The following is a 236,295-nucleotide window of genomic DNA, read 5'->3' on the forward strand; positions in this document are numbered from 1 at the left end:
CAGAAGTAAGGAGAACTGAATTTGCTGCCCCAGATTACAATCTAACTGATCTCAGCTTCTCCATTCTCACTCAATCAACCTCAACTGCACTTCACAATCCTCAAGGCAGAGTTCTCCCCTTACTCACTGCGCTTATTCTGAATTCCCTTGTGTAAAACCAACCCTCAGAGCCAGATCTGCCTCCACAGACATCAAATCCATTACTTTGTAAGGCTATGTTACATGCCTCAAATAACTTCATTACTGTAAAGAGTTATTACATAGTAAATAAACCTCTAAGTCTACCTCCACAACAAGTTGAAATACATTTTAGCTAAAGATGCTTACTTCATTTTTAGTGATGCTTTTTCTGTTTAAGAAGACATATTATCAATGAAACCAATTCTCCGTTACATTTAGGGCCTGATCCTGCAGGCCCAGCATGCACACAACTCACATTGACTTCAGTGCGAGTTCTGTGCACAGAGGACTGATTTTTCTGTAAGTGGCTGCTGCCTATCATAAGCAGTTAATTTCTGAAAGGTAACAAACCTAAATATAAAACACAGAGATTTCCACTGGATGGGAAAGACAATAATTTCTACCATGACCTTTTGAGAAAAATAAAATGTAATTCTAGTGGTCAACCACACAAACTCCAATGTGACTGAATATGAAGACTTGGAATGATCACAGAAGTTCCAACTTCTAGAAATGATGATGATCACAACTGGTTATAAGTTCTTTACTTTTAGATTATGGTAATAAGTACTTTATATGGCATAAAGTCTGAGAATATAACAATACGCAGTGTCACAACAATTCAAGATTGAAAAAACCTATTACAGGATATGTCTACACTGCACCCTTACCTCAAAATAAGCTATACAATTTGCACTACGCAAACTGTGTAGCTTATTTCAAGGTAATTTCAAAATAGCTTATTTTGAAATGTCCCTTAACCCTTGTGGAACAAGATTTACAGGGATGTGGGAATATCAAGCCTGTTACATTTTGAAATATCAGGTGTGCTCAAAAGACGCGGAATAGCTATTTCAGGATATTTCCGGTATCCCAAAATAGCACTGCAGCATAGCCCCAGAATCCATCCCTTGGCTAACACCATGATAAACCCCTCACACCTAACTTACAAATCAATTTATGAACAGGAAATGGAATACTTCCAGAAACAGAGAGCTGGTGTACCTTTCAACACTTCAGATTTACTAATATCAGGCCAAATATCACAAATGAGGCATAAACTCATTACAGTATGATGCAACAGTTTTCAATTAACAGCAAGCAACAAAGCAGCATAGACCATCATCATGAGTTAAAATCTCCACCTTCTTCCCGATAGTAAGCCCAAGAACTTTAATTTATGGGAGAAACACTCCTACCTCATTTTTACACTGCATTAGAGCTGTTTATGCAGCCTTGAGACTGGAGTAGTCCCCTGACATCTGTAGAGCAACAGTGATCGACTATTATAACAATTATAACAGAGTTATTGGTCATATTCCAACAGCACTAAGTCACATCAGGATGAGCTTCTATAGTTATGGATGTATTTCTGTCAGCACCCAAGAGATGTGCTGCAACAACCTACTAATGCATACCTACAGAAATAAGGTACAACAGGGTAATATGTTGAGGTTGTTATCACATTTGAAATATAGGAAATGTTACACAAATTACATGATTTTAAACTTCAATAACAGTTGCTTATCTTAAAATATTCAAGCTGAATCTGCTGGGCAGTTTCTGTTCAATATTACATGACTAAGAACAGTGACCCTAACAAATGATTAGCATCATATCCTTCCCTATTTCCCCTATAAAACAGTGGCTTTTGTTTAATAAAAAACTCATTTACATCGGCCACGGAAGTGGCTAAAATAATCAGAATTCATTGGTCAACCTGAAGTCTAACGAAGTTAACAACACAAGTGTTTCCTTAACACCTTCCCTTTTTTACTGTTTTAAAATATGTATTTACCCAGTCTCTCATTTTACATATCAATCTTTTCTACTCCCCTTAGGATAAAAAAAGTACATAGTTGTCAAAGTTATCAAATAGTTGTGATGCAGAAACCAACTGGCAGCCTCTGGAGGACTGTGAAATTTTACCATTACATTTCAGAACAACAGAGGTGATTTAAACGGTTCAAGCTAGAATATAATCCTGTTAGCTGTACTATAATTATCAGCTTCAAATGACAGGGAAAAATGCTGCAATTACTATGTCATCTGTCTTGTCATAGATTGTGACTAATTACTATCCTTGCTATGACACCCACTCCATTTATTCCTTTGTAGCTGAAAATCAACACATCCACACACATTGCTCAGCAACCCCGCAGCTTATCTCATAACACTATTCAGAGCCAGTAAGGGATATTTTCTACTTCCTTTTTGGGGGGGGGGGGGATGAAACAAAGTAATAGCTGATACAGCATGATACTTAAATGTTTCAGCATTCCTTCTTGCTGAATTTTACTACTTAGAAAGGAGAGGAGATCGAGCAGAGCTCCAAGCCTCTATTCATGGGACGACAAGGGTGCACTCAGTTGCAGCATCACATTATTTTAATCCCACCTGATTTTGATAACCTTCCTGGTTAGCAGGAATGAGCATCTTCCATAGACACCAGCAGTTTTTCCTGTGCGATGCCTGTTCTAACTTGGAAGTGGCTTCTCCTAGGCAGGAGCCATAGCAGCATCCTGACTCCATGCAGTGGGATCAGTCCTCACCTTTGATAGTCAAACACCACCAAACTCAGTTTACTATTCTTCTACTGTAACTCATTCTTCAGGATTAGGTCAGTGATGCAAGTGGGCCAGTATGGAGCAGTATGCCATACCAGCAAGTTATTTTAGACTCCCGGCTGGCCATCCTCAGTCCCTCCACTGGCTGCCCCATCTCTGTGCACAGGGCTGGGACTTGGAGCTCTACGACTGCCAGAGGACCTCCTGGCACTCTTCTCCTTTCCCCACTGCAGCTCACTCCCCACCAGTCTTCCGCCCCCAACCCTGAACACAGACACAACAGCTCCATGCAGGGGCAAGGGGCAGGACTGGGAGTTCTGCTCCTTTCTTGGCTGGGAGGGGCAGGTAAGGAGACAAGGAGCAGAACTGCCAGAAGCTCCTCCGGGTGCCGTACCCCACCACCAGCCCTCCTCTCCCCAAATAATGTGGAATGGGAACGAGGGAGAAGAGAACAGGGGTCCTGGGCTGGGGTCAGGGCAGAGTCACATGGCCCTCCCATAGTTGCTGTGCTCCCCTCCTATACTAGTAAGAACTTTTGTTTACTTGCACCACTACTAATGATAAGCCATCAAGAGCAGCATTCCCTCAGACATTGGTACATGTATCAGTATTAATGTTTCCAGATGTTGTGACTGGTAGGAGTCTTGTCTCTCCCTCTCTTCAGTTAGCTTCCCTTTTGGACTCCAGTGCACTAGCATTGTTTGCTTCTCTGATGGGCCATAATGCTTGCTTTCTAGCCAGTTGTGAACAATTTAAGTTGTAACGGAGCGTGGGCACTTCCAAATTCAACTTGTAGGACCGCAAAATGCTGATATGAGCAGGCTCACATCACCGCTGTTGGTTACAGCATGTGAGGCAACCATAGCAAGGTGGTGTGTAATGCAGCCCTGTTCGTTTCCTTATGTGTATGAAGGTGGTCTAGAAAGTGTATTTTAAGAAAAACATTTTCCTTCCTTTTCTTCTTCTCACTAGAAATTCAGGTCTTGTCTACTTTGGAAGATTGATCTGATAGTGATGGAATTTTTTTTTTAACTATTTAAAAACACTTGGGCTTACCAGAAGCGAACAAGAGAAGGTTTGTTGGGGGCAGACCTCCTATATAAGGGGTTGCTCAGCAGATCACGGCAGTCTCGTCTCTCTTCCCCCAGAGAGGAAAGGGAGAAGAAATGGACCTTAGGCTATGTCTACACTGGAAAGGTTTGGCAACAAAAGTGCTGTCGACATGCAAAAGTCAGCACAAATGAAAACTGGTGAATTTTTCTGCCTTGCATTGTCAACATTTCATGGCCACGTTGCTAGCTCCCCTGTCAACAGAGCATAGCAACGTGGATAAGCATCCCACAGTGTAGTGCTGTGGGAAGGCAGAGCTGATCCCTGCGCTTCTTGGGGTTCTCTCTGAGTTCTCCCATAGCCTCCTCAGCTGATGGGAGCAGTATCACGAGTAACTCTGTGAGCTCTCTGTGCTAAGGAATGTCAAAGCAGCACAGCCGTCTCTCCAGCCTTCCCTTAGTAGCAATGGTCTGCCTGCTGCTGTGTTTCTAGCAAGGCAAAACAGGAGCATTCCAACTATTTGCTCTTTTGGTTAGTTCCCCAAACAGAGCAGAGCACTCAGCTGTCATACTTCCAGAGCTTTGAAAGTGGAGGAGTGCATGTCTGCAGGGCAGCAGAGATTACAAAAATGAGCACCGCCATCAGGGTAGGCATTATGGGATGCAGAAGCCAGTTCGTTCGACAAAACATTGTTCACACTGGCTCTTTGTCAACAATAAAGGGAGGGGAAAAGACAAAAGTCTATGGCAGGGTGGAAGTTTTGTGTCACCAAACTGGGTGCCCCCTCTCCTCCAACAAAAGCTTGTCATTGTTTTGTCAACAAAGGGCAGTTTTTGGTGACAAAACATGCCACTGTAGACAAGGCCTTAGAAAACTGGGTCTAAAACAGAGCAGGCTGGGCAGGGTCAGCAGAGGCTGGAAAAGCTCTAGTATGACAGCTGCTAAACTGGCCCTGACACTTATGAAGACAGCTGCGAGATAGCCACCTAAGAGGTGTGAAAGGTACATCAAAGGTGGTTCAGCAGCCAGGATTCCAGATAGCATTGCAACCTACAGGGCAGCCTCAGAATGATGCAATAATTTAGCTCTCCATACATGTCCAAATTATGCTGGGCCACTTTGTCCCTAGAAAAACCCAGAACTTGGAGAGAATAAAGAGCCATGTTAGATCCTCTCCCCCATGAGATCTGAGTTATGTGCAATGCCATTTATCTTTCTTGAGCTAATCTACGAATATGTATTCATATGGAGACAGCTGATATGCTTTATCAGTGCATTCAAGTTCTTCCTGTAGAATCAAATGGATTCCTTCTCAAATAAGGTAGTTAAAATGATGTACCAAAATTTCCTTGACAGTCACTTGGTTTCTACTGTATTTTTTCCACGGTTAAAAAAACCCCAACCCTTCAAATTGGGAACGGGAAAAAGCTAGAGATCCCCGTGTATAGTGAGGATGCAAAAGTGTAAATGGTTAACTGATGAGCCTGGGCTCATACAACTGAATACCTGCCCCTGAAAAATCAGGCCCTTCTAAAGTGACTCAGAAATTCTGCGTGCCCAGCAGGATACCTTTTTAATATGCTGGCCTAATGAAAGACATGAGGAGAGATGAAAAGTAGTAAATCTGTACTTTTCAGCTAAAAATATGAAAACAATTCCCTAACCAATTCCCTAATCTCTTCATCCACATACTTGATACATTTGAAGGTGTAATATTTTACCCATAGACATTTGAGATGTAAATGGTTAACCGGTAGGGGCTGGAGCAGTTCCCTGCCTGCCCTGGGCTGGGGGCCTGCTCCAGCCCCACGGGTCCCACTGGGCCTGGCCTGGCCCAGCCCCGCTACCCCCCCATTGCAGGTTATGGGCTGACTCCCCAGGAGTGGGGCCAGCAAAGGTTGCTGGCCCTGCTCCTGAAGAGGAGGCTACAGACCCCCAAGCCTCCCCAGGAGCAGGGCTGGCAGCCCTTGCAGGCCCGCAACTTCACTGCCGCAACAAAGCCTCCTCCCTGCAGGTCCAGCTACCAGGGAGGCTTCGCTGAGGGCTCTGCAGTATAAAACTTAAATAAGCTTTATACTGCAGAGCCTGCAGCACGTGCAACTGCTGTGATTCTTAGCGGTTACACAGTTACCTTTGTACACAAAGGTTTACATCCCTAATAGAAGTATGTCCTCAAATATCATATACCGGCAAACCTGGAAAAGCCAAAATGAAATATTGTGTAGCACCCCCTCTCCACCTGGTTACCTTCTTTTAAAGCCAATCTCCTTTCAGTTTTGGATGGATAGGTCTGGGTTCTTCTGGATCCCGCCACCCACTCAATTTTATTCTTTCTGATTGATGTACTTGGCGGTGCCTCCACCCCCCTCACTCCTTCCTAGCAGGGTCACCAGGGCAGCTTGGGAGGAAAATTCTAGCCCAGGATAATCCCCACGTATTTGCCAGATAGTTGGAGACTCCCAGAAAATAGCACAAACACATACACTATAATAAACACAATTATATTAAACAGGAGACAATTATAACAGAACAGGGTAAAACACTATTTTTAGGGTCACCAGTGCCCAGCAACTGTGAGGTTAGTGTCCCGTTGGTACGCGTACTTTGTTGGGGCCCTTGATGACTGCTGACCACAAAATCCTTCTCTGCAGTGGTTTAGCAGTGGAGCTGACTAGGTCCAGTACAGCCCAAAGGACCCACAAATGGGAGAAGGCAGTAAATCCCTCCACTGGTTTAATATGCTGCAGGTAATAAAATCCCCAAACAAATTCCCTGGCTTACTAACTAAAAATTGGTGCACTCACACACTCTATGAATGAGCCTCAGGTTGAGAGATGACTCAGTCTCTGCAAAGGGCTGCTCTCTTCTCACAAGGGTCCTCTTCAAGCAGGAACCAGGCTGCTCGGTCCCAGAATTTCCCCTCACCGCGAAGGGGTGCAGGGCTCAAGATGCAGACCACACAACTGCACCAAAATTCAAAACTATAGCCTCCCAGCCCAGCATTCAGACCCACGCAGCAGGCAGCAGCCCTGAACTTGCTGCTAGAGCCGAGCTGACCATGCGGTGACTGGTCTCACCCAGGGAGCTGGGGAGCCAACTCAGCCTGGCTGGGGAAGCCCCCCAGCAAACTCCACAACTGGGAATCAACAGTGGAGACATAAACCCAGCTGAGGGATTCTGCCTTCAGGTCCCTAGAGGCTAGTTCTCAGGGGGAACCCCGCATGCAGGCCTGGGGCTTACTAGCTCCCACACAGCCAGTCCTCCCCTTTCCCTGGCTGGCTCCAGACTGTGGCCAGACAGCCCGCCTCCATCACATCCATCTTATTTGCCTCTCTGAAGCATACAGGACAGAGAAGGAGCAATAAAATCAGCATAGTCTATGCTGGCTCATCTGATCCTGAGAAGCTGAAACATAGATATGAGGAGAGATCAGGATATGCGAGAACTGCCACCGGCTGGCACCTATGTTGATTCGAACACACACACAGTCCCTGGAAGAGGAATTTCCCACTGAGAAAAGAATCCCCAGTAATTCCAATTTAGTTCTCTCTCTTACAAGTGTAAATTAAGTTCACAACTCCCTTGTAAGAACTGGTCTCACAGCAGACAGACCAGCAACAATTGGCATTACAGATAAGAAAGAGAAAATACGTGACCCCATGGGTATATAAGATGGGCCCAGCACACACTCACTTTGAGTGTCATTCTACCCTCTACCTGCTGGTCGGGTTAGGTGTTTGACCTCCCGAGGTTCTATGGGGACGCCCACCTCGTATTTTCATCTTTCCTAGGAATTGAGGGACCGGCCCTGGCCTGACATGCTGGACTCGAGAGGCACAGAAGGGGGTAAAAATTGTACCTGGATGTGGTCCTCTGTCTTAAGTGTACACATAGAAAGAGTAAGCTGTTACTTGGTACCATTATTTCTATTTTTCTATCTTTATCTTCTTTGTAACCATTTTTAAAATCTATATTTTGCTAGCAGTATCTATATTTTGCTAGTAGTTAAGAAATAGAGCAATAGCCATTGTAACCATATGATTTATAAGCTTCTTTAATAAACCTGTAACTGTTTAAGTTTTAACCTAACTCCTTCAGTTGCTGTAACAGAACCAAGCACAATTTAAAAGAACTTCAGCCGGTCTTAAGGGACAGATATAGGGAGCCCTGACCCTCAACAATGGTCTCTCCTTCCCCCTGGGAGGGGCATCTCACTTCTCATGGATTGCCAGGCAGACTCTGGCCCTGGTAGGGAGGGGAAGCCAAGGCAAACTCAGAGTGCCTCTCCCTGAGTTGCCAGCAGACAAGGCCCCGGGAATCCAAGTAATCTCCTTGGGAGTTACACTTGGATCATTCAACCTAATTCTCCAGCACAATGACAACGCTGCTGAACAAAACAAAGGTGAAATGGATTGTGTATTTTGTGTTTCATCGATGTTCTGTGGTAACACAGCAAGACAAAAAACAGTGATTTACAGGAGCAATGCAAATTCTAAGGGCCAAATTTTTCTAAAGGACAGCCTCCTTTAGTACTGATGCAATCTGCACCCACAGAAACTGCTTTCACCTCCACCCAAATGCTGGTGAGCTTTGTCCTGCCATCAAGGAAAAAAAGGGCTTGGGGCTCCTTTAAGGTTCTCCCCTCTGATTACAAGGTGATGCAAGGAGGACAGCTACTGGAGTCAAAGGCACAGAGATGAGGCTGGCTCTGGTGGGACACCAACCATCTTACATGCTGTAGGAGGGAGAGTATTTATAGAATAGATGGTTCTTTCCAGACAGTATCTCTCTGATCATGGACCAGCAGCACGTACCCTCCCCACCCACAGGATCAGAATAGGTCTGATTTTATGATCAGCTATGGACACTGCACTAGATCCCTTTTTCTTTTTGGACTGAGAAGTAATTTTATATTCACTGGCAGATTGGCTGGGCCTGGATGATTTTTTTTTTTTTTGGTCTTCCTTACAGCAGGTCAGATCACCAGTGAGATATTAGTAAGGTTAGGTCAAGTTCTTGCAACTTAATGGGTATCCAGCAGGGATGTAAAATTCCAGTTAATCAGTTAACCTGTTAAGCGTTCGGTTAATGGACTAAGTAGGACCTGAGATGGGGACCACTCCATCAGGAGCAGTCCCCAGCTCTGCACTGGGCTTGGCTATGGGTTCTCAGCCCCCACCAGAGCAGCTCCCACCCTCCACAGACATAGGCTGCTCCAGACGAGAGTAGCCCCCGCCCTCGGTGGGCCCCCTGCAGGACTGGAGCAGCCCCTTGCCCATGGCAGGTGGGGAGATGTCAAGCCTCCACTGACTAGCCGGTTAACCTTTCACATCCCTAGTATCCAGTATAGGTCTTCATTCCATAAGAGGTCCAGTTCCCTGATAAAACTGGAGTTGTGATTCTGGGAAAAGGAGGTTAGCATTCCTAACATCTAATACAGCAGTGAGATGAACCCCCCTTCCCCATACCTCCTTTCATCCTTATAAAAGGGGAGGGTGATGGGGTCCCAGCAACAGCAGCCCTTCCAAATAGCTAGGATTGATAAAGAATGACAATCTACACTATATGATTTATTGATTATTTCCCAGATTAATTAATAAAACTGTGGACTAATTAACCCACATCCCTTGAATCTTTTCTTTCTTCGCCCCAGGTTAGGGCTTCAAACCATCTGATTGTGGATACAGAACAGGTAGCTAGAGATGCAAGGACTTCTATTTTACCTGTTATTTACTGATGTAAATGGCCCCTACTTAAAAAAAAAAAAAAAGTAGGGTGGACAGTCCTTTGAGAAGTAGCCCACTTAAAGTCAGAAAGAAGCAATTATAAATCATTTTTATGTTATCATTCTTTGAACATTATTTCATAGAACATATTGCAAAGTAGTCAGTGATGGATTTTCTGAAGTATTAAATGCAAACATCACTAAACAAAAGTAAAGGACTATTTCAGAACAACATTGATTTAATTTACCTTTATCCTGTCCATGTATGCTTCCATTTTTAACTGCTCCACAGCTTTCCTTGCTTGAGATATATTGGTTGTGTTATTAGAAATTACTTCCTTCATTCTGTTTTCCCTAGAACAGTCAAAGTTAAAGCATTTGAAAAGTTGCTTTTCTAAACCAATTCATTCAGGCTTGGTTGAACATATATAATGCAACATAGTGATCAGACTACACTTCACTCTCCCTAGATTAACAAAAAACAGGTAAAGTTACCATTGTTAGACTAATAATTACAAATGTTAACCACAGAAGGTGAGGAAAAAAAGCAGTTGTTCAACAATCCATCTCTACTCAATTCCCCTGTACCGCATCTACCAAAAAGCAAAGGGGGAGGGGCAATAGCTTTGTAATTGTTTGCATTGCATGAACTGCAAAGGGATATAAAGATTACACAAATACTATTTCCCTTTTCTCCATAACCTCTCTGCAGGATTGTGAATCTGTGCAATAGGATGAAATTCAAGCATCATAAGAAGTCATTTGGAATGACTGGAACTCTAATTTGAACTAAAAGTGAATGGGAAGTGTGCAAAAGCAGCGCACCCATTCTGATTAGAGACAAATAGTGAATGTGCACCATAAAGTCAGGCGGGGGTGCTTAGCATTATCAATACTAGTAAACACCAGTATCTGGGAAACACTATTAAACTGTATCAGCTGCATCTAAAGAAGTCAAGAGGCCTTTTAAAAAGACTACATTGCAATCATATTGTGTTTTAACATGTGTTAGCTGGGTGAAATGAACATCAGGCTCCCCTCTCAGGTTCACCTCAACCAGCTAACATGTTAAAATACAACTTGCCATATCTTTGCCATTTACTATCTTAAACGAGTTAGTAAAATGTGGGAGGCAGCAGTGCGGAGTGGGGGAGAGGCGGCTCTGAGGGTGCTGGTATGTGCAGCTCTAAAGCTGGGTCCCCATGCACAGGGGTTCCCGCCTCTGATATAAATATACCGGAGGGAGAGGGCTGCATGTAACCGTTAGGATTAACTGATGAGTCCAGGCTCATTGGTAATAATGTAAATGGGTACACGTTCACATCCCCAGAATAAACATATAGGAACTCTCCTACTCTGTTTATTGCACTATGCTGTTTCGGGATATTCAGTGGCTAAGGCTAAAAGCTGTAATTAACAAACACACAAACAAAAACAAATACCCTTCAACAGGACAAATTGTTCCATAATTGCCATTGGGAAAATTTCTTCCAAACCCATATGTGTTAGAGGTTGGTCTATGCATAGAAGTTTGTATTCTTCCCAACCCTCAGCCATCTTTTAAAACCCAAATGTTCTTGCTGTTAATGTGCCCAATCTTTTTGAACTCTGCTAAAAATTAAACATGGTTTTCACCAAGTAACTTCATAGTACAGTTATCCTCATTTCCATGAGGAAAGTTACCTGGCCAAATACACCTCTGATCCCTCATGGTCTCTTCAAGTGTGGTCCCTTTTCAGGTTTCAAGCCTCTAGCTGTCACCTGCTCAAGGTAAAATTACACAATTCTTCCACACTCAGACTGAACTTTGGACTGCATCACCTGGCACCAACCACAATTACCTCACCATATTTGACAAGCTCAGACTCTGCAGTTCTGCACCCTCAGAAAACAATGATTGGTAATAAACAGCCTCCTTAAAGCAAAGCACTATTTATTTTAGGGATGTGAAAGTGTACCGATGAGCCGCGGCTCATTGGGTAACATTCACGGTGACATGCAGCCCTCCCTCCTCCCACACATTGCTGCCTCGCCTCTGTGCCAAAGGCAGCAGCGCAAGGAGGGAGGCAGGCGGGAGCTGGTACATGTGGGGAGACCGCTCTTAAGTTGGCTCCCTTTGCTTACCAGTTCCCAAGGAGCTGCCTGCCACCACACTGCTGCCTCTGTGTCAGAGGCAACAGTGGGGGGGGAGGGCGGGAGGGAGGCGAGGAGAGAGGAGGGAAGGGGGCAAGAGGCAGGAGCCACCACCCTGCTCTGGCATGTAAGCACTGAAATGTAATCAGGAAGAAAGCATGCTAGAGAATACAGACTTTAAAACAATAAATCATCTTCATTTGCAGTTACATAGATAGTATTGTGAAGCTGAGGGTTGGGCTGGAGCTCAGGATCTGACACAGGGGCGAAGGGGAGAGGGAGAGTGGGTTTCAGAGACTGAGTTTCTGCTTGAGCAGCAACTTCCAAGAGCTGGCTACATTAGGGATGTGAAAGTGTTAATGTGTACATGGTTAACTGATGAACCTGGACTCATTCGTTAACCTTCAAGCAGCCCCCCCCCCCCGGCTCCCTGTGTGATTTGCTCCTCACCCCTCTTACGGGGCCGCTTAAAAGCTGGCTCTCTGTGCACACCAGCTCTCAGGAGCCGCTCCCCCTCATGCATGTAAACACTTTTACCTAAATCAGTGGTTCCCAATCTTTTTGATCGTACAGACCCCTTTTCAATCTATTAATATTTTACAATTTATTATCTATTCATACAGACACCCCCAAACAATATAGTTCTGCTTGCAGCCTGCACGTCTCTCAGCCCGTGCTCAAGAAGCAGTGTGAGCTGAGGGACTTGCTGGTTGCTGGTCTGTCCTTCCTGTGGCTCAGGAAGCCACGCAGGCTGAAGGGAGTGCTGGCTGCGAGAGGCTCCATACATTTATTTTCATTGCTATTTTAAATTTCCCACGGACTCACTATAGTACCATCACAGACCAGCAGGGGTCTGCAGACCACAGGTTGGGAACCACTGACTTAAACAAATTTTAACATCTCTAGTCTACATAGCTATTTTGAAAGAGGTAGCATGAGTTCCACTAGCCCAACTCTGTTTACCTGGGGTGGGAGGTTCACTCAAAAGTACTTACTGTACTCATACCATTATTACTTATAATCATTCTTAGACTACATAGTAGCTTCATGTCCACCATATCATGCTTATGTCGTCTCCCATGCCCTGATGGAAATAATCTTATGATAGCTCTCTATATCTCTGTTAGTGTGGTCAGCTGGCATTTTTTTATATGAACAGCACTAACCCACATGGCCTTTTTCAGTCAAGAGAATGTTTTATTGGTTAGCATATCACATCAAGCACCTGTTCCCCAATATCTTCCTTTTCACATGCTGGAGGTGGCTTCTGGGAGTTCCAGGACAACACTGAAGGGGATTTAGGACTTATATTTCTACCTCATGCGAAGTTTACTCCCTTTCTGGATGCCGCTAACTCATCCTTGCCAAAGATGACTAATTTCTGGGCTTCATAAACATGCTTCTGAGGAGCACTGTCTTCTTTTAAGGGATCAAATTGTACCAAACAGTGATTCAAAGACTAAATTCTGCTCTGATGTAAGTATGAGTTGCACAAATATTTGAGGGTAGAATTTGGGAGCACCATGCACATTGACAGAGTCCTATAACTACTTACCATTAAGTAAATTTATGTCATGCTGTCTCTATAATTTAACATGCAAGGAATATTAGTTTGCCAGCTTTTCATCGCAAGGTCTTTGTTATTTTAAATATGCAGCACCGCTGGTTTTTAGATAAGCTATATTAAAAATGAATATTTGAAGCCATTGTACAATATTTTCCTCTGCTTCCAAACAATCTTAAACCAAGTGTGCTACAGAATGAGATCTAAAAAGCCATATATTTCCTTATGTCTTCTTGTGGCAACTGAGGTTGAGCTGGAGTTAGTATAGATCATACTGGACAGTCTTAAGAGCTTGTGAGCCATGACATTCCTTCAGAGGCACACAACTTCATAAACATCTTCAACATTTGCCAATCTGCATCTGTGGTGTCCTTAGCTTAATACATTTTTAGTTGTATGTTTTCCAGGAGACAGTAGATTTCTCCTCTCAAACCAGTTCTGTAATTTATTGGGCCAAGCAGGGGACTAGGACTAAACCCAGTTATGCTACCTTTTCTCCCCCCTCCCCCTCCCCGACACCTAATTCTGCTGACTTCCATGGGACTGGTGAATGGCCATGAGTTAAGGTTATTCACATGGGTAATGGCTTGCCACTCAGACCCAACTTGGCAAGGAGGTCCCTATTTCATTCTTCACTTGCAACTGCATTAGGAGCACAAACAGCCAAACCTACAGTTTTGCAGTTGTTTGATAAAGGATAAACATATTGAAGGACTTACAGAATCAAGAGTTAGGAAGTCTGCTGTTGTGGGCATATTATATACATCAGAAGCTTGTCAAAGATATTTGAACCCTTGGCTCATCACACTAGGGACTATAATAATCACTATCTATGCTAGCACACCGCAGCTGCACCATGCATCCTTCTCTGTCCCCCTTTGCACAGATTTTGGAGATTACCGCCGTGTAAAACGGTTCTTACTCTCACCCCACTTAATTGAAACTGCTCTGGTACATAGGACAAGACAGAATCCTTCAACTGTCTCTCCCTTTCCATGATTACATGTATAAGAAACAGATAAAAAAAATCCAACCTTCAAGCTGCCTAGAACTAAATGCCCCGCTTGCTAATGCATGGCTAACTATCATCACTAGGATCACTGTTAACAGCCACAGCAGAGGTAAATGATATGCATGGCAGGACCACACTAGCAGCACTAAGAGAGAGTGCCATTTTCATACTATGTAACAACTTCCAAAACCATCACTACAGTGGGGCAGGAGAATGCAAACAGGAATGTTTTTCAGATTCATGGCTGTAGTCATTGATCCTAGATATGGCAAGATGATGGCAAAGAGAAATTACTTTCCATGCTTTCCACTGAGGCTCTTGGAGAGGTTTTGTCCCTATGGGTGCTCCACTTGTGACATTTCAAGGAAGTGGCATAGCGAGGAACCCGGTGCAAGCATCTCTTGCTACATTTCAAAAGCAGAGGCACAGCTTCTGGGATCGGGCGTGAGTGGGGGCTGCTTAAGTCTCCGCTCACCCTGGGTTCCCTTCTGTGCCTCTGCCTTTGAAATGTAGAGGCAGAGGCAGAGCAGTTGGGACCCTCAGTCTTCTTCTGCTCCCAAACTCCCTCTTGTACCTCCCACCCCACATCCTCTCCTGCTGCCAAACTCCCTTCCAGACCCTGCCCTCCTTACCCTGTGCTACACCCCGCCCTCCCATCAAGATCCTGCCACCCTATCCCACTCAATGGCAGTCCTGTCCCGCACACTGAGCACCTCATTTTTGTTCTCACCCCAGAGCCTAAGGGGGTCCACAAAATCCACTAACTCTGGAACCCCAGAAAAGTAAATCTGGCCTATGGGAAGCCCTGAACCTTAGTCCTCCTTGTCCCTTCCCTTCACCCCGTGGGGCTGCAGTGCCAGAGTGAGGCGTCTCAGTTGGGGGCCACATCAGTGAGGATTGGGGGTTTTTGGAGGAGTTTTTTTTGCTTCTCACTTGTGTGGCCCCAGGCTGATTTTCTGTGGATCAGTGGCCCCGACCCAAAAAAAGATTCCCTCACTTGCCATAAATAAAGAAAACATTGAAACCTTTTGTGTTGGACATAACGTTTTACTTTATTTAAAATTAAGTTTGGTCAACTAACATGAGAAACTTAAAACCCTTAATCTGTTTAATAATGTAAATTAAACCATTTTCCCCAGCTGCAGCCCTAGCAAAATGGCTCGGGTGTAATGATGTAATTATTGGTGAGTTTCCATTAGCAACAGGAAGGTTTGGAGAGGGCGGGACCTCAAGAACGGGGTGCAGGCTCGGAGAAGGGATGGGGTAGATCCTGGCTTGCCATGATATTTAAAATGTGATATTGGGTGTAAAAAGGTTGGAGACTGATATAAAGTATACAAGTGGGTATACCTTTGCCAGTGTAACTCAGTGTTAAGCTTGTTTTATTTTGTTAGGTGCGTGAAAGCTTTCTAGCCCGGGTGATCCATAAATAATATTTATTAAAATTCAACAGCAATGTTTTCTTCTTAAGCAACTGCTACATCAAGTAATACAACTAGCAGACTCCAGGATTTCATGTTTCTCATAATCTCTTATCAAATTCCACCATCTCAGTACTCAGAATACAAGATCTAAAATATGACTGAATTATTTTGCCCTTTCACAAGTACAAATTGTTATAGAATTCACTTAGAAATTCATTCTCATCTTTTTCCATTAACACAATTAAAAATGCAAATACATGATTATTTCATTTCATGCCTCCTCCTTATTGTTTATGACTTTCATTTCTCCAGTTTCTGTTCCATATAAATTCTTTTTTCATATTCACATTTCAGCTATTTTCATCTCCTACTAATTGTATTAGGCTTCCAATTTGTGCGAGTAACATCTGTTCTTTTTCGCTATAATCATCAAAGTTGGGGGTTTTTTTTGTAATTTTTCTTACAGCTTTTTAAAAGTTTTAGTTCCTCAGCATTTTTATTTCATTCCTAACCCTATTTTATCCTCACACATTTCCTACAAGAGAAAAAGATGCTGAATTGGTTTTCTATCCTCTTCCCATTTTTGCTGGGGAAAATGTAACACTAACATTTATCATTAATTTTATAAAACAGACTTATAAAAAGCTTTGATAGATTTTTGAAAAATGTATGTAATACATAAAAGTACAACCCAACCCAAACAGAGGTAACAATAAATCTGCAAAAAAGATGCTATTATCACTAAGGGATGTTATGAGGCTCATTGAATTAGTGTATGTACAACTCTTCGAGATCATCCATTATAAAGTGTTATTTAAAGGCCTAATTCCTCAGACACATAAGTTTTAATCACATCAGTTCTGCAACTGACTAAACATGACTGTTTATGTGAGGGAAAGATCTGTTTAAATTTTTTCTAGACTGGATTCTAAGTCACAATAGCCCAAATTATCATTTTTCCTCCTTCGTTTCTCCGCTTGCTAGAAGTCACCCTCCTAGAAAACTCTGGGATTTGTGCTGGGTATGTCAAGGAGATGGGTTGAAAATTATACAGGCCAAGGAGGGGACACAAAGGAAGCACTGGGAAATCCAGGGGGATCTGGAGAATCCAGGAACAAGCTGCAGTCCAAAACTCTTCTAGCTTTTCCACAGGATCTTAGCAAGTACTGTGGCCAGCATGCGCATACATGCCTGAGGCACGCTACAGGGCCAACAGAAGCACATTGCTAGGCATCCAGACCTAGCACATGGGCATAGGTCCTCTGTGCAGACATCTCCTAGAAGCTCAGTTATGGGCCACACAAGATGACAACTTCTTATCCTCTCTTTTTCCATTAAAATTAAACAGAAAAAAATAGCTACATATTCAAATTTCCCTTTTGTAAAGGGAAGAGATTAGGTTATTTCAGACTAATTCGTTTTTTAACTACATTTTCATTAGCTTGCAATGAGTTGAAACTCACAAAAGACCATTAGAGGCCCAGAATGCTTCTCAGAAAAGGACCATTTTCCATTGTCAAGGCATTATCTCAATCTGTCTGTGAAACGCAACACAGTTTGCAGCACCTTGCCCTTAAACAACCACCAGCACAGCAGTTGTACAGGGGTAATATTTCCTCCACAGACATAAGCTTCTCCTGAAGCCCAGCAGAAAGGCATTTTTGTTTTGCATCTCCGCTGGACCAAGTTGCAAAAGGGGTACTACTAGCGCACCTAACTAAAGGAGCCAACAGTTGAAAGGACGGGGCCTCCTACGCCTGCGTGGATTGCTGGCCGAAACAACAGGACGGCCCACAAATACAAGTTATCTAGTCAATGCAATTCACGGGACCCTCCCACAAGCTCCGAAAAGGACGCGAGCACTGGACTCCAGGCTGGCACTGACCTGTTCACAGGCGACATCTAGGGCGCGAGGTAAAGCCCCGAGGGTGGTGACGAGTCACTTGGCGGTGCCTCACGTCCACTAACAGACAGAGAGAGATTCCGGATCAGCCTCGCGCCTCACATTACGCCCCCATGAGGGTCCCCGGCGGCCCAGCCTCGGCTCGCAGGCAGAGCGGCGGGAGACGCAGCCGAACACGGCTCCGCGTTTGGTGGCGCCCGGGCGCCGCTTGCCCGTTCGCCCCCCCCCCCCCGGCAACCGAACCCCGCCGCCGCCGCGCGCGGTCGGGGTGTCAGCCCAGCCCTGAGACACGCGCCGGGCCCCCGCCTCGCGCCCCCCCCCCTGCTCGCGAGCCAGCGGCCGCCGCTCACCTGCCGGCGCCTCGGAGACTGCAGCGCGCGCGGCTCACGCCCTGGCCCGGCGCCTCGCGGCGGTGGCGGCCGGGCGCAGGGAGTGGCACATGGTGGAGCTGGCTCCGCGCGCCGGCCCAGGCCACCCGCGCGCCCGCTTCGGCTGCTCCGGGTGGGGGAGGGACGCGCGCGCGCGCCTCCTGCCTTCAGGTGCCTGGGAGCTGGCGCGGCGCGCGAGTCCAATCCCACATTTCCAGCTGCTCGGCGTCCGGCGCGTGCGGCCCACGCGCTTCCTGGGAAAGTCCATGGGGAGAGGAGAGGAGGGGGGAGGGGTTCGAGATGAGAGAAATAAACCAAGGTGAAGCACGGGGGGAGCGCGCGCCTGCTGGCGTAGCCCCCTCCCACCCTTCCCAGACAGGGACGTGTTAGCTGCCCCCTGCTCCACGCTTCCCTTTCCAGCGGGGTGCTTGTGCCCAGGCAGGCCCTCATTTACCGCAGGGCTTAACGCACAGATCACAGTGCAAGGGACTTTCCACGCCCGCCTGAGTTAACCCGGCTGTAGAGTCCCGGCCCAATGTAAAGAGACTGTGCCTAGACCACAGACCCAGGAACACCAGCTCCTGGCCTTTAGGACTCCGGGCCCCGTCCACAGAGATGCAGCACTACTCAGATTTGGGCTGAAGTGGGGAGCTAGATCCAACCCTTCAGATTGAAGGTGGGTGCTGCATCTCAGGTGGACAGAAGGATGCTCGATTTAAAACTTCCTGCTGCCCCGCACATTTTAGCCTTAGGCAAAGTCTTAGCTTGTCTCTGCGTTAGTCTCTCTCAGTCCTGCACCCTCTGGTCCACTGGTAGGCTCTCCACCAATGCTATATGCAGAGCACCACAAGCACACACCAAACCACAAAGGACTCTAGGAAAGACAAAGCTGCTTTAAAAGCTGTGACAAAAGGAGAGGGCTCAAGCCAAAGACAGACAAGCTTATAAGACTAAGCAAGCCATAAACTGCCCCAGAAGGGATAGTGGTTAATAGGACACAAGGCTTACTAAAAGAACAGACGCCCCAAGAAGCCCCTGTTATTGTCAGATAGACAGACCTAAACTTATAGGTATAAGGTACAGGTTGAACCTCTCTACCTGGCACCCTTAGGATCTGACGGGTGCCAAATGAGAGAACATGCTGAAGCTTAAGAGGACACTATTGTCTGTAGCACTACCACCACTTCCACTGCTTACTGGGCTCCTGCTATTTAGTGGTTAAAAAAGAGCTAAATAACAGTACACAACAGAGAGAACCTGGACTGGTGGCTATAAAACTTTGAGACTGTAGGAAACTGTGGGAAAGTAATACAAAAGGAGAAATTTCACTACACTAATGGTACACACAAAAATGTTGTGGTCATTTGGAGCAGCAAGTATAATCTTAACAACATGCTTCTTAGAAATCTTGGGTCAAGGGAATCCAGGAACCATAAGGCTGTATTTTCAGAAAACCAACCAATGTGACTATACATTTTCCTTAGGGTTCTTAGTAATTCTTAGTTTTACATATATGCTGCAACATTTTTCAGTTCCCATATTAAATGCACCAGTTTGATTTCAGTTTTTACAATTTTTTGAAGTTATTTACAGTTCTCTCCAGACCTCATCAGGGTGGCTTCACCCTCACTCAGTGAATTCATCATTAACTCAAATATGATAGCACCTTCCTCAGTAGCTTTTGTGATGTAAACTCTCATGCCCTTGTGATTAGATTGTGATTACAACACAGCACAGTTATTTAAGAGCAAAAACAGCCACTGGTCACTTGCCTTGATTTGAACCACTGGATTCTGAAACACCATCTCAAGCCCACAACCTGCCTCTCCTCCTCCCTGCACTGCTGATACAGAGGCAGCAGAATCAGAGGCAGCAGTATGGTGGCTGACTCTCCCCCCATGTGTAACTTTCAGTAGTTTCACATTTAGATAAATACATTTTAACATCCCTACTACTCCAATATACTAAACTCCTTCTCTTTGGCACTCCTGGGCCCTGATTGGCTGCGTCATCAGCAACCACTCTGGCCTGCTCAGAAGACCTGTTCCATGCCCCTTACCAGAGATGAGCATGACAGGACCTTAAGGCCTACAGCATATGGTCTCTGGGTCTAGTACACCTCACCACACCATCCATTCCCAATGCCCTTGTCAAAAACAGAGATCATTAACAGTTCTTAGGAAACAAAGAGCAGTCCCGTGGCACCTTAGAGATTGACAAAGGTATTAGTTCATAAATTTATTAGTCTCTAAGGCACTACAGAACTGCTCCTTATTTTTAAAGTTACAGACTAACCACAGCTACCCCTCTGAAAGTTCTTAGGAAATAGAGCTAATAAGAAAATCTTGCCCAAGGTGAAATGACATAACAGGGGAATTCAGCTTTGAGGGAAAGGGATAGATTAACATTGATCTAATAGATAGTTTAACACTGCAAATGAAGACTGAAGCACAAAGGTCAGCGGCATTTAAGAGAATTAAAATTTTCTGAAAAAAAGATAGCACCCTAGAGTAGTAAGTAGTTTGTAGTTAGCAGGTGATCCTGGACATGAATTTTAGTTTAATTCTGTCCTTAAACAGAGCTGTAGTTCAACTTACTCATGAGTACTTTTGTTAAGTAAAAGAGAGCAGAATAATTATGCCCTATTTTCAAGGATATTCTGAAACAACATACACCACAGCACAACTTGTGATTGTACAGGAATTTGAGTAATATAGCGTCTTATCAACATTACTTTGGTTCCTTGTCACTATAGCACTATTTTACAACTTGGAAATGCATGACCATTTATTTTCTAATTTGTTTTCTTGGCTTGTGCAAACCACTAAAATACTACTCTGTTTTAATTATTTTTAAACAGCAAAGCAATTCATCTTCAATTAACAAATCAATTTTTAAATTATAACAATGACAAAGCTTGAAACCACATTTTAAAAGTGTTATGGTTTAGAAATGTATTACTATCAAAGTCCTCCAGACTAAAGTATTTATGTCAAGTTTCAACCCACCCTTATTTATTGAAAAAAGAATGACTCTGAAAATAGTCACCATCTTTCACCTGGACAAAGACCAAGCAACTAAGTCTATGATCCTGTCCATCAAACTACATGCCATATTTTCTAATGTAATAGTAATGTGTACATTGCATTCTGAATTTGCTGTAGTAGAAGCTCTAATTAACAGCATAAGAAAAGGCATATCAACTCAGATCAGTGGTCACTCTAGCACAGTATTCTGTTCTCTGACAGCACTTAGAGCCAGATGCTTCAGAAGGAATCAACAGAATAGGGCAATTACTGAGTGACCTGTCCCATTCTCCAGTCCCAGCTTCAGCAGTCTGAGGTTTGGGGATACCCAGAGTATGGGTATGTGTATCTGATCATTTTAGCAAACAGCCATTGATAGTCCAATCTGTGAATTTAGCTATTTTTTTTTTGAACAGAGTTACATTTCTGGTCTTCATAACATCACATGTTACACAGTCAACTTGAGCTGGGGGAATTAGTATTTTCTGAACTGGGCTTTAGACCTGCTGCCTCTTAATTTAACTGGGTGACCCTGGTTCTTGTGTTATTGTAACCCACACATTGGTGTGTAGGTTACATTATTTGAAAGGGTTAATAGAACTTCCTAACATTCTCCACACTGTTTGTGATTTTATAGACCTTTATCAGATCTCCTCTCAGTCATTACTTTTCTAAACTTTTTAATTTCTTCTCTCTCATGACAGCTATTCCATGCCCCTAATCACTTCAGTCATCCTTCTTCGCACCTTTTCCAATTCTCATACATCTTGTTTGAGATGGGGCAACCAGAACTGAACACTGTATTGAAGGTGAGGGCACACCATGGCTTTAGATAGCATTACATTTTCTGTCTTATTATTTATCCTCCCTTTCCTAATGATTCCTATTAGCTTTTTTGACTGACACTGCACAATGAGCAAATTTTTTTGAGAACTCTCTTTTTCTTGAGTGGTAACAGTTAAGTTAGACCCCACCTTTTTTATATGTAACTAGGATTATGTTTCCAACATGCATTATTTTGCACTTTCAAATTAATCTGCTGTTGTTACTTACGGACCCATTTTTGTGCGATCCATTTAGTACTGAAGTCAGACTTACCAGCATGCAATAGCCAAGATCATCTTGAGCTTTTTATAAAAATCTGGCATTACATTAGTTACCCTCCAGTTAAACTACTTAGTACAAGAAAAGCCTGTTGGCTGTACCATCATAAATCCTTAACAGGAAGGTAAGTTTATCTGTTTGGAGAATTATGTATTGTAAGTAGCAAATCTCATGGTTTTTTTGTCAATTTAGAAAACCTGACACCAATAAACTATCAAAAGTTACAAAAGGTAACAAAGGAATTTTTCTCCAATTGGTAAGAAGATAAGGAATCAGTAGCTAAATAGGGACCGTTTGCTCCTCTATAAACTTTTTCCCAGCAGTTCTTATACCAGAGCAAGTAAATGATCATTCATTGGTGTCCACTGGGGAGACAGTAGGGAACTAAATCCTGAGATATTCGCTTAGGCAAAATAAAATATTAATAAACTTTAGTGGGATTTTTGGCTAAGTAAAAAATTGACCAGGAGCCTCAGAATATGGGCCACTGTCATTAAGTCTTTAGTAAGCACCCATAAATAGTTCGTTTAAAAATCAAAGTCTTAATTTAAGGAAAGGCATCAAATCCCATGAACAGTTCTACATCTGCTAACCCTTGCTCTGTAATGGAGGCATAACTACAGCAGGATTTAGGGATTTAAAATCCCATTTAGTTGGTTAATGACCAGTTCAACCTCTTTGTTTAACCAGTTAACTGATTAAAAGGAGAATGAACAGGGAGGGCACTCTACTCCAGGAGGAGTGGGGCGCTCTGCTGGCTGCACTCATGTACCTGTTAACTGGTTACCCATTCACATCCCTAACAGGATTTCATGGGGGTGCAAAGATCTGCACATATGGATTTGCTTGCAGGACTGCAATTCAGTTGAAGCTTTTGCTGTTACCAGCAATGGCTGAGCCACCTGTTGTTGCTACACAAGTCAAAGAAATGATTGGTCATATTTAATATCTGTAGGTGCTTAAGTAATGGCATGAAAATCTCTCAGTCCATTTTATGTCATTTCCTGGTGAAAATGTTATGGATTTTATGGTGAAAATAAAAAAACATAACATGGGAAAATGAGAGCTAGTACATGTGAGAACCAAGAAAAACTGAACTGAAGTAGGTTGCAAAACAGTGGGTTATATAAAAAAGTATATTCATGTCAGATTGTTTAAACAGCGTTATTCATACACTGTCATAGTTGTACAGAAAAATCTCTCCCCTTTGAGGAGTTTACTATCTAAATTAGACAAAACAGCAAGTGATCAGATTAGCAGCAATTGGAGGGAAGGTGGTTACAAAACAGAGAATGGACAAAATTCTGCCCTCAGTCACATCCAGGTAACTCTACTGCCTTCAGTGCGGTTGCCTACATGTAAGAGGTGGCAGAATTTAGCCCTGGAACTGGTTCTGTGGTGAATATAATTTGTTGAATTCACTTTTTATATGAATAAGTTAAGGTACAGGAACAGTAATAAATCGCACTTGAGAAGTGAACAATGGAATGCCTTTTATCTATATTTGTATCAAATTAATGATTTATTACCCAAACACCACAGGTGGCAGTGTATACAAAGACAGTGCAGCATGTGATTATTTACAGGAATTTTCAGCCTGACATGCACAAATACTATCATGAGGTTTTTTTTATATTTCCAAAACAGGTTATCAAGCTGAATAAATATTCCCTGCTTCAAAAGTTAATTTGTTTTACATAAAAATATAATATTGCACTTTTTACAACAACAGCTAATTTGCATATCTGAGATTTATAACAAATGGAATGCTGCTTTTTAAAAAATAAGACTCAATGAGCAACATCCCATATTTAAATTGGGGAGCAAGTAAAAGCCTCAAAAAACAAAAGTTTTAAATGAAGCACATTACTTTTACATGAACCCAAAAACCTTTGTCTGTATTCAAAAGTATGAAAAACATGATTAAAGCCAGCTTGTAAGGCATAGCTACAATATATGCATTTTAAAAAGTTAAATTCATACAGTACGCAGACATTTGCTTATTCACTGATCCAAAAGATCTATTTTCAGAATATGAACAGTGGGAAGATCCTTGTACTTAATCTATATTTTTTTTTTGAAAATTTAGGAGACATATACTTGGAGTTTTCAGAACAAATGCACAGATTGCATGTGTATTATGATTTGCAGGTATCTATACATATTTTGCCTGCACCAGATGATACATTATAGATCTTAAGGTACAGTGTTTTGCAGGACAATAAATGCATGCAATGAATACAAATATAGCCATTAAAATCTATACAGTAGAAGTGGAATGTGTAAGTGATTTAAAGGAAAAAATAGGTTTTAACAACTTAATGGGTTTCAGTAGCATTCTTGGGTTGTAACTTCTTTTCCTACTGGAAGCATATAATTATGCTCAGCTGATACTGGTTTTCCAAATAATTCAATTTAGTGTGGCCTGTATAGAGAACACTATAAAAATTCACCTTCAAATTCAATTGATAGGTTGTGAACTATTAAACCCTGACTTGACTGCATGTTCCTTTTTCAAAGATTAGCACCTAGGAATAAGTGTCATATTTGCACTCTAGGTCTGTGTAAACTTTTCTGAATGATCTGATGTATATGAAGAATACTGATTAGTCAAGCAGTTATGGTCTTAGTCAGACATTTTGCATGTATTGAATGCTCACATGACACTAAATGGGAACAGATGATATCTACGCTTTATTTTTTGAATTTTGAAACTCTGAGATGTATGCTAAATATATTCTACCACCTGGATTCATAGTACCTAACTAGTGTTATGCATTTATGAAACTTAAAATTAGATGATAAAATCCTCATTTAATTATTGCTTCATGATGCCATGAGAGGTCTGGTTGATATTAAAGCAGACATATTGGTTTCTATCTATTAGAAGACAATGGTCCTATTAGAGCTGAGAAGAAAATTAGCAAAAACTATGAAATATCAGGAAATAACAGAAGTTCAGATTTCAGCATGATGACAAAACAAAGTGGTTGGTACATAAAGCACCTACTGAGTTATTTGCTTCTCAAAAAAAGCAGTTTTGAATCCATTTTTAAATGTTTCAGTCTCAGAGCCAATTGGACTATACTGACTAATCAGATAAACATTTAAGAAGACTGTCAATGTGTGTAAGAAATTTTAATGCTATTGATACTTTACAACACAAAGAATAAAAGAGAAAGTCACCACTAGTGATTCAAGATTTGGGATACTTGTGTTCAAGAAATTATTTTAAAAATGTTATTACATTTTACACTGCAGCATTTCAGCTTGTTGGTTAGAGCATGTACGTGCCACTTAGCCTATATCAAAGTCTATAAAACCAGAACTTCCCTGTAACCTTGATATGGTTTAAAATTTGGGGCATGCATATACACATTTTACAGTTGCCTCAGGCGGACTGATATATGCTTTTGTCAACTCACTTGTTTTAAAGATAGTCAATACATTTCAAAATCCAGTTAAATAACAGAGGTTCTATGATCTACTCTGGATTTAAAGTGCTTCAGAGATGTGGTGATTTAGCAGCATGAAGAGTCAGCCAGCTGCATAGCTGCTGAGGAATGAGTAGAACATGGGTAGCTTCAAGCGCTGCTGGTCTTTGCGACACCAAGCTATAACAGTTCCTTCATTATTTGCTGTATACAAGTGATGCCCATCACAGGAAAATGTAAGGCTGAAAACAACAACAGATTTTTTTTAATATAATACTTAGCAAATTATACCATGTAACTGAAAATTCAAGAGGAGATACTTAAAAAAAAATACAAACAGCATTAATGCAGCCAACATCAGTGAGGCAAATTCCTATAAGTGCATAATTCTAGTGCTGTATGCACGCACACTCATGGGCAATACCTGCCTGTTCATTTTTCCAACTGCAATTCAAAGTGTTATAAACTTTACTGCCATAAATTGAACTTAATGGCCAGCTTGCTTTTCTCTCTTATTACAAGTAAAATCTGCTGTGCTGCTCTTGTTGTCATGTCCTGAGTGGAACCGTTTCTGCCTGGCAAAGGGTGTTCTCAGTGCAGGATCCATGTCCATGATACCTGCTCTCCGATGGAAGGTCAGAACCAGAGTCTGACAAATTTCATAAGACAAGATTTTTTTATTAAAGGCAGGAATTACTTTTCCTACTGGTAAAACCACTAGTTCTCACTAATCCTTTTATATCAAGAGACTTAACAAAAAGACTTTTTAAAAATTTCTTGTTTCTAATTAATACGATGTGCTGCTGAGGTGACTGATGGCACACATTAAATTAAGAATGACTAAATTAACTCAATGCCAAGATCACAGATTAAATCTGAGGCCCCATTACAAATGTGAAGAAAATTATGTAATCAGTGCAAAGTTAGAGGGGAGTTCACATCTAGCCATTCACACACAAATATTCAGAATCACTAATTGCTCATTTTTACCACAGAACCCAAGTGTTTTGTTTGCTGTAGTTACTGCAATTTGAAGAACTCACTGTGCATAGCAGAATAGTGATAGAAACTCACTGTGCATAGCACTGCCTCTTGTGCTCTGTTTGCATCTTAACCCAGCAAGTCAGTATTTTGGAAGTCGCAATTGTTAAGATGTGGTAACAGTGCTAAGTGCTGGCTTTAACAGTGATAACTGCAATGTTTTAAAATGTTGCTTCAGCAAAGAGCATAATGTCCTTTAACTTTGTTACTGGGTTACTACTGAATAATTATGAAATTTAGGGCATGATCCTGCAAATCCTTCATTCAAGGCAATCCCACTGAGGACATATTTTAGTGAGAGCTTGGACTCCAATTCTGCAAACACTTTAGTGTAAGTGTAGCTCTTACATAAATGATCAGACTCTTCATGTGAACAGAGTTACATGGGTGCTTAATTTCTTGCAGGACTGGGGTGGGGGACTAGCCAGGAGGAAGTGTGTGGGGGGGGAGAACCCACACAGAAACAAAATAAATAAAATAAAATCCACACAAGACATTTACTACTGAAGCTCATACTATAACCATTTAAAATTTGCTTAATTGAAAAGTAAAAAGATTATGTGTCAAATCAGGAGTTAATATGAGAATTCAGTGGAAAAATATTAACTTTTAAAACAAAAACAAAATAGCAAGCATTGTTCCCTTCACAGGGAAATCCTTCAAGTTTCAGTCTGGCTACGTCTACACTGGCCCCTTTTCCGAAAGGGACATGTTAATTTCACAGGTCGTAATAGGGAAATCCGCGGGGGATTTAAATATCCCCCGCGGCATTTAAATAAAAATGTCCGCCGCTTTTTTCCGGCTTTTAGAAAAGCCGGAAAAGAGCGTCTACACTGGCCCCGATCCTCCGGAAAAAAAGCCCTTTTCCGGAGGATCTTATTCAAAGTAGGAATAAGATCCTCCGGAAAAGGGCTTTTTTTCCGGAGGATCGGGGCCAGTGTAGATGCTCTTTTCCGGCTTTTCTAAAAGCCGGAAAAAAGCGGCGGACATTTTTATTTAAATACCGCGGGGGATATTTAAATCCCCCACGGATTTCCCTATTACGACCTGTGAAATTAACATGTCCCTTTCGGAAAAGGGGCCAGTGTAGACGAGCCCTCTGTGTTTATCTCATCCTGCTAGCAGCTGAGAATAGTTATTACTGTCATGTTACAATGTATTTGTGCTCATTTTACTGTCACGAGAGACTACAGGCAGTCCCCGAGTTACGTGGATCCGACTTAAGTCGGATCCGCAGTTACGAACGGGGCTTAAGTCGGATCCGCAGTTATGAACGGGGCTTTTCTCACCCCGGAGGACGGGACGCCCAGATGTGCCGCGGTCCGCCGCCCCAGTCCTCCGAGGCAAGAAAAGCTGCTCCCCGTCTCCCTGCTCTGCAGGGAGACGGGGAGCAAAGCCTTGGAGCACGCCCGCAGCGGGATAGCCCGGGCGCGCTTGAGCTGTCCCCCTGCGGGCGTGCTCCGTGGCTTTGCTCCCCGTCTCCCGACCAGCAGACCAGGGAGACGGGGAGCAAAGCCGCGGAGCACGCCCGCAGCGGGACAGCCCAAGCACACCTGTGCTGTCCCGCTGCCGGCATGCTCCAAGGCTTTGCTCTCCCTCTCCCTGGTCTGACCAGCAGACCAGGGAGATGGGGAGCAAAGCCTCGGAGCACGCCAGCAGTGGGACAGCCGTGGTGCGCCTGGACTGTCCCGCTGCGGGCGTGCTCTGCGGCTTTTCTCCGCGTCTCCCAGGTCAGCAGAGCAGGGAGATGGAGCAAAGCCGTGGAGGACTTGGGCGGTCCCGCCACCCCTGTCTCCCTGGTCTACTGGGGGGGGAGGGGTCCAGCTAGTGCCTCCCCCCCAGCAGACCAGGCTTTTCTTGCCTACCCCTGGGGTAGAGCAGCTGGGGGCTGCCGGGTTGGTCCCGCAGCGCCGCTCCGGACCAACCTGGCAGCACCCCAGCTGCTCTGCCCCAGGCGTCCCCAAGTCAGCCGCTGCTGAAACTGACCAGCGGCTGACTACAGGAAGCCCGAGGCAGAGTTGTTCTGCCCCAGGCTTCCTGGAATCAGCCGCTGATCAGTTTCAGCAGCAGCTGACTTGGGGACGCCTGGGTTTCTTAAGTTGAATCTGTATGTAAGTCAGAACTGGCATCCAGATTCAGCCGGTTGAAACTGATCAGTTTCAGCAGCAGCTGACGCCAGTTCCGACTTACATACAGATTCAACTTAAGAACAAACCTACAGTCCCTATCTTGTACGTAACCCGGGGACTGCCTGTAGTTGGATTGTGTGACTGTTTTCAGATCTTTTTTTCCCTCCACTTCCCCCATTTGCAGTGTTTCTTTTTTTAAAAACAATATCACAAATTATTTTTAAAAGGTAACTTGAATTATTTTTAAGCAGCAAAAACATATTTTACCTTACAATAGGTTTATTTGACTTAGGAAATGTAATTTCCCGCACAGGTTTCAAGTCCCATGTACTCCAAAGCCTGAAAGAAAGAAAAAAGTAATTATTTTCTCTATATTCAACTTAACCTAAACATTTAGGGATGAACATGCATTTAATTTGAGAAACTGCAAACAGCTGAACAGCTAGTTCAACTTTTTGTAAAGTAGAACATTAGCATAATTTTAAAACAGCACACAATATAAAAAAATGATGATTTTATATTATTTTAAGTGTTTATCAGCAAAAGTACTTTAAACACGAGGAGGAGAGTATGCTCTTACCTCACAAGCCCATTTTCTAACCCCCCTGCAATAACATTGATGGATACTCCTTCCGGCTGGTTGGAGAAAGCAACAGAGCATATGATTTCCCTGCAGTGTACATGTCCTACGAGATCACCATTTACAGTCCAAAGTCTCAGATCACTGCCCCCGCCAACTGTAACACAAAGTAAAACATGAATTTTACATGATAATCTAGACTATTTGAATAACTATGCCATTTAGCTTTAATGGTCACATCCGCAAAAAATCAGTTTAGTGAAAAGATTAAAACCGACTCGGATCAGAAAGCTGTAGAAATACTATAGTATAGCTATGTTCTCTTTTTACCATATTAAGCGCTCATATAGGCAAACCCAACACAATTAATATGATCTATAATATAAATCCCTACAACTTCAAGAATAAGGAAGCTATATAACATTCTGTTCACCAATATGACTCCTTGAAAATGCCAGTTTTCACATTAGCAGGTCACAGTAAGCACAAATGGGTTTCCCTTGATCTGTCAATGTGTTCACACAACTACATGGTCTTTACTAAAATTCTACCTCTTGTTACCCTATGTTAGTGATCACAAGGTAAGAACAACCTCTACCCCCATGGATGAGAAGGCCTGAGCATGGTAGAGTTCAAGGAAATTAGTATCTTAGACGAGCTTTTTGTAAGGTGCGCAGTGTAGAAATAGCCTATGTTGCTACAGCCACACCATTTTAAGGCACACAGTGTAGCAAAATAACTGCCTGTTATGTAGACGCAGACTAAATTATCTTGAAATAATGCTAATTATTTTCACATAATGTTGCGGTGTAGATGTACCCTGGAAGAGCAGCTCCTGCTGACAAAGTGCTGTTCACACTGGTGCTTTTTGTAGTTAAGTTTTTTTCACACCCTTGAGCGATGAAAGTTTTAGTGACAAAAGGGTAGTGTAGACAAAACCTCAGATTCAGTCTTGGATTGGCCCTGAATGCTAAGACCACGTATCAGAGGTCCTAACAATCAAGATTTCTTTAATATTATAACCTGCTTGTACTTATTTATAACACTGCTTTTTGAAGGGCTGGAAGAGTATATAAACCACCTCCATCTACATGGGAATACCGGAAGGAAGTATTAAAGCAGCTTCCCTAAGAGAGTTTAGAAACCTCTCCTTCACAGCCTGAGTTCCACGAGTCCCCTCCCTCCCCCACCACACACAGAGTAAATGTTGGGACAGTAAACTACTTCTTGCCATATGGATAATAAATTAATATACTTATTTCCCCTACTTCCCTTGATAGGGGAGAAAACTAGATGAATACAAAAAAAGGGAGAAAGGCCTTGTCCAAATGACAGCCTCAAACTGACATTATCCACACTACTGTATAGGATAGAAAAAGTAGCAAAAAGTAATGAGTGTTATTCAGTATACCTCCCTTACAGATACAAATAAGTGATGTAGTATGTGTATGCAGTAAACTTTAAATCATCATGCACCTTAAACTACTTCTAACAGCCCATGTGCAAAGTTGACCTACTATCCAAATACATGATTGGGGATGTGTTAGGAGGAAGAACAATTAAGAAAAAACTGTTTTGTCTCATTTGGCTATGGAACCAGAATATTTCTGTGAAGCCACACTGTTTGCTTTGAGTTACTAAACAATGAACTCTTGTTGTTATACTAAAAGACTTACGCTGTGCTGCCTGGATCTTTCAAGGTAGGGGGCTGATGCATGGGGGGGGGGGGGGAAGAAAGGCTTAGGGCTGGGGGGCGTGTCTCATCTGGCAGGGCATTTTCTTTCTCCCTCCAGCCCCACTGTATAGCAGGGCTTTCTCCCTCCCTCCCCCTCCAGCGCTGTACCCAAAGGCTGAGGTGGGGGGAAGGTTTTGGGGTAGGGGGGCTACTTATTTGGTCTAGTGGCAGGCATGACTGAGCCCCAGCCCTACTGGCCACTCTTGGTGGTGCTGCTCCCAGTAATCACTCCGCAGTATAGTTCTCCTAAAGCAACTGAGTATTGCGTCCCTCCTCTCTGCCCCCTCCTTTTCTAAATTATTGAAAACAGTCCCATTCCCAGCACTTCCTGTTTTCCTTGCACAAACAAACCCTGAACTTGCTTTAAGTTAGGATAAGAGGAATCTATACCAAATTTGGTGGTCCTAGCTCTTACTGTTTAGGAGGAGCTCTTGAACAAATGGAATCACAGATAGACAGATGCTCTCATCTCTGTCTCATGCCTCAATATAGTGCATATGTATCAAGGAACATCTGAATATTTAGTAAAACTACAGTTTTGGCAAAGAATAATTTTGCTTTGTATAACTCCTAGGAGTAAACAGTACTTTGGAAAACAAATAATTGCTATAACAAAAGTCATTAACTTAATAGAATGTGAATCTCTTGGAACTCAAACTCTCAAATCTTTTTGAAAATCAAAATACAGTAAAACTCCATTAGTCCATTATCCAGTGCTCCGGCACTCCTGATGTTCCAGCACCATCAGGAACCTGGAAGTGCTCAGGGCAGTTGGACAATTGGAGCTGCTCTGCGCCCATCTTCCACGATTCAGCCGCTGCTGAAACTGACCAGCAGCTGAATCGGGGAAACCGGGGGCAGAGCAGCTGGGGTGCTGCCGGGTTGGTCCCATAGCGCTGCCCCTCGGGGCTGCAGGACCAACCTGGCAGCACCCTGGCTGCCCTGTCCCAGGCGTTCCCAAGAGCAGCTGGGGTGCTGCTGAGTTGGTCTCGCAGCGCTGAGGGGCGGCTCTACCAGACCAACCCAGCAGCACCCCAGCTGCTCTGCCGCAGGTGTCCCCGATTCAGCCGCTGCTGAAACTGACCAGCAGCGGCTGAATCAGGGACGCCTGGGGCAGAGCCGGACTATCGGAAGGGGGGGCTGTGAGGGGTCTGGGGTGGCATCCCCCTCACCCCACTCCAGACCCCTCATAGCCCCTCTTTCTGATAGTCTGGCATATCTGATAATCAGGCACCCCCTGGGTCCTAAAGGTGCCGGATTATCGGAAGTTTACTGTATTATATGAACAGTTCTGTTCAACACTATTACACATGACTCCTGCTTCCATACTTGAAACTACAATGAAGATATACACTTTGTACTATATATAGAAATAAAAATGGATAGATGATCAGTTGGCTGCTCAAATGATTCAAGTCACATGACAAACCATGGCACTAGTAAATCTATTTCATCTTTAAATCTGGTCTATAAATGTGGATAGGTTATTTATTCATGATATCATACATACCTGAATCACAAACTGTTACGATATCCCCTGTCATTTCACTAGCAGAGACTGCTGTAACTGGACTCTTGTGTCCGGCAAGACTTTGGACATAGCATAGTCTACAAAAAAATAAAAGATCTCTAAATAACTTGCAGTTTAGCTTCAGAAAATTAACATCTGGAAAAGCTGTCATAAAACCAATTAAGTATTCTCTACTTAAAGAGATAGACAAGTTTTACTCTCTTCCATTCATTCATTCTCGATGTTTTAACATAACAGATGGCAACCAAAACTGAGTTTTGGCTTCACACAAGATGAAAATATTTGGAAAAAAATAATCTGAAATTATTATTTTATCTTAAGGTTTTTAAACACAGTTAGAAAGTAGATATTTTTAGGCTGAGGAAACTATTTATACCTATTCAAATCCCAGATGATGCAGGTTCCATCCTTGCTTACACTTATCATTATACTATATGGTTTGCAGACAAATAAGCTGGTTATCTCTGCTGTGTGACCATATAGATGTATTTGAGATTCCATTTCCATTTCAGAAGGCTGAAAAATAACAATATTAAAATGAGACCTGAATTATTAAACATCAATGTATGTACTGTTTTTGAAGTATGGCTTCCATTGTTTTCAACTGACTCAACAGGTCTAGATCTTAGGGAATTAACTATAACTCCATGATTAAATACTTTACACCATCAGTTCAGGTGCTGTCTGTAGGACTTATGAAGAGGCAAATATATTGCCAACATATATTAGAGTAAGACATTAACTATGAAAGGCACTATCTTCTTCCTATTCACTACACAAAAAGTTTGAGAAGTTGTATGGCCTCGGGTTTGGTTCTTTTCCAAACATATGTTATGTCAGCATCTCAAAGGAGATGGCAGCTAGATCTCCATATGTCAGTTTGACTAGCTGGAAAGGAAATATTGGGAACTGAGAGGCGGAAACATTTTTGAGTTCGGAAAAGTGACAGTCTAATGTCAAGTGACAGTCTAAAGCAATTACCAAGTAAAAAAGGTTAGCAAAAATCCCTGAGTTACTGAGAACCCAGTGAGCCATTGCCAAGTCCTTTGATGGTGCTTAACTACAGTATATATTAAATTGATGTGAAATTTGAAGCTCTACTCTAATATAGATATTGTCAAAAATTAAATATCAAAAAGAGAAGATGAAGCTGTGCTAAGCAAAGCATTAGCACTTGTTTTATTTCACTTAAATTCTTCAGACTTTTTTTTTTTTTTTTAAAAGGAGTGGCCTTTAAATTGGAAGAGTTGCTTAATCAAATTAACAGCCCAATTAAGAGAAATACAGCATACAAGGAAATTAGGAAGTTTATACAAGAAAGGTAAACTTATAATGAGTTCTCATAATTCTTCTTTATTGCCTCAGAGCACAGTAATAATCTATGAAGGAAGTTGGAGAGAAAATAGGGCATCTACTAAAAGATGAACACAGGAAAGGAGAAAGAATTGGTAACAGATTTCACTCAACGTGCTAACTGTATTCTATATCATTACCTGAGCAACAAATAGCAATGTACATCTCTGTGCAAGTAATATTGATTACTAGTCAGGACAAGATTGACCTTTAATACTCATAACATGTAGAGTGGTTTCCTTTAATTAATCATAACCATCCTCCTACGTGCCACAGAAGTATGGTCTGCCATTAAGAATGTTAAGAACAGAACTAAAATTAGGCTTTTCATGGAAAGTGTCAAACCATGATTCATTTTTTGCCAAACTATTTTGTTGCCTCATCTTCCCACTTCCCCCAGCTGATGTGTTTGTTTGGGCCACCTTTTACATCTTGCTGACATTTATACAGTAAACTTTCTGGGACAGAGCTTCGCTGTTATTTGTTTCTAAAGCAATGGTGTAGCCAGAAAGGCCCATGTGGGTGGTCGGTCAATGATGGGGGCAGGGTTAAGCCCCAGCACTCCAACCCTGCTCCCCGGCTGCAGTCCTGGGCAGGTAGGGGTAAGCCTTGACTCCACTACCGGGCTGCAGCACCAGAAGGAGCAGACTGGGGCATGCACTGATGCTCCAACCCCATTCCTCCACTGCATGCTAGGCAGAATGGGCCAGAGTAAGCACTGATGCACTGGCCCTAGTCTCTGGCTGGAGCGCTAGGTGGGCTGGTGAGGGGTGGAGAAGCCTGGATGCAGAGTGGGTGGGACACGGTCCACCCAGGCCCACCTGTGGCTATATTCCCTGCTCTATAGCCCCTAATAAAATGGGGACTGAACTTATGATAGTGCCTGCAAACCCCAAATTACAAAGTGACAGCAATGGGAAGCGGTGGAACCCCTAGGACCAAAGAATCTACTTTATTTGTGATAAGTCATGCAACTATGACTTTTCATGCCATCCTCTGCCTGACATATACTAGCAAGTACTGTGTACCATGGAAGATCTCACCTCCTCCTCCTCCAAATCTCTTAAGACTCATTTCTTCCAAAGCTGATATCCACTTCACTACACTAAACCACTCACAATAAAATATATTTTAAAGTAGTATAAATATAAACTAAGTTAAAGTTAACAATATATTTAAAGTTACCCCCATTCTATGGTGCTTTGTGTAAGGCTCTGGAGTGAAGAAATAGACATTTACCACAGAGTTTTATATGTTTGCTCAAAAGTGATATACAATAGGTTAAAATGCCTCCCTCTTTGTTACCAAGAAAGCCCCAGATGGGTTGTTTCACCCTTTAGTTGTTCCAAATCTACTTGCCCAACACCCAGATCCTGTTGACTAAAGCTTTCAAGGGTAGCAATTTGAGTCTAAGGCTAAGAACCTGTTTCTCATAACAGTACTTCAGTAGGGCTTGGGTGGCAGACATTGAAAACAATACCTGGGAGAAGCAGCAGACAAGAGATGTTTGGACATTTTCTAACACAGAGATATGGTTCGCTAGAACTCTGAAAACAGGGCTCTCTAGAGCCTTATGTCTGTCCATTAGCAATATCATACCCGTCTCCTTGAACATGATGCTTTAAATAATTAACACATGAAAATCTGCTCCTGATTTCCTGTACTGCATTTATAATAGGCTGTTCCACTAGATCAGCACTCAGCTGTGGGGTTGAATACAGAACAGATGCTAGCAAACATGATAGCATTCCCTATAGCCCTGTCTCAAGCAACTGACTAAACAACAGATGCTACAAAACTGGCAGCAAGGTCATGCTGCCTGAGGTATACAGAAACGTCAGTGCTGAGGGATTCAGCAAACATGAGCCCATAAGACACCTGAGAAGCAAAGCAAACAACTCACATTCACAGTTCTAAAGTACCTTACAGCTGTCAAGTACAAACTGCTAGTTTATTTTTAAGCATTAAAAAAAACCAACCCACAAGTATTTCTGTACAAAAAAAAGTTTCTTTCCTATTTTACATAGCAAAACACGTAACTGATATTACTTGGGGCTTCAAAAATTAATTGCTCACAGTGGGTGGACTTTTCTGGTGTGTGTGTGCGCGGGGGGGGGGGGGCTTGAGCCATGAATTGCTACTAAGTTTTAACTTTAAAATAAACTATCTGCAGAAAAAATTATGCTTCTGTTGCTACTCTTTAGATTTATCGAGCAAAAGCAACATAAAACTAACAATACTGTGGTCCGTTTAACTGCTGCTATTCAGAATCCTGTGCCATAAGATGAACTGTCATGAACTATTTCAGTGATTTGATGCCTCTTGAGAAAAAGTTATGAACTACTGACTGATACTGGAGTTATTCACAAGAACGAAGATGACCTAAACCAGTAGTCAAAAATCCTGGCCCCATTACAGGTCTATCTGATTGTATGTGGCTTCTTACACCCTGCTTATCACCTTGATAGCTGAGCATCTTCCATCAATGCATGAAGCAACATGACTAACACTTGCCACATGTTTTTTATTCTCATCACCTCCCCAGGGAGAAAGGTGTGTGCAGGGGAACATTTTGGTAAGGACTCTTAAATTATGTAGTACATGATGTTGTAAGTCTACCTTGGAGAAGGCAAGGTCAGAGAAGATACACTTTAAGAGCAGAACATGATACAGTTTGCAAGAGTCCTTCAAATCTTACTGGCCCCCCAAGAAAATTCTGTCTTCTGCACAAATCGGCTTTAACCTTATTAGACAAAGCTTCAGTGTATCAGAGGACTAACTCTGTTGATTGTGGTCTTCATTCCAGAGCTTTAGGTGATATTTTAGATACTCTGGGCCAAGGCCATTGAGCACATGGAAGATAAGGACCAAACCCTTGAAACTGACTTGATGTTCTGTGGTGAGTGCATGCAGAGAATGGAGGGCAGGGTTGATCTGTTTGTAGTAGCCAATGTCACGGAGGTGTGCTGCAGAGTTCTGTACTAGTTCTTGGGGATAGTGATACTGTTGTACATGGTGAAGAATATTCTGAAGGTTGTGTCATCTGCATATTGCTCTTGCTAGAGTTCACATTATCTGACCAATATGCCTAGTGGGTGAATGCAGATGTTCAACAAGCACCAGGAAAAAATAGATTATTGTGGGACTTCACAAAGAAGTGGTTTAGTGGCAGAAGTGCTATTTTCTTATCCTTATTCATTGGTTCTCCCCCTCAGAGAAGAACTTTAGTCACTTGAGTGCACTATCATGGACCCTGTAACCTCTCAGACAAGACAAGTTTATGTACTGCATGGCTAATAGTGTCAAATGTTCTAGAGGATGAGAATGGATGTCTTCCCTCCAGCCATCAGTGCCATTAAAGCTGTTTCAAGTTCCACGACCTGTGCTGAAGCCACATTACACCATGTTCAGAATATTAACTTTAGTAAGATGAGCTTGTAGTTGGCCTTCAGATAGCCTCTTTAAGCTTGTTCATAAACAGGAAGTTTGACAAGACTCCCATTGCCTTCAGAAACCCTAAATAATATAAGGCAATTCCAGCTAAGTATTTTTTCTCCTCTAGTTTTAGGGAATGGAGTAAAGAACAGAAAGGATAAGAAAAGAAAAACAAAGCAACAATTAAATTCCTAATTATAAATCCTGTAACACTTACCACATTACTAGAGAACCTGTTCATATACGCTGTGATGACGCCAGATTTGCTACCAGTAAAAAGCTGGCAACTGTCCGATACCCAAGCACAACTTGTTACCTTTGAAGAGGGGTGGGGGGAAAAAAGGAGAGCCAGAGAAAATTAAGTAATATTTTAAATGCATTCTATTTTACCATGCCTAGCTATTTTATCAAATCTGTTTTTATTTGTTTTAAGAAACTGAGCAAAACAAGAAATAAATTATATTTCTAGGAATGGAAGCCCCCAAGAGCAGTTTAATATATTTTGCACAGCTAGAATGTTAAAATTATGGGTGAAATTATGTGGTGCACATCTAAAATGACAGCATAGTTCTCTCAATTCAAAGAGATGAAGGTAGATGTTAAGGTGTCTTTCTACACACCCCCAATACTGGGCAGCCCTAAGAATCTGTATAAGTTATGGCAACCTCCTAGAGCTATGTGCTGTGTTCCTTGTGCACTTCTGCCACCTATCCCACATTCTTACTGCTGTCTATCTTTCACACTACCTTTGCTGGAAGAATCATATCCCAATCAGATGCAGGGCTTTCTGAACACTTTTATGCAGTTGTGACTCTTATGTAGTATGAAGGGGCCAGTGTGGGGTGAGGGTCTAATTCATGGCTTTTTCCATTTTGTCTTTTATCAACATTTTTTTACTGTACAGACAATAGAACCAACAATGAGGCACTTATTCTGCATCCCCCCCCCACCCAGCATTTTAAGGCACCTATGATGTTCCCTACTTTTGTTCTCAGTCTAGAAACAAAGTGTTTGGGAAGTTCTATAAACTCATGACGACACATCCAATAATGTTTTTTCTCCTGGAGAGAGCATCAGAATCTGAAGCATTCAGAAAAGATTTGGGGAGGAGAGAGATTTAAGAGACACATTTAGTGGAGAAATAAGAGGGATATTTGGTGGACAGAAATGGAAGAGGACCAAAAAAGTATAATGAAGTTTTCCAGAGGGGAGAAGGAGGCATATATTTTGAAGCAGTGCTTGGAGGCTCATTCAAAAATGGTTATGCTCCAGAAAACAAAAATGGTATTTAGCATAGCTCCTACATAGACAAAAGCAAAATACTTTAATCAGCAAAGCAAATGAGTGCAGCAGAGTTTAAACCTGAGATGCAAGTTTGTGTCTTCTCCTCCATGATATTCTTGTTTTTAAGAACTGATTGAAATTTTTATGATCAATAATAAAGAATGTCTTCAAGGAGCAAGTGATGTTGAGATTGCTACAAATGGGCTACAGAGCTTTACATCTCTGTTACTGGTGCAAGCATGAACAAGATTGCTGGTCACTAAAGACAATGGGTTATGGTATGTAGTTAGTGATCTGCGGGATCCACCTTTGTTCCCACTGGATACATGTTCACATCACATTTAGCACCCGTTGCTAGCACTTTTGGAGACTCCAAGCATTATGTGGACATGAATGCTAAACCTTTGCATTGTTAGAAACTGTTCCCCAGAAGCGATAATGACGTGAACCAAGGTTCAGGTGATCAGGAATAGTGGTGGAAGACTATCAAATTTGTACTGTCACTACGTAGGCTGTACATGTTCCCTATTAAAAATAGATTTCAGTAGTGTTGTATACAATTTTACACAAATACATGAATTTTACAATCAGAAACATGTCAAGGAGTTTTACCTGGTGCAACTGTGAACTCTGTATAAAATTTATTGGTGGTTCACTTTGCTTGCTTTTTAGTCTTAAAATGTTATCAGCATATCCCCAACTCAATATGGCTGACCACTGGATATCTGTGCTGTGCATGCTTCTCACACCTGTAGGAAAGGCATAAAATATTTTGTGTCAAGTATACTGTCACAATTTCAGGGTTACTGCATCTTTGCCTCCTCCCTCTCCAGTCTTCCTTGAGGACAGTCGTATACAGGCAGTCCCCGGGTTACGTACAAGATAGGGACTGTAGGTTTGTTCTTAAGTTGAATTTGTATGTAAGTCGGAACTGGTACATATTGTAGGGGAAACTCTAGCCAAACATTTCTCCAGAGCTCAGTTTTATTCTCCCACACCTCACTTCCCTCAGTCCTTTATTCTCAAGCTGAGGTGTCTGCTGAGAAAAGCCGCTCCGCGTCTCCCTGGTCTGCTGGGGGGGGGGGCGCTAGCTTCGCGTCTCCCTGATCTGCTGGGGGGGGGGGCGCTAGCTTCGTGTCTCCCTGGTCTGCTGGGGGGAAGCAGCTAGTGCAGGGTTGCCTCACCCCGTTTGTAAGTAGGGATCCAATGTAAGTCGGATCCATGTAACCCGGGGACTGCCTGTACATTTTTAGGCTTCCCATCCATGACTTCTCTTGTTGCAGAGATTCGTATCTCTCTCTCCCTTCAGACTAGGGACTTAGGCTTGAAGTCCTTCACCTCATTGCAATTTCCCAGCAAATCTGACTGGGATCTAGTGCCTGTCATCAACTCTTCCTCCAAGGGCTATAACAGTGTACACCAGTTACCAAATAGCTTTCGCAAAGCAAACTACATTTCTGTTTAGAGCAAAAGTATTATGGGGGTTGGGGGGGGGGGGGGGGAAGAGGAGGAAACAATGAAAACCTACACACTTACTAAAAGCTTACCAGAGGTCACCCCCAACTTCACCACAGGGCTCAGGTAGGTGACAGTTTTTCAGCCACAGAACTGGGTTTGCACCCTAGTTGATCCCAAGTTCATGTCAGTTTTTAGATCAACCCAAACAAATCCTGCATCTGTTCCTTTAATCTCCATTCTCTGAGAACAGGTAAAGGTCTGAGCAGTTAATCACCAGTCAATGGCTCTCTCCTCACATGTCTGGCATTTTGCACGTGGGTGCAGTGGGAAGAGGTTGTGAAATTTATATTAACCACTTGGAAGGAATTCCCCAGTAAGCCCACTTAAACAGTTATTGTTCCAAAATGCATGCCTGTCTGGCACAATTCAGTGTAGTTCATCTGAATGCCTTACAACTCACAAGTCTCACATCTGTTATGTGGGATGACACAGCTATTGTTTTGGCAGCTACTTATAAAAATCTAAGGTTGATATAAAACATGCATCTTGCTTTATTACGCTAGGACACAATAGCCAAAGTTTTTAATAATGGGTGCCTCCAATTAGTGTCTCATATCCATCTTTAGGTTCCTAAATAAAGTGGCCTGATTTTCAGAAGTGTTGAGTGTTGTTCATTGATATTTTTCAAAGTCTGACATTTTGATAAAACTTTTCATTGATATTTTGAATTTGGAGAAGGAAACTATTTTTGTGAAAAATACGTCCTTTTTTGACAGCCTCTATTTCCTTCAGTAGGAATTGCTAAGCAATTACTTGTGTAAGACAGTGTTCTTATTTTAGGGGCCTATGGTATTCAGATCCTAATTTTTTTGAAACTCCTGGCCAGTAAAATGCTTAAATGTAGGAAACACTGTATCACAAATGGGGGAGGAACTAGAGTAGAGTCTTTGGATACCAATACCAGATAAAACACTCCTGTGCTACTGGGGAAACCAGCATTGGAAGGTGCAGTAACACTGTAGCCTCTGTATACGCCTCCAGTCTTGACGGGACAGATAGTGCATCTTGTTCCTGTAGTACTAGTGGATAGCTTGAAGCTGTAGTTGGTATTTGGGGGGTGGTGCTTAATGGATCTTGCTCTGATTTCAGAATCCATGGCTCCTTTTTAATTAAAGCCTGTTTTGAGGCGCATCTTTTTAATATTCCTCCCAGGTGTCTCACCTTTCAAAAGCTTCAGTACCAGAGATCATATAAAGTTAGGTACTAAAGCCTAGTCTTGTGCCTCTTCATTAGCACTGCTGACAGACTGATCTCTGGATTCAGACAAAACAGAAAGAACACTTTGGACCAATGCGGATGTGCCTGATGCCCGCTCTGCATTAGATGGCTTCAAAGGAGAATGGAGTGCCACCTTCACACTTCAGCCTGGCCATTCTATCCTTTGAGCAACACTTCTTAAACCCTTTTTAGATATGACACTTGGGACTCTATTGAAGGCAGCCTGGATGTGGGTCTCTCATTGGCATTAGTTTGCTCCATGAATGACACTATTTGAATCTTGGAGATTGAGATATGGTTCCAGTATCACTCCTGGAATCAAGAGCTGAACTGGTCAGCCTAAGATCTAACACTGAAACTTCTATCTTATAACTATGCAACTAAACTAAGCAAAAAACTGAATATATTTTAATGAGAAATGAGTGAAGAACTTATAGTAGCAAGCCTATAATTGTTCCAAAAACTGTTATGCGCAGTAAGAAAGAAATGAGGAAATTTGGAGAACAACTCTGCCATTTATGCCTGCATGCAGTGGCATAGGACAAGAGAAGATGTTCATATCCCAAACAAGTACTAACTGGAGAAAAATCTCCGATGGGCATGCACTTAGCTACTATGGAATGGACATATACAATCACTAAAAGAATTGAGAGTTTCTAGAGTTTTGAAAATTTTTAAAACTCCTAGTTACTTAACAAAAATACCCAACTGACTGATAATTCTTGAAATCTAGCACCTTTATTAAAAATTTACTTAATTCTATTTACAATCCTTTGCAGATTAAGACTCCAAGCTTGGACACTTTGCTGGAGTATTAGAGTGGAATTATGACATTATAGCATGATTATGGCTAGGCAATTAGTTAAGTTTTGCCAGTAGTTCAGATGTAGAAGATAAATGTTAAACCAATTTCTAGGGCTTCCTTACCTTGCTCTTTGCTGTATATCATCAAAAGGCAGAACTTTCGAGACAAACCACAGATGGCTCTAGTTGGTAGAGCCTGCAGAGAGCCAAACCTTTCTCCATGTGGCTGGCTAAAACAAACAACTGGATCTGGAGCACTTGGGGAACCTACATATTCTCCCCACTTTAAGCCTTTTATCCAAGGCAAAGGACTCTAGTTCAAAGACAAAACATCAATTAAAATAGTCAGTGTAATGAAGCAATGCTATTTTATAGGGAGGAAAAAGTGCATCATACATAGGACTCCTATAAATGATCCTACTCTTGCATTGCTTTATATGATAGGATCTAGCCACTACTAGGTTATAAAGAAAAATTAAAATAGGAAAAAGGCCATTTAATGGCATACGCCAAGATATTAGATTCAAATGAATTTATTTATTCAGAGCAACAAGGTGGGTGAGATCTTTTACTGTGCCAACTTGTTGATTAGGCGAGTTAGTTATGGCTTTGACTGGAAAACTGGTAACTTGCAAGGTTCAAGTAGTTAGTGAAACATCAGTTTTCCATTTCTATAAACATGGGTCAAATTAGGTTTTGGAGAAAATAAGCATCTGAAGTGAAGCAGACTTTTACCACAAGCAATGCTAAATTAGACAAAATGTTGATAAAAATTGCCCACCACCACATATTTTAACACTAGACCAAGAATTCACCATTACCTAACCAGCCAGCAAGCAAACATTTAGGTGCACTGCAAGTGCTGGCATTCTCTTTGCTTTAAGAAAGACTAGTTTTCATTTATTCTACTTTTTAATATATCAAATACTACCCCCAAAAATACAATTTTACATTATAGATTTCTCCCATGATATAGCATTAAAAGTGAAGTGCAATTTAAGGATCAGAATGCCCTGAAGCATTCCCTATTGACAAAGACCAGAGAGCTGACAAGTTGAACTATACTGATCTAATAAGAATTATGTTTGGTGCTTCCTGCACAATAAGCATATCCCAGTGGTCCTCAATTTATTGGAGACTCTCACATTTCAGTACTTTTATAACTCCAAAAAAGTCAATCTGATCGCTGGTATTTTAAAATATAAATTATAGTTTATGGGTACTTAAAAATCACTTGCATACAAACATGAACAAATTGGATTTTTTAAAAATGGTTACTGGCAGAAGTGACAAAGTAATTATTTTGATATTTTTTAAACAAAACTCATTTGCAAATTTCACACACATTTACACATGGAAATTAGAGTGTCTGTTTTTCCATTAGTTATTCCTAAATTTTAAGGGTGAGAAGAATGATAATGAGGTTATACTGCAAATGTGACTAAAAAGTCAATACAGTTATCCTACTATAACAGAAGAACTGCTTTAAAATTTCTTCTTTACTTCTGTTTGCTTACAGGCAAATATCAGGTGAAAAAGCTTGCTTTTCTCCAGATCTAAATTTTGCAAGAGGTCTGAAGCAAAATGTCTTGAAGCTCAGTCTACGGTAACAGATAGGGTGTGTCTAGACTACATGCCTCCTTCGACGGAGGCATGTAGATTAGCCAGATCGGAAGAGGGAAATTAAGCCGCGATTAAAATAATCGCGGCTTCATTTAAATTTAAATGGCTGCCCCGATCTGCCGATCAGCTGTTTGTCGGTAGATCGGGGCAGTCTGGATGCGATGCGCCGACAAAGAAGCCTTTCTTCATCGGCACAGGTAAGCCTCGTGAAACCAGGTTTACCTGTGCCGATGAAGAAAGGCTTCTTTGTCGGCGCATCGCGTCCAGACTGCCCCGATCTGCCGACAAACAGCTGATCGGCAGATCGGGGCAGCCATTTAAATTTAAATTTATTTTAATCGCGGCTTCATTTCCCTCTTCCGATCTGGCTAATCTACATGCCTCCATCGAAGGAGGCATGTAGTCTAGACACACCCATATTTACTAACTACAGTACTTTCTACATAAAGACACATGGGCATGCACTGAAACAGATTTGCCTCAACGTATGAGACTATTTGGTGCTCCATGTTGCAGAAAAATCTCCCCCCTTCCACTGTGCAGAGAGAATGGGAGAAAACTATTTCCAGTCCAGCATCTTCCTCCACACACTACATACACTCTGGGACCAGGGACAGCAAAGACAGAAATCCACTGCCAGACAGTTCCTCTAGAAGCTCGAGTGCTCCAAGTCACTGTGCCATTTCTGCTCTAATTCACATAATCATGAAATGTCTTAAATGTGCAAGATATATTGCTAACGCTTTTCATTAATATCCTGTAAGTGCAGCTGTTTGGCTAATTATTTAGATGTGTACATCAGAGTGCACTAATTACAGCCTGTGAACATTGAGCAATCTTGTGAATCAAATTACATACCGGATATACTATTTCTTTGGCATGCTCCCTGGTTTCTCTGAAAGCAAACTGTACTAATAAACCCATGGCAGCAGGAAGTTCTCCTTCCATTATGAGCCTGGACCCAGGTCTGCTGACATGTGCTGTGTGGAACAACTGACGAGGAGTTTGTCCATATGTTTTTATCATTGTTTCCAGAGCTCTTCTTTGAACTGGATCCTCAACAGCAGAAACGTCCATCCCAAAATAGGTCTAAAATGTAAAACAGCAAAACACAAAAGCTGGGTAAAGTCAGCTTTGGAAAAAAAAAGTTTCCAACCAAAACTGCACAAACTTAAGGCCAAAATCTTCAGTCCCTCTGAAACGGACTTCTAGAGGCAAAAGAACGCAGAACTATATCCTACAGTACTAAGGAAAAGCAGCAAGAATCAAGGTGCCATTTAAATACTCTATTTTACAATGAACAATTCAATTACAGTCAGTGAAACCAGCAGGTGAGAGCGCCTGGCTGGACAGAGTCAGGATGCTGTGCTGCTAAGGTTTAAGCCTTTCAAAGAATGAATTTTTGAGACGTGAAAACATACAATTTAGGAATTATTTTGAAATTGACAAGTTCTCAGACATCTGGTTCTCCTGTCACCGTCCTGACTAAACCTAGAGGCTTTTGCAGTGTAATGCAGAGGCTTAACAGTTTTGTGATCTCAACTTAAAGTCACTGCAGAGGTGCAGCTTACATAGGACATTCATTGTGTAGCAGGTGAATAAAGTAAGGAACACACATTATGACTGTGGAGGAGGGAATAGTACAAATGTGCTCCCTAATCAGACACACTGAACTTCACTTATCTCCGCTACAGCCTTTGTTGCAATCTGCCAGAGTGACAAGCCTCTTTTTGAGAGAAGAGGAAATAAAAATATTGCATTTTTAGATATCATTGCAAACAATGACATTGTCTAATAGCTTTTAAGCAGACACGTGGTGTGACCATTCCCTCAATAGCTTTAGCACAAAATGGTTTAAAATAGTCATAATTGACCTTCATATCACAAAGACCCTGGGATTTTACTAGTTCTTCATTTAAAATATTCAGCCTTTTCCTGTGCTGTTTGATAGTTAGCTATTTCAATAGACTTTGCCTGAAGTTGGATTTTTTCCAAACAATCAAGTTAAACCGACTCACAGATCAAATGCTGTTGTACTATGAACAGCTTACTTCACACAAACATACTTACAGCAGGATGGAAGACATTGATAGCTTGAACTGAAGCCTTGCCCTTTTGCTTGTACCCAAACACTAAATCAATCCAGTTACAGATTGTCTGGGAGACATGGTCAGACTCTAAAGCCTGACGATGAATTAGGATGAAGAGACGGGGATCATTACGAGCCCATGGGGGGAGATTGACATGGTTTACTCTTTCGCCATTTTGACGCAGTCCAAAATCAAAACCTAGAAATGTGAAGAGGAGATTTTAGACTGCTCTATTTACCATTTGTATTACTGTAGCACTTGATACTTACTAATTCTTTCAATAGTCTAACTTATCTAACAGTGTTAAAAACACATGCAGATATGAATAAAGTTATTTGAATCAGCAAGCAACTGAACTACAACACCCCCAACCCCCAAAACTATAGCTTCTTTCTGCCTACCACAGTTCCACAATCTCCAGGGATCGTCTCCAAAAAACATCATAAAATAAGTGTTTTTTCTAGTATGCCCAGAGATGTTCCACATTTTTGGTTTATCTGTATTTGAAAAAAAAAATCTGCATCCATTTCACTCTGAGCAGCAATTTCAAAAGCCTTGTGAATTTATAGGCCTTTTTTCTGAATCTTTGCAGGGAAGTATGCTTAAACACAGTTCTGGGTGGAAAGGTGATGACATACTTCTGAACCCCCGTGTAGAAAGGATCTAACAATATTATAGAACTAAGTATCCAGTAAATGGCTTGCAATATCTATGTAGAAATACATGGATTTCTCACATGTATTCTGTACACTCTATCCACTGAGACTACTAGCATTCCAATCATCTTGGTTTCAAACTTATGGTACCGTTGAGAACCGCCCCCCCCCCCAAACCTCTCAAATGATTTCCCCATTGCACAACAGCCGTAGCTGAGGTTCAGAATGGTACTACAGTAATTACTCATTTAACACGTGCCCACTTAACATGTTTTCACAATAGCACGAATTTTTTTAGGGAACATTTTTTGAATAACATGACCGTCCCCAAAATAACACAAAAATAATCAAGTGGCAGACTACTTTGTGTGGCGGCATAAGTTGGTGAAAAGTGGTAATACACATGAGCAGATGAATACACGTAGTCACAACACTCCTCTTCTCACATGTGTTTCTTTGTGTTTTAACAAACCGTGGCGACTTGTGTTGCTAGGTATCTTATGTTGCTAGATATCTAATGTTGACGTTGATGACTGAGCACCAACAAAAAATTGACTTTGCTGCTGCCACCATCACCTGAAACGCAACTCCCACCTTTTCCATTATTTTTAATGGGAAAATTGACCCCGCATAGCACGTTTTTGCTTAGCACAAACATTTTCAGCAACGCATCTATAGTGTTAAATGAGGAATTACTGTACTCAGTGCTAACATTGCCTCTTGCTATAATCACCAGAGGGCTACCAATTAAAATTGAACTATAAAAAGGAAACGAACAACTAACAAGTCTTACAAGGGTGTTGAACAATGTTGAGATGTTAGGTGGCCTCAACTCCCAAAAGGTTTTATTGGGCATTGTTGGCAACCAGCACCTTACTGGATCTAGCCACAAGTCCCTTGACAGTAAATGATCTCAAAATGACTGAGATTGTCAAAAGCATCCTAGGGTAGCCTAGCCTAAAATATATCCAGTTGAAACAAGTAAACAGTTATCAGAAGCATGACACCCTCAATGGAAAAGGGGCAGATCTTCTTTCAGTTATAAAAATACTGATTTGAAATTTCTACATTTACCAAACATAACATCTTTGTCTGGATTAACTTTTATGGTTTTATTGAAATCAAATAAGATTATAGTAGTACATGGACCTGCTAAGTTTCCTCTTCACAATCAATTAAATACATGGGGGAAAAAACCTGACCATAACACAGAATTACAGTTTCAACCCAGAGACCCAATCCTTGGGCCTTTTTAGAGATAATTTTATATTATCGTGTATTACCTTCTCTGTTAACTAAAAACTCTGGAAGATAGAAAAATTCAGGGATAAGCTCCTTCACATCAGTCATAGATTCATAGGAAGAGAGGCGCCAGGTTGTATGGGTAGAATGAAAGGTTCTGTCTGGAATGTCAAAACTTTGATCTGCAATGAAAAAACCCAAACCCAAACTTGGTAAGAGGAAAACATACAATGCTGGTTGCACATTGGTGACTTCAAAAAATTCAAGTTCATCAACTTAGTTTGGCTGAAGCGTTGATATTTAGATCCAAAATGCTATTTGTGAGATCTAAGAGATTTAGAGTTAAAAGCCATAGATGCCAGATTTTTTGGAATAGATCACAGAAGATGTACAGACATTTTTGAAGATGTAAAGCTCTGTGAGGTGCACAAAGAATTTATGTATTACATGTTCTCTTTATGAAAGTGTCAGTATGGGTCCACTGTCAAGGTAAGTCAGATTTCTAAGTTTACCACGCTTGATAATTTAACTTTAAATGTGAGATGTAATACATTTTTTAATTCATCATCATTTTTAACAAAATTAATCTTACCTTGATAAGCCAGGAACATTTTAGTAAAAGGAGGCAGTCTAACTAGAAAGTGAAGCACAGTTCCACTGTTGGAGTAATGAGATCCATAGTGATAAGGCTGTACAGGAGGCATTGGGTCATCCTCTCTAGCACCTTTACGGTATTCCTCTTCCAAATACTAGAACAGGAAGAACAGGTAAAACGTGGGTGTCATTCCTTATCCAACATGCTACTTAAACTTAAGCAATGTTGCCAGCAAGGGTCCATCTGAGATACTATACATGATACAAGATACATCCGTCTGGCACTTCATTGATGCCTTCTATCTCAGGCAATTTCTGAAGAATATAAACTCATTTAGAATGAAGAGCCTGGTCTGATAAGGTTTTTTTTCTAATTGAAAAAATAGCTTGTGTCTGAAGTAATGTAATCATTCTACCGCCCACTAGTTTTCTAGAAGGGTATGTCTACACTTGCACCCTAGTTTGAACTAGTGATGCAAATGTAGGCATTTGAAATCGTCAATGAAATAGTCAACGAAGCGGGGATTTAAATATCCCACACTTCACTAGCATGATCTCGCCGGCACGTTACTCCAATCAACAGCTGTTTCGAAAGTGAAAGTGCACGCCGGGATGCGTTAGTTTCAACCAAGGGGTTTGGTTCGAACTAACGCATCCTGGCATGTACTTTCGAAATAGCTGTTGATCGGAGTAACGCACCGGTGAGATCATGCTAATGAAGCACGGGATATTTAAATCCCCGCTTTGTTGAATATTTCGAATGCCTACATTTGCATCCCTAGTTCGAACTAGGGTGCAAGTGTAGACATACTCGAAGAGACTATTCCAGTAATTGTTTCCAATGCTTCTGGTTACACCTCAAAACTTTAACCATGGATTTCAGAAACTGTATTAACTGTGGCTTGTCCTAGTCTACATCTGCAGTTAACTCTATTAAGCACTAATTCAGCTGCACCAGTTGCTTTAATCTTTCATCAGAAACATGTAACTTTATAGTGCAGAATGGGTGCCATTTAACTTTTACAAAAAGGTAGTGTTTTTCACTAGAACTTGTAGCAAAGAAACAATCTGACTCTTTCGTTCATAAACTAATCCTTAGAGCAGGAAATTTAAAGGCATACTAAATATGAGTTTTTGGAGCAAAAGCTGCAGAAAAATCAGATCCAAGACATTTTCAAAAGTGCCAAAGTGACTTGGGGCCCAACACCTTACTTTTGAAGAAAACTTAGGGCTAGATTAATAAAGCTATTTAGGTAGAAATAGAGATTCTTTGAAAATCCTAGTAGGTGCCTAAGTGAATTGTGTCTTACATCTGTTTGAAACTGCCATTAAAATATTTATGTTCAATTCATTACATTAGAAAACCTAGCACTCACATGCTCGAGCCCAATATAGCAATCTAGTAATCAAGAACTGTTACTACCATGGCAATGTACTGACTGACAATCTACAAGAACATTTTACTGATGTATTGAATGAAGAGGAAATAGTGCTCGACATCAATAGGTCCATTCAAAATTCCATTTTACAATCAATTCAACAATAAATGTTTCAACAATAAAAGTTTTAAAACAGACCACACAACTGTCTCAGTGCATTGCTCTTATTGTAAATATTGTTCTTGCTCTCCAGGAGCACTGTGGTGTCATAATGTGGGTTTTTCCACACTAAAAACTTAAAACCAGAACAAGTCCATACATATGTTTGTCAAAACATGCTCCAGACCTTGATGCCAATTTAAATGTAAGGCCCATGTGTAAATGTTTTCAGCCCCATCCAGTCATTCTCTATAGACTTCAACAGAGGTAAGAGGGACTAGAAACATGATATTTGTGGCCCTGGTCACTTAAACAAATGCTCTGTAGAAAGAATAGGCAGCATGAGTGGAATACTACTATTCTATATGATCAGATCTGTTTTCAAACTAGATTTATCTTAGGAAATGAGAAAATTATTGTAAGACTGTGCAGTTAGTTTAATTGATCAATTACCCAGGATATGTGAAGAAAACATAACTGTCCTACTGCATACAAGAACACAGTTGGTACAAAATAATTTTTAGACCACAAACGACAAACCAATTTACAGAGATATATTTCTTTAGCTGCTTTGTTAACTTCATATATATTAATCTGGTAGGTCATAAATTTAAAACCCAACATACATAATAAAGATGCATTGCAACTTCTAATATTATATTCTAGATTTCTTTTGTTTTTGTTACAGACACACGCACACACAAGACAGAAGGTGATCTATTTTTCCAAAAGGCTTAACATGGTAAAAATGTGTGTCCCATAGAAATAATTTAAAAAACAAAACAAAAAAAAAACCCCATAGTAAAAACAAAGTCTCCAAATTGTTTTGGTTTTAGTTCTCAGAAGACAACACTATACAATTGAGAGTTTAAGATACCTTGTAAGTATCCACATATCTATCTTCTTTTTCTTTAGACTGTACAGCTATGGGTTTTGCTAGATTTCTGTAATAAAAAAAGATGGTGACATCTTGTCATTGTCATAATTAAAGTAGAAAATTCAATTAGCTGTCAATTAACATTATAAAGACTCAAACTAATTTAGCTGAAAAGAGGAGTTAAAATGTTAGAGGACAAATATAAAGGCAAATCCTAACAAAAAAGCTCTATTCAGGAGAGGAATGAAAGTCATCTATCCACAGAGTAATCGCACAGTATAGGCAACAGGCAGCATCCCCACATCACCCCCACCAAGATTCTTCAATCCTGACTTGTAACGTCCCTTTAAGAGTAATGCCTTTCCTAGTGTACCAAGACACCTCCTCTGTCACCAGAATTATCAATTCCCCCATAAATCAGCCTCACTCTGACCAGTGTGCATCTACCCCCTTTTTCCGTATTTTCAAAGTAGATCTCAAGGTAGGCCCAAGGAGGACTCCTCTCGCAAACAAAAATAAATACATTTATAATCAGAAAACAAAGGGGAGATCTCTCTCTTTACCCCTGCCAGGGGTGCTGTCTGTTGGCCCTGAGAGTGTCAGTCCTTCCCCGAAACAGGTACTCGGCTTTGGCTGTTCCTCCTGGAGGGGGGAGAACAGCCTCTCACCCTGGAGAAGTCTATCTCCCTGCTGCCACTAGCATTGCAGTAGCTTCTCTCCCTCACTTCTCTGCGATTGTGGGGCCTATTTCCATTCCTCTCACCATTCACATATCCCGGCAGAGTTCCTCTGGACCGCATTCACTGGCTCCCCAGCACCTTTGAGGAGCAATGCGCACTATCTGGGGCACTTTGCTCACACTCCTCTTCATATTCCCTGCTTTTGACCTTCACACAGATCCTTGCTTTGTTTTGAGTCCATTTACAATTAACATTTAGGTTTGGTATCTGTCAGGTTGCTCATACAGCATGATAGTGGTTTTGATTATATTTTGCAATTTTTTAAAGATGTTTTGGTTACAGGCTGGGTTGTTGTTGTTTTAAAGACAAAGGAATGCATATCAGGAAGTGAGACAGTGCAGAGCGGGTATTGAGCAAGACCTGCCAACTACTGTGAACATAAATGTTGGCAACAACAGGTATGTTATTCAATTGACTAGATGAGCCATCTATATTGTTAAAGGTCACTCAAATATATTAGACTAGATGTACTTCCTAAGTCTTGATTTATGTGATCAATAAGTGGATTTTATGAAAACAACCAGTTTAAGGAGTTATGTGGAAAGGAGTAATTCCAAAGATTTCATGTTACCTATAAACAGATGGATCATTTAGGTCCAGTGTTTCGCTGGTGTAGTCCGAAAGTATAAAGGGAAATACTGGATACTGCATGAGATCATTGAAAGAGCGGCCAGCATGTTTGTTTAAATGAGTCAGATATTCAAAGTTGGTAATCTGTCCTGTGTACCACAGGTGGGTCAAAGCAGTAATGTTCCCATACTCCAAAAGATTAGGCAAGTGGTTTGTTAAGATGTTGTGGTACACATCATCACGGACCTAAAAAGATTATTGTAATTTTAAATCAAGCAACACATTTAAAAAGTTATAAATCCATATAAGTCCTCTAAGATTCTCTCATTTACAAAGTTCTAGAGAGCTGCTAAGAACATAACAATGTGGTAAAAAGTCACAACATTAAGAGACTGAACTGGTTTAGTCCCATGGTTTTAGAACATACCTGTGACACACATCCTGTCTGTCAAAAAAGCCTGGCTGAGCCCTTAACTCATAGCAGCTTCCAGGATTATATAAAAATTCAGAAGAGCCTACCCATAATTTTTCTTAATGTATTCCATGAAAACACACATAATGTGTTCAAGAAATTATAAAAATACCTTTATATACATATTATATATTATCAAATTTTAATGCCATACTGTTACCTTTGTATTGTCAAAAGTTAAGAGTAAAGTTCTTCCATTTGTTAAAAATATTTCCACAGCATTGTCTCTTAATTGCCACCATCTCTTATGAACTTCCTTGATTTCTTCATATGTCCACGAAAATGATGCTGGTTCAGTTTCCCCATGAAAACTCTGAAGAACATACAATAGGTTTATTTATACTGCATATTGTAAACCAATGCTCTGTTGTTTGTAGTAATTTACTTTAAACTGTGGCTTGTACTTGGGAAAATTTTATAAACTACAGGTTGGACCTCCCTGGTCCAGCACCCTCGAGACCTGAGCTGTCCCTAACCTGGGAGTTTGCTAGATCAGAGGAGGTCAGTGCGCCCCTGCTGGCTGCCCGCTCCTGGACTCCTCTCCCTGGGGCTCCCAGCCCAGCCCTGGCCTCTCTAATGCTGGCCCGACAGGCATTCCTCACACTGCCGCCCGCAGACTGCCTCAGTGTCCCCCCAAGGTGCACCTGGCTACCCTGCCCTGCTGCAACCCTGGTTCCCTGATTTGCCTACCTAGCTCGAATTAACGAGCTAGTAGAGACATACCCTTGTAGTTTAGAGAATTTAGAAAATTTGTGATCTATGCAAAAATTTAGTTCATACTCACAGAACTTTCTACTGTATCAGAAGCATTGTCTTCAACAAAATACATTCCATATTTGCCTGCAGAAAGGAATATTTATACAAAATGTGACTGTTACTAATTAGTCTTTAGTCTGTACATTGTACTATTAACATATATAAATATGATTACACATTATGTCTAAACACCAACATTGCTGTTCACAATAATAAGTAAATAGGACAGCACTTTAGTGGAAATTAAATGAAATCTATCTTTTGACAAGTATTGTATTACTTTACGAAGTAACAATAACTCCAATGAGCACGCCTGTGAAAACTGTAGGAAAGGAAGGCCAAATTGACTAGTTGGGTAGAGCAGGTGCAACTCCGGTAGTCGCAGAGTTACGGCAAGAAGGAGACCATCATATTATCTGGTCTCTCCTCCAGTAGATCACAAACTCTTTCCACCATGCACGCCGTGGACTACCTGGGTCAATGCAAGCCTTTCCATGGACCACCAGTTGCTAATGGAAACTCCCTGTTAATTACATAATTATGCCTGAACCATTTTGCTACTGCTGCAGCTGGGGAGAACAGTTTAGTTTAAATTACACAGATTAAGCATTTTAACCTTTTCATGTTTATTTAAAATGAAGTTTGATAAACTAAGTAAAATATTAATTTATGTCTAACACAAACAGATTCAATGTTCTCTTTATGACAGGCTGAGGAACCTTTTTTGGGTAAGAGACCACTGACCCACAGAAAAATCAGTTGTGTACCACACAAATGAGAAGCAAAAAACTCCTCCAAAAACTCTCAACTCGCACTGATGTGACCCCCAACTGAAATACCTCACACTGGCACTCCAGCCCCATGAGGTGAGGGACAGGGAGGACTGAGGTTCAGGGCTTCCCATAGGCCAAATTTACTTTTCTGGGGTTCAAGAATTGGCCCCAGCCCAGCTGGACACAGCAGAACCCTGGGGAAAGGGCTCCCCCACCCTGGCACACACACCACAGGGAGCAGTATGACACAGCCCAGGCCCCAGCACCAATCTGTAGAGCAGCCCCAGTGTCCTGCCCCCTTCAAGAGCAGGAGACAGAGCCTGTAGTGCAGTGGGGGAAGGGGTTAATCTCCTAGGAGCTGCACTCCCAGGCTGAGCAGGGGCAGCCCCAGAGATGCAGAGCTCAGCACGGGGTCTTCCTTGCTGGGCCACTACAGCTCCTAGACCATGCTGTGTGTGCACTTCTCTTGCCCATCTCCCCCCCCCCCCCCCCCCACCGCAGGAAGGGAGAGCTGGATGCTTCAGCCTGCAGTTGTGCAGCAATCCTGAGGCTCACAGGGCTGAGCTCCCAACCCGTGCGCCACAGAAAAATCACCTTGTGTGCCACTTATAGCACTGCATTCCATAGGTTGCTGACCCCTGGCATAGAAATTTTACTCTGAACTTGCAAACTCAAGTACAGGGATTCTTCCCATGCTCCCCGCTCCTCCGCCTGTCCATTTAGGAGGACCATCAACATTTCATGGGCTATTATTATAAGACAAAAATGTTGTTAACTGTCCCATCAACTCATGGTGAAGTAGGTGCAGAAGGCCTGATTCCACAACTTTGAATGCTGGAAGAGGTAAATGAACAATCTTCACACCAGCTATCACTCTGCTGAACTTTCACAAGATTAGAGAAACCAAACTCAAGGCAGATTTGGGTCTACAAAAATACACTCTGAATTGAGGGTCTTTCCTGTAATTCTGTCTCTTAGAATTTGGATGGCAACTTATTTGTGTATATGCATTTCATTTAACAACCATTTAAATAACTCATTTGTTTTTCTAATTATGATAGGATTGGCTACAGAAGTTGTCTTTGGTGTAAGTTCTAGGGTACCGATTGATCTGGGGTAAGTGACTGGCCTGTTGGGACTGGAAGCAATCTGAATGTGGTGTGATTTCTGATGCAAGCGACCATTTATCAGTAAATCCAGTCTGTTTGGGTGGCAAAATAGACTGAAAAGGCTAAGGGGAATATCCATGACTCCATGGTGAGACTATTACAGTGATCAAGGAGTTTACATTTGCTACTTACATCTGACAAAGTGGTTTTGACCCACAAAAGCTTATGCTCAAATGTTAGTCGTTAAATGTGCCACAAGACTCCTTGTTGTATATGCTACCATGTTGGTGAAGTCTAATTATAGAACATAACACCAGTTTAGGGGTATCTGCCTTGTTTTCTGACAGTGTACCTTAAGATAGGCACTCAGAGTTATGAGCCACTCCAGACAAATTGACACTTATATGCAGGGTTCGACAATCTATGTAATCTACTCGCCCGTGGCGAGTAGATTACAACCCGGAAGAGCCGGGTTCGGGCAATCTGCGCATGTGCAGAACACCAGACAGCGTGGCGGGCGAGCAGGGCTCTCCGCGGCTCAGCAAGCCCTGCTTATATGAAGAGAATTAGATTTATACCAGATAATACTTAGACCTGCCAGGAGGGGAGGGAACTAGATTAGATGACCTCTTGAGATCCCTTTCAGTTCTACAGTACTATGATAACGTTTTTCCTAAATATTACAGAAGACATTAAAGCTGCTCTATAATTAAGAATATTTTACAAGAATATTTTAAATATGTAGTCATAGAAACTGTTACTTACCCAATAACAATTCACCAGCTGTCTCTCTAGAAGGTGCTACACTGATGCATCTTCGATTTACTCTGCATATATACAAATCAAAACATTTACAAGTCATGAAATTTAGTAATTATCTAAAAAGTGAAGTCTCAAATACTACACACTTCAACCAAGTAGACTTTTTTCCTTTGAACTCAAGAATTCAGATCCCAAAGGAACATATAGAACTAGCCACTCATCTCTAAGAATTATGAGCATCTGAAAAAAAGGTCAAACTTTGAGAGAAATACCAAGCTCAAATTTTATAATATATATTCACTTGTACAAATTTAGGATTTGTTTTCTACATGCCCAGATCTTATTTTAAACTCCTTTGGTGCTTTTGAAAGATTCTGGATTGACAGCACTGCAAAGTTAAAACCTAATTATTCATTAAATAAATATAGTATGGGCAGTAAAAATGCAGATTTACTCAGCTAACCAATGAAGGGATGAGAATATAACTGAGTCTCCACATCCATTTGTTTCTGGGCTTCTGCTGAAAGCACCAATAAGTTTCAATTGCAATGCTGATCTCTGGCTATGAATCACAAAGTCACTGATTATAGGCCCAGTACCTGCCAGATAATGACTTTCTACTGATGGTTAGGATTTAGTATCAGCAACTTAGAAGTGACTGTAAACCCACTACAACCTCTCAAATCAGCCACCACTTTACTATATTTGCTGTTCTTAATTTATGACAAACAAGTGAAGTCGTCTTATATAAAAGAGTATCTCCTTGTTAGAAAACATTGCATACTCTTTGCATAAACAAAGGCAAAAAATAAAAGTTTCCTTTGAGTAAGACTTTCTTCCTAATTCAAAGCTTACCTTATATTTTCACTTGCTGCTTTGTCTTTTACAGTGGAAGAGTGAGAGGAATGTGTTTTGTCTTCAAATAGGTAAGATAAAGGGGGTTTGATCACTTCTATTGAAAAGCATAAAAGAAAAATGGATTAACATTTAACACACTAACTTTGGAGCAAGTTTATTTATATATTAAAAGTGTTATTACCTTCCTGTTTTTGCCTATCTCGGAGTAGGTATTTATTTGGTATAGTTAAATAGCACCTCTGCAGACGGCGCCTCTCTCTGTTTGGGCCTTCTGTTGGATCTAACTGCCAAGATGTTGGGTAGTATAAAGGATCATACCAGAGTGCTCTGAAAAATGAAAATATTTTAGCATTTTAGAACACACACACACACACACACACACACATATATATGCGCCCACTGATTCTAATCAATGTTCATCATTTAACCATTATAAACAGGCATGAATTTCACAGTGAAACACTGGCCATGTCATGTTGCTATTAAACAGAGGACTGGATCTTTGCAGACTCTTAGTCTCACAAGCTGTTCCATGGATTTTAATAGACCTACTTATAAATAAGTACGACTGGATTGGTTAGGAAAGTGCTTAAAAGTTACCAAGGGAATAGGTAACAGTACCAAGGTACATAATGTGGTGCTTAATAGATTAAATTACTACACTCAGACCTAATATTACTTGTTCAGATGTAGAAGTACAGGTTGGACCTTTCTGGTCTGGCACTCTCAGGACCTTTCCAGTCCCAAACTAAGGAATTTGCCAGACCAGAGGAGGTCCCCTGCTCCCAATTCCCTGGACTACCTTCCCTCCCTGCTGCCAGCCCCAGCTGCACCCCCCTGCCGAGCAGCTATGACCCCGGCAGCCCAGAATGCCCTGGCTCCAGCCCCACTATTGGGGCTGCCGAATCCCTGGCCCCAGCCCCACTATCAGGGCTGCCTCATCTGTTGTGTCTCCAGCCCTGGCCCAACTATTAGCCTGCTGCGTCTCTGGCCCTGCTCCTGGGGTGCTGCAGTCCCTGCTACACTACCTGGGCTCTGGTGCCAGCCTCATCTGTAGCCCCGCTGGGCTCCCAGCCTCCAGCGCTCTTGCCACTGGGGCTCCCAGCCTCCAGCGCTCTTGCCACTGGGGAACCCCCATGGTCCTCTCAGACCATGGATATTGCCAGATGGACTCCTGGTTTTGGGAAGTCCAATCTGTACGATCATAATGGACACTCTGAAGTTTGAGACTGCACATTGTTTGAGCCATTCTCTTTTTAAAAGGGTCTTGTAAGCTTTTGTTTCTGCAGTAACAAGATACAGCATTTTGTTGCCAGTCATGATTTCTTGATTTGGCTTAATATATTTGCATCAACACTGGTGGGAAGATAACAGTTTATGCAAAACACTCAAACCAGACCTGTATTAGTCCTTCACTTTTACTACTATGCCTTTTTAACATAGTAAAATCTTATGTTATTCCTTCTCCTCATCCATTATGTGCACTGAATATATTTGACAAAGTGCCCATCTTAGATATTCTAACATCTAAAATGCCATTTGATTGTCCACTTATATAGAGGAAAATATATTTAGTGTTAGAAGCTGTAGTATTATTAGAAAGTACAAATCATATTAACCTAATTTTGTTTTAAACTAGCACATGCATTTCAATTGCTTATAACATTAATGTCACAAGTACACAGAACAACCACTTAAGTCCAGCAATACAGATCTAAAATGGCCACCACTTACCTATCATGTGTAAGTTGCTGAACAAGTTCCTGCCAGTGCCTACTGGCACTTAAATCTGTTTTATACATTCTCCTAATGTGCTGAATCACTTTTTTCCTTTCCATTCCCTGTGACAAAGAGACTGCCTGGGTGATATCTGCAGCTATTTTGGAAATATCTTTTGACTTTGCATCCAGACGTTGAGAGAGACTGAGGAAAAAGTAATATGAACCAGATTATAAAATGCCTAATTAATATTTAAGACCCAGGAAAGACAGTATACTGAATACCTTGAACAGTTTAATCAGTTAGCCAGTTATTATCCAGAATTCACTAACAATTTGATACATAATTTGCATTCTGGAGGGCATAAATAAAATCATGTGTACCTCTTGATTTCTTAGCTAAGTTATGAATAACACCTTTAAGGCACAGCACAGAATATGGGATGTTAAGTATCAGGTAATTGACTAATAGAATAGTCGATGCATTTTACATCAACTATTTGATTAGTTGACAGGGCGCCTCTGTCTTTGAAGTGTAGCAACAGCCCTGAGGTCCCCGGCTGATCCCAGGCGCCATGCAGTGCTGCTGCTTTGAAATTCCGCCCTCAGCCTCGGGATACCCCAGCTGGCCTCAGGCTGCATGCGGCATTTCAAAGTGGCAGCGCTGCATGGAGCCTGGGGGCTGGACCCAGGCTTCAAGCAGCACTGCTGCTTTTAAGTAGCCCCTCTTCTTCCCCCCTCCCTTGCTGCCTTTGATAGAGGCAGCAAGGGAGGTAAGCAAGCGACCGTCGGTACCAGACTGTCCTGTCGACTATCCGATAAGCATTTGCTTATCAGATAGTCAACTAGTCCTTCACATACCTATCCCAGAATGCAGGCCAGGGAAAGCAAAGGTTAACTGGTAAATTTGGCATGCGTGTTTTAGGATGTACTATTTCGAATTCTTCATCCTAAATACACGTACTGTGTTTTGTCAAAGTTGGCATGATTTTTTGAATAGTACAGGACAATTTCCACAGGTTCTACTGTTTGTGTTCTGAATCTTTAGGCTTATTGTATCAGGGAAAGTGAAAGAGATAGCAACTGAACTATATTCTGAAGAGTAGTGGAAAGACCTCAATAATCCATTACAAACTACTTATGATTAAGATTCTGCTTGGTCCTGCTCAGCTAGAACCTCTGGTGTCCCCTAGTGATGGCAGAGTTGTGATCACACATGGGATTTTGGGGGAAGGGAAAAAAAAAGGACAGAAGCAAATATTACTGCTGAACATGGGATTCACACACTACCGCAGTGTCCATCAGTACTGGATTGCCTGCCCAGGCATGCTTCTCTCTAGAGAAGGAGGGAGTAGCTCACTGGATTCATCCAAATCCAAAATTTCTCCTTTTGCAATGGCAAAACTGTCATTACTAGGGCAATTCCCCAGATGGCTGTAAGTATGACAGTTCCTGGGACAGCTAGCAATATGGTCTATTGGTAAAGTAATGTTCAGGAGGGCTGGGTCAGATAAGAGTAGAGGCTGAGAGTCAGGGAGGAAGATGCCCTCTAGTGGTGAATAGGTCTCTAAGTCTGCTCTGGTGTGTGGGGAACTCTGATGGATGGCACTGTACACTCCTTGTTCTGGTGCATTCTTTGGGTAGCTGTGTCGGTACCAGACTCTGGAGCTGCACTTGTGAATGGGACCAGTGGATGATTGTCCTTGTGCTTTGATACCCGATATCACTGACAGAACCTACAGATCCTTCTTTCTATGAACTTTACCTTCCATCTTGTGGAGTTTTTTTTGCAGAGCCAGTTCCTTAGGTTGTGTGCATAAGGGCCCTTCTGACTTCGGGAAGGAGTTTGTCTCTTATGGACAGTGCTTATTAGGGATCTGAGCCCAGAAGAATGTCCCCTACTCTCATGGAAAGCCCTAGAAGAAGAATCTTTTGGCTAGGACAGGAGGGGCTCCACTCCTAAGCATGTGCTCAGAAGGGTGCTGCTCATTTGATGAGACTGATAGAGTGAGTGGTCTTTCTGGACTGGATCAAAGAGGGACTTGATAGCCTTGTCTATTAAATGTTTCATAAAATGAAGCTCACAAGTTGTGAGTTCTCTGTGGAAACAAGAAACAAATGCTGCACCTCACCACAATGTGTATATCATACCCAAACAGTAAGCAGTATTGGTGTTCGTTGCTGACTGAGAAGGTTCTAGCTCAAGAGACACAGTTTAAGACGTTCAGGAGTCTCGGCATAGTCCCAGACCATGGGAAGGGAGCCCCTAGTCTGGGAAACTGAATAAGCTAAAGAATAACTATTTACAGTCATAATTACATTTTCTGAAAGGCTGAAGTAAGAGAGGGCACTGGATTCCAACTGAGAAGATATTGACCCAGAATGCTTCTTATGCCCTTGCTTGGGAGCACAAGTAGATCTCTCTCATGGGACAACGGATGCTACTTCTTAAAATCTCTGGACACACGCGGAATTACACAGGAACCAGCATTTGAAGAAGAAAGTGAGTTTTGTGAGCTAATCAGCTGGTTGCAACAACTTGTGCCACATATGTAATTGCATAGTTCACATGCAATGGGAGAAACATACCGCTGGATAGACTAGCTAGCCTTTCGTTGGAAAGAATTATTTTTCAAAAGATATATGCTCAACAAAATATTAAGTGTTCTAAAATTTTCTGAAATGTAAGTAATGTTGTTGGTTATTAGTGAAGGCTATCAGTGAATGTTACTTACCTACAATCAAACTATTTTAATTCAAGCATAATAAAAATTTAACAGTCCCAGATTAAGATTTAATATGAAGTGCACATGGCATTTTGCAATCAGATGTGCTAAAGGTATTACATAGACCTTTTACTTACTTTTGCTGATTATTACTCATAGTCTTTTCCCAAGCAGCTTTGTTCATACATTCCTCTGCTTCATACTTTTTTTGATCCTGAAATTTAAAAAAAAAATAAATTCCAGTTTAAAAAAAAAAGTATACATTTTATTGTGCTTAATTATACTACAACTGAGACACGAATTAATGCTCCTAAAGACATCAACAGAATCCAAGTCTGCTAACTTAATAAAATCATCTCTCCTCACTTAAGGATATTATATCCTATAGCAGTGGCTCCCAACCTTTTGGGGGCATAAGGACCCCTTTTCAATCTATTAAAATGTTACGGACCCTGCTCCAAACAATACAGCTGTCCCTGCTGCTTCCTAAGCTGCGTCCCTCAGCCTGCTCGGGAAGCAGCACGGGCTAAGGGACTTGCTGGCTACTGGCACGGAGCCTCTCAGCTGAGCTCCCATGGCTGGGAGCTTAGAGGCTCTGTGCTGGCAGCCAGTAAGTCCCTCAGCCCACACTATTTCCTAAGCCTTGGGAAGCAACGCGATTTGAAGGATGTGCTAACTGCGAGAGGCTCCGTACATTTATTTTAATTTCTATTTTAAAACTTTCCACAGATCCCCCTAAAGTACCATTGCGGACCACCAGGGGTCCACGGACCACAGGTTGGGAACCACTGTCCTAGTATCAGACCTTCATTCCAGTAGCACTATCATATCAACAAGGAGAACAGTTTGCAAGTCATTTATGTTTTTTACTCTAAAGGCGGATATTAAGTGGTTCTATTCTTCTAAGCAGCAGAAGTTACTTTTAAAGTCACACATGGCCTGTTCTCAACTCAAAATAACACCCTGTTTAAATAATATATTAGGACATATCACATATAGTCACAGTAACTATTCAACTTGGAGATGAAGCAAATAATATTACTTAACTGAGCTATTTGAATTAAAAAAAATGCAAAGCACAAGGAAGTTCTGAAAAGTGAAAATATAGGAAGCCCCCAATTTACAAAGGGTTGTGCTCAAAAATGCATTTGTAAGTTGATTGTTTGGAATTTGAAATGCATTCTCATAAAACAACGTTATAAAGGGTGCTTAGGTTGCCAGGCTAAGCCACAAAAGTCCATTTAACCCATAATATAGCTGAAAAAGTTAGAAAAAACCCAATACCATTGCAATACTAGTAATTAAATAAAAATAAAATTGACTAAGAAATAGTTTTTCTTATTAAATCTTAAATGCTGGTGCTTGGAGAAAGGCAGGTTTAATAAGAGAAGGAAGAGGAAATAGATGGTATTTGAGGGGAGCTTCGGCACATCCCCTGTCCTGCACCTCCCCACTATGGGTTCAGAACCGGCTCCTGTGGCCAGCCCCATATCCTGGCCAGCCCAATTTATGGGCTGCAGCCAGCCCCTGCTCACCAGGAGGCGGCAAATGGCACGACTGGAGATTGCAGGACTCAAAAGGAGCAGGGGGCAGCTACACAGCTAGTGACTGGAGAGAACTGGTAGCTTGAAGGGGAGCCACCACCTTCTCTCCAACCACTGGATTCGTGGCCACCCCCTGCTCCTCCAGCCTGCACCACTTGGCACCTCCTGGTGAGTGGGGCAGGGGGCAGCCCACTGGAAGTGGGGGGCAATGGCCAGAGCCAGTGCTGAGCCCAGAGAGTGGGAGGTGGCTAGAGGATGTGACTGGCTGCAGTGCTTCCTCCAGTGCTTATGCCGCTTGCTGCCACCTGTGCCTCTTGCCTAGTCTGCTGAGGCTGCAGGTGTGCTTTTCTGCGGAAGTTCATAAGTTGGAGGTTTATAACTTGGGGAGTGCCTGTAATAATTTTTTAGCAATGTTAGATGAACTTCTAAATGTGACCATTGTGCAAGACTGGAACACTTTCAAAAAGAAAAAAAGTCAACTGAATCTTTTTCTCTGCGTGGAGCAGGAGGTTTAGTGACTGAACCTCCCTCCCTTACACGCCCCTCTCCCCATTACTTTTGATAGAAATGTAGCCGTGTTAGTCTGGGGTAGTTGAAGCAAAATGCAGGACAATGTAGCACTTTAAAGACTAACAAGATGGTTTATTAGATGATGAGCTAGTGGGTCTGGCCCACGAAAGCTCATCATCTAATAGACCATTACTTTTGAGTTAGTTTCTGTATGTTTGTTAAGTGAGTAACCTCTTTGGGGCAGGGATCACGTCTGCTAAATTGTTTAATATGATTTATAAATCAACATTTATACTGATTGACTGGAATCTTCTAGTGCATTTATGTGAATACCAGGCCATCAAGATGCTTAGCTTTCAGTTCTCTCATCTATTTCTAAATAGGTTGCATTAGTATATAGCAAAGTGAGTGATCAAGGTATCTGAATAACCTTGTTAACAGATGGCACCATGAAGAAATCATAAGGGAGGCTGTCACCTGCATCAGGGCCTTCGCTCTGCACTGTTTGACCACGGTCAAATAGGCAATCAATCACTGACCAGCTTGCCAAGAGTAACAGAAAGTGTGATCATTTTTGTGAGGAAGTTACCATATTACCACATATCCAAGCAGCATAGCATTAATTGCAAATAATATTCTGAATAATTCTGATTCAATAGAAAATGTTTATTAATATTCACACACCTCTTTCATCACTTTAAGGAGGTCTGGCTTTGGTGGTGCATTGGGAGGAATGCATTTATAGCCACAAAACTTTAATGCATCCATAAATACACCTGAAGATAGCAGTTCTTCTTCAGTCAATTCATTCTTGCAATCATGCATTAACTCATACAGATAGAGGGCTAATTTAGGTCCATGCTAGAAGATGAATAAAAAAGTATAGTTATTTTCATTTTGCCAGTAGAACATATATAAAAGTATTTTCATTCTGTCATCTTTTACAGTACACCAAGGCATGTTTTCTCTACTAATGATGGTGATTGAGCTATTTTGAGATTTTTTCCTCTCCTGATCTACAAAATCCCAAAATAAATAAAGGAAAAGCCTCTCTTTGAAAGAACAGATGCATTCATATAAAATCCAAGGCATAAAAACCTTCAGCTCAGCTCTCTGAAAGCACTTCAACCAAAGTACTATTGAGAGAAAGCTCTGAAGCAGTAGCTGAAAGCAGGAAATATGTTCAACATGGTGCCTCAACCAAAGACCACTGCTTCTGAATTTGCTCTCTTCCCACTGCTTCTTTAGACCTTATAAAAATGTCATATGCCAGTAAGAAACTCATATATGATCTGAAATACATGTCTTACAGGCCTTAAACAGAACTGTAACTTTATTTTCTGCTTTCTTCTCTGCTGTATACTAAGAGGAAATCTGTCTCACAGCCTAGACTTTTACTACTCAGCACCCTTTAAATTTCCATAAGACTCAACTAGGGTTTTACTCACATAAATTTCAAGTTTGTAACTCTGAGGTATACACTTGTTATTTCACAGAGTGTATAAAATGAAGACAATGCATCTGAAGAAATGGGTCACTTGTGAGGAACTCTGAAATGCAGTGCTCAAATATTAAAAAACTCGTTCAGCCATTTTTGAGTTACGCGATCATAACACAGATTACCCAATCCCACTTAAATTGTCAAAATTCTCAGACATGAATTGAATCTTACAGTACACAAGTTGACAATTGATAAAAAAATACAATGTATTTTAATGAGCAAAAACAATGTTAAAACCCAGGAATCAGAGAGGTAGCCGTATTAGTTTGAATCTGCAAAAGCAGCGAGGAGTCCTGTGGCACCTTATAGACTAACTGAAATGTTGGAGCATAAGCTTTCATGGGCAAAGACCCACTTCATCAGATGCACGAAGTGGGCCTTTGCCCACGAAAGCTTATGCTCCAACACTTCAGTTAGTCTTTAAGGTGCCACAGGACTCCTTGCCACTTTTGCAAAACCCAGGAAGTTTGCATCTATACTTCTGGCATCAGCCTAACTGCATCACAACCTGTAGCTACTTTCATAGGCCACCTTACTGAGTCCCCTTTCTCAGTATGGGCTACTAGCCACCTATCCCACCGCCCACACCCGCTCTCCCTATTGACTATGTAAACCCACCTATCTGTAGCACCTTTGCCGCATCCTACTCTTCCCCATTCCACCAAATGTGACACTTTCTACTGATAATGCCAGTAGCAGCTTGTGTGTGTAAAAATGCTACAAGTTTGTACCTCCCTGATCTGGCATCCTCAGGACTTCCAGTCCTGAAACAGGGAATCTACAAGGGGTTGCAACATCTTCCCCACACCCCACTGCAGACACAGGGCACACACTGCCTCTTTCTGCCTCGATCGACACCCGTCCTTGTCCACCCCTTCCCCCGAAACCCCACCCTAGGTCTGCCCCTTTCCACCCTCCCATCCCATTGCTGAAGCCTCCTCCCTGGAAATATGTGATCCACGGGATACTGGCACAGGGCGGCAGCAGGGGTCGAGTCCTTCCCCTGTGCTTATCAGAATGGAAGGAGCCTGGGAAGCAGAGCAATGCAGCATCCCCAGATGGGATGCTCGATGGCAGCAGGAAGCAGAGCGCCCTAGCCCCAGCCTGCTCCGCTCTGCTTTCGCCAGCCCTGTATACCTCAAGGGAGCAGAGCACAATGGGGAAAGGGTGCTCTGCTCCATGATGAAGCAGAGTGAGCTGGTTGGGAGAAGGCAGCAGAGTAGCACTGGCTGATGTGTCAGTCTGTTTCCTGGGCTTCTGCCACTGCATGGAAACCAGCCCTCCTTCCCCCAGTAATCATCTGGGCACCACAGGGTCCCATCACTATGGGGGCCATCCTGTACATAGGCTAGTTGGGGCAACTGCCACAGCCCGCCCCCTCCCCCAGTGGGCCAGATGGCTCTGTCTGCCAGACCACGAAAGGTCAAGGACGACCCTTCTGATGTCACTGGCTGCACAGGCTCTAGCATTGCCCAGGTGGGGTCCGGGACAGAGGCACAGAGCACCATGACCACGGGCCAAGAGTGCAGCCCTGTGTGACTACACAGCCAACCCGCCTTTTCCCCTGAGAATCCCCCAGTCTTCAGCTGCTCCTCCTCTCTTTCTGAGCTTGGGTGCTGCAAATGAGATATTTGCAGTACTAATATCTGGGAGGGCGGGGAGGAGTTATGGAGCATGGAGGGGCCCCAGTTTTTCCCCCTGAGTGCCTCAGCCTGGGAGCATCCACAAGGATGCCAAAACACAGAAATCTGGACTACAGAGATCAAACATGAATACTATGTTCTGGTATAGTGAATTCCAGCAGGGCTAGAAGTGAAAATTGACAACCTCTGAAATTGCAATTAACTTTTTATGTGTATCCTCTAGAAACACACATGCCTGAAAATATTTTACCACCTTTAAACAAGGACACTAATGTGCAAGAACTACACAGCTTTTATATGCTTCATCTTAAAAATACAGCATACTTGCAGAGCTGAGCTGAGACAATCTCGCATAATCTCCTTGTGGTTTGTTTCACATACTATCTCCAAAGCTAGCTTTCTTTCTTGCAATGGCCGTGCTGGTGACAACATATGAACTAGCAGTCTTCCAAGTTGCATACGGAACGTATCTTTACAGGACAAGAGAATTTTCCTCCACTGTTGCTTAGGAGTGCTGATTCTGCTTGTACCCTAAAATGAAAAGAGTTTTTTTTCTCCCTTTCCAGTAAACAGAGTTAATCTTATCAGAACTTTGCACAGAACACACAACACGCATTTGCGAAGACAATGTAATAGGAAAGGATAGGAATACATCTGGTAGAAAAATCTTATTGCGGGAACACATTTACACTGGCACAGGTATTTAAAGATGACCTTACAGTGGGGGAAAAAGGGGTTCTGACACAAAGAACATTTGGAAATTTATTTTCCTATTTTTTCCAATATTATAAATTCAGTTCCTGGAAGATTAGGATGCTGAACTAACAAAACAATAGTATCACAACAGTCAAGAAAGGAAAAGTTGACCAAGAATTAATCCAACTCAGGGCTACCAAAGGAGAGGTTGGGGAGGGAGGAGCAGCTGTCTTTGGGACCAGCTATTTAAATGGCCCAGAGCTCCCTGCTGCTGCTGCTGCCACCATCGTGGCAACAGCTGGAGCCCCAAGACTTTTAAATTGCTGCTAGAGCCCTGGGTAGCATCGTCTTGGCAGCACTGAAGGGCTGGCTGGGAGATGCTAACCTGCAGCCCTGCCCTATCTGCCTAAGGCCCCTCCCCTTCTGGGGCCTGGAGCCAGTCCCCCTTCCCTGCACACACACCATGCTCAGGGGCCCCCCAACTCTGTTGGCAGCCCTAATCAAACTGTTTTAAAAGCCCTAAATTTTGTTAACTTTATTAACTTAGTATAATCAAAACACTAGTTGCAGTTTTTCATCAAGGACGTCTTTTCTAAAGATTAACAAACAAACTGACAAAACTTCAAAAACAACAAATGGTCCTGCAGCACTTAGGGTGCGTCTACACAGCACCGTTACTTTGAAATAACTAGTATTATTTCGAAATAACAATGCAAGCATCTACACAGCCATTCCGTTATTTCAAAATAATGGACAGCTTATTCCAAAAATCTGTAAACCTCATTCTACAAAGAATAATGCCTATTCTGAAATAGCTATTTTGAAATAAGGCATGTGTGTACATGCTCCACTGCTGCTGTTTCAAAACAGTGCCTTACTGGGGCCATTCTAAGTTATTCCTCCCCAGTGCCTTCTGGCTCTAAAGAAAGACAGCATGTCTACATTAGGGAAGCCTGCCTTGGACTAATTTTGAGGCTTCCCTGCAGTATAGATGTGCTATTTCAAAATAAGCTATTTTGGAATAACTATTCCAGAATAGCTTATTTCAAAATCAGCATGCAGTGTAGACATACCCCTAGAGACTAACAAAAAACATAGAAGGTATCATGAGCTTTCATGGGCACAACCCACTTCTTTTCAGTTACAGACTAACACAGCTACTCTGAAACGTTAATTGACAATTTGTCTAGAGGTCACAATAGACATTCCTGAGACCTCTGAAAAAAGTCTCAGAAGACCAGCTTGGCATTCCTGATAGTTCCAAGGTTACAAAAGGAAGCCCTGAAAGAGATTTACTCGAGTCAGAAAGGAATGACATTTCAAAACTCACCTTGCAAACACAAGAATTCAGTGAACCAACAGTAGCATTCAGGGAAACATTTTTTGCCCACACACTTTTATTTTTTAAATTACATAGAGTTTCTTCTTTCAAATATAAAATAATGTTTCAGGTTTTCCATAAAGATAAAAACTACTTTCACTCTATATCCATATGGATATTATTTCCATATGTGGAACCAAGAAGAGTTCTAAGCTATCTCCTATGGCCTTGCTGATATCTGAAGAATGGGAGCTCAGCTAGGATAGGCTTCATAAGAACTGACAGATGGGCTCCTTTCCTCCAGACAGACACCAAACTGATTTAAAAACTTTTGGTGCTCTTTAAAAAAAAATTTTTTTGTACAATAATTTATGCAGGTCAAAAACCTAATAGAAGGCTACTTTCTTTATGCAAATGGTCAAGTGACAAATTGCATCTGTGTTACATCAAGATGCAACAAAAATGGAACATTTATTAGCAGTCCTATAGAGACAGCATTTGCCCCCATGGGTATTCCTTAAACAACAGGATGCAATACAGACTTACTGTCTAGTTACTTACAATAGATATTTTGATGCCTTCAACCAACATTTTGAACATTTCTTTCAGAAAAGAATTTGTATTGCTAGGTAATTCTCGTTGATCCTCCTCTTCGGAGACTTCCAGCTGAGATGTTGAAAGTCTGTGTTGAATTATGGCCTCTGGTGTTCCCAATACATCAAGGCAATCTTCAGTAGGTTCTTAAATATTAAGAAGCACAAATAGATGTTCTGTAAGTAGCATTAATCAAGTATCCACTCCGCTACACTAAACTGTGAGTATATGAACAGCTAATCTAAACACTGGTTTGATCAAATTAAAAATTCCAGTTAAAGACTCCATTTCACAACAATTCCACATGCAGAACGCACATACATCTCAAGTCCCACAAACTGCAAAAGTGGCCCCTAAGAACACACGGTCCTCATTAAAAATTCAGTCAATTCATGGAAATGGGGCAAACAAATATGAATGACTAACAATAAATGGAAAGATTCTAGTAAGCCATATGGACACTGAAGTCACATACAAAGAGTTTCCTTAAATATGATTTAAATATCCTGCCATGAATGCAGGAGACTGGACTTGATGATCTCCCGAAGTTCCTTTTAGTCCTGTGAATCTATGCCTCATCCTACTATTTTTGCGTGCAATTTTGTGCACCTATCTGATAGTGGGCCAGGTCCTGGCAGATAAGAACAAGGCTGTTTTTCTTCCCCTGAAGATCGTAGAAGTTCTCTGTGGATCAGGAGGCAGCAGTCCTGTGTCCAAAAAACCTCTGGATGTCAAGCATCACCTGGGCTCACCAAAAAAATGTCATATGAGGTCTCTAATGAAAGCCCATTGAATACTGATCACTGTAGCCATAGTAAGAAGTATGTATAGAAAACACGTCTCTACTAAAATTACATTCTGTAGTTTGGTAATTAAAATGAGGTGAGAGATTATGTCTTGAGACCAACTCCTCCAGATAGCTGGTGGGGAAAAACTTATCTTGGGCTATGGATAGGTCATTTGATGTGTATGTATGTCATTGACTTGGAAATCTAATGAAAAACTGGCAGAGATTTCGAAACTAAACTAACAGGAAAAGGCAAACTTCAAGAGAGGGACCATATCTTGAAGTGAATATCAAAGATCTTTTTTGGTGCATTTGGTGGTACACAGAGATACACAGGCATCCTTCACCAAGGAAGTAAACCGACAGCAAGTTTGCTTCAAGAAAAAGGGATCTCAGCCAGGTTTGGTTGAAACCACTCAAGACAACATTGTGGGAGGTAAACTTCTCAGGACAGGAGGATAACTATTGTAAATTTAGGCTCTACAATGCCTGTTACAACTTTAACATCTTTCACACTATTTCTTATCTGAATCTCTAATTCCTTTTGTTTTATAATTGAACTAAAAAATTATGTGCAATTTAAGGGCAGTGAGGTCTAAAATAAAACTGGTGAACTGTGGTACACTGTTCCTATGTGAACACAGTATCTGAGATATTTTAAGTATCCAGTATGGGCTAGATACTACAGAAGGATACTCAGCAGGGACTTGAGGTTAAGGTATTTCTGTTGTCATCCTGCACAGCAAAAACACATGGCTGAACACAGGAGCGTGCTGGCAATCAAAATAGGCCTGAGAAATGGGTTGAGAATGGCCCTCCCCATGACATCACCCCTGTGTGCCCCTCAAGCCCCACCCCTGTCATGTCCGGCACGCGGTGCAGGCAGCGAGTGGGGCTCTGCGTGCCGCATACAGCGCAGACGCGGAGCCGCTCAGAGTGAAGGGCAATGGCGTATGGACACGATGGCCCACTGGATGATGGCCCATCGGGAAATTCCCGGTATCCCGCTGGGCCAGTCCACCCCTCGCTGAACAACCCAGAAGAGAGTGCCTGAGACGCTGGTTGTGTTAGGAGGCTAATATTCCACTAGTACAAGCAAGACTTCCTCAAACTGAAGGCAGCTGGTTACAAGGAGACCCACAGATCTGGTGCAATTAGAAGTGTCAAAGACCCCATTAGTCATCTTCCCACAGATGGAGGAAGAAGTCAGCCTCTGAAACCAGCAGAAGTTGGAAGATAGGGAGAAATCAAGACTTGGAATATGAGGTAAATGAATGGCAGCACACAGCTGTAGGGACCCAGAGAAATGGGGAAGGACAGTCATACAAAATTCCTTCAGATCTATAGCCTACAGAAAAAACCTCAGAGTTGGCAGGTATGAGTGCATGTGGAAGGGATGGATGACAAGTTGGAAGGATGGGATTGGAAAATCAGGAGCTATATTTATGCCAAGTGAGTGTTTATGCCTATAGATGGAGAATTGGAAAAGGGAGTAGGTGTAGAGTGCAAAAATCTCCATGGTAAAAACCACAAATGGAGTGCAAGTGGATAGTGGAATGAATACATTAAGTGGTGCAAGTAAGATGTGCAAGAGATCTGTGCAAATCTGTAAGAATTAGTCAATCTTTTAAAATTGCAAATATTGTCAGGTGCACATTATTATAGAAGAGTTCTAAATTTGATCTACATTTCTGTACCTAATAATCTCAAAGGTGAGAGGCAAACTGGGAAAGCTACTCCTTGTTTCCATCTTAATCAGAATTAGATATTTCTCACATGAACTGGTCCAGCCCAGTGAAATAAAAATTTAGATAAAAATGTCAAGTATTTAATACAGGAAGCAGAGACTAAACATGACTGGTCAGGATGAATTTTAAAATAAAAAAAAATCCAAATTCTGAGAATCATAACCCCAAATTAACTTTGCTCCCTTCATACCCACAACACATTAAGAACATTAATACATTTTTAATGCAACAAAACACTGGCATGTCAGGCAACAATGAATATAAAACAATCCTTTGTCCAGCTATGCTGGAAGGACGACATTCTTATGTCTGAGAAGAAGGATCCAGCAGATAAGTTGCTTAATCATTTTAATGTATATTTGGGGGCTTCCATCTGTCTTCCCACTTACTCCTCCTGGTCCCCAGCCAACATGCTGCTGGGACCTCAACATACCTGCCTCTTTCAAATGAGGGTTAAGAGGGAACCATTCAAGAGAGGGAGGGGGTTGGCTTTCTGCCAGCCCAGACATAGGAGCCCAAATACCCCTCCCTTCGTTTCTACTCCTTTAAAGGATACCTCCTTTAAATCCTTTACCAATCCATTTTATCTGATCACTGTATCCCTGCCCCTCCAGGAGTAATTGCACTCAACATCTGTTCCATGTTACATAATAAGTAGTGACTAACTCATTTCATATTCACCCCAATTAAATGCCCTCTGCTGAACCCACTGTTGCTAAGACAAAAAGACCCATTTTGCCTTGGTCAATCAGGCAAGGGAGGGAAAATTCCTTCCCAGATCCTGAAGAAAGTAGCAACTAACACAGTGGATCCTGACAAAAACCAGTATCTCACCATTTCCAAGGGTGGAGAGTAGGTATTGCCTCACCTGGCCAGGTAAAAGAGGGTTTTCCCTGCACCAGCATGGACCTATATACCCCCTCCCCGCTCTCTGCTGGTCATCTGGGGAAGAGAAGAGTCAGCATCCCCATACTGACCTAGCTCTATAATGCAGCAGAAAGTCTCTCTCTGGCTCTCTAGGCCTTAAACTAGCACACACTTTTTCCAACAAACCAGACAAAAAACCCCACCACTTAATATGAGGTGAGCTCACTATAAGCATAGCTACTGTATATTTCCCTCCCTTCCCCTGGTTCCTACCTTGATAAATGAACCTGTTAACTGCTAGAACAGTAAGTCTCTGTAGCCTCTGTATAAGCTCAGTGTCAGAGGCTCGAATAGGATTCTCTTGGCTCATTCTCCGCTGCATCATCATGCTGAGTTCATCACTTGCTAATAACCGCATTTTCATCACCAGTGTGTCAGACTGAGCAAGAGACATTTTTTTGGGACCTTTAAATAAAGAGAAATATATTAATAGCATCCGCATGAATAGATTAAATATCACATTTGCAAATTAATTGCATGCACCAGTAGCTTTCATCTAGGAAGGAAAAGTGGTTGCTGTTATGAGGGGAAATATTAAAAAAGGAACAGGGAATGTCCAGGTTCTTTATTAAATTTGGAGAAGTGTGACAGCTTTTCCACTTGAAAATGAAACATATATAAAAATCATGTAATAACAGAGCATTACACTCTTTAAAATGAGTTCATCATATCTGTAAATTATAGCACACCACCTATTCAATTGTTGAATCTCATGTAGAGAGTTTCCAAAATGATATTTCTCAGAAATATTCACCATACAAAACAGCTTCTGGTCACTATATAGCTTTCCTACTTATCTAATGTTTCCACATTACAGCCGTTATTGTATAGTTAATTGTTCTTATACTAGTATGCCTATAGAAAGTAGTTTTTAATCAATGTAAACTAAAATCAGTGAGGGTAACAGCTCTGAAAGATAAACACATTTAATATTGATCTATCAAATTTATTTTGATACGTGCATCTATTTTGCATCTAAATCCTGCAAAACATTTTTTGCAGAATGAATATTTTGCAGAATGAATTGGTAGATGTGACCTACTGCACCTGCTTCTGTAGGGAACGTATATGAAGGGGAGCTCCTGATTTAACAGGCTGAAGAGGGCGGGGGGGGGGGGGGCGCGGAGGCATCAGAAGTTGACTGTAGGAACAGAAGTGTTTTTTTAGTAGATGAGGAATCTTTCATTGCAACTTAACCTTTGTTTTAAACAATTAAACAGAACACACATCCGTTTTTATTTAATTGTCTTCAGTGAAATCTTAATAGCCTGGGGCATGTCTCGTTTACGCGCAGCTTCGGAAAGATATGCAAATTTGACAATTTGCATATCTTCTTCCTTTTTTCCCTCCCCCAAGAAAAGGCTTTTCCACTAGTTGGCCCATCTACATGGGACCAAATATCGGGAAGTCCCCCTCTTTTGAAAGCCCCTTGTAAACCTCCTTTTAGGAGGAATAAAGGGGCTTTCAAAAGATGGGGTTTGCCCGATATTTGGCCCCATGTAGACGGGCCAAATATCGGAAAAGCCTCTTCCGGGGAAAAAACAGAAGATATGCAAATTCGAGCCAAATTTGCATATTTTCTTTCCGGAGCCATTCATAGTCTAGACATGCCCCTAGATACGCAAAACACCTTCCCTCTAAAGAATCGCAAAGCACTTCACAAAAATGATTCACCAACTATTATAGTCTGAACTTGTAGTGCTACCTAAAGTTAAGGTTGTGTAACACTTTTCATTACAGCACTTATTTGCTTATAAAAAACTACTGGTTCAAACTGAAATTATGCATGTCAAGTGTCTATCTTAGGCTGAATGTTTTTGTTTTTGAAAGTTTCAGTTAAAACAGTTCAGCTGTTTTCAAGAAGAGATTAAGGTAAACTATATTTTTCTCATGTTAAAAAAGACCCACACACTCTTTGAGAAGCTCTACTATCGTGAAACTTTGTGGAGTAGGAAATTGAAATCTGCCTAATTTATCACCCCCCTCTAGTAACTGATACTGCAACCAGTAGCTTAAGTGGTAGACCATTACCAGTGCTGTGGATTTAAAAATCAGAAACCTGTTGATGACCCAAGTTGGGAGTACATAGGATTCCATTCAACAGTTTGCTTTTTGAGGATTAGTTTGAAGATTAGGAAATTACATTAAAAAAAACTATGAATAAGAATATAAGATTGCAAAGGCGCATGTCAAGTTAGGAAATTCCAGAATTAAAGTTGCCTTTCTGTATATGCATTACGATGCAGTCTTTAATTACATGATCAGATGATCCTGTGAAAAAATGTAGCTTATGATTATGTAATTAAAGACTATCAAAAACAAAAAGGATAAATTATGCAGGAAATCTTAATTCTGCCATTTCCTAACTTCATTGTGTGACTTTGAAATCTTAATTTTTTTAACGCAAGGTGTATATGTATGCATGTATGTTAATTCATTATTTCAAACCAAAGCTGAATTGGACTTCTTGAGTCTTCAAGGATGGAGTAATGTGAGGTGAGGGAGGAGATATTGCTGAGGTACCTTTTTCCTTCCAACATATATGCAACACTTATAAGCGGGACTCGACAAACTGCAGCAAGAGCTACTCGCCAACCCCACACCGCGCATGCACCAGACCGGCACTGCACATGCGTGTAGCACCGGTGAATGGGGCGCACAGAGCGACCGACTGAAATCTACTCGCCACGCGTGAATAGAAACAGAGGTTTGTCGAAAAGAATGGTTACTTACCTGTAACTTGTTCTTTGAGATGTGTTGCCCATTCGAAGTAGGTGTGCGCACTGCGTGCACCGCGTCTTCCGGAGCGTTTTCCCTAGCGGTACCCGTAGCGCCGGCAGGGTGCCCCCTGGAGTGGCACCACCATGGCGGGGCATAAGTACCCCTGCCGGCGCTGCCCCACCTCAGTTCCTTCTTGCCGGACAGTCCGACGAAGGGGAGGTAGGGTGGGAGTCGAATGGACATGAGCAACACATCTCGAAGAACAGCAGTTACAGGTAAGTAACCGTTCTTTTCTTCGAGTGGTTGCTCATGTCCATTCGAAGTAGGTGACTACCAAGCTAACCCCCCAGAGGAGGGGTCGGAGCAGTCATACCACCAGAGTCAAGAAGAAAGGTGAATAAATGGATTTATTCGAACAATCCAACACTGATAAGACACATATTAAGAACAATGACAGCAGGACATATTTACATTACAGATTCGAGGACTGCATAGGCCCCCCCCCCCCGCATCCTCCCTGGCCTGCTGTGGTAGCGCATAGTGCGCTGTAAACGTGTGAAGGGAAGACCATGTGGCCGCCCTGCAAATTTCCGAGATTGGTACCTGGGCACCAAAGGCCACCGAGGACGCCTGCACCCTGGTAGAGTGTGCCTTCACCTTGGGTGGGGTTTTACCAGCCAGTTGATAAAATTCTGTGATGCATTGCACCACCCATCTTGATAGCCTTTGTGTCGAAATAGGCGACCCTTTCACCCTGTCCCCAAACGCAACAAACAATTGTTGGGATTTACGGAACGGCTTGGTTCTGTCAATGTAGAACGCCAGCACCCGCTTGGTGTCCAGGGAGTGAAGCACCCGCTCCTTAGGGGAGGCGTGAGGTTTTGGGAAAAAAAATGGGAGATAAATCTCCTGGGACAGGTGGAACGGTGACACCACCTTTGGGAGGAAAGGTGGATGAGGCTGGAGCCTTACGTTGCTATGTGAAAAAACAAGGTAGGGCGGGTCTACAGTTAGCGCCCCTTAGTTCCGACACCCTTCGAGCTGATGTAATGGCCACAATAAAAGCAAACTTCAACGAAAGATGTTGCAGGGAACACGTGGCCAGTGGTTCAAAGGGGGGTAACATAAGCCTGTGGAGGACCACATTGAGGTTCCAGGCAGGAAGTGGGGCCCTCGCCAAAGGATACAACTTTTCCAAGCCAGTAAGAAACCTTTTAACCACCAGGTTAGAAAAAAGGGAGACTCCTGCCATACCAACATGGAAGGCGGAGAGAGATGCCACATGGACTTTGATAGAGGAAAAGGACAGGCCACTAGACCGAAGCTGGAAAAGATAGTCAAGAATAGTTGGAATAGGAGCCGAGGACAGGTGTACTCCTCTCCGGGATGCCCAAGACCAGAAGCGCTGCCACTTGGCAGCGTACGACCGTCTAGTAGAGGGTTTCCTACTACTGAGGAAGACCATCTGAACCTCTTGGGAACATTCCCTTTCAGGTTGGCTCAACCACAGATAAACCAGGCCGTTAGGTGGAGAGACCGGAGATCCAGGTGAACCATGATCCCCTCGTCCCAAGGTTGAGTTAGAAGTCTTGGACTGGAGGGAGTGCTATTGGATCTTGGGTAAGTATGTCCACTAGGATGGGGAACCAGAACTGCCTGGGCCACCTGGGGGCTATGAGAATGATCGAGGACGGAAATGTCCTCGCTCTGGTCAACACCCTGGAAATTAGGGGGGAACAGGGAAAAAGCATAGAGAATGCCCTCTGGCCACACAGTCATCAGGCCATCCCCCAGGGAATATTTCCCCAGCCCCAGCAGGGAACAGTAGTTCCTGTACTTGGCATTGTGTGCCGAGGCGAACAGGTCTAGGCGGGGATAACCCCACCTGCGGAAAACCTGACGGAGAACAGAGTCCTTGAGCGACCACTCGTGGGCTCCAAAGGATCTGCTCAGCATGTCTGCTAGCAGGTTTTTGCACCCCGGGAGGTATTCCGCCTGAGGCGTGATATCGGATACACAGGTGCCAGAGTCACAGGGCCTCTTTGCAGAGGGGAGGTGAGCGTGCCCCACCCTGCTTGTTGAGATAAAATACCGCTGCTGTGTTGTCCATACGAACCAGGATCGAGCGGTGAGAGCGCCTTGGCAGGAAGGCTTCGCAGGCTCTCCTCACCGCCCGCAATTCCCGGACGTTTATGTGCAGGGTTTGTTTGGAGGGAGACCAGAGGCCTTGAGTCCTGTGGCGCTCCAGCCCAGGTCGGACGCATCGGTGACCAGTCTAAGGGAGGAAGGAGGGGCATTGAAAGGAACCCCACTGCGTACCACAGTTTCCTGGGTCCACCATAGGAGGGAGTCCAGAATTTCTGGGGGCACTGTGATTATCGAGTCCCAAAGACCCCTGGATTGGCTGAAGGCCTTCACCAACCACGCCTGCAGGGGTCTCATTCTGGCATGGCGCACAGTGTACGTGCACGCCGCCATATGGCCCAGGAGCCTGGAGCAGACCCAAGGGGTCATGCTAGGGGACTGAATTAACCCTGAGATCAGCTGCACTATGCAGAGGAACCTGCTCTTGGGCAGGAACGCTCTTGCCACCCTTGCATCGAGGAGGTCTCCCACGAATTCTATCTGCTGGGAGGGGGCCAGGGATGACTTATCATGAGCCCTAACCTTAGGAAGAACGCTCTTGTGAGTGCCACGTGAGCTTTTACCTGCTCGTACGAGTGACCTCGGATCAGCCAATCGTCAAGGTACGGGAACACGTGCACCCTCTGTTTGTGGAGACATGCGGCATCTACCGCCATACATTTTGTGAACACCCTTGGTGCCATACATAAACCAAAGGGGAGCACCATAAACTGAAAATGGTATTGGCCCACCATAAACCTGAGGAACCTCCTGTGGCTGGCCCTGATTGCCACGTGGAAGACTCTTTGAGGTCAAGAGTCGCGTACCAGTCTCCTAACTGTAGCACTGGGATGACCGAGGCCGAGGTCACCATTCTGAACCTGTGTTTTATGACCGCCTTGTTTAAATTTCGGAGGTCCAAGATGGGACGGAGTCCTCCCTTCGGTTTGGGGACAACAAAATAATGGGAGTAAAAACCCCTTCCTCGTAGATACGGAGGAACCTCCTCTATTGCCCCTTTTTCGAGGAGCGCAGACACCTCCTGGCACAGGATGTGTTCGTGAGGGGTGTCCCTTACTAAGGATGGAGAAGGGGGTTTTGAGAGCAGTGGGCCCAGGAGTGGGATAGAATAGCCTCTATTTACTATGTTCAGAACCCAGGCATCTGATGTTATTAGGGCCCATGCATGGGCAAAAAGGGATAGCCTGGCCCCAAATGGGGGGCCAGGGCGGGAGACTGATACGGGACTCTCGAAAAGGGCGTCAAAATTGGGGCTTGCCCTGATGGTAAGGACCGTGGGGACCTCCCCGCTGGGTATTGGTCCTGGGGCGACGACGTCGACCCCTAACCCCCTAGGGGTGCGCAGCTGCCCCAGAACCTCCACCGGAGGCCCGGGAGTGGCGCTTCCAGTAATCCCCACGGGGGACCTGGGGCTGCGCTCTCCCCTGCTGCCTATAGGGCAGCTGCCGACGCTGCGGGGCCGGTGTGTGGATGCCCAAGGACTTCAAGGTGGACCTTGTGTCCTTTAGGGTATGGAGCCTAGAGTCGGTATGCTCCGAGAACAGAGTTTTGCCTTCAAAAGGCAAGTCCTGGATCGTACGTTGTACATCCGGGGGAATTCCCGAGACGTGGAGCCATGCCCCGGGACGCATAACGACACCAGTCGCCATAGTGCGGGCTGCCAAATCAACAGTGTCCAGTGACACCTGGAGAGCGGTTCGCGCAATGACTTTACCCTCCGAGGCAATGACCGCGAACTCCTGACGGTCCTCTGCCGGGAGTCTGTCTCTGAACTTTGACGGCCTGCCAGGTATTAAAAGCATACCTACTTAGCATCGCCTGCTGGTTAGCGATGCAGAGTTGTAGTGCCCCTGTGGCGTAAACCTTACGGCCCAACAGATTCAGACGCTTAGGCTCTCTCGCCTTTGGAGAAGAACTGGGCTGAGGGAGTCTTTCCTTTTGGGCCGCGGCCTGCACGACCAAGGACCCCAGGATGGGTTGTGAATACAGGTATTCATGCCCCAAGTGCGGGACGTAGTAACGCCTCTCAACCCCTTTCAGGGTAGGGGTCAAGGTTGCCGGCGTTTGCCACAGGGCATGAGTAATTTTTGACACCGTTTTGTTGAGCAGTAAGGCCAACCGCGTAGGCGCGTCCTCTGTGAGGATGTCCACCACTGGATCCGTGTCCTCAATGACAGGTTCCACCGGAACGGTCAGGTTGGAAGCCATGCGCCGGAGCAGATCCTGGTGCGTGCGGGCATCCATTGAAGGCAGACTTGGTGCCGGGTCAGCTAGTGCCTCGTCCAGAGATGACGACGACAACTCCTGAATTGGCACAGGAGCGGTTGTCGCCAACTGCGGTGCCGGTTGAGCAACTTGTGCCCCCGATGGGTCTGCCTCTGGTACCGGTGACTGCGGTGCCGCTGGATCGGGTTGCAGTGCCCAAAGAGGGGAGGGAGGGGCCCAGGACAGGCACGCCGATGGTTGGGAACGGTGCCCTGAAGTCTCCGACCCCAAAGAGGGGGGCAGCTGACCTTGCCACTGATGGTAGGCCCAGGGGGTCCAAAAAGGCCACTGCGGGTACGAAGGCCACGTTTGCTGAGTGTGGTCCCTCCGGTGTCTGGACCTGGACCTATGGGCTGAGGATGCTCCCGAGGACCCCGATCGAATGGAGACGGCATCTGAGTCTGACGAGTAATCGGACTCTGGCCAGGGTGGAGCCGAGGAGGAATGCGGGGCAAACTTGGCCATGGATTCAGGCTTGCCCGCATAAGTACAGTGGGGCCGTGTGATCTGCGGCACCGGGGGACCTATGCCCGGTGCCGGAAGGCTCGTTGACAGTTGCGGCACCGTGGGACCCAGACCCAGTGCCGAGAATTCTGCGGAACCCAGTTGCGGTACCGGATGCAAGGCAGCTAGTTGCGGCACCGGGGTGCCCAGGTCCGGTGCGCCAATAGCAGTTGCGGCGGGGTGCCCAGGCCCGGTGCGCCAATAGCAGTTGCGGCACCAGGATGCCCAGGCCTGGCGCCGGTTGAGTCGCCAGCAGTTGCGGTACTGGGGTGCCGAGGCCCGGTGTCGGTTGAGACGTCAGCAGTTGCGGCACCGGGGTGCCCAGGCCCAGTGCCGAAAGAGACCACTGCGTCGATGCCAGTGCAGATGAAGGCACGGAGACGGATGCCGGCTCTTGATTGTCCGCCATGGAGGAGAGAGGTGTCTGAGTGGATGTGGCTTCGGAGATACGGCACCGGTACCGCCAGGCGGGGGGCTGGCAAGGAGCTCAACTGCAGCGAAGTTCGAGCACGGCTAGAAGCTACCTAAGACTGACGACTCGGCGTCGAGAAGGGTGCCGTAGTAGCGATCGGTACTGACCCCACATGGGGTGGTCCTGACGCATAAGCCACCTTAGCATGCCGACCTGGGCCATGTGGGGGCGAAGTCGTAGCCAGCTGAGCCTCCGACAAAGGTGACCTCGACCCTTCCGAGTCAACCGATGATGGAGGGGAGGTCGTGAGGCTAATCGGGTCCTGCGCCGCTTCAAACGTGTCCGGCGTGTACGGGCAGTGTGAAGGCAGGCGACCAGGACTATCGAGGCCTCCTCGGTGCCGACGGTGCACCGGAGGAGATATGTGCACCGGTGAGCCCGCGCCGCGGTGCCCAACCGAAGTTGACTTCTTTGAAGGGGACCTTCCGCGGGACTTCACCCTCTTGGACGGAGAAGAGAGAGACCGGTGCCGAGACCTTGACGCCGACGCACGGTGCCGGTGTGGAGCCTCCCGCGTGGAAGCCGGTGTGCTGTGCACCGCAGGTTGCTCCGGCAGCACAGGTTGAAGCGCTGTCTCCATGAGGAGAAGCTTCAGGCAGAAAACCCTTTCTTTTCTCGTGCGGGGCTTAAAGGACTTACAGATCTTACAGGCAATTGCCAGATGAGCCTCACCCAAACACTTAAGGCAACTGTCGTGTGGGTCGCCCCTGGGCATAAACTTCCCGCAGTCAGCGCACATCTTGAAGCCTTGCGGCCCTGGCATTCCTTACCCCCAAGGGGGAAGGAACAAAACAAAGAACCTAACTACAAGAACTATTTACAGACAAATGTGAGAACGGGAACCATTAACTAACTAAGAGACTAAAAGAGATAGAGACGCTCCAACGACCATCACGGCAGTAAGAAGGAACTGAGGTGGGGCAGCGCCGGCAGGGGTACTTATGCCCCGCCATGGCGGCGCCACTCCAGAGGGCGCCCTGCCGGTGCTACGGGTACCGCTAGGGAAAACGCTCCGGAAGACGCTGTGCACACACCTACTTCGAATGGACATGAGCAACCACTCGAAGAAGAACCCTGCTTATAAGCAACTGCATACTTACTGAAGGCAAAATGCATACCCAAGTTTTAGTATTGTTCACACTACAAATACCACAGAAAATCTGGATCATATTTTCCATGACTGGATTTGCACTAGACTTCCACAGAAGTTTCACTCACTTTCTCTGTGCTGTATTTTGCTAAATTTAACAGGATGCACATTTAATATATTAAATTACCTAAAAATAGCCAGGGCTTGACAAATAATGCAATCTACTCGCCCGAGGCGAGTAGATTGCAATCCGGAAGAGCCACAGCATGGCTGGCGAGCCCTGAAAATAGCATAATATTTATTGGTTGTACTGATTAATTCCATACAAGTACATACTTTTACAACCTTGATCTCCCTGAATGCCAGCACAGAAAAATGTGACTGGCTCCATTACACAAGAAAGACAGAAGACTTTAAAATTCTCTAACATAATATGCTATAAAATTAAACACTCACCAGGAATGCTTTTACGCTGTTGAAACATTGCATTATGATGAGTAGCAGGTAATTGTAAAGAGTTAGTCAGATTCTGTGAGTCTTGATTTGCTGTAGCTTTTATTAATTCGATAGCTGCCTGAAGAACTCTGAATTGCAGAGCAATTGCCATATCTACAAATGAGAGGCAACATTAAACATATTACATTTTCCTCCAGATTGATTCTATGATTTATGTAAAACTATCATAGAATACTAGGACTGAAAGGGACCTCGAGAGGTCATCGAGTCCAGTCCCTTGCCCCCATGGCAGGACCAAATACTGTCTAGACCATCCCTGGTAAGACATTTATCTAACCTACTCTTAAATATCTCCAGAGATTGGGATTCCACAACCTCCCTGGGCAATTTATTCCAGTGTTTGATTACCCTGACAGTTAGGAACTTTTTCCTAATGTCCAACCTAAACCTCCCTTGCTGCAGTTTAAGCCCCATTGCTTCTGAAATGTTAGCATGTTGCTTACTTTCATTTTGTCCTTTACATATAACTACTATAACACCGAAACAGTATTTCACGCATTATAAACGTTTTAAAAACTCTTTTCAATATTGGTTTCAGAAAGAGGTGACAATCCTCATTTTGAGAAGTTGATTTAAATGAGAGAGGCAAGATGTATTTTTAAAATTTCAAAACTATACACTTCTAAGAAAGTCACTGCAAAAACCACCTCAATATTAGATGAAGGTCAGTGAACCAGTTACAAAGCAAAGATTCCCCTCCCTTTGGGAAAAAGAGCCACCAAATTTTAATGTCTTCATATTTTTATTTTTAAAAAGCAAATAGAAGTAACATTTATTATATGGAACCTCTTAATATGGTCATGATTCTCACAATACTGAAAATATTCCATTCTAGGCCTTTTACTTCAGATGCACAAGCAGCACTCCAGTTACTGTTACAGTCCTAATATACGGTCTTCAAGTGTGTAAGTAAGTCATTATCGTACCAGGGCAATTTACTGGAAAGTAAGGTACAGAACCAGATACTCCTCCCCAATCTCATTATTTAGCCCTTACTGTGAACGATTTCACAGAAGATATTCCTCTGTGGAAGTTGGCAGTTACATTTTCAAATCTCATGGAAGTGAAAGCTTATGACTCACTTTGTGTCTTCTCATTTTTATTATTTTGAAGAAGTCCCAGTAGTACAATGAGATCCTCAATAACACGAAAATACTGAGAACCTGAGGAACTGCAGGCATGAATTGTGACTGCTACTAGTAATTGTTGTATATCACACACAAGTAGCTTGTAGTCATTCAAAGGAATGCTGTAAATAAAGTCAGTATTAATTACTACAAATAGTGCCATTTTAATTCTGATTGTTTCATATGAATACAAAAACCTAAAACAGTACTTAGTATGGTTAGTTCATGGAAAAGTAATTTACAGATTATATTACCAAATCCAAACATTGCAACACAATCTGATACTGCTGAAGATGGGAAACCAATTGTGTTAATACTAGCTATGGTTTAGTTCAGAAATAGTAGACACCCACAAATCTTTAGAAGATATTCCAGTTTTAAGAATGAAGTTCCTTATAACAGTCTTCAAAACAGATGCATTTTACATTATTTGAGAACTTTATAATTCAGATCTGTATTTCACTTGCTGAATTTTAAACACTATTAGTCTCTCTAGTTCTGGGACCATACATTGTACTAACCACTCAAAATACTGAATATTTGTTCTGAACTCTACTAACTGAACATATAAGCCAGTGGTCTCCAACCGTTTTACACACAAGATCACTTTTTGAATTTAAGTACAATCCAAGATCTACCTCAAACCCAAATATCCTTACCCTGCCTCCTTTGTCCCACCTCTCTCTGTGGCCCCACCCACAGAAAAAGTGCTATTGCAAAGAATTGTCTCTTAAGGAAAAGCTAAAAATGACATTACATATACTGGGCCTGATTTCCATTTCAGGATCATACGCAGTTTATTTCATTGTTAAGATTATTTTTCAGTGTTCAATCTGATCTGATTTCCTAAGAGTTTTCTTGATTAATTAGAAAGTTATATCCAAGTAACAGGAATCAGAAGCCTGTACGTGTACGTGTACGTACACACACACACAAATATCTAGTGAAAACTTGTAAATTGTTTCTAGAGTTAATATGTAAGTAAAGCAACACTTACTTTGTTTCTAGACCATTAAGGGCAGCTAAAGTATTAGACAGCACATACAACAAACCATTGTCAAGCAGCATATCTGTCATTTTGGAGCAGGAATTTATGATTTGTAGCAGAAGGCAGAAGGAATTATGCAGCAGTACATTGTTATAGAGAGAATTCTCTATAAGTCCCAGTACAGGAATGACACACCATTTTTGAAAGAGTCCAGCATTTTTCACATCTTCCATATCAAATCTATTAACATAAAAATAGGAATCACACAATCAGTCCTTAAAATAATCACAGAATGCACAATTGAATCTTCTAGATTATGAATACTAAGGAGAGTCTATGCTAACTGTTATGTAATGGCCAGGTGATAGGAGTGATTTCCATGGCATCTAATTTTATGCCAGGGACAGTGCTTATCTAATCTGTTAATGGCAATAACAATTACACAAAATTCTTGGAAGGCTTACAGTGAAATGAAACCCTAAAAGAGATATTAATGGAGTTTAGCTACCACAAATAGGTTTATACTACACATTTCATAACCTGAAAAAAATCTGACTTTCAGCTTTTACTAAAAGCCACTGGCACAAGAGGTTTTTTATGATTCATTCTCCTTCTAATAATAAACATTGCAACTAGCAGCATCACTGTCCTAAAAAAAGGTGTAGGTTTGCTGTAACAAAATAATTCCATGACCAAGAGGAGGCTTTGATGCAATGTATTCATTAACTGTTCAACTAATTAAATCTAGGATGAATACTTCTTGTTAATTTCAATTTCAGAAGTCAAACAGAACTACAGCTAGGACTTTCTACCGCATAATGGAAGAGGAAGTGAATTACCATTAAATGAATGCAATTGTACCACACCATTAATATATTCTGAAGCAAACATCACAACTTATTCCTAAAAGAACTTGCATCTCCATTTTTTTGGAGGGATGGTATGACACACCTGGCAGGTTCTCATGAGTGGCAAACTGTGTAGTAGATGTAGGAAATAATCTGTGGGTACTGATACTGCACTACAATACGGAAATGAAGCAAGTGATTTTTCCTAACTGGGCAGATTGTGGGCCTTCGGCTATACTTGGATGTTGACTCTCCATTCGCTGCCATGTTAGACAGAAGGGTCTGACTAACTATACATTCAGAGAAAATTACTTCCTACTGCTTCGGCAGAATAGCCTTCTTAAAGAGAGATTTCCTTTTTCCTCAGTAATTCTGTGGGATTCCTTTTTTTGTGGTACAGAGATGTAGTACAGTGTGTAGATGACAAAAGAAAATCCAGGGATTTTCATTTAGATGCAGACTGGGGTAGCAGTTGGCACTGATTTTTTAAGCTAATTTTTTAAAACTAATTTGGTATAGGAGACCTGTGGTGCTATTTGAATTGTTAATATTGCCAGTGTCTCACATGAACTCCCATTGGAGAATGGCAAGAGCCAACCAAACTATTTTAAGTTCAAATGGTGTAAAGGAGCCTCAGTATTAAGCAAAGATATGGGGCTTTCTCCTCATAAAAGGTAGAGCGAAAGTGTGCCATAGTCTGGTTGGTCAGTGTGTGTCAATGTGCTACTGAAATGCAGTGGCCTACACTTTGCATAAAGATCGTATGATAATGTGGTTAACAAAAAACTGAGAAACTTAGTTTTCAGAGTTCCAATAAACTTGCAGTCATAGAAATAGTTTTGATGAGGCTGAGAATAAGGCAGGACTTAAATGTACTGTGTCATCTGCCATCAGATGACAACACAATATCTTGTCTTTCACAAAAATAGCATGTTCTGAACACAAGCAACACTTACTCTTCATCAAGTCTAACAGATCGGCCAAAAAGCATTTCCAAAAAGCACTCCACAAGTTCCTGAGTTCCTTGATGAAGATACAATTGGTTGGCTAACAAGGAGAAGCCACGATTCTTTAAAAATTTTTCCTTTTGTTCCCTGGTTGCTCTGTTGAAATAGGCATCCAACAACTAGAAAGAAACGCATCATTTTGATTTATGATTAAATATTTTTCATATAATTTCCATATAAGTTTAACAATTCTTGTTTGTGACATGTTCCATTCAGGAATGGAGAGTTAAAAAAAAAAGTTAAAAAAAAATCAGATTTCTAAATTAAAAGTCAAAACTTTTCCCTTTGATTGTATTTGCAACTTCTACTGACCTCAATCTATCAAAGAAAAGAATTTCTTCTGCTATTCAAATCAAAGACTTCTAGTCTAGTCTATTTTATAACTATCTCTACAACTATTACAATCCATTACTTCCAGTAAAACACACAACCTTGACTGCAAAATTTGGCAGATAAATTAAAAACTGAACAAAAACATATATAATAAAATATACTTTAGATTTATCTACATTGCTACTGAGCTGTGACTTCAGTGGCTCTATTTTTCGTTGATCCATCCATCTACTTTAATGAAACCTTTGAAGTTCCCTTTCAAACTATAAACTAAAGCTACTCCCTAGGCTCTGCCTCAAACACAAAAGTAAAATCCATGGTCAGTTTAAGTTAATACCCAGGCAAGAGTTCACACTGACTCCAATGGGAATTCTGCCTCAAGGAAGGATTTTAGAACTAAGCAAATACTGGAGGAAATTTTTATTTGATGTGCTATCTCTACTAAAGGATGGTAATTTATTTTCCTACCATATTACTCCCATTTTTTGTATTCTTATTCCCCCCATAGGATTTCATTTCTTTTGCTATCTTTTATGAAACAAAGTCAGCTTTTAAAAGGCTTTTGGGGGCTAAGACTAGGGAAATATAACAATGAAGTCAATCTTATTTTTGCTAACAATCTGTGTAGGAAGGATATTTTAGATCAAACTTTGCATATATTTAAGTTCACATGCTTATCTAAGCTGCAAACATTTAGGCTATACATATGCCTACTTTAATGACTCCTTGCTGTATGAGAGGAGAGGGATGATTCACAAGAACAGTAAGTGTGTCAGGCTGAATAAGTCTGTCTATCACATCTTCTAACATGATATCTGGCAGGATTAAAAGTACTCCACGTAAGAGGTCGTACAAACCACAGCATATAAGCACAAGACAATCTTCTGTAGATCTGAAAACAAAGAAGAAAACGTGCTATTATAATATATTGAATTTAAACTACAGGACTGTAGCATTAGAGGCTATCTGAAGGGGGTAAATGACCATAGTACACCTTAAAGTGAGGAGGAGGGACGGTGTCCAGCTTGCCAAGGGAGAAGGAACAGTGCTTTATGGAGGAACTGGAGAGGCTTCAAAAACTGCTTCAAAAGGAGGAGTGGGTCACCATGGTGGTGCTGACTCATCCCCTGGGATGGGAAGGGCTGAGCAGCAGAAAAGGGACAAACCTGGATGAGAAGCCCCTTCTTCCACATGCAGGAAAAAACATTTCTTTTTGTTGCAAACCATTATGAAAGTGTGGGGTGGATATTCAGTGCAGACACTATGGTGTACAGTGACTGGATAAAAGGCTTGATAGAGAACTAAATAAGGGAAGTGTTGGTTAAAAGAGTGGAATGGGGTAAGCTTAGGGTTCCTATGACTGGCATGGCAGGGAGCTAACTCCCTTTGCATATAGCACACCTCAACCCTTCTATGAGGTTCCAGCAGTGGGCTGGCTGGGGAACCTGGACAGAAAAAGAGAAGCACTGGAAGAACTGCCCTGGGTTGATATTGACAGAAGATGGAGATATCTGCACTGTGTCCACTTATCTGCTAGGTAGTTCCAGACATCTAACAGTGAAGTTGTGGCCTGATTAAAATCTTATCAGTCATCTCCTGCCCTTCTTTTAGTGTAGCCAGAAAAAGGTCAGACTAATGACGGTCTGACAAAGATTATTTCCCCTGGCTCTTCCCACCACTCCTCTTATTCCCTTTTTAGAGCTTAATTCTTAACTTCAATCAGTGGAGGACACCATCAGCAGAGTTATTTGTATTACAGTAGTATCCAAAGGTTTCAGTCAAGTTCAGGGTCCCACTATGCTAGGCATCATACAAATAGTTTGACCCTGCAAGGCAGGGATTATTTAAATAATATGGAATTTAAAATAAGAGCAATTTTCTAGGAGACAACTAGTTCAATGAATATATCTGCAAGTTTCCACTACAGATGCAATACTCAATTTCAGTCTGATTAACTTTTTTTTTAAACATATAGCCTATAGCAAGAACAAAATATTTGTCACATCTATGAATTATGGCAGAAATTACTGCACTATTAGAATTATTTCTAGAATGTTGAGCAACTAGAGTTAAAGAAAGGGTTCATACCTATAATCAGGTCTTTCAGATCTTTTAAAGGTTTGTTCGCTAACTGAAGAGAAGGCAAGACTTTCCCAATCTTCAGGAAGTACAGTCCTATCAGTGAGGCTTGACCAGCGAGCAAGGGAGGATGATCCACTATGAGCAGGAAATGCTAGACCCAAGCCTGCAAAATTATGTTGACTTTTCTGAAATGAAGGCAGCCCCTTCAGATTGTCAGGACGGCGCAATGAGGATTCAACTGCAGCACCATTCTCATTACTTTTCAGTTCTGCATTTACTTCTTTGTTTGCAGGTAATTCTAGTTCTTCTTTTGAAATGTCAACAAATGCTTCAGCAGATGTTAAGTCCGAGTCACAAACCGTTTTGGCAGACTCACAGCTGCTGACAAAGAGTTCCTCCTGTACCCTTTTTAATGTTTCAGAGCTTCCCACGAAGCTATTTTTCCCCTTTGGATCAGCAGAGTCACTCTCCACAACTTCCTGCAAGTCATCAATGCTTCTACCCAAGCTCCTAAGCAGCCTTTTTGGATGCACTTGTGGTGAGGCAGTAGGAGATGCTGGCAGGCTTTTGCAACGTCGTTCAGGTGCCTGGGAGTGTGTTAGCTGCGGTACGCGAATCTTGGAAATATTTCCTGGGAAGGAGAACACAAAATATTCTTAGCACCTAATTTTGTATTAAAAACCATATCAGAAATTTTAATTTTCTCTTTTACCCCAACTAGCCCATCCACAAAATGCACAAAGTTATGTGCCTATTGACTTCTTATACTAACAATCAGTTTTCTCAGTGCCCCAAACATTAATTCAACTAAGAAAAGATACCACATTCTGATATAATAGGCCATGAAGTTGGCTCAACTATTGAGACGTTTGATTTCAAAGACAATACATTCAGTTTACTTGAGTTACAGCATATGGCAATAAAATAATATATACACAAGTTAATGCTCACAAAGAAGAATAGTTTTTGGTCCTTCCTAATGTTGTTTTGAAGATAACACCTCTTAAATAACCTCTCTAGTCATACAACTTCAGAAGTCAAACAGCAGATCCTACAAGGAATGTTCTGTTCAGTACAGTCCCATATTTAAGTCAATAGACAATAAAACCCTGAACATATACGTGATTGGAGCTTAACACTAAAAAATTCCCCAAGGGTACATCTACAATGCACTCTTATCTCAAAATAAGCTATTCAGAAATAGCTTATTTCAAAATAGCACGCCTACACCGCAGGGAAGCCTCAAAATTAGTCCGAGGGAGGCTTCCCATGTAGATGTGCTATCTCGATTTAGAGCCCCAGGAAGCACTTGGGAGGAATAACTTAGAATGGTCCTGGTAAGGGACTACTGTGAAATAGCAGAAGTTGAATGTCTACACGCACCTTATTTTGAAATAGCTATTTTGGAATAGTGATAGAAATGTAGCCGTGTTAGTCTGGTGTAGCTGAAGCAAAATACAGGACTATGTAGCACTTTAAAGACTAACAAGATCATCTAATAAATCATCTTGTTAGAGGACTATGTAGCACTTTAAAGACTATTTTGGAATAGGCGTTATTCCTTCTAGAATGAGGTATACAGATTTTGGAATAAGCTGTCCAGAATAAGATTTTGGAATGACTGTGTAGACGCTCACATTGTTATAATGCTAGTTATCTTATAATCAAATAATGGTGCAGTGCAGACTCACCCTAAAAGACTAAGTATCTTAATAGGGCCAAACGTTGAAAAAGTAAGGTTATGTATGTAGATCACCAATTTTTCAAGTCATTTACGCTCTAATCTCAGAGGCAACTATGCAACATTTAAAACTGAATTAGTTTGTCTACTTTTACTGAATGGCAAATGTAAACTAAGCTACAGATTTCATCTTCATCTCTCTCTGTTTACTAATTCTCAGCTCATCTTAATTTGTTGTATTCAGGATATTTCATTCTGTCTCCTCTTTAGAGTGAGAGAGCTTTCTTTCCACTGTGTATTCACAAAAATCAGTTTTTAAAAATAAAACGTAAGAATCTGAAGGACTATCAGCAACTAATGCACAATATAACTGGGTTAGGATGCTCCAGTCTTCATAAAACAATATTAGAGCTGAGCATCTGATGCAATAGCGAAAGAGATTTTAGAGATCTGTGCATCCACTCGTCTGTGAGTCCATCTGTCTGCGAGTCCGTTTGTTCAACAACGCCTTCTAAATGGTAACAGCTAGGACCACAAAATTTGGTATGCAGCTTCTTCTTATCCTAACTCAAAGCAAGGTTAGGGTTTGATTGTGCCAGGAACACAGGATGTACCTGGAATTCAATTATTTCCCATAACATGGAATGGGAAGGGACAGAGAGGGAGGATGTGATAATCACAATTACCACAGGGGACAGACAGCTCTATTGCAGAGTGACCACAGGGGGCAGCCACACTACCAATGGAGTGGCCAGCTGGGGATGGGGCTCGCCATGTTGCCTGCTACCAGCCCAGGTAAGTGGCTGTCCTGCCGCAGATCCTTCCCCCAGATTGGGAGATGGGAAATCCCTGCCAGCCCCACCACTGGAGCCAGGCAGCTGGTGGGAGGCCTGCATGGCTCCCCTCTCCCAGGCCTGAAGACACCAACGGTAAGCCTACGCAGTATCCCCCTCCCCTCCATGCCTACCTTCCCACATCCACCCCGGGCCCCCCTCCTGCCCCGGGCCAAACTTGGAGAATGCCAGGTAAGTCTTCTAATAATCTCATTTTTGCAACGGTCTAAGGAAGACCTATTTGTCTGTAATATTCATCTGAGACAGATGAATGGATAACATTCTTGAAGAAATAACTTGTATGTAAAATAATCTGTTTATTGGTTTAAGTCCTCTCGTAAGAGCATAAAATGGCTAACGTTCACACACAAAACCTGAGGAGATTGCAATATTTCATGCCATGGTTTTAAGCAAAGTGAAAGGCATATTACTTTTGGGGAGGGGAGGGCGCAATAACCAAGCCTCAGTCTAGCAGGCACATAACACTTGAAGAGCTAACTTGTAATATGCTTTTCACAAGCGAAGAACTGCTTCAAATACAATAAAATCCATTTTGCAGTTAGGTCAGGAACGTGGTACTGTTGGGTTTTATAGAACTGAAATTGCAACAGTCACAAAGAGGAAATGAAAATGGAAGCAACTCACGCACCTTGTACATGTTGGCTAAGTGTTTGGATCCTGCAGGTTTAGCCAAAGATCATGCCTCAATGTAGATATACATTGAAGTCATAGTTAAGGCCACACTGATAGTTACATTGAAAGACTTTTTTGAACTAGCTTTAAATTTTGATCCAGGGATGATATTTGAAAATGTGTATAACAAACATTAAAAGACTACTTGTTAAATTACAGAATTATAGAGCAGTTTGCCCATGCTGGTTAATACATGTTAATTTTTTGCTGTAATGACTCAGGATTTGTTGGAAAGTTACTAATTTGTATTGTTTATGGGCAGCTAAAATGTTACACTGAAATCATAACAGAAGATGATATTTTGCAAAGTGGAAGGTTGAGTAACTTGGATCCAATCTCTTTTGTATAATTATAGTATGTACAGCACACATACATGAACAGAATGACATCTCACCTTTTTACATCTCAACTTTTTACATTTTAAAGCTCAACTGCAATAGTAAACCTGGCAATTCCCTCCCAGCCAAGTAACTTGCTGGGCATGTAAGTCACACAATTGGGATATATACCTGGATTAAGTTACTCCTAATAGGGTTTCCTACTTTATTTCAGATATGAGGAGTATATTATACTCACTGCATCTTTCAAATACTGATTTTCTATTTTTTACTACATTTAAAATGGCCAAATCACCATTTCTCATCATGTCAAGTTATAAAATACTGATATGGTCCTAGTAATGTTGCATCAGTGGACTACATTTAAGTTGACTTTTCCACCACTTTACAATTGCAGCCTTTTCCCTTGCTTTGTTGCCAAACCCAGAAACTGTGCATATGCTTTCTAGCAGCAGGTATGTAATATCAATATTTTACCTCCCAGTGCTGAAGCAGTAAATCCAGTTGGACTTGTATTTACAAATGTACTACTGTCAAGTGATTTTCCACCACTGCTGGAATCTCTCAGGTACTTGATCGATTGGACCTTTTCCAGAAAAATCTTGCCATCTAGAAAAAGGGGGTGTAGGAGAGAGAACGTGGGCAGAGGGAACAATGATCTAACTTTATGCAAGTTTGTGCTCTTAGTGAATTAAACACAGATAAGTCAAAGTAATAATAGTTAATAAAAATTAAATTATTCGAAACATATCACTGCAAGATTTAATTAGTGAAGTGCTTTCCTTTCATATTTAAGAAACACGCTTTAGAATGAAAGAATTATACTTTTGTTCAGTATAGTAGTGTTATCTTTCTCACTAAATGGATTTTTAGAATATTCTTCTCAGTGAAACGGTTCCCAAAATTGTACATTTGAAAACAGCATTTCCACACTACCTGCTAGTAGCCATCTTGCTGAAAAGTTAGCAACATAAAGGACACCCCTCTCTAATTCCTATCTCTCACAAAAAAAATGTAGCTCTTTATCAGGTTCACCAAGACTCAAAGTGTGCCTATGAAATCGGACATGGAGTCATGTTGGAGATCAAATGCTGACAATTGCATGCCATTCAAGCAGAGAGCCAATTACTGAAACTGGACATGGACTTGAAATGCATCTGCAAAAGTAGAGTATAGTCTGAAAATCTGGCTCAAAAACATAATTATACCACAATGGGTTTCACCAGTCTCAAAACTATACATCATCTACAAAGTCAAAACGTACAGGCAAAAACCTTGAGAATATCAACTTTAATTAGAAATTAAATCTATAAAATATATTTTATGCTATATAGATGTGAAAAAGTGCTTCTTTACAAAAGAAGATTTTAGAAGTCTATACCCATTTTTGTTTACTACAGTAATCATTTACTACCACAGATCACATGGCTGTTCTTGATTACAAAAGTCCTAACTTTACTCACTTTCAAACGCTTCTGTGTTCACTTTTTCTAACTGAGTGCTGTCAGGAGATCACTGTGCATCTTCCACTGATGGCTCAGAAGGATAATTGACTATAGTAATCTTGAACAAAAACGTTGCCATGTGGCTAGTTGCAATTTCACCTCTTTCCTGTCTCCCTCATTTCTGAGGGATCCTCTGATTGGACCCCCTTCCAGCCTTAGCTGTCCTTTGTCTTCCCTAAATATGCATTTTACCTCGCTGTTAATTTCATTACAATTGTTGAAGCTCAAAATCATGTATTTAAAATGGATTAAAATCCAATAAAGTTTAAATACAGTAGAATCCTCTTAAATTGCAAATCTTGTTGAAAATAATGAATCAGTTATGCAACTGCCCAAATTATCCAAATTAGCATGATGTACACAACATTGCACATGAATTCTTTATGATATTTTATCTTAAAGCAACCAACAAAAACTATTGTAAAGTTATATAATGTGCTTAAAGACTACCAATACTGTAAAACTGATTTATAAGGGGACTTAAAACCTGAAAAATTGCCTCAAGTTAAGGCTCACGCATTGGGACTGCTAGCAAAACAAGTAATATCTGGACAAGGGTTATTTACTAACTCCAGATGGCAGTTTGCATAGATCTACACAATCAGGAATTGTGCCCCTCACGGCACCTTTCTACATATCTACACTGACATTTGAGGATGGAGGAGTAGCAATCCATTCCAACTGCTTCTTAGTTGATTCAATTAATTTAGGAATTCTTTCAAGAAAAGACTAATATAGGGGAGTGGAGTTACATGGGTATTCTTCTGAAGGAACTATTAATTAGTGACAAAAACACTTTTCCTCTGATAACTGCCTGTATGAATTCACAGTACTGGAGATTAACAAGCAGGAACAGCCATCCAAGGAGAAAAGCCTGAGGAGAATTAGTTAGAGATGGCAGGAATGCACTCCCAAATTGGCATCTATATCTAGCCACCTAGTCAAGCAAGTAATGCTATGGAATTTACTGAGACCTCAAAATAGCAGCTTTGAAATATTTACCTCTGTGAGCATTATGAAAGCCATTTTTTGATCTGACAGAATGTGCTCTAAAGCCCTCAAGTACTTTATCATGTGCAATACCATAACAAGTTTGTCTAAGAGTTACTCTGAAAGTAGATGATTTCCCTCTTGAATAGGTCCCCATAAACTGCAGTTACATTTAAGGTAATGCTTTTCAACCTGGTGTCTGCAGACTTTATCTAAGATTTCTTAAGGGATCCACTTCTCCATTCAAATTCTTTTAGGGGCCACAAATGAAAAAAGGTTGAAAACGACTGATTTAGGGTTTATGGATAGATTTTCATACTGAGTGTATATAAACTAGCCTCTCCATAGAAGCATATTTGGGGAACTGGTAAACAGAGTATGTCTATACCTGGAGATGCAGGTATCATTTGCAGCTTGAAAAATGCATCTTATTGTCTTTGGATTTATAATTAATAACCTGATGAGGTATCATGAAAAATAGGAGGTCTATTTAAAGAATTTTTCTTGATAGAATCAAAATAAATATAAATTTTTGAAGAAGGAAAAAATTTTGGTTCTAAAACTCAATTCAGCCACTTTTGTAGAAACACTAGTTACATGGTAGTATATAGCACAGGCATTCACAGAACAGCTATTTATAAAATTAGTTTAATTTTATTTTTAATCAAATAGAGTGGCATTTCATCTTACAGTCTATTTCTGTTTGAACAAAATATTGTATCTACCTATGTGCAGAGCAAAGTAGAAGTTGGTGGGATTGTGACAAACATATGTATTAGTGGGAGGGTGAACTGCTAAGAGGAAATTGAAGATCAGTGTCAGTAATTCCAGGTCTGGGGGAGATCCAAGCACTTCTTCAATTATTTTCACAAATGATCTACAAACCTCCCGAGGCAGGGATGTAAGGTGCCCTTCCTTTTGCTCCTGAAAGAGAAACACACAGATAAAATGACCTGAATCTCAGTTTAACTCACTTCATCACTATACTCTTCCATATAGTACATGTAAGAAAAAGTCTTAGTATACTTTACCTAACTTGGAAGAAGCTACTGTGTTCATTCAATATTACCTGCAACTAGCATTCCTGAAACACAACTGTAATAACTAAGAAAGTTACACAAGTACACGTTAAAAAAAACCCAACAGATATTGAATCTGGCCTTATTTCTAAAGTTTGTTTCTCAGTGGTTCCATGGAACCACTTAGGTTGCAATTTTAGTGATGTATATAGATAAATAAAAATCTTACTATACATTTTAGAAGCATGAGTCTGTTTGTCCTTGAGTCTGTTTGTTCAATAGCTCCTCCTAAATGATAAGATCTAGGACCTCTAAATTGGGTATGCAGCTTCCAGTTATCATAACTTACAGCAAGGTCAGGGTTTGGCTGTGCCGGGATAATGGGATGCGCCTGGAATTCGATTGTTGCTCATAAAATGGAAAGCAGAGGTCTGGAAGGAGGGAATTATGTTGCAGAATGACCACACGGGGGGCAGCAAGGGGCCAGAGATAGGGCCCAGGACAGAAAAACTCCACTGGGCCAGCAGAGGATAGGGGTGGAGAAAGAGATGACTACTATATATAGACAAACTGTCTGAAATATAAGTCTGCTTGTCTCCTGCTGGAGGACATGCACCCCCTTCCCTGGCTGTGCCCGCTGCAGTGGCCACGGACTGGCGCATCTCACTTGCTTTAAGCTACTGCGGTGAGAGAAGGCTGAGGTTATATTCTCTCCGGAGACAGCCTACATTCCAAACCCCTCATCCCTAGCCCCACCCCAGAGTAATAATTCAAATAAAGAAAGACATTATTTGAGTTAAGGATCAAAGCAACAATAAGTAAATCTTCTAGTAATTAATAGATTTTGAAATATTAACTACAATTGCACAACTATTTAACCTAAGATTAGACTTACAAAAAATCCCACTAGGTGCCTTTAACTTCAAATCGGACTTTAGATCCCAAACTATTTAGACACATTTGTTAATTTGGTAGGCATCTATCTGCCACTTCTCTGGGAACCTAATTTTGTAATTTTAGTGCAGACTAAGGGCTATGGAACAGTTGCTTAGTAACATTACTTGTATTACAACACAGAAGTGTTTGACATTAGCATTGCTATCTTTTCCTGAACTCCTCTAGGAGTTAAGTTTAAAAGGCAAATCCATTTACAATAATTTATTAGAGTCATAACACAAAGGTTAGACTATTCTTGCATGAGGCATCGATTAGATGAAATTGGTAAGGGCTGACAATGCATTCCGTGCAGTATAAAACAGATTAAGATGTTCTATATTGGGAAGCACAGTCTATGAGAGTCACATGTAAGACAAAAATCACTAGGACTAGATGGGGTAAAATGACATTTTCTCCCCAGTTGCTTTAACGATTAAGAGAGTTTAGGGTCATTTTCTCTAACAGGAAGGGGAAGGAAGTGATGTGAATTGAAGACATTGACTATTACATCAAAGATTAGTCCAATAAGTGCCTTAGGTAATTGGGTCCAAAACACAACCTAAAAATGATAAAACTAGGAGTTTATGCACAGTGACAGACACATGGAATCACTAGGAACAAGTGACTAAAGAAAGCAATATAGAAGAGTATAAAGGAAATATTGTATAGGTTTCTAGAGAAGATAATTAGGAATATGGCAAAGGAAAAACGGGATTAGATAAAATAGAACTTATATAAAAGAATAAGTCATCTGACTTCCGAAGTCTCATGTTCTAGTTAATGGTCTTAAGAGGCATGCAACCATAGATAAAAGAAAGGTACTCCTGTTTTATGGCAGTACAAGAATATGGCAGTCATTAAGATTAGGGAAAACAAGTCAAACCATTTTAAAAGCCTAAATTTGTTTATTCAAATGTAATATTAATTGTAATATACCTCTCTTTTTATAGCGGTATAATCCTTTAAGAATAGACTATAATAATTTGCATTTTCTTAGACAATCAAAAGTGATTGATGGTTATATGTTAAAAAAGTTTAATCTCCTGGGTGGCAGGTAATGTAGGCAAAACGTCCAGCTGCCCAGGAGGGCTAGGTTTGTGGTGCGACTGCCCAGCCCTTCTCAGTCAGCTGGGAAGGGTGAGGCTGCACCACCCACTGAGATGGGGGAGACTAAGAGGCCTGAGAATGTTCAGGGATGGAGGCCAACCACTGTCGTGGCTTGCCACAAGTGGAAAGGGGGAAAGGCCGCAGAAGGGGCAGAGTTGAGGTTTCCCTTCCCCAGCTGGGCATTCACTCACAGCCCATGTTTAAACCATATGTTTCTGAACACCATTAGCACTATCCACATTTTTTATTAACAATGATTTGAGAGTAAAGCTATACCAATATTTTGTATGGAAGATCTAATACACATGTGATATTATACAGAAGGACCATCTTAGCAGCCCAGTGGGAATGCTGAAGGAATGTAGTTAAAGTCCATTGCTCCTGAGGTTGGTGGGAACAGTGGCTGAACATGAGGCCATTGAGGGTACTAGAGGATTGTGCATCACCCTCCAATGACCTTCTCTACAACTCGTATATTCTGATGCAAGTATCACTGCTTTATAATGTCTGTAATAAGATAGGGGAAAAGGACTCGTCTTTACAGGGATACCTGGAAAAGTAAAACTAAACAATGGAGAATAATGTGCATTATGTTTTTAGTTTACCACTGAATTATTTACCAAGCATAAAATAATAGATAGTACCGACAGTACCTGCAGAACCTGACATGTTAGCAGGAAGTGATGCAACACTTGAGCTTTCAACAGTTGTTTGATGTTAAACATTTGATGATGATGGTTAGCTCTGATAAGGATTTCCAGAGCTGCTAAGAGAGTTTCCCAAACACCTTGCTGAAAAAACAAGACACGCGTATAAAACAAGAAGCACCAAATATAGCATCCCCCACTCTCTTCTATAAGCTATACTATCCTACTTTCAGTAGATTAAGATAATATGAAGCATTATAATTAAATCAAAATGCTTTTTACTGTATTTGCAGGCAAAGAAGGAACAGGAAAATTAAAAATTAGTTCCAAAAACTCTGACCTAGAAGAAAATGTATGCACGTTAAAGGGTATTATTACATTGTTAATCCTTAATATTTGACACTTTACCCATGTATATATAATTTTGAAAAATATAAAAAAGCATAATTGTATGCAGTGCTGTTGTAGCTGTATTCGTTCCAGAGAACTGGAGAGACAGGGTGGGTAAAGTTCTCTCCTTCAGGTCACCCAAAGAACTGCTCTGTGGAAGCTTGACCACTTGTTTCTCTTATCAATAGAAGTTGGTACAACAAAACATATAATCTCACCTACCCTGTCTCTCTAAAATTGTATAACAAAATGGAAGGATTTGCAATTACACTCTTGCTATAATACTGAATGCAATCAAGATCTATGCTAATGGCCATGAGAAGTTTGTTATTATTTCCATTTCTTCGTCACCAACTATTTTGGTAGCTGTTCAAATCCCCAAACTAGCAGCAAGAGAGCCATTTCAGATCAAGAAAGGATGATGACAGAAAGAGGAGGTTACTCAACTTTATCAGTAACTGACGTTCTTTGAGATGAGCGTCCCTGTGGGTGCTCCACTGCAGGTGTCGGTGTGTCCAAGCACCTGCTGTGGAGCACTACAGAGACTTCTCTCGAAGAAGTAGTACTGTACTTCTTAGTCAATTTTATCCGTCTTGAGATGGTAAATACCTGCGCTTTAGACCAGATCTTCCAATCAAGCAGCAACTCTTCTAGCAATTTAATATCTTGTATTACTGCAGTAGAATTCGCATCAAGCATGAATTGTCCGCTCTCATTTATATTAAGAATCTCATCACTGCAGCATCCTTCAAGAAGTGTCTAATAGGAAAAACAAAAAAAGAGACTTAGCTTGTGATCTGAGAATTGTAGGCCACAATTAAATCCATATTTTAATAAGAGTTTGTTTCTACTCTATCTTATTTGCATCCTTTCTAGGCTTATGATGCAACATAGGTATGCTTAATCTTGCATCAACACTGTATGATAGGTGGCCTAGACTTTCCAAAAGATCCTCAGAAGATTGGTGTGCAGCACTTCCTAAAACTCACGTCTATAAGATGTCCTAAGCTGGCAATCCATCAGTTTTGAATGCCTTAGCAATAACCTACTTTCAGAAAAAAAATTCCACAGAATTTAAGAGATGTTGTCCACCTTCTTAACAAGGCATAGCACACATACACCATATGCCCATTTCAAATAAACATTCTCAAGTAAAAATGACATTTTGAAGGATTGAAAGGAAGTCATGGGGATGGTCTCCAGAGGACACCTATTCCTGTAGTTGCAAGAGAAATCTGCAGTTTTCCCTCCCAGGTGTAACAAAATTTGTAAGTAAGATTCATATGCCTGATATCCATCAAATACTCGTCAGGAATTCCTGGACCTACAAAATACATCAAAAACAGTTCCATCCTAGAGCAGATGTTCCAAAAGAAATGCTACCAGGATTATTGTTAAAAAAAAAAAAAACTACATGTAAGGGATTGCAAAGGAACAGTTTTTGTTCAAAGATTTACACAAGCTCTTCCTCACCTCTTCCAAAAACATCCTACAGTATGTGCTAAGAGAGCATTACAAATAGTATTAGTTCAGTCCCCTCTGAAATAATACTGTTAGCTTCCACTTCTGATTTAAGATTTCACCTGTAGGTTCCTAAAATCTTCTGTTTAGCTTGTCATCTTAAAACAAAACTTAGCTAAGTGGGGGATATTTTTCAGATAGAAAGTTATACTTTCTATCCAAGCGGTTTCTTTAACATTCTCTCATTTCACCTATCCCAATAGTTTCTGGATTGAGGGCAACTGTTCATACATTGGACTGGCTCCAAACCAATAATTTGCATCCCAAATAGGACTTCAAAATCTAGGACTAAGATCATTGAGGATCTTCCAAACAATATACTCCACTATACAAACATTTTTAAACAGCATTATACCTTCAAAATGTAAAATCCAACAATACACTTGGGTTTGATCAACACCTGATGTATCATGGAATATCCATTACAGTTTTCCATCTCTTGTATTCTCTGTTGATTGTATTTTGTTAGTGAGAGTATAAGTTGTAGTGCTAATGCTTGAGTCTCTTCACAGTCGCTGATATCTACAACCTAGAAATAAGCCATTTTTAATTATTGAAGTGGTAACATTTTTGTTAGAGCTAGTGTAAAGAACAGATTTGCAGATATTCTGTAGAAAGTATTCATCACATAGCCAGACTACGTGAGCCTACAAATAGTCTCTTATACCCATACAAAAACACTACTCCAATAAATACACAGAATTCCCAATGGAGTTAATGAAGACCTTCCAATAAATTGGAAACTGATGAGAAAGATCCTTTCCACTGGAGTGAAAAACAGACACTCCTAAAAAACAACCACCACCCACACGCACATGAGCAAAAAGGAGTAAATAGCTCCCCATCATTTTGGGAAATCACATGGGAATGAAATATATGCAGCATCTGCTCAGTATTGTTTCAGGGAAATTGAGTAATTTATATGAGGAGGAGACACTTCCTAAATGCTACAAAAGCACCTTCACATCTGGCTTCTGGAGATCTAGGCTTCTGGAGATCTAGGACAGACTGGCTGTAACTATAGCAGTCTGCTCCAATGTTAAAACTCTACTGCACATAGCACAGAGATTGTGTCAACTGTGTTACTGAATAAAACTGGTAAACAGACTGTAAATATATAGACAAGTAGTAAACAATATGAATGCAGTCCTGAACCCTATGAGAGACAACCCATACCACTCGAGTTCAGTCAGAGACGTTCAAGTAGGAAAGCTCAACTGATTTTGTACACATTCATATCCTACTCTCCTGTCACGTATGTATAACAATGCTGTATTTACACCAGCTGTGCTGCCTGACAGCTCTGAAATCATGTTTCATTGACATGAATGCTATGTATAGCAGAATCTGGAATTATACAGTTAGCAAAATTTAAGAAACACAGTAACAATGAATAGGAATAATTTCCACTGAGGATTTTGCAGTTAGAGCAGATAGCCTCATTCCCATACAAATAGGTCCCCCTATAGTAATGTGATAATTTGATCGAGTGTGCAAATGAGTCTTGGAATCACGTCAATCAATGTCAGGAAACCAGACATTCCAAGCGCAAGGATTCTACTTTGGCACCAGTAGTGGCTATAATCCAATATGTGGAGACACACAAAAGATGCAAAAATCAATCTAACTTGATTTATTTCATTTAATTTTTTTAAATGATCCTTCTGAATAAGTGACTTAGTTTTGACCAGACCTTTATACTAAGCCATGTTTAATTCTTCAGAGTTTACCCTAAAAGCAAGCAATACCTATGAACAGTCTATGCTTCTACCCCACCCCAAACTGCACTCTTTCAGGTTTAAACATGTTCAGAGATGATTAGATTTAATTTGCATTTTGTCAGATGTGTATAGTGCATCAAGTATGGTCTCATACTTCTATGCATGCACTATATAAAAAAAGGCTGTGTGGAAAAAATATCCTATGAGGTCCAATGTATTTCAAAACAATTAACAGTTTGTCACCAACACATGAATTCAAATATTTATAAATGAATAAGGGTGGGCTTTTGAAGAAATACAATGGCACCAATTACTTTATATAATAAAAACCTAATTTTTTTTTAAACTCCATGATATTTTAAATGCAAGCCCTCTCTTGCTATTTAAGAGGCTAATACTTCCATAGAGTCAGATGCAATGTACAACACCACACATCATACTTACTATATTTTTTAGTTTAATTTTCACATCAACTTGCATGATATAACCATGGGCTGTTATAATAGCTTTCCGTTTCCTTTAAAATGCACAATAACCACATTGCTTATGATTGGTTATGTTCAAGCTACATTTTTCCATAATGTCAAAAGTGTACTTTTAAAAAAAGTGAGAATTTTGAAACGTAATATTCTAAGAGAGCCACTTGGGTCTTAAACCAATAGGTGTGCTACCAAAGACTGAAGAAAAAAATGTCACAATATTTTGAACTCTTACCCTAGCAAAGAGAAAGATAAATGCACCAGTTCCTCCAATTTCATGAAGTATGCCCTGAAGAGTTTTATATTCAACAGGCTGAAGCGTTTTCAGGTGATGAGCATCCAATAAATTGTTCTGAACTTCTTTTGAGCTGAAAGGTCTCTGAGAAGGCACAGTTTTCACTTGACCTTTCATTCTAATAACAGGTTCATAGATGGTGTAAAAAGCAGGGCAGCAAGTAGTATAGACAACAGCGAGACTTTCCTGAAACACAAGTTTTAGAAACTGTAATTTTTAGAAACTGGAATTTTCTTATTTGTTTTTACTTTGCCATAAACCACACAGAATAAGCTTTTGGCTTAGGAAATATAAAGCAGTAGCATCCAGAAACTTGTTTCTACTTCTCTCAAAACACTCTTCTAAATATATAGTAAAACCTGCACTATCCGGCACTTAACTATCTGGAAAACTTTAGAAAAATAAGCAAATTTCCTAGAGCAAATGGTGCTCCATTCTGCAAAGTGGAACTAAGCGTTTCGCAAAAAAATTCTACTCGTCCACCCCCTGTAGAGCTTATAGGCAGCTCCCATTGGAGCTTTGCCAGTGAGGGCGGGCTTCTGGTGGCACGCGGCCCTGGCTGCTCCACCACCCACTGCAGCTGCCCCACCACCGTGCACCCCCAGCTTACAGGATTGTCCCTGTCCCACAGGGCCTCCAGTGCCATGCAACCACCTCCTCCTCCTCCACCTCCACACGTGCAGGCGGCAGCTTTTACAGTGGCCACTGCTGCTGGGAGGGGGACGGGTGGCTGGGTCCGAGGCACTGAGTAGCTGCTCTTGGACCTCAGTGTTTTTAAACTGCTGCCTGCATGGAACTCGGCTTAGTCTTTGCTGCGCGCCCCCCCACCCCCACAGGGCGCACTCAGGCTCTGCTGCCCCCCTGTGCACTGCCACTCTCCCCCCCCCCCATGTCCCTCCCCAGCTTGCTGGGGAAGCGGCAGAGTTTGGTCTGGCGGGAAAGGTCGGGGTTTCTATACCCTACAATCCCCACACCCTGCCAGCGGGTAGCCTGACCTGGTGCTGCAGCTATGCTGAGTTCCCCACTACATTGGGGGAGGGGGGCGCGCAAGGACTGAGTTCCCTCTCCCCTCCCCAGCCAAGGGGGGTGGGGGGAAAGAGCGGGCTGCCTGGAAGCTTTCCCTGCTGCAGCCGGGTGCCAAGCCAGGTAAGCATCTCCCTTCACCCACATCCCTCACTCATTCCTCTCCCCCCGCCAAGACCCTTTATTCCCAGCGTGCTCTGACACCCTGCCCCCAGACCCCTCCTGTACCCTCCCTCCTGGCCTGACACCCTGTCCCAAGCTGGACCAGGCAGCTGGGATCCTCAGAACCAGAATTTTTAGATAACTGGAACGCCCTAATCCCCACGTGTGCTGGATAACACAGGTTTTACTGTATATTTGAGTGCCTGAGACACAATGCCATTCTCAGGCTTTAGTCAGGTTAGCTGAAATAAGTCTCTATTTATAATTCCCCACCACCTTCCCCTTAACATTTTTTGAAGTATTTATACAAAAAGGTTATTTATGTGTGGCAAAAAACTTACATATCATAAACAGTAAGAAGAGACAGATAAGCTTCACTTCCATTCAAAAATATGAAAATTTTAACAATGCCTCATAGTAAATTATACAGCTGCTCATTTCAAGTTAAAGGATTGTTAACAAAATTTTAGTTTCAACTTTTTGTTCTCTGGTCGTCTAAACTGCTCACATATCACCACTCAAAGATGATGGCTAACACAGAGAAGACAATTTCAGAAGACTCATTAGAGGAGGTAATGAGATTGGAGCAAAATTCACCTTTCATCATGAGAGATATTTCACACCTAGGGCTAAATAGCACAGAAGAGACTTGCAAGGGGTTAATATCCTGGTTTTAGAAAAAACAGGCTATGCTTTTATTTTAAAAATTACTCTTTTATAGTGCAAGTCTTAAATACTAACTCACTCATGAGCAGACTACTACATTTCTCTGAACATTTTACTATTTATAATTGTTAGGTCTGACTTTACTGTGAAACAAAATGTGATAAGTTATGGCACTCTGGTTCATTAGGCATTCCACCTACACCACTCTTCCATCTTCTCTCCCCTTCAGCCCATTAATAAGTCTCTAAAAACCTGTAAGTAGGGGCATGTGTAGGAATTTAAATGTGATGACTTTGGAGGGGCACACAAACACAAATGAAAGGTTCACATGACACCTCCAAGCCCAGAAAATTTCTCAGGATGTCTCTAGAAAGGACACCCAGCAGTGAAGAGACAGCAACACTGTCCCTGTAGCCCAGGGAAGGAGAAAGAAGTAGGGCTGGTGGGTACCAGCTGCACAGTGCTCTCCTCTTCTCCCACACAGCTCCTGATTCTCTTTCCCTGATTTCTGCTTTGCAGATTTCCCAATGAGATGAGACGGAGGTGGAGGCAGACACAACAAATGGGACTACAGCAGCAGGGAAGGAGAAGCAGCTGTAGGGTGGTGAGAGGAGGAGCTCAGACTGCTATTAGCAGCCCCGCTACTTCCTCCCTCTCTCCCCAAGACTCAGGGACAGATTTTTGGAGAGGCCCATGCTCTGCTTGTCCTCTCCCTGTGCAGGTCTCTAGCTGCAAGCTTCACATTCAGCCCGACAGAAGCAGAACAGCAAATAAAAACAAAAGAATCTTGATGAATGAGGGAGGGGGCAAAAGTCATCTGCTACTTGCTAACAAGGTGCTCAATTCAACTTCCATTGAAATCAATGGCTGTTCTTTCCACTGAGTTCTCACTGAGGCCAACCAAGACCCAAGAAAATTCCCATTCTTGGAGAGCAGGGCCTCAAATGAAAGAAAGCAAAAACTGTTACAGATAAAATCTCCTACACTGCCCAGGATTTTTTTTTGCCCAATGTAACATAAGGTACAAGTTTGTTAATGCACTGCTAAGAGTTTAAGTTTCAGCATGGCTCAGACTAGAAACTTACAATTAGAGGTCCGATATCCACCTCCTTGTTTGTCATGAAGAGTTCCTTGATTTTTTCACACTGCAGAATGTCTTTACTTATGTATTTGGAATAGCTGGTCTTTGTTTTGCCATATTTACAAGGCATTAAAGAGCTAAAGTCTGGTCCACAGGCATATAGATAGAATGCTTCCTCTGGACCAATCTTTGCACCTAAACAGAAAAATAAAAATCTAATCATCTCCATATTGTTTACAATAATTCATATGCAAGTAACACTGAATTCAAGGATCTCTTTAGTATTTAATAGACCTGAGTTTTTTCTATTAAGTATGCTTGTTAAAACTTTCAATTTAATTAATATTCATACTATATATTCAAAATATTAAAGTTAAACGGAAAAAAGGTTTGAGGTGTTTTTGCTTTCAAATATATAAGTACCATTAAAGAGAAGCAGGTTTCCCAGATCCCATTTCCCAGCCAAATGTAGTAGTTCTTCTTGGGACGATGTGCAATGACCAACCATACAAAATGTTTTACTGCTGTCAGATAAACTTGTTTTTCTTGGTAGAGTGTAATCTAAACTAATCTCATGTTTCCTAAAATATAAATAAAAAAAAGCAAACATTTAAATATTACAACATTCTTAAACTTGTCACACTTTCATTTCTGAAATATTTCAAGTGCAGTAAATTTGATTAACTTTCTAGGACCATGGTCATTTTTAATATTAAAGATACACTGTCAAGATATAAAATTATATATTCACCTAATTCTTAAAGCTTTTGTACAAATATATTAAAAGCAATTTTTCAGTATTTATACTACTGACTGTTTGCATTTCACTCAGTTTAGATAGAGACTAGAGACCGTTAGTTTCACTTCCTTGCTAATAATTGACAAGGTACTGTTGTAGCTTCAGAGACACAACAGAACGATGAGGTCTATAAAATTATTTCCACAGCCCTGTAAAAAACCTCTCTAACAAAAGCAAACAGGAGCGATACACTGACAACTAGTTAATCTGAAATTGGATTTGGAATTTTAAACAATGCCATGCCAGCTGGAGCAATTTTGATATGGTTACACCAAAGTCACTTGCCTTTTGAACAGATTCTAAAAGATTTTTTTTCCTTAAAGAAGGAATTCACAATTCATTTTAGTATAGTCATCTATTTTAGAAAGCAGCATACCAGCCAACTGGCTTAATACATCTAAGACAGAATCTATACATCTTCCATGATTTACACTTTAAGAACAGAAGAAAATATTGATATTCGTTTTCCTTCTCCTCCCTCTCTCTCATTCTCTAAAAAGCATGTCCCTTTCCCCACCCTCCCATAATGTGCCTTCTTTCTAAGTGAAGCACCAAAACCACAAACAATTCCTCTTTCCCTTCTGCAGATCAACAGCCTTCTTTACATTAGTTACCAGCTTGCACTTTAGAAATGATGCCAGCTCATAGTTCCATGCACAGACCCTTTCTGACCACTCTCTGAATTCCTATGGTGTCCCGTGTACTCTGCTGGTTGCTAACTGGGGGGAGAAGGAGAAGGACACAAGTATACAACGCAGTGAGGATAATTGGTCATATATGGGACATGTGCCTGAGACTGAAGATGGATTCTGAAAGCAGATGGAGAATTCACTATGTAAAATGTCCCCTTTTCCCCCTCCAAGAATATAGTCTCGCTCTCTTCTCTGTGAATCCTGGCAATATGTCCTCTCTTTTTTCACCAGGAAAACCTTAAGTAATTAGCTTGTTTCCACTTTCTGGTTTCTTAAAGATTCCATTACAGCTTGAATTTCCTCAAAGGTATTTTACCTCTGACCAGAGACCCATAACGATAGTTCTCCATGGATATTTTTCTTGCCTTCTGGCTGTTGCAAATATGTTACTGCCAAATGCTGCCACCTTCCTATAAGGAAAATGTTCTCTGGTGATTCAGCCTGTGCTAGCAGGCCAGCTTTCATTTCATCATTTGGATCCATACACATACTATGAACACAACAAAGGAAGAAACAGGTAAAGAGTTATGGATATCTTCTTTTATTTATATTTCACAAGTTTTATTCTAAAAACTACTTTTTAACTTCACTTATAGGCATTGTAAGTTTAGAAAGCTGTCATCTTGTGGGCTGAGTATTTAAGTATGAATCAGGAACTCTTGACATTGACTATGTAGCTTGGGGAAAGTCTCGTAATTCCTTTCTACCTGAAATTCCCTAGATATAAATTAAGCATAATACTCCCTTATTTCACTGGAGTGTTTTGAAGTTAATGAAGCTCTTGGGATAATTCCACGGACTTTTGGAACAGATTGTATCAATTACTCAAGTGAAAAAAAATGTAAACAGCTTAGATTAAAAGCACAATACAAATGCTAAATATTAAAGCAGATCATGAGTTTTGTCCCCCTGGATTATACGCATATGGAAAAAACAGCAGATATGATTGTTATAAATGAACGATACTGACCCAATGAACTGTTTCAATTGTTCGAGTGTTGTCCCCTGGCAAAAGTTAGAAGTAGGGGACAGCCAACAATCAATTAAAATCTCTGCAAACATTGTTTTACATACAACTGACTGAATGCTGAAATCTTCAGTAAATTCATTCCAAGAGATGCAATGCATACAGAATTAGTTTCTATGTTTTTGCAGCAGAAAAGAAAGGTCATACAAAAGAAAAAACCCTGATGAAATATTCATCACCAAGGCAGCTTAAATGAAGTTGCATTTTGCTACAGTACCAGCAACAGAGCCAACACCACAGATGTAGTATAAACAGAGAGGCTAACTGCAGCATATCAATTCTTAAATGTTAGTGATAGCCTATAAAATTAGGTGGCACTGACATAGCACTTATGCAAATACCCTTGTAGCAAATAGCTTTTAAAAGGGGCCTTGAGATAGAAGTTATTTCATTCTTTAGAAAGTTACAGGGTAACCCTACGAACATCCCCTGCTTCTGCTACCGATCTTAGAAGGCTGTGTGAAATTTCCATAATAAAAAAAAGCATTTACATTTATACAAAGCCAAATGCATTAAAAAATGTCATCTGAAGCAAACGCATTTGTTTCCCCGTGAACAACAAAGACGCCAGAAACAGTGTCAGCTCCAGGAACCAGCCCTGCATTAGCAGGTAACCCAATCATTAAGAGTTCAATTTGCAAGTTTAGATGAAAGATTCAACATTTCAGTGATCAAATCAGTATATATTTTTTTAATTTATGTAGCTTTTTAATTTGCTTTGACACTTACTCAAAGAGCCCAAGAATCTCAGAAATTAGCCAGTTTAGCCCCACAATCTCTCTGAAGTGACATAGCACCTTTTTTCAAAAGAGCACTTTCGAAAAAATGCGTTCTTCCTCGTAAAACGAGGATTTCCGCAGTCGAAAAAACTTTTGAAAGAGCGCAGCAGAAGTCTAGACACAGGGGAAGTTTTTTCGAAAAAAGGCCACTTTAGACTAAAACAAACAAACAAACAAAAAAACAACCCTGTAGACACACCCTAGGATAGATACCAACCAGTGGACCAGGAAAGATACCAACCAGCAGATTAGATTTGTAAGCTAGACCGAATCTGCTGGTTGGTATCTTTCCTGGTCCGCTGGTTGGTATCTATCCTAGGGTGTAAGCTAGACCGAAAGTTGGCCTGACCAGGAGCACTATAACAGCATATCCTAGAGTTGTTTGGATCCAAAGTAAGAGCAATTCAGACATGACCATCATTTCCACCTCCACGGAAAGACAGAATTCTTCCTCTCTCATCTTACTTCCTCTCTCACGCGGTCACCTACACCTGGAATAGTCTCCCTATTTTTATGTACCAACTGAATTCTTTTCCTCCATCTGTTTAGCCAAGCAACTTCCCACCTTCCTTCTTAATTCTTTAATCCCTCCACTGCTGTCCTTTATTAGCTCTTATTTGTCTTACAACTTGCTCCACACAGGCATAGGATGTAGCCTGTTAGGAAAAAGACAAAAGGCTGGAGCCAAAGCCTGTACATAAGAAATATTTCTTTAGGCTTGTAAAGCATCATACCGTATGTCAATGATCCTTTTGTTATAAGCAGGCAGTAATCTACAGGCCCTACATTTATGTAGCTTTGTCTTCTACCCTGGGAATGACTCCATGCTACTATTCCAGGTCAGCTGGCATAAAACATCAGACATTATGGAATTTACAATTCCTTCTATTTTTGGGCTTAGGGAAATATACAGTACCGAAATATGAAAGCTCCAGTATTCACATCAGCCCAGACTTGTATCATCAGTGCTTTGGAACCCAATGAAATTATATGGACGCAGCCATCTTCAATAAGTTTGTCCCCAGAGTTAAGGTACTCCATTTGTCCCAGTTTACTTTCTTCTAGAAAAATACATAGATATTAAAATAACATATATATTTAATCATGCCATGACTATAGCATCTGTTTAGAGTCAAGAAATGCAAAAAAGTGGCTTTATTTACCATAAAAAGCTTCTTAAAGGTGACTTGACTAGTGTAAGCACTTGGGGAACTACATCTCTACTCTGCATTCATTAGGCCTCAGTTGGAGTATCGTGTCCAGTTCTGGGTACCACATTTCAAGGAAGATGTGGAGAAATTGGAGAAGGTCCAGAGAAGAGCAACAAGAATGATTAAAAGTCTAGAGAACATGAGCTATGAGGGAAGACTGAAAGAATCGGGCTGGTTTGGTTTAGAAAAGAGAAGACTGAGAGGGGACATGATAGCAGTTTTCAAGTACCTAAAAGAGTGTTCAAGGAGGAGGGAAAAAAACTGTTTTCTTTGGCCTCTGAGGATAGGACAAGAAACAATGAGCTTAAACTGCAGCAAGGGAAGTTTAGGATTGGACATTAGGAAAAAACTTCCTAACTGTCAGGGTGATTAAACACAGGAATAAATTGCCTAGGGAGGTTGTGGAATCTCCATCTCTGGAGATACTGTATGTAAGAGCAGGTTAGATATGCATCTATCAGGGATGGTCACTCTAGACAGTGCTTGGTTCTTCTGGGAGGGCAGGGACTCGACTCGATGACCTCTCGAGATCCCTTCCAGTTCTAGTGTTCTTTGATTCTATGATCTTCCTTGTTTAGGTGTAGCTTACATTAATATTGATTATGTAAAGCATGCTCTACTACAGGGATGGACAATTTTTGATGGGGGGGGGGCACTCCAAAAATTTGAAAACTGGTCAAGGGCTACACTCTTCCATTATATTAACTGGAAGAGGTATAGGGTCTGGGATGGAGGTCAGATGCAGAAGGGAGTTTGGGATAAGGGACTGGGGTGCAGGAGGTGCTGCACATCTGGGAGAGAGTCTGGGTGAAGAAGGAGGTTATGACCTGGGGCAGGAGACTGGGATTTTGGATGGAGTGCAAGGGTTTAGGTTGTGACGTTGGGCAGGAGACAGCTGTGACCTGGGGCAATGGATTAGAATGCCAGGTCTGGGAGGGGGTATGGGTGCAGTAGGGAAGGCAGGGGGGTTCGGTTATGTGGGGTAAGTGGGGAGAGAGGCTGGGGTGCCAGAGGCAGGCTCTGACTGGGAAATGCTTACCTGGGAGACTCCCGGCCAGCAGCCCAGAAGGATCCCTGCCTTCCATGCCTCAGCAGGCCCTGTCAGAGCAGTTGGCTACAGGGCCATGTGCATCTGTGAACAGCTGCAAGCCTGAGGGGGATGGGCACTTCACACACTGCCTGTTCTTCAAACAAGCAGCTTACGTTGGCTGGAAAATAGTGCTGTGAGTGGGGAGCAATGTGCAAAGCCTCTTCTCCCCACTTCTTCCCTCTGGATTCACAGCTGTTCACAAACGGTCCCGTAACCAGCTTTTCTGAGCAGTGTGCAGGGCAGATAGGAAGCCTGACTGAGGCTCCCACTGCACTCATGGGCCAGATCCAGCAGCTTGGCAGGCTGCATCCAGCTTTTGGATCGTATTTTGCCGAGCCCTGCTTTAAAAGCTGTCTCCACAGGCATTTTCACTTTAGTTTAAAGAGGAAAAGAAAGTCAATAAACCTGCCTGTCCTTTGAATCAGCATCTCTACACACAGCCTGCTGCTCACAATTATAGTAGCTGCACTGATACAATTTGCTTCATTTATGCCCTGATCCAGCAAAGCACTTAACAATATGAGGTAGTCCATTGAAGTCAACAGAGCTGCTTGCATGCTTACAGATGATCAGTTTAAGGGCTTTACTGGACAGGAGCCTTAGCACGCATCAATAAATATTTAGAAGGTACTATGGATGGAATTTGATCAATATTTTCCCTTTGCCACGAAGCAAAGGCACAAGTCCTCAATTGAGAGCAGGCACGCTAAGTTTTGGATTTTAGACTTTTTACTGTAACCTTAGGTAAAACAGGGGTTGTGGTTAGAAGTTTAAAACAGGGACAGTATTTTTTCCCTTGCTGATTACAGTCTAACGAATTCTGCTAAAAGCTAATAGAATAAAAAATAAAATAATTTTTAGGCACAGAACTATGTCCAGAGGGTGACATTTTTGAAAAGCCATGGAAGCATGTGAAAGCAAAAGGTTTTAATCTTTATCCTTGCCTGCAGCAGCAGTCCTTTCCTTAAAAATACCGTCAAATTTATTTCAAAGAAATTACTTGCTTGAATGAGAGTCTGAAACTACTTTGTAACCCAAATTATAGTCAATATTACCAGCTCCCACTCGAAAATAATGTTTTACAACTTCATTAATTTCTCAAATAAAGCAACGAAATGAACTTAGGAGACAGAAGCAAAGTTCTCTAAAGAACCTCCAACTGAAAGTTACAATACTTCAATTTCCTTAGTATAGGCTATCACAACACAATAGGCATATCATCATTTCAGGCTCCTAATTCAGTGTGTGAAAGTAGAAAGAATTATACTGTAAGAAAGATGAACTATGCTGTAATAACTGAATAAGTTGAAGGAATACTGTTTGTTTCTGAACAGGAAGAAGAAAAGTATGTTAATGTTGTTTGTAGGTATGCAGATCAGAGTGCTAGCCAGGTGGGCCTGAGTTAATAGGAAAAGGAACATTAGATGTTAGGGAGAAAGCAAGTGAAATAACCAAGGAGATATGGACAGGAGATTGCTGTGTGCTTGATGTGGAAATGAAGATACTTTACTACCCTCACACTAATCATGTGAAGTTTTGCCTCTCTTTTAATCCTGTTAATTTTGGCTTTCTTTTGACTGTATAAATCAAGGGGTTTGAACCTTGTATGGCACTCACATTTTCTGGGTGTATTTAGCATAGCGGCTTTGCTAATAAACAGAGCGGTCTGACAAATCTGAGTCCTGTCTGACTTTGACAAGTGAGAACAATAGTAAGTGGTGCTAAGGGAACAAGTGAATCTAAGTGGAAGCAAGCTCACTATGGATACTTCTGAAATCAGTAATACCTTCCTTTATGGACACTTAAATGTAATTTGAAAGTTCAATTGCTTTAAATATACTCACTGTTTTCAAGTTAATGATCTCCTGCTTCCAGCTTTTTGCCGCATCATACAGGTCCCCCCCAAAAAGGCCAAGTTTATACTTGAGTGCAATACATTAACTGGATCTGTACTGAGCTGCTAATATTGAGTTACAGCTTTCTGTTTCAGTCCAGAGCTGTTATTGTGTATGTTTACTAGAAACACCTGAAATCTCTGGGAAAGCTTTACAAGTTCAGTAAACTAAGTATTTACAAAAAAGTTATAACTTACCTGTGGCATCAAAACTGCTCTCTCGCACAATAAGTGGTTTGTTTCTTTTCTTCTTCATCTTCCCTTTCTCTGCAGGACTTTCTGTTTCTTGAACACGTTCCATGTGAAACCACAATGAAACACTGAAGCCCTCAGACATGTGTGGCCAACAGTTTTGTCCCACCAAAGGCAAATGGATTGGGGCTACATGCCAAGAAGAAAGAAGCTGGTGAGTCAAATTCTCTCCATCTGCTTCTTTCTTATTTTGTGATACCTTTGCTCTTTTTACCCCCGTGGTCTTGCTGTTAAACGCACTAGTCGATTTTTGTGAAGAACTGCTATTTAAATTTGAGCTCTGTAGCATGGGGAAAGAGAGATATTGTAACGGGCACATATACATATTTGTCTCCACAGTCTTCAAGATACCTTTAAGCAGTATCTCCTAAGAGAAATAAACAAGAAAAATAATCAGAATCAAATTATCTCAACGCTCTATAGCCAACACAACTATATAGTTCACAGCTAACAAAAAGGAACATCTTCATTTAAACTCAGCTTCACATTTTCAGAAACAGCCTCTGATTTTGCATACCCAACTTAAGATGATAGCACTTCTAAATTAGGCTGAGTACTAATTTCAAATAGAGTTGTAGGCTCCCAGCATTTCTGCAGACTACGGCTAAAGTTTCTCAAGTTAGACACCCCAAAAAAATCTCACTACTTTTGAAACATTTTGGCCTCCGTTTTGTATCATTTTAATAAAATGCCTATACCATGAAGTTATTCTTTCAACATGGCACAGAATGAATGGTAGAATATTCAAAGTCTTCTGTACAAAAATGAAAGTTACTCACCTTATGCAATAACTGGAGTTCATGGTAGTATCCCTGTGGATGCACCACGGCTGATCTTGGTGCCATACCAGTGCCTGAACCAGAGATTTTGAAGCAATCCCTGAGTGGCACGTAACATACCAATATGCACTGTGCACGCATGGCCTGAGCCCTCCAGTTCCTTCTCTACTCCAGAGGCTCTTCAGGTCCAAAGCAGAGGGAAAGAGAGTGGGTCGCGGAGCATCCACGGGGGACACCACCACAAAGAACTCCAGTTACTGCACAAGGTGAGTGACTTTCTTCTTCAAGAGGTCCCTGTGAATACTCCACGCTCGGTGACTAGCAAGCAATTTCGTCCTCTGGTGGCTGGGGCTTTGGAATATTGCGGAAAGCCAATAATAGTACTGTGGAGCCCACTCATGTGTCAACCCCATAAGAAAGTGCATAGTATTTAGCAAAGGTAAGTTGTGATGCCCAAGTGGCTGCCTTGCAAATGTCCATCAGTAGTAGCATGTTGTGTTGATATGTAGTCAAAGAGGATACAGCCCTGGTAGAATGAGCTGCCAAAACATAACAGTGGCTGTAGGCCCCTAAGAGCATAACAAAGTTTTACAAAGTTGGTGATCTATTTGGACAGCCTCTGTTTCGATATGGGTTGTCCTTTTACCCACTTGGCGAATGCGAGGAAGAGGCGAGGGATTTGCCCGAAGGACCTAGTTCTTTGCAAATAGATTGCTAGGATCTAGCCTGACATCAAGAGTATGTATGGAAGCCTCGAACGTATTTGCATGTGGTTTCAGGAAAAATACAGGTAAGTTCATTGGTTCATTTATATGAAATGAAGAAGAAACCATAAGTAAGTATTTTGGGGGGGTGTGAAGGAAAGGAATATTGTAAAAGGTGAGTCAGCCATGAGCCACATGGCAAGCTATATCTCCCACGTGACAAACTGATGTTACAGCAACCAGCAAAGCAACCTTCATGGGAAAGTGTGAAAAGGAACAAGAGGTAAGAGGCTCGTAAGGCAGTCTGGTCAGGGCTCTCAGTACCAGATCAAGGTCCCAGAAAGGTACAGGTTTGTGTGACATCAGGATGCAGAAGATGCAGCTCTTGGAGAAATCTTTTGATTGTAGGATGAGTAAAAACTGACCAGCCCTCAATTTTGTGGTGGAAGGCCATAATGGCCACTGAGTGTACTTTGATGGAGCTGAACGAAAGCGATGATTGCTTCAGAGTGAGGAGACAGTCCAGGATAAAAGATAGGGACATGGATATTGGGTCCTGTCAGTACCAAACCAAGGAGCATAGGTGTAGGAAACACGAGTGGAATCCTTACAGCTGTAGAGGAAGATTGAGTGCATCTGTTCCAAAAGCCCTAGTTAGGAGTGGGAGAGCCATGGAGGAGCCATGCTGTTAGATGCAGCTTGTGTAGATCCGGGTAGGTTAGTGATGTCTGACCTAGAGTGATTAAATTGCATTGGAGAGGGAGAGTGATGGGTGCGTGAACTGACGTCCTGAGCAAAAAGGGATACCATGCTTGTCTCGGCCAGGCAGGGGCTATTAGCATGACTGTAGCTCCGTCTGTCTTAACACGTCTCGCTAAAGTTATGCAGAAGGTCATCGGGTGAAATGTGTAAGTGAGCTTGTGATTCCACAGACTGAGGAAGGCATCTCCAAGTGATCCCCTCCCGATGCCCGCTCTGGAACAAAACCATATACATCTGTTATTGTGAGGTATTGTCAACAGGTCTATCAATGGGTGACCATTTGCTGAACAGGAATTGAGCACCTATTCACGATGTTGAGGGAAAGGTCTGCTAAGAGCATCCATCATTACACGGGTGACACCTGGTATGTGAACTGTGGAAAGGTGGATGTTATGGCTGATGCAAAAATTCCACAGCTTTATGGCCTTGGTGCGCAGGGATCAAGACCTGGCTCCCCCTTTCCAGTTGATACAAAATACACAGGCAATGTTGTCTATAAGGAAATGCACACGTTTGTCAGTAATGGAAGGCAGGCAACACCTGCAAATATTGTGCATGGTGCACAATTGCAACAGGTTTATGTGCAAGCACATCTCTTGAGTCTCTTGAGCCCCGAGCAGTTTGGTCTCAGAAATGAACACTCCAGCCCATGTGTGAAGCATCTGTAGTGATTGAGCAGGGGGAAGCGGGACTGTCGGAGAAATGGAACCCCCATGCAAAGGTTGGCTGGCTTGGTCCACCAGAGAAGGGATGCCTTGATCTCAATGAGATATGGTAAGCAGGTGCACCATGGGGTGCCTTAGAGACTTGTATACCGTGGAAAACCAAATCTGCAGGCAGCACATGTAGCATGTAATACCATGAAGGTTATAGCTGTCATGGTTCCGAGAAAAAGGGAGTTACTCACCTTGTGCAGTAATGAGTGTTCTTCGAGATGTGTCCCCCCGTGGGTGCTCCACTGTAGGTGAAGGGTTGCCCTGAGCCACAGATCGGAGCTTTGTATAGCAGTTTCCCCCGTTGAGCCACGCATGCCCAGGAGGCGTCTCGAGCCCTTCCCGCCTCCTGAGGAGCGTGACTCAACCCCCTCCCTTTCAGTTCCTCGTCTCCGCCCGAGAATTTTGACTCCGAGCAGAGGGGAGGTAGGGAGGGTCATGGAGCACCCACGGGGACACACATCTCGAAGAACACTCGTTACTGCACGAGGTGAGTAACTCCCTTTTCTTCTTCGAGTAGTGTCCCCGTGGGTGCTCCACTGTAGGTGACTACAAAGCAGTATTCAATGTAAGGCTGAAGGGAGCCGGAGTCATTGTTTAGCAGTGGTAGAGAGTACTGCTGTGGCAACTGCTGAATCACTCTTGAGTTGTGGAAGGATAGCGTAGTGTTTAGCAAAAGTATGGTCTGAAGACCATGTTGCTGCCCGGTAAATGTCTCTTAAGGGGACATTGCCCAGAAAGGCTGTAGAAGCAGCTGTGGCTCGAGTAGAATGCGCTCGTGGTGGGCGTTGTAGCGGTCTATTGCCCAGAGAGTGGCATTTGATTATACATGTCGATATCCACTTTGAGATTCGTTGCGATGATATTGGTGTCCCTTTGGATCGTTCAGCAATGGAGATAAAAAGTCTTTCAGATTTACGAAATGGTTTTGTTCTTTCTAGGAAGAAGGCCAGAGCCCTCCGGATGTCCAGAGTGTGCAGGCTGGCGTCTGTCTGCGAAGAATGCAGTTTTGGGAAAAAGGTAGGTAATACGATCGGTTTGTTAAGATGGAATTCTGTACAGACCTTTGGCAAAAACGTGAGGTGGGGTCTAAGTATGTATAGCCAGACAGACCCCCCCCGCCCCCATCTCATCCTTCTTATTTGCCTCTCTGAGGTTCCTGAAGCATACATGACAGAGAAGGAGCAATAAAATCAGCATAGTCTATGCTGGCTCATCTGATCCTGAGAAGCTGAAAACATAGATATGAGGAGAGAATGATTAAGGCAATAAGCTGGCCTTGAGGCTGCGAGAAGTGCTCAGCTGGTACCCATGTTGATACGAACACACAGCCGTCCCTGGGAGAGGACTCCACCATCGTAAGGATGCGAGCACGTCTGATGGGATAGTAACCGTTTTGTTTCGAGGGTGTCGTGATGGGATATAAACGGTTGCAATCCAGAGCTGAAAACATCGAAAGTGCAGACGAGCATGGTGGACTACGTAGATGGTGGAAGCCATGTGTCCCATTAGTCGGAGGCATGTAAGTACTGTGGTGGTAGGAACTGTGAGCATCCCGTTTATAATTTCTTGCATGGTTGCAAAGCATTGCTGAGGTAGGTATGCCCAGGCTGTAACTGAGTCCAGGCGTGCGCCAATGAACTCTATCTTGAACCAGGTGCAGAATTGATTTGTCTTGGTTGATTAGAAGGCCTAGATGACTGAGGAGGGCCGTGGTCGTATGTATCATAGAGGCGGTTTCAGCGTATGAGGATCCCTTTAGAAGGCAGTCGTCTAGATAGGGAAATATGATGACGTTCTGCCATCTAAGATACGCAGTTACGACTGCGAACCAGTCCCCTTGATCTAGCACAGGAATGATTGCGTAAAGAGTGACCATCTTGAAACGTTGTCTCTTGAGAAATTTGTTCATTTTGTGGAGATCCAATATAGGTCTCCAACCCCCTGTTCTTTTCTCAGTCAGGAAATAGGTCGAGTAAAACCCTCTCCCGTGGAACTCTCGGGGTACCCATTCTATAGCCCCAATGACAAGGAGCTGATTGACTTCTTGTTTTAGAAGGGTTTCGTGAGAGTGGTCCCTGAAAAGGGACGGGGTAGGGGGAAGGGTAGGGGGATAGAAATAAAAGGGATGGTATAGCCCACTTGAATTATCTCTAGGACCCAGCGGTCCGATGTTATGGATTCCCACTGTGGGAGGAAGGCGCGCAAATGGTGGTTGAATAGATGGCCATGTTGAGGTGCTAGATCGAACGGGAGGTCTAGCAGACCCTCGACCAAATGTTCAAATTTGATGCTTAGATGGTTGGTTAGCTAGCAGGCGGGCTTGGTTGGGTCACCTTCTGGGACCTCGCTGTCTTGGTCTGTTGTCTTCATAAGGCCTCTGTGGTCGATTGTATTGTCCATACCGATATCAATTTTATGAATTATATGGGGTGTATCGCCTGCGTTTATAGGGTGGCGTGCACATACCTAGCGTGCGAAGTGTGGACTTAGAATTTTTGCTGTTGTGGAGCATTTCGTCCGTAGTAGCTGCAAATAGCTTTTGTCTGTCAAATGGTAAGTCCTCCACTTTGGGCTGGAGTTCGCGGGGAACTCCAGACGACTAGAGCCAAGAAGCTCTACGCATCACCACTGCTGTAGCTGTAACTCAGGCTGCAGTGTCAGCTACATCCATTGCCATTTGGAGAGCGGTGCGGGCGATCATATGGCCCTCATGAACTATTGATTTTAAGATGGGTCTTTTGGAGTCAGGGAGATGAGCCATTAGTTCTCCCAGTTTTGAGCAGTTGTCAAAGTTGTGATTTGCTGAGAGAGCAGAGTAATTCGATATTCTGAGTTGTAGGGTTGAAGAGGAATATACTTTCTTGCCAAAGGAGTCCAACTTTTTGTGGTCCTTGTCTGCATTGCCCGTCCTATATTGTGGAAGCTTCACTCGTTGTTGTGCTGAGTCCACAACTAGTGAGTTAGGTTGTGGGTGAGTGAAGAGAAAGTCATTGTCTTTTGAGGGGACAAAGTACTTTGTCCATTTTCCTGTTAGTTGGTTGGATGGATGCAGGCATCTTCCACAGATCTTCTGAGGTCTCCATGATTGCCTTGTCTATGGGTAGGGCAATCTTGCCCTGTAGTGTCGGATGTAGATTCTTTAACAATTGGTATTGTTTCTTCTGCACCTCTTGCAGGGAGACATTCTGGCTTGTCGCTACTCTCCTGAATAGTTCTTGGAACTGTTTTAGATTGTCAATCGTTCCAGTGTCTGATGGTACTACGGCATCCTCTGGTTGTGCATCAAGGGCATCAGAGTATGTGACATTTACTGACTGAGAATCTGAGTCATTGTCTGAGATTCGTTGCGCCTCGTCCTCCAAAAAACTTGCTGGAGGTAGGGGCTGTGGCTGAGGCAAACTTCTCCGGGATGCAGTGGAACGAGGTGGGGAGCGGTGTCCATATGGCTCCCAGTGTTCCCACGGTCCCCATTGCGGTGGATAAGGTGGAGGTGGGTAAGGCCAGTATGCGTGCCATGGGCCATGTTGTGGCGGAGCCCTATAATGGTGTGAGCGAGCCTTCTCAGGTGACTGATGTCGCGAGGAATAGACCGTGCGGTGGTCATCATCAGGAAGGGGAGCGTCGTGAAGAGACAACGGTGATATCGACCTGGGAGGGGATTGCCTTGATGGAGACCTCCCAGGAGAGTAAGAAGTAGAGGGCAGGCACAGATAATGATGCCTGCTGTATGGATCAGTCTCTTGTTGGGGCTGATCCCTAGCAGCCTCATCTGGCTGCTTGTCTGGCTGTGGGAGGACCAGCGGAGCATCAGCTGGTGCAAGTGGCTTCGGAGGCGGCCCATCCTTTTGCTGCGGTGCCGTGACTTTAAGAGGCACCGCAGCTTTAAGCAGTGGTGTAGCTTTTGGCGCCGGGGCTGGAAGCGGTGCCGCGCTTTCAAGCGGCACCGTGGTTTGAATTGGCGCCAGCTTTTCATGCCGTGCCGGCTGCTTAGAGCGCTCCCGGGGCCGCTCAGCTGTTGAGCGCCCTGATGCCGGCACGGAGTGGGAGGATCGCCCCGAAGCCTTAGTGGCAGGGAACTTCCCAGCCTGGTGTGCCTCTCCTCTGTGTTTGGGAGAGGAAGAGGCTGGAAGAGAGCGGGATGGAGAGGCTCTCAGTCTCGGGGCATTTTTGGAAGGTGGCGGAGGCTCTTGCCGCGATGCAGATTGTTCTCCCACAGGCTGTAGAGCTTTTTCAAATAAAATCATCCTGAGGCGGAGCTCACGGTCTTTTCTGGCTCTCGCCGTCAGGAAATTGCAGTGGGTACAGTTGTGGGGAGAGTGGGTCTCCCCCAAACACTGTATGCAGTCCAAGTGGCCATCTGAAGCCAGCATCGGGTCCCGGCATTGACCGCACTTTTTAAAACCTGAGGAGCCGTAGACAGGCTGAAAGGTAGGACCTGATATTGGTAGTGATCCAGGCTTACCATGAACCTTAGTAATCTCCTGTGAGCAGGCTGTATTAGAACATGAAAATAAGCATCCTGGAGGTTGAGGGCTGAAAACCAGGCCCTTTGTTGCAATGCTGGGATAATGGTGGATAAAGTGACCATGCAAAAGTGCTATCTCTTGACAAATTTGTTCAGATTGCACAAATCTAGAATTGTGCCTCCAGCCTCCTGATTTTTTTGGAGGTAGAAACTAACAGGAAGAGAAGCCTCTGCCCCTCTGTTGCTGGAGACCAGTTCTATGGTCCCTAGATCTAAACCAATGTAGCACCTCTTCTCACAGCAGGGACTCATGAGAGGAGTCTTTGAAGAGGGACAGGGTGTGGGAGTGGGTAGGAAACTTGGAGAGGAAGAGGATGGTGTAACCTGACAGAATGATGTCGAGTATCCATCTGTCTGAGGTGATGGAGGCCCATTGGTGATAAAACGGGCAGAGACAGTTTTGAAAGGTGTGTGTGACAAGTTTCAATGCTGAAAATGACAAGGAGTATACCAAGACCTCGACCAAGGCTTCAAATTGTTTGTTGTCTGGTGGCGGTTGAGGGGCCAAGCCTGACAACTGTCTTCTGAGGCTGGGTTTGGTTCTTCTTGGGATTGTTATCCGGCCATTGTTTGAGATAGGCAGGGTAGCATGACCATTGATGGGGCTGGTACCAGTACTACCTATGTCTGTTGGTGGGCATATGTATACCCAAGGTGCAAAGGGTAGCATGAGAGACCTTCATGGTATTAAAAACTTCATTGGTTTTAGGCACAGCGTCTCATGATCAAAGGACAAATCCTGACTGTAGATTGTATCTCGTGAGGGAACACAGCTGGGGAGAACTAGGAGGCTCTATGCATCACAACTGTGGTGGTGATGGTTCTAGCCACAGTATTAGTGGAGTCAAGTGCTGCCTGGAGGGCAGCATGGAAGATAATCTGCTTCTCAGCTACCTTGTGCTGAGGTTCAGAGACTTCCTCAGTAGTAATTTTAATTTCAGCCGCAACTCTCTTAAAAAGCTCATTAAAACGAGTGAAGTCATCTACAGCCGGAGGTGGCATCACAGCCTCATCAGGTGAAGATGACAAATTTGTAAGAAGTGATGCATCAGGAGGTGATTCCTCCGTAACCTGAGCCTCTTGAGGCTCTGTACTGAGTGGTTGTTGCATGGATGAAGTTGTGCATGGTGCATAAAAACTAGCATGCTTACAGGGGCTAGGCTGCAAACTGAGATGTTTCCTATAGGAAACGCAAGGCCAGTAAGGCCATTGTGCAGGATGTGGCACTGGAGGAGGCATCCAGTGGCATCCATACAGTCTACAGGTCATAGCGCGGCTTAGAATATTGAATTGGAGGGCTACGGTGTGGAGAGAAGGAAGCCTGTATTCCTTCAACTTCATCACTGGAGAATAGCAATGGTACAAGGGACAGCACCTGGGAAGTCACCTGTCTAGGCGGTGCATCTGTGCTGAAAAATGGTGATTGAGGGGAAGATGTCACCGCAAGATCAGCATTTTGCATATAAGGCAACGGTGCTACGAGAATCAGTGCCAGAGTCTTCAGTGTCAGTCTCTACGGTGCCAATGGCATGGTTAGTGCAGATGGTAGAGACTGCTGATGTGTTGGCAGTACTGAGTATACAACTGGCACTGCTAATCTGGTCGGTGCCAGTGCCATCAGTGCCATAACTGTTGAGGGTGCTTTCGGTACTGCTGGATGCATTGGCAGTGCCGTAGCTTTTGGTACCATTGCTGTTGTCGGTACCAACGATACATCTGGCAGTACCCACGTAGTCATCGGTATCGTAACGGCTACCAGTACGGCTTTAAGGCGCTGCTTGGACCCTTCGAAGACAGTGCTGGCCATGGCCATAATGCCCAAGGTACCTAGAGCATCATAAGTACTATTGACATGTGACCTCTGCCAATACTCTAGATGGAGACTGTTTCTTTGAGGAAGCCTCATGATGAGGCACTGAGAAACTGAAGCGCATCCTGGAGATGAATGCCTGGCTGCAAAGATGGTCTTGGCAGGTGGGCTTTGGCTTCCTCGACCACGGGATGCTATTCCAAGAAGGACTACTAAGCAGGGATGGGATTCATCTTTTGAGGAACAGGAAGACTATTTGGATGCAGACTGGCTAACCTAGTGAGGAGGATTTTAAACTAGGTTCGACAGGGGCTGGTGACCAAAGCCCACAGGTAAGTAACTAACATGGAGACCTGGAAATTAGATGAGAAATGGGAGGGAGCATGGGCTATAAGAGCAGAGAAAAAGGAGGGATAAGGCAGAACTGGGAGGCAAAATCAAATCAGTATCTTAGCCTCCTACATGCAAAAGCAAGGGGTATGGATAATAAGCAGGAAGAACTTGACATAGTTATTTCTCACAGACCTGGTGGGATAATACACATAATTGGAATTTTGGTATAGAAGGGTACAGCTTACTCAGGAAGGATAGGCAGGGGAAAAAAAGGGAGGAGGTTTGCCTTAAAATATTAAAAATGCATCTACTTGGACTGAGGTGGAGATGGCCAAAGGAGACAGATGTGTTGAGAGTCTCTGGGTTAGGTTAAAAAGGGTAAAACACAAGGATGATGTCATTCTAGGGGTCTACTCCAGGCCAGCTACCCAGGTAGAAGATGTGGATGAGGCTTTTAACAACTAACAAAATCATCCAAAGCACAGAATATGGTGCTAATGGGGAACTTCACCTATCCAGACATGTTGGGAAACTAACACAGCGAGGCACAGATTATCCAGCAAGTTCTTGGACTGCAATGGCGACAATTTTTTTATTTCAGAAGGTTGAGAAACCTACTGGGGGAGGGTGGAGAGCTGTTCTAGATTTGATTTTAACCAATAGGGAGGAACTGGTTGAGAATTTGAAATTGGAAGGAAGCTTAAGTGAAAGTGATCATGAAATCATAGAGTTCATGATTCTAAGGAATGGTAGAAGGGAGAACACCAAAATAGAGATAATGGATTTCAGGAAGGCAGGTTTTAGTAAACTCAGAGAGCTGGTACGTAAGGTCCCATGGGAATCAAGACTAAGGGGAAAAACAACTGAAGAGAGTTGGCAGTTTTTCAAAGGGACATTATATTCCACTGCAAACTATTCCACTGCGTAGGAAAAATAGAAAGTATTGCAAAAGACCACCTTGACTTATCCAGGAGATCCAGCATGATCTAAAAATCAAAAAGGAGTCATAAAAAGTGGAATCTAGGTCAATTTACAAAGGATGAATATAAGCAAACTATAGGTATGCAGGGGCAAGATTAGAAAGGCAAAGGCACAAAATGAGCTTAAACTAGAGACAAAGGGGAAGAAGAAGACATTCTATAAATATATTAGAAGCAAGAGGACAGGGAGGCCCATTGCTCAGTGAAGAGGGAGAAACAACAACAGGAAACTTGGAAATGGCAGAGGTGGTTTAATGACTTCTGTGTTTCGGTCTTCACCAAGAAGTCTAATGATGAAGGAATACCCAACATAGTGAATGCTAGTGGAAATAGAGTAGGTTTGGAGGATAAAATAAAAAAAGAACAAGTTAAAAATTACTTAGAAAAATTAGATGTCTGCAAGTCACCAAGGCCTGATAAAATGCATCCTTGAATACTCAAGGAGAAGATAGAGGAAGTATCTGAGCCTTTAAGCTATCATCTTTGAAAAATCATGGAAGACAGGAGAGATTCCAGAAGTCTGAAAAAGGGTAAATATAGCACCCATCTATAAAAAGGGAAATAAGAACAATCCAGGAAACTACAGACCAGTCAGTTTAACTTCTGTGCCAGGGAAGACAATGAAGTAATTAAGGAATTCACCTGCAAACACCTGGAAGAAAATAAGGTGATAAGTAACAGCCAGCATGGATTTGTGAAGAACAAATCATATCAAACCAATCTGATAGCTTTCTTTGATAGGTTAACAAGCCTTGTGGATAAAGGAGATGTTGTGGATGTGGTATACCTAGACTTTAATAAGGCATCTGATACAGTCTCGCACGATCCTCTTATTAATAAATATAGGAAAATACAACTTAAATCGGGCTACAATAAAGTGGGTGCATAACTGGCTAGACAACCGTTCTTAGAGACTAGTTATTAATGGTTCATAATCATGCTGGAAGGAGTTGGTTTTGGGACTGGTTCTGTTCAATATCTTCATCAACGATTTAATAATTGTACTCTCTATGCCAATGTCTAAGTCTGCAGGTGATATGAAGCCGGGAAGGGTTGCAACTGTTTTGGAGAATAGGGTCAGAATTCAAAATGATCTGGACAAACTGGAGATATGGTCTGTGGTAAATAGGATGACGTTTAATAAGTACAAATGCAAAGTACTCCACTTAGGAAGGAACAATCCATTTCACAAATACAGATTGGGAAGCGATTGTCTAGGAAGGACTACTGAAGAAAGAGATCTAGGGGTCATAGTGGTCCTCAAGCTAAATGTGAGTCAACAGTGTGACACTTGCGAAAAAAAGCACAAACACGATTCTGGGATGCATTAACAGGAGTTTTGTGAGCAAGACACGAGAAGTCATTCTTCCGCTCTACTCTGTGCTAATTAGGCTTCAATTGGAGTACTACATCCAGTCCAGTTCTGGGCACCACATTTCAAGAGAGGTGAAGAAATTGGAGACGGTCCAGAGAAGAGCAACAGGAATGATTAAAGGTCTAGCAAACATGAGCTATGAGGGAAGACTGAAAGAACTGGGCTTGTTTAGCTTAGAAAGGAGAAAACTGAGAAGGCACATGATAGCAATTTTCAAGTACCTAAAAGGGGATACAAGGAGGAGGGAGAAAAACTGTTCTCCTTGGCCTCTGAGTATAGGACAAGCAGCAATGAGATTAAACTACAGCAAAGGAGGTTTAGGTTGGACATTAGGAAAAACTTTCTAACTGTCAGGGTGGTTAAACACTAGAATAAGTTGCCTAGGGAGGTTATAGAATCCCCATCTCTGGAGATATTTAAGAGCAGGTTACATAGATATCTATCAGGGATGGTCTAGAGGGTGCTTGGTCCTGCAGTGAGGACAGGGGAATAGATGACATCTCCAAGTCCCTTCCATTTCTTGTGTTCTATGGTTCTATAACTTCTCTAGGGTGCCTTTTTGTCCCAAGGGGAACCTGGGGGTTATTGTACCTCCCTAGGTTGTGAGCCTGGGTCCAAGGCAGGGTGTGTATTCTTCTCCAGAAGAATTAGCTTTAAATTGAGGTGTCTGTCCCCACGAGTCCTCATCTTGAGTTTAGCGCAGTGAGGACAACCCCCAAAATGAATGATGTTCTCCCAGACATCTGACACATTGTGAATGACTGTCAAAAATTGGACCATCAAACATCGGCATTGCCTCGCTACAAGAGGCACAGCATTTAGAGCCCAGAGAACCAAGCATAGTGGAAAAAAATTTTTTTTTTTTTTTTAAAAGCAAAAAGACTTAGCAACAATTAACTAACGATAACTAAGAACTACAAAAATTACTTCAGAAATAACAAAGCAGCAAAAAAAACTGTGAAGCTCTGTCTCAGGCTGAAGGCATCTGAGAAGGAACTGGAGGATTAGGAACATGCTGGTTGGCACCGGCCCACACAGGGACTGCTTCAAAATCTCCAATCCAGGTGCAGGGATGACACTGAGACCCAGTGTGGAGCATTCATGGGGACCTCTCGAAGAACTATTATTTCAGTTCAGCAAAATGACCACAAGCAATAGACTCAAAAATTGCTTAGTTAACTTGAAAGTGCTTCCTGTTCACAAAATGATAATTCCTGACAATTATCCTTCCTCTCAGCATTCCTCTCTCCATACCAAAAGTCAATCTCTTTCCTTGCACATGAAGAATGAATGCTCAAGTCCCTCCATCAAAAAAATAAAAAATAAAATAACAAAAAGTTGTATAGATACCTCATCATCTCTTCCCTCTTCCTTCTTCCCCCACATTTTATTGGGCCAAATAAAAGCAGCCTATTAGTTAGTGTTTTAAGCTGTGCAAATGGCAAAGTCATATACATTCTAACCAGTAATGTTATAATGTATTGCTATGTTCCATGTACTTTCCTTAATACTATCTGAAACAAAAGCAGTTGTTTTGTCTGTCCCACTCTTTGTTGTATTGAAGAATTTTCTGATCTGTAACATACTTACTGTACAAGGTGTTTCCTCTAAAAATATCCTCAAGAGAAGGGTTAGCTCTTCTGCACAGGTCCTTGAGCTCATCAAAGAAACCAGAAGCTCTACCAGCACTATTTGGCATGCTACATAGAGGATAAAAAGGTATCAAAATGTGCTTAAATGAAAATATTTGTCATATACAGTATCATATAATTATATATTATTGACATAACTTACTTATGGAAGACATTAATATTACACAGAATAACCTGACTGAAAACATTAAAGCTAACATTTTGTGAAGCATGCTCCACTAAGTCTCAAATTCAGAACACAGATGTTAAAATGCATTTAGTTAACTAACTGTGTAACCGCTGACATTTTCAGCAGTTAGTTACATGCAGGGGGTAGGCAGCTCCCACCTGCAGTCCTGCGCCGCTGTCATTGATATGCGATTATACTTTTGCATCCCTAATTCATAATGTTAATGAATATAGCCTCAGTTCTCACATGGGGCAAGCTATTATTTCCAGTTGCTAATATGGGAACACCAGGCAGAGGAGTAAAGCATCTCACCCAATGTCACAGCAAATCTGTGGCAAAGGCAAGGAACGGAATAAGGATGATAAAATGCAGTTACTTTCCTAATCAATGAGTTGATAACAAAAAAACTATTGACTACTCGATTAGTTGACAAGGGTAAGCAGTTCCAGTACAAAGTCGGGCTTGCACCCGTCCCAGCATAACTTCCCCTGCTGCCGCTCCACATTGTGAGGGACAGGGGAACAGGCACACAACAATCCCTGCTCCCACTCTGCATGCCTTTCCCCACTGCCACTCCACATTTAAAGGGACAGAGGAGCCGGTGCGCGAAGAGTCCTGTTTTGCAGATGACAGTGTAGCATTTTCAACAGAAAATTGCCTTATTGCTTCTAGAATCCATTTTAGAATCCATTTGTTTTTAAATGTTTAAAAGTGAAATTAGCATTCATAGAATTTCAGCTTGGTATTGAAGGACAGCCATGAGCCTCTCTCGTCCCAGACACTCTGGTCCGGCAACATCTGTGGTCTGTCAGGACCACGGATGTTGTTAGACAAGAGAGTCCCGGCTGCAGAGGTTCAGAGTGGCTAGGAGCAGGGCAGGGCCAGACTATTCCGTGGCAGCCTGCAGAGTCAGTTATCTGGGGTCAAGAGCTCCGGGAGCAGCTGCCACCACATGGGTAGGCCCAGCTCTGGGAAACCCTGGGAGCAGCTGCCAGCTGCTATTGCTGCCACATACCCTGGCCTGGCTTTGGGGAACCCTGGAAATCAGCTGCTGTGCACATGGGTCCGGCTCTGGGGAACCCCGGGAGCAGCTGCCACCCCACGTAGGGCTGGAGAACCTTGGGAGCAGCTGCTGCCTCATGCAGGGCCAAGGGAAGGGATAAGAGCCTTGGGAGTGTGCTGGGGGCAGCAAAGCCAGGCAGGTGAGCTGGAGGTGGTCAGGCTTCTGGGTTCTCCTGGGGCAGCAACCAGGAGGGGGGCCCCGGGAGAGCCCGGAGGCCTGACCTCCCCTGGTCTGGCAGATTCCTTTGTTCGGGACCACTCCAGTCCCAAGGGTTTTGGACCAGGAAGGTTCAACCTGTCCTAAATTAATTCTAATCCCTTAGGTCCAGGTGTTCAGTTAGCCTTTCAAATCTGCAAGCACAATGGTTTGGTATCAGACTCCAATCACTCCTCCACACAAAAACACTGCTCCTGCTCCCCCTCACCGCCCCCCAAAAAATCCAACCACCTATTTTTCACATAAAAGTATAAAATGCAAGCATATTTGGATTGCACATGTAAGTATAAATATTTGCATGTATCCATGGATATGCTTGCCAGTTTTGCATATTCACTAACAGTTGTAGGCTGAAATTATGCGCATATATACTCGTATTGTAATAATATACATTATTATAATTTAAGCATTCCTTTTTTTAAAAAGTAAATGAAATCAAAACTCACCATGAAAACTAGAGTCCTTCTGTACCAAGATATTTAGGAATCCTCCCAAAAGATTTTTTACAGCTCCCTGCAAGAGAAAACTTTAAAGATAGGTATCTGAACAAGTCACATCAGTTTGAACAACAAAATTCCACAACATTTGATTTAAATGTTATTCCAATATTTCCAAAACTGATCTTGCCAAATAAAATGTAACTGGTTATTTTATCATCACTTTTAGCATTTGTTCTATTAAAGAACTACTGAACCTACTTGCAAGAATCTACTAATTCAGATGCCTTTGATTATGAGCCTTTCCAATCAAGGTGATTGATGTATTAATTGTTGAGCCAGTGTCAGACTGACAACTTCTCAACATTCATTTTGTTTTTACAGTCTCCACTGCAGGAACCTACAACATCTCTTCTGCATCATCACAAATTTATCAGATACCAACAAAGTAAAGTACAATGAAGATGTAAGTAAGTTAACGGATTCTCATAGGTCAAGTAAAGGAGAAACAGTTTTCTCACATTTAAAGCAAACTCACTATCACTGCTAGAAAAAACATTACTTCACAATCCAGTCTCAATATTTATTCATAATCACTAAACCAATTTACGCAAAATATTTGTATTCCTTTTCTTTTAATGTCAACATTGTTCTACGTTTAGAAAAAGTACTCTTGCTTTCTAAAAATAAAAATTAGGGCAGTCAATTACCATTATCTCACATCAACGCAAAAAATTCATCATGCCTAATTAGTTTAAATCAAACCATTAAATAGAATAGCAACTGAAATTTATTACATATTTTAGATGTTTCTTCTACATTTTCAAATACAGTATATTGATTTCAATCACAGTACAGAATACAAAAAGCCAGATAAGCTAAAGATTTGTTGTCCATGCATCAACCACCATTTCAAATGACATTCATCCATGCTGGCGACAGGTTCTGCTTGACAATGATCCAAAGCAGTACAGACCAATACATATTTATTTTCATCACAATCAAATGCCACCAGCAAATGGCTGGTTTTCTTTTTTGGTGGTTTGGGTTCTGTAGTTCTCTCATCTATATTGCTCGTTTTAGACTGCAAAAAACATGTTCCCACCTTGTCCCTCTCAGATTTTGGAAGATACTTCAGATTCTTAAACTTTGGGAGGAGTGCTATCGCTACATTTAGAAATCTCACATTGGTATTTACGTGTGTTTTGTCAAATCTGCAGTGAAAGTGTTCCTACAACCAACGTGCTGGATCATCATCCAAGACTGTTATAACAGGAAATATGTGGCAGAAAGCAAGTAAAACAGAGCCTCTCAAGGAGTTCAGTCACAAATGTAATCAATGCATTTAAAAAAAAAAAACCACACAAGCATTAACACCAGCATACTCTCTGGATTGGGGGTTGAAACATGAAGGGGCATATGAACGCAAGATATGCTAAATAATGCAGCTACAAAAATGCCATGGGGATGCCTGTTCTAATTTTTAGGTGACATTGTAAACAAAGAGTGTGCCCTATTATGTCCCACAAATGAAAACAAACTTGTTCGTCTGATGGACAGGCAAAATAAGAAGTAAGTCTGCATGGACTTGTAAGCACTGAAGTTTTACATGGTTTTATTACTTAATGCAGTTTTTTTGTACATAATTCTACATTTCTAAGTTCATCTTTCATGCTAAAGAGATTGCAGTACAGTACTCTTGAGGAAAACTAAAAAAAACTATTTTTTACTAGGGATGTTAAATTGAGATCATTTTAGTAATGGAGTACTTACTTGATAGAATTTGTATCTACTCCTCAACTGGGGAAGGCAGCCCCACTCAGTCCTGGCTTGCACTGGGACCAAACCCTACTGTGGCTCTGCAATTTAAAAGGCAGTAGGAGCTGTACAGTCTGCCCACCTGGCTCCTTCTATATTTTAAATTGCAGAGCCATAGTGGGGTTTGGTTCCTGACTCGGCGTGAGCAGGGACTGAAATGGGTTGCCTGCCCACCTGTCTCCTAAATTTAGTAGGAGCCCCAAGCCTCAGGGGCCAGATTCAGGCAAGCCAGAGGCTACATCCCGCCCTTGGGCCTAAAGTTCCCCTCCCCTGAGCTAAACAGACAAGATGAATCAGATGTGGCAGGAGAAACAGGAACAGCGAAGTGCAATAAGTTACCTCCTCACACAGCAGATCATCAGCCAAGCCAAGAATACTACATATATCTCATGACTCTCAAAACAGACAGCCCCATTTGCTAAACCACCCTGCCTCTGAACGACACACTGTAATTCTCTCTCAGGCAAATGATCATCCAGAAGATTGTCCTATGAAACTTCACCAGGGAATAAAGAGCTTTCACAAAAGACTAATAGCAGGGTGTATAAAAGAGATGGAGCAAGTGATTCTGCCATACAATAGGAAGCTATTTAGTAGCTTAAGAAATATGTTTAAGACTATGGCTGTCTGACTCAGGTTTGTCTGTAAGAAGGGTTTGGGGAGGAGGAGGCACCAAACACATTACAGTACATTTGCAAAGACAACTTGAATCCATGTGACAACCAAGTCAATCCTCAGACAGTGAAGTGTTCCTGATACAGCAGACATCAGTTGAACCAGTTCCAGATTACTGGTGCCCAGGCAGTTAAGGCTTTTAGTTTTAACTATAAAGCATATCTGATCTTCTATTCTAAATATTCCATTTTCATATAAGCAAATGATTATATGAATGACAGATTTAACAGAAGATTTTTCGTGCCTGCCATATTTTTCCCTTCATGGAGATATAGCTAAAATAATTTGTTACTGGTGTATGGTGCTAGTAAAAGGGTAACCAGGGAAAATAAGTAGCCAGAATGGAGAATTATTGCTCCTGGATATAGGAGCCTAATCCGACCCTAGAGGGGCACAGAGTCATGCACAATCCCTTCCTGCCCCAACTCTTCCTACACCTGCTCTACCCCCCCCTTCCGCTCCCACATGAAGAAGAGCTTTGTGTAGCTCAAAGCTCATCTCCTTCAACAGAAACTGGTTCAGTTAAAAGAAAACCAGTATCACTTCACCAACCCTGTCTGTCTAATAGTGTGTGTGTGTGTGATATACTATACTACTATAGTATAGTGTGTGTATATGTATATACATTTTGAACAGGCTAATTAGCTGCAAAGCACTACTGACAGCCCAACAGAGACTATAAATAGTTGTAGGAATAACAAGGCTTTACAAACTTAAATGCAAAATCCAGATAGGTGTAACAGCTTTCAGTTAGGACTGTCAAACTGCAGTTAACTCACGTGATTAATAGTGATTTTTTTACATTAATCACACTAAAACAATAGAATACCAATTGAAATTAAATATTGTGGATGCTTTTCTATATTTTCAAATATATTGATTTCAATTGCACCAAATAAAATACATGATGTTCACCTCACATTTATTACAAATGTGTAATGTAAGTATGAGGAATAGTATTTTGAAATTAGCCTCATGCAAGCACTGTAGTGCAATATCTATCATGAAAATGCAACTTCCAAATGCAATTTTTTTTTGTTTATGTAACTGCTGTCAAAAATAAAGCCATGTAAAACTTAAGAGACTACAAGAAAGTCCACTCCGTCCCACTTCTTGTTCAGCCAAACAAGTTACTTTTATGGTAAATACAGTATTGCTGCCTACTTCTTATTTATATGATCTGAAAGTGAAAACAGGCGTTTGCATCGCATTCTTGCAGCCAACATTGCAAGATATTTATGTGCCATATGCACTAAACATTCGTATGCTTTATGCTTTGACCGTCATTCCAGAGACCATGATTCCATGCTGATGAAGCTCATTAAAGTGTGTTAATTCAATTTGTGACTGAACTCTTTGGTGAGAATTATACACATCTCCTGCTCAGTTTTATCCACATTTTGCCATACATTTCACATTACAGCAGTCTTGGATGACCCAGCACAATGTTTTTAACCGCAGATTGGATAAAGTCCAAAGAAGGTACCAATGCAAGAGGTCTAAAAAATACCTACAGTAACTCCTCACTTAACGTTGTAGTTAAGTGCCCCCAAAATGCCACTTTAAGCAAAACAATGTTAAGTGAGGCAAGGAGGGAGGCAACACAACAGATGCATGGCTGTTGTGGCTGTAAACACTTCCCTGTGGAAACTGAACATGATGAACCCACACTATCATGCTGCAGCACGCTACTCTCCTCTCCAGACTGCTCACGAACAACTGCCCAGGTGCCAACTTTCCAAAGTGCCAAGGAGTGCGTGAGTGTGAGCAAGTGAGGCAAAGATGCGCATTTCCCCTTTAATTATGCTGACCCACCACCAGTATGCTGCTCTTTTAAGTACTGTAGATCAGCAAATTCAGAGGAATCAGTAACTCAAATGTTAGCTTCCTCACTGTTGTATCCTGCTTTGCAGAAACTGAGTATGGAGTACGGAGCTTGACTGGGAGGAGAGGGAGGCACTCTCCTCCCCACCCCAGCAAGCAGGAGGCTCCCAAGAGCAGCTGCAAGATAGGAAGCAGGCACAGAGTGGCAGTGGGGAGAGGACCACCTGATTTGCTACTGGACTGCTAGTGGACAAAGCAGGCAGCAAAACCATGTCATAAGTGAGCACTGCTCAACTTTAAACAAGCATGTGCTGTAATAGATAAGCAACATAACAATGAAACAACATTAGCCAGGACAACTTTAAAAGGAGTTACTTTCAGCATTTGATCCTAGATTTAAGAATCTGAAGTGCCTTCCAAAGTCAGAGGACGACAAGGTGTGGAGCGTGCTTTTACAAGTCTTGAAAGAACAATGTTTCAACGAAGAAGCTACAGAACCTGAACCACCAAAAAAGAAAAATCAACCTTCTGCTAGTGGCAACTCAGATGATGAAAATGAATATACATTGGTTTGCTCTTCTTTGGATCGTTGTCAAGCAAAAACAGTCATCAGCATGGACGCATACCCTCTAGCATGGTGGCTGAAGCATGAAGGGACATCTGAATCCTTAACACAGCTGGCACTTAATATCTCACAGCACCAGTTACAACAGTGCCATGCAAAAGCCTGTTTTCACTTTCAGATGATACTGAAAACAAGTAGCAGGCAGCAGTACCTCCTGCAAATTGTAACCAAAATTGTTCAGGCTATCACTCAGAAAAACATGAAGTAGGATTGAATGTACTTGTAAGCTCTAAAATTTTACACTTTTATTTTTGAATGCAGTTATTTTTGTACAAAATTCTACATTTCTAAGTTCTACTTCCATGATAAAACAGCAAGGAGTCTTTTAGCATCTTAAAGGCTAACAGATTTATTTGGGCATAAGATTTCATGGGTAAAAACCATCTGGTCAGATGCAAAAGATGATGAAGAGGCTGTGTCTAAACTACATCCCTTTTCTCGAAAAAGGGATGTAAGTTAGACACTTCGAAATTGCAGATGAAGCCGGATTTAAATTTCCCGCACTTCATTTGCATAATGGGGAGGTTAAAAAGGGGTTTTTCGAAAGAAAAACAGCTGTTTGGACAGAGATGGTTCAAATATAAAACCCTTTTTTGAAAGATCCTGTACTCTTGGAAAAAATGAGGAGTACAGGATCTTTCGAAAAAGGTTTTATTTTCAAATGATGCCTGTCCAAGCAGCCATTTTTCTTTTGAAAAGCCCCTTTTTCGAAGGGGGAAAAAAAAGCCACACACACAACCCCGCAGCAGCCATTATGCAAATGAAGTGTGGGAAATTTAAATCCCGGCTTCATTTGCAATTTTGAATATCTAATTTACATCCCTTTTTCGAGAAAAGGGATGTACCCAGAGACTGCACTATAGTTCTTGTACTAGGTGAACTGAAAGTACTATTTTTTTTTACTGTGCAAATATTTTAATAAAAAATAAAGCAAACATTGTTCACTTTGAATTCTGTGCTGTAATTGAAATCAATATATTTGAAAAAATAGAAAATATATTCAAATATTTAAATAAATGATATCCTATTATTGTTTAACAGTGAAGTTAATTGCAATTCTTTTTTCAAACTGCTTCGCAGCCCTATTTTCACCATTGAAAATATACTATCTGGTAACTTAACTCTACATGTCACTAATTTGTAACTTCAGTCAAACAAATATATCAGTTTATAGTAGATATTTAAATATGAAATAGATAGGATGCAAGAGTATACACTTGAGTATTTTCATGGTTCTCTTGCACAGTATTTTCATCAGTTTCCTATTATCATGCTAGACAAGCTATGTTTTGTTAATTGCATTAATTTCCTACCTGTTGCATAAGGAATGAAGCATTTTTCTCCTTTTGCCTGATCACTTTCAAGAAGCTCTGGAAAACATGGGCAAGTACATCTAGGCTTGGGTTACCAGCTGAGAGCAAGTTTAGTTCTAGCATACAGATTTCAGGGTATATTAATTCTCCTTGATTGATATTTTCAATTAGGTCACTGGAGTAACTTGAAGGAACTATGCATCCTGCTTCTCTTTTAGATTCTGTTCCTGGGGGGGAAACAAGCATTTTGTTGATTGTTTAAGTTTATTTTGTTTATTATTAAGAAAACATACTTAAAGTATTTAACGCAAAGACAAACTAGCTACAGATAAACAATGGCAAGTGGTGGCTTTATTAGACATCTTGTGCAAATACTTCAGATAAATGAAAAAAAAAAAAACTATGGAAGTCCCCTCTTAGACAGATTTTAAAAAGCTATACAGTTAGTCCTAGAAAATATATAGGAATGTGCATCTAATATCTATGCTACACAGATTTACAGAATACATGGAACCACTGACAGATGTAGTGAGATTTCAACTGCAGCTCAACTATAACTGAAGCATACTTTTAGATCAAATTATTATACAAAAAGCAAATATTTGCACTGTATGGTTAATCTGAAAAAATTAATTTTGTAGCAATGGATGTGCTACAGAAAAGTTAGTATATATACAAAAATTAAGATCCAACTAGAAAATATTTTACAAGGAAAATAACATTGTAAAAAAGTTAAGCATGGATTTTCAAAAATCATACTTACTTGTGTCCCTATTTGGAGGAGAAATTGCTTCTAGTCGAAAATCAATAATACCCATTAATGAAAATGACTCAACAGTATTTCAAAGCCAATTTGACAGAAGCCAAAAATTAATGCATAAAACATTTCACCATGCCATTTAAATAAAGTAAAGTAATGTGAACTGCTACCCTACCTGCAATAAAGGTATTGCATAATGCAAAAATAACCTGAATTAAAAATCAATTATGGACTCTGCAATCCATTCTACTTTTGCATGTTAGGAAAAAGCTGAGTACTCCACATAAATCAGGGTAAAAGCTAAACTATAAAATAAAGATGGCTTTGCCTGATGTTTTTGAAGTTTTCATTTACCTTCATCCTTGCTTTCACTGTCCTCACTTTCACTGTCAGCTTCATAGCCTTCTTCTTCAGCAAATAGTTTAAAAGTACAGCTCTGCGATTCTTCAGCTTCTTCAGATAGGTCTTCAGGTTGGGATACAGATTCCTTTTCAGTATGATGGATCTGTGACATCCATATTGATTTAAAATGACTTAGAAAACGTATAAGCAATTGTTTCACTTTCATTCAAAAAGCCAAATGATGTGGGATGTTCCAGTTCAGAATTACCTTTGCCCATGAAAATGGAGGGACCAACATAGCCTGTACCACCTATTGGGATGTACTATCTCTACAAACATGAACCAATCAGTCACTTTAAACACACACACACACACACACACACACACACACACACACACACACACACACACACACACACACACACACACACAGTAGGGGATGTTTTTTTAAAAAGCAAAACATGTGGGTTAATTTTTTATCTGGTTAAAAACAAAACAAACAAAAACAAAAAACCAGAAAATTTATCATTTTAAAAATAAACAGGAAAAAGGAATCCATGAAGGGATTCATGTTCTTACATATTTGACTTCATGGCAGCACTAACTATTAAAATGTGAAGAAAAAAAAAATCAGAGAAGTCTGGTTTCCAATCCAATACCAACTGGCTGACCCTGAGCAAGTCTCTCAACCTCTTTTCTTCCATCTCCCCATCAATAAAATGGGGATGATAGTTCCATACCTTACGGCCATCTTATGGCCATTGGGAGAGAAACAGTATCAGCCTGCCACACTGAAAATCTTCCTTGAAAGTTTTTTTTGGGGGGTGGGAGGGGGGGAAAGGAGGGGAGCGAGGGTGTGAGTGAGTAGGAGGAAAGAGATTCATCCTTGCTGTGGAGTGTAAAGTGAACTGAAACAAATTTCAGATCTATTCTCCCTGAAATAATGCTATGATATCCACAGCTTCTTTGTTTTTCCTCTTGTACGTAAGCAATTTCATTTATGAAATGAGCAGTGAATAAAACAAGCATCCTCTAACATCCATCCATGAGGGAATAAAGACACCACAAAATATTACTAATTGTAAGCAAGCCTGTGCACATACCCACTGACAATGTATGCCTTCTTATCTGAGTAGCACGTATAGTCCCAATCCAACAAATCTTTACACATGCCAGTAACCCTCTTAGACTAAACACAAGTATTCTAGTTTGAGTGTTAATACTGTTGCATACCTTCTCAGTCTTCTCTTCAGAATGATCCAGATCAGCAGAATAATTTCCCAACGCTACTCGAAGCAGTGAATCTAATAAAGGTTTTGCCAAGTAAGTTTCAATTGCTCTTGACCGAGCAAGCTGATCCCTCATTTCAAGTAATATGTCTTCCAGACTCTCACTCTACATGAACAAAACAAAAACCATCTATATGCTTGTTGTTCTAATTGTGGCTAAATAAAAACAAAACAACTGTACTATATTCAGTCCCACTATTTATACAATGATTACTGTATCTTAATTCTTTTAGCATCTTCTGTCCACCAAGAACCTCTTATCTAAAATGGGTTGAATTCCAATGCCATTTACATTTTCAGCCCTTTCCCAATCACTGGAAGATCTGAAGTATGAAGATCTGTTACTATTTCTCATCCAGTAAATCAAACAATATTTATGATACTAAAAATGTAGGCAACACATTACTTCCTAATTAACAGTACTTTGACCTCAATCTCATTCCTAAATGTCAAACCAAGCTGCTTTTCCAAGGCATATTATCAGATGAAACCACAAAATACTGGATAAACTGAACATTTTGGGCAATTTGAAGGTCCATAACTATTCCAACACCAATAGATTTAAGTAATGCAACTTTTCCTGTCTTCTAGGAATTCTTCTTTATGCCCCTCCCAGACGCATGCTCTGTCCTGAACTCTCCTCTGTACTCCTTTCATTGTTTCACCTACTATTAACTTCAAGTTGTTATTTTTACTTCACTCTATAACTTTAAAAAGGGTCTCTTTCAGCCCATTGTTACCTACCAGCTTTGTGCTCTTGGGGAGCCAGGCCACAGTACTCATGGAAGACACCCCACTCCCCTGCATAAGACAAACAATTCTCCCCCCGGCTTAGTCAGAGCCAAACCCAATACAAAAAAAGCAATAAAAAGGTGGGGTATACACGCCTAACCCCCTCCAGCTTAAACAGATTCCAAAGCAAGAATCACACTGCACTCTGGGACACAAGGGAGAGAAGCATTGCCTTGGGGGAAATCTCTGCTCCCAGTGCTAGTGAACCCACATCTGCCCACTCCCAGATCAGTAATTATCAGACCAATTTCAGTAATAAACCCTCTATTGGTATCCAAAACACCGAAACTGCCTAATTGCATTAGGAGTTCCCTCTAGGGACCACTCCCCATATCCAGGAATTACCAGTTTCTATTGTCTAGCCTAAACAACTTTAAAATACTCCCCTGAACTATTCTTTTACCCATAAATTAATCTAGTGTACCTTCTTGAATCACTGTTGTTTCCCCATGAAAACCCCTACCCCAGGCTCAAGTAAAGCATTCTGATGCCTGGATCTAAATGCAGCATCAGGTCCATTGGGACTTGATTTTCTCCATGACAATTGTGCTTGCCTCCAATACTCCGGACCCCCAGCTACCCTTCCCCACCTGGGAACTTCAATCAGTTCAAGTTTAATATAGTAGTAAGATTTCCCCCCATCCTGGTGAGGAATAGCCTCTGGACTTTGCTTTACGTGATCAGTTATGTTGCTAGCCCTAATGTTTGTAATCAGATTTAAGTTAGATTGAATACTGTAACTTTTGTTTGGTTCCCCTTGTATTGTTACGATCTAGAAATACCTTTCATGGTTAAGGGGGTTTTGTTTTAGCTTCCCCATTTACTCAGCAACAACACTCCTTGTACTTAAGCTGAAGATTCCTTTGTCATCCAAAAATCCTGTATGGGGTTTGCTCATTAAGTGGGTTACTAGCATAATGGTTGTGGTCTGAAAGTAGGGATAGGGAGGTGCTGCACCTGAAGACTTGAGGTGGCAGCTTAAAGTGCTGTTTAACCTGAGTCCAAGGGCATATGAGGGTCACAGCTTGGCTTTGCTGTCCTCTCAGACATGCTCTGGTAGCAGGTGTGAGAGTGAGCTCATCTGATTCTAGGGTGGAAAGAATCCAATACCAGGGATCCTAGATCCTGCAGGACAGCACCATTGGGAAGGAACAGGGAGAAATGAAGCTTCATATGAGAACACAAGCAGCACGTGGATAGAATTATAACTGCCTCCTCACCTCCAAGAGTAACGGTAATAAATGAGCAAATCCCAAAGTTAGCAGGCAAATCTGGTAACACTGTGCACGAAACACTTTTTTCTTCAATATATATACCCTGTTTATATAAATCTCCTCAATGCATGGACCTAACTGCCTTTAAGTGCCAACCAAAAAAATGGTACTTTATTCTCTCCTAAAATGAATTTTCATTGAGTTACTGGCAAGACAGTATTGTGCATATTATATCTTTTTAATATATTTATGTAAGTGACACATTTACCTGGTGAAGCAGCTCCACTTCTACTTTCTGTTGGGTATTATTTGCACTGTGTAGAAAAATAGTCAGCAAAGCTTCCAAGAGTCTTATACTCTGAAGTGACCACTCATTTTCTTGCCTTACAGGCTTCTTTAGTTCGTCAAGCTCCACAACAGTAGCAACTGAAATTTGTTCCACTCTCAAAGAAGAATCACAGGAAACACATTCAGACACCAGTTGTCCAGTAGCATAAGGATTTTCATCAAGACTATTAAGCTCTGGTTGTGTAAACTCTTTGTTCACAGTCAAGTGATATGAATCTTCTCTGAGAAGTTCATTAGGAAGACTGCCACTTAAACCTTTATCATTTTCACTGAAAGTTCTCTCCTTTTTCTCTTTCACCTTTTCTTCATTTTTAGCAAGTTTCTGGATTATCATTATTATTAATCTATGGCAAACTTCAAAGCCACCAAGCCTATGGAACTGTCTCTGGAAAACTGAGCTGCACAAATAGATCCAACGACACATGGACCAAATGTCTGCTGCCCTATGAATATGTTCCAGGGAAGGTAAAGTAAGGCTCTCTAGTGATAGACATGGTAGCTTGTGACTCAAAGGCTCACTTGCTGTACTGTCATAGCCTGATGTATCTTCAGAATCATTAGCTGAATCCCGATCACACTCTTCTTCTTTACTTACACACAAAAAAGCCACACAGAGAAATAAGTTGATCAAATTGACATGAATATCTTGATTGACACACTTTTTCTTCTTTGGATAAGCTTCTCTGAGGCCTGCATAAAATTTGCTAAGGCTTTGAGGAACATCAGAAATCTGTTGGCTATGAAAGGAAGTCACTACATCTAAAATGGATTCCTTCTGGTCATTATCAATACCCTCTAGTTCTGGCATTGTTTGGTCTTTCTGCTGAGCTTCAAGGCAGAATATCAGTGTTTCAAATACTTTCAGCGAGTGACTTCTTATAGAGTCCAAGTAATTCAATTCAGTCATTTGATTTACTCCATTAAAACTTAAGAACAGATTTTGTATTATCCTATGGGAGCAAGCACACACAAACTTTACTATTACATAAGCTGGGCATAAGCAGAGCTTTCTAGATTCTGTCTCAGACACTAGTAGAACACATTTTACTAGGATTCAACAAGAAAGTTATCTTCACAATAAAATGTACACCCAAGTATTATGTAACAGGTTTATAAATAAAGTAAGATTAGAGTCAATTTTACCTTGACTCCAACAAGGGGCTTATTGGCAAGAATACCTTCTGCATTACTCTGGAGTCTTGATTAAAGATAATCCAACTGATTGTGGGACAGAAGCCACACAAACTTGCTACTCAAACAGGGAATGCATAAGGGTGACTACTATAATGCATTGCATGTGGATTGGAAGAAGATAGTGTTTAGGGCCGCAAGATCATTTTAAAATTAATCTCTGTGGTTAAACTAAGTTTATTCCATAAGGTTTGGAAGTTGCTTTTATGCGATAGTTGTTCTTTAGCCTCTGTTTTTTTAAAAGAACACTAATCGTTTAGCATTAACAAACATGTTAAATGAAGAACAATTTTGGAATGTGTCATTGTACCTCTTCTCTTCCTTTCTGAAAAGCACAAATTATCTTTGAATGTAACAATTTGGAATGTTGTGTGACCACAGTTAGCAAGAATTTGTTTTAATCTGCCTCAGGTCCACAAACAAATGTACTTTTAATTTTATCTGAAATATTTTTACAAGCAGGTTTTTGGGTCTGATGCATTAAAAAAGTAATGTCAAACTAGTGATTTACCACAGAGGGGAAAAAGCACCTTTTCATGCATTAACCCAAACTCCATGTATATCTATGCAACCCCACAAAAAAGTTATTAGTTCATACAGAGCTTTGGGTTAGGATATGTAACTCTTGTAGATATTAATATATTTCTGGAACATCACATTTATAACAACGTTCATCTTCCCACCTCACCCCTGCAATGAACTAAGAACATTTAGATATGAAGTAGGCTACGGAGTTAAGACATTTATAATCTTATTTATCCAAATATGATGTCCCTAACTAAGGTGAACTGCCCAAAAATGGACACATCTGACTTGGACCTGCACAATTTCTCTTGATTATTATAATCATTTGATGAAACCTATGCTCTTTGCTGCAATTGAGCAATGTGTTCTAAGTCACATTGAATCATTTCCTTTTCACCACCCATTTTTTTAAAATCAAGCCATATAAGAGATGCCTTATATAACTTATTGATTCTAGACTTCACTTCTTACTCCTTAATCTTTCAATTTTCATAAAGATCTTGTTTTCAAACAGCTTTTAAAATATCAATGTTAACCAGAATAGCTAGATTTTGCCACTAACAGTTTTCTCAGGATGTTATAAGTTTGATTCTATTATGCCTCCAGAGCAGTCTATCTTTATAACATCACTTCAAATAGATTGCAACCCTGAAAATTTCAGGTAAACTCAACCGGGCCACACAGAACCACATTCTATTGCAGGAAGGGAACAATACATCCTTGTTTGTGCTTTTAGCATATACCATACTTTTAAAATATAAAAAAGCCTAGATGTTTCCAGCATCTTCCCTTTATGTTTTATGTTTTACAACTGCTGCAATTATTTAAACTTTTTTTTTTAAACGAAAGTAAAGGCTTTCTATATTAAGATACTGAAACTGAAAGAGTGAAGCAACAAGGAAGCAGTTCCTTATTTTTGAATTATAAACAATCTTACCCACCACACCTCAAATATAGTTTGTTAGAATTACAGATGTATTACTGTTTCTATGAAGACACTGCAACGGCAAACATCACATTTTATTCTTTGCAATCTAATTCCTTCACAAAAATAGCACATGAACCTATTCCACACTCCTAGCAAACCTTTGCTTGAAAAGTAAGTACAGGTTGAACCTCTCTGATCTGGCATCCTCAAGACCTGACTGGTTCTGAACCAGAGTATCTTCCAAACCACAGGAGGTCAATATTGTCTAGCAGAGTTACCAATACTTCCACTGCTTACTGGGCTGTTCAAGGACAGTTAAGAGGTAAATGAGAGCTAAACAACAGCAAGAACATAGAGCTAGGACTGGTGGCAGTAAACAAACTTTATGGGACCATGGGAAACTTGGCCTCACCCATGAAAAGTGGATACCCAACTAATTAAAATCATTCCAAATGACACATGTTTCTGGACCAGAGAGTTCTAGACTAGAGAGGTTCTACCGGTAGTACAGAATAGGATATACAAACCCATTCTGCATAAAAGTTTTACACATTTCACTTTTATAGCACAGATACCATCATCCTAGATCCATGCCACTTTGGGGTTTATGAATTATTAGCAAAAAGTTAGGATTAAGACCTTTAATTATTTACATGGTCCCTATTGCATTCACTTCCATGTGCGTACTGCTCCCCAACCTCAAATTCATTATGTTTTAATCAGTAATTAAGGTACAAACATTTCTGTAATTTACAGCTACAGTTTTCCTATTAATAAATACAAACCTTGATTTAAATAATGCAGGTAGGGTCTGTAAATAAATTTGAAGTACCTCCTGAGGCAAACATCGGCTGTGACAGCTGCATACATGATTACATGCTGCAGTTACACCTAGCTGTTGAGAGTGATGAGCTAATTCAACACCTCTCTGGAGCACTGGGTTATAAATATAGTTGTATAACTTCCACTGAACTACTACATTGCCCTTTTGGATTAAATGGCAAATGTGGCTTGCTATCTGTACACTGCGTAGCTTGTCTTCTTCGAAGGCAAAGTCCTGGTAAGCCTCCAAAGCATCCCACCTCAATAACAGGTCTTCAGATCCACTACTAGGCAAAATCCCTTGAAACCTATAAGAAGGATTTGAAAAATGTGGTACAAGACCAGTATCAGTAGAGCTGTTTTGCAGGGTATCTTCTAGCTCAGCAAGCTGGTCACAGTCAATAGTACAAATATTGCAGGCTGCCTGCATAATTTTTTGAGAAACTTCAGCTCCTCCCAGCTGATCCAATATGAACTTATTAAGGATGCTCAATATGTGCTGTTGAAAGTTTTTTAATGCTGGTAACTTGGAAGCTAGAAGTAACGGAGTAATCACAGACTTTGGGTCCATACAACAGCATATTCCAACATTATGTATACCTGACAGAATCTGAGCACAAGTGCTGCTCAAAGAAACTTGCTGCAGCAAGTGGAAGCATTGATGAGCACAAACAGCAATGCAACAGCAGCGTTCAGGATAATGAACTTCTCCATCTACTACCTCCTCAAAGGGGTTTTGGGAAACCTGGCTTTTAAAAGCAGACACTGGAAGCCCTGAGAGATCTCTGTGATGATGCATGAAGTGAGAATATTCACATCGCCTATGCCTTTTTCTTGTACACATCGACTGATGAAGTTGTTCTGATTTCACTTTTTTGATAGTGCTGATTATTTTTGTAATGCTGTTGATTAGGACTGTTAGATGTTCTGAGGCTTCAGTAGTTATTTCCTCCCCCTTGGCGACCAGCCATTCCATTTGAAGCACTGTGATTTCAAACAGTTTAAATCCGTGGTGTTGTATAAACTCATGAATGAGATCCATAGCTTGACTAAAATAAAATGGATTAGAAGCTGCACTCTGAAGACAACAGATCAGAATCTGCAAAACCCCTTCTAGAAGCTCAGGTAAAAGAAGGGCTCTGTGGCAATAGTTGGAGAATACAAAGTTACCATGAACTTCCTTTAGTGTTTTCTTTTGTGTTGGAGTGAAACAATCAGACTGCTTTTCCAAACACGTGCTAATTTTTAAAGCTGCTTTAAGTAAGTCTGTTAAATTTTTTCTCAAGTTGTCAGGCATAGTTTCAACACTGGTGATATCTATGGACAAAAGGTGAAGAACTGTTCTAAAGAGCATCCTTTGAACCAGAGCCACAGGTTCTTCTGTCCAGCCTGCAGAAACCACTTCACTTTCTGCACCATTACTTATATTGCAACAGTCTGCAAATCCTGATAAGTATTCTGTTAAGGTGGGCACAACAGTGGCTGCAAGTGCAGAATTGTGATTCAAGGTAATATCAAATTTACATACTTTTTCTAACAATGACAACAAGACCTGGCACAAGTCAAATGGTGAGTTGCCCATGCTGGTGACAACTGCTGCTGAAACGGAGTCACTTAAAATCTCAGATTTTAACTCTTGCACTGGAATGCTCGGCCTGGAATTTTGTACTGGTTCTCCCAGTGATGGATCACCTGTACTTGCAAGGTAGTTGTCCCTTGGTGGGTATGTTAGAAAAGGCTGCAGGATTTGGGATCGTCTGTGTTTAATCATTATGGTACTTCTGTCATCTGAATTGCCTTCCGAATCTGAAGTGGACAATTGAGATTTTCTTGCATCCCTCACAGAATACCGTTGGGTGGTTTTGCGCTGACGCCTAGTTTTTCGAGACAAAGAACTGAATTTTACAGGACTCTGAAAACTTAGTTCTTCCTGTGTAGAACACAGAGAAATTGAATGTGTGTCTTTGGTAAGGTGTATGCCAACTGTGAAGGGTAGATGAAAATCTGTTGAAAGAAAAATTAACACATACATTACACTTCAAAGTAACACAAACTTATACTTAATATATTTACAGTGCTTAATAACTTGAACATATGTATTTTTGGGATACATATTTGATTGATGTGTCCGAAGGTTTCCTACAGAACATGCTTTTCTTTTCTTCAATCTTTAACATCTCGAAGTTAATTAAACAAAAAAGCTTCATCACAAAATGATTATTTACAACTCAGATTCAGGAATCTGATTTGCTTATTCTCTAAAAAGGAACCACCAAATTTAATTTCTTTTTCTTATTAATAGGAATCTGGACTTTTCATTTTCTATATATTTCTTAAACAGCAGCTGCATTTTATTTTCCTTGCCTAAATCAACATAAACTAAGTTTGAGATAGAAAAAAAATATATTTAGCTAAATGTAGTTTCGAAACCCTTGCTCCCTATTAAAAATCCCCCACTTAAAGACCCACAATGACATCCTCCACTCCAGCTATATCAGAACAATGCAAACAGCTACTTGAAGCTCTTCATTTTCATTGCATTAACAAGTTGAATGAGATTGCTTTTACAAGAAAGTAATTTGTTCATATAAATACCTAATGAAAGAATAAGCACATACCATAAACAGCTGTACCTGTTCACATTATTGTACAAAAGCTGTCTAACTCATACCACACATTTGAAGTATAAGTAGGACTGTCAAATCATCACAATTAACTCAAAATTGATCATAATTAATTGTAATAAATTATTTAATAATGTGATTTAAAATGTTAATACCAGTTGAACTTTCTTTGGATGTTTTTCTGCATTTTCAAATATACAGGCTTCAATTAAAATACAGAATACAAAATGTGCAGTGCTCTTTTATATTATTTTTATTACAAATATCTGCATTGTAAAAACGATGCAAGTATTTTTAGTTCATTTCATATGAGGACTGTAGTGCAATCTCTGTTATGAAAGTGCAACTCACAAACACAGATTTTTGTTACATAAATGCATCCAAAAGCAAAGCAATGTAAAACTTTATAGTCGATTAGTCCAGTCAGTCCTACTGCTTGTTCAGGTGTTTGCTAAGACATACAAGTTTGTTTACATTTATGGGAGATATTGCTGCCTGCTTCTTATTTACAATGTCACCTGAAAACAATAACAGGCATCAAGTGGTACTTTGGTAGCTGTCACTGCAAGGTACATGCCAGATATGAAAAACATGTGTATGCCCCTTCATATGTTTAAGTTAGCTGTATGCCTGGACTCAAATTGCATCCAATAGGTAGGTAAACATGTATAGGATGCCTCTACGTAAGGAAGTTGCACAGAGCCCTGAAAATCTGTTTTATATCCACGGGTATCCGCATCTGCAGCTCATTTTTGCAGATATAGATGTGGATACAAACTTTGCATCTGCGCAATGCTGTAACTGTGAAACTGTACTGATGTAGCCAATGGCATAAACTCTAGTGGAGCCCAATTTCAGAAATTTTTACTCTCGACTTAGAGCTCTGGGAATGAGAAGAGACGGTAAATAGCCTGTCCCTTGGTCTATTCTAGAGTTCAAACCATTCATAGCATCAGTGCAGTTGCACTACTGCTTAACACCAAGTAAGAAGTAGTTCTTGCTGATCCTCATTCATTATAAAAAGGCACCTTTCTGGTGCTTGCTTCATGCAATAGGGCAGTGTTTCCCAAACTACGGGCTGCGGCCCCATACCAGGCCACAGGAAAAAAAATACTGGGCATCAGCATGGCTGCAGGGAGGGGAGCGGAGTGGGCTGGGGGGAGGAGGTATGTGTGTGTGTGGGGGGGAAAACCGGCTGCTAGGAAGCAGGGTTGGGGCAGTGAGGCTGTCCGGCGAAGATGGCCGGGGGGCGGGGGAGGAGGAAAACCAGGCGGGCAGCCAGCGGAAGCAGGGCTGGCTGGGGGAGATTGGGAGGACGGCGGGAGAACCAGCCTCCTGAAGCAGGGCTGGACGGGGACAGCAGGGCTAGCCGGGGAGATTGGGAGGAGAAGCGGGGGAGAATCAGCTGGGTAGGGAGAGCGGGGCTGGTTGGGGGAGGGAGGAAAGAGGGCAGGGGAGACTGGTGGGGAGTGGGTGGGAACCGGCCACTGGTTCAGGGCTGGACAGGGCAGAGGGAGGAAGCGAATCAGCCGGCAGGAAGCGGGACTGACCCGGGCTCATGCAGACCAAGGCACATGAGTGAGTCTGGCACTGGGGATTCCATTTTGCCCCGCCCTCCCCCCCGCAATACCCTCCCTTGAGTAGTTGCGAACTGCCTGGCTGGTAGGCACACTCACGCAGCGTTAGCACATCTACCAGTCAGGCAGTTCGCAGCTACGGACTGATACACCTAATTATAATAAAACTTACCCAATTAGAAAATACAGGACATTTTATATGTCCGGTATGTTCTCAATTTGTTTCCCAGACAGAACCCTCCAATACCAGACTGTCCGGTACAAAACAGGACACCTGGCAACCCTACCCCTCCTTGCAGCCTCCCTCCTAGCCAAATACCCTACGCCCAATCTGCTCCTGCTCCCGCCTCCTGGAGTGCCCATGCGGCACCGAGTCCCCGAAGCCCTGGCCCAGGCTGGGCAGAGGATGCTGCTGGGTGAAACACTGAAAATGTATCCATTTTTAATTCTTTTTTTTATATGCGTTTATATGTTTGGGCTTCAAAAAACAGTACTGAAAAAAACCGATTCCAACTAAAGTAAAATGTTTGGGAAACCCTGGTCTAGCCAGCTTTCTATCCATCTTACAGTTCATTTTTCCAATCCATATTCCCTTAACTTGCTGGCAAGAATATTTTGGGTGGCTGTATCAAAAGCTTTGCTAACGCTGGAACTGGGGGCTTTGGGAGGACCAGAAAACTTATTTGAATATTCATCATTTGCTTAATGAATATGCAAATATGTGTTACCGGTCCTCCACAAGCTCGTGAATAGATTTACTGGTCCCTGTGTCACAAAGTTTGGGAACCCCTGCAATAGAGGATAATTTGCAGATGCGAATTATGAAAGTTTATCACAAAAAAAATAGAGAAGCATCTACACCAAAAAGTGCAGTTCAAGAGTCCTTAATGAAAGTAATGAATATTTCTTGAAGTTTACACCACACTAATAATGCTAGCTAGGGATTCAAACTAGAAAGTCACACAAATATTGTATACATTGTACATGAATAGCTTTGGAACATTATTTTTAGTGATGCATTAACTAATCCTGACAATGTCATTAATTTATCACATCTGCAATCAGGCTTGCATTTGTGTCAATCTGGAAATTCAACTTGGTTTGCATTTCCAAGATGGACAATAAGTTACCTATAGACTATTATACTTGCTCTAAGTATGGTGAATCTACATATGGTAAGAAGACTTAGATACACAAATGACTTAAATATAGATACTTTAGCCTTTCCTCTAGTGGGAGAGAGTATACAGAACTGAAAAAAAGGAAGTCATAGGTTGAAATCTGAATCACTACCTGATGAAATTCCTTATTATGTATGATTTTGAATCCAGGATATTTTTAATTTTCAGCATACATGTTATTGCAATATATAATTTTTGCTATGTTTCTGGTAGTTTGGTATGATGAAAACATACCTATCACTTTTTCTTCTTGGACAGGTATTTTCCATACCAGTGGTAAAAGCGACAAGAGGAGAGTTAAAAGTTCTTCTCGACATGTCAGCTCCTAAATTGAAAATAAAATATCTTTAAAGATGTAACATTCTTTAGTTTTACAGAAATAGCTGGACTCTTCCATTGGCTATATATTTCCTAATGTAAATTTTGTTAAACGACTCAGTTCCCTGCATCCCCAAAAGCTACACTGGAGAAATAACAACTACGTAGGGGGAAAAAAAAAAGTGTTTTAGCTTTAAACCATGGTCAATAAGAAAGCACTGCAAATATTTAGCACATCTTCGCAATTGACACTATAAATACCAAAGCCATCCAAATCTTTCTTGTCGAAAGAATTCATTACACAAGGGAGGGAAAAAATTACCGGTAAGTGAAAACTGAAAGCAAATAACTTTTGTTGATCTGAAGGGAGATAGTATGAAATAAAAAAAAAAAAAGAACTGGAAAAACTCTGTAGTTGCAAGACATTTTATGCTTTTTCTTTAAAAAAACAAACAAACACATGTATTGCCTTGCCACTTTTTTTAATTTCCTTCTTTTGGGAAAGGCTGCAAGTTGTCTATTAAAAGGAAGAAGTCATCTGCATCAAGACACAGTGGAAGAATGGACTTCTACAGAGGAGGAAAAAGGTTTACCTACCTGTAATTTTGTTTCTCTGAAATTGTCAATCATACAAAGATTCTGGAACTCTCAACACTAAAAGAACTTTGGGCCGAAAGGACAGCAGTAGACAGGATAGGGCATGGACAAAAAACTCCTCACTAGCTTTCATGCACCACTCTACCAGGATCAATACTCCATAAGGTATGAGGGTTTTTCACTGGTCTCTACACTAAGAACTATGGCCCCAAGACTGAGTTTAGCAGATGCTTTTTCCTAAAGAAACTAAAATTTTTTAGAAGCCTTAAGAAGCTGTGAAATCAGCTTGCAAACATGCTATATTGTTCTTGGAAGCCAGCCAGATGCAGATGATTTTGTCTACTACTGTATATATTTAAGAGAGTTTGCCTGTCTGCGCATAAGTCAGTCAGTATGTTCAAGCAGTCCTCTTAAACTATAAGAGTTAGGGCCACCAAATTTGGTATGCAGCTTCCTTTTATCATAACTTAAACCAAGGTAAGAGAGTTTGGTTGTACCAAGAAAGCAGGATGTGCCCAGAATGGGACTGCTTCTCAGAAAAACCACACAGAAAAAAGACAGTCAGCAGGCAAGTTAAAGAGGCTCGCTGGGGGCATGCCCTCCTTTCTTCTCCTCCCTCCTCTGGTCCAGGAGTGCCTCAGCATACAGCCTTTCACCCACCCCCCAAAGCGTCTTCTATCCCAAGTCTGAGCAATAACTCAGCATCAGCTCCAGAATATGCTGCAGCACAATAGCTAAAATATGCTGTCCCCCCCTTATACCTCCCTGCTTGGCATGAAGATCTGTGTCTCAGAGGGGCTTATGACCCTACCTCTCTGCCAACTTTCCCTCAACTGATATTGCTGCACAAGTGACTTGGGTACTACTGTACTGTGTACAAGCGGCACATAAATATCACTTATCTTGCCCATACCTTAGCAGAACTGCCATTTATGACCAGGGGCCATCAGCAAACAAGGGACACGAATTTAACCCCATATGAATAACTACAATTGAGATTGACGCCCAAGCGTATAATTAGGGTTACATGTTTGCTTTTTCTTTACTTATCGTTAATATTTTGTCTTTAAATAATAATGTAGAGATCAAGTTGAGGGTACAGAAAAAAGTAGTAACACAAAATGGAATTTAGTAAGCTTCAACATAAAGGAGAAAGGGGAAAAAAAGTTAGCAAAAGTAACCATAAACATCTCAATAACGGAGTCACTAGTAAGTTCTGAACCACAGCTAACAAGCGCTAAATCAGAACCCCTTTCTCCTTTTTTTTTTTTTTTTTTAAACAATATATATATCCTACATCCCATTCATCAAGTTTTCACTGGCTAATTACTGAGCCTCCAACAAGACTTGGCTTATCTGGCTTTCTAGTCATCAGCAGCATGGTATCATCAATATTAGCAGTTTCAAAGGCTCATGCATTCACCTATTTGTCCATTTTCCAATTTCCTGGGAATGACAAAGAAAGCTGCCACCATTAACAAAAAAAAGTTTACTGTCTTTCATACTTCCTTTTTAATTATACGCATTTACAGGCTACCATTCTCAAAGGGAAAACACAAACAAAAATGTCTATCAAAAGAGGCACATCCTTCCATATTTTCTTCAATACAAAAATAGGAGACATGCAAACTGCTGCAATGCATATACAAAACTATGAAAACTATTACCTGATCAATAATGGAATTGAGTGTGGTAAGCAAAGTAAAACCACGACCTTGAACAAGATATTGTCCAAGTGCTGCCATATGAGTTTCCTCCTCTTCCTCCTCCCTGGCCTCAGCCCTCTGAACCACAGCATTGCAGAGACGATTAACATCTGTCAAAAATTCACGTGCCAGCGAATTACTGGCACTGCTCATGTCTGCGTTGCAAATACAAAAAAGAAAAAGAAATACAGTGCATCAAAATGTATCCTTTTAAAAATTTAATAAATGCTCAAGATTTTTACGTGAAGTTTAAATAACTCAACAAATCTAAAAAACTTTACTGTTTTTAAAACTGAGGCTTCAAATATTTCCCTCTCCATGAACTGCATTAAACATAAGTTGGTCACTGATATCTACCACATGTAAATTTTGAAGTGTTCCCGTTTCTTATCCATATCTTTTTATATTTTCTAACCATTAGCATGCAACATTCCTTGATAAAATAAAAATATTTATTAGGTGAATTTCCACAAAGCAAAGTTCACCTTGTAAATGTATAAAGGGAAACATATGGCTTAATTTCAGTCGTATAACAATCAAAAGTGAGCTGTAAAGCTCAGGCTGCATATTTAAAAGCAGCTAAAACTAAGAAAATGAGTAAGTAAACACTGAATTCAAACTAAATGTATTTTCCCGCAGTCTATAAAGGGTGTATGCATATGTACATATAGGCTGGATTTTTTTCAAGACCTACTAAGAGCTAAGTGCTCAAATCCTATTGAATTTCAGTGGGATTTGGGCATCTAGCTTCCTCCTGGGACTTTGACAATCCCAACTAGTAGGATGAAAGAGTTTATATAGAACAGGATTCCAGTATCTTTCCCAGGATTAAGCAGACTACTTTCAAAATAATCAAGATACTTTTAAAAATCCTAAGTAAGATCAAAACTGAGATATAAACTAAAAACTCAATTTTTAATTCAATTGAATATTTCATTTTGGATGTAGCAATGCTGTCAGTTGTCCTTTTAATTAAACACATTACTGAAATAAATATTCACCAATAATAATATTCTCAAAATGTGAATCGTCTCCAAGTGCCCAAACATTTGAATTTTATTTTAAAACAAATGCACAGGATTTCAAAAAAATGGAAATACAAAAAATAAGCCCTACAAATGTTTCTTCTATCTACTCCCCTGTCAACTACTCCAGTGGAATTCATTTAATTTTGCTTTCCCTTTCAAGTAATATTATGGTAATATTGCTTTTGGCTAGTAACACACACTGGCAATTTGCAATTAACAGGAAGGGAAATGGAAGCACACAACAAATTATAGAAAGATAAAAAATTATCTATGCTACTGAGAAAGAAATAGTGGAAGTGGCATGAAACAGTGGTGGTGACTAGAGAAATATGGGGTTCACTGGAATACACAAAAAGCTAAGAGCATATATGCAGTTTGACTCTTTTAGCTACCACTAGAAGACTAGATACAAGAGCCTAAATAAATTTAAACATAGAGTTAAGATGCCAGATCCGTCGAAGAACAGACCCAGTTGACTCCCTTCACACCAACAAATGGGAGTAAGGATCTCTAGGGTGCTTAACTCTGTTACTCTGTTCTTTGAAATAGTTGTATTAATTTTGCTGAAATGGAGGAAAATCCTATGTAATCATCATGCCAAATATGCATTTTAAAATAATTTTAACGTAAGCCTACAATAATTTTGGTTTTAAGAACTTATCCAATACACAAAACCTCATCATGTAAATGCTGTAATCACTACTTCCACTGAAATTTATATTTTGCATGAGCTCCTTTTCATCATAACAATAAAACTATACACTCAGAGCATAGGTGTCTTTTGTACATCCTAATACGAAGTATTTGGTCATGAAGGAGTAACCCTTGCCAAAATGCATTCAGAATGAAGGGCTGGCAGGGTGGTTCACAGAATATGAAAAAAAGTTTGGTGTTCAGGATCAATCATTGCAATTTCTGGCACAGGCAGGAGCTAGGAGTACTACAAAGGCTGAGCCTTCAGCCCTGCACAGTGGGAGAGAGGAAGAAAAAGGATGTTTGTGACCACAAAGGGCTAAGCATGACAAGAGGTCTCCAAGAGGAAAACGAAGTGAAATGTCAAGATATTCAAAGAAGGGGAGAGAGAAAAACTCAAACAAATGAAAACAGAGACAAGAAACTCAGAAATGAACTCTTATTTTTAGTTTTCATTCTTTCCCATTTGAATGAGGGAGGTGAGAAAAGTTTTTCCTAAATTTAGAGGCATCACCACTCTAACAGTGTATTTTATTTTAGCGGTTACCAATTATGGCTCATCTAAATGCTGCCAATAAAAATGCTATGAACATCTATGACTCTGTAGAAATAAATATTCATGGTGTATAACAAACGCTAATTGCAACTTACCAGCTTTTTTTTTTTTTTTTTTTAAACACAGCTTTTAACACATCCCTCTTCTTTTTAGAAGAGAAAAAGAGATCAATTCTGGGAATATGGAAGTTTTACCTGTAAGACGAGAAATATTTGTAAGTAACAAAGTCTTTAAAATATATAGAATATGCTATTTTCTAATTTCGGAGTTAAAGATTAAATGTAGTGTTTCATGAACTCATAAAAATGAGCAAACAATCCTTCAAGTCTGAGTGTAAGACAGACGACTGTCTCAGTCTTAAGCTTTATGATTCTGGTAACAATAAGGGTTATGCATATGAGACAAGCCAACATTAAAACTACTCTAATGCAAATATTTTGAGGCAAATTGTTGACATTTTTTCTCTGAAGAAGTGATGCTGTCACTTAATAAAATTAGCTCATGTTGATGGGAGAGCTCCTCCCACTGAATAACATAGCTACACAAGTGATCTTACAGCAGCATAGGATCTTAAAAACAGGAAATATACACATGAGATACAGTGTTAGATTTAAAAAGGCAACATAAACTATAATAAGGAACTCTCTAGGTCCTATAGGGCTAAGCAGCATGAGGATTTCTCAGAAGCAACTGGTCAGGGAGAAACCAGGGGAGCACCTCTGCTCAGGCCCCACTTTCCCACTCCGCCAACTGTGGTGGCCTAGGGGACTAGTGTGGCCAGTGCCAGCAGTAGAGGTTGCCCACAATACTCACTGGCAGCAGCAGGGGAAGCAGAGCAAGGAGGCCCTGTTGCTTTGCTTCCCCAGCTGCCACATAACTCTACTTCCAGCAGTGAGTGTGAGATGATCACATGCCCCACCCTGGGCATTTATAGTTAGGCTCCTTCTCTTCTTCTTGCTGACTGTAGGATTGATACCGCTCACGCCACAGACTGACACTTCCTGTTATTCTGAAGTGACAAGCAAGCAAACAAACATGATTAAGAAATAGTAGGTCTAGAAGCAGCCCTGCAAACATCCAGTATCAAAACATCATTGAGGAATGCTAACAACATTAGGGATGCGAACGACTAGTTGACTATCCAACAAGCAAAAGGCTTATCCAATAGTCGACACTACTCAACTACAGTAATTACCCATTTAACATGTGCCCACTTAACACATTTTCGCAATAAAACGATTTTTTGGGGGGGAACTTTTTCAAATAACACGACCGTCCCCGAAATAACACAAAAATGATCAAGTGGCAGACTACTTCGTGCGGCAATATAAGTTGGTGAAAACAGTGGTAATACACATGAGCGGATGAATACACGTGGTCACAGCGCCCCTCCACTCACTCACTTGTTTATCTTTGTGTTTTAACAAACCACAGCGACTTGTGTTGCTAGATATCTAATGTTGATGTTGACAACCGAACACCAACAAAAAACTTGATTTTTCCACCACCACCTGGAACACAACCCCCACCTTTTCCATTTTTTTTTAAATGGGAAAAATTGACCCTGCATAGCACATTTTCGCTTAGCACGAACATTTTCAGAAACCCATCTATAGTGTTAAATGAGGAATTACTGTAGTCGCGTCCCCTGCCTTGCTGCATCTATCAGAAAAAGACAGTAAATAAGGTGGGGGAAGGGAGAGAAGAGAGCATTTCAAAGCGGCAACAGCACGGGGTGGCAGAGGCTGTGGAGGGGCAGAAGGTGAGGGAAGCTGCCCTGAAGCAGTTTCTATCCATGGTGGTCAGGGCTTCGTGCAGCCTCCCCTGCCCCCATTCCTGTGCTGTTGCCTCCAATAGGGGTAGTGTGTGTGCAGGGGTGGGTCGGGGGGGAGCAGGCGGCACTGTGGAGCCAGTGTTAGGGGGAAACCAGCTTTTAAGATGGCTCCACCCCAACACTGGCTCCTGCTTCTCTTTCCCCTTCCTTCACCCCCGCTGCCTTGGATACAGAGACAGCAAGGGAGGGCATACAAGTAGTTGACTAGATTAATTGATAAGCCTAGTCTTGCCAGTTAATTGACTAGTCAACTATTCGTTCACATCCCTAGTTGGAAGGCCCCATTCTACAAATACAGTGTTCAGATACCACTCAGGATTCTGAGAAAATCTCCTGCCAAAGTGATCAATCAGCCAAGAACAACAGGATCACAAACTGAGGCCTTGTCTACACTAGGCAGTGGATTTATACTGCAGTGATTGATCTACAGACCATCAATTTATTTGTTTCTGAGCCTAAGGTAAGTAAGGGCTGTAGGAATAATGTTATCCTTGATACAGAACAGCCAAAGTTTCCTCACCTCCTGACAAAGATGGTTGGAGCAAGCACCTACCTGCTTGCACAAACAGTGGTGCTGCTATTCAACATGTGAATTGCCGAGTGCCTGATGTGACCATGAAAGGCTCAGCTGATGGCATAAAGAGCTTGAAGTTCCAGGATGTTGATATGCAGGGAAACTTTCTGTTTTAACCACAAGTCCTCAATTTTCCATGTCCCTGGAAGTGCTCCCCTGCCTGTTGAAGAGGCATCATAAGAATGGCCATACTGGGTCAGACCAAAGGTCCATCTAGCTCAGTCTCCACTGGCCAATGCTAGGTGCCGCCAGAGGAAATGAACAGAACAGGTAATCAAGTAATCCCGCCCCAGGGAAGTTGCCTATTCTGAGCTTCTAACAGAGTCTAGGGATACCATTCCTACCCATCCTGGCTAATAGCCATTGACGGACCTATCCTCCATGAATTTATCTGGTTCTTTTTTTGAACCCTATTAAAGTCCTAGTCTTCACAAAATCATCTGGCAAGAAATTCCCCAGACTGACTGTGTGCTGAGTGAAGAAAAAATTCCTTTTGTTTGTTTCAAATCTCATCATCCACCACCACGGGATCAATGTCCGTTGGTGTCCGATGCCTCCCTCACTATTTCCTTCCATCTTTCCCTGTTCAGTGCAGAGTGGCTTAGTTTCTAATTTCATTTGGTAACCCCCTAGTTCTTATATTATGGCAACAAGTAAACAACTTTTCCTTATTCCCTTTCTCCACACCAATCCTGATTTTATAGACCTCTATCATATCCCTGCTTAGTCTCCTCTTTTTAATCTCTCTTCATATGGCAGTAGTTCCAAACTCCTAATAATTTCCACTACCCTTTTCTGAATTTTTCCCAATGCGAAGATCTCTCTTTTGGGATGAGGCGATCAGATCTGTTCACAGTCAAGATGTGGGCATACCATGGATTTATACAACGGCAATAAAATATTCTGTCTTATTCTTTATCACTTTTTAATTATTCCTATCGCTGTTTGCTTTTTTGACTGCTGTTGCACATTTGGTGGATGTTTTCGGAGAACTATCCACAATGACTCCAAGATCTCTCCAGAGTTGTAATAGCTAATTTTGAATAATTAGTGGAGACTGTGTTCTCCAATATGCATTACTTTGCATTTATCAACATTAAAGTTCATTTGCCATTTTGTTGCCCTGTCTTCTAGTTTTGTGAGATCCTTTTGAAGCTCTTCTCAGTCTGCTTTGGTCTTAACTATCTTGAGTAGTTTAGTATTATCTGCAAATTTTACCACCTCAATATTTACCCTTTTCCAGATCATTTATAAATATAGTGCCACTCCCCCACCAGCTCGACCTGTTCTGTCCTTCTGTAGTACTGTGTCCCATAGATTATCCTCATTCCACTAAATTTCTGTGATGCCTATTGTATCAATAGCCTATTCGAAACAAAACACTCCAGTTCATCCATCTCATTTAGACTTCTAGCATTCGTATACAAGCACTCTAAAGTCTTGTCGCTATTTAGCTATCTGTGGTTACCTGATGTGATTGAATGGGATTCTTTTTCATTTGACAGTTGCTCATCAGATCTTACCTTCCATTCTCTTCTCTGTACTAGGACAGAGAATGTCTATTTATAGACCCTCTCCTAAGGGATGTCTCTGTCCAATCCAAGTGCTTCTTTGCACCTGTTGACTTTCAGGATTCATGTTCAAATGAAGAAGCTTCCCTGCATATCAACAACCTGGAACTTCAAGCTCTTTATGACATCAGCTGAGTCTTTCATGATCACATCAATGACTATAGTTCTGGTTTGTGAGGACCAAGCAAATGGAAAGCTCTGGCACTACCACTGTAAGAAGTCTAGGATTGTGGGAAGCAATCAGACCAGTCTGTCCAACAAATGACAACTCAGATGATAGACCAACTTCAGCCATGTTTGCATAGGACAAAGGCACAGTCTCATATGCTGAATCATGTACATGCATTCAGCCGTAATGCCTGATAACCTGAGACATACATGGTTAGAGTTAATGCTTCAGAACCAGACACAGGCCATGAACTGTCATACTTCATTCTTCAGAAGGGTTTTCAAAATCTGTAACTGAAAGAGCCACAATAAACTCACTGATTTGAGGTGGTACTAATGTCAATTTTCTGCCTAGACACTAAGATGCTGTTTTTTCCTGGAGTTCCCTTAGAGCAGTGGTTCTCAACTCATTTCAGTCCACAGACCACCAGGCCAATCAAAAAATGTTCATGGACCACCTCCAGCACATGTAGCACAGGATGAACGACACAGCAGCCACTCAGTACGATGGCAGCAGCTACAATGACGCTTAGAGCCTCAGACGGAAGTTACTGGCAACACAACACAGTTGCGTCCCAGGTGACGCTATGGATGACGCACCACGTGCTTGTGAACACGGTGTAAAAAAACAGCCTAATGAAGGCGCCTGCTCACGCCATGTGACTGTGGACAATGTTCCTGTGGACCACCGAAAAAGTCACCATGGACCACCAGTTGAGAACTACAGCCTTAGATAAACTTTCAGATGCATGAATCCATATTTTCCCAACACCAAATATTATATTTTCCCCCTAAATCCAAAATAATCCTCCTATGTATGTTTTAGTACTGCGCCACAAACCTATTTTCTGACTACTTGACTATGCAAGGGCCCTTTTTTGGCCAATTCTGTATGGCATAAAAATAAGCATTTTCATAGGCATTTGTTAAAAGCCTGAAAATATCAAGGTAAAACTTGAGACAGAATTATTACCCAAAAAGGAAAGTCTAGAACAGTGATGTTTACTTCGTCGTCAAAACCTGCCTATAACAATTAGAATTAATCACATTTACTGTTTAAAAAATTTCAGATAGGTTTTGCACCATGCTAGTACCAACACCCAAAAAGTTCCTTTAGTGGCTTGTTAGAGAGAAGGATAATCTCATGGTTAATTCATTGCACTAGAACTCAGTCTGCACAAATCATTGCTCTGATACAGACTTACTGTGTGACATTGGGAGAGTTACTTACTCTTTTTGCTTCAAATATAAAGCTATATCCCTTCTCATCTATTTAGAACGTGAGCACTTAGTAGCAACTTTATATCTTAGGCATCTGCACAGGGCCAAGAACAACAGGATCACAATCTGAGGCCTTGTCTACACTAGGCAGTGGATTTATACCGCAGTGATTGATCTACAGACCATCAATTTATTGTCTCTGCTGTAGATGTGATAAATCAATCTCCGTGTCCCTGTTGATGCTAGTACTCCATCAAATCAAGACGAATAACTGGCATCAACAGAGCAGCCCCTACCCTCCTTACCACACGCAAGACGCTGTGGTGAGTTTGTTAACTTCAGCTACACTGTCTGCAAAGTAGATTGATAGGCAGATAAGTGTAGACAAGGCCTGAGTGGGGACCTCTGGATGTTGTTACACTACCACTATAGCCACATCCTCTACCATGGTGTTAACAAAAACTCTTCTTCTCTGAAGCACTGGACAAACAGTTTCTACCAGTAAGGTTTGTGCTGTCACATGAATGTTGTTACAATAAAACACTTCTGCAAAAATCTTCATGGTATCTGAAGTATTTCAATGAAACTATTATAAAAATGGCTGTGTCCTCATAAATGGTTAATTTTACAGCATTCATTGAAGTTGGTATCAACGTTATCAGAGGAACAAGAAATTAACTACTGTACTGTACTTGTAAAATAGATGTGTCAGCATCGCTTTCAACTTAACGGAACTGCTTTAGTAATCAACAGCAAATAAACATCCAAAAAGGTAATATCAACAAGCAGTGCTGCTCATGAAGTTATTTGCTCAGGTTTAATGGTCAGAATGAGAAACTGCTGAAGTACTACCTATAAAACAGAGCTAAGAATTAATTAAGAACATCTTATTCCTGTAACTATACAGTTTTCATTAAAAATTAAATACAGTTGTATCAAAGTGGAAGCATTATCTGGACAAGTATAGGGAACCAAAGGCTTGCATGGATTTGGCCCCTGAGGCTCAGGGCTCCCCTTCAGCATTGGGGAGCCTGTGCCGGTGTTCTAGCCACCTCACTGTTCCCCCTGTGGGGCTGGAGCACAAAAAACCTGGGCCCAACTGATTTTTCTGTACGTCAGTGGCCCAACCCAAAGAAGGTTCCCCCCGTTACCTTATTTTCACTGAAGACAAACCCAGGGTTACACATATATGCTTTTATTAAATGCCACTGTTGAATTAAATGGAAAAGGGATCGAACCTGATCTCACACACACATACATCCGTACATTCATATACAAACCAACTAACCCCATCTTGCTTTTGCTTAAAGTTATCACACTGTTGCTCACATTAAGTTGCTGGCCAGGCAAGTTAAATGTGAGGTGGGGAAGTGGGGGGTTTCTCTTGGTCTGGACCGATGCTTCAATCTTGACAAGACGAGACCTAGAGAATCATGCAAGACTCCTTCAAGTCTATTCGTTTTGTTGGATCAGTTCTTAACATTTTAACATCAGCTTAATCTGGAAGTCATTCTTCTTTGACAATTGACATCAGTTTGTAGGTGCCTCCTGGCCAGTGTTACTTCAAGGCTGTCTTGCTTGTAAAAGGGTGCTTGCTCTTAGCAGTACAAGGCTATCCATAATGTCCTGCATTGATCTGCTTTGTTTTGGGCCTCAATTTATGATACCTTGACACTTCTTCTCTAAACACTCACATTGCAAACACATGCACTCCGCCTCTCCAGGAGCTACACAATCATTTCACACATAGGAAAGGGATATAATTGTCCACACAAAAAATATAAATCTATTTCAATAGAAAGACTAATTCATCATATTATAGTGAAACTTACATTTACATTATACTGAATTGGGCAGAAGCTTTACACAACATCCACCCCTGATCTAGGAGACTGTACAAAAGTCTCATTGCATCTGACAGACAATAACCAGCCTCTGGAAGGGGAGAGCCAACATCAACAACCAGCTTAAAGGACAATCTAGAAAGGAGAGAGGGGGGGAAACAGGCAGTAATGACAACTTCTTACAAGAACATGTTCAATAGCCGTCATGTCTTGTCCTGTCCATATTTGATTTTTGGCAAATTTTAGTAAAAATATCAAATACTTTTACTTGAAAAAGCATAACAGGTTTCTAGAGCAGCATTTTTCAAATGTGGTTACCAGGGGCTTTTCCTAGAGCCAGAGCCTCCTGGAAGTGACTCGCAGGGAGAGGATCAGACAAAGCAGTGGACCCTTCCTTGGGACCATAAGGAAAGCCATAAATATTGGAGGAGCAGACAGCTAGTGCAAGTTTCCCACCTTCCTGGTGGCTCAGGGTCCTGGGATCCCTCCTGGGGTAGTATTAGGGCAGGCTCTGGCCCTGGGCTCTGACCATGGGTCTTCGTGCTCTGAGCTGAGCTGCACAGAGCGAGGGTCTATTTCCCAGCTGCTGGGCTTCAGGTTCACCTGCCCACTACCATCACTCGTCCCCAATGTCACCTCTGGCCCGTCACCCATCCACATCATCATACATGGCCCCACTGCCTCCCTACACCTTCCCATCCAAGGCATAATCTGTACTTTGCCTTGCAAAAAGTGATATTAGTAGGTTTGAAAATATCACTTTTCACTGCCTCCCTGCTAGCTGTGAAAAATGATTAACAAATACACAAATATCACTTTTCACAAAAGTAGACTTAGCAAGTCTACAAGAACATGCAAAGCACCTTCTTTGTTTTTCTATTTTGTTTAGGTCCAGTAAAGAATAGAGACACATATACAATATTATTATGATGTGTGCAAAAAAGACTACATAAATTATGATACGGATGTGGGTTTTGTAAAGGAAAAATTGTCAAAGCAGCCACTAGCAAGAGTTGGTGGCCACTCTCAGGCCACCAAAAATGTTATGAAAAACCTTTCTAGAGTATCCTTCATAAAACCTCCCACAGCACTCAACAGCAAATAAAACCTTTTAAAAAATATTTGTATATATTATTAATAAAAGAGAGACAGATGCAGAGCAACCCATTTCATACCAACAGAAAAACAGCTATGTTTCACATATTCCATGAGTAAAATTGGAGTTCAGGAAATCTGCCAGTTTCAACAAACATCAGGGTTAGTATTTTCATAATATTATCAGTTACGTGATGATGCAGTACAGTACTGTTATAATTACTTAGCCTCAACTTCAAGTGTTTAATCACCACTGTCGCATTAGCGGCTTTACTCAGGAATAAAATGTAAGCAAAGATGACTCATTAGCGGATAAACACTAGTTTCTTTACACTGCACTCAATTATTCACTTTAAAAAAAATTTCTCAGTCTCATCACTTGTACCTATTATTTCTGTTTAGTAGAGTATTTTTGTCATCTTTTCAGAGTAGGTGTTGCCATAGCAATTTTACTGATTGTATTTTATTTTTGGATTTGAATTATAAATACTGGCTCCATCATTTCAATAGACAGAGGAATAGAATCACAATGCAGGACATAGGTATACTTCTGTCACTTCAAAAGGAGAAATATTCCCAAGTGTAATTTTGACTCATATGTGATACAAGCATACTCGAATTACTGTGTTTAATAAAAATAAATCTGATCATCTTCTGACATGTTAAGTGAACTTTTACTTAGTGGGTCTGGCCCACGAAAGCTCATCATCTAATAAACCATCTTGTTAATCTTTTAAGTGCTACATAGTCCTGTATTTTGTTTCAGCTACACCAGACTAACACAGCTACATTTCTATCACTTATCTGTACATGTGTGTCAAGGCATATTAAAAACTTTGTGCAAATGCCAATCTGGTGAAGGACAAGAACAAGAAATTAGGAGAATCAAAGCCTCAGTCTGAAAACATTTTCCATTCAGCAAAGCCAGGACTACAATGATCACCCATAGGTGCAGCACAGCTTTTTCAAATTCAGCAATATCTTTCCTCTATTTGCTATTTCTCAGCACTTGAGAGTCAAAGCTAGAGACAAAGAAAAAAAATATTGGTTCAGATAAAAAAACAATTAAAATGGCTTTTCTATCAAAGCAAGACAATTTTGTTGAAGACGAAAATTAAGTATGATTATTTTTTCCCAGTTTCTTTAAACTATATTGAAAGTTTCAGAAAATAACTTTGTTTTTTTAAAATCTGCCCACTAAAATGTAATTACATTGTTGAGCTTGTTAAAGAAAGAAGCTATTTTCAAAATGAGAGAATCGTTCAGCCTTCCCAGTCAAGTATGTCCCGGCAGTATCTTCAGTCCAAACAGGAGCAAACCTTCCAAAAGAACCAATTCTCTCCAATTCAAGAGAATCAGCAGAAGACTAACTTGCTTGATATCTCATTCTGCCATTCCACATGCATTAGCGAATAGGGATGTTAGAAATCATGTAGCTGAATAGTAATGTAACCACATGAAATCATAGTTGTTACACGACTATTCGATAGTCCCCGGGGGTGGGGTAAGCAACCAGTGTGCTCCTGTCACACTCCTGGGGAGCCCCCTGCCACCTAAGTGCTGCCTCTCTCAGGGGTGGCTGTCGTGAAGCAGCCTCTGTCTGTGGGGAGCTTGTTCCACCAAACAGAAGCTGCTTTGCAGCAGCTTCCCCCCACCGCTGCTGGCTCTGATAGACAGCAGCACAGGAGGGATGAGGGAGGGGCAGCACCGGGAAGCTGGTGGTGGGGGGAACCAGTTTAAAAGCCGGTTTCCCCCAGTACTGGCTCCTGCCTGCTCCCCTCGCCACATCTCTATAGAAGGCAGCAATGGGGATGGGCAGGCGGGTCTGCAGGACCCGGTAAGTGCAGGGAGCTGGCTTGAAAGCCGGCTCCCTGAACATACTGGCTCCAACGTGCCTCCCTCACCGTCCTTGCTGCTACCTTCTCTATCAGATAGAGAGGCAGCAGTGTACAGGGAAGGGGCAGGCAAATCCAGTGCTTGTGGAGAACCCGCTTAAAGCCAGCTCTTCACAGGCACCTGGCTCCCACTTCTCCCTCCTCCACCCACCCCCGCTTTTCTGCCTCAGTAGTCGACAAGATTAAGCAATAAGCCTAGGCTTAATAGTTAATCATGTACTCATCTACATGCTGGCATCCCATTAGCCAATGATATTTAAGTAACCTGGTTGACAGTAATTGTCTTCTTCATATCAGTGGTGCAATTACATACTTTGAAATGTAGCAATAATTAACAAGGCTACGAAGTTTGTCTTTAAAAATACTAAACAAAGACTGGTCTTTCATACGACAGCAAGAGCCTCAATTTTAAAGCCAACTATGCTTTAATAGCCTTAAAACAGAGCATCCTTTCTGATTAGGACTGACATGGTTTACATGGTCTCATGACTTTATGCACTGCAAAGAACCATGCCATGAATCACAATAACTAGGCACTACAAGCAGGGTGCTCCTTAAGATTGTACATTAAATTCCATACATTTCCATTAACTTTGGGATATTCTTATGAGTCACCTTTAAAGGCTGACATTTATCAGTACTCAACTTACCTCATAGTATGTGAGCTACTGCAGTTAATTTCCATTCCAAGTATTGTAAATACAGTGGTTTCTCAGGTACTAGCGAAAAATATAATACTCAGTTTACATTTAAACTGTCAGACAAAAAATGTTTGACACACGTTTTTCACCTTTTTTCATGACTAGCCCCTTAATACAAAAAGCATATATTTTCATAATATATTCATTATTTCTTAAATGCTACTTGTACATCATTTCACAATTATATTGTGGATCTATGACACACCATTCCTCATTTGATACCTCACACGACATTCTTTGATGAACCAGAATATACATATCAGAATCAGAAGATTCCTGTAACCCCTCTGCACCCGTGTGTCAGTTCTCATTAAGAAGTTCTTGGGTCTGTGTTTCCAAAGCAGACTGTGGAAATCACATAGCTAGTTTTTAAGAACAAGTTTGACAAAGTTCTCTCAGGGATGGCCTAGGTTTAATTGGTCCTGCCTCAATCCTGGAGCCTGGACTTGCTTACCTCTCAAGGTCCCGTCCAGCCCTACAGTTATATGAATTGAAGCTCCTGGAATATAACAGCTTTTAAATCATCATTTAAAATTAGTCTGAATGCTTGCCTGATTCCTAGAATGACCAAGTATTCAAATTTTTGTATCATTCAGTGTTTTATCCAATTAAGTAAGGAAAAGCAGATTCAAATCCCAGTTTTGACACTACATTGTTGCATGACCTTGAGTAAGTCATTAAGGTGCTCTATGCATTATCATTCACTACACAGTAAAATAGGATACTGTTTACATACGTCATACAAGCATTCACGAAACAAACTAAGAGAAACATTACAATGGATACCTTATCAACAAAGTTTTTTTAAAAAGAGCTGAACAAGCAAAAAAAAAGCAAGGGGTGGGGGGTGAGGAAGGAGAGTCTCTCCTGGTATGCATCAAAGGTTTGCTCTACATTGAAAAGGCGAAGACGACATGGTGGAACCTTCACTGAGAAAACAAAAGAACAGAATTTTTGCTTCATAAAAAGGGGATCTCAACCAGGTTTGGTGGAAAACACTGCAAAGGACTTTAAGGAGAACGTAACCTGCTACGTTTAGTCTCTGGAAGCATATTATGACTTTTCATTGCTATTCTTTGATAATAAATGTATTCTTGGTTTCACTACAAATAAATGTAAGTGTTCTGTTGGTCTGCTGGTTCTGAACGGAATCGTACAGGCTGACGTGTAATGATACTTTGGCAGCATTCAGTGGACAAGAGGTTGGACATGAAGGAAATGCTCCAAGAATTCAGGGTTAGTATGTGTAGCTATCACTCACTACCTGTAAAGAGAAAGTAAGATCTGTGAAGGCCAGAAAGGTAGCAATTATGTACAAAGAAGGAATTGTTTTCAAGGAGCTGATCCACAGCAGGTATTGAGAAGACTGTTTTATTGAAGGGCAAGTAGAAGTGAGGTGCCTCACAACCCCAGGTAGCTTACAATAAACTATTCCAGAGTACAAGTTTCCTAGTTAGAATTTGTGATGCTGAGCCAGAGAGGGGTAAAACAACCTAAAAAGCAAACTTTAAATGACATATTAGGATAATACTGAAACAAACAAGACGATTCCTTGCAGACAGTTAGCAAATTCATATTAAATATACTAGAGCCCTTGAAGATAGGCCTGTTTTGCTAGGGAATCACAAGTAGACAGGGGCGGACCGGCCCGGTGGGATACCGGGAATTTCCACACAACCCTCCCTCCCACCTCCACCCTCTCTTCTCCTCCCCCAGCTTGGCCTCTGCCGCCCAGCAACCCCACACTCCACCTCCTGGCCCCCATCTCCTCTCCGCATCCCCAGCCCCTGGATCGCCATCTCCTGTCTGGCTCTCTAAACAATCCCTCCTCCCCCTACTTTCAGGGCCCTGAAATACGCCCCCCCCACACACACCCCTGCCCAGGAACCCAGCCCCCTTGTGTTCTCAACCCATTTCCCGGGCCTATTTTGATTACCAGTCAGCCCCTGGAAGTAGATACCAATCATACTTGTCTGTGTTTGCTGAACTTCTAATAAGATATAGGTAATGTAAATACCTAGCAATATGAGCTATGAAAGTGTCATGTAAATGTCTGTTCTCACTTTCAGGTAACACTAAAGAAACAAAAGCTTCAGAGGGGTAACCGTGTTAGTCTAAGTGGAAAAACTTAAAAAACAACAATTAGCTGAACTAGAAGTAGGATCTAAGCGGGTTTATGCGCTCTAAAGCAGGGGTTCTCAAACTTTGAGATACCGTGATCCCCCTCTAAGTTGCTCGCGACCTCCAGGGGTTGGGACCCACAGTTTGAGAAACGCGTCTCTACAGTTTTACATTGTTTTATTTGCGAGTGCAGTTATGTAACAAAAACATTTACACTTGTTTCACTTTCACAATAAGCAATTGTACTAACGTATTTGTAGGAGGTGAATTGAAAAAATACTGTATCTTATTTTTACGGTGCTAATATTTGTAAGTGAAGTAAGCATGGTACACTTAGTATACTGTGGTTGTAATTAAAATTATATTTGAAGATGTAGAAAAGAATCCAAATTATTTTAATACATTTCAATTGGTATTCTATTGTTCAACTATGCATTTAGAACTGCAATTCATTTTTAACTGATTGATAGCCCTAGTTGCTATGCTGCATTCTAGTGTACCATAAAGAATTGCAATCTCCAGTGCAATGCAAAACATGCTTCTGACTGTGTATCATTAACATTGTTGCAACTTCATTTAAACAATTTCCTGCCCCATTTGAAAATAAATTATGCATGTCATTGATTTGTTCTTTAGTATTACAGCATTTGTGAGAAAAGTCAGAGGTTTGTTCCTTGTACAACGTTTCATAATTTAACTTTGAGACATGCATGTTTTATCCTGCTACTATTATTCCCACTTGTTTAATCAAGTCATTTTGCTGAACTGTTTCATGTGTAGTAGTATTCTGCTAGTGGACAGATTTTTTTTGTGGCAGTGGTTTGGTATTCTACCAGCCTGTATTAGGACCTAAATTTACCTCTTTTGGAATATTGTTAGGCTAGGACTTAAATGAGAAAAACTCTCTCACAACTATACCACAATCTTCCCTGTTGACCCCAGTTAAACACCAATTACTGAATCTTTGTTCTGCAAAACTATAAGTGTAGGAGGAAGAGGGGAAGACGAAGTTTGGTAGGTTGGGGGGGTGGGGGGGCAAGGAGAGAAAAAACTTACCTGTATTTGCCAGTGGAAACAGGGCATGTTAAAACTATACACCTAGCCCAAGATATGGCACTAGCTATTAAATGAAATTTCCCACAGGCACAGATTTCGAATATTCTCCTGTACTTAGGACAACTTGCAGATTTCTTTGACAAGAGCAGGCCTGGGCAAAATATGGCCCATGGACCACATCCGACCTGACAAGCCACCAGATCCAGCCCAAGGAACTCCAGGCAGGCTCCTCCTGCTTGCCCCATAACCCCACACACTGCTCAGAAACTGCTGCTGAGCCCTGTTTCTGTTTCAAAACTGGAGGTGAGGAGGTAAGCTTCAGAAGCTGCCCCTGCCCCCAGCACAATCCCACTGGCCAGAAACTGTCCAATGGGAGTTGCCTGTTTGAATAACAGGCCTCCAAGAAAAACCATGCCCCCGCTCCTCAATTCAGTTATTCACTGAAGCACATGGCTGGGCAAGCAGGCAAGCAGGCAAATGTTTTAAGTTCTGCAAGCCTTTAGCTCAGCAGACAGGCAAGCTGGTTTGGCTGCTAAGTCCCCTGGCCAGAGCCTGCTTCTGGCACCCCAACTCCTCCCTTCCCCAACCCTCTCCCCCGCAATCAACAAACCCAAACCCTCTGCTCCCCTCTAGCCCCCATGCCCCTTCCCAGATCTGACACCCTGATCACCTGCCCCAAATCATACTCCCCACCTACCCTAGGTCATATCCCAAACCTCTGCACTCCAGCCACCTGCCATAGGTCACAACCACATCCTTCACCCAAACTCTCCCCCAGACTCCATTCCCCCTCCTGAACCCCAATGCCTTACCCCAAAGCTCCCTTCTGCACCCCACCTCCATCCCAGACCCTGCATTTCCTCCATCAATATCATGGAAGGGTTCAGTTCTCAACTATTTTCCAAATCTTGGTGTCCCCCCCCCCCCAAAAAAAAAATTATTGCCCACCCCTGGACAAGAGGCTAAGCAATCCATAGCTTTGCATCATTCGTTCTCTAAAATCTGATAACCTCAGTCACTTCAGACATTTCCAAACACAATTCACAAAGCACTAAACTAAGCACTTATGATCCCAAATCCCTTAATGCAAGATAGTTTTTCTGTAAAGATATTTCTGAGTGCTTTACAATGAGAAATTTAAGAACTGCATAATCAATCAGCTCAATGCTCTAAGCAGTTCAGTGTTCCATCACATAGTAGACTTGTACCAGTTGCTTCAGAGGAAGATGCAAAGATCCTCATAGTGGACATTTATGAATAACAAACTTATGGGGCAAGTTTCTTTCTAACACCAAACAATTAATGGCTGCCTTATGCACTGAAGCATGAAAATGTATATCCCTTACATATTTTAGCCTACTCTAATTATGGATGTTTTTATGGCCTATATAAGTGTCTAATTATTCTGAGGCTTGATAAGCTCTTGCTTCTTGTGACATGAAGTTCTACAGGTGAGGTGTACATTACATGTTTGGGGACAGAATAAGAGTTCTGGATAAGAGCTGAGAAAACCTCTCACCCAAAGAGGAAACACAAAAGGTGTAGAATCAGCCTCACAAGATAAGACAGAAGATTGCTAATCAGAAATGAAATGGTGAATGCATAGTGTCATTAAAAAAAGCAAACAATGAGGTCTCAACATAATTGTATACACACCCATGGGAGTTACTGCTCGGACATATTAATAAATTCACACTCATCTCTGAAAGTAGTAAGAGCTAGAGATGGGTACATAACACATTTAATTTCCAGTATGGCCAGCAAACCACAAAAATAAATTCAAGTTAGTAAAAGCATTTGGTGCCCAAAGCATTTAATATATGTGTTAAAAAGATATGGAGTCAGCAAAGCAAGCACTGTATCTAGATCTGAGAGGAAAATTTGAATACACATCTCTTACCTCTAATCTCCAGGCTGGACTAAAATTGAGAAGCTAATCATGCATCTATGTAAAGATTTTAGTATTACACAAAAGAAGGAAGTGCTTAGTGTGATAGAAAGTGGACAAGATTTGAGTTTCTTACCTCTCTGCCCAACTGCCATCAGTAAGTTACAGAAGAGAGACCATTTGTATTAAAAACAAAGTCACTCAGGACAGATGAAAGTTTTGAGGATCGGATTTTAAATGATCAGAAAACAAATTCCGTAAATTCTACTAAATTAGGCAACTTACAAACTTTTCAACAGAGGGTGTGTGTGCAAGTGTGGTCACAAAGTGTTTGCTAAATACAGTATAATGAGTGGCTGTCAACAAAAAATACTTTAAAAAGAAAACTGTAGACCACAGGTTCCTCTTTGTCCGAGAAAGTTTCGGAAATAGAAAAAGGAAGGCTGAAATAGTGCTTCAGTCGCAAATGGGTCCAGATTTGAAATGGAGTAAAGTGTATGCTAATTAGTCAAAGAATGGGAGAAAAAACTTGCCAATAATGATAAATGCACAAAACTAAGGTTGGGAAGAGGATATGTTGTGTTGGAATCTACCTCAAAGAATAGAGTAAAAAAGCTTGTTAAATTTCATGGGGCAGGGAGACAAAATACAAAGAAATCCCAATTAATTCTGCCATGCCTTCAGACAGATTTAAAATTTACTGTTAATTTATTCTGCAGTATGAAATCAGCATAGTAGCTGACGTCTACAAAAAAGAAGATACGAATATCTATTAAAACTCAGTGGGCTTCTGGAGAGCCAGAAACTGGTCATCTCTGAGACCAGGAAGATTTTTTTTCCATCCACAAGAGCTAGAAAGTTTGGGAAAGCTGTGGGAAGATAGAATCAATTTAAAAAAAAGATTCTAAGAGATCATAAAAGCTAAGCAGTGCTGCAACAAATATTTTAAAAAAGCAGAAGCAGCATACTATAATCATGATTATATCAGGACTAGGGATGTTAAATATAGATTAATTAACTAATGGAATAGTAGACGGGATTTCCATTTGCCTATTCGATTAGCAGATAAGTACTAGTGCATGTTCTGCCTCTGAAATGTACAAGAGCACCATCTGGCCCCAGACTCCATGCTTCACTTCCCTCTTTGAAATATACAAGAGCCCCAGAGGGTACTCGTGTACATTTCAAAGCAGAAGCACCCGCATGGAGCTTGGGGTCAGCGAAGGTACTCTCAGCTGGCCCTGGGCTCCACATGGGTTTCAATCTTTGAAATGCACAAGAGCTTCTTCTGGGGCTCTTGTACATTTCAAAGAGAAAGCTGCTGTGCACCTGCTCCCTCCCACAGAGCTGAAGCTTGGGGGAACTGGCTTTTAACCTGGCTCCCACCAGCACTACTTCCTTTTCCCCCCTTGCTGCCTCTTTGTGATAGAGGCAACAAGGAGGGGGGAAAGAGGAGGAAGCGACTAGTTAATGAGTTGCTTACATCCCTACTCAAGTCTATGTCCATAATGTAAAGGCTAACAATGTTTTTAACTGTATCTGAACAAATCAATCTGAAGAACCATACAAAGTTTATCTCTAACTTGTAAAATTATACAGTTGGTGTCTACCACAGAGAACAGATACCAAGCAAAATGTGGTGACAGTAAGAGGGTCAGGTGTGGTATCTTAAGGCACTCTTCTCCTCAAAGGACAACAGGAGGATGTAAAATCTGCTCCAGAAATTGAACAGTAGTAAAAAGAAAAGAGCAAGCGAGCAGATACTGACATCTTGTTTGAGATGCTCAAAAATACAGAATAGCAGGCAACCAAAAAAAGGAAGAATTATTAAGTGGTTACATAAGAGGGAAGAATCAATGATCAGAGCTAATGAAGAGGTCATTAGCTATGAGGAAAAGTAAAGTTCCGGAAGCCAGAATTAATTATGAAAGTCCACAGTAACTTAAAGACTGGACAGCAGTTCGTAGTTCTTTTAGAAGCAGGTACGATATTAAAAAGCAAATTTATTCTTTGACATTCTGAAGCAGTCCTGAATTCCTTGCCCAGCCAAAAAATCATCCAGATTGGCAGGCAAACTCAACCGTATCTCTTCTATAGGGGTGGCATGAACAAACTCTGGTTTGATTCACGCTATGAAAACCATTCACATCTTTGTGCAGTACCCCCTTCTCTTTCTTTATTTTTGGGAGGAAGGGAGGGAGAGAATCAAGAGAGTCAGGCCATCAAAAAAGCAAACTAGACAACATTGGCTCAATGTTCCTTGAAGCAGTCCTGCTGTTTTTCCTGTTATTCGGACATCTGCAGACTGCCAAAAACAAGACTTGAAGTTGCTATAACATGCAGCCTCATCTACAATGGGATAGGAAGAAGAGAAATTGGGATAACACTAAAACAGATTAGAAAGTTTCAGAAAATATGAAGAGGAATCATTCAGAAATGGTATCACATATTATAGTACAGGTAAAGTTATTGCAGTGGTTATATTAACTACCAAGATGACTGATCAATGAGTAAGAACATGAAGTTTCTTGGCACATGTACAATCTTGTAGAATTTAATATAAAATAAAAACTCAGCTGAACTGGGTTTTAACCATGAAAACTCATGATATTATATGTTAGTTTCTAAAGCACCTTATGAGCCTTAGACTCAACAGGACTGCTCGTTTTTAAACCTATTTTATATTAGCTAAAAATGTGTGCACCTAAATATATCCTGGCATGAACAATTGGAGCCAAATTAAATAAACCACAAAAAAAATAGAAATAGTTAATTTTTGTCTAAAATGAGACTTCAGTCATATTTATTTTACGCATAGAAAAAGATTTATTCCAGCTGTATAAAAATTAGGTTTTTATTATTAAACAGTTCTGCCAGCAATTGATTTGGCAATCAATATTACTGTTTGATCACTGGATGTATTTGTAATGGTATCCTCAAAGATGAATGGCTGTGCAAGAGTTTCACCATACTTTAAGAGAGTGACTTTGCATTTAAAAAGTGATTTAGATTTATAAAGACATCCTGAAATAATTCACTCAGGAATTTTTTCAGGTGTTGCACAAATATATTGCATGGGACATCATCTCACTAATCCAAAAAATGTGACGTCAATTTTCCTTTACCCAAAAGGCTTGCTAAGTGTGGAGGAGTATTTCTGATTGCTTATCAAATGCTTCAGTTCTCAAGAAAGAAAAGGATATGAAAGTCAAAGGCCAGACTATGCATATCTCAAGCACTCAGATCCCACTGCAGTCAATTGAACAGTTAGCTATGCATAAGGCCCCCCCTAAAAAAAAACCATGCACTCTGTTTATGTTGTATACTGAATCATGAAGAGGTCAGTTATACAATACCCGAGTTGTGTCTTCAGGTCATTTAGCATTAGACCTTGGTGTGCTCACTGAACTTCTAAGTGGCAAGAGGAAGTGTGATGATAACCTTGATCCTCTTTGACCTATTTTTACTAGTTTAATGCCAATGTGTATATCTGCACTGTGATAAAAGGCCCACAGCATGGCCGCAGCTGGCCTCAGTCAGTTGACTCAAGCTTGGGCTGCAAAAAATTCCAGTATATGTTCAGGTTTAGGCTAGAGCTCAGGCTCAGACTCCAGGAACCTGCCCAAGCCATATGTCTACACTGAAATGTTGTAGTCCTGCACCCATGCACCCAAGCCAGCTAACCTAAGCTCTGAGACTTGATGCTTCAAGTTTTTTAAAACCACACTGCAGATATACTCAGTGATTTCATTGACAGTACTTCTGATTTTCCACTATGAGAAAAAAAAATAAAGCTTTAAGTCTTGAACAATTTACTAATCAGCAATGCCTTCAGATTTTCTAGGATTCTGACCATATGCAATTTTCAATACTGTAATTAAAAGTGATTTTCCAAATATCCCACTGTTTCCTTATTTTATTAAGCATACTAGCCATTTAAAGGAAGACAATTCAGGTTTCTATACTTACTGTTCTTTCAGACAAACCTGAACTAACCTAGTTTAATGTACAGAATTTTAATCAAATTAGTCAGTTCTTGCATTATACAGATATAGCTTGGATTTAACATTACTTATTCCTTCAGAAAGGCTTTTAAACAGTCATCTTATTACGGCCAAGGTGGGAACTGATAGTGTCCATCAACTTTCTAGGTATACAGAAGTTTGCTTAACACAGAAAATCAAAATTTCTACTTTATCCATACTTGTTTGTCTTGCCCAATTTCTTCATAATTGAAGCTTTGCATTTTTGGATACATCACAAAACCCAACAGAGAAAAGCAAGAACACGTGTATATGCTATCACTTCAAGCACTAAACCTATGGCTCTTTTAAAGATGCACTCCTGGAAAACATTTGTTTGTACCAAGATGACTACAGATTTTCTATTGAACACTGAAGAGATATTTTATATTTTTATTAATCATCAGTGTTATAAACTCTGCCATGAAGCCTCTAGGGGTTTCATGCCAGTCTTCACGTACCTAGAGAGAGCAATGGACAAGATCAAGGAAGAGGTAGAAGGGATATCGGTGCACAGGATGAGAATTAACAACTTGAGATTCGTGGATGATATAGTTATCATCAAGAAAATGAAGAGAAGCTAGCGAGAACGGTGCAGGTGCTAAGTGAGGAAGGGAAGCGGTATGGACGGATTATGAATATCGATTAAAAAAGACAATGGTATTTGGAGATAAGGAACTAAGAAGGAAGATCAGTGTAGATGGGATTGCACTAGAGAACGTAGAGAAGTTCACGTATTTGGGGAGCAACATGATGTATGATCTAGACTGTAAGAAGGAAATAGCAACTAGAATAGTGAAAGCAAGTGTGAGTTTGAAGGCTATGGATAAGATCTGGAAAAGTAAAGCAATTAGCTTAAGAACGAAGCTGAGCATATTGAAAACGTGTGTATTTAGCAGCATGTTGTACAGATGTGAGACACGGGTGATAACGAAAGATTCGAAGAGAAGGATATTGGCATTCGAAAGGAGTCGTTATAGAAAGATCCTGAGAACAGGATGGATGCAGAAGTTCACCAATGAGGAATTATATAAGAAGATACAGCCGAAAGAACACCTACTGTAGAAGGTTATACAACGGACGTTACAGCTATTTGGGCATATCTGCAGAATGAATGATGAGCAAAAAGTTAAGACCTTGATATTTGGCATACTGGATGGTTCGAATAGGAGGGGCAGACCCCACAGAGAACGGGTAGGTGATAGAGTAGATTGGTGAGGAGCTAGACTACAGAAACTAAGCCACTCTGCACTGGACAGGGAAAGATGGAAGAAATAGAGACAGGGATCAGACATACCTACTTTAATGGCAGAGGGTAGGGTCTATGTGGGAGTGGCTCCCCAAATTCTTTCTTTCCTCCCTCCACAAAAACCTCCCACATACCCCAAAACAACCCAGTTAAATACTTCCTCCATCCACACCCAATAACCCTCCCAGGGTCCTCCAAAGCAGTTACCCCTCATTTTGCCCCAAGCCTTTGCATTACTTTTGAGGGGTGCTGAAAATACATGTCTGTATTGCAGTTTAAACAAATTACTCAAAGTCCTGTATTAATATAACTAGTAAGGAATATACTGTCACAACAACATTTCCTGAATTATTTTGTCTGTATTATTATATAGTTGCCAATAGATATCTGAAATTGCTAAATTAACAGAATGAAACTGGTATGATTATACTGTGTTTTGATAAAATATGAAGAATTCTATAGAATGGTAAAATATTGTATACAACTTTTACATTTTTGACGGAGAATTTCCCTACAAGTAAACTTCAAGAGGTGTTTGGGTTAGGCATGCAAAGGTCTCGCACCCATGTTTTTATAAAAAGGGGGAGGGAGGGAAGAAAGAGGGGAGTTAGTATTAGAAAAATTCTAAACTATACAGAAGTTTCTCATATACAATTGTAACAGATAAAAATAACACATTTTCCCTTTTAGAGTACTTATGGTGTTCCATGTTCTTGAACATAAATTTGAGACTTGTTATTTTCATTGTAATAACTATGCAAACACTATGACTACAGGACTGTAAAGAAAGACATGCACACAGCATAATCATATGCTAAAATATTATCAATAGATTACATAAAGAATATCTTGTTTGTTCTGTAACATGAACACATTGCAACAGGTATATTTAACTAGACACTCTACTACACATGTTTCTTCCTTTGGGGAGTGGATAAAAGAACAAAAAACAGGAAACAGGTGGTTAGTCACATGGCTTGATGCACTACTGAAAGCATCAAATAATACAAGGATGAATACAGCATAAAAACCTAAATAGAATAAGAATCTTGTTCACATACAAAATAAATCAACTACCTGAAATGACACGTTACTGCTTATGATGCTATTAAGTAGGGGAAGCTAAACTTCACAATAGCACAGAAAATAATGAATACCAGAAAGATACATCAGCGCCATCAAGGCAAGAGAGAGACTGAAGTGTTCATAAATATATATAAGTTAAGGTCCAGTATGTAACAAAGGAAGTGGCAGTAGATAAGTATAACTTATTTCCTTTATGGATCGTACAATATAAGGTACGTGAGAAGTTAACTTACCCAATCTGATTAACAACTCATTTTATTGAAAAATCTTCAATCAAATCATATTAACAAAACAAAACCAGAATCCTTAATAACACTATTGCCCTAAAGTATCTCAAGAAACTGGGTGTGCATATCTCAGAACACTAGATGTCATCAAGGAAATCATGTCCCAGACACACTTAGGCTGTTACCAAACTCTACAACACCATTTAAATAATCTAAAAACCACAGCTAAAACAACAAAAATCATTACAAGTTGTCTTGAAAATAACCAAGTTGGATTAGTCCAATATTTTAGCCTCCTGAAAAACTTTCATGCTTTCACTTGGAAACTACAGCGGGGAAAAAAGGACTAAACTTACAAACTATGGTGCAAGCTGCACTAAGGATCCTCTCTATTGGTTGTAAGCAAGCAGAGTTTTCTGTGCCACTCTACAGTTCGGGTGATGGAGAGGACTATGAAACTGACCAGGTTCAGAGCAGCAAAGTCATCCAGAAAGACTACGGAAAGGGAGCACATCTTTATACATTTTCCAGGAAAATGATATTCCTCCTGTTGATAAAGCGTCTTCCGTATTTAGCAACTAACTTTTGCTGATGCCTTGTGCAGTCACCCCCAGCATCACAGTATCGTATTTTTCGCGCTGCCTGAGCGCGGATCCTCACCGAGGCGAGTGTCATCGCTCCCCGACGCCGCCCCCCTAACTCACCCCAACAACCGCGGCGGCCCGAGCTCCGAGGCGGCTCCTGTAGCACCAAGTTCAAGACTGGCCCCGGGCTGGAGAGGCTGGGCTCGGGGACACTCCCCCCCCCCCCTTACAGCCGGTAGCCAAGGCACCGCGAACACAGCCGTGCCCCCCCCCCCCACAGGCTGGGCTGAGAGCGCGGTGCCCCGGGGGAGCAGCCTCGACCAGACACCCCGCCTGTCCCTCGCGCGCTCGGTCAGACCGGCAGCCCCCGCCGCGCACCGACAGACACGCAGCAGCCGCTCGGCTCTGCCGGAACTTCAGGCCTGCGCGGGCCCCGGCCCCGCTTACCGGGCCCGTCGCTCTCCCCGCGCGGCGCCGGCCGCCCCGCTCTTATCCCTGTGACAGCGGCCGGCCGCCCATACCCGGATCCGGCCTCCTCCTGCCACCGGGTCCGGAGCCGCCGCCGCCTCCTCCCGCTCCCGTCACCCGGGAAACGCGGAGCCCGCCCCTCAGCCTCCCCGCCCAGGCGACGCGCCGGACGCCAATCCGCGGCGCCGGCTTCCCCCAACGGGAGATCACGTGTGCCCCGCCGGCCAATGGGAAACAAAGCCCTGGGCGTGACTGGAGCCAGGGGATTCTGTGGGCGGGGCTCTCCCCCTTACGCAAACGCCAGCTCCGCCCACTTTCCACAGGTCACGCCCACTGCTCCTCCCCCGCGCCTGGCCGCTCTCCCACGCTGGAGTCGCTGGTGGGAACAAGGGGATTCCGGGGCTAGGCGGCCCGGTGAAGCAGTTTCACTCTGGGAGGTTTGCTGGGGAAACGGGCCTGGTTTACACTTCCACGTTTCTGCAGGAAACCCGTTCCGGTTTGGCTAGTGATTTTTTTTGGTGGCATTATACCAATGCAAGTGCCACGGTAGGTGCGTGAGCAAACCAGCTAGTTTGAGATAGCTCAGAGAGGGCTACTTGCTATCATCAACCCTCTTCCGCTGTTCTCTTGCAAAAAATCTTAACAAGAGGCAAAGCTGTACCTGTGGCCCCGCTGAAAAATTAGTCAGCTGTGTTTCCCTGATGATATTGTCGCTAGTAAGAATGGCACTGCAAAAAGAGACAAGCTAAAGATGTCACAAAGAAAGACAATGGTGGCAGCAAGATGTGTTGAGAAGGCAGAGATGTTTCTATCATAAGAACGGCCATACTGGCTCAGCCCAAAGGTCCATCTAACCCAGTATCTTATCTTCCAACAGTGGCCGATGCCAGATGCCCCAGAGGGAGTGAACAGAACAGGTAATCACCAAGTGATCCCTCTCCTGTCATCCATTTCCAGCTTCTCACAAACAGAGGCTAGAGACCATGTCTACCAAATCTGAGGAAGTGGGTCTGGCCCACAAAAGCTCATCATCTAATAAACCATCTTGTTAGTCTTTAAAGTGCTACATTGTCCTGCATTTTGCTTCAGCTACCCCAGACTAACACGACTACATCTCTATCACAAATCTGAGGTAGTACTGGAATGGGTTCAGCAGTTCAAACCTAGGTAGGATGACTATAGGAGATACTAAATATCACTTAGGAATCCAACATAGAATTGGACTAACAGTTGCTGCCCTAGAAAAACTCAGAGACAGCTGGAGAAATAAAGGTATTTCCATGAAGTGTTAAATAAAATTGTCTCTTGTTTTTAGCATCTTGCTATATGCACTTAAGACATGGATGCTAAGGAAACAGGACCTTAAGAGACTTTGTGCCTTCTAACTGAAATGCTACAGGCAATTGCAGGATGTTAGCTATACTGTACATATGACTAACAAGAAAGTAATTGTCTAGATCAGTGATTCCCAACCTTTTTCCCCATGGAGGAACCCCTAAAATAATTTTTCATATCCCGAGGAACCCCTACCAATGAAAACATTTTCTTGGCCAGAAAAAGTTGAGAGCGGGGAGCGTAATTCAATTACTGCTAAATTATTGTCAAGAAAATTTATTTGTAAAGAATTGTTTTATATCTATATATATATATCTATCAGCTTACATTGTAAGAACACATTTTTTAATTTATTTATTCCATGATTTCTCACAGAACCCTTGACGATGGTCTGAGGAATCTAGATCAGTGCGGAAACACTGATCTAGATTTACAGGAATGATACCTAATATCAAGATAATCAGGCAAAGAAAACTTGAGTTTGTAGGACATGTGGATCCGATGAACAGAGGAAGATTGCCAAAGAAAGTGTTGCATGGATAGATGATGGGGAATGGGGTACCCCCAGCAACTATGTTTCCACTTGAAAGCCAACTTCCTGTGTGTGCTGGCTCCCGCCTCCCCACCCCCGCTTTCTGCCTCTGATATAGTCGTGGTAGGAGGGAGTAAGAGTGGGGGAGTGTGTGTAGTCATTTGGATTAACTGATAAAACTAGGTTTATCTGTTAATTTTTTAAATGACTATATGATAACATCCCTATAAGGGATTGAGGGAATTGCTTAATTATGCTAATACAGCTTTCCTGGCAATTCTAAGTGTAAACAAACCTTTTGTCTAGTGGGGGGAAGGGACCTTTTTTGGGTCGGGGGCTGCTGACCTACAGAAAAATCAGGAGCCGGGGACTGTGGGGGGTGGGGAGAGTGCCATCATGGGCTCCCCAATGCTGGGGGAGGCCCTAAGCCTCAGGGGCCCCATCTGGTCTCCAGGCCTTTGGTTCCCCACCCATGGTCTAGCAGATTGGTAAAAAAATCTTCCTCTGACCCCTTAAGAGCACTACAAGAATTGTTTCAGAAACTAATTCCCTTTCCAAGAGTTCTGAGGGTTCATTACACTAACAACAGTGGGAATCCAAAAAGAGCAACACCATGGGTCTGTAAAGTTGAAATCAGCAAGAAGGCCAAGGGGATTCAAAATGCGACAATGTTGCAGCCACACATATTCTGTGCAGATAATGATACAAGCGTGTCAGAACGAGAAACGTTCTATAACTAGGTACAAATATAAATTCTGTGTGGGAGGAGATGAATCACTGAGCAAACAGCAGGGATGCAGCCAGACTGATGACTTTGGTTGACCTGTATAAATTTCACATGTCACTAGTTGATCAGTACAATATGGAAACGCAAAAAAGAGGGGGGAAAAGTGATACAATGGGATGAACTGTAGATGTGAATTTAAATAGAGTAATTTTAGACAGAATTTAAGGAAACAAAGTATAAGAGATGCAGCGCTCCCTTTTGTATAATATACCATCTACTGGCTTCCTTAAACTGTATGGTACACCAACTTAAACTCTCATTAAACTCTAGAATCTGTACTTGATTCTCATTTACACAACTCCCCAGACAGCATAGTACTGGTTTCCTGAAAAGGAAAAGAAAAGTAAGGATTGGACCTACCGCAGGACTGGGAGGACGGATAGGGCTGGAGAGTAAACGGCAGTGCAGTTGGTGGCGGGAGGGTGGATGGTGCCTCCTGTGTTATCAGGCTCCCATCCGAAGGGCAAGAGGCAGCATGCATGCAGCTGGTTGCAAAAGTGAGCCCCGGACAAGAGTCACCTGATGAAAAGTCCCAGGCCCACTATGGTCCTGATCCTTACTTTTCCTTTCCTCCACCTTCCACGGGCTTCCTACAGTACCATGGTGGACCCCAGGGTTCTGCAGACCACAGGTTGGGAACCACTGGGCTAACAAGATAAAAGCCAACTGGAGAAAAGGCAATTTGTTGTTTTCAACGCCCCCCCCCCCCCCCCCCCCCCCCCCCCCCCCCCAGTCTTCATTACAAGCAGCTAATCTGTGAACATGACAAACTTCTTTGTCTTCACTGGGGTTTTTACTCAGGCTAGTTAACCCTAACTCGAGTTAAAACATGGTGACGTTTGCTTCATCAGTCAAATCAAACACTCAGTATTCCCACTATCAGAAACTTGTCCTCTCACTTAAAACATGTCTACACTACAAAATGAAGTTGACCCAGTTAACATCAGCACACAGCCACTGCAGTAATTACTTTGCTTATACATGTCCACACTTTGCTCCTTGTGTTGAGAGAGCACATCTTCATCAGGAGCACTTGTATTGATTGTACTGTCAGCATGGGATGTCATGGGATGGCTTCTGAAAGCCTGCAACAGTCAGTGTAAACAGCTGCATCAATCTAACTATATCAACATTGATTCTACATGGAGGAGGAGTTAAGTTAGCAGAGAAGAGCAGTTACATTGACAGCAGGGAATTTTAGTGTGGACACATACTTGGGTCAATGTAAGATCCCTTCTTGGGGGCATTTGTCTCTCTCCAGCATGTAGAGTTGTCTACACTCAAACTGTTGCAACTGCACTGTTATAACACTTCAGTATAGATATTCACAACAGCGAGCAGAGGGGTTCTTCGGTTCCTAACCCACCTTCCCCAAAGGTGATAAATAGGTAATGGAAGAATTCTTCCATCAACTGAGTGCTGTTTGCAGTGGGGGTTAGGTCACTAACTGTATTGCTTAGGATCATGGATTTTTTTACACCCAAGAGATGTAGCTGAGTCAACTTAACTTTTTAGTATAGACCTGGCCTAAGTTTTCCTCCTCTACAAGAACAGGCTCTTTATTTAAAGATTGTGTTGATCTAGAAGAGACAGTCTCTGAATGTCCATCATTGCCATAAGTGGCTAACTTTTTTGGAGAGGGGATATTTCCTTGGCTTTTGCACAGATTTCAGTTTCCCCTCTGGACTTGTAGTCCAGTCTGCTTAAGCACTTCAGCCTAGATCTGGAATGATAAATATTAGAAACTTTTGGTTGTAAATTGCAGAGCTGTGCTATGGAGCATTTACTGCAAAACAGCATTTTGTCTTCCACAAAAATGATAATGCCTTTTATATATATTTAGAGAAAAGTGGATGTACTTTCAGTCGGGGGACCAAATATCTACATGAATAAAATAATATTGAGCAGAGTATTATGAATAAATTATCAAACCAATGTAGCTTCTTTTACTATCCAGGAATCTGTAACAAGTTGATTTTGCCTTAAATACATACATTACATTTTGTTAATTTTCCATCACTATGGATAAAATAGTCGGGGTGAACACATTTCTGCCTCTGCAAATTATTCTATTTGCTTTTCTAATGTGTGATTGGTCACCTAAGTAACACAGTATTGTTTCTATTCCCTCACTAGATGACTCTAGCATTTTAAGCTGAAGAATAATGAAGGATCTCTCTCTATATAAACACAAACTTTTCCTGTGGGATGACAGAGTGACATCACGTGTCACTTTGTGTCCTGTAGCCCCTCCCTCCGCTCTCAGCCATGTGTCCTTCTTGTTCCCCCATGGAGCCGCAAGCCTCCCAGCCACCTCCTCCCCTGTGCTTGGGGGGAGCTGGGGGAGCCACAAGCCATGCAGCCTTCCTCCCACCATGCTCGGGGGGGGGGGGGGGCAGCCTAACCCCCTGAAGGCCAGAGGGAGAGAACCAGGCCTGCCACACCATGGCTTCAGCCTGGCCCAACTCCCCAGTGACCTCAGGGACAGAGCTGAACCTGGCGAAACCAGGGTGGTGGTGGGGGGAAGGGTCTAAGGCTGGTCTGGCTTCGCCTCCTCCCTAGCAGCCAGGGGGAAGAGAGCCAGGGCTGCTGAGGCTGGGGGGCAGAGTCAGGGCTGGCGTGGCGGGGCGGGGGGGGGGGAAGGAGAAGGGGCCTGGGCTGGTGCAGCCACAGCCCTCCCCTCCCCGGTGGCTGGGAGGGGAGCCAGGGTTGCCTACCTCCCATGAGAGGAGGGTTGGTGAGCCTAGCGAGCATGGGGCTCAGCCCCCTAGTATAAATAAGTAAATAAATAAGACACTGCATTGAATTTCTGGGTGAATAATCTTCAGTTCTGAAACACATGAAATATCCAGGTTTTGTGAACATTTTCACGATTAGAAGGACAATCATTGAAACACTTGTAAATAGGAAATCGTTTATCTCTATACACACAACATTTATTCACCAAAATATTAAACATCAGTAACACTTCATCATACTTGACTTTTATCTCTTCAAAGTGGTGTGAAGTGATGGTGTGAGTTAAACAGCAGGGGCTCGTCTACATTGGCCCCTTTTCCGGAAGGGGCATGTTAATTTCAGAGATCGTAATAGGGAAATCCGCGGGGGATTTAAATATCCCCCGCGGCATTTAAATAAAAATCTCCGCCGCTTTTTTCCGGCTTTTAGAAAAGCCGGAAAAGAGCGTCTAGACTGGCCCCGATCCTCCGGAAAAAGTGCCCTTTTCCGGAGGGTCTTATTCCTACTTCAAAGCCGGAAAAAAGCGGCGGACATTTTTATTTAAATGCCGCGGGGGATATTTAAATCCCCGCGGATTTCCCTACGACGACTCGTGAAATTTACATGCCCCTTCCGGAAGAGGGGCCAGTGTAGACGTAGCCCAGATGTCAGCTGGTGAGAAAATAGGTGTAACTCAAGTTTACTTATATCCAGAAGGAAGACTTCAGCAGTGTTGTATAGCCTTTTCTCTACCACAGAGCAGCCAGAATGCTCTCCTGAAATAAACCCGCAGCACAGAGGGCCTTGCCCTGAGCCTGCTTGGTGCCTTCCTCCGATGTAGGAAGTATTGAAGTAACACTGGTAAGGTGTGATGTTATTGGATTCTGAGATGAACATACAAAATATAGTTGCAACCACGGTTACATGTTTTCATCAAATCTTGTGCAGAGTGGGCCAAATGAGGTGTCAATAGAAAGCTGATGATTCACCGGTTCTATTTATACTGCTTGTATAAATGTATCAGTTTTGTATTTGAAGTTGAGTGTTGACTATGTACTTGTATTTCAAACGTTTGCTTCGGGGAAATATCAACAGGATTCACCCACCTATTGTGAAAGGGTTGCTAGTCAAGAATACTTGACTGACAGTGGACCTGACGTGGTGCCAGTACACATCCGAGAAACTTTGCAGTGAACATTCAGACCAGCATGTAAGCGATGGCTGCTTACCTAACAAGGACTGAGTCATGAATGGACTGGTGACTTGTTCATGTGACAAACTCCATCTGGGGTTTACCTCCATACAAGGAGAACAATGGAATTCCCTCCACATGGACAAGAGTATAAAGAGGGCGCTGGAAGTTTCTCTGTCCTCATCTTCATTCTGGTCATCAGTCATGTCTTAATTCCTGTCTTCACTCCAGCTCATCACTTTAGGAGCATCTTTGCTATGAACTGAGTCAGGGAGGACTCATGACCCATCCTAACAAAGAATGTATTCCAGAGATTTGTAAAACAGATTATTCCATCTCTGCTACAAGCCTGCACTAGGGACTTTGTAGTTGGTATATGTAATTTGTTTCCTTTAACAGTTTTACTTCATTCTTTTCTTTCTTTCATTAATAAATCTTTGGATTCTGAAGGATTTGCATATCATGTTGTTTTGGGTAAGATCTAAGGTATAAATGGACCTGGGAATGTGGCTGGTCCTTTGGAATCAGAAGAACACATTCAGATTTAATGAGATTGGTTTTCATAATTTCTCATCTGTGTAAAGTGTGATACTGGTTGTGTCACAGGAGATGCTGTCACAGAAGATGGCTTATGTGACTTCTTGCTGGCCAGTGTGATCAATGGAAGTGCCCACTGAGACTGGTTTGGTGTGCCTTATAGAGGAGTAAGTAACCCAGTAAGTATTGTAAGTAACTTACAGGTTTCATTGTCTTTAAGCAATTTGTCCTGATTTGACCTCTCTGTAGCATGCCCAGAAACCTGTTATATTACATAAGAAAACAACAGAAGGCAGCATGATTGGGGCATCCGTCTGCTGGGACTAGTCTCTTGCCGTCACAATGTTTATGGGGGCCTATGTAGCTAGTATAAATCTTGAGAGGTTTCTCAGGCCTGGTCTAACCTGCACCAGCAAGCCAATTCCATGTCCCACTGCCCCAACTGTGTGAGGGTAATAGAGACATTTCACCATTCACCCCTTACACCTCAGCAGTCCTAAGATAAGAGAAAGACTTTGCCTTCACCCTTGGTCCCCCTACAAGTTTCTGCACCAGCCCAAGGGGAATTTGGATCAAAGGGAGAAGAATGATGCAAAGAAAGCTGGAGCATGTGAGAAAAAAAGCAAGCCAGTCCTATTTATCAATTGGTAGTGCTTCACCTGCTGAAGCTGCAAGGTGCACAGGGTTGGTGTGTCTCCAGATACAAACAGCATGTTCATGCAAAGCAGAAACCATATCACCATCCATTTATCTTTTGGAAGGGTTGCTTCGTCCAGATTAACATCACTGGTGTGGTCTGTAACCCTGTTACAGACTCTGAATATGCAATATAAGATAGAACACTATGCATGTAAAGCACTCTTTTCTGCAGTTCCTGCAATAGTCTTTAGTCTGAACCTTTCTGAAAGCATTACATAAACTCCCTTAATGCTTATTTTATTATGTTTCCTTTGGTTAGCTATTAATTTAACACTTTAATGCGGCTTTACTAAAAGAAAATAATGTTAGCTTGAGGCAGGAGAGAAGGGAGCTGCATTTCTGGTTTTACATAACTAACTCAGTAAGAGCCTCATCCTTGTATTAGTTGCATTAAATAATTCAGTTGAACGGCTGATGCCATTTCGGTGCTAGTTTTGTTATATACGAAAGACAATTCATCCTTTTAATACTGCAGACAAGCACTCAGCAAACAGCATTGCAGTTTTGTAGAAGAACACACACTTACAAATCCACACACTTGCTTCCCAAAAATCTCCGTCAGCCAAATCCTCCCATTTTCTGCATAGGAGACAGATTCTGCTCTGTTTCACCACTGTAAATCTATAGGTTTCAACAGAGTTGCTATGGATCTCCAGTGATATGAATTTATTAGTCTTCTGTAGCCTCTGACCTATCTCATACCTTCCTAACCCTTCTGCACTTCTTCTCTGCAAACAACTCAAGCCCTTCTCCCACCTACTTAACCTTTATGAGAAATTGCTAAACAAATGCCTGATAATCCAGCTGCAGAACACTCCAGCAACCCTGATTCCCAGCCAAATGCTCCAGCCACCTTCTATCAGCCTAATCATCCAGCAACTTCCACCCCCCTCCTCAACTTCCCAGTTTCTAGACATCCTGTCCAAATTGAAATTAGATATTCTAAGGGATAAAACAGCTTTAAGACTCTGCGTCCCACCTGGTTTCCTTATGGTACTGGATTTCAAAAGTCAGATGGATGTTGCCACAGCGTTATATGGACATCTTCTGGGTATCCCTCTATAGTATTGGACACAGACCCATTTACACTGATGCTGCATCTGCACAACTTGCTGCAGTGATGCTTCAGATTTTCTAGTATGCTATTAGAAGAGATCACAGTTGGAGTGCTGGGAAGTACTGGCTCATTTTCAGCTTAGTACAGGCAGTATTATCCTGCAGAGTGGTTCGTTTGAAAAAAAAAAAAAAAAGTTTGTGCTGCTCTGACTGCAGCACTACTGAAAAGAAAAGAAAATCCCTCAATCATCTGTTATCTATATGGTGCAACAGTATGAGTAAACAACGCAGATAGCTAGAAAGATTGCACGGTATGGTGCAAGAGACTAATAGCTTCCTAATGTGCAATATAATGAAGCAAGTCTGGTAAACTGTTGTACATATGCAGATGAAAGGAGGGAACCAACTACAACAGTTTAAACTTCGCAGGGCAAAAATAATCAGCACTGAGGGTTTCATTATGAACTAAGTACTCTGGTCAGATTTTCCAAAAGCCTCAATAAGTAAATCTGGGCTGAGTTTCAAGCAAACAAGGACTCCGTCCTGCCCCCCCTCTTTTTTTTAAATGCAAAACCAGGTACACAGTGCCACTTACATGCGGATAGTGACAAAAAAATTAGTTGATCAAAACTGCAGCAGCAATTTTGCACGTACAATTTTGAATCTCAATCATTTTAACATTTTCTTTGTAATTTGTAATTTCATAGATCAACTCCAGAAGAACAATAAAGTTATATTTTTTATAAACATTGCCCTTAAACATTTGTATTTAAACTGCATTGCAGCTATCACTCGATACAATTCACCACATTCACAAGCTGGTTGAGTCTCTATTTCTTTCACACTATGTCACATAGAGTCTGGGCAGCCCGTCCATTTAGGCGAACTAGGCGGTTGCCTAGGGCGCCAAATGGTGCAGTATCATTGAGGGGTTTGGAGGTGGGGGCGCTGATTGCATGGTTTCTCTAAGGCACCAGTTGCAGCTAGTCCAGGGCCACCCCTGCACAGAGTATGACCTATTACTTATTGTGTGAGGATTACTGCGGTTCCATCTGGCATTAACTTCAGACAGCTATCCCAGTTCATTGTCAGATAATAGTAGGAGCTGAGATCTCAATTATTAATTAAAATGATGAGTCATTTGGTGTTTAGTCAATTTGTTTTAGAATTCCTAAGTTGGTACTGTACTATTTTTCATCATCCAATGTATTTCATTACAGGGGGAACAAAATAGTTCTCAAATAGTTAACCTTTACCGTGCACATAATTTAATCTGTCTCTCTCCAGATTTATGTAATTTGGAAAAGATTGCATTAGCCATTGCAAATGTGGGCATGCAGAATCACATAATCAAAATCATATTGTTCAGAAAGAAAAGAGTTCACCCTTTTCCAGAGTTTTCAGAAAGCTGCAGCTTTATGCATTTTGCTTGGTCATTTTATGTCCTTGTCCCTGACCCTGCCTCTGATATATAGATCCTGCAAGCGATTCTGGGACGCAGAAGTTTTAGTCTTTTATTCTGTGTCAGAACTGCACTAACTCATCCCGCTTGGACTGAAACCATCATCAAATGTTGCCTCTAATGCTTCTGAGATCAGGAACTGCCGCCTCCATATTCCCAGCACTGGTTTAGGCAGTGATAAAAATGGCACACTCTGAATTGTTACAAGCTAAAATAAGCAAACTTTTTTTTTCACTCTTCAAAAGACTGATGTAGAAGAGTACAAGACACTAGCCAATAATAAATGGTAGATTGACACTAATCTATCATCAACACAAGTCAATATCTCATCACCCTTTAAATGATTCTAATCTATATCCTGACAGACTGATGCTGTTCCGTATCAAAATTTTAGAGCATAACAATAATTTCTCTCCAGAGAGCTCAATTTCTTTTGTGTCAATTTAATACTCTCCATAAAAGATGTGAACACAGACTGTCGCTCCCAAATCTGACAAAGGCCAAGTTTGCAGTGAAAGCAGTACACTCAGTCCTCTGCCTCATTGCACACTTGAACAACCTCCCTCTGGACATTGCTTGGCATTTTTTCATAACCTGGGATATAATAAGAAAAATATAATGCAGTTGAGTCACAATTGAAAGTTGGAATTTCAGTGTGTTAGCCAAAGCGAATACTCATGGTCAAGGCAGGAGTGCATTTCTAAAAGAGGAAGCTAACGAACGTCTCTTTCCCAACCCTCTCCTGTCCTGAAATCCAAAGGAAGCCCTGGGGTATTGGTTCTAAATACTGAAATACTTTCCAGTGAAGAAATTAAATTTCACTTTTCCATTTTGTGTGTGTGTGTGGTTGCTAATGGGAAGAAGGATTGTCTTTTAGTTGTGGTCCCAGACTAGAAGTGAGGAGAGCTACATTTGACTGTGGGTTCTGTCAACAACTTCCTGTCTGACCTCGGCTGCTGTTTGTTCCTCTGTAAAATGTAAATAATACTCTTTACCTACGTCACAAAATGTAGTGAGATTTGAGATTTCACTTATATGGTGAAATGCTTTAAGATCCTAATTCGTAGCTTCAAGTCCTTTCTGTGGCTTTCCCCATGGTATTCTGCTAGACATTTCACAACAATACCATGTTGGTCAGGAAAGAAATGCATACAGCGCAAAACCAAGAGTCAGACATATAATACATTAGCAACAGTAAAGAAAGTGAAAGCCTGAGTTTCTATTGCTCTGGAGCAGAAGTTCAAGAAAAATCAATCTATGAAAATATTATCCCTGAAGTTCTACTTCCAAGACGAGTTTTGACATATGTTGTGTGTACAGGGTCAAGTTCTGGCTACTGTTAGGAAAGTGGCACAAATAAGGACTTGCTCCAGAGCCCCTTGAAATCTATTGGAGTCTTTGAAATGTGATGTAGTGTAATAGAAATCTGTGTGTGTGCATGGCAGGCTGGTGTCAGAAAGCCCTAGGAACCCTGACTTGGTCTGTACAGACACACATGCACATACAAACTGTGCCAAAATTCCTCCTGGACTCAACTTCTTATGCAGGCATGGAACACTTGGAGAAGGCATAAATGAGGTAGCTAACTTTGCCATATACTCTTGCTACTGTTTTGGGGAATGTATATATGTGCACTGCTGTCCAACAGTTAGTTCTTAGACTTGTAAAGGAATGTATGTTCCAATACAAGATTTTTCCCTTGCTGTTAACCCATATCAAATGTCCAGTTACAGATTCAGTGAAATAATGCTTGTTAACAAATATCATTTCCATACAAGTTACAGCTATGCTTCGTTGTGCAAGTTTTCAGTGATGCTTATAATATGAAGATATACCTATTTCTTAGAACTGGAAAGGACCTTGAGAGATCATCAAGTCCAGTTCCTTGTCCTTACCGCAGGACCAAGTATCATCCCTGACAGATTTACCCCAGATCTCTAAATAGCCCCAACAAGGATTGAGCTCACAACTCTGGGTTTAGCAGGCCAATGCTCAAACCACTGAACTATCCCCCACCACTTACATGAAACTGCCCTACTATCATTTCAAAAGAAGGATCCTACATGTGTTTTAATTCTTTTTTTCCCTATAATGTTTATGTACTGTGAGCTAAGTTATGCGCTTTCATGTATTCTCACAAAAGACAGAAGCCAATGAAATTATGCTGGACAAGACCAGAATTTGAATATCCAGGTCGAGTTAGATGTAGAAGAACTCCAGCTAAAAGAACTTAGCATAGATGCCACAAACATAGTGCTGATCTTGCAATGAACTCCGAGGAGGCAGATCCTGTTGTAGTTAGTGAGACTCCATGCAGGCCCATGTGTGAGAAGCTCAATCTATGATCAGGGCCATAGAGAGCAATTGCACTTCACAGATATATGAAGGTCAGAAGCATTTGAAAGATATCTTATCAATCAATGGCTGTTCTGCAAGTTACATGGTAATGCCATGTATTTTTTTGCTTGTGTGACTTTTGCTAGCAGTTTCTCTATTATTATTTACATTGTGGCCTTTAAGTCCAACCAGTTCAGGGCCCTGTTGTGCTAAGTGCTGTGCAAATATGAGTCCCTGCCCCAAAACAGCTTACAAATCTAATGTCAGGGGAAAACATTATACTGTGCTCCTATTTTGCCAGTAGCATGAATTATGACTGAGCTCACATGTGACAATTCATCATTCTATGAGAAATTTCATCATAAGCTGCAATATAGCAAATGAGCAAAGCAGTCCAAACTAGGCCAAAGAAGCAAGAATAACAGGCCACTTGAAGAAGCAGTGCTAGCCAGGAGGGTGGCAAGCTAGGAAGCAAATTCAGGCAGCCTAAAGCAGTTGGAAACTTCTGAGCAGGCTGGCTGTGGCAGGAAATTAATTTAAAAAAAAAAGCAGTGAATGAATCACTTGATGCTCTGATTAAGAGGCATGAGACTCTGTATCATGTGATGGTTAAAGCTGCATGCTCTGGCCTTGAAGATATTATTTGGTACACAAGCAATATGAATGGACAGATGGTATTCATAAACCAGATTACAATTTCAAGTAGAAACAGGTCAAACCAAGTCAGTTACAAACAGTGTTCAAAAATTTAAAGATAGAAATTGTTTTATAATTTTGTAAATACTTTATATTTAAACTAACATGCATGTTTGCAGCTCTTTAACAGTTACATCTTTTTGTGTGAAAGAGTAACAATTGGTGTCTGTTTCCACTTCTTATTAGTCACATATATTTGTGAATTTCCAGCATGAAAAACTCCACCAGTGGATATAAAAATACCAATTAACAGTGTGGGCCAAAATAATATTTATAGAGCACTCCCATGACCTATAGTCACTGAGTAATCAACATAATGCAGTATATAAAATGGGACAAATATTGCAAACAAAACAGTTCACTAATAGCACAGGGAATGGGACCAGAGAAATGCCCTTCTCTCTGACTGACCTAGACTTATCACCCCACAGCAAATAAAACCAGTCCCTGGAAGGATGACTGCTACTTTGAGTAAAATGGATTAAAATGCATTGTATGAACAGACCAGGGGGCGGCTTACCTATCCAGGAGGAATAGAAATCATTAATCTCTGTGGTTATGTATGAAAGGCCCAACATTGTCCCAATGGAACCTGTTTTGAAGTGTCAATTCAAGGGGTTGGCTCTGGCCCACACAGCTCATTCAATCTCCACAGCTGTCACAGTCAGGAAGGAACCTATCCTAGCCACAGGGATGTTGAAACAGGCCCGGATGTCTGACAACTGAGCAGCCAATCAAGGTTGCTACAGGAAACAGCACAGCTCTCTCCCATTCAGAAGCTAAGAGGAGTTTTTAGGTAGGGGTTGGAAATCGGAAGAGGGAGCACCTGACAGTCTCATAGGCAGGAAACAAAGAGAAGGGAACTCACAGGGCTCAGCAGCTCAGGATGGTGCCACTCCCTCCTCCCCACTGTGAAAAGTGAGTCAGCCCCTCTCTGCAACTCCTTCCTCCATCTGTACAGCACCAGACCTGGAAAGAGGAAAAAGTGGGAAATAAACTCCTGGAACTGCTTTCCCCCTCCCTCACCTATCCCTAAGGCCTGGGAAGGGAAATAAGAGGACTGTAACTGTCCCATCAAGTCTGGAAGATGGAGCTGATGAACAACAAACTGCAGGAGGAGTGGAAGTGCACTGCAGTGCAAGAGGCAGGTGTGGGGAGTGGGGATACACACCGTTAATTATAATTTGGAGGAGAAGCTAGAAGCTCTGTGTCAAACAGCATTTTATACAAATCTTTGTAATTAGATCACAGCTGGGTCTCCCGCAGCAGGAGCAAAAAAAAAAAAAAAAAAAAAAGAAAGACAACCAATCAGCCCTTACTGCACAGGGGAACTGTCACATACACTGAGGCTATGTCTACATTGGCATGATCTTGCGCAAACACTCTTTAACGCAAGAGTTCTTGCGTTAAAGTATTTGCGCAAGAGAGCGTCTACACTGGCGTATGCCTTTGCACAAGAGCATCGGTGCCAGTGTAGACGTTCTCTGGCGCAAGAAAGCTCTGATGGCCATTTTAGCCATCGGGCTTTTTTGAGCAAGAAATTCGTGTTGCCTGTCTACACTGGCCTCTTGCGCAAGAACAGTTGCGCAAAAGGGCTTATTCCTGAGCGGGAGCATCATAGTTCTTGCACAAGAAGCCCTGATTTCACACATTAGTACGTCTGTGTTCTTGCGCAAGAACTCCCCGCCAATGTAGACAGGCAGCATGTTTTTGCGCAAAAGGGGCCGCTTTGGCGCAAGATCGTGCCAATATAGACACAGCCTGAAGGTGGGTATGGGGAGTTTAAAAAACAAACAATATACCACAATAATTCCACAAAATAATATTTGGTCAAAATACTAAGGTATTTGAAAAGAAATCTCATGGTTTTTGAACTTTGGGGGCTGGGAGTACTGAGACCAGTGCATGCACAAGTTCCACCCTCCAGCCAGCTTAGTGCCATTCTTCATGAAATCCCAGCAGCAGAGTTTGACAACTTTGACCCAGTCATACTCCCATTGAAGCAAGTTGCAAAATTCCCATTGACTTCAGTATTACTGGTATCTTTTTTGTATTCCAGTAGCATGTAGAAGCCTCAGTGCAGACTGGGACCCTACTGTGCTAGGCACTGTAACAAACAGTCCCTCCCTGCTGCAGAGAGCTTAAATTCTAAATAGACAAGACAAAATGTAGGAGAATGGGGTAGAACATACACAAAATAAATATTAAGTGCATTACATAGGGTAAGAGCAGGAGGATGAAAGATAGGAGGGGACCAATAAAAAGACAATGCAAAGAAGAAGTGGCGCTGAGAAGAGGGAGGGATGGATGCAGGACAAGTGGAGTGAAAATGAAGGGACATGGGCAGGGCTAGCCTGACCATATTGGCGAACTAGGCAGTCGCCTAGAGCTCTAGGCTTAAGGGGCACCAATTAGATGGAAGTGAATTTTTTTCTCTTTGAGAGACAAATATATATATATATATATATATATATATATATATATATATATATATATTGTCTCTCAAACAAAAGTATCAAATACTTGTAAAATAGTGTATCGTTCTCATGTCAGAGGTTGAAATATACTAATTATTGCACATTGTGGAGCATGGCTGTGTATGCAAATACAGTTAAAATGTGCCACAACACAGCTTCAAAAGAATGCTGCCTAGGTTTGTTATCTGAGGTGGGGTCTGGTAGTTCAGTCATTCAGTAGCTCAGCGTTGGCGATTCATATAGTTGAGTCAGTGTTTCTTGCTGCTTAGTGAAGGCTAGTCAGCGACCTGCAACAACTGTTCTGCCATGTTAAGAGGCGTGATCCTGAAGATGCTGTACCCACTAAGAATCTGTGTTGTGTTAAACCTAAAAAAATTGGTAAGTGGTTAACAAGTTGTAAAAGGAGAATCACAGGTACAGATTGTAAGAATAAGATTGTGTATTTATTGTAGACTATTATTCTTACATGAATTTTATGGTCACTTCCGAATCACTTCATGCTCCTTCATGATTGGATCAAACAAAGCTAGATACTTGATATAATTTAAGAAGTTTCCATTATTTGCACTGCATAATTTTTCAGTTTTCCTGTGGAATGCCAGGTTTTGCCCACTAAAGAAACCAGGAACTCCAATATTTGGCTCCAGCATTTTAGTATTTTTAATTAGAGAAAACATTTTATTTTTACATTGTTCATTTTGAATGCCAAGTAAATAAAGGTCAAATTTCATTCTAGACTTCTCATTTTTCTCTATATTGAACGGGGGACACTAAAGCCAGTTCACCTATGGCACCAAAAACTCTTGGGCCAGCCCTGAACATGCAAGTGTTTGAGAGAACAGCTAAATAATACAGGAGAGAGATACATGTAAAATCATTCCTGTCACTGCCAGTTCTTGCTTTTCTTAACTTGCTGCATCAGCAATCTTCCTTTCTGTTGCCAGAGAAAGCCCTCTTGGCTACAGTGAAGATACTGATCAGCAGGACCTTGAAAAGACACTGCAACATATCACTACCAGACCAGTTTACTTGCCAGAAGATGCAGAGTAAAACAAACATCTTGCTTGCAACAACTTCAACATCTCTTTGTAGCTTGGATGCCAGGTCAGAGATGGTAAACTAATTCTGTGGTGACATTTTTATTCAAGGTCTGACACATCTCATCACCACCCACTCAGAATGTTACTTTCGTCCCTTCATTCTCTCCTTCCTCCACTATGAATAGATGCCTTGTGAACAGTGTCAGACAGAGGACTTCAGTCTCCAGCAGTGTCAGTTTAACCACAGACCTGGTAAAGCCTCTGCTTGTGCTACACAAGGTGGCTGAATTCTCAAATGCGGGGATCTCACAAATCTGTCACCAGGCCCATTGATGGGGGAAGGGGCAGACAGGCTGGCAATGGGGATAGTTGATCTGGGGCCTGGTGATTCAAAGGCGCCAGGGCACCTGGCCAGTGCAGCAGCAGTAGTGGCCAGAGACCCGGGCCCTTTAAATCGCTGGTGGAATGCCGTGCTGCTCTGAGGCCTAAGGAGGGGGCCAAGCCGTATGCCGGATGGTATGGAGGGCTGGTTGCCCTCAGCCCCGCTCTTCCTACCTGAGATCCTACCCCTTCCAGGAAGGCAGAGCCGCCCCTCTTCCCTCCACCTTGCCCAGAGACCCACAGAGGCTGTTGGCTCCCCTGTCTGTCACCAGCAACTGGCAGGCAGTCACAACTGCTGAAAGTCTCAGAAGAGAGAACAAGAAACGTGGACATGGAGGAGGAGAGTTCAGTGTTCATGCCCACGTTGTCTCTCTTTTGAGACTTTTGGCAATTTTGACAATGCCTGTCAGTTGCTGGTGCCAGATTTGCTGGCTGTCAGCTGGACAATTAATTCTCCTTTTTAGTCTCTGTTAAAGGTTGATTCTTTGTGTCTCACATGTCTCCATATTTTCTTTTTTTACAAGCTCCCACAAAAAGGTGGAATTGTTAGTAAAAAGATTGTTTTTGAAGGCAAATATGCAGATTACTGAACAATCTAAGTACTAGAGATGGAGGATTTAAGCAGGATTTAAATGGTGCATAGTCACAGACCCTGAGCAGGTCCCCTGTACAGAAGTGAATTTCACCGTGACCAACATCTATTATTCATAATTCATTATTTGTGGTGCGTGACTAGTCACTACGTATATTATTTTCCTACTCTGATTGGGTGACAATTCTATATGCCTGGGAAGGGAACATCTTTGGTACAGGTACATAAACAGTAGCTACTCCCTCACATTCTAAATTTGTGAAAATAAATTAGGAATAATTTCTGTTTTCATTCAGCTCTTGTCAAGCTTTGCCAATTCAGCTGGAAAGATTAAGCAGAGCACATGTGAAGGTTAGGCCCACTACAGACATAGATGCTACATTTGTGTCATACTGTATGGTCTAGGCAGTTCATTGACAGGAGTTTTTCTCTGAATTGTAATTTGAACTGTGGATCAAGTACATGTAACAAAGACAGAGAGCATTAGTCAGACTTCAGTAGGCTCAGTCTCCTGGATTCAGTTTCCAAACTTTCCACTTTCTTCTTTGCACCAGATATCATGGGCCTTGCATCTGTTCTTTCACGAAGCATTGAGCAGTTTAAATTAAGCATAATACTGCTAGTGACAAAGGAAAGCATATTGACGAGCAACTTTTTCCTCCATCCTCTATGTATAGATCTGCTTAAAAGCTGGCCCAATAAAAGTGATTACCTTGTCTCTCTACTTAAAAGCCAGGCATTTCTGTGAGAATCTTCAAATTTATCTTTTATCAAAATATTGTCCGAAAAATATAGAATAGTGATAGAAATGTAGCCGTGTTAGTCTGGTGTAGCTGAAACAAAATACAGGACCATGTAGCACTTTAAAGACTAACAAGATGGTTTATTAGATGATGAGCTTTCGTAGGCCAGACCCACTTCCTCAGATCAAATAGTGGAAGAATATAGTCACAGCCATATATACCAAAGGATACAAATAAAAAAAAAAAAGTGAACATATATGAAAAGGACAAATCACTTTTTTTTTAAATTGTATCCTTTGGTATATATGGATGTGACTATTTTCTTCCACTATTTGATCTGAGGAAGTGGGTCTGGCCCACGAAAGGTCATCATCTAATAAACCATCTTGTTAGTCTTTAAAGTGCTACATAGTCCTGTATTTTGTCAGAAAAAGAAATAGTAAACGAACGTAAAAGTCAAAGGATAAGCATGTTTAGCTTTTGCACCCTTAGAGTTATGAAGAACCGAGTGATTCTTAAAGAACTAAAGAAAGAGAAGCATGATCTTTATTTTCACATCATCGCCTTTACTGCTCTGGCAGTATAAAGGAGACTTGAATACAAAAGTGGTATAAAGGAAATGAGAATCAGGCTCAGTTTGATAACAAGGCTGTAACTGGATCAGTCCCTCCCATGCACCACATATAATTTAAGGTTATGTTACAGATAGTCTGCCTCAGCTTCCTCTTTTAGACTGTTCAGATGAAAATTTTCCTTTGGGCTTTTTTTAAAAAAAAATTAGAAATATCCTCTTGAAAAAACTAAAATCAACTACAATTGAAACAATCTCCCTCCCCCCAGATAAATCCACATAACGTAAGGTTTCTCTTCCTTTTCCTATGTGCTCCTGTCTGGAGCCTTTGCAACTTTTCCCATTTTTAGACAGGATCTGTTGCCTGGAATTCTGGAAAGCTTTCCTCATTCTCTACAAACACTGTCACAGCTTCCTGGATTCTTCTTCCTTTCATGGATACAATCGCCCTCAAAAACGGCTCATGTAGCCAGGATTGATTTAAATCCAGACTCTCCAGCCTAAGGGACAAGCCACTATGTTATAAAGAACAATATGCAAGTGAAAGAATATCAATGGTGAGCTGTTAAGCTTTTTATTCTGCAAGATATCAAGTAACTCCTGGAAGTGTTGAGCACTTCCTCTGTTGATTTTAATGGACGTTCAGGACACTCATCTCCAGTAATTGCTCTTCATTTTGTGGTATTGACCCTTAGTTTAAGGAGAACTAAGGAGGAGGCAGAGAGCCACTTGCATGAAATAACTTAATGGGGTAGCTGCTGTTTGTTTAAATGGTTACATGACAATGCACAAACCCTGGTATATCTACATTGCAAATGGAGCTGTGATTGCAGCTACGGTTGCCAACTTTCTAATCCAACCCTTACCTTGTTCCCTATTCTGGCTCTTCCTGAGGTTCTGTTCCCCCCCCCTCCCCGCCCTCAATCGACTATCCCTTTGTTATTCACTTTACCCCATTTTTGCCCCATTGTTCATTTCCTGGCAGAGGGCAGGAGATTGGGATGTGGGAAGCAGTGGGGGGGGGGGGGGGATGGGCTTTAGGGTGGGGCCAGAAGTGAGGGGTTCAGGCTAAGGAAAGGAGGAAGGGCACTCTGAGCAGGGTCAGGAGGTTGGGGAGCAATGGGTGTGAGGAATTTGGGATGCAGGAGGAGGCTGGTGGTTCAGGGTATGGGAGGGGGTTTTAAGCTGGAGCAAGGGGGTGTAGTGCAGGTTCCAGGAAGTAGTTTGAATGCAGGAGGGGCTCAGGGCTGGCATGGGAGCGGGGTGAGGCATGAGAGGAGATGCAAGGTCTGAGCTGAGACCAGGATTGGGTGCAGCTCAGAAAAGGGCCATCCATAAATACCGAATACTCCCCCGCAATAAAACCCCAAACAAAAACTGTTGAGAAAAAAAAGTGGAAGACCAAAGTTGTTGGTGGGGGGGGGGGGGGAATAGAAGAGGACCCCAACAATTATTAAGCAAAAAGAAAATTAAAAAAAAAATTAAAAATACAATAGTGTAATTGTTTCTGTAATGGTTACATGACAGCTCCTGGGAGCGGTGTGGCAGGCTCGTGTTGCAGGCTCTGCAGTACAAAGCTTATACTGTAGAGCCCACTGCGCAGCTGGTGCCAGGGGAGTGAGGTTGGGAGCTGGCTCCCAGTGTGCTCTGGCTCCAAGAGAGCCGGCAGCACTGCAGGCTCTGCAGCATGTAACTAGGGTTACCCAATGGTCTCCCCAAAAATACCGGTCAAGCAAAAAAAAAGGAACACGGGATAAGCAGCGATCACAACCCTGCCTCCCAACAGGAACTCACAGGCTGGAAGACTCCCCCCACCAGGTTTCTGTGCAATCACAGGCTCCTAGCGCTGATCGTGGCCCCGCCTTCCAGTTGCTCCCCGCGCCCATATGAGGCTTCCATCCGGTGCGCAGCCGGAAAAATCAGAGCATACCATACATTGCACATGTCCGGTATGCTCTGATTTTTTTACTAGACAAAGAGCGCAAATACCGGACTGTCCGGTAGAATGCCGGACACCTGGCAACCTTACATGTAACTGCTAAAATTTCTAACGGTTGCTCAGTTATCTAATTAAATGCTTTTTAAATCCCTACTATCCCAGTTAGCAGTGCCAACCAGAGCCACCAGGGTCACTTTTCAACCAGGTATTCCAGTCAAAACAATTAGACTCCTAGCAACAGTAACTGCAGCTCAAGCTGACATACTGATGCTAGCTTGAGTCTATGCAGCACAATTCAAAATTGCAATGAGGTACAAGAACACAGATCCGACAAGGCTAGCAACATGAATACGTACCCATAGTTCTGGGTGAGTGTGTACAGTCTGCCAAACACTGACAGCTTCACGGTCGAGTGGGGTAAAAATGGATCAAACCCAGACTACTCCTCCCTTCGGCATCCCTTCACGCACAATTTTGCAGGGAGACCCCACCCACTCTGTGGGCACAAATGACCAGGCACTATCTCTCCCCACCCTACCATCTGGGCTGCAGAGAAGACCCAGACAGAGATTCCACCTGATAAGACCAGAAGCAGATAAAGCAGAGTGGTTTGGAAATTTTCAGTCAATGCTAGCGAATGTTCTCTTATTTTCTCTGCCCAGTGTAGATTTGCTGCTTGCTCCATCTCTCCTTCCCACTTCTCACTGTTTCTTCACCTCAGCTTTGCTCCACACCAGCTTCTCTCCTTTATCCCTTCCCTTTCTATTAGCTAATCCCCTCCTAAATAAGCCAACTCCCAAAGAAACGAATAACAAAAGCAAAAGAAAAATGTGTAGCTGTAACATGATGCTTGCTGCCACCACACAGTTGTTTTCTTGTACTCCCTCATTTATCAATATTCATCTGTTGTGTCTTACACTTAAATTTGGGGCTGTCAATTAATTGCAGTTTACTCATGTGATTAACTAAAAAAATTGCAATTTTAATTGCACTGTTAAACAATAATACTAATCAAAATGTATTACATATATTTTAGATGCTTTCCTGCATTTTCAATATACAGGCAGTCCCCGGGTTACATGGCTCCGACTTACATCAGATCCCTACTTACAAACAGGGTGAGGCAACCCTGCACTAGCTGCTTCCCCCCCAGGAGACCAGGGAGACGCGAAGCTAGCGCCCCCCCCAGCAGACCAGGGAGATGCGGAGCGGCTTTTCTCAGCAGACACCTCAGCTTGAGAATAAAGGACTGAGGGAAGTGAGGTGTGGGAGAATAAAACTGAGCTCTGGAGAAATGTTTGGCTAGAGTTTCCCCTACAATATGTACCAGTTCCGACTTACATACAAATTCAACTTAAGAACAAACCTACAGTCCCTATCTTGTACGTAACCCGGGGACTGCCTGTATTGATTTCAGTTACAGAATACAAGGTGTACAGTGCTCACTGTATTTTTATTACAAATATTTGCAGTGTATAAATGTGAACAAAAATATTATTTTTCAGTTCACCTCATACAAGTACTGTAGTACAACATGAAAGTGCAACAAATGTAGGGTGTTGTATTATATAACTGCACTTAAAAACAAAACAGTGTAAAACTTTAGAGCTTACAACTCCACTTAGTCCTACTTCTTGTTCAGCAAGTTGCTAAAACAAACACGTCTCTTTCAGTTTACAGATGATAATGCTGTTTGCTTATTTACAGAGTCTCCTAAAAGTGAGATTAGGTGTTTGCATGGCATTTTTGTAGCTGGCAATACAAGGTATTTTAGCCAGATGTGCTAAACATTCATATGCCCATTCATGTTTTGGTCATGATGCCAGAGGACATGCTTCCATGTTGATGATGCTCATTTAAAAAAAAAAACACGTTAAATAAATTTGTGGCTGTGAATGATGTTTCCTGCTTTGTTTAACCTGCATTCTGCCATATGGTTCACGTTATAGAATTTTCAGATGATGACCCAGCACATGTTGTTCATTTTAAGAACACTTTCACTGCAGATTTGACAAATAACGCACAGAAGTACCAATACAAGATTTCTAAAGAAAGCTATTGCACCCAACGAAAGGTTTAAGAATCCAAAGTGCCTTCCAAAAATCTAAGAGGGACTAGGTGTGAAGCATGCTTTCAGAAGTCTTTAAAGAGCAACACTCTGATGTGGAAACTGCAGAACCCGAATCACCAAAAAAGAAAATTAGTCTTATACTGATGGCATCTGACTTAGATGATGAAAATGAACAAGCATCAGTCTGCACTGCTTTGGCTCACTATTGAGCAGAACTTGTCATCAGCATGGGCACATGCCCTTGAATAGTGGGCATGAGTCCATGCTGTCCAAGCGTGAAGAGGCATGAATCTTTCATGCATCTGGCATGTAATTATCTTGCGACAAGTGTGCCATGTGAATGCCCATTCTCATTTTCTGGTGACATTATATACAAAAGCAGGCACATTATTTCTGGCCAATGTAAGCAAACTTGTTTGAGTAACTTGCTGAACAAAAAGTAGGATTGAGTGGACTTCTACATTCTAAAGTTTTACACTGATTTATTTTTGAATGCACATTTTTTTGTATATAATTCTACATTTGTAAGTTCAACTTTCCTGATAAAGATATTGTAACAGTTATATAAGGTAAATTGAAAAATACTGTCTCGTTTGTTACATTGCAAATATTTGTAAAAATATAAAATGAGCACTCCCACTTTGGATGTTTTCTACATTTTCAAATCTCTTGATTTTGATTACAACACAGAATACAAAAATATTTAAATCATTGCAATTTATCACGATTAATTTTTTTTAAACACACTTGACAGCACTACTTATATGATGAAGTCTTTGGGGCAAGGACTGTCTTTTTGTTCTAGGTTTCTGCAGCACATGTTGCAATGAGGTCCAGCCTGGTCCATGACTGAGACTAAGTGCTATAATAATAATCAGTACAGCACACTGTATATAAATTGAGCATCTCCACTGTGTGGGTAGTATTTCTGAAACATTACCTATGAAATCCAAGAACATGTTTTTGTTGTATGGAATTAAAATTTCTTATAGTCTTTATTCAGAGAAAATGTGTGTCATGGAAATAGTTTTTCCTTCCTATATCTATAATGCAGAGTTGTTGACTCGAGTCCCATGACTTGAGCTCGAGTCCAACTTAAGTTGCCTAGGTGACTCGACTTGAGACTCTACTCGGGTTCATTGTTTGTGACTTGAGACTCGACTTGAAACTTGCTAATTTCGTTGAATCGACTTGGTGAAAAATGTGTCTGAAAATGCTGATATTGATGGCTTGTACAAAAATGACTTGACATTTTTAAAATTAAGACTTGACTCGAAAGTGACTGTAGGGACTCGAGGCTCGACTTGAGAATTGAACTGTAGTGACTTGAGACTCAACTTGGACTTAACAATGACGACTTGAAGACAACACTGCTATAATACAGGTTATATTTTATCCTTGGATTCATAAATTGATTAAGTTACTATCAAGAGCAGAGTCACAAATTTCACTAGCATTTACCATACACAGAAAAGGAAAGATGGCTGTTAGTGTGGATACTAAAAATGGAGGTGCCCATCTTCTACTTGTTGACTGCTCCCCGTGTCATCCAGAAATGGTATTTCAATGGGGTTGCATTGTTTAATTAATAACTTATGTACCCATTATCATAGCACCTGGACATACCACTGATTAAGTAGAGCTGGGTGACAAAATAAATAGGCCACAACAGAGCATAAATAGCTCTCCTGCCTGTGCTGACCCATCTGTGGATCGCTCACTAAGGATCCAATAGTTAGACTGCCATTTTCCCCTCAACTTCAAGCATCACATTCACTTTATATATTAAGAAATAGTGTCTCTTATACCCGTGCTGTTCCCCAATGTCTATGCCCATGCTCATCATAGAGTTAAGACACTGGTCCAAAGATCAGTTCTACCCAAGTGTACCCTGCTCCTGTGCAGAGCCCCAATTGGATTCAGTCAGTATTAACATGGGTACAGGGATTTGCCTGCACGAGGCTCATGGCAGAATCAGGACCACTATTTGCAACTCCAGTGCTGGTGATAAAGGCCCTGCTTAGAAAGTTTTTCTTCCTAACTGTAGTACCAGAGAAGACTCTGTGATTTTCTATATTTTAATTCAGACTTTGACACTCCCATGATTTCTGTTCATGTTCACACAGTAAAATGTGCCACAGAGAGCCACCTAAGCAGGGAGAACAATTCACTGAACAGGAGAAGAAATTCAGCTCCAGAGACAGATTCAACACTCCCCTGTGAAGGTTCCTCATTCAGCTTTAACTAGCCTGATAAATGGAAGAGTTTGGGCAGTGGGTAGTGACAAGAAGCCAAAGAGCACTGTTGAGCCTTCTTAAGGAGGGTGAGTTTCACAATACATTCATGCCATTTGTACTCTGAATGAGAGGAGGATACTTGTGCTTGATCAGAGGAGTGATCATTTATTATATTCTTTCCTGAGTCTCACTTTGTGTATTTGTAGTGAATAAGTGATGGTCATAGCATTGGTCTTCATTCAAAAACATAATTCAGAGGCCAAATCATCTCCCTGATGTAGTAAACACCATGCTCCAAAATTATTAGAAAAAAAGGGGAAATTGTGAACTATTTCCCCAGTCTTCTATCCAATCTGCATGATTGAAATATGAGCAGCAACCAATGAGAATGGTTTCAAGGGGGTGTTCTGTGCAAAGTAAATACCCCACAAGCACTGTCAGTTATGGCTCCTAGGGTCCCAGAGTACAGTGGATCGAGCAGCTTGCTCTGGTGATAGGCAGAAATAAAAGCTCTCATTTGTATGCTTCACTAGCTGCTGTTACTGGATGAAGCAGGTAAATGTGCAGTACTAGTGTGGAAGTTGGGCCTGCAGTGAGAACGAGGTCTCAAGCCACAGAAGAGACATCCCATAAGAGTTGGGATAAATCACAATAAGGAAGGCTCTGCTGACTGATTTGAATATGCATGAATTCTACTGCTGGCTACATTGTGTGATAGGTATAGCACACATATTGCATGAACCACACTAAATGCTCTATAAAAGGTGTGAATACAGTTATAGCAGAAAGTGGAGGAATGTCCAATCAGAAAAGGGGTAGGCATCTTATTTGAAATTGGGGATCGTTGCTATATAAGATCTCATCTATTCAGAGATGAGTCTGTTATGACTACAGTGCCCCACATTCAAGGATAGATGACTGAACACCATACAGCTTCCATCTTAATGTAAACAGACTCTCCCATGTGCATATCAGTGTGATAGTGATTTAACATATCGTGCATGTAACTAATGAAGCTAGATTACATTAATAAACTTTAGGGACCTAGATACCCCAGGTAGAGGAACTCTGCTGACAGTATCTCTGTATCCCATGTGTGGAGAGGCAAAAGCTCACAGCTCATCCAATAAGTCAGCAAGTCCTGTGCACTACTTGATACCCACCCTGCCCCTTGTCCATGGGATAATGCAGTAGCATTTTTTGTGTGACATACACACATAGAGAAGATTAGATATAACTTGCCTCATTTTGCAAACTGGTCATCAGAGTAAGTGCACTTAAATGAGCTATAGCCTTAGCAATTTTACTGATGCTTTTACTGCCCTGGTAAATCATTTATTGTGGCAGCCTTTTTACAAAGTCCTCTCAAACACCATAAAATGTATTCATTACAAAAGCCAACATTCTTTCCTTTAATAAACCAGGCTCCATTATCCAAAGATGGGTGATCAGTTGCAGACTACAAAATAGCTATTCCATATGCCTACCTGCAGTAGCAATATTGAGTTCATTATTTTGTTCAGGACTTTGAGCTATCTCGGACAACCCTTTTGTCCCCCTGCAGAGAGGGGATAAATCACATCAGCTTCTCCTTCCCAACTGTCATAGTAGTACTATAGCTGTTTCCTTAGTCTTTAATAACTCTTTCTCTCTCCCAAGGGCCTATGAAAACCCACAGCAATACGGGGAATTAACTAGTTAATTGATTCTATTACAGAGGGGAGAATGAAACTGAACTTATAGAAAGTGAAGAACAAATCCAACAAAACTTCCTGCAATGGATTTCTATTATAATAACCCAAGGTAGAACATGAACAGAGAGGGATATGATTTTTAAGTTGATGGTTTCTTACATCGTGGTTTAAAAGGGAAACCATCACCAAGTGACAGACCATTTAGAAAGTGAAACCTAACCACAAAGGCATGCATAGGTTGCATGTTTCATAATTAATAAGTAATTACATACACCTGATTCTGATTTGACTTACATGGTTTTAAATCAGTGTAACTGTTGATTACACTAGTGTAAGGGAGAGCAATCTGAAATTTGTTTAACAGCTGCAGTCTGTCCTTGTGTACTCCAGCCATAATTTATGCTGTAGCTATATTATCTGTTTGAAAATATAAGATTGTTTATTTTGCTGTTTATTTTGCTATTTATGAAACTTCACAGACAGAACTTGATGAAAACAGATTTGTTAAGGAAGTGCCATTTTCATGCCAGAAATTTTCCTGACCATAACTGCATGCCTGCAGCTATACCTGAGCCTGGCATGACAAGGAAGAAAGAAACTGAAAGCAAGAACACAACCCCTATTCCAGTAAAATAGCTCATCATCTAATAAACCATCTTGTTAGTCTTTAAAGTGCTACATAGTCCTATATTTTGTTTCACCTATTCCAGTAGTTCTCAACCAACAGCTGGCTTGCAGCCTAGTCAGTCAACACACAGCTGCAGTCCAGGTGACATCCTCAGGGCCATATAGATAATAATATATACAGTGTGGAGACAGCCCACTTAACAGAGCACTGTATGTGTGGCCCACAATAGTAAATCACTGCCACTGCTCTAGTCTGTGCTTAGAATATTCAAGCAACAAATTGATTTCACTCTGAACAAATTCATCTACTGTATTGTGAGTAATGCATTAAATTATGCAATTTTCTAATGGCCCACTTTAAAGATTTCACTGAAAATCCAGGGCCAGTTACAGGCAGAGAAACAATTAGCATTAATGGATTTATTGTGCAAGTGCCTGTACAGTTTTAAAAAAAAGTGTCATCTGGCTGCTTTTAGTTGTTGGTAAAGCCCTAATTAAGGCTTTTGCTGCTGCTACCAAGCAAAAATCCAGACTACCTATTGTGCTGCTAAAATTTAGCTCTCAATATTTAGATCTTGCCATCGTTCTACCAAAAAACTGCCTAGACTTCCAGATCAAAAAGTCAAATCTAAATGAGGCATTTGTTCACTATTACCCAAGCAAATCAGAAATGGGAAAACTTAATGCCAAACAACTTAACTCATTGTAATGACTGGGGTTTCTTAGTAGAATATCTGAAACTAATAAGTTTCCATGTTAATTATGATGGCAGAAGCACAGTACATGCATCATTCAGAATGGAACCTAAATATTCACTGTATAAGGGACCAGAGATGATAAAGGTAGATGTTTATTGAATTACAGATATTGAGCATGTATTACAGATATTGAGCAAGGAATCTTACAAAGGGCACATTAAAAAAAAATACTTGCAGGTTACTTTTAAGTGGTAGCTTCATAGATATTTAACTATCTTTATCTAAAAGACCATAAAAAGAAAAGTTAAGGAGGGGAGGGGGGGAAAAGGACAGGTAGCAAGTGGATAAGGATAGTCAGATGTATTCACCTTGAATCAATATGCTGAGTCTTTGATATATACACAAGTGGAATTTAAAAAAAAAACCACCTTTCATATTTATTCATATAAATAAGCAGAGAACATTTGCATAGATTATTTGTGACTCTGTTCCTAGCTGGTCTGTGGGCCTGTTTACATGTTAAATTACTTCACAGCATGCCAGGGTCTAAATCCACAGGGCACCAGCTTGCTTGTAATAAACATATTGTGGAGACTGCCACCGAGCAGTGAAAGTCCTAGTGTAAAATGCTAAACCTACAAATGTTGAATGTAGGTTACTGACGTGGCAGTTGGGTGGACATATCCTTTTCTGCATCTATTCCTGGGGGTCCAGGACTAATCTCAGCTCTGACACCAACTTCTGGCAATCAAGTTACAGCAATCCAAATGTGTTACTGCACTATGTGGACAATCCCTGAATATTGGATGGGGAACATGATTGTCAGGAGTCAGCCTCACAGCTGGAATTAATTCCGGACTCACAAGACTAGATCCAGAAAAGGACTCGGGCATTTAAGTGCAACACTTAAGTGTCCTGGCTTCCTCAAACCCCACATGCAGTTGCTACCTAACCCTGCAGGCACCTAAAATCCCTTGCTTAATATGAAAAGAATGTGGTGCCAGGGCGTAAGCAATAGTGATAGTCGCTGCACAGTGACTTCACAGGCCCTGTATGTGCAAGGTCATGTCTTGCATGCTACTGACAGAGGAGATGCCAGGGCAGAGTCTTGTCAGTACCTGGCACAAAATAAATTCTGTAGCAGTGCCTTGGTTCCTAAATGTCTGCCCTAAAAATTCCTCAGGTGCCTAAGTTTCTACCAGTGAGCATGCACACAGCCACCTATCACACCTAAACCCAAGGTGATCCTCAGGCAAGGCTTTCTTCCTACCTATCCTACCTGAGGGACCTGATTCAGTATGCATGTTCAGAGCATGCCTAATCCCATAAAAATGGCTGGAGATGCAGGCTGCTTATAATTTTTGGCCTACTTGTTAGAAAACTCACCTGCAATGGGAAGGCCATGTCTTCACTACGGGGAAGATCGACACTGCAGCAGTCGATCTTCTGGAGTTCGATTTAGTGAGTCTAGTAAAGACCCACTAAATTGAACGCTGAGGATGCCCCCAGCAATGCTAGTACTCCTTGATTTACAAGGAATAAGGGAAGCAGAAGGGAGCATCTGTTCCCGTTGACCTCCCGCTGTGGAGACGGTGCCAACAGTTGAATTAAGGTACGTCGACTCCAGCTACATAATTAACATAGCTGGAGTTGCGTATCTTAATTCAACCTTCCAGACAAGGCCCTAGGTTTAGGTCTCCTCCTTTGCCTGAGATGAAGAAAGGTTTTGAACTAGAGTCTCTCATCTCCCTGGGAGGTTCCCTAATGACTGGGCTATGGGGTATGCTGGAGTAGTCTCAATCTCTCCTATTGAAGCTTTTCCACTGTGTATAATTAAATAGTCATTGAGCCAGACAGACAACGACTCTACAGCCCATTGGTTAGAGCACTCACCTGAGAGGATGAAAACCCAAGTGCAAGTCCTCCTGTTCCAGTGACCATTTATTTATACGCAGCATTGCTAACTCTTTTTTAAAATCATGAGTCTCGCAATATTTGGTGTCTTCCTTAAAGCCCAACTCCTGGAGTCATGCAGTTAGCCAAAAACCTCAACTGACATTCATCAAAGTTTGTTTCTAGCCCTCATGCTTGGGAGATTTGGCTCTTTCTGATGAAACAGGAGTTATGAAAATCAAAGGTAGAAAAGATCTGGTAGAACACTGAGTACGTAACGTGTACTGTCAACAGTTCTGTTTAGCTCTGCTGAAGAGTGAGTAAGTAGAACACTGAGAACATTCCCTACTGTTGCATGATTTAGTTCCCTGACAAAAAAGCTTCAGTGATCTGCTGAATCAGGCTTGCTGGAGGCTTTACTGTACCTTGCAATTCTTTGCTTTAGTCAGATTTATAAAGAGGGATTTTCAGAAGTACTCAACATGGGCCTAATTCTGCACCCACTAAAATCTATTCTATAGAGCACACTGACTTCAGTGCAGCAAAGTCAGTCCAAATGATGAAGCATTTCAAAATCCCACCCAAAGGAGTGCCTACCCTCGGCTCTTGGGCTACGTCTAGACTGCTGCCTCTCCCTACAGAGGGATGCAAATCAGGCACTTTGGAAGTGCAAATGAGCCCAGGATTTAAATATCCCAGGCTTCATTTGCATACTCACATTCCGACTCTGTGCTGATTAGGCTCAGTGTTGAAAGTGAAAGTAAAGTATAGCCGCGGTTCTGCCACATTTCTGCCAACAGCGGGGGCTTTTTCGGCAGATCCTGTACTCCTCATTTTTTGACGTTACCAAATGTTTAGTAATCAAAGACAGAATCTGTAGCTGTTTTTCAACCTCTAGTCCCCCAATCCTCCAAAATAAACAACCATAATAAAATCAAACCCAAACAACATTCCTTCCTTTCCCACAAACATGAGTGTTATATTGCTCCTACCTCCCCAAAAGCCCAGGTAATTAGATTGACATCACAGCATTTCCTGGAGGTCAGAATTCTGGGTAATTTTGGACTGAGTATGTTTTGAAAAAAAAAAGAGGTCCTCTGACACGCAACATGCTGCCATTTCTTCTGTCTTACATTGATGGTGTTTATGCCTGACTGCTTGTGTTGACTGCAGTTGTAGTAATACTGCACCAGGAGAAAGATGATCTTTCAGATAGGATTGCATAGGTTAGTATCAGCACCTGTAACTACAACCAAAAAATCAATAGTGAGCCTATGATGGGGCATTCCATATGCTTTATGAAAATATGTCCATGATATGAATATCATAGCTCAGATATGCTTGATACCAGATGGCTCATGTAACATATGACTGCAAAGGTTATAATTTGCAGAATGTGATTATCCCACTTGTATGCAGATATCATTTTTGTAGATTAAGTTAGGAGTCTTGAGCTAGGTAGCTGTAATTTTGTGTGTTTTGCTTTGTTTCACACCCATTCTGACACTTCAGGTATAACAATGAATGAAACCACAGTGCCGAGCCCATCAGCAAGAGACAATGAACTGTAAAAAAAAAAAGTTTAAACCTTCCAAGGAATGGGTGGGTCAGCTCATGACAAATGGCTACGGAGACATGTGACCATGACACCTGATACTCAAGCCCATCTTGGTTTCTGTAATTTTCCATGAGAAGCTAGGAAGGAATCAAATAAACACCTCCCACCTTATGCAAATGCTATTTAAGGGCAGAGAGGCTATGTCTACACTACCCTTTTTTTTTTTTTGGCAGAAGATATGCAAATCACCCTCTCATTTGCATATCTTCTGCTAATCCTTTTTTGCGGAAGAGGTTTTACCGCTGAAAAGCCCCATGTAGACGGTGCCATTTGTCGGGAAAAAAAAAACCCTTTTTCGCAAGATTCTGTACACGTCATTTTTTGAGGAATAAGGGATCTTGTGAAAAACGGTTTTTCCCTAGACAAATGACCTCATTTACACGGGGCTTTTTAAGTGGCAAAATCTCTTCCACAAAAAGGATCGGCAGAAAATATGCAAATGACAGCATGATTTACATATCTTCTGCCGAAAAAAAACGGCAATGTAGACATAGCCAGAGTGAGGTAATCCTGGTCATCAGTTCTCCCTGGAAGCCTTTCCCAAGAGGACTGCTGGAAACCATGCAGACTGAACTGGGAGAAAGGAATTAGGCCCAGGCTGGTTCAGCTCCCAGAGGTGCTGTTTACTAGAGTGCTAGGAAAAGGGCTCACACTGTACTGCTTTCAGTATGTATCTGCAACCTGGAGTGGTCTTGTCCCTGTGTCCGTGTTGAAGCAAGACAAGGTCACAGGGGGCCCAGGCTGTCAGAGGAAGCAGGATCAGTGGGGTCTCAGCACAGCAGGTGATAGTTCTAAGTGGGACTCAGCCCATCACACAGACAATGTATATCATGGATGTCACATGGGCGTCTGCTGAAAAAACACCACATAAAAACAGGCTGCTGCACTAGCTTTAATTTTTCAGATAATGCAGAGAATGTTGCAGAAATCTAATCCTGATGCAGCAAGGTCCTGGATCACAATAATAAAGTCCACATGCAAACCAAAATCTGTCTTGAACTCTAAAGGACAGAGGAAGATGAAAGAAAGTCTTTGACACTGCTGGTACATGATCATTTAAAACCAGATTGGGAACTATAACAAAAGGCAACAGCAACACACAGCTGAACAGTCTTGTTCCAAGAATCCATAATTAATTAGGAGATCGTAATCCAAAAAGCACATTGGTACCACAGAAGATAGGTAGATGGTTGGGTAGGTTGTTATTTCAAAATAAGGGGAGTTTAGACCAGGGCTTACAGTTTTCATAGGTATTTCCCACAAATTTAGCATGTTAAAGAGTTTGGAATGTTCTCAGTATTCAAAGGTTTGTTTAATATTAACTTAAATGGCTAAGAGAATTCCACAGTCAATTCTTTTTTGGATATAAACTGCAGATTTAAATTTTAATAGTTGCTGTTTAAATATAACTCCTTACTTTCTGCTGGAAGAGTAAATGTCACTTTCATTGCAAGATGTGAATACATCATCCAGTTTCTTTCCAAAAACAGAAAGTGTTTATTGACCACTTCTTCATTACTGGTAATTTTGACACCAATGATATAGGACACCTATTGTCCTATACCATTGGTAGGATAAAATGTGTGTGTGTGTACATATATTCCTGCTTGCTGTCTGTAACCTATATAGCAATGGAGGGTTAAAAAGTTGCATATCTTTTCTAAGACTGCAAAACCTGTCTGTAAAACAAAAATCAATAGGTTAGATTAGCAGACGTTTGCTGCTTAACGTCCTAAGAAAAGCCTTTGCAGTTTAGATATGAATTCTTTAAAATGAAAATATTGTAGCTACAGTATTAACCCATACTGTGTATGGAAGATTCCTTGTTAATTGAGAGGGGGAACAAGCTGTGTGGGGTTTTTGTTTGTTTGTTTGCTTAAATGCTGTTGTCTGTGCACAATAACTTTTCTCTGTCAGAAATGTGTTAGACAGCATATATAATGGAAGATTCATTGATCTAGTATACTGTGTTTTAGAGCTTACACTGTCTGTTAGGTTAATAATGCATGAACTAAAATGGACTTGTACAAGTCCTAGCTCCTTCACAGTCACCACAGACCTCAGAGCCATTATAGACTTCATTGGCCTAGTCAATTGACCTGTCTCTCTATGTAAAAAACAAAATCAGTAAGGTTTGGATAAAAGGAAAGCTACCGAAATGCAAACTGATCACCCGTAGGCAGGGATTAACAGTCTGCTTAAAATTCCCAACCGGGGGGGAGGGAAAAAAAAAAGCTGTGGAATACAAATTTGAATTTATTTATTTTAAAAGGACTGGAGTTGTAGAGCCTTATCTGAAGCTGAGAAGAAATCTAGGGAACACCTGAAAATCTCACAGGGCAGACAAAGATAAGTAAATAATGCTGAAAACATAGGTGATGCTTTAGTGAGCTACTTCAGCAAGCTATTAAATCTGCTTTGTATCAGACTTGCATAAAAGACATTTTATGAGCTGCAGAGATTGAGGCTTTCCAGCATTCAGAAGCCATAATTATTCACTACCCATTTATGTTTGTAAAACTGTCTACGCTCTCTCATTCTCAATGGGGATTCCTGCTACAAGCAGGATTAACTCCTTCTGAAAATCAGAAGAATCTTGCTTACTCCACTGGAAGTTGGCTCAGACCCTTATAGCCTACTCCCCAGCCCTGGAGTGCTCTTCATTGCATACAGGCTTAATGTTCAAGTGACAATGGTCCCTGCTCCCCAATCATTGCTTTTTGACTAGTTGTTTTTAGGCCCCCCCCCCACCAAACAGTGTCATTTTAAATCGAAAGTAAGCAGGCTGCCATCCTCTGCTAGCTTCTCCCAGGAGGCTCTTGAAACTACCTCCACTCACCTCTCTCCTAAGCTTATAATGGCCTCTCAAATGAAGAAAACTTGAAATAAGTTTTCACTAATTCAGTTGTCCATTTCTCCAAGTGTTCGTGTCAAAATGGAGTGTTTGCAGTATGAACTCTGGAGATAGAGTCTACATTCCCCTAGAGAAGGCTAATAGTCCTCTTCCTACTAGTGTCTTCTGCTATAAGGAGAGAGACAAGATACGTCAGGGTGGGCAAATATTGGCCCACAGGCCAGATCTGGTTTGCCAGGGTTAACCCATGGCTGGCCAACACTCATAGACTCATAGACTTTAAGGTCAGAAGGGACCATTATGATCATCTAGTCTGACCCCCTGCACAGTGCAGGCCACAGAATCTCACCCACCCCTCCCAGAATAATCCTCTCACTTATATCTCAGATATTGAAGCCTTCAAATACTTTGAAGACCTCAAGATGCAGAGAATCCTCCAGCTGTGATCTGTACCCCATGCTACAGAGGAAGGCGAAAAACCTCCAGGGCCTCTGCCAATCTACCCTGGGGGAAAATTCCTTCCCGACCTCAAATATGGCGATCAGCTAAACCCTGAACATGTGGGCAAGACTCACCAGCCAGACACCCAGAAAGTTCTCTATAGTAACTCCTATCATCCCTCCATTGACCTATTCCCACTGATAATGAATGGACAATTAGTTACCAAGATCATGTTATCTCATCAAACCATCCCCTTCATAAACCCATCTAGTTTAATCTTGAAGCCAGATAGATCTTTTGCCCCCACTACTTCCCTTGGAAGGCTGTTCCAGAACCTCACTCCTCTAATGGTTAGAAACCTTCGTCTAATCTCAAGTCTAAACTTCCTACTAGCCAGCTTATATCCATTTGTTCTTGTGTCCACATTGGTATTAAGCTTAAATAATTCCTCTCCCTCCCTGGTATTTATCCCTCTAATATATTTAAAGAGAACAATCATGTCCCCCCTCAGCCTTCTTTTGGTTAAGGTAAACAAGCCAAGCTCCTTGAGTCTCCTTTCATAAGACAGGTTTTCCATTCCTCGGATCATCCTAGTGGCCCTTCTTTGTACCTGTTCCAGTTTGAATTCATCCTTCTTAAACATGGGAGACCAGAACTGCACACAGTATTCCAAATGGGGTCTCACCAATGCCTTGTATAATGGCACTAATCCTTATCCCTACCGGAAATACCTCACCTAATACATCCCAAGATCGTATTAGCCTTTTTCACGGCCATGTCACAATGGCGGCTCATAGTCATTCTATAATCAACCAGGACTCCGGGGTCCTTCTCCTCCTCCGTTACTTCCAACTGATGTGTCCCCAGCTTATAACTAAAATTCTTGTTATTAATCCCTAAATGCATAACCTTACACTTCTCACTATTAAATTTCATCCTATTGCTATCATTCCAATTTACAAGATCATCCAGATCTTCCTGTATGATATCCCGATCCTTTTCTGAATTGGCAATAGCTCCCAACTTTGTGTCATCTGCAAATTTTATTAGGACACTTCCACTTTTGGTGCCAAGATCAGCAATAAAAAGATTAAATAAAATTGGCCCCAAAACTGATCCCTGAGGAACTCCGCTAGTAACCTTCCTCCAACCCGACAGTTCACCTTTCAATATGACCCGCTGTAGTCTCCCCTTTAACCAGTTGCTTATCCACCTCTCAACTTTCATATTAATCCCTATCTTTTCCAATTTAACCAATAATTCCCCATGTGGTACTGTATCAAATGCATTACTGAAGTCGAGGTACATTAGATCCACTGCATTTCCTTTATCTAAAAAATCTGTTACTTTCTCAAAAAAGGAGATCAGGTTGGTTTGGCATGATCTACCTTTTGTAAAACCATGTTGTAATTTGTCCCAATTGCCATTAGCCTCAATGTCTCTAACTACTTTCTCCTTCAAAATTTTTTCCAGGATCTTACATACTACAGATGTCAAACTAACAGGCCTATAGTTACTCGGGTCGCTTTTTTTCCCTTTCTTAAAAATCGGAACTATATTAGCAATTCTCCAGTCAAATGGTACAACCCCTGAGTTTAGAGATTTATTAAAAATTTTTGCTAATGGACTTGCAAGTTCATGTGCCAGTTCCTTTAATATAGTTCCTGCTATATTTACCCATGCCTCTGCAGGTATGGGCGATTACAGTTCCCTTTGGCTGCCAATCGCTGTTCCTGGCCAATGGGAGCAAGGTCCCAGTGTCCTGGTTCATGCGGCTTCTTGTAGCTGCTGCCTGCTTCTTTCCAGAAGCTAGGGGCTGAAGGGACTACATAGATTCAACTACTTTCTCCCCTAGAGACAATCTTTCTAGGTTCGGGTTAAGCACAACAGGGCCACATGCAGAGCCTGGACTATCATGATCTGTGTTGAACCTATTGTGAGGATAAACAGAAGACTTCATTGTGCACGGCTTTCTCCTGGCCCTTTGCACCAGTGCCCAATTCATTTTGCTTTAACATGAAAATGAGAACCAACCCCATGTGGTTAAAACTAATTCAGACAAATGCATACATTGAAACAAAGAAGTAGGAATTGTCCATATGCTTTATGCCGCCTCACTGGAGATCTGCATCCGAGTCTCATTTCTTGCTCCTCAGGCTAGATGGTGCTTGGAGTGCTGATGGGGCAACGTGTTTCATAGCCCCAAAGATGCCTGCTGGCCGAGCTAGAAGCAGCACTGATTGGCTTAGAAGTGAATCTCTTTTCATCTTTCTCTGAAAAGGAAGGTCACCACAGAGCTTTGAAAAATGCAGAAGAGAAAGGAAGACGTAGTCTTCTCTAGCCAACCAGAGGGCCAACAATTCTAACTTTAAAAATAAAGTTTTGTCTTTTGAGATGAAGAAAAATGAACATGAGTTAACAATGCTCAAAGAGGTCTTTTTTCAAAACAAAATATACCTGTCATTTGTGCACAAATAATGTATGTTCTTCGGGGTGGGGTGGAGGAAGAAGACATTTTAATCTTGTAAAGTGCACAACTTTCCATTCATTACAGTTTTATAGCCTACACTATGGAAAAACGCATCTTCATAAATACTTTGAAGTAGGAGGACACAGAATACCTAATGCTTTAGCAATATGATAATTTCGTGATAGTTTTCAGAGAAAAAAGCAATGACTAAAACACTGGTGCTGCAATCCTTGAAATGGTGCAATCTGTCATAGGGATTGCTATATTAAACTGCAGGAATGGAATGAAAAAAGTTACACAGCCATACGATCTTAAAAGATCTTTTATCAGGGACTGGAATTTTCTGGGGACTTGGTAACTGAATATAGAGCAGTGTTTCTCAAACTGGTCTGCGGAGGCACTCTGAGAAACCTGCTCATTGACCACTCCTGTGTTTGATTCCCTGCTCCCCAGCCACAGAACCTCATCAATCCCATTGGCTGTGGTTCACCATTTGTAGCCAGGGGTGGGACGAGGGGGGAGCCATGGGAAGTGGCGTGGACCAGGCTGTTGCTTCCCATGGCTCCCCTTGGTTGCAAATTGTGAACCACTGCCAATGGGAACCACATGGCTCCTTGGCTGCAGAACCGGTAAATAAACCAACAGGAGTGCCCAGGTAGCAGGTTTCTCAGAGTGGGTCCATGGACAACTTTGAGAAACACTGATAGGATATGTCTAAACTACATGGCTCCGTCAACGGAGCCATGTAGATTTGTTTGTTCGGCAAAGGGAAATGAAGCCGCGATTTAAATAATGGCGGCTTCATTTAAATTTAAATGGCTGCCCCACTCTGCTGATCAACTGTTTGTCGGCAGATCGGGGCAGTCTGGACGCTCCCCTGCCAACATGAAAACCCTTTATTGACCTCCCCGGTAAACCTCATCCTACGAGGCATAAGGGGGAGGTCAATAAAGTGCTTTCAGGTCGGCACGGGAGCGTCCAGACTAGCGCGCTGAGCCGACAAACACCTGATCAGCTGTTTGTCGGCTCAGCGCGGCAGCCATTTAAAATTTAAATGCTGCAATTATTTAAAATCGCGGCTTCATTTCCCTTTGCCGATCAGCCTAATCTACATGGCTCCATTGATGGAGCCATGTAGTTTAGACACACCCATAAAGAAGCCTTCTGTCTCTGAGTAGCTAGTTTAAATCCAACCTAAGTCAATAGCAACAAAGGACCAAATTCTGCTCTTATTTGCACCCTCTGCACTCACTTTACTTCTTTAGGCTGATTTACCATGCAGCTGAGAGCAGAATTTTTTGCCGAATTTGGTATTAGTAGGCTGTTTTGGTTAAAATATCTACATAATCAATTAGTGTATGTGTAACCCACACACTTCTGGATGTGGTTGACTGTCCCATGTAGTGGTACTTAGATCATTTACAGAATGTATCCTCTTAAACTATAAAGCCAGTGGGCTCTCAGCTAAGTGGTCGAGGCTCATGCACTAAGGTCCAGAGGTCCCAGGTTCAGTTCTGCCTGTCAGTGTTACACATGCAGCTGAATAGGTGTCTAAGCCACCAAGACAATTAGTGGCTTGGGGAGCCAGCTCATGATCTTAGATCTCTCTTGTTCAGAGTAATGTACAGACAATGGAGTGACTGAAAAGCAGCTGGCTATCTTTAGGTAGGACAGGTTGAGCTACCGATGCTTGCACTATAGTGCAACTGACACTTAGCTGTGCTGCCTATCCAGACACTGCATGCTGCTTGAGTGTCATTTTGCAGTGTCACTTGAGCTCAGCTAACTTAAGTGTAGATAATTCAAGCTAGAAGACAAGCCCTCTAAAGCTATCAATGCAGCATCGTTCTCACTACTAACTTCATTCAGGGAAGATGGTATTTTATTCAAAATTTAAGACTGTTTCTTTTCTACCCATGGTAGATTGTTGTGATAATTCAGTATCTTAATTCTGTCCATGATTTTTAGTGTCGAGCAAAGTTATGAATTTAAGCTCCCAGGCTTGTCTTTTGAAAGTGCTGTGAAGGTTCCCTTTGAGGACGAGGACTGACAGGCCACATATAGGGTGATATCTTGGGACCAAACATGGTTGTAACAATCTATAATCCCACCAGCTGCTTTCCCACACCCCTTCCTTTCCTCTCTGTCAATGGAGGCTGCTTCATGTTGAACTGTCCCTTGAAATGGGTGTTAACTACTATGCTAAACAATCTGTTCCTCCTTGTTTTTTAGTTGACATGGATTTCCCAGACCTGAAGAGCTCAACACCTTGTATCTCCCGCCGACAAAAGGTGATACAAAAAAAATATTACCTCACCCCCGTTGTACCTTTCCTTCACTCACTCATTCCATAGTGGGGAATATTTATATTATGCTTAGGAAGTGAACTCTATTATTGTTTGGTAAGATATTAATATTTAGGCTTTTCCCTTTATGCCAGCAGTGAGCAACTTGTGGCTCAGAGCTTGGCTTAGGATTCCATGTGCGGTCCACAAGACATTTTGTTTTATCGTTGCCTATGAACTGGATTGTCAGAATTTGCTAGTTTCTGTCTTCGTAGGTTTTTTCCTATTGGTATTTCTGAAGTCACATGCGCGTGAAGTGAAGTGCGTGCTGATTGCACACACCACTGACTGTTAGATTGGATGCAGAGTCACTACACGGTTCTAAGTGCTGCCGAGGTTCAGTCAGCACATCCTGCAAATTCGGGGTGCACAAAAGCAGTTAACAAAACTACCCTGTCCTGGGAGGCCATCTTGGTTACGACAATCTTGCAGCCTACTGAGATGAAGGATGGTCACTCATGTGTCCCACTCTGTAGCCTCGGTTGCCCATCACTTCCCTAACACAAGGTGTTACCTTCAACTCTTCCTCATGAAAGCTATAAAATAGTTTCATTACTTTGAATACACATGTATTGTATATTATTTCATTAAAGATCAAAGCTCTCAGACACAGACAACTGCTGGCACATTTCAGCCATAATATGTGAAAGAGAAGCCAGCCCTCATTGACTCTTATCATCCATCAGTGAGCAGTCTAGAGACTTATTGACTTACAGTAAGCTATTTCCTCCTTCCTTGTCTCTTCCTTGCCCCTCTCTCCACCTTTTATTCTAGTAGCTGATTTGTTAGTTTATAATCTGTTTACTTTCTTCATTGTATTCCTTTGTTATATATGGTCATGCCAATTCACTTTCAGAATATAATCTGAAGAAGTGGGTCTGCGCCATGAAAGCACATCACCTAATAAACTATCTTGTTAGTCTTTAAAATGCTACATATTTTTTTCCCCTTTTGCTTTACCAGTCTTGAGAGGGAAGCACCATTTGAATATTTCAGAAGGAAACTTTATACTGTAAAGTTAAGCATAAAGTTACTTGATTCTGCTAGCAAAAACTGTTGATCACTCTTCTACTAGGAATACTATGGTCTGAATTTTATGTTCTTGCTTTATAAGGGCTGCTTGGATAATCACAGTGGAACTAAAAATGTTATAAGTATTGCATTAGGTTTAATAAGCGGGCTATGATTTTTAAGCCATGTCACTGATGTTGACAGAGCTATAACTAATGATGCAAAAAGGTCTTGTGATATACGAAATAGGGCACTGAGTACAACTGGTTATGCATTAGAACAGCATTACTTGCGTCTAAAGAAAATGAGCCTTAATGTTACCTAGGATATTTCAGGCTATCACATGTCTTACGTAACTGAAATTTGTGCAATAAAGTAGTACTGGATAATGCTGAGATTGTTCAACTAGTACAATTCATCAAGAATTATTTACTTAGAGCCAGATTGTGCTACTCTCTCTCAGACTGGACAGTACTTCAGTCGGCGAGTACCCCCTCTCCACGTGTACAGCTGGAGGGGGATGAGGCAAAGGGGAGGAGAGAGATCCTGATAGGGAATGAAGACCATTAATTCCCGTATTATTGTTGCTTTGATATCTACTATAAAGTGTACCTGGGTGTACATTAGCAACTTACCAGTACAAGTGTATTTGCCCTTGCTATAATTTGCATTTTTCTGATTTCCTTCCATTTGTGCTGTTTATCACTATCATAAATGCAATAAAATCTTTCATTATAGTATATCACTGCCTGTTCCTTCTGGAGTGTTTATCATATCTTTTATAAAATGAGACTCTTTTCCTGTGCTGATTCTCTCTTCTTTCACCATATGATGTTTTAAGAGCCTCCTAACATTTTCCCTGGAAGATCTGCTATTAACAATTTTTTGTTCCCTTTAGCTTACCTTGCTGCCACACATCTTGTAGATGTTGAGCTGTGATTATCACCACGGTTATTACTTTCAACCTCTGTGCTTTCTACACAATTTTCATAGCAACGGTCTCCCCTACATTTATCACATCTTGTTTTCCTTTTACAGGCAACCCTACATGCCCACGCCCTTGTCACTTATAATACTTTAGGAAAGGAGGGGGGAAAAACCATATAGCTTGACTCTGAACATCTGAAATCCTAGAATTCCTTTCGGATGGTCTACACTAACACTTTTGTTGAAAAAATTCTATTAGTTGGGGGGGGGGGGGAGTGGGGAAAAAACCAAAACCCATGACCCTATAAAAGTGTCACCAACAAAAATGCCCGTCAGGACAGCACTGTGTCAGCAGAGAGGGTGTCGACAACAGAGAACTTGCACTGGAGTTGCTACAGCAGCACAGCTGTGCCATTAGTAAGGTCGGTAGAGTAAACCAGGCCCCTCTCAGAGTATCCCTCCGCTTAAAGGTAATCAGCACTGCTGATAGTGGCTTGCTTTCTCCTCCTCGTTTATCCTAATTTTCATATTTTTAATGAAATGTACCAGCAACAAATAATTGCTTTACTTCACTACCAGTCATCTAGAGCTAATACAAATATTTAAAATTTAATTTCCCAGATAATAATCTAGCCTATTAATATTTGAGAGGGAAGAAGTGACAATTATATTTCAAAGTAATTAAATATGAACATCAGGCTCTGTGGAACTGCCTTTTTAAAGCCCCATGTGAATTAAAAGGTTGCATTTCCTTATCACATTCGGCAGCCTATTAGACATCCCATGTGTGCTGGGAAAATGTTGAAAGGTCATACGGCAAGAAGATGTGCAGATTGAAAACCGAGTTTTCAGATTAGCAACACTGGAAGGTTGACTCACCCCAATATAAATGAGTAGATACACAATTCATTTAAGATACAAGAGGAATATTTTCCTATGCAGTTATAGAAAGGAACTCTGAGTCATCTGAAAAGCTAAGCACTTTAGCCTATGATCACAAGAAAAGGTTAATGTGGCTATTAAATAGACACACACATGAAAAATTCACCTTGGTGCACAAGAGTCTCATAGCCCCTATACATGGAGCACCAATCACCATGCCTGAGGAATACCCTGAGTGCAAAAACAGAGCAGAAACCATCAGGAATTAGCAGCGTTGACTGAAATCTCACAAGCAGAAGTGCCTCCAAAGTTAAGTATAAGTGAGACAGTCAATCTGAGGCGTACCAGCGTTATGTCTTGTGAGAATTCTAGACATTGAGGCTGGAGCTACATGAGAACAGCTGGACCTTAAATATCTTTCCTCACTTGTTTGTCAGTGACATTCAAAGATCAACCTGCAAAGTCTTAGGATTCTGGGAGGTTAAGGCAGCTAGGCCCAAGTGCTTTATATACAAGCCAAGAAAACTGGCAGCATTGGCTGCTCTTTCCTGATTACAGGAGGTGATAGATACTCAAGGAGATGCACAGAGGTAGGTCATGGCTCCGCCAGAGGGCTTCTAGCGATGCAGCTGCAAAGGTGCTGGAACAAGGGATGCTGCTACACTCAATGGCTTGAAGTGGTTTCCAATTCGGTTCGGCACTTCCACTATAAACATTGTCCTATCACCCCTGTGCATGCAGCTGAGTCGCTGTAAGTGCTCTAGTGTAGCTGCTCTTAGCCAACAACACAATTAACCCACCCGCACAATGAGTATCTGAAGTGGTGTTGGCAGGAGAAGCTCTCGGACCCACACAGCACTGTCCAGTTAGTGACCAAAGCATCTGTATGATGTTGCTCAGGTGGGTGGCTTATTCACACCACTGTGTGTCATAAGTGGTAATGAAGATGTAGCTTCAGAAGTTCTCTGTTTATGACGGGATTGTGTAAGAGAAGGACTGAAACTCTATGTGGGGGCCTGAAAGAGGTGCCTACCTCCTAGGCATTCTGAAGAATTACTCAATCGTTCGAGGCGGGAGTAATTATTGAAATTAATGGAGATGTAAAGGTGAGCATAAGAGGAGAATCAGGGCCAATATCTGAGACCATTTACACTGAGGTAGGGGTGTGATTTCCCAGCCCTTGTACAGATTCTCAAGCAGGGAAATCACATTCCAAGTTTGTAGTGTGCAAGTAGCCTTGGGAAAAAAAGAGAACAATGTGGGCACAAAAAAAAAGGGAGGGGTAGTCAAACCACGAAGAGCATGAGCGCTTCTGAATAAAATTCAGCAGTAGAGAAACTAAGAGGGAGAAAGATGTATAAATACAGCCAACTATAGATATGGATTGGAGTTTCAATTTCTGAAGAACCTGCTGCGATTTGTTCTACAATAATCCAAAAGTACACAACACTGCAAGACTTCCCTGCATGGAGCTCCCACTGATGCCAGACATGAGTCACTTGTGTGGAAGACTTGAAAGAGAAGGCCCCTACAGAGTTAATTACTGTAAATGTTATATTTAAAAAACAAAACAAACAAAAAAAAACTTTTTGAAAATTTAATTAACACCTGTGACTTATTATTTGCAGCTCAGGAAGTGGGACCGTGATCTGAGCAGGAGTGGCCAACTGAACAATACAGCCTGGTACGTTCCAGTAGTGTTTTAAGGAAGATGCAAATGGAGAAAAGTAGGTCTCATCAGCAAGTGATGATAGTGGTAGTGTCAAAGTTGTTTTCAAATCAATCCAATATTTAAAAAAAGGCTTCTGATAATTTACACTCTATTTCATTATAAGCAGAGTTAGTGGTTAGCATCTCTTCCATGTTACTTGATGGTTTTCCCTTAGTTTGTGTATCTGTATCATAGTGCCAGGAACAAAACCTAAAGGTCTGAATACACTCACTTATACTTGTGTCAGTCAGGAGTAACTAGCAGTGTTGGTAGTGCAGAACTGGTGAAAGAAAGAGGAGACTCATACCCAGAGTGTATTTAATAGAAAAACAGAAGAGGAACTTCATTAATTAATTATCCCAGAGACGGTTTTTATGTGGACCACCTGTGGGATAAAACCCCACAACCTGCTGCACCACATTGCTAAACAGGATTTGCTCTATCCACAGTTGGTGCTAAGGTCTGTTCAAAATGGTGTTAGATGAAGATGTTGCCTTTTAGAGAACGAGACCAGAGAAAATCTGTGATACTGACCAAATACTGACTCTGGACCTCCCAAATGGCGGCTGAGAACTCTAACACAACCTATCAGTGCTAAAGGGTTTGGTGCTGGTAAAGAACGCCAGTGAATGCATGTTTTTTCCTCTAAGCACCAACAGCCCTTTTGTTTTTCAGTTCTGCTAATTAGAAGTGCAAGGCACAGAGTGCGTGCACAGCATGGAGCTTGTTGCTAATTCCTAGAGAAAGGCAGCTGGTTGGTGGCAAAGGGTGTGTGGATGGAGGAAAGAAGGGAGCCTAATGGCAGCAGCAGTAGGGCAAAAACCCACAAACAGGGCATCTTAATCTCAGTCAAAACTGAGCTGTTCGCCTACCTGAGATCAGTGAGCAGCCAAGGTTCTGCAGTTTAATTCTGTTTGTCTTACATGGACCATGTCCCTTTTTGGAGGGTAGTTCCTGAGGTGGCGGCGTGGGAAGCTCTTTGAGTGTGTCTGCACTGCAGCGGAGAGATGCAGTTCCTAGCCTAGGTAGACAGACATGTGTTAGTTAGCAGCACTGCTCAACCTAACTAAAAACAGCAGTGTGGACAGGGACATGGTATAGCCACACACTGCAATAGCCACACACTTTTCCAGCACACTCGTTCAAGCAGTGCTCACGTAAGCCACCGGTGTAGCTAGGAGTGGGAATTTGGGTAGCCACTGACTCTTGGGTTGGACAGGCAATGACGGACCAGGCTAGCTCAGCATCTCTGCTTTTCCTATATCTGGTGCCTCCAGAGACAGAGCTTTACCTGCCAAGCTGGGCACACGCATGCCTCACCTTCAGCAGTCACAGCCAGCTGCTCCTTCTCCACTAGACTCCATTCATCTCTTCTGGGAGGAACCATGGCGCCTCCTCCTTGGCCCCACTCACAGAGGCCAGAGGTGGCACCTGCACATCGTTGTATCTTTTCAGGGACCCAGCACAGCACCCCTGTGCACCCACTAAGCTCCTCCATCACAGCAGCTGCTGTAGGCCCCCCCACCCAACCATTCCTTCTCCAGCAGTGGAAGGGGTACTAAGCAGCCATCCCTCAGAGTTGATTTTGCAGCACAAACGGCCCATGCTGCATTCTTCGTGAGGGAGGGGTCAGACCCTGCATCCCACCCTCTTCTGCCCAGCACTCAGGCCGGGGTGCAGGGTCAGGGCTTGGCTGTGAAATGGGTCAAGACACCGAGCGCTCCTGCAGTGGAACAGAGGAATCCCATGTGTCCTGGCCAGAGTGTCAGGGAGGCAAAGTGGGGCAAGTCCCCATGCCTCCACCTCATTTTCCTGGCAGGAGTGCCAGTAGGGTATAGGATCCGTCCCAACACTTCCACCAGCAGTCCTCCCGCCCCCCCCCCCCTTCTGCTCCTTTTGCCACTCCGGTTCCAGGGAGCCTTGCAACTCACAAGTCTGTATCCAGGGAAGTGGGAGGACAGAGCCCCCCGTCTCCATCCCAGGTAATGTGGGACAGGGAGAGCACAGGGACCCAGCAAGTAGACACAGGTAGAGAAGAATCATGTGGGGAGCTCCCATGCCCCTCTTTAGCTGGTGCCTCCCTTAGTGTCCCTCCCATGAGTTGCCTATTTCAGGCTGCAGGGGCAGCACTACCCCCTACTCAGATTTGGGTGGGACTGGATGTTAAGTGGATGGGCTAGGAATCATGCCTCCCAGCTCCAGTGTAAACATGCTTTTCAGCCCGTAACTTGTATCAGAATCTCTTCAGGGACAGCCAAATGAAGCATGTGTTTTTGATGAAGGCTTGCATTCATCATTGTTATCACATAGGCAGGCTACATGGAGTAATAGTTTTTCCTTGCTTAATATTTATATTAATGGGAACTTGTGACTTACTGGGAGGCTGACAAAACTTTTCATAAACTCCTCCAATGCTCAGCTCTCTCACTGCACATATGTAGAGAGAGGGAGTCACAGCAGTGACTCCCTGCACCACAAACCTTCCTCCTAGCTTATCTTTAGGTAGCACAGTTTCACAATGAATGGTGCATGAGGAGGCAGCAGTGTTCATTCAGCAGAGCAAGGCAGCAGAACAGATGGACTGGCGCAATACCTAATAAAAAAATCATGCTGCTCTATTTAGCTCGCATGAGCTTCGTCATCTGGACACTGCTATATTTAAAACTTAATTGGTTTTTTTTCTCCACATAGTAACAAACACACACCACAAGATGGGTAGAAATCTGGGCTTCATTCAGAATATAAAGGGAGAATGGCTTTATGCAAAGCTAGGGAACAGAAATTGTGTTTGGATTATGACTGTTTTGTTACCTTGCTTCATTTATACAGATCATGTCTTTGGAATTAAGACATGGAACATATTGCGTCTTTTTTTAAACCATAAAGACAAATTATAATATTGCACCAGTGTAAATCAGGAGTGATTCCACTACCGCCAATGCAGTTTAACCTGTGTAGACAAGTGCAAACCCAGGTGCAAAGAGCAGCAATCTTGCATGATGTTCCCTCAGAGTCTCTCTCACTTTCATTTCCATACCCTAAGCACTTTCCATGACCTTCCAAACTATTGTTCAGTGGTTAGTTGCATTCTGTTTTCATTTTGTTGCACCTTATACCCAAGCATTTTCCAAGTCCTGGGAAACCCAGTGGAAATCATGGTTCCAGAGCAAATTTCATATTTGCTTATTGCCTTTACAAAATTCAGCAAATTTGTCTAAAATTTCAAGGACAGAGTTGAATTCCAAAGCGTGTAGATGAGGAACCTCACACTGTGTGCATTACTGCCTAACAATCCTGTATGCTACTCAGACCAGCCAGAATGAAGTATTGCAGAAGTGTAGGTCAGACTTCAATCTGACCAAACTAGAAACATTTTGAGGTTCTGTCAGACCTTTATCTTTGGTTGAACATACTACTGTGTGACTTTATTTTTAGAGCAAGAATACTGCAATGTGCAGTAAAGGGGAACACTACCACTTATTTTGGTTTAAAAATCCACAGTCAAACTGCTTGAAGCAGTGGCATAACATGGCCAGTCTAAGGAGAGTTAGCCATAGAAGCTGAATTTCCCTCTTACTGGGGTTCTTTCATTTTTTCTAAACGTTTCCTCAACGGATGGGATGTAATTATACATTTACACTGAGCTGTGCTGTGCTCCTCAGGGAGGCAGTGAAGCTAACGGACATACTTTAAAAGTTTGCGCATGTTCAAAGGGGAAGATTCACCACAGTGCAAAGGTCCTATTCACCTCAAAAGGCTTTATATGGGCCCTCTGCACTGGGCAAATTTCACCCAGATTGAACAATCTTCAAGAAACACGAATAAAAGGACCTCCTTGACCCTGACAAAATAGTCACGAGGGATGCTGCATTCCAACCCAGTCTGATGACCACAGGCATTTTCCAAAGAGAGGTGGGCCAGTTCCCCATGCACTTTAGCAAACTGAGCACCTCCTCCAAACCAAATACCTGCAGGTAGGGCTCTTCCACAAATAAGGCCTTAATAAAAAATGCTCATGATGGGTAGACTTGAAAATTGACTCGCCCTATTCTCCTCTGTTTGAGAGGTCCATATATTGTATTTTTATATGGATAATAATTCAGTGGCCCTGTTAAAGAAACTTGAGAGTTTAATGCTCAAGAAGTGTCACTGTTAGCAGTGGAAAGTGACATTCTTTGTCTATTTCTTCCTTCGAGGAAGCACAGCATAGGCACAGTGGCAGCATGAGCTTACTCTGCCAACATGCCTCATTCTTGAACTGGAGGGAATGCTTACGAACATTGAGTAGGTAGGTTGTTTTGCATGCTCTTCCATCCTTTCAATCTTTCCTTCAGTCTTTTGGCTGAGACTGCCAATAAAGGTTCCAGTTAACGACCACTGTGGAGGTGGTTTGTGTGCTGTAGATACTGGCCTACTGGGTACAACATCAGGGTGAGCAGTAATTTTTTATGAGGGCCACTCCAAAAATTCAGTAAGTGGTTGAGAGCTGTACTCTACTATATTAATGGAGGTGAGGGGACTGGGATGGAGGTTGGGTGCAGAAGGGAGCATGGGGTATGGGACTGGGGTGCAGGAGCGCACATAGGGTGTGGATGAGGGAGTTTGGATGAAGGAGCGAGTTGTGACCTGTGGCAGGGAACTGTGGGACATGACAGAGTGCAGGGTTCAGGAGGGGGTATTGGTATAGGAGAAGATTCTGACCTGGGGGAAAGATATACAATGGGATGCAGACGGTTTGGGTAACTGAGGAGGTGGGTTGCCAGGTGCAAGCTCTGGCCAGGAGGTGTTTTCCCTTCCACAATTGCTACCATCTACATCAGACCTAGCCAGGCTACAGAACACAAAGTGCTTTCTATGCATACATTAAGCAATTAACTCATATTCTTTTAACCATTTGGGATTAAATGATGTCTTGAGTTTTGGCATGGTGACTAAAACTCCAAGATGAAGCTGTCTTTACCAACCACATGAATCAGTTCCTGAGGGAACAACCTATCTGTATGAGCAGTGAACAACACCATCAACTATCCAGTCACACAAAACCCTCATATTGGCTCCAACTTTGGTCACGTGAGGTTCTCTTCTTTTAATCCACACATCCAGGCCAGGGGTTATAGCACAACAGCCTGTGCACATAAGTGTACATGGAGCGCCAGTCTGGAGCACTCAGCTCCCTGACGCTGCCACACAAGAACTCATCTCGCAGAGCCCTGCCTTACTCCACTCTCCAGGGTGGGACACCTTCCCACGACAAGCCACCACTCAGGAGGCTGGGATCATGGAGACATGATCCACACATCCAGGGCTAGTCTATGCTCTAAGAGCTACAGTTGCAGATGTCCACTTCCTCCAGGCCTGGTGGCTGGGGTGCTCAACCCCACCCCACCCTCTGCCCCAGGCTTTGCCCCCACCCAACCCTTTCCCCCAGAGCCTCGTGCAAAACAGCTGGGAGGGCAGGCAGTAGGAGCTGGCAGGGAGTAGAAGGAACTAGTTGCCAGTGCATGTTAGCACCCACTATTTTTTTCCCCTATGGAGTCAGGGCCTGTGGCTATATTGACTCAGCAGCGCTGTATAAATATGTCTAAGGAACATGCTCTATGCCAGGGGTTGGCAAGCAGGCCCCTTTCAGCAGGCGAGTGCCAAGATTGAACTTATTCTCTTCTATTTATAGGTCTGCATGCCAGTGATACTTTTTAAAGTCAATAATAATCCTACTTAACTTTAGCAGCTCCATTAATCCTTCTGGGTAGCCTCAAGCGTGTGCCGCATCCTCCTTCACCCCAATCCCACCCCCAGCGCACACACCGGCAGGGCAGCAGTGCTGGGACTTGCAGCGCTGGGGTGAGGAGGTATCCGGGGGGCAGTCACTTCCCTGCCCAGCCAAGCCTTTTGCCCAGGGCTTGCCCCTCACCCGCAGGCTACAGCTCCAGGGATGAGGCACACAGAGCCCGGGGCTGCCCAGGGCTGACTCCAGCCCCCCCGCTGAATATAGCGGGGTGCCAGGGTAGGGTCTCCCAATGCCTCACAGAGGTGGTGGCAGCATGCGACTGCCTGTACCACTGAGCTGCGGAGCAGCCCCGGCCTCACCCCCTCTAGGAGCAGGAGACAGAGCCTGTAGTGGAAGAAAGGGAATGATAACCCCTTAGCTCCCCGGAGCTGCAAGCCCAGGCCAGGCAGGGGCAGCCCCAGCGTAGAGTCATGCCGCACACTCTGCTTGCCCAACCCCTAAGCCATGCTGCCTAGTCTCCCTGCTTTGAAGGAGAGGGGGGAACTGTGCTCAAGCTGTGGACCACCTGGGAGGCAGCTGCAGGGCACTCAAACTCATCTTGCGTGCCACTTCTACGTTACCGATCCCTGCTCTATGCCAATGGGAGCTCGCTCGCCTATTGGCATAATAAATCCACCTCTGAGAGGTAGTAGCTATGCTGGTAGGTTGATATAACCTACAACATTCAGGGGAGTGGCTTATTCAGTGGCCTGAGCAACATTAATTATGCCAAAGTTAGTGATAGTGGAGACCTGACCTAAATATTGCCTTATTCCTACACCTCTCCAACCCTTCCTCTGTCTGCACACTGCCAGAGGAGCTTGAGAGAGGGTAGAGTTGGAGCATGTGTAGTCTGGAGCACTACTGAGGGTGCTGGAGGGAATCCATGGGGGAGTGCAGCAAGGGAGTGGGGATGCGGGAGGGGAGAGTGAGTGTACTGGGAGGTGTTGGCAAGGTACTGGGATGCGCCAGAAAGGGCTCAGACCTCTCCCCTCGCCTTTGGTTTCTTTTTCCTGCTGGCTGGCAGGCATCTCTTTCCCCTCTGCTTCCTTTTTCCTGTCAGTGTGGAGGGTCTGTGGGTCGGAGGGCACTGGGCATAGGGATTTGTGGTGATCTCTGGGCGAGGGGCCACTGAGCAGAGGAGCAACATGCTTGGCACACTGGCAATGCAGGACTGGGACTGAGGGTGCAAGTGGGAGGCAAGCGCAGGGGTTGAGGGGAAGATGGTTCTGGGCAGAGTTTGGGGTGAAGCTGGAAAAATGTTGGGGTTAAGGGAGAAGGGGGCACAGAATAGGAGTTAGGGTGCAGGAGGGGCAAGAGTCAATACCCAAGGGGCACAGGATGGGAGTTCAATGTTGAGGGAGCCTATGGAAGCCCAAGGAATTGAGGGGCACTACACACAGGGAAGGGGCACCAAAATGCAAGTTCACCCAGGGCATCATTTTCCAAAAGGCTGGCCCTGTTCTATTCCATGCTCAAGCTAAAAACAACTAAGTTAACTGTTGTTTAGATCAAGGGCCATATTAAACCTCGGCAAACTACAGCTTTACATTGAGTTGGGGTACTAGCATGAGCACTAGGCCCAAACCATGTGACCAAAAAGAATGAGACCCCGAGAAAAAAGTTGTGGTATTCAACTTGTAATGACACTCTAATGACCCGGTGTTATCTTGTTTGGCTGCGTCTAGACTAGCAAGTTTTTCCGCAAAAGCGTCTAACTGGCTGCTTGATTTTGTGCAAAAGCACTGACGTTCTACTGTTTGAAATCTGTGCTTCTTGTGCAAATGCTTTGACGTTCCCGTTCGGACAAAATCCCTTTTCCGGAAATGTTTTTGCAGAAGAGGACCAGTGTAGACAGCTAAAAACTGTTTTGCGCAAAAAAGCCCCGATGGCAAAAATGGAGATCGGGGCTTTCTTGTGCAAAACCACGTCTAGATTGGCACGGACGCTTTTCTGCAAAAAGTGCTTTTGCGGAAAAGCATCCGTGCCAATCTAGATGCTCTTTTCCGCAAATGCTTTTAATGGAAAAATGTTTCCGTTAAAAGCATTTGCAGAAAATCATGCCAGTCTAGACGTAGCCTTTATGTTTTGGGCTTAGAAAATAGAAGTAACATTTAATTGGATACTACATGCAGTAAATAACTGGCTACATACACTTGTTTATTATTAAAAAGCCCCACTTCATCTGGCCATAGCTAAAGTCCAAAAACTGACAGCACTTTTCTGTTCAAGGAGTGTAAGTTTACTTCTTTTAAAAGGGCTCCTTGCCTATTTTTGCTTGACCAAGTTGAAATCAGCCAATACGAGCACTTCTCAGGTTCAGACCTGTTTTTTTAATCAAATGCTTGTAAATGTTTTGTTACTGTTTCCATGCAGTAAATTGCTCATTCGATTGGCTTTTTAGACCCATTTAAAGGCTGAATTGTATATCTACAAATGTTCTAATGTTAATAAAAACAGTTATGGTTAAATTGATGGCATGGTAGTATCCTCTATTATTAACAATTGTTTTCTGTAATGGCTTTCATCAAGCAGTATTAGCAGTTCTGTGCTGAGCTGCTAAAAATCAGCATGCTCATGAAATTATTTCATAGGGCTGAAGTCGAACAGAGCAGCCTGAAGGGGGCCCCCTTCACCAACTTTTAGAAAAATGCTACAAGTATTGAGAAGTATTAAAATTGTGTGTACCCTGAGAAACTCTAGATAAAGCTACTTTATGTAATAAGGAAAAGGAACTCAAGTAACAAAGCTGACATGAACTGTACTGTGCAGCTTGAATTCTAAGCGACACAGGTCTGTATATGTAATTAAAAAAAGTGTATTTTTAATACTTTACAGCCAAATCCTAGTCCTCACTTAGCCAAATTTACCATTGAATTTAGTGGCATTTTTGCTGGAGAAGGTGACTTCATAATGAAAGTGTCAAGCCAACATTTACTCAGGCTGCTTTAAGAAATGCTAATTTTGGGTAGTGCCCCCATGGAGTGGCAGAAGAAAAACCTTGACAAGAAGCACCGTTTTTCATCGGACATGTATATGCGGGTGCAATGGTTCTGAATTTGACCTACTATCTGTATTAATACCCCTCACTGAGCCATAAAGCTATAAGCTAGTGCACTTTCATTCAGTTCAAAATCTCAAAGGTTGACCTTTGACAGTACTGGGATGTCTGGAAAAGGTCCAGCAGATCACACTATCACAACTCTAGACAGAAGAGTGGAACCCTCCCTTCATCCGCCCTCCCCCGCCCCCATGTGACATATCATGTCACTCACAAGACCTTTTATTTATCTTCTGAGACCTAAACTGTGAAGCTTAAAAAGGTGACATCCCCCTCCCCCCGAACCATCATAGCTAGAAATGCCCTTTTCCATTTAAGCACAGCCTGAGATTCTCACAGAAGCTACTGGCAGTAAGAGAAAAATGTCAGTGTCTTGATGCTCATGATAAAGTTGAGAGAGCCGGCACCTTTGTAAATTTGTGGTCATTAACTAGTCCATCAATACTGAGGAAATTGATACTCATCAGTAGGTCTTGTTCATTTTTTTAATTGAAAATTGGCTTATGAATCATCCTGACCATTTCCCTTTTTGTGTTTCCTTAAGGAAAAGTTTATCCTAAAGTGGAACATCCTACAATTATGAAATTTATAGGAACATAACCGACTGCAGTGCTCCACTGAAGACATGAAGAGATTTTCTTGTTTAATTACTAAGCCAGAAAATCCACACCAAATACTGTATTAAATGAGCATAAAACATTTTAGACCTTTGGGTTGTGTTTTAAACTAGAACTGAATAAAGAAACTACATATTAACTGCATACATCTGCCTGATGCTACTTTCTAGCTGAAACTCCCCTCCATTTTAGGGCAAGATTCCCCCAGGCAGGACATTAGTTCCCCCCCCCCCCCAAACGTCTCCCTCCAGAAGGAAAACTTTCCTTTTCTGTACACTACTTCATAATTAACATTAAAGTATTTTTGTTGGCAAACTTTATACTCCCAGGCTACGTCTAGACTGGCATGATTTTCCACAAATGCTTTTAACGGAAAAGTTTTCCGTTAAAAAGCATTTTCGGAACAGAGCGTCTAGATTGGCACAGATGCTTTTCCGCAAGAGCACTTTTTGTGGAAAAGCGTCCGTGCCAATCTAGATGCGCTTTTCTGCAAAAAAAAGCCCCGATCGCCATTTTCACGATCAGGGCTTTTTTGCGGAAAACAAATCTGAGCTGTCTACACTGGCCCTTTTGCGCAAAAGGACTTTTGCCCGAACGGAAGCAGCATAGTATTTCTGCAAAAAGCACTGATTTCTTACAGTAGAAAGTCAGTGCTTCTGCGGAAATTCAAGTGGCCAGTGTAGACAGCTGGCTAGTTTTTCCAGAAAAGCAGCTGGTTTTCCGGAAAGACTGGCCAGTCTAGTCACAGCCCCTGAGTAATAGTCACCTGTGCAATGTGCAATCAATTTAGAAAAGCCCATGGAACTGCTACAGTTGGTAAATTGCTTTCAGCCATCACAGAAAGTTGTTCATCCTGTGACAGAGCATATGCATGTCAGTCTGTAGCAGATATTCTGATAAATAATATCTCCATAATCTTTGCTTGTTTTCAAAACATCCACTCAGGTTGTAGAATCCTCTTCCCCTGTACTGAGGGGCTCAACCAATCTCACAGCACAAAGAGTGAACTGCAAATAGCAAGAGGCAATAATCATGACAAAGTTTGCAATGAAGTCACACAGGACAGAAGATGAAGTGGGTCTGGCCCACGAAAGCTCATCATTTAATAAACCATCTTGTTAGTCTTTAAAGTGCTACATTGTCCTGCATTTTGCTTCAGGACAGAAGATGTCTCTCATTCATTTCAAATGACCATTAGTCACATGATAGCAAACAATAAGTAGCACAGTAAAAGCCAGATATTTGTATTTTTCACACACCTCCTCCCAAGCAAGTAACTACAATCCCCACTAACCTCTTTCTTTCTGAGAGGGCCTGCCTCTTCCCACCAGCCTCTTCAGCTTTCGGCATCAGAACCTTATACACCCCAGGTGTTGCTGCCTTGCGGAGTCTCCTTAATCAGCTGCCTAATGGCTTATTTGGCTCACCTGTCTGCACTCAACCCTGCAAGGTGAGTGTGGGGTGATCCATCACACTTAACAGTTTGCCCACACTTGGGTCTGAGCGTGAACAGGCCTGTCAATGGGGGAAGAGGAGCAAAAGGGGAAATTTCCCAGGGCTAGGGCAATTTAAAGGTGTTGGGGGGCACTGGTGGCAGCACAGCAGGGCTAAGGCATGCTTCCTGCCTGCTCTCACTCTGTGCACCCAGGAGCAACTGGCATGTCTGGTAGTCACCGGGCTGTCTGTGTCTATATGTGCTGTCCATGCCCCGAGCGCTGATTCTGTAGCTCCTCCTGTCTGTGAACGGCAGCCAATGGGAGCTGCGGGGGGCACTTCCTGCAGGCAGCAGCATGGGGAGACCCCCAGTTCACATGCTCTAGAAACCACTGCTTAAGGGACATGCTGGTCATTTTTGGGAGCCATCTGAGGTAAGTGCTGCCCTCCCAATCCTGTCCTACACCCAGCTGTAAGCCCAGACCTCAACCCCTTGCCTCAGCCAAGAGCCTGCACCCTGCACGCCCTTCCCTGTCCAACCCCCCTGTCCCTGCCTGATGAAAGTGGGGGGGGGGGGAGAGAGCCAGTGATTGACAAAGGGGGGATGGAGTGAGGTAGGGCCTTGGAGAAGGGTGGGACAAGGGGATTACCTCAGGGAAGGGGTGGGGCAGAGGGCAAGGCAAGGGTCTTTGGGTTTACACAGTTAGATAGTTGGCAACCCTACCAGATGGGCCTATGGAAGCACAGGCACTGCATAAGCATCAGGTGGACTGCGTCTGTGCAGACACTGCTTGTGCATGCGTAAGCCCATTGCTCTGTCCTGGGGCCCGGAACTGTCAGCAGGCCTGAGTGTGAAAGGTGGCTCTGTGAGAATGCAGAAGGAATGATTTGTAACTAATCATTTGTTCAAAGTCACCTTCTCTCTGCTCACAAAATAGCAAGACTTGAATTATGGCTTCCTCATGTTTGTGGACAGTTTATCAATCTTCTTGTTTGGTCATGTGTTAGCTCTCTGGGTATGTCTGATAATACACATGGAAGCACAGAGTCTCACAGACCAGATCAGCTGGCTTTGGCTGCAGGGCTAAAAATCTCAGCATAGATGTTTGGACTGGGGCCCAGGCACTGAGGCCCTCTCACCTTGCAGCATCTGAGACTTAGCCAGAGCTCAGATGCTTTCCTTGCAATTTTATAGCCCTGAAACCTGAGCCAGTCATGGCCATTCTGCACTTTTTTTTACAGTGTAGACCAGTGGTCCCCAAACTTTTCAGGGTCAGGCACCACCTTACCACTGTTGGTTCTGCCCCCCCCAAGTGAGGCCAGGAATGGGGTCATGGATCCTAGGGGAGGTGATATGGACGAGTAGAGGGGCTGAGGCCATAAATGGGGCTGGGTGTAAGGCCAAGAACAGAGCCACAACCAGGGGCCCAGAAGTTAGGCTCAGTGCCAGGTGTGTGTCTGCTCCTGGCCCCACCTCCACCCTCAGCCCTGGGCTGGGAACAGAACTGTGGCCAGGGGCCAAGATTAAGGGGGGCAGGGGAGCAGGAGCAGAGGCACAGCCAGGCCCATGGCCAGATGTACAGCCATACTGAGGATGGGGCCTGGAAGGGAATCAGGCCTATGGCTGGGCAAGGGGCCAGCGCAGAGGTGCGGCTGGGTTTTGCTTTCTCCCCACCCCTTGTGGGAGGTGGCCCAGGCCCACTGTGCACCCCACAAATATTCCTCTACATCCTCATGGGGGCCCGCACCACAGCTTGGGGACCTCTAGTATAGATGTATCCATTGTCTATCTCTGAATATTTGATACAATTTGTGTTGATTAGTCAGGTTGTTCTCTTTCTCTAATTCCAGAATCCTGCTACAATAAAATATCAAATGCAGACAGGCATTTAAAGGCAGTCCCCGAGTTACGCGGATCCGACTTATGTCGGAGCCGTACTTACGAATGGGGCTTTTCTCGCCCCGGAGGATGCGGGCGGCGGGACCGCACAGATGCGCTGCGGTCCCGCGGCCCGTGTCCTCCAGGGCGAGAAAAGCAGCTCCACATCTCCCTGGTCTACTGCGGGGAGGGGGTCTCCAGCAGACCAGGGAGACGCGGAGCAAAGCCACGGAGAACGTGGGCGGCGGGACCACGGCATGTCTGGGCGGTCCCGCCGCCCGCGTCTCCCTGGTCTGCTGGGGGACGGGGGGGGGGGTGCAGTTAGTGCGCCCTCCCCCCCCAGAAGACCAGGCTTTTCTCGTGGACGCCTGTGGTAGAGCAGCTGGGGTGCTGCCGGGTTGGTCCCGCAGCGCCGCTCCTCGGCGCTACTGGACCAACCCTGCAGCACCCCAGCTGCACTGCCCCAGGCATCCTGATTGAGCTGCTGCTGGTCAGTTTCAGGAGGAGGAGCAGCGGCGCTACTGGACCAACCCGGCAGCACACCAGCTGCTCTGCCCCAGGCGTCCCCAAGTCAGCTGCTGCTGAAACGGATCAGCGGCTGATTCCAGGAAGCCCGGGGCAGAAAAACTCTGCCTCTGGCTTCCTGTAGTCAGCCGCTGGTCAGTTTCAGCAGCGGCTGAATCTGGACGCCAGTTCTGACTTATGTACAAATTCAACTTAAGAACAAACCTACAGTCCCTATCTTGTACGTAACCCAGGGACTGCCTGTACTGATATTACCCCTATTCAGTTTAGTATTGAATAATGTGCTCAATTTTTTGTACTAGTTGGAAATTAGAAAACCACTTCAATATACTCCATAAATAGCTGAACAACTCAATGCTTAATTAAACCTTCTGAGGGCCCACCATCAGAAGTTTCAATGGATACATTTACAGGGGACAATCTAAGCATCTTTCTCCTCTTTTCCTGGCCTGCAGATCCTCACAGAAGCAAACAGCAGAATTCATGTTGAGAAGAATCTGAACACAACATTTGATTTAAGGGGTTATTATGTCAACTCCTGCCAAATCCCTAGATATGTTTCTTAGATGCTTATAAACGGGACAATTGCAGGAAGCCTTCTAAAATGGTACAGTCTTTCTTTAAATGTTTCACAACCTAATTTATGGCCACATCTTCATTTTCCATCAGATTTCTGAACTGTTCCCAAATCTTTTCCAGAGCAATATAATATGCAATGTTGCACTGGGAAACAGACCACATTTCACCCAAGGTTAAATTGATGCAATGCGACACTGCCATTGAGGGGCCATTCATCCTCTTATCCTCTAATAATCACCTGTCATTCTTCATTAGATTCATGCAAGTTAAAATCTAACATGTTGTGACAAAATTGTGTAATCAGATAAATGCAAAGCAAACAGTCTGCCAACTTGGAACAGTAACCAAGAAATGTTGGGACTCACTCCACAAACTACCCCAGCTGCCAGCAGCACCATTAGGAGTGGAGTGAAGTCCATGGATATAATAGGCAATGGGAATCAAAAGCAAATCTACAATTGATGTCTTTCCAAATGTTTCTTACATGTGGGTGTGAGTCAGACTCACTATTTAATTGAGGTTTAACTGTACCTTCTCCAAAGGATAATTCCAACCGGTATTATATTT

The 236,295-nt window shown here is 41.9% G+C and overlaps 2 protein-coding genes across 6 annotated transcripts in view; both read right to left on the reverse strand.

Annotated features, from left to right (window-relative positions):
* The window catches only part of GNG4 (G protein subunit gamma 4), a 22,933-nt gene extending 4,771 nt beyond the window's left edge, over nucleotides 1-18,162 (reverse strand). The window contains exons 1-3 of the mRNA XM_075924802.2: nucleotides 17,909-18,162; nucleotides 17,541-17,618; nucleotides 9,771-9,876 (exon numbers count right to left, since the gene is read on the reverse strand). Of these exons, the coding sequence (XP_075780917.2) occupies nucleotides 9,771-9,876; nucleotides 17,541-17,557 (123 nt within the window). The 5' untranslated portion in view covers nucleotides 17,558-17,618; nucleotides 17,909-18,162. The remainder of the gene's footprint in view (nucleotides 1-9,770; nucleotides 9,877-17,540; nucleotides 17,619-17,908) is intronic.
* Nucleotides 18,163-23,544: 5,382 nt separating this feature from the next.
* On the reverse strand, nucleotides 23,545-177,460 carry LYST (lysosomal trafficking regulator). Of its 5 annotated transcripts, none has more exons than XM_006122067.5 (53): nucleotides 177,347-177,460; nucleotides 153,785-153,883; nucleotides 151,374-151,567; nucleotides 149,026-149,116; nucleotides 143,373-145,413; nucleotides 139,864-140,893; nucleotides 137,534-137,695; nucleotides 136,313-136,463; nucleotides 135,199-135,425; nucleotides 128,953-129,019; nucleotides 126,997-127,106; nucleotides 113,369-113,789; nucleotides 109,892-110,036; nucleotides 107,486-107,659; nucleotides 106,102-106,259; nucleotides 105,683-105,873; nucleotides 102,687-102,932; nucleotides 100,607-100,780; nucleotides 99,340-99,489; nucleotides 98,347-98,484; nucleotides 95,357-95,555; nucleotides 92,614-92,745; nucleotides 88,598-89,222; nucleotides 87,224-87,401; nucleotides 86,126-86,295; nucleotides 84,331-84,561; nucleotides 83,289-83,455; nucleotides 82,147-82,299; nucleotides 72,707-72,898; nucleotides 68,999-69,177; nucleotides 66,745-66,951; nucleotides 63,961-64,137; nucleotides 61,360-61,436; nucleotides 58,513-58,701; nucleotides 56,960-57,105; nucleotides 56,776-56,872; nucleotides 55,924-55,985; nucleotides 53,305-53,360; nucleotides 52,681-52,833; nucleotides 52,050-52,294; nucleotides 50,739-50,805; nucleotides 48,322-48,478; nucleotides 47,771-47,911; nucleotides 45,812-46,029; nucleotides 44,600-44,830; nucleotides 42,242-42,431; nucleotides 39,191-39,327; nucleotides 37,512-37,610; nucleotides 32,883-33,022; nucleotides 32,486-32,583; nucleotides 29,241-29,397; nucleotides 28,928-28,999; nucleotides 23,545-25,732 (listed from the first exon to the last, which is right to left on the reverse strand). In XM_006122067.5, exons 3-53 carry the CDS (start codon nucleotides 151,563-151,565, stop codon nucleotides 25,594-25,596), a joined length of 11,349 nt encoding a protein of 3,782 aa, XP_006122129.3. In that variant the 5' UTR covers nucleotides 151,566-151,567; nucleotides 153,785-153,883; nucleotides 177,347-177,460; the 3' UTR covers nucleotides 23,545-25,593. The 5 variants fall into 5 exon arrangements, with proteins under 5 accessions (XP_006122129.3, XP_075780915.2, XP_075780916.2 ...); XM_075924800.2 differs by having other exon boundaries at nucleotides 109,892-110,033; nucleotides 177,273-177,424; XM_075924801.2 differs by having other exon boundaries at nucleotides 84,517-84,561; nucleotides 177,273-177,424.
* Between the last annotated feature and the right edge of the window lie 58,835 nt (nucleotides 177,461-236,295).

The sequence above is a fragment of the Pelodiscus sinensis genome, chromosome 3 (assembly GCF_052426305.1).
Source record: "Pelodiscus sinensis isolate ZL-2025 chromosome 3, ASM5242630v1, whole genome shotgun sequence".
NCBI classification, from domain to species: domain Eukaryota; kingdom Metazoa; phylum Chordata; order Testudines; family Trionychidae; genus Pelodiscus; species Pelodiscus sinensis.

Bases quoted from the DNA above. Each gene is read 5' to 3' on its own strand.
- LYST (XM_006122067.5), bottom strand. From the start codon at position 151,565: ATGAGCAGTGCCAGTAATTCGCTGGCACGTGAATTTTTGACAGATGTT. The intron at 100,781-102,686 runs GTAAGAGTTCAA...GCTTATTTCTAG, and splicing joins TTATCTTTCTCTTTGCTAGG to GTTGTAGATATCAGCGACTG. The intron at 29,398-32,485 runs GTATGTATGATA...TTTGTGTTACAG, and splicing joins CGTAACAGTTTGTGATTCAG to TTGGCGGGGGCAGTGATCTG.